The 288,358-nt window shown below is 36.2% G+C and overlaps 5 protein-coding genes and 1 long non-coding RNA gene across 13 annotated transcripts; 2 read left to right on the top strand and 4 right to left on the bottom strand.

Moving 5' to 3' along the window:
- Positions 1–74,205: 74,205 nt before the first annotated feature.
- On the bottom strand, positions 74,206–235,392 carry Dok (docking protein homolog). Of its 2 annotated transcripts, XM_073979171.1 has the most exons (3): positions 235,183–235,359; positions 112,380–112,515; positions 74,206–76,251 (listed from the first exon to the last, which is right to left on the bottom strand). In XM_073979171.1, the coding sequence occupies exons 2-3, from the start codon at positions 112,410–112,412 to the stop codon at positions 74,548–74,550; spliced, it is 1,737 nt and encodes a 578-aa protein (XP_073835272.1). In that variant the 5' UTR covers positions 112,413–112,515; positions 235,183–235,359; the 3' UTR covers positions 74,206–74,547. The 2 variants fall into 2 exon arrangements, with proteins under 2 accessions (XP_073835272.1, XP_073835271.1); XM_073979170.1 differs by lacking the exon at positions 112,380–112,515 and having other exon boundaries at positions 235,183–235,392.
- Positions 145,506–147,474, top strand: LOC141399823 (uncharacterized). The gene is made up of 2 exons (XM_073979151.1): positions 145,506–146,995; positions 147,070–147,474. Exons 1-2 carry the CDS (start codon positions 145,787–145,789, stop codon positions 147,076–147,078), a joined length of 1,218 nt encoding a protein of 405 aa, XP_073835252.1. The 5' UTR covers positions 145,506–145,786; the 3' UTR covers positions 147,079–147,474.
- On the bottom strand, positions 153,955–157,568 carry LOC141399841 (uncharacterized). The gene is made up of 2 exons (XR_012411995.1): positions 156,079–157,568; positions 153,955–155,925 (listed from the first exon to the last, which is right to left on the bottom strand). It is a non-coding gene; the product is annotated as an uncharacterized lncRNA (long non-coding RNA).
- On the top strand, positions 185,210–188,241 carry LOC141397894 (uncharacterized). Of its 2 annotated transcripts, XM_073974753.1 has the most exons (4): positions 185,210–185,303; positions 185,443–185,615; positions 185,671–185,824; positions 187,911–188,241. In XM_073974753.1, exons 2-4 carry the CDS (start codon positions 185,577–185,579, stop codon positions 188,117–188,119), a joined length of 402 nt encoding a protein of 133 aa, XP_073830854.1. In that variant the 5' UTR covers positions 185,210–185,303; positions 185,443–185,576; the 3' UTR covers positions 188,120–188,241. The 2 variants fall into 2 exon arrangements, 1 of the variants encoding a protein (XP_073830854.1); XR_012411560.1 differs by lacking the exons at positions 185,671–185,824; positions 187,911–188,241 and having other exon boundaries at positions 185,216–185,388; positions 185,443–185,547.
- Positions 235,393–248,538: 13,146 nt separating the features above from the next.
- Positions 248,539–249,126, bottom strand: LOC141398205 (uncharacterized). The gene has a single exon (XM_073975438.1). The coding sequence runs from the start codon at positions 249,124–249,126 to the stop codon at positions 248,539–248,541; it is 588 nt and encodes a 195-aa protein (XP_073831539.1).
- A 10,889-nt stretch (positions 249,127–260,015) lies between these two features.
- LOC141399837 (uncharacterized) lies at positions 260,016–266,692 on the bottom strand. 6 transcript variants are annotated; one of them, XR_012411981.1, is made up of 3 exons: positions 262,651–266,006; positions 260,233–262,573; positions 260,016–260,126 (listed from the first exon to the last, which is right to left on the bottom strand). XR_012411981.1 is itself a non-coding variant. In XM_073979166.1 (2 exons), exon 2 carries the CDS (start codon positions 264,670–264,672, stop codon positions 262,564–262,566), a length of 2,109 nt encoding a protein of 702 aa, XP_073835267.1. In that variant the 5' UTR covers positions 264,673–266,141; positions 266,677–266,692; the 3' UTR covers positions 260,016–262,563. The 6 variants fall into 6 exon arrangements, 4 of the variants coding, with proteins under 4 accessions (XP_073835267.1, XP_073835266.1, XP_073835268.1 ...); XR_012411980.1 differs by having other exon boundaries at positions 260,233–266,006; XM_073979166.1 differs by adding an exon at positions 266,677–266,692 and having other exon boundaries at positions 260,016–266,141.
- Between the last annotated feature and the right edge of the window lie 21,666 nt (positions 266,693–288,358).

Genomic DNA, 288,358 nt, shown 5'->3' with positions numbered 1-288,358 from the left:
TGATGGAGAATTTTGTACCTTTTTTTAAGCAGTCAGTGAGTGGAGCTGAAATAGTCGCGAAGTCTTTTATGAACCTGCGGTACCATCCTGCAGTACCGAGGAAACTCCTCACTTCTCGCGCGCTCTTGGGTATCTTTATCCTCTTGATTGCCTCAATCTTGTCTGGGTCTGTGCGCAAAACTCCTTCCCCTATTATGAACCCCAGATATTTTAACTGCTGAAAGCAGAACTGGGACTCGCTCAATAGACGAAGATGCTCCTCGAAATCGCCTGATATGATCAGCAAGTCGTCCAAGTACACAAAGACATTCTCCTTTAGTCTTTGGGGAATGACTTTGTCCGTCAGACGGCATAGTCTCTGTGCGGCATTGCACAATCCAAACGGCATCACGCGGAACTTGTACAATGGACGACCTGGGACCGTAAAGGCGGTATAAGCTTTGCTCTCTTCGTCCATCTCAATCTGCCAAAATGCGTATTTGAGGTCCACACTGCTGATATAGTGGGTCTCGTCAATGCGACTCAATATCCCATCTATATTCTGCAGTGGGTAGGCGTTCTTTACGATGAGTTTGTTGAGCTTGCGTGCATCTAGGCAAAAGCGGTTCTTCCCCGGCTTTCGCACAATTGTCGTGCGATTGCTCCAGGGGCTCTCGCTCTCCTCAATGACGTTGAGGGCCAACATATTATCTACCTCTTGATATGTGATTGCCTGCACTGCCGGGGACATAGGGTAATGCCTATCTTTAACTGGCTCTGCCCCCCAATCAATTTGATGGTGTGCTTCTCTATGGTTGTACACCCCAATCCATTCTTCTCAAACGTCTTAAACTTCTCTATGACATCGTTTAATCGTTTGGTCTGGTCGGGAGACAACTTGTGAGTGTAGAGCTTGTTGTTATCACTTTTTTCGGCCATATCAGTCGTTATTTTCTCTATGTCTATTTCGGCCACCCCTACAACGTCCGGGGCCAAGTGAAATACTTGCCAAAAGTCGATTCCCAGATACACATTTTGCTCCAAATACGGGCACAAGAATAGCATTAACCCTTTTTCTTCATTTTGGTACTTTACGGATACTTTAATTTTCCCCAGTACTCTGCATCGGTTCCCACTAGCGGTGGTAACCCTGCTCGTCATGGGTATAATTGGGATTTCCAATTCTTCGACCATCTCTCTTCAATTTTTGCCTAGAAGGCTAACTGACGCGCCTGTGTCTAACAGGCCTTCCATTGTTTTCCCATGAATCTCTATTTGAGCGAAAACTCTAGGATCGCTTCGGCATTTGGTCACTTTTACAATGGAATCTATCAAATGACGTTTTTGTTGACGCCATAGCTTAGCCTTCTGTCTCAATTTCATTATTTTTTTAGGTACGGCAATCACTTCTGAACTGAAAATCCTCTCTCGCACTTTCTCGTAATTGTCTTGTCTTTGTTTTAATGGGATATAATGCCTCGTCTCTGGAGTAACATTTTGAACCTTAATTTCAATCTTATCCTTTTCAAACATATTTCTATTATTACTAACTAAGACCTTAACTAACTTATTCGCTATTGGTTGTTGGGTACAGGGTTCTCGGTGGGACGCGTCTCCCCTGCCTTCTCCACGCCCCTCCTCTGGTTTCCCTGTTGACATATTGGACATTTGGGGGCTGTTGTGTCAGGTTTGCCGCACCTGTAACAAAATAGCTTCCTGAATTCCGCTGGACAGTCCATAAAAATATGTCCGGTCTCACGGCAATTCCAACATATGATAGGAGCTTTTTGTTGACGTTGTACGCGCAGTGCCGACACGTTTGCTTCTAACTCGCTACAAGGTTCCTCCTCTTGGGATTCTAATTCCTGATCGTATATTTCGTGCACTTGCCTAAGGGGTCTTTGATGGGTTGGCACATTTCTAACTTCCCGTCTGGGAAAATTACGTTCCGCTTCGATACACTCTATTCGTAATTCTTCCACGGTTAATATCGCCATTTGGTATACATGGCGTTTTATATCATCTCGGATATTTCCTTTCAAGATTTTTATAATATCAAATGCCTGAATTGGTTGCATCAATCTGGAACGTAATATTCCCATTTCGTGGAAGTAGGCATTGACAGTCTCGTTATGTCTCTGTTTTCTCTCTAGCAATTCCCTTAGTACGTCAAATTTTGACTGAGGGGTCTCGTACTGGCTGATCAGTGCATGTTTTAAAGATTCCCAATCCGCCCAGATATTATTACGGCGATATAGCCAATACCACTCTCGAGCTTGGCCAGACACAAAAAAGGAAAAGTCGCTTAGAACCTCTTCCCAGGGAATATTATACTGTTCTCTCATTAACTGCAATCGATAAATAAAATCATGGACTCTAAGGTCTTTCGGATCGCCACTAAAATTCAACCCCAATTTATCTACCCTTATTCTCAACGGTTCCACGAAGGTGTTGCCAGAATGTATCATATTCTTACTAGAAGTGGTTGGGCCTTGAATGATAGGTTGAGTGTTATCTACGGACCGATTAGGCACATCATTATTTCCAGTATCGGCAATATTTGAGTAGGACTCTAGGATGTCTGCACGCGAGTTTGACTGTGCAGCCGACTGCGGTCGCATGACCTCTGAAAGTCCTCTCATATCTTTGGCTAATCCCTCAATGAGGTTTTTGACCTCTGAAACCTCATTCTGAACTAACTTTTTGACCACTTCGGTCGTCTCCTCGGCATTCAACGTCGGATTGGAATTTGCATTCGAACTAGCTACATTTTGTTTTGAAGGACCTGTCGTTTGTTTTCGAACAACATCAGATAAATCCTTCATCCCTTTGGCTAATGTGTCTATCATGTTTTTAACCTCGGCAACTTCCTGGTGAACCATCTTCTTGACCTGCTCTGTCAATGTTCTTTGTACGGTTGCGGCCTCGTCTTGGACAAGATCTCTGACCTCAGCAGGCAACGATTCATCCTCCTCATTATTTGCGGGTGGATTGCCATTGACGGAACCGTTTCGATTATTCATGATTGTGTTCGCTAGATCAATAAACTGGGACCCGTTCATATTACGATCAGGTTCATACATTGGTTCTTCCCAACCTACTCTCCTTTGCTTGCTATGTGCAGGATAGTATAACGATCTGTTAGTGTCAAACGATTCGGGTCTACTTCTTTTATTCTTTTTCGACCTAGTATAGTGACTCATGACCTTTGAATCAACAAAAATGGTATTGTTTTGTTCATAGATGTGTTGTTGATAAAGACGGCCAATTGTTGGGAGTGTTTTAGTCGAACTTCTGAGTTCAGCTGTGCTCCGACTCACAGCTAGATATACAGTGGCTCAATCTTTAGGAATTTCAGCGATTAATGATGTAAGGTAGGGTAGTATGGTTGTGTATATGAATTGTTCAGCGTATTAGATGTTGTCTTCAAATTGTGAAATTTTCCAGTTGATATTAATTTTCAGCTATTTCAGTCTCTTTCTGGGAATCACATTCTGGAAGAAAACAAATTTTCCAGGATGGACATCGGTTATGCGACCAAGCAGCCATTGGCCAGGACCACATCGTTCATCTGCAATAAGCACCAGATCACCAATTTGAGCATTTCTTTTCTCTTGCAGCCATTTTGGACGGGACTGTAGATGATTTAGGTATTCGTTATACCAACGCTTCCAAAAATGTTGCTTCAAGCGTTCTAAGCGTTTCCATCTATCCAATCGACTTTCATTAACATCGAGTAAGGCTTCCTCTTGGATGCAATTTGTAGGTTCACCAATTAAAAAATGAGCTGGAGTGAGTGCATCATGATCCGTAGGATCGGATGACAGAGGGCATAAAGGTCGCGAGTTTAAGCAACTCTCAATTTGGCAAAGCAGTGTAGTGAGTTCTTCAAAACTGAGAAGTCTGTCACCAACAACACGTTTAAGGTGGTATTTGACCGATTTCACGCCTGCCTCCCATAAACCCCCATAGTTTAGGGGGGCGGGGGGAATAAAATGCCATGTAGTACCGTTTTTGTTCAAAGCATGATGCAGTTCTTCGGGTAAAGATTTATAGAACCGATTATGTAAAACTTGGAGCTCTTTAGAAGCACCTACAAAATTGGTTCCGCAGTCGGAATAAATATCGGTACATGCACCACGGCGGGAGACAAAACGCCTAAAAGCGGCTAGAAATGCTGTTGTTGTGAGGTCTGAAACAGCTTCCAAATGCAACGCTTTGGTTACCATGCACACGAATGGACAAATGTAACCTTTAGAGATTACGGTAGACCTAAGATTTGAATTTTTAATCATTATGGGACCAGCATAAGCAACCCCGCTATTGGAGAATGGTCGGGTAGGACGTAGACGGACTGATGGAAGATTTCCCATAATTTGCTGAGAAGTTTTAGCAGAATATCTAAAGCAAGTCAAACATTTTGCAATTATTGTTTTTGCCAATTGAGTCCCTGATAATATCCAAAAAATACGATTAACGTACGACATTGTGAGAGTAATGTAGAGTTCTTTCATGAGCATCTCTGATTATTAGTTTAGACAGAGGGTTGTTTTTTGATAAAACAATAGGATGAATTCTACTCGCCTCTAAATTAGAGCTTTGTAGACGACCGCCCACTCGAATTATACCCTCACCATCGAGAAAAGGCATAAGCTTTAATAAAGGGCTTTGCTTTAATGGACGACTTGTTGAAAGGAGTTTAATCTCATTTGAAAAATCAACGGCTTGGACATCTTTTACAAAAAAATGGAGAGTATATATTTTTTCGGAAGCATTTAAGCCTCCTCCTGTTCTCATTTTTGGATTTCGAAGGTTGTGCACATAACGAACACAGAAAGATATGACTCGTAACAATTTTTGGAGATCTGAATAGTCTGTAAGCCAGGTGTTGTATTCCTTTTTAAGAAGATTATGGATTGTCGTTTTTACTTTCCTCTCTTCTTCATTTGTGCTGAGGTTTGAAAGAGGTTTAGGCCAAGAAGAGGGGGATTGATATAAAAAATCTGGTCCAGTCCACCACATCTTATGATTTAATAAATCACGAGCTGACATACCCCTTGAGGCGCAGTCTGCAGGATTTAAGGCTGAAGGAACATAATTCCATTGAAGTGGACTACTTAGTCTTTGTATATCAGCAATTCTGTTAGCCACATACACTGTCCACTTTGAAGGAGGTTTTCTAAGCCAGCTTAAGACTGTTGAACTGTCGCTAAAATAATAAACTTTGCTGATGGAATAGCCTGTTAATGACTTCTTAACATTATCTGTTAAAAGTACTAATAATTTTGCAGCGCAAAGCTCCAATCTGGGTATTGTCACGGTTTTTATGGGGGAAACCTTCGATTTTGCCTGCAATATTGACACAAAAATACCATCAGGGGTTAGGACTTTGGAGTAAACAACGGCTTCAGTAGAAGCATCACAGAAACCGTGAAGTTCTATTTGCGACATTGGAGACCATTTTATCCATCTGGTGATTTTAACATTAACAAGCTCACATAGTGAAGACCTATGCTTAATCCAAGCTTCTTCCAACTGCGTGGGTAATTTTTCATCCCAGTCTATAACGTGTTCCCACAAGAGAGAGACTTTGATATTAATGTAGTTGGAGTCAACCAGCCCAAAGGATCATACAACCTAGCAGATTCAGGCAAAATTGATCTCTTGGAGATTGTAGAATTCTTATCCACATTAACATTAAAGGAAAAAGAATCGCAATGCATATTCCAATGGACGCCGAGCGTTTTAACAACGTTGTCTCTGTCGAATCCCATGGTCAACGAGGGATCACGGCAATCTTCGGGAATCACACTTAGAAGACCTTCAGAATTTGAGTTCCATTTTCGAAGATTGCAACCACCTAACTTTAAAAGATCACATAAATCTTTATATAACAACTTGGCTTCTTTGACAGTGTCAGCCCCAGATATTATGTCATCGACATAAGAATCTGTTTTTAAAATGTTGGATGCTTTTGAATATTCATTTTTGAAATCTTCAGCTAGCTTTTGTAGGACCCGGATGGCTAAGTACGGTTCACTTGTAGTGCCATACGTGAAAGTATTAAGCTGATAAATAGATATTGGATCTGTCGATTTGTGCCTCCATAAGATTTGCTGGAATGGTCGATGTTCAGAGTTAACGTCAATTTGTCTGAACATCTTTTCAATATCAGCACTAAATCCAATTTTGTGGGTTCGCCACTTGTTGATAATGGAAGGAAGGTCGTTTTGTAATGCAGGTCCTGGAGCTAATTCATCATTGAGAGGCTTAGATTCTGGGAGATGACTACTGCCATCAAAAACAACACGAAGTTTAGTTGTGCTACTATCCTCTTTAAAGACCCCGTGATGGGGAAGAAAGTAGCAATTTTCTTTTACCTCTTCAGGATAGTTACCAATTCCGGTCATGTGACCTAACGTTTCATATTCATTCATGAAAGCTTTATACGAATTTGAAAATACAGGCCTTTTTGAAAAGGATATTTCCAGATGCCGAAGTCTTTTGATGGCATTAAATACATTGTTGTGAAGATGAGGTGGTTCATTAGAGGACAATATGGATTTGAAAGGTAAATTTACCAAATAACGTCCATTTTCTTGGCGTTTTGTTGTGCTCTGAAAATAACTCTCACATGCAATTTCCTCTTGAGTAAAAGTTCTTTTAGAAGACACTTCTTCTTGTTCCCAGAAAGAACGTAATATGACTTCCAAATTGGTGTTATGAATATGAATTTCTTGAGATGGCAAATTTTCACGTTTGCCAGAAAAAACCCAGCCAAAGTGAGTATTTTGGAAGAAGAGTCCATTGTGGACAAACGATTCAGATGGAATTTTTATTTTTGCACAAATGTCAGATCCTAGGATCAGGTCTATCCTATCTGCATTATAAAATTGAGGATCCGCTAAATCTTCATTTTTTATATCTGGCAAAGTCACATACTTCGCAGAAATGACGACAAGTTTGAAAGCACCAGTGCTGTACATGAAAGTACGGCCTGATTTTTGCGATTATACAAATCAATATTGACAGTATGTTTAGAAATATTTTCGTGGCCATTGCCTACGCCAACTACTTTACATTGATTTCTAATTCTTTTTAGACCTAATAATTGTACTGCAGATTCTGTAATAAGTCTGCCTTGGGAACCAGGGTCTAGCAAGGCGCGTAAAGAAAATGTACCAGCATTACTGGAAACATTCAGACGAATAGTGTATAATAAAACTGATAGAAGTGTATTTGCACTATGAGATGCAACTTGGGATGTTGTTTTTAAATCAGAGGGTACCATAGTGTTTTCTTATGATTCACTAGAGTGCAAAACTGTGTGGTGCATTTGCCAGCAAATTACACAACGAAAAGGAGAGTCGCAGTTGTTGAGATTGTGTCCAGGAGCGAGGCAATTGCGACAAATATTTTTCTTTGATAAAAACTCATTTTTGGAAACCAATGTTAAAGATAGAAACTTGTAACACTTTGGTAGAGTGTGATTAGTTTTCTCACAAAACAGACAACTTTTTTGGTTAATCTTTGAGATATTTCCAGTGTGACAAGATGTTTTCTTCGAAAATTTATTATGTTTATCAAATTTTGGTTTGGAAGATGGAGTTACAGAGTCATTGTTTAATGACTCCAATGTACGGAAGGTTCTTTCAAGAAATGATAAAAGCTCAGAACGAGACGGCAAATCGGTACTAGACTTGAGAGAATTCTCCCAATCTCTTCTAGTTTGCAAGTCAAGTTTTTGAACAATTAAATGAATAATAATAGGATCCCAGCTGATTGTAATTAGTCCGAGATTACCTAGAGACGCGAGGCATTCTTGTGCAGAATCAAGAATAGTTTTAATAGACTGAAAACCTCCGTCTGACTTCGGAATGTTAAAAAGTTTGGAGATTAGAATTCCAACCAGCATACGCTTGTTATGATATCTGGTTTCCAGAATTTTCCAAGCCGAATCGTAATTCGCTTCTGTGGCTGAAAATGTTTTTATTAAATTTGCAGCTTCTCCTGAAAGAGAGCCCTTCAAGTAGTAAAACTTTTGAACTTTGTTGAGTGAATCATTATTGTGCACTAAAGACGAATATATGTCTCGGAAAGGAACCCAATCGATATAATCTAAAGAAAATTTTGGTAAATTAATTTTTGGAAGACGACTTTCTGGAATTATTGATGAATCTGAACGATTATTAGAGGCAAGAAAAGTACTAGCCAGTGGCGAATGTGCTGTGGATGTATCAGGAAGAGAATCAATTAAACGCCCTTTAAACATTAGGTACTTTTCAGAGAAGTCGAAAAATACGTCTTCCTTTAAGTAAGGGACATCTTTCGTTTCCACAGATGTCTCATGGGCTAGTCTCACAACTTGTCCATGCTGGGACTCAAACTTGGTGAGTATATCATCTATTATTTGAGCAAGGGAGTTTAAATATCCATGGGTTTTATTTTCTTTGGATTTCTTGTTGAAACCTTGTTCATGTTTAATAATTAAGTCCAACAAACCACGTTGTTCTTTAATTAAAATGTCAAGCGAAGTCATGTTTGGTAGAGCACACTTTCCAAATTCGTTGAAAAAAATGGCACAATTGATTTCACTGAAACTCGCATTAAAAGTTTATAAAATTTAAGAAAAAATGGGACTAAATTCCCGGGTTTCGGCACCAAATTTATATGTTAAGGATTTTACTCGAATTTTAGAAAAGTTAATTCGAGATTTTAAAAAGAAAAGCAGAGATTTCACTATATAAAATTCTTCACAAGATTTATTTTATTGAATGATTTAAATGCAAATGCATTTACTTATGCTCAGAAAATCACTTGCTGAAATTAGAAGAAAAGAAATGATTAGTGGAATACTTGCTGCTGCTGTGATGTCGTTCGTTCTGAAGTCAAAGTAGGAGAGAGCGAATGTAAATTTTGGCACATGCATTGAACCCAAAATTCCTCACAAAATTTTGATGAGGTAAAAGTGGTGAACTTCTTCACCAGAAAACACCTGAGCCTCAAGTCACGCCATGATAGGTTTTAATACCTTAATAGTAGTTAAACTTTAAAGCAATCATAGCGTTAAGTGAGGCCAATGTGTTTACGAGGGCTATGCATAAAGCAAAGGCAAAAAATACCTCTCTTTGTGTCGAGGGACAGAGCAGGTAAAAAATAACAAAACATCCCATATAACAACAGTGGCAAAGCAGGTTCGTCGACTGCCAAATATGATCCACATATCATTTCTCTGCTCTACCACCAGCATTTACACTGTTGGTAATTGAATTATGTACAATATGTTAATGAACAATAATAATTAATAATAATTCATGAAATAACATACCCAAGAAATATAATTAAACTAATGAATATAAATTAATTTAAAGTTGTGACGATATAAAATAAAAATATTATTAAAACTATTATACCATGAGTTATATTAAATTATACAAATATAATGTATTATAAAATATTTCCACAACAAACACAATTCTGAATCGGCGGTCTCGAAACCGCTATTTTAGACTGCCTATCAGACGCTACTTTTCCTTATTTTTAGTTTGGGCGCCATCTCTGTTATGTGTGCGGGTCAGCCGCCTGATTTAGCCTCCGACTAGCTCATGATTTCCTTCGGGCCATGGGGTCTCAACCTACTAAATCAAGCCAGCACAATAACATTGAACGAGGGGGTACTATTACCTTTTATATCTATCTATCTATTGAGAAAAAGGGAAAACGTCGACCATGGGGATTTTGCTGGGATACCCCGCACTGGCCCACCCGTCCTCGGTCCAATAGGTCCTCCTGTAAATTTTTATAGTGGGCCCCACACACCACACACCGTTCTTCACACACTTACCTCATCACTCGGCCCCCATGACTGTAAAATCTACCAACACATGATTTTTTCTTTATATCATCGAATAAACATTTAGCACAATAATGATTTTATTAAACTCTTTTTTTATATATATACGGGTCTTAATTCTAAACTATTATTACAAACAAAAAAAAAAATGAAAATTAAAGAATAATACGGAGATATGGTTAAATTTACGGCTCATTAACACAGACAGACCAATAGATAACCTCACACCTTGTTTTCTCAGCGTTCCTTATCAACGCACCCAATCTACTCTATCATCTATTGAAGGAGCTCCCTTAATTGATGACTTGTCGCCTTCCACAAACACCTCGCGACACAAAAATGACATAGAAACCAAGGCTTAATGACAAATCTATTCGATCAGCCTAACAAGAAGAATCAGTGTATTATTCCTTTTACAAACAAAATTCCTAACTCGCTTATACCTATGATTCTTATTTTATTCTATTTCTTTTTTTTTTGTTTTAGTTGTTTTTTAGCTTTATTAAGTTTCCTTGATATTCAAAAGTTTATGGTTTTTCTCTTATAACACCTCTTTTTTATTATTGCAGCGCCACTCTGGACCGCGGCTACGCCACATATGGAGTTCACAAACACAGGACAAACAAACAGAAAGGTAACATACGGTTTTACCTGAAAACACTTGTGGATTTTGCTAATTGGTTGTTTTTTTCTTTATTTCAGGTGGTGGCATACAGCACAAAACCACTCAACACTTTGGAGACGATATGACAGCCGACAATCACCCTTATTAGAGTGATCCAGTGGCCAATAGTAGCAGCTCCCAACAATATCTTCAGCCAATGTCCCTTGCAAAGCAATTTCAGGCGGCCCGGGAGCAACCACGGAATTCTCCAACACTGCCAATCAAATATCAACGGCCCCTGTGTGTAACGGCCAGTCTTCTCTAAGATTCTCTCCAAATTGTTTCAGCAATCAACCAATTAAAATTTCGCACCGGCCTCCAGATCCTCTCTAGGAAGGCCAGCGCTTTCTGTATAAACGTTTTACAAACACACCATTAGTATACTTCACATAACATCACCTTGTACAACACTTACTTTACTCAATAAAATAACACACACACACACTCAAATATGTTTAAACTTTTCCTTTGGGTTTATAGGATTTAACTTTCCGAGTCGCCTGACGTTCAAGTATTTTTTTGCTACTGTGAAATTTTCCCTCAATTTCGGCTTATATAGCCCGCTTTTCTCGCGCCAAATGCCAATTTTACATTAAAATCCATTTTCTTTCTCAATTTTACTTTGTTTATTTTCCTTTGTTTTTCCAACCATTATTGTTTTCTACATTTCCCTTATTGTGAATGAATCTCCTTCTTCGTCCCTCTAACGGCCATGCGATACATCGTACAATCGGGTTACGGTGATCACTACAAAATTCAAATATTTTCTTTTTGAATTCTGTATTTATATGAAGTAGCTCATACTACGATTAGCCCACAGGGATTGTTTCGTCTAAACATATCGATACGCTTCAATTTATAGTTTTTCCTTTAATTAATTTCTTAAATCCCAAGGTTTTATCGTACATAGTGTAAACGATTTACCACCCCTACCTATTTACGTCATCGCTCATGTTGACTTACGCTTTACGCCCTTCATTTAGGTTGACGACGTACACACACCTATTGCTGTTTTTTTATCAACTGTGGTTCTATTTTCGATCTCGTGCCCAGTGATGCCAGATTTGCCGATTTATCGGCATTTTGCCGATTTTTAGTCCAAAAAAATAGAAATGCCGATTTTTAGTTAAGGCAACTTGTTCACATAAGCTCTGTTCCTTTACGTGCCTGAGGTTACCATTTTTAACCTGCAAAGTGTTCCTTTACTTTAAAAAGCATACAATTTATATGAGACCAGTTCACCACTTTTACCATTTTTTGCCACTGTTACCATTTTTAAAAGTAAAGGAACAGATCAATAAAATTTCCATTTTGTATGAAAATTGTGGTTGCTATAACTAATTTGGTACAATAACAAAGACAACTATATCATCAAGAGTAGTTTGATTAATAATAATAACATTTTTTTAACATTTTATAAAAACAGTTTGAATTTTCTTGATTACCATAACGTGTACTTCAGTATATACGTCAAGGTACTTGTTCAAAAAACGAAATTGTCGAAAAGTGGGTTAGTGGAAATAATTAAAAACTGCACAAACTTTTACCTTGAGCTTTGTGGTCAGATTTTGAAGCGGTTTAATTTTGAAAATAAATTTAAGTTCCTAGCTTCAATAAATCAAAGTTTTATAGTAAATTGCACACAAGATTCATTTTTCGACATTATAAAGGAATACGAATGCTTTATAAACATAAACGAAAAGCAAGAATCACGAGAACTTTCACGTTTAAATTTCAAAAATTTGTTTAAAGATAAAAACGTAGAGTTGCTAGAATTTTGGAAAACAATGTGTGAATTAATATGTGCAAATTCGGAATCATTATTTCCTATTTTGTCCAAATTTATTAAACATGTTTTAGTCTTGCCACATTCTTCAGCAAATGTGGAAAGAGTTTCTAGCCAAGTAAATTTAAATAAAAACAAGTGCCGAGATCGATTATTTAGTTATCTTTACTAAAGACTACTAAAAATTAAATAAGTCTAACTGTTATAATGTTGTCATTATGCCTGTTCGATAACTTCGCAAGTAAAAAGTATTTTCAAGTTCTTGCAACTACTTGCAAGCACTTATCATTTCTCTTTAACTGAACAAGTTTGTTATCGAACAGCATTTTGTAAAAGTTTGTACAAATTTGTACAAACTTTTGAGTTATGTACAGACCTATTAAAAATGATTTGTTACAAAACTTTATTCAAATATTTATTACAGAAATTGAATTTAATTGTAAACCAACATTTCAAAATTCCAATACAACTAGTAAGAAAGTGTCAGTCGGCTTTGCTGACAGAGGTATACCCTCTTCTACGGACAGATCGAATGTTTTAAGGTCTTTTCAGAATTATGTGGCCATTTTTAGACATTTGAACTTGCCGAAAAATGTGGATTAAAATTTAAATTCAAAAGTGTTGTGGAGGTGGTACTTAAATGAATGGACCGACATAGTCCATTAGGGAAGTGGATTTTATTTTGAGAGTTATATCTTTTCGATAGATATCGTGCCCACTAGTCATTTCAGTGGGTCGTCGTATAACTTTTGGAATCGGTTGATCAGTTCGAGAATTATCGTGCTCTACAGCCACTACATTTGGTCCCATAGGGGTTTTTACAACTATCGGGCTATATTCTCAAGAAGTATGGACATGCCCCTGAAAAAGCTTTTACCGTCGTAATGGAGGCAGCGTATCCAAATTGTTTCAACCAAAATCGAAGTGATTCGAGAGCAGGGGCTGGATTCTTGTTCTATGAAAAATTGAAATGAAAAATATTTCCTTTATAATTGTTTTCATTTGACAGTTTTCTTCTTTGTAAAAGTTTTCATTTTACATTTTCATAGAAACGGAATTGGGCCTCAGGTCTTAAAGAAAACTTATACGAAATTTAGTGTGGGAGGCACCCGAAGGATTAGACAAATAGAGTCCATATTCGTACCTAATCTATATCTTGTAGACATATTAGGATGTGCAAAGTACTAAATCGACTAAATCAGTCACTCCTTTCAAGAGTTATCGCGCGTACAATTTTTCCGAACATTTTTGGACTTTTGTGTGGGTGGTTCCCGAAGGAGTGGACCGATTGAGAACGTATTGGAACCTCATCTAAGTCTGGTGGGCATTTCACGATGTGCAAAGTATGGACCAAATAGGTTACTCCCTTTAAGAGTTATGGTACGCACAAATTTTCCGAACATTTTCGAACTTTTTGAGAGAGGTACCTGAAGGAGTGGTCCGATGTTGCCCATCTTCGAACTTAAAGTTTGGACAAAATATACGAAAGCCAAACCTTGGAAAAATCGAGAGTTATCGTGCGCACCAGTCAGCCAGACAGATAGACGGGCGGACATTGCTAAATCGACTCCAAATTGTCTGAAACACATTTCGTCCAAACATATTTGGGGTCTAAAACCATTATTTCGATGAGGCACATTTTGCCCGTATGAAAGTGTATATGGTAATATTCAAAAAATTTTTCAATCGTTGAAGTTGAGGTTTACCATTTAATAAGTCGCGAACTGTTAATATATTTTATATAATATGAATATATTTATATTAATTGAAGTGTTTTAGCCACGATCTCATAATATGGACCATAACAAATAATTTTGGTGGATGCTGCGTTAGTGGTAATATAAAAAAATGGGAAAAAAGTGTTGAAGTAAACATGTTTTTTTGTGTTCTTTTTTGATTTCTGGCCAAACCACGCAAAATTCGAACATGTGCTCAAAGAAAGAACTAAACAATACCCCTTGGGCAACATGGTTCTAGTGTATGACTTTTGGATATATACACAGCATCCCCCTAAAATCGATGCTGACATTTTGAAGTTTTGATTTCAGTGTTTTTCGAATTTTTCTTATAATTATAGGGTGCAACTAGATAAAAATCCAAACTAGTTTATAGGATTGTAGAACTCGCGATTCCACGTCGTTCGATGTATATCTCATGAGTGTGCTCCGTACAGCTTCCTAGTAATAGGAGTCCAAAGGCGAAAATTTAGTGCGTAAATTTTCAGAAAAAACCTATTTTTTGACTTTAAAATTTACAACTGTCGTACAGGTACTCCTAAATCACACTATACAAATATACTTTCACGATGACTAATTACTTTTCTCGTAGAAGTTTAAGCAAAATACTTCAGGATTTGGATCGAAATTTAGCGAAATAATAGAATAACTCCCAACATTTATTTTTCAAATTTTTCGTATTTAACCAAAAATATATTTTTAAAATTTTTTCCAACAATAAGTTTCCGTTCTTTGTTGTTGCTGTAATATGCAAGTTATAAACGCGATCTTTATAATTTTGGTCTCACATTTTCCTACGTGTTGTCTAGATTCTGTACGTATTTTTAAATTACTTTTTAGAGATTTTTTGGACTCTGATTTAGAATAAATAAAATTTATTCCAAGATTTCTTCAATATTTTTTTTGATTTTCCGCGAAAATAAAAATAAATTTAGCAACTATTTTAGCATCTACGGATAGATATCAAATGCTGCTAACGATTCCTATATACATGTTCTTATTACAACACAATAGGAATTTTTAAATATTTTTTCTTTACAAGAGAGTAAAACCGCATATAACTTTTGAGTGCAGCATCCAATTTTGTGAACTCGAACAGATTTGAAACCACGATTTTTTTCGTAACCCATGTACGAAAAATGGCGGATGTGCTCGCCAAAACAGTTTTTAATTTTTTTTCTATGTAATTGTAAAGGAAATTTGAAATTTACCATATAGCATAAATGCTGAGGGTATAAAAACAATCACCTTATTAATAACCTCTTAAGACAATATTTGTATACGTTTTGTTTAGCTTGACTGAATTGAAGATATATTGATATCATATATACATACACGTACTTATAAATATATACCTCATATGCATATGGTAAAACCATTTATATTCATACATATTTTGAATTATTGCCTTGGTTTATGAATTGTTAATTGTTTTGTTGCACTTAAAATGTTATTTTTTTAACTTATGCTTATTAAATATAGCAATAATTTTGATTTTTCAAAATAGTCTGGCTTAATCCCTTTTGTTGTTTTAATATTTAAAACAACAAGTTTATTAGTGGAGAAGGTTTGGCATTGTTCGCCAAGGGGTAAGGCAAGGAAGACTAGTTTCGATCCACGCCACTGGTCGAAACTAGTCTTCCTTGCCTTACCCCTTGGCGAACAATGCCAAACCTTCTCCACTAATAAACTTGTTGTTTTAAATATTAAAACAACAAAAGGGATTAAGCCAGACTATTTTGAAAAATCAAAATTGTAACAGCTATCCCAATTAAATAAACGCCACCAATGTTCTATATAGCAATAATTTGAACTGAAATAAACGTTATTTAATTTGCCGATTTTTTGCCCCCTATTCTGTTTTCATTTTCTCATAATTTTTTTGACATCACCCAAGCAACACACCAACATTTCAATGGTGGAATTATTATAAAAAAAACGACAGAAATGAAAACGAAATATACACAACATTCCATCTCCATACTTTTCAATGTGTCATTGATATGTTGTGGCCCCTCCCAATTTGGATATTAAAAAAAAATTAAATCATCTTTCCATGCATTTGGTAGCAACCCCCCTCACCAATTTGTACCACGTGTTGGCTTGCTGGATTTAGCCTCTTGTTGAAATGGCAGCAACACTATTTCTGATTCGCCCCTTTGTTGCAAGGGAACGCAACAATATCGGTCCACTCCTTCGGGCACTTCACCTATAAGACTTCAAAATTATTCGATAAAATTATGAGCACAATAACTCTCGAAGGTCCAAATCGATTTTTTCGAGACATTAGGTTCGAATATGGATTATATCTGTGCACTCCTTCTCCGAGTTCAGAAACATTGAACATCCAATAATTACTTCCAGACATACATATATCAAGTGCCAATATTGTATATATGGGACAACATCTTCGGATACCTCCCTCACAAAAGTTCAACATAAGTGCAGTTTAAGGGCTGTTCGAGGATCCATTGGACATTTTGACCAATGGTACTCCTTGCTGTCTTGTTTACAGCGATATTCTTCTCTTCGTCGGTAAGTCCATGTTTCCTGACACAATGGCCCAAAAGCTCTAAATCTTACAGTGACCAACTAAACTGACGACTTGACACGATATTTATCAAAAGGAATGACTTCCAAAATTAAGTCCACTCCAAAATGGACTACATTGGTCAATTCTTTCAGGTATCTTCTTCACAAAAGTGCAAAACTTTTGCACTTTTATCGAAGTCAAATTTATGAGCACAAGATAAGCATTTATTCGCAACGCCCACAACTATAAAGATATATACCCAAATGTTTCGATATGTTGGTCGGAAAGTTTATACAAAATTCTGAAACCCCCTGACTATAAAATTTTTAGGAAAATTTTTTAGTTATGTAGCCCGTATTCAATCTGTCTATAGATACAAGTCTCAACCCACACAGGCTTTTTACTTGTTTTCCAGAAAACAATAGTCATAAGTTTCCCTTCGCTGCACACTGGTGGAAACCACTGATCTAGCGGCGCGAAAGTCAAAAAATCGAACTATAAAATTGCGAAATATTTTCCATTGTATCGATTACAGGCACTTTGCAGACATAATTTTTGTTGTTGTAAATATTCACTCAGTTATTCACTATCAAATACAAGACTTTTTGTTGCATCAGATTTTAAAAAATTGTTGCAAAAAAAATAACTTCATATTTGTTTAAATTAATTAATATCAGAGGGTGAGATTTATTTTAAAAAAATATTTCGGGTCTGGATGTACTTAGTTATATAGCAATAAATTTTCAAAAAAATTCAATTTTTTTGTGTTTTTATGGGTTGTACGCGCTTGTTCCATAGAGTGCATCTTGTAAACTTGGCCGAACTTAGTTTCGATTATTTTTTGGGGAATGAAATAGGACTCTCTGGATACGGAATAACCACATTAGGGCTGCAAATATTTGCAAATCTTTTGATAACTGCACTTTTAAAATAAGGGATTTTGCATGAAATTCATACAAATTTAGCTGTGCATTTATGTGAAGGCTAAATCAAAATATGGACCTATCTTGAGAAATGTTTGCAAGGAGGATTACTAACCCCGGAGACACTATAATACCATATTAAAGCTAAATGTGTTATTAAATATGGGATAACAAGTAAAAATTCAACTAATCGGGGGTACCATAAAAGGGGCTACATCGAAACATAAATCCGTGTTTGAAAATGTTTTGTAAGAAGATTTTATACGCAGTGAGAACACGGAATTCAAAATTACGGCCAAGTTGGTTTAAAAATGTGGTCATGATATTCAAAATACCTTAGATTGGGAGGTAAGGTTACATGGGGGCTATATCAAAACGTGCACTTATGTCCATAATTTTTGGTGAAAATATTTTGTGACCACTAGGAACCCCAAGTACCAAATTACAGGTAATTTGCTACGAAATTGTGGCTTAAATCCTCAAAATACCTAAAATCTTAAGGTACCGTTATATGGGGGCTATACCAAAACATCAGCCGATATTGTTCATATTTGGCCCATTATTACCCACAGGTACAAACTGAGATTGTGCCAAATTTCAGTGACGTATCGCAATTCGTTTGCAAGTTATTAATTTTGAGCACCTTGGAATGTTTTTGATGTCATCGAGTCCATAAACATCTTCTCGTGCAATTAAGATAGAAATAAGCTCGAACAACAACCATTAGAGTATCAGATGTAGTTTTTATACCCAACACCACAAAGCTGAAAACACATCCATCGTTTGGATAAAGTTTTGTGTCGCTTGGTATGATGTCGAAAAATTGAAATTCATTTGAAATATGTATATGCCGGCAAACATATCAACGCTGGACTTTGGTGTCGGCGTCGCCCTGTTGTTGTTTTTTTCTCAACGCCCAACACAAAACTTTAATCAAACGTTGGATGTGTTTTCAGCTTAAGTTAGGGTTGAAATGGAACAAAAACAAAATTTTTATCCAAAGGTCGACTGATCGGCGCGAAATTTTATGTAAGGTTTGGGGTTGGGACAGAGAAGTAGCTTGCAATTTAACGTAATGATCAGAGAATATTTAGGGGGTTAATTGGACCAAAACTTTTCAAAATTGTGAAAATTGCTTAAGCTGGAGTATTCCCCCAATGGCTTAACTTCATTTATTACCCTCTATTACAGAGAGTAATGTTTTTCAAAACGAACTGACAGTGTTTGCAAAATTTTACTGATCGCTACCAATATCATGATTTCATCCCGGCGAAAGGGAAATATCAATTGGCTTCTCAGCTTTTTGAAATGATGCCTTTTTTAGCGAAAACCCGAACTCTTTAAGTGTCTAGAATTCTCAAATAAATGAGAATCACACTCAATTTTCGGCTTTTCCAAAAAACATCAGAACATAAATATTTGCAAACAACTATCAGCACGTATCAACTAAGAACTCATCGAGTTCTGTAAGTTGAAAAACATCACCACAGTTGCCTGTGAGTGATTGTTGTTGGAATTTATTACAAACTCCCTTGCGCGTGCCATTCGCTGTTTTTTTGTTGTTTTTACCATGTTTTTGCAAAGCCCAAATATGGGTTTCGTAGTCTCAAACAGTACTGCGAGTACGATTTGGTGCGTATGGGTCGTTGTTTGTATCGTCCGATTCCTGATAAAAATGTTTTCTTTTCTTTCCCAATCTAATTTTCTGAATTTTTTAGTTGGCTTGCACGGACTCTATCACTTCTGAAGTGGAATTCAGTAACTAATTTTTTTGAGTTACCGACAAAAATCGCCGTCAACTAACAGACAATGTTGCTGACGTCTTAGCGTCACTTAAAAAATCTTTCGATATGAAAGACATACATACACATAGCCCAGAAAGTCTGCGTTCACCTTACTACTTTTCAAAAACGATGCTAAAACTTCAATAAATAGGTGAATGATATCAGTTTTTCTTTCATAAATATTTTATTGGCACTCTTTGCTACCAGAATAAAAAGAAAAATTCCTGAAAATATATTGTTATTACGAAGATAACGGCAAAAAAGTGTTACAACTGCTAAACTAGAGCCCCAAAAAGTCTGCGTTCACTTTGTATGTTGCAATAATACCGTTAGTTTTTTTGATTTTTTTTTGCAGTTTTCTCCCATTTTTAATCAATATTGTCACAACTGGTCATTCTGTGAGGTCGTTTGCACACTTAACTTAAAAAAGTAAAATATTTCAAGAATGGAAAACAAGGACAAAGAAATTGGCATCGATAAAAGGAAAATTCTAGGTAAATTATGGAAAAAGCTATCGAAATATTGGCGAAACTGTAGGTGGAACATATTAGTCCATACATAGAGTGATAATTAACTATAAACAAACCAGCATTTTTACGTCAAAACCCAGATCTGGGCATTATATAGGAGCCAAAACCTTACAATCTCAGCAGTATGCTTTAGAACTTTATGTTGTTGCAACCAAAATTTCGTAGTTCTTCTGCATTTTGGTTCAAATTGCGCATCATGATGTTTAGGTAACCATACTTGTCCATTGTCGATTCAATAAATACAAGTTCGCCCACTCCAGAAGCTGTTACACACCCCAAACCAAGACAGCAACCTCGCCATTTTTTACAGTGTAAAACAAGATTTTGTTTTTCAAGCGCCGTTCGAGTCTTTCTAAACAGTTTGAAGTCCTTTCATTGCAAACATATAGAACACGCTTTCGGCCGAAAATATGACTTGATTCCGGAATACTCGGAGGCTTGTTTATGTATTCATTAGCAAATTCAATATGCTTCTGCCTGTTCACTAGTGATATGTACGGCTTTCGCGTACGGCTATACCATGATATCCAGCTTTATGCAGTATATTTCTGGCGGTTTGTGCACAAATACTTTTTTTGGATGCCATTTTCAACGATTTTTGAAGTAATTATCGGACTGTCTGTTTTAACTATATTAGTTATGTTACGCTCCTCCAGTTCTTATAATATTTTTGACCGTCCAAAACTGAGCTTTGACCGTCCAGATCTGGGCATTGTCTTCAACATTTCGATATTTTTATAGTTAATTATCACTCTATGTATAGCCTAATATGTTCCACCTACAGTTTCGCCAATATTTCGATAGCTTTTTCCATAATTTACCTAGAATGTTCCTTTTATCGATGCCAATTTCTTTGTCCTTGTTTTCCATTCTTGAAATATTTTACTTTTTTAAGTTAAGTGTGCAAACGACCTCACAGAATGACCAGTTGTGACAATATTGATTAAAAATGGGAGAAAACTGCAAAAAAAATTCAAAAAAACTAACGGTATTATTGCAACATACAAAGTGAACGCAGACTTTTTGGGGCTCTAGTTTAGCAGTTGTAACACTTTTTTGCCGTTATCTTCGAAATAACAATATATTTTCAGGAATTTTTCTTTTTATTCTGGTAGTAAAGAGTGCCAATAAAATATTTATGAAAGAAAAACTGATCTCATTCACCTATTTATTGAAGTTTTAGCATCGTTTTTGAAAAGTAGTAAGGTGAACGCAGACTTTCTGGGCTATGTGTATATACAGTCTACGATGGAAAAAAGCCATCGACTGTAATATGAAATGCAACATTGAAAAAATTTATTTCTGGAATAGAAGGGGAACAAATGAGTCGTCTTTGGAAATAAAAAAAGCTTCAAATTGAACTTCACTAATGCAAAATTGCAATCTTGGATGTATAAATAGGAGCTCCAAATGGCGAAAATTGTCTAGCAACAACAACAACATCTAATATGCCTGATGATGTTAGCCTAACCAGCTAACGAAACGATCGTCGCATAGTGGTTGATGTGTGTGTGTAGGACTTCGCTAGATATCAATTTTTCAATGTAATCTCCTTAGGTCATAAAAAGCTCGATTAATTAAATTAAAAAAATCTGTAAAATTAAAACGTAAAATTATAAATGAAAAATTCTAAAAAAGTTGACAGCACTCTTGCTATCGGTAGAACTTTACGACTACTTTTTATTGGTCGCTAACAATACATATATCGTTAATTGCCGAAATTATAAGCATTTTAATTTTACCGATTTTTGTCGGTAACTAAAAAAATTAGTTACAGAATTCCACTACTGGTAAAATAATAGTTTTTATGACATAAAAGAATATTATGTTCTCACAATAGCTGGATATACAAACAATTTTGAAAAAAGGGGACGTAGACAATTTTTGATTGAAAATACATAATTGATACAAGTCTAACACTATGTTTACATTTACGAAATTCACTCGATTTCAACTGTCAATTCCATTGCACAAACGTCAAATGAAATCCAGTCGATTTCAGATGAGTTTTCATTTGACGTATATGCAAAGGAATTGACAGTTGAAATCGAGTGGATTTCGTAAATGTAAACATAGTCTAATCTGCACTAGCGGATTCGAGTTAGAGCTGGCAAACTATCGATATCGGCTCCATTCAATTTTTTTATATTTTCGTTTCAAAATATCGACAAAATCGATACTATTGGGGATTTACCACTCCTATTTATTTAGATTTCGAAATGGCCGACAAATATAGTTGTAAAATCAATTTCAAAACGTAGGTAGTTCAAGTTTGCGATTGCGGAGAATAGTTAACAAAAATTAAAGAAACTGTTTTAATAATTCTTAATTCTTCAGTATACTTCCAGACTCTGCCAAACCCGAACACAAGATCCAATTCCGAGAGAAAGTGCTATGGACCGTCATATCGCTCTTCATATCCTTGGTATGCTGTTATTCGGTATCGTGAGCTCCGCTCCACCAACATTTTGAAAACATTTGTGTGGAAGGCCCTCTCTCCCCCTCCCCCATCGTTACAACTGGACATGGTACTGAATTCAAAGGAAAAGGCAATTTTGCCTTCTTCCACTTGAGAAACGATAAGGTTCGTACGTGAAACCCTCTACCGTCAAAACTTGCCAAACTTTAAGAACTTGTTGGCAACCGTTCTCGTATTAGTCGTTGTAATATATTTCCAAGGTTTCCGAGTTGATTTGTCCATCAAATCGGCCCGTTATTGCGTTCAATACAACAGCTATCCCATCAAATTGTTGTACACCTCAAACATTCCCATCATCTTGCACAAAAGTTGGCCGTTAAACTTCAAGGTAACTTCTTCATAAACCTCCTCGGTGTTTGAGCTGATGTTGGTGGTGGCGGCCCAACTCGCTCCTATACTATCCGTTCCGATACCATCCACTGCATTTTCTTTAAGGTTGTACAAAACTTTATGAAATATTTTTATTCGTTTACACAAAAAGCTTGTATGTATATAGAATCAATCGAACTGTTTCTGCAATTTGTTGTTTGAAAAATTCCTGGCTTGTTTCTATGGCCGTTTTTAGTGATGTCAAAATTTTCGATAATATCGATATAAAAAACTATCCATTGATATTGGCGTAAAAAGTTAAGTAGCCAGCTCAAATTCGAGTTATTCTTTTTTGGAGGTAGTCCTCGTGGTCACAAATATATTCAATTGAAACCTTGATAAGGCAACAATAATACAAAACTTTTTAATGGAAAGTTAGTGTGTTATATCTGGATATGACTTTAAAGAAGAAGAAAAGACATTCTGTTCGGGCCAAATTGTTTATATCCTCCAACACAATAAAAAACTGTATATCTCCATTCGACACATTCGCGAATGCAATCCCTGTATTCAAACGTGGATCCATTTTTACCAATTTTCGTAGGGAGGTTCTTCAACCAAAATTATTTCCAAAATTTATATTACAGACGATATTTTTAAAAAATTAGGCTAATAGTTTCAAATACTGAAAATCTTTCGATAGCAATTCTCTGCGGGAATTACAACACAAAATGCCAAATAAGAGCAAATGTGGTTCAAATTTCTGGGATACGCCATAACTTAAACCTATATGGGTACTACTCATTTGAAAGATTTTTTAATTATTGCGTCAATTCTGTTGGAGAATTTGGTGAAAATTTCAAAATACCGGGCGGAACTTTTGTACGGGGACTATACCAAACGTGGGAGGATATGGTTCATTTTCTGTTCCAAATTTCAAACTCGTATCTAAAATATTGTGAACTCTCTCAATTGAATTTATATACTTTGTGTCAATATTGCTGTTGAAGTGTCTTCAACAACTAGTTTAAGATAGTTACCTAAGAAATACATGAATTTCTGTTACATATTTTGAATGTAAATTTTGAATTATAATTGCCACTTAAACATTCATATGGTAACCTTCGAAATACAGAGCTTTCACTCAGTATGCAAATGGCTACCATTTTGTTCATTTCAATTTAATTTGTTTCGCTATTTATGCTAAAAAAGAAAATGTCTAACGACACCAAATTACATCACTTGTATCAGAACATTTATTACGACAAGAAGTTGAAAGAATAAACTCGGCCGCATTTTTTTGTAACCACAATAAGGAAAATAACTTCTTTTTATTTATGCGCTGAACTGCTACTTACACTTGAGGGTGTTGCCACCGCTCATTCGCTTAAAGAAGCTAGAGTCCACTAAAGGCCAACACCCGCAATTGTACATGTTCGAGCCGTATATATGGATATGACAATTTGTTTGTTAGCAAAGTTCGTATTGCTAGATAAGGCGCACAATTTACCCCAAAAGTAAATGTTTGCAAACAATAATCTTGAACCTTTTCTGTAGGAGAAGTTCGAAATAAAATTCTTTGGAATTGCTGGTCGTCTTCGTGAACAAGGATCGGGCGATACATTTTCTGAATATCGCCCTTAAAAACGTATTTGAATAATCTCCAACGCAGTATAACATTCATAAGATCATTTTGCAAAGTTGGGCCAGTGTGAAGCATATCATTTAACGAAATACCACTTGTCGTTTTCTTTGATGCATTAAAAACGACCCTCACTTTTGTGGAAGTTCTCTCTGGCTTGACCACCGCATGATGAGGAAGATAAAATGAAAGAAAACGAGAATCTTCAACAATTTCTGAACTGGATGTTGGTTTCATATGGTCTAGAAGCAAATACTCGGACAATACTTTGGTATATTCCGATTCCAATTCCGGATTCTTTCCAAGGGTTTTCTCTAGATTTAGAAATTGGCCCATGGCTGCTCGTCTAGAAGCCCCAAGGTATTTGTCGGGCGTTAAATCTTGACAGAATGGTAATTTGACAATATATCTGCCGTCTGATCTTCGATTTATAGTTTCTTTGTAATATTCTTCACACCAGATGTCAGCAGTAGACATGGATTTTTCATTGGATACTTTCTCTATTTCCCAGAACTTCTTTAATTCTTCATTTATGGGATCAAATGTTGCCGTCCAAGAGGCAAAGGAAACCACAGAATTTGATGTGGGTTTTTCACTAACGATCCAACCGAATTCAGTATCCTGTGCCATAAGATTTCCCAACACCTGTTTTTATAATCCGGACTTTAGGATGATGGGTAGAATGTCACTACCGATTAACATGTCGATGGGAGCAGGTTTGTAGAAGTTGGGGTCGGCAAGTTCTAAGGTTTTCAATTGGGAGAAGTCACAAACAGTGGTAGGAGTAGAGGGCATTAAACGATTCAGATTATAGATTACTATTGCACAAGCACTAATCTTGAAGTCAGACTTTTTCGATTTTAATGTAACTTGACAAATTTTTGATGCATTTTCCAGGATTGCACCACCAAGACCAGAAATCATTGTGCACGAATTTTTTGTGGGAATTTCCAACCTTCGAATAATACGTTGTGAAATAAATGATTCTTGCAAACCTTGGTCAATAAACGCCCGGATAGTAAACAATATTCCGTAATGTTCAAGGTCCAATAATGCGGTGGGCAGAACAGTTTTTCTCACCCGATTGGGGAAAATTCTTTTGTATATTTATAGAATTACAATAAGCGGCAGCTGAGGTTGACGGCTGTTCGTCGTTAAGTATTTCCACGTGGTAAGTTGCGGAGGCGGATTTAGGCATTTTCCAATTTGTTTTGGGTCGTTGATCCGCGGGGTTTGTATTGGAGGTACTCACATCAGAGTGGAGCATTGTGTGGTGCGGTTGTGTACAATTTTGACAAAAATGCTTACTCTTGCATTTTTTTGCGATATGACCATACGATAAGCAATTTTCACAAAAATTAACTTCTTTTTCTCGGAAAGTGACCATGAACGGAATACGCAACAGGCTCTAAGTGAGTGGTCTTGGCGACTTACCTTACAGGGTTTATGTGGAGCATCACCATTTGCATTGTAGGTATTAACTTTGTTTATGTTGGAATTATTCGCAGAAGGTTTTCTCATATCGCAAATCGATTCTATAAAAACGTTTTGTTATAAAATCGTCCAATTGGTCCCATGATGGCATTTCTTTGTGGTTGGATAGAGAATTTTCCCATGCGATTAAAGTCTCTTCAGTTAGTTTGGAAGACACCCAGTAAACGAGAATCGGATCCCAGGATAGAACAGATATTTTATACGTACGAAGGACTGAGAGACAATTAAAACCGTGTATTGGAGATTCCGTTTTGCGCCAGTAGCCATTATTGTCCGAGCGTACTTATATCGACTGCCTCACAATGTAATTAGTGCTCTAATAGTTGATGGTTCTAATAATAAAGAGGATTCTATTAGAAATGAAAGGCTGGTTTCCACAATTTAATTTACAATATAATAGAGCTTTATTAATTAATTTAGCGGGAGACTTAAAAACTTGTTGAAAGGAACAACTGATCAGACAAGAAGAATAAGAGGAATGAGAAAAAGGCAATACATAAATATAATACAGTGTTGCCGTGTACAAAGGTAATTCATAGAGTTACCATACTACTAATATAACAAAGTGGGAATTCAATACATTTAGTAGGTAGTATAAAATAATTGCTAATTTGAAATTGTAAATTCATTAGGAAAATTTCCAACACTCCTCCTCAATTCCAAATTAGTAAACGTTGGACTTCAATCTGAAGATTTCTAATTTCGATGCTGGCAGGGCTTTGGTCAGCATATCAGCGATCATTTCCTCGGAGGGACAGTAGTCGCAGCTAATTATTTTCTTTTCCACATAATCTTTTACAAAATGAAATTTCGTGTCTATATGCTTGGACCGATTGCTAAGTCTTTCATCTTTTATCAAATTCAAACAGCTACGGTTGTCTTCAAACATTTTTGTTGGATACTCTTGTTGGCATCCCAAATCAGATAAAACGTTTCGGATCCAAACAGTTTCTTTTGCGGCTTCCGATAGAGCAATAAACTCCGCCTCTGTTGTTGACAACGAAACACACGATTGCTTTTTGCATGCCCAGCTAACAGCACCACCGTTAAACATAAAAATATAACCGGAGTTCGATTTTCTATCGTTTCTGCACTCCGCCCAATTGGCATCTGCATAACCGACCAGTTGATTTTGATTGACAGAACAACCATTCAAGTTTAAAAACAATTCTGATGTACCTTTAAGGTATTTTGCAACACGCTTCAGCTCGTTCCAATCCTCGCTGGTTGGATTGCTTGACTTCCTTGCCAATATCGCGACACTCGCAGATATATCGGGTCGGGTATTCACAGATATGTACAGCAGTGAGCCCAATAAACTTTGGTATTCATCATTACGATACAATGGTTCTGAATCATTCTTACCATACGAAGGGTCCATCGGGTACTTCGAACATTTCGCATCATTCAAACCAAACTTTACTAACATGTCATCAATGTACTGCTTCTGACGAATTTTGTAGTTGAAATCGTTAGTCCTCACAATCTCCATACCAAGGAATTGCGATATGGCACCAAGATTATTTACTTCAAACTTTTTACGAAGCCTCCTATAAACATTTTCAATTTGTTGTTTACTCGTAGAAGCGACCACCAAATCATCAACATAGACTAAAACATACACAGCTTCCCCATTGATGATTTTGCTGTACAAGCATGGGTCAGCTTTACTTCGGATGAAACCGCCATCAATCAATACATCGTTCAAGGCCTTATTCCAGACGTTCGCAGATTGTTTAAGGCCATAAATACTACGCTTAAGTTTACATACCAGATCACTTTCACCTTCAATGAAACCAGGCGGTTGTTTCATGTAAACAGTCTCCTTTAAACAGCCATTCAAAAATGCACACTTAATATCCATGTGCTCAACATGCATCTTTCTAGCAGCAGCAACAGACAATAAAATACGAAAAGTTGGTTGTCGCACAACGGGAGCAAACACCTCGTCATAATCGCACCCGTACTTCTGGTTAAACCCCTGTGCGACCAAACGCGCCTTAAATCTTTGAATCTGGCCATCAACACCGCGCTTTATTTTATACGTCCATTTACAGCCAACTATATTAGCACCAGGTGGAGCACGTACCAAATCCCACGTATCATTCGCCTTCAGGGAATTTATCTCCTCCTCCATCGCGGACTGCCATTTTAATTTTTGTTCTGACATTACAGCTTGTTTGTACGTTTTTGGTTCAATAATATTCTCCGACTTTATCAAATTCAAATATTTCGCAGGTGGAACACCTTTATTCTGTCTAGTCGACCGCCTTAAAATTGGTTCATCAGCGGCGGCATCAGCGTTGACTTCATTATTGTTCACACCGTCATCATCAAAATATTCGAGATCAGTACTCATACTACAAAAAGAATTTACGTCAGAGTCGTTCGGGACACTTTTCTCAGGAACATCATCAGCACGATTTGAAGGGATAGTAACTTCCAAGTAATTGTTGCCTACGGATGAATCACAAACATCCTTCAATTCTGCAACATCATCTTTAGATACGAATTTATAATCTCTACTTATATAGACTTTGTTATCGTTGGTATTGACAAAACGTAAACCATTTGACTGCTCGTCGTAGCCCATGAATGTTAATAATTCCGATTTGTTATCCAATTTTCTTCTCTTGACTTTAGGTGTTAACACAAACGCTTTGGAACCAAAAATTTTTAAATTACTGATATCGGGTTTATGACCCTCCCACCTTTCATATGGAGTACATGGTGTTGAACTGGTAACCAATCTGTTTTGCAAGTAATTTGAACACATAATGGCCTCACCCCAATAAATATTTGATAAACCAGCCTCTTCGAGTAGGCAGCGAGCCATTTCAACAAGGTATCTATTTTTCCTCTCAGCCACACCGTTTTGTTGAGGGCAGTACGGCACGGAAAACGACGACACAATACCGTAACTCTGCAACAGATCAACCATTCTTTTTGATTTATACTCGGCCCCATTGTCCGACATGATTCTTTTGGGCACTCTTCCGAATTTGTTCTTCACCATATTAATGTAAATTTTCATCTTATCGAAAACCTCAGATTTTTGGCTAAGCAAATAAACAACAGTATATCTACTGTAATCATCGATCAACGTTAGAATATATTTCTTTCCACCAGGGGTAACGGTTTGCATTGGTCCGCAAATGTCGGAATGAATTAAATCAAGAACTTCCCCACTTTTGGCGTTTGACTTCTTAGAAAATGGTTTTTGACGCATCTTGCATTTCGTACAAACTTTACAAACCTCACGAACATTACAGTCAACAATTTTAAAATCATTTTTCACCTTACCAGTCTGCATAGCTTTTACTGCGTTGATATCTCTGTGCCCAAAAATCTTGTGGTAAAAATGTTGACATCGATTCATACTGCAAACAGCAGACATTGCACCTTCACATTTGGTTTCGAGTTGATACAAATTGTCGACACATTTCACAACACCAACTTCATTATTATTAGCATCGAAAATTTTACAATTCGAATCACAGAACAGCAACTTGAAACCAGCAGCAGACATTTTCTTGACAGACAGCAAATTTCCATCAAATTGCGGAATATACAACACATCATCAAGGGTAACCACCATTTCAGCACCTTTCACGTTCACCAACTTGATTATACAGCGACCTTTACCAGCAGAATACATCACATTACCATTTGCCACCGTAACCTTTTCACGCCAATTCGAATCAAAATCAAAAAAGTCCTCTTTTGTACCGCAAATGTGACTCGTCGCACCTGAATCAATCACCCAAACACCAGATTTACCATTCAGCAAAAAACAAAAACTATTACAGTCTTTAACAGTTTCAGCAACTTTAGCATTTTGATTGTTATTATTTTTCAGCTTCCAGCAATTTTTTCTGATGTGACCAGCACTGTGACAATGATGACAAATTATTTTCTTCATATTACGATTCGTTTTAAATTTGTTGGTCGTTTTCAAAACTGTGTCTTCCCCAGCAATCCTTTTCTTGTGCTTTTCATACTCCTCTAGCAATTTGTTTTCGACCAGAGTCATTGTGAGGTCTTTTTCGTCCCTTACCTCCAGGGCAGTAATTAAAACGTCATACGTATCCGGCAGACTACTAAGCAGCATTGACACCATCCATGATTCAGTCATTTTCTCACCAAGTGACTGCAATTTAGAAAACAACAATTTCATATCATTTATGTGCTTGTCCATATCACCACCAGGACTTAATTTCAATCCACAAATTGTTCTCATCAATTTCACTTTGTTGCTCAGGGTTGATTTTTCGTGATACGCCTTTAAAATATTCCAGGCATCTTTTGCATGAACACTACCGGCAATACGGAAAACCTCAGATTCCTCAACAGCCAAACCAATTAAAATTGATGCTTCAGTATCACGTTCCTTCCATTTACTATCAGGATCTACAGGAATTTCTCCTTCAATAACGTCCCACACTTTTTCCTTTTTCAACAGCAGTTGCATTTTGTATTTCCATATTTCATAGTTGTCGCGATTCAATTTTGTCACAAAAAATTTTGCTTCAGACATCTTGAAAAAACAGCAACAGCGCGAACAAAATGGCAGCAGGCGGCAAAAAATATCCAATTTATTTCCAAACAGGCACGATATTCAACAATCCAGCTCTAACAAACAGTGAAACCACGTAGACAAAAGGCCCATAACCTATTAGAAATGAAAGGCTGGTTTCCACAATTTAATTTACAATATAATAGAGCTTTATTAATTAATTTAGCGGGAGACTTAAAAACTTGTTGAAAGGAACAACTGATCAGACAAGAAGAATAAGAGGAATGAGAAAAAGGCAATACATAAATATAATACAGTGTTGCCGTGTACAAAGGTAATTCATAGAGTTACCATACTACTAATATAACAAAGTGGGAATTCAATACATTTAGTAGGTAGTATAAAATAATTGCTAATTTGAAATTGTAAATTCATTAGGAAAATTTCCAACAGATTCCAGGGGGAATGCTTCCAATTAAAATCCTTCTTTAACTATGAAATTTGGAATGAAACAGAAGATTTGCCTCAAAGTTTTACCCCAATATTTCCCCTTTCTTATTCGTCGGGAAAAATATAGTAAAGAAAATCCTAGGGCCAGACACAATGTGAACATTTTTTAGCGTTATAAGTCCGGAGTCCAAGAACCAAATTTAACTTTCCCTTTCACGGGCTGTTTGTGTTTTTCCAAATATGTGGATTCTTGGTTCTTTTTTTAACGTTATTATTTGCAACTCCCTAAATGTGCATAAAACATTTTCAAACGAGAGTAACTGTGAACGTTGTGATCCTTATTTGACTACTTCGGTTGTATCTTTCTCACCTTCGTTGCTTTCAACCCCCTTGTGTTGTTAGGTTAATCAGTGCTTCCTTGCGTCTGAGTTTGCGTTCCATTCGAATAAAGAAATTAAAATACAAACGTCGTTTTAATTTGTAAAGGTTACTGCAACTTTTCGATTACCCCAAAGTGCACGTTCCTCTCCAACGTGGGAGACCCAGAAGAGAACGACAAAAAATGTGAACGTATTTTAGAAACGCTGTTATTGTAAATGTATTTTCTAATTGGTAGGCCAAACAAGCTGTTAAACAACAACAATTCAACCTACACTCTTTCGTCTCGTACGTGTGTAAAAAATGCCGAACGACTTCGTAAGTTCAAAAAAATTATGTTCTACACAAACTTTTTTGAAACCTTAAGGTTTCTCTCCTTATTGTTTCTCGGAAGTTTACCCCAACTTTACCTTGATTGCGTTGATTTTCCAGCAGAAGTTGTACTTTTCTATTACACAATTATCAAATGTTCTCCCACTGTCTTTAACGACCGGTATCCATTAACAAAATCAAGAAATTTTAGATAAATTACCCCTCTGTTATTTACGTTGAACTTTTCAATTTGGCCAACGTTGTAGTAAGATAATTTGAGAGGTAACGTAAGCAGACTCCCATATCAAGAAAATTCTTCAAGCGGCTAAAGTGTTCGTTTACGCTTTCTTACATTCAATTCACAATAGCCACCAGTTTGACCAAATGAGAACAAGAATCTAGATGAACTTTGACAAGTTCAATTCAAGCTCAAGTAATCCGAACAATGTTTTCCAATTTTGAGGTATCTGTGTTTTAAGTAAATATACTCATAACCGCAGCACTCAAACGCATAAGTAACATTCACAATAGGAATCATGGAGAAGTTGACATATGTATTGTATTTAATTACTGATGTTTACCTTTTTTAATCTTCCATGTATTTTATGCGTAGTTGAATTGCAAATATTCCAAATGGTTTTTTACTCCTGTTATCTAAACGTTGTTGCTCTGTTTTGCAAATTTAACGCCAACGAATATTGTGCTTATGGTGTGTGACTGAATCTTTCTTTCCACTTCGGCATACACAATAATATGTTGGACTGTAAATCAATTATTTGTTTATATTTCTACTCACGAAGATGAAAGAAAAGCAAATTCCATTAGACGTTCTATTATTCTTCTTCTTGTTTGGTTTCTAATTCCTTTTCCTTTCGTGCGTCAATTATCAAATATTTCCCTTGGTTCCACCTTTCAATATACCGTTGATCATAAAAACCCAAAGCTGTTTGAAGAAATGCAATTTTTCGGCAATAACTTTTACGAAGATCTCTATGTATGTTGAATATTTTCTCACTGTAATTAATTAGAAAAGGAACCCTCCTAATTTTGTTTGCAGGCTTGATTATTTATTGAACATTACCTTTCTTTAGTCAACACCATAAACTTTGACAAATGTGGTCTTTATGATTTATTGATAATCACCACCTTTACTTTTTTGTAGAATTTTGTTTATTAATTTTATACCTCAAGATGAAACCAATAGTAAATGATCAGAAAATAGCATTCTTGCAATGCATTCACTTAATATTTTGACTATTTGTATCAGTTTCTCGTCCATCCTATTTCGATGTTCATTAGCCAACGGACTTTTTTAACTGCACGAAGCCGACCTTCTTACAGATTGTTTGGCGCCCTTTAAGATAGGTGTCTCTTATGATAAGAGTCTTATCTGTTTATGTGATTGTTATTCCGGTTGAATGCTCTTTATTGACGAGCTCCACTCAGTTGGCGTTGGTTATTGTTTCTGTTGTTTTGTATTGGTGGGTAAGAGAGTGTAATCATTACACTGCAGCAGGGGTGAGCACGCCTGTGTGCTAGCACACAGGTAAATTGTGAAAACGTACTCTTAGTTTTTTGTGAACCATAAACAATTAAAAGTTTATGCATTTTGTTATTTATATTTTTTAAAAATTTGCATTGGGGACGATTTTAGACAACATTAATGTTTAAAAAATGTTGAAATAAGTAATGAAACATCAAGAAAAATTAAATATTAATTCTTTCTTAAATTTGCCTCTCTCTCGATTTTGCTCAGCTCTGCACTGCAGCATGCATGAGTTAAGAGAATTGTTTCCGTTTTGGCGCGTAAAGAGATTTAAATGAAGATATGTAGATAGTACGATCTCTTCGTAGAATGTGTGCGGTTTGTTTGGTGTGTGCCAACTGACTCCCTTAGAATGTCAGAATATGCGAGTAGGAATTTTGCAATTTATTTTTTTTCTAGTTCTTATTATATTTTTATGTAAGAGACATTGATTCGTACTTTCTCCGTGCTTGACAACTCTTCATTGTATTGGAGATTCCGTTTTGCGCCAGTAGCCATTATTGTCAGAGCGTACTTATATCGACTGCCTCACAATGTAATTAGTGCTCTAATAGTTGATGGTTCTAATAATAAAGAGGATTCCAGGGGGAATGCTTCCAATTAAAATCCTTCTTTAACTATGAAATTTGGAATGAAACAGAAGATTTGCCTCAAATTTTTACCCCAATATTTCCCCTTTCTTATTCGTCGGGAAAAATATAGTAAAGAAAATCCTAGGGCCAGACACAATGTGAACATTTTTTAGCGTTATAAGTCCGGAGTCCAAGAACCAAATTTAACTTTCCCTTTCACGGGCTGTTTGTGTTTTTCCAAATATGTGGATTCTTGGTCCTTTTTTTAACGTTATTATTTGCAACTCCCTAAATGTGCATAAAACATTTTCAAACGAGAGTAACTGTGAACGTTGTGATCCTTATTTGACTACTTCGGTTGTATCTTTCTCACCTTCGTTGCTTTCAACCCCCTTGTGTTGTTAGGTTAATCAGTGCTTCCTTGCGTCTGAGTTTGCGTTCCATTCGAATAAAGAAATTAAAATACAAACGTCGTTTTAATTTGTAAAGGTTACTGCAACTTTTCGATTACCCCAAAGTGCACGTTCCTCTCCAACGTGGGAGACCCAGAAGAGAACGACAAAAAATGTGAACGTATTTTAGAAACGCTGTTATTGTAAATGTATTTTCTAATTGGTAGGCCAAACAAGCTGTTAAACAACAACAATTCAACCTACACTCTTTCGTCTCGTACGTGTGTAAAAAATGCCGAACGACTTCGTAAGTTCAAAAAAATTATGTTCTACACAAACTTTTTTGAAACCTTAAGGTTTCTTTTGTGTTATTTTTAAGCTCTGTAGACCTAAGTATTTTTCAAATAAAATTGCTTTTTATTTCATTTGTCCCGACGTTTCGTCAATATTTGTTGACATCTTCAAGGGGATACGTCTGTTTTATTAAAAACATCAATTAGAATCGAATCTCCATGAAATTATAATTTACTTACAATAAATAAAGTTAATTTTACATGAAGTTTTTTGTCAAGAAGCACATTCAAAATACAACACAACTTAAAATTGGTATCACATAACGATTGTATTATATTGCAACTCGGTAACTAATGCTGATGTTATTAGTATCTTCTTTAACGTTCATTGTCTTTTCTATCTTTTGTTGAATCCTCAAGCTTTTTATTGTGTATCTTTTTCTTTCCTTGTTTTCCTTATCCAATATTTTGACGTTTTCAAAGTTCGCCTTGTGTCCAGTCTTCAATATGTGTTGGGCTAATGCAGTTTTCTGTGTTCCTTTTTCTATATCTGTTTTGTGTTCTCCCATTCTCGTTTGCAAAGTCCGTTTAGTTGTTCCTATGTATACCAAATCACAGCTTTCTTCTTTGTTCCCTTTGCATCCTATTTCATAAACGATGTTGTTTTGTTGTTGTTTTTCGATCGGTGTTTTGACGTGAGAGAAAAGTTTGCTTGTTGTCTGATTTGCTTTGTATGCAAAACATATGTTATTTGTGTTGTTTATTGTTGTTCTTATGCTTTTGTTGTCTGTTAAACCAGGTATGTATTTGAGGCTGCAATATCGTTTTTCTTCATTCATTTTAGGGTTACCATCTTTATGTTTCAATTTTCGGCTTATTTCGTGGATGAGGTTGGTAATTAATTTTGTTGGAAAACTATTGTTGTTTAATATTCGTGTTATTATTTTTATATTGTTTTGATGAAATTCTTCATCACTGATGCGAAGTACCCTTGTGACAAAACTTTTAGCAGTGTTTATTATTTGCGATTTTGGTTGGGTACTGTGGTAATTCATAATTCTGCCGGATGCCATAGTTTTTTGATACCAGTCAAATTTAATTGTGTTGTCATGTCGTCTTAGTTTGGTGTCAAGATATGCTATACTGCCATCTGCTTCCATTTCAAGTGTGAATTGAATTTTTTGGTTGTATTTGTTGAACTCGTTGAGAATGTTATCTATGTTGTCCTTTTTAATTATGGATAAAGTGTCATCTACATACTTTGTTATGTATTTGATCGTGATGTTCTTTTTCTTTAGTTCGCTAATAGCATTGTCAAGAAGATCGTCTAGAACTATATCTGCTATAGTAGGGGATAAAGGGTTGCCCATAGGCATGCCGAAGATTTGATAATAAATGTCATTGTTGTGGTTAAAATAATTGTTGTCTTTGAGACAGAAGTTGAGTATTTGTAGGAATTTTTGTTTTTGTATAGTTGTGTGTTTTTTGACCTCGTCCCATTTATTCATAATTATTTGATGGCTAGATTGACAGGTATATTTGTAAAAAGAGAGATTACATCGAAAGAAACAAGCGCCTCATCCTTTTCAATCCTGATATTTTTAAGTTTTTCTTTGAGTTCAATGGAATTTTTTATGTTATACTCTTTGGAGATGATGTTCTTAAGAATACGTCCGATATATTTGGATAAACTATAGCACGGTACATTTGTCGACGATACTATTGGTCTTAGGGGGGTGTTTGGCTTGTGTATTTTCGGTAGGCCATAAAGTCGTGGTGCTGTCGCTGCTGAGCAATGCATTTCTTTCTTTTCCCATTGATCAATAATGTTATTTTTATGTAATTCTGAGACTATAGAGTTATTTGTTTTTTGTAGTTTTGTTGTTGGATCTTCTCTTAATTTTCTGTAAGTATTTTTATCATCCAAAAGGTTATTCATTTTCTCATCATAATCTTGCTTATACATGGCAACCGTCTTATTGCCTTTGTCTGCTTGAATGATGATAATATTGTCGTGCTTTTTTAAAAATATCAATGTTTTTTTAAATATTGTCAAAATGAATTTTTCTTTAGAATTATTCTTGATATTTCTTTTGTAGTTGGTAACCCTGTTTCCTATTTTTGTCCTACATATCTCTTTGTCATTTTCATCTGAAATTTGTATGCATTCTTCGATGTCGGCTAATACATGTAGTGGTGAAAAGTTTTTGTTGTCTATTGGGATAGCAAACTTCTTCCCAAGTGATAATATCCATTTAGACTCCATTGGAAAATCAACGTCAGTTTTGTTTTCGAACCAATCGTTATTAAGTGCGATGCCATATTTATCAAATTGTCTCTTCTTTAAATTGTTTAGTTTATTTTGTTGTGTCTCACTAATCTTTCTCAATATTTCTTTAGATCTTGTTTTCTGTTTCTTTTTGAATGATTGGTAGTCATCGGTGCTCATTAATGTTTTAATCCCAGTGTCCAAATTTGATATTTTGTTTTTTGTTGATTTGATGTCTGAATTGGCTTGTGATATCTCTAGGTTTAAGATTTTTCTATGAAATTTTTCTTCTATCTTGCTAAGTTTCTCCTTGATTTTGTTACATTTGAAAAGTTGAGTTACCTTAGATGAAATATTTTTCGTATGTTGTGGAATAATACCGTAGTCTCTGCATATTAATAGAAATTTTAATCTTGAAGTCTGTTGTGTTAATCTTCTCATTTCGTTGCAAAAGTCCTTCAACGTTCCGCATGTTGTGTCACCATATTTTAAAGCTGTGTGTTGAAAATAGTTTTTCATTATGTGTGCTTGTTACTGTGTTTTGCTGCTTTATGATGTTTTTGATTAAACAAAGTTTCAGTTTCGGCTGGCTTTCCGATGATTTGTTGAGTTTTGGTTTTCTTGGTCCAATATGATCGTTTGTGTTATTTTTAAGCTCTGTAGGTTTCTCTCCTTATTGTTTCTCGGAAGTTTACCCCAACTTTACCTTGATTGCGTTGATTTTCCAGCAGAAGTTGTACTTTTCTATTACACAATTATCAAATGTTCTCCCACTGTCTTTAACGACCGGTATCCATTAACAAAATCAAGAAATTTTAGATAAATTACCCCTCTGTTATTTACGTTGAACTTTTCAATTTGGCCAACGTTGTAGTAAGATAATTTGAGAGGTAACGTAAGCAGACTCCCATATCAAGAAAATTCTTCAAGCGGCTAAAGTGTTCGTTTACGCTTTCTTACATTCAATTCACAATAGCCACCAGTTTGACCAAATGAGAACAAGAATCTAGATGAACTTTGACAAGTTCAATTCAAGCTCAAGTAATCCGAACAATGTTTTCCAATTTTGAGGTATCTGTGTTTTGAGTAAATATACTCATAACCGCAGCACTCAAACGCATAAGTAACATTCACAATAGGAATCATGGAGAAGTTGACATATGTATTGTATTTAATTACTGATGTTTACCTTTTTTAATCTTCCATGTATTTTATGCGTAGTTGAATTGCAAATATTCCAAATGGTTTTTTACTCCTGTTATCTAAACGTTGTTGCTCTGTTTTGCAAATTTAACGCCAACGAATATTGTGCTTATGGTGTGTGACTGAATCTTTCTTTCCACTTCGGCATACACAATAATATGTTGGACTGTAAATCAATTATTTGTTTATATTTCTACTCACGAAGATGAAAGAAAAGCAAATTCCATTAGACGTTCTATTATTCTTCTTCTTGTTTGGTTTCTAATTCCTTTTCCTTTCGTGCGTCAATTATCAAATATTTCCCTTGGTTCCACCTTTCAATATACCGTTGATCATAAAAACCCAAAGCTGTTTGAAGAAATGCAATTTTTCGGCAATAACTTTTACGAAGATCTCTATGTATGTTGAATATTTTCTCACTGTAATTAATTAGAAAAGGAACCCTCCTAATTTTGTTTGCAGGCTTGATTATTTATTGAACATTACCTTTCTTTAGTCAACACCATAAACTTTGACAAATGTGGTCTTTATGATTTATTGATAATCACCACCTTTACTTTTTTGTAGAATTTTGTTTATTAATTTTATACCTCAAGATGAAACCAATAGTAAATGATCAGAAAATAGCATTCTTGCAATGCATTCACTTAATATTTTGACTATTTGTATCAGTTTCTCGTCCATCCTATTTCGATGTTCATTAGCCAACGGACTTTTTTAACTGCACGAAGCCGACCTTCTTACAGATTGTTTGGCGCCCTTTAAGATAGGTGTCTCTTATGATAAGAGTCTTATCTGTTTATGTGATTGTTATTCCGGTTGAATGCTCTTTATTGACGAGCTCCACTCAGTTGGCGTTGGTTATTGTTTCTGTTGTTTTGTATTGGTGGGTAAGAGAGTGTAATCATTACACTGCAGCAGGGGTGAGCACGCCTGTGTGCTAGCACACAGGTAAATTGTGAAAACGTACTCTTAGTTTTTTGTGAACCATAAACAATTAAAAGTTTATGCATTTTGTTATTTATATTTTTTAAAAATTTGCATTGGGGACGATTTTAGACAACATTAATGTTTAAAAAATGTTGAAATAAGTAATGAAACATCAAGAAAAATTAAATATTAATTCTTTCTTAAATTTGCCTCTCTCTCGATTTTGCTCAGCTCTGCACTGCAGCATGCATGAGTTAAGAGAATTGTTTCCGTTTTGGCGCGTAAAGAGATTTAAATGAAGATATGTAGATAGTACGATCTCTTCGTAGAATGTGTGCGGTTTGTTTGGTGTGTGCCAACTGACTCCCTTAGAATGTCAGAATATGCGAGTAGGAATTTTGCAATTTATTTTATTTCTAGTTCTTATTATATTTTTATGTAAGAGACATTGATTCGTACTTTCTCCGTGCTTGACAACTCTTCATTGTCGGTGTATTACGTATCCAATATTTCATTGCAATATTACTGTTGTAATAAATGTAATGCAGCACTGGACCAATATTCTTCACACGAATCAAACTTTCCTTCTAATGTACAGTGAGTGTCAAAAATATTCGGTTTTCAATTTCATCAATAATAACACCTCAGTATTTTAGAAGCCCATGCCCAATATCCAAAAAACCAAATACTTAAAAAAAATGTTGATCCTGTGGCAATTAAAAAACGTATGTAACACGGATCCATGGCAACCCTATAAGCGAGAATAGCAAAGAAAACGTTGTTAACCCTGTTTTCTATGCGTCAAAAATATTCGGTTTTTGTAACTTTTGTTAAATATTTTGCCAAAAAACAGGTCATTATCGAAGGTTTTCTGCAATATTATTATACATTTTAATAACTGAGAACAGAATCTTCGTTCCTCTGCCCAAAAATGTTATATTTTATAGCAAATTATTAAAATTTAGCGCTAGGGATAAACGCTATCCTAGAAAAGAGAAACTAGTAATACTTCTTTACAAAAACAGCAGATTTAAAAGGAAATTTTGCTTATTTTTGAATATTTAGTCGAATATAGTTGAAATAATGTGCAACAGTCACAAAAATATAGAAATAATAGATTTCGTGAAACGCATAAGTCAGCCAAAACCAAGGGATGGGAGGGAAGGTAGAGGAATCTCCTTAAAAATTGCGGCTAAACCTCCCTTAATTTTCTTAAAATTCGTCACCAAGTCCTAAATGACTTTCAGTAGATAGAAAATATGAACTTACATTCAAAAAAATCATAAGGTTGTGGTCGAAAAGAGTACATGAACACAGCTATTGTAAATAATAACACATATCGATAACACTCTGATAACGATAAATGTACATATATTTGTAATCGATTAGTTTGTAAGCATATGAATAGAGACATGTGGTCTGTTCCAGAACTGCATGAATCTACTAATTATTACTATTTTTTCCGATAAAATAAAGGGAAAAATGCTATCGTAGTAAAAAATAATAGCTTCTTGCAGGTTCTGGAACAGAGCAATGATTGTGAAATAAATGAGACGGCACACTCAGTTCGTGTGTAGCAGCCAAAGAGATAACAACGTATACATCTTCAGGTGTGTCAAGAATCGCGCAACAACGCAAATTGTGAAATTGTGAAATTCAAGCCAACCGACGAACAGAGTGTACTACGCATTAACTGGAAAAGAAAATTATACATGGTTTTCTAACTAAAAGCATAAAATAAATTTGTGCAAATAAAAAACCGAGGAACTGATTGAACTGAGGTTAAAATCAAAAGAACAAAAAACTAAATTAAAGTGATTTTCGTTCAACAAAGGTTAACAGAAAATTAACAAAAGTTAACAGAAGCCGAAATTACAGAACATAAAATCAACTTAAAGCGAATTTGTTCAACAAAAAAGTCTACTAAAATGGATCAATTAAAAGCCCATTTGAATTGGGGTGAGTTTTCCAGAAACAGCATCTGCCCAGCAACTACGCAGATTGCTGGCAGAGTAGGTTGCGGCGAGCACACTTCAACATACATACGGCCAAGTACAGCCGTTACAACAACACAATTTGGCGTACGTGACTGGCGAGCAAGCCCAAGCAAACATGCAGCGACAAAATTTGGCGGATGTGCCAAACAGCAAGCAAGCACAAGCAGCAACAACAACAAGCCTACACAGTCTTACATAAGTATACGTACGCCCCATAAATCTCGGGTTTTAGAAAAAGTAATTATATTTATGAAATTTCAAGTACACAGGTTTATTTCGTCTCACTAATAAACAATATTTAATACAACAAAAGTATATTTCATAATATAAATAACGGTAAATTTTACAAAAACCAAAAAATGATACTTACAAAAGTATACATACGCCCCAAGGAAATATGAGTATTATCGTACAATTTATGGAATTAGCAGCAAAATTTATACATTTTATTGTTTTGGCGAATGTGTCTGGGTGTCCGAGATATATTTTAGAGAGAAAAAAATAATTTTTGGGTGTAAAATGCCGTTATTTAATGCCAAACTTCTTGTATAGCTCGTTAAAGCGGACCCTTGCTGATTTCTTTCCGTTTTAGGTATTTGAGTATACAAAAGCCAAAATATTAGTGTCAGATTATAGATTTTGAGATCATAGAAAGCTTTTTAGTTGACCTTGTGCAAAACACACCTTCCTGGGTGTCGATAAATTCACATTTTTCCTAGGTTATTTCAGGAAGTTAATAGATTCCTCGGAATTCTTGACTCAAATTACATACAGAAGACCTTGAATTGTGTTTTAATATGGCGTTATATAATCCTTGGACACCAATTGAATCAGAAATGTACAATTATCCGATACTTTCCGACCCTATATTGACGGTAATGGTCATAATACGAAAACTACCTTGTTCACAGTGTAAATTTCATGCTTTTTGGTAGTGATTTTATTTTGATGCTTTGGGAGCAGGATTTTAACAGAATATTTCACATTTCTGATTCAATTGGTGTCCAAGGATTATATAACACCATATTTAAACACAATTCAAGGTCTTCTGTATGTAATTTGAGCCAAGAATTCCGAGGAATCTATTAAATTCCTGAGATATCCTAGGAAAAATGTGAATTTATCGACACCCAGGAAGGTGTGTTATGCACAAGGTCAACTAAAAAGCTTTCTTGGATCTCAAAATCTATAATCTGACACTAATATTGTGGCTTTTGTATACTCAAATACCTAAAACGGAAAGAAATCAGCAAGGGTCCGCTTTAACGAGCTATACAAGAAGTTTGGCATTAAATAACGGCATTTAACACCCAAAAATTATTTTTTTCCTCTAAAATATATCTCGTACACCCAGACACATTCGCCAAAACAATAAAATGTATAAATTTTGCTGCTAATTCCATAAATTGTACGATAATACTCATATTTCCTTGGGGCGTATGTATACTTTTGTAAGTATCATTTTTTGGTTTTTGTAAAATTTACCGTTATTTATATTATGGAATATACTTTTGTTGTATTAAATATTGTTTATTAGTGAGACGAAATAAACCTGTGTACTTGGAATTTCAGAAATATCATTACTTTTTCTAAAACCCGAGATTTATGGGGCGTACGTATACTTATGTAAGACTGTGTACGTGGCAAACAGCGAACAAGCCCAAGCACAGCCACAACAACAACAACTTCAGTTAACGAGTACAGTGCAAGAAAGTGGTAATATGAACAAAGAATTAAGAATGAGATTAAACGCTTTGCAACTGGAAAGAGAAAATGATAAAATGGAAAATTAAGAAAAGTTTGATGGCGTTTGCGGAATTAGAGGGGGCCCTGCCCAAATTTACAGGCGATGATGACCATGATGTAGCAAAATGGGTCGACGAGTTTGAGACAATCCCACGGCAGCGGGTTCTATCGTACCGGATTGACCCGAAACCATAGTGTTTCGGCCATCGGCTGCCAACGCAGCATCAAACCTATGCTTCTACGTAGGTTCGTATGCTGCTCAAACAACAACAACGAGTTTGAGCAAGTGACGAATGTTGTGGGCTGTGCTGAAGCCGAAAAATATGTATATGCACGCCGGTTATTGGGTGGAAGTGCAAAGCTGTTCCTGCGTAGCGCGAAGGCCGAGAATTGGGCGGCTTTAAAAAGAGAATTGTGTGCGGAATTTCACAAGGAAGTTGGCGTCAAAGAAATTTTGCGTCAGCTAGGCAACCGTAAGTGGAAGAAGGGCCAAGAAAGTCTGCATAGATACACCATTGTGATGCAAGAGCTTAGTGAAGGTGCACCAATTACACAAACGGAGCTGGTGGAGTTTTTAACTGAGATCATGCAAGACAAGTCGAAGGCATCCTTGGTTTTTCTAAACGCAGCGGACTTTAAGAAGCTGATCCCTAAGTATGAAAAAAATGGTGCCTGAGAGGACCCAACGGCATGTTAAATTTACAACTGTGAAGAAAGTGGTGCCAGAGGTTCGGTGCTTTAATTGCCAAGGAATAGGCCATTATTCCAACGTATGTAAGAAGCCCCAGCGGCCGATGCGGGCGTGTTTTAAGTGTGGTCGGAGGGGCCATTTCAGACTGAATTGCCCACTCCGGGCGGTAGCAGCAGCAGAAGGTGGCGAATTAGACTGGAATGTACAGGTAAGAGTAGCTTTGGGTCCAAATCCGTTCAGGTCTAAATCTTGTTTTATTTCTTCTCTGATCGATACCGGCAGCCCATGTAGCTTCATTAAACGGTCGGTTATTAGGTCCCTGTGCCCCGAATACAGAATGAAGGAAGGAAAAGTGTCTCAACTCAGAGGGTTAAGTGGACAGAAATTGAAAGTATGTGGACTGATAGAGGCGGCTGTAGAATTTAGCGGTAGAACAAGAAATATTACTTTTAAGATATTAGAGGATAAGGCCCCTTGTGCATTAGTACTGGGGAGAGATTTTATAAGAGAATTTTCAATTGTTTTGGGAACCGGACCCCAATGAATCGTGTAAATCCGGAATGAATTTTATTAATTTGCTTTTGAATACAAACCCAAATCATGAATTGAAAAAAGGTTAATAAAACCAAACAAATCAAAACAAAAAATGTGTAGAGGTCTTATTGGAGTCGATGAGAAGGTGGGTAAGGAAAAGATTGGGAGTGAGAAGAAATTGAATCCCGAGAGGGAAGTGGTTTTACAGGAAGAACTACAAGGGAAGGGTACGGTAAGTGAAATACAAAATGAAGAAAGAAAGGTGAACAAAAACATAAATGATTTGCAAATAGTACGTATGGAAACTGGTATAGAGGAAAAAATAAATAAGAGTGTGAATGATTTAAAAGAAATATGTGTGAATATTGAGCAGAAAGGGATAAAGGAAAATTCAAATGATTTACAAATGGTATGTGCGGATGTTGAGAAAGGAGAAGAGGGGTGGGATATTAACCCACAATTGAGTAGGTATGAAAGAGAAAATATGAGGAAGATAATTAAAGAGAATTATTTTGAGAAAATGGAAAGAGAACCAAAAACCTCGGACTTTAGGGCTTCTATCTTAGTGAATTCGGGGAATACAACACAATGTTCGCCAAGACGGCTGTCCTTTGCAGAAAAGCAAGAGGTGGGGAAAATTATAGCAGACCTTTTGGGAAAAGGAATTATACGCCGAAGCAACTCCCCTTATGCGTCCCCAATAGTGTTGACAAAAAAGAAAAGTGGGGAAACTAGGATGTGCGTCAATTACAGGGCCTTAAACAAAAACATAGTGCGGGATAATTACCCCCTACCCCTAATTGAGGATTGCTTAGAATATTTAGGGGGAAAATCGTGGTTTACTATTATGGATTTAAAGTCAGGGTTCTACCATGTTAGGTTGAATGAAGATTCCATTAAATATACGTCTTTCGTAGTGCCAAATGGTCAATACGAATTTTTGAGATTGCCATTTGGGTTGAAGAATGGACCAGCTGTGTTCCATAGGTTTATTGCGGGAATTTTCCACGACTTTTTGGAAAATAATGAAATGGTCATCTACATGGATGACATTGTGATAGCTTCGCGAACTTTAAGAGAACATGTGGAACTGCTAAGAAGAGTAATGGACAGATTGGATTCTTATGGATTGAAGTTGAAAATCCAAAAGTGTAAATTTGCGTATACCGAGATTGAATATTTGGGATATAAGGTTTCTCGTAGGGGCATTGAGCCATCAGAAGGTCATGTGGAGGCAATAAAAAATTACCCAATGCCGAAAAACATCAGGGAAGTGCAGGCATTTTTAGGGTTGTGCTCTTATTTCCGAAAATTTGTAAAGGCATTTTCTTTGATAGCGAAGCCGTTGTATGAGTTGACGAAGGATGGGATAAAGTTCCAAATTTCAGACGAATGCAGGGAGGCCTTCGAAACATTGAAACAGCATTTAACATCTAGTCCAGTACTGGTAATATATAGCCCAAGTAGGGAAACAGAACTGCACTGTGACGCAAGTGCGTCGGGATTTGGGTCAGTTTTAATGCAGAAGCAGGACGATGGCGTGTTGCATCCGGTGGCCTACTTCTCTAAGAGAACCACGGATGCTGAATCGAGGTACCACAGTTTTGAGTTGGAAACATTAGCCATTATTTATTCTCTCAAAAGATTTAGGGCGTATTTGGAGGGAATAAAGTTAAGATATTAACGGATTGCAACTAACTTACTCTGACTTTAGCTAAAAGAAATATTAACAACCGAATAGCGAGGTGGGCATTGGAATTGGAAAACTATAGTTATGCTATCGGGCATAGACCAGGGACAAAGATGGACCATGTAGATTTACTGTCCAGAGTGCACCAGGATAATGATAAAGTAGTAGCGACTATAGAAATAGAGGACATCGATTTCCAACTATGTGCAGCCCAGGCGAGGGACAAAGAAATAGCAAAAGGGTACGACATGGTGAATGGTGTAGTGTACAGGAAGATAAATGGGGTTTGAGATTTTTCGTTCCAAAAGACATGGAAGTGGAGGTAATCAGAAGTATACATGAAGCGGTAGGCCATTTGGGAGTAGATAAATGTTACCTGAAAATGAGAGAATAATACTGGTTCCCGAATATGAAGAAAAAGATAGATTAATATAAAAAGATTTGTATAAAATGTGTTATGTATTCGGCACCCCATCGACCAAATGCGAGGGCACTACACAACATACCGAAAGAACCTAAGCCATTCCACACGATTCATTTGGACCATCTGGGACCCTTGCCATCGTTGCAAAATAATAGAAAGCACATTTTGGTAGTTATTGACGCATTTACGAAGTTTGTTAGGTTGTATCCTGTCTTGACAACAAGTACCAAAGAAGTTAATGCTGCTTTAATGAAATATTTCGATTATTATAGTAGGTCGGTACGATGCATTACAGATAGGGGAAGTTGTTTCACCTCAAAGGAATTCGAGGATTTTCTCAAAGAGAAAAACATTGACCACGTAAAGGTGGCTGTCCACTCGCCCCAGGATAATGGTCAGGTCGAGCGGGTGAACAGGGGTAAATAAAAAATTGATCCCGAAGTTCAAGGGGCCCTACGTGGTGCATAAGGTGTTGCCACATGATCGGTATGTGGTCAGAGATATAGAGAATTGCCAGATCACTCAAATACCTTATGACGGTATGATCGAGGCCTGTAATATGCGATTGTGGAAAACGGATGACCCCTGTAACGGGACACAGGGCTGCTCTGCCTAGTAGTGTATATAGTAGTAGTTAATTGTACATAGTAGTAGATTAAGTAACATAAGTATGTAGTCACATAGTTTAAGTATACTTTACCTTCATTGATTAAAACTTAACCCCGTGTGTTTCTTCTCGAAACTAATTTGGACAAATTCCAACAACAAAATAAGTGCAGGACTGGGGAGCAAAATTGGAGCCAACGAAGAGAGAAAAAAGGCACAACACTTGCAAAAAAGTAAAGGAAAACGAAAACACTTTTGAGTTACCGAACAATATCGGGTGTAATAATAAAACACTTTCCTTTTATTAATTATAAACTTTACAAAAGAATCCGAAAATGTTTATTTATAAAAAATTCAAAACGAGGTTTATATTGTAGAAATCTTCAAAATTAATTATTTAAGAACAATTCCGCCAAACACGAGCTGCGCGCAAACAACGAAATTCAAACTATAATTTTAATCAAAAGCGTCTGCGCGCGTTTACGAACTAAAATCAACTATAATATTTGTAACTAGATTTACAACAAAAAACTAATATTCGCTCAATATTATACAGCGAGTGACAGCTTCCAAGGGGGTTGCCATATCCAAAAATAGCCTTTTTCACAGAGTTGCCACATCAAAATGGTAATCATCTAAGGCATTGCCACTTCGTCTTAGCCGCCAGGCCAAAAACTAAGAACGGCGCTTCACGAACGTGAACATCCCGGCCTCCGTTCAGTCTTTGGGAATCACGATTTCTGAAAAGACTCGAACCAAAAAACAAACAAAAAATTAAAATAAAGAATGTGGCTCTGCCACAATTACCAATCTATACATTCAGCGACCACACAAAACAAGACACGATCCCGAACTCGAATTCAAAGCAATCTTCTAGATTTGCTCACAACCGTTTGTCCTTTGGCAAATGGTCCATCGATTGGCATCATTAAATTCGGACTGTCTCCATCGGTAAAAGTCTTCCTTCTGTAAAATGCTGCCATATTATTAGTTGCGACCTCAGAGTATCTAGGTTCCATTCCAGTTACGCCTTTTGAGGAACGAGCTTCACCTTTGGCAATATCATTGGACGAACTAGGTCCATTTTTGCTTTTCTCCTTGGACGAACTAGGTCCAATTTGAGAATCAATTTTCGAAAAACTATTCGATTTAGCTTTGGACGAACGAGGTCCACTATTTACAATGGCTTTAGACGAACGAGGTCCTTGCATAGAATATGCATAGGACGAACTAGGTCCTATTATTGATTGGGATACGGACGAACTAGGTCCCATTCCCTTTAAATGTGGCATTATATCAACTGATCGTACAACCATATCAGTTTTCTCTTCACAACGTTTAATTTGTGGACTGTATTTCAAAACATGAGGTAGCTCACTATCTACCAAAGTGCAACATGAGATCAGAGAACTTGCCTCAGAAATTGGTCCCGTTAAAACCCAACCAAAAATAGTTTCTTGGGCCACTAGAGAATTCAAAACATTTCTGCGAACCCCATCCAACAAAATCTGAGGATAAATGTCTCCTCCAATCAGAATATCTACTTCGCCACTTCTACCAAATTTGGGATCAGCTAGAGGCACAATCCCCAACGAAAGCGAATTAGGGAAATCTATGGTGCAACTTGGCAAGTTTCCTGTTAGTCTTGGCAAAACATAAGCGGAGACGTCAAAATGGAATTCTTCACTATGGGGAGATTTCAAAACAAATTTGCATTTTTTCATTGATGATCCAGCTGAAACATTATTAAGACCCGAAACCCGGGCATTAACTTTCTCCACCGGCAAATTAAGACGTCTTTGCAATTTCTCCGTTATGAATGTAGCCTGAGAGCCTAAGTCAATTAATGCTCTTGCAGTATAAATAACACCGGCAACATCTATGTTAACAAGAGCTGTACCCAATAAGACTTGGTTGCGGGCATCAGCAAAACAATTTTGTATATTCGCTTGTTGGCTGGTATTAGGCCTAACATTCACATCAGCATTATAATCCGAATTTAATTTTTGTGATTCTCTGTGCAACATTGTGTGATGTTTGCCTTTACATATGGAACAACAAGATGTACTTGAACAATTTTTCAACAAATGATTGTTGCCAAAACATCTTATGCAAAGATTGTTTCTCTTTACCGCTCTAAACTTTTCACTTTGGGTCATTTTCAAAAATGTGGGACAATATTTCAATATATGGTCTTCTGAACAAATGAAGCAAGACCATTTGTTTAACTTTGAATCATAGTTCCTTCTTTTACTCGGTGATGGTATATTTTCAGAATCAGCTTTTTCTAGGGACTCGGAATTTGTCAAATCAAAAACGGTTTCCAACGATTGAAACCTAGCAGTTAAAAATCCGTCCAAATCTGACCAATTGGAAATCTCAGTCTTATTTCTGATCGTTTGCTCCCACAACGACAAAGTATTAACAGGAAGTTTAGTGGAGCACAAAAACACAAATATTGGGTCCCAACTATCGATGTCAATTTGATGTAATTTAAGGGATGCAATACAATTATTGACATCCCTTTGAAGCCTTTTTATCTCGCCTGCAGATTCAGTCTTAACGGCAACAAGATTAAAAAGAATCTTTAGTTGGCTATTTACTAAAATTCGCTTGTTTTCATATCGATCTTTTAAATTTGACCAAGCATTTTGAAATCCATCATTTGTCAAAGGGGATTTTTTGACTATTTCCAAAGCTTCCCCTTGTGTACTCTGACGCAAATAAAACAACTTCTCCACTGGAGTAATTGACTTGCAGTCGATATACACTGCGGTAAACAAGTCCCTGAAGGACGGCCAAGACAGATAATCACCATGAAAGATTTCTGTAGTACACGGGGGTAAGCGTAAACGATGGTCACCAAATGAATTCTCTAAGCGTTCAGCTCTGTTAGGACTAACCATTGTAGAAGACAAACCAGATCGATCGACAAAGGATTGGGACAACTCACTCATATTCGCTGCGCAACTCATGTATGCATCTCTGCACTGTCTATAAAGACCAGATGCCTCTTTCTTTTCATGAGCCACACTGCATTCAACACATACGTCTTCATACACTATGTTGATTCTAGCCCAAAGCCTATCAATTTCATCTTTTCGAGGCTCAACATCAAACATAGTAACCTTTCCCTTGGCCATGGTATTAAAATCAGCCTCAAATTCTAATAACAAGGCAGCAAGTGCTCTGAATTTTAGAAAATCCTTAGATTATGCCATTTTCACGTCAAAAAATCAAAATTTCAACAAAAGGAAAAAACTATTTGAAATAGTTACAAAAGGCAACAATATCAACGAATTTTAAACCAAAATCGTGAGTGAAATGTCTTCACCAAACTCAAAAACGAATTAAAGGCAGAAAATTTCACGACTATTGTATTATTAAAAACCCAATAATTAAAAACTTATATTTGAAGGAAGAGTCAACTTGCTATAACACGCCTTCTTCACACTTATATTGCAACTGTCAGCAGTAAACACTAATGGGTAACAAAAACAATCCCAACAAATTGACTTATTCCACAATCTGCACACCAATAATGTGTTATTGCAAATTTAAGGACGACTCACCTTGTTATTACAAGTCTCCTTCTAGCTTGGACTGCACCTGTCAATAGCATTAAGCAATGGGCAACAACAAACAGCCCAGAGAAATTTGCATCAAAACACACAAACTTGCTATTTCAATATTAGCGATCACTCTCACCAAATTATTTATATTTTTATTTTGCGTTTTCCTTCAATTTTGCTTCTTCACTTTTTAAAAATATTTTAATTTAATAAAATAATAAAACTGATTTGCAAAAAAAATAATAATAAGAAGGAAAATGAAAACACACAATCAACTAACAAAAAGGAGTTCAACGAGTAATCCACTGTTAGTTGTTGGTGTTTATCTATCAAAGTAAAACCCCAATTTTCACCAAAAAGGAAAAAAACTAATGGCGACCGCTATAAATGCCAATATACGATTTAAAATTAAAATTGTGACAGGCAGATAAATAAAAAGAGCAAATTTCAATACCAAAATTCCACAATGTTACTATTTGTAGAAACAGTATGACAAACCTTCTTATTACAAGTCTCCTATTGGACTCGTCAATAGAGGAAAACAATTCTATACCAATTTATTACCAAACGTAACAACAACACGACAGCCACAAATTATTTCTAAAAAAATATATTTTTTGCAATTGCACTTTCACGAAATTCTGAATTTTGTTTATATCAAAAAATATAAAAATTGTGAGTAATGACAGTCCGTCTGTCCACCACAACAACACTATCGGAAGAAGCAATAATCGTATAAAATCTCAATTGATTTATTTCCAATTTTGGACAACAACGACGACCACAAATATATTTAAAAATTCCACAATATTTTAAATATTTTTCCAAATTGCTCGACTGCTTTTATTATTAAATAAAAATAAAATAATTATTTATTTAGCACTCGTATACCCAATGGAACAAAAAACCAAAACAAAACTAAATGAGAGAGAATAAGGAAGAAGAAGCACAGCAGTGATAGTTGTTAGTGCTTTTCTCTTAAAACGACGATCAGTTGAACCGCGTTACCAACCACGTATCAGAAGTATTAGGTGGTCGGCCAACAATGCAATTTTAATGCAAATTTAATAAATTTTAATTTTAATAAAATTTCAACAAAACAAATGAAATTTATATTAAAATCTTCTCTCCCTCCCTCCCTCTTGCTCCGTATCCGGCTCGAAGGACAATGTTTCTTCTCGAAACTAATTTGGACAAATTCCAACAACAAAATAAGTGCAGGACTGGGGAGCAAAATTGGAGCCAACGAAGAGAGAAATCCGTGCGGAGTTTTTTTTTTTCTTTTTTTCTCCCATCGGACGCCTCCCCAGGTGGTGGATAGGGGAAAGCTCATCAGATATGACGGGTACCGCAAAAATAAAATATGTGGGGCGAACCAAAAATAAAAGGAAAAGGCAGCGTCTGATCGAGATTCGGCGGCAGCAAACAGCGTCTGTACTCCATTGGAGCGGCTGAAAATTAGATGAAAAACTATAAACCCTTCAGAAGGCCACGGGAAACCACTGAAGTAACTCTCCCATGAAAATCATACAATATGAACAACCAACAAAACACACGGCTCTCAGTCTCCGGCCAATCGAGGGTGCTAAGAATCCCCGGAGGTAAAAACAAGAAAACACTGAACATTGGAACATGGAATGTCCGAAGCTTGTATGAGTCTGGAAAACTTAACAATACTATCAATGAAATGAACAGACTTAACATAGATATATTAGGCGTTAGTGAAACATGGTGGACGGAATGTCACACATTTAAATCCCAAAATGCGTCGATATACTCCTCAGGAAATATGGAAGGGACACACAGAAGAGGTGTAGGTATCATCGTTAGCAAAAATGTTGCTGGCTGTGTTGCTGGATTTGTTCCAATGTCCGATAGGTCAATGATGATAAAAATAAAAGGAAACCCGCTTAACTTAAACATTCTATGACGAAATCAATAAATTGCTAAAAATGACGAAATCACATGAAATTACAATAATTCAAGGCGACTTCAATGCCAAAGTAGGAAGTGAAGAAGTATGCGGTATTACAGGAAGTTCTGGTCTCGGCGAAAGAAATGAAAGGGGTGACAGATTAATACAATTCTGTCAAGAGCATGGAACTACAATCACTAACACACTATTTCAATTACACCCCAGAAGGCTTTATACGTGGAAATCACCACAGGATAACAGAAATAATATAGTGCGTAACCAAATTGACTACATTATGATAAATAAAAGATATAGGAGCTGCGTGACCAAATGTTCAACTTACCCAGGAGCAGACGTGCCATCGGACCATAACCTTCTGATGTTAAATATCCGAATAAAACTAGCAACAATACGAAAAAAGAAGACTAGGGTAAGAATTAACTGTGAGAAACTCAATGATCCAATGATTAAAAACGAGGTGAAGGACAGCATGAACAAGGAACTAGGAAGGATCGACATGAACGATTTGGAAAACCTCTGGTATAATGTGAAGGGCACAATATGTAAAATTACTGAAAACTCCCTTGGAAACTGCAATAGAAAAAAAATGAGGAATGGATGGCCAATGAAATTTTAGAGCTTCGAGCAGAACGCAGTAAATTTAAAAACATTGATTACGAGAAGTATTGGGAAATCAACAAAGAAATTCGAATAGCAACTCGTGCTGCCAAAAACACACTGTTAAATAGAAAGTGCCAAGAAATTGAACACCTACAGAATGTGCACGATGATTTTAATCTTCACAAAAAATTGAAAGAAGCGGCCGGAATTTATAGGAAAAATATCCCCACAACGCTTATTGATAACAACAACCAGCCAATTTTTGAAACAGTACAAATAAAGAGCCATTGGAAAAAATATATTGAAGAATTGTTTACAGATGAAAGCCGATCCAACAACGAAAATGTTAATATCAATATTGCTGGAAATCCGATAACTGAGTCTGAAGTGGAGCATGCAATTATAACGCTGAAGGACAAAAAATCAACAGGACCTGATCAAATACCTTCCGAAGTGTTGAAGCTAATAGATGGACGCAATATACAAATATTAGTAAAACTCTTTAATAATGTATATGATACAGGCCAGTACCCACATGACTGGTTATTATCGACCTTTATAGCAATACCGAAGAAGATGCATGCAAGGAATTGCAGTGAGTACAGACTGATTAGCCTCATGTGCCACATCCTAAAAATTTTTCTAAGAATAATACACAAAAGAATATACCCCATATGTGAAAAGGCTATGGGAGAACCACAATTTGGATTCAAAGAGGGCATGGGGACGAGAGAGGCTTTACTCTCCATGCAGATACTGGTGCAGAAGTGCAGAGATGTCCAGAAAGATGTTTTCCTTTGCTTCATAGATTATGAAAAGGCTTTTGACACAGTTCAACACGACAAGCTAATAGATATATTGAAAGATATTGGAGTTGGGCAGAAGGAAATAAGATGCATTAAAAACTTATACTGGAGTCAAACTGCACGGATTGAGATAAATGGCGAAACTACGGACGAAATTATTATATCAAAAGGAGTAAGACAGGGGTGCATATTGTCTCCTATGCTTTTCAACATCTATTCCCAAAAAATATTTAAGGAAGCCGTGGAAAATGAAAGAATAGGTATACAAATACATGGACGAACAAAAAATAATATACGATATGCAGATGATACCGTAATAGTAGCTAGCAGTCTACCTGGTTTACAAAGGCTCGTAGATAAACTTACAAGGGTGAGTGAAGCAAATGGCCTAAAAATAAACATTAAAAAAACAAAATACATGGTTGTGAGTAAGAAAAATGTCCATTATCACACCACACTAAAAATTAATAATAAAAATATTGAGCGAGTCACTAATTTAACATACCTTGGAGTATTGTTAAATGAAAAATGGGACTCTTCCAAGGAAATCAAACGTCGTATAGAGATGGCCAGAGATGCATTTTTCAAATACAAAACAGTCTTTACAAATCACGATATAAGCCTCTCAACAAAAGTCAGATTCGTGAAATGCTATATCTGGTCCGTACTACTTTACGCAGTTGAGACATGGACCATTAAAATTGCAGATGAGAAAAAACTTGAATCCTTCGAGATATGGGTCTACCGAAGGATTTTAAAGATACCATGGACTGATCATGTAACAAACCAGGACGTTTTACGCAGAATGGGTTTAGATAGACAATTGCTGCGACATGCCAAAGCTCGGAAAATTGCATATTTGGGACATCTGATGCGAAATGAAAAGTATAAACTCCTGCAAACCATCATAAAGGGCAATATAGAAGGAAAAAGAGGAAGAGGCAGGAGAGAATTGAACTGGCTGAAAAACATACAAGATTGGACAGGATGCCATGATGAAAGAAGCATGATTTCGGCGGCAAAAAATAGAGAGCTGTTTATGCCTGTATAATATAAAATAAAATAGCATAACACATTTATAATAATATTGTATGATCGCTTATATCCGGATAACGGATTTGCAAATAAAGAAGAAGAAGAAGAGAGAAAAAAGGCACAACACTTGCAAAAAAAGTAAAGGAAAACGAAAACACTTTTGAGTTACCGAACAATATCGGGTGTAATAATAAAACACTTTCCTTTTATTAATTATAAACTTTACAAAAGAATCCGAAAATGTTTATTTATAAAGAATTCAAAACGAGGTTTATATTGTAGAAATCTTCAAAATTAATTATTTAAGAACAATTGCGCCAAACACGAGCTGCGCGCAAACAACGAAATTCAAACTATAATTTTAATCAAAAGCGTCTGCGCGCGTTTACGAACTAAAATTAACTATAATATTTGTAACTAGATTTACAACAAAAAACTAATATTCGCTCAATATTATACAGCGAGTGACAGCTTCCAAGGGGGTTGCCATATCCAAAAATAGCCTTTTTCACAGAGTTGCCACATCAAAATGGTAATCATCTAAGGCATTGCCACTTCGTCTTAGCCGCCAGGCCAAAAACTAAGAACGGCGCTTCACGAACGTGAACATCCCGGCCTCCGTTCAGTCTTTGGGAATCACGATTTCTGAAAAGACTCGAACCAAAAAACAAACAAAAAATTAAAATAAAGAATGTGGCTCTGCCACAATTACCAATCTATACATTCAGCGACCACACAAAACAAGACACGATCCCGAACTCGAATTCAAAGCAATCTTCTAGATTTGCTCACAACCGTTTGTCCTTTGGCAAATGGTCCATCGATTGGCATCATTAAATTCGGACTGTCTCCATCGGTAAAAGTCTTCCTTCTGTAAAATGCTGCCATATTATTAGTTGCGACCTCAGAGTATCTAGGTTCCATTCCAGTTACGCCTTTTGAGGAACGAGCTTCACCTTTGGCAATATCATTGGACGAACTAGGTCCATTTTTGCTTTTCTCCTTGGACGAACTAGGTCCAATTTGAGAATCAATTTTCGAAAAACTATTCGATTTAGCTTTGGACGAACGAGGTCCACTATTTACAATGGCTTTAGACGAACGAGGTCCTTGCATAGAATATGCATAGGACGAACTAGGTCCTATTATTGATTGGGATACGGACGAACTAGGTCCCATTCCCTTTAAATGTGGCATTATATCAACTGATCGTACAACCATATCAGTTTTCTCTTCACAACGTTTAATTTGTGGACTGTATTTCAAAACATGAGGTAGCTCACTATCTACCAAAGTGCAACATGAGATCAGAGAACTTGCCTCAGAAATTGGTCCCGTTAAAACCCAACCAAAAATAGTTTCTTGGGCCTCTAGAGAATTCAAAACATTTCTGCGAACCCCATCCAACAAAATCTGAGGATAAATGTCTCCTCCAATCAGAATATCTACTTCGCCACTTCTACCAAATTTGGGATCAGCTAGAGGCACAATCCCCAACGAAAGCGAATTAGGGAAATCTATGGTGCAACTTGGCAAGTTTCCTGTTAGTCTTGGCAAAACATAAGCGGAGACGTCAAAATGGAATTCTTCACTATGGGGAGATTTCAAAACAAATTTGCATTTTTTCATTGATGATCCAGCTGAAACATTATTAAGACCCGAAACCCGGGCATTAACTTTCTCCACCGGCAAATTAAGACGTCTTTGCAATTTCTCCGTTATGAATGTAGCCTGAGAGCCTGGGTCAATTAATGCTCTTGCAGTATAAATAACACCGGCAACATCTATGTTAACAAGAGCTGTACCCAATAAGACTTGGTTGCGGGCATCAGCAAAACAATTTTGTATATTCGCTTGTTGGCTGGTATTAGGCCTAACATTCACATCAGCATTATAATCCGAATTTAATTTTTGTGATTCTCTGTGCAACATTGTGTGATGTTTGCCTTTACATATGGAACAACAAGATGTACTTGAACAATTTTTCAACAAATGATTGTTGCCAAAACATCTTATGCAAAGATTGTTTCTCTTTACCGCTCTAAACTTTTCACTTTGGGTCATTTTCAAAAATGTGGGACAATATTTCAATATATGGTCTTCTGAACAAATGAAGCAAGACCATTTGTTTAACTTTGAATCATAGTTCCTTCTTTTACTCGGTGATGGTATATTTTCAGAATCAGCTTTTTCTAGGGACTCGGAATTTGTCAAATCAAAAACGGTTTCCAACGATTGAAACCTAGCAGTTAAAAATCCGTCCAAATCTGACCAATTGGAAATCTCAGTCTTATTTCTGATCGTTTGCTCCCACAACGACAAAGTATTAACAGGAAGTTTAGTGGAGCACAAAAACACAAATATTGGGTCCCAACTATCGATGTCAATTTGATGTAATTTAAGGGATGCAATACAATTATTGACATCCCTTTGAAGCCTTTTTATCTCGCCTGCAGATTCAGTCTTAACGGCAACAAGATTAAAAAGAATCTTTAGTTGGCTATTTACTAAAATTCGCTTGTTTTCATATCGATCTTTTAAATTTGACCAAGCATTTTGAAATCCATCATTTGTCAAAGGGGATTTTTTGACTATTTCCAAAGCTTCCCCTTGTGTACTCTGACGCAAATAAAACAACTTCTCCACTGGAGTAATTGACTTGCAGTCGATATACACTGCGGTAAACAAGTCCCTGAAGGACGGCCAAGACAGATAATCACCATGAAAGATTTCTGTAGTACACGGGGGTAAGCGTAAACGATGGTCACCAAATGAATTCTCTAAGCGTTCAGCTCTGTTAGGACTAACCATTGTAGAAGACAAACCAGATCGATCGACAAAGGATTGGGACAACTCACTCATATTCGCTGCGCAACTCATGTATGCATCTCTGCACTGTCTATAAAGACCAGATGCCTCTTTCTTTTCATGAGCCACACTGCATTCAACACATACGTCTTCATACACTATGTTGATTCTAGCCCAAAGCCTATCAATTTCATCTTTTCGAGGCTCAACATCAAACATAGTAACCTTTCCCTTGGCCATGGTATTAAAATCAGCCTCAAATTCTAATAACAAGGCAGCAAGTGCTCTGAATTTTAGAAAATCCTTAGATTCTGCCATTTTCACGTCAAAAAATCAAAATTTCAAGAAAAGGAAAAAACTATTTGAAATAGTTACAAAAGGCAACAATATCAACGAATTTTAAACCAAAATCGTGAGTGAAATGTCTTCACCAAACTCAAAAACGAATTAAAGGCAGAAAATTTCACGACTATTGTATTATTAAAAACCCAATAATTAAAAACTTATATTTGAAGGAAGAGTCAACTTGCTATAACACGCCTTCTTCACACTTATATTGCAACTGTCAGCAGTAAACACTAATGGGTAACAAAAACAATCCCAACAAATTGACTTATTCCACAATCTGCACACCAATAATGTGTTATTGCAAATTTAAGGACGACTCACCTTGTTATTACAAGTCTCCTTCTAGCTTGGACTGCACCTGTCAATAGCATTAAGCAATGGGCAACAACAAACAGCCCAGAGAAATTTGCATCAAAACACACAAACTTGCTATTTCAATATTAGCGATCACTCTCACCAAATTATTTTTATTTTTATTTTGCGTTTTCCTTCAATTTTGCTTCTTCACTTTTTAAAAATATTTTAATTTAATAAAATAATAAAACTGATTTGCAAAAAAAATAATAATAAGAAGGAAAATGAAAACACAAAAACACACAATCAACTAACAAAAAGGAGTTCAACGAGTAATCCACTGTTAGTTGTTGGTGTTTATCTATCAAAGTAAAACCCTAATTTTCACCAAAAAGGAAAAAAACTAATGGCGACCGCTATAAATGCCAATATACGGTTTAAAATTAAAATTGTGACAGGCAGATAAATAAAAAGAGCAAATTTCAATACCAAAATTCCACAATGTTACTATTTGTAGAAACAGTATGACAAACCTTCTTATTACAAGTCTCCTATTGGACTCGTCAATAGAGGAAAACAATTCTATACCAATTTATTACCAAACGTAACAACAACACGACAGCCACAAATTATTTCTAAAAAAATATATTTTTTGCAATTGCACTTTCACGAAATTCTGAATTTTGTTTATATCAAAAAATATAAAAATTGTGAGTAATGACAGTCCGTCTGTCCACCACAACAACACTATCGGAAGAAGCAATAATCGTATAAAATCTCAATTGATTTATTTCCAATTTTGGACAACAGCGACGACCACAAATATATTTAAAAATTCCACAATATTTTAAATATTTTTCCAAATTGCTCGACTGCTTTTATTATTAAATAAAAATAAAATAATTATTTATTTAGCACTCGTATACCCAATGGAACAAAAAACCAAAACAAAACTAAATGAGAGAGAATAAGGAAGAAGAAGCACAGCAGTGATAGTTGTTAGTGCTTTTCTCTTAAAACGACGATCAGTTGAACCGCGTTACCAACCACGTATCAGAAGTATTAGGTGGTCGGCCAACAATGCAATTTTAATGCAAATTTAATAAATTTTAATTTTAATAAAATTTCAACAAAACAAATGAAATTTATATTAAAATCTTCTCTCCCTCCCTCCCTCTTGCTCCGTATCCGGCTCGAAGGACAATGTTTCTTCTCGAAACTAATTTGGACAAATTCCAACAACAAAATAAGTGCAGGACTGGGGAGCAAAATTGGAGCCAACGAAGAGAGAAATCCGTGCGGAGTTTTTTTTTCTTTTTTTCTCCCATCGGACGCCTCCCCAGGTGGTGGATAGGGGAAAGCTCATCAGATATGACGGGTACCGCAAAAATAAAATATGTGGGGCGAACCAAAAATAAAAGGAAAAGGCAGCGTCTGATCGAGATTCGGCGGCAGCAAACAGCGTCTGTACTCCATTGGAGCGGCTGAAAATTAGATGAAAAACTATAAACCCTTCAGAAGGCCACGGGAAACCACTGAAGTAACTCTCCCATGAAAATCATACAATATGAACAACCAACAAAACACACGGCCCTCAGTCTCCGGCCAATCGAGGGTGCTAAGAATCCCCGGAGGTAAAAACAAGAAAACACTGAACATTGGAACATGGAATGTCCGAAGCTTGTATGAGTCTGGAAAACTTAACAATACTATCAATGAAATGAACAGACTTAACATAGATATATTAGGCGTTAGTGAAACATGGTGGACGGAATGTCACACATTTAAATCCCAAAATGCGTCGATATACTCCTCAGGAAATATGGAAGGGACACACAGAAGAGGTGTAGGTATCATCGTTAGCAAAAATGTTGCTGGCTGTGTTGCTGGATTTGTTCCAATGTCCGATAGGTCAATGATGATGAAAATAAAAGGAAACCCGCTTAACTTAAACATTATTCAAGTATACGCACCCACTTGTGATGGAAACACAGACGAGGTCGAAAAATTCTATGACGAAATCAATAAATTGCTAAAAATGACGAAATCACATGAAATTACAATAATTCAAGGCGACTTCAATGCCAAAGTAGGAAGTGAAGAAGTATGCGGTATTACAGGAAGTTTTGGTCTCGGCGAAAGAAATGAAAGGGGTGACAGATTAATACAATTCTGTCAAGAGCATGGAACTACAATCACTAACACACTATTTCAATTACACCCCAGAAGGCTTTATACGTGGAAATCACCACAGGATAACAGAAATAATATAGTGCGTAACCAAATTGACTACATTATGATAAATAAAAGATATAGGAGCTGCGTGACCAAATGTTCAACTTACCCAGGAGCAGACGTGCCATCGGACCATAACCTTCTGATGTTAAATATCCGAATAAAACTAGCAACAATACGAAAAAAGAAGACTAGGGTAAGAATTAACTGTGAGAAACTCAATGATCCAATGATTAAAAGCCGATCCAACAACGAAAATGTTAATATCAATATTGCTGGAAATCCGATAACTGAGTCTGAAGTGGAGCATGCAATTATAACGCTGAAGGACAAAAAATCAACAGGACCTGATCAAATACCTTCCGAAGTGTTGAAGCTAATAGATGGACGCAATATACAAATATTAGTAAAACTCTTTAATAATGTATATGATACAGGCCAGTACCCACATGACTGGTTATTATCGACCTTTATAGCAATACCGAAGAAGATGCATGCAAGGAATTGCAGTGAGTACAGACTGATTAGCCTCATGTGCCACATCCTAAAAATTTTTCTAAGAATAATACACAAAAGAATATACCCCATATGTGAAAAGGCTATGGGAGAACCACAATTTGGATTCAAAGAGGGCATGGGGACGAGAGAGGCTTTACTCTCCATGCAGATACTGGTGCAGAAGTGCAGAGATGTCCAGAAAGATGTTTTCCTTTGCTTCATAGATTATGAAAAGGCTTTTGACACAGTTCAACACGACAAGCTAATAGATATATTGAAAGATATTGGAGTTGGGCAGAAGGAAATAAGATGCATTAAAAAACATTAAAAAACAAAATACATGGTTGTGAGTAAGAAAAATGTCCATTATCACACCACACTAAAAATTAATAATAAAAATATTGAGCGAGTCACTAATTTAACATACCTTGGAGTATTGTTAAATGAAAAATGGGACTCTTCCAAGGAAATCAAACGTCGTATAGAGATGGCCAGAGATGCATTTTTCAAATACAAAACAGTCTTTACAAATCACGATATAAGCCTCTCAACAAAAGTCAGATTCGTGAAATGCTATATCTGGTCCGTACTACTTTACGCAGTTGAGACATGGACCATTAAAATTGCAGATGAGAAAAAACTTGAATCCTTCGAGATATGGGTCTACCGAAGGATTTTAAAGATACCATGGACTGATCATGTAACAAACCAGGACGTTTTACGCAGAATGGGTTTAGATAGACAATTGCTGCGACATGCCAAAACTCGGAAAATTGCATATTTGGGACATCTGATGCGAAATGAAAAGTATAAACTCCTGCAAACCATCATAAAGGGCAATATAGAAGGAAAAAGAGGAAGAGGCAGGAGAGAATTGAACTGGCTGAAAAACATACAAGATTGGACAGGCTGCCATGATGAAAGAAGCATGATTTCGGCGGCAAAAAATAGAGAGCTGTTTATGCCTGTATAATATAAAATAAAATAGCATAACACATTTATAATAATATTGTATGATCGCTTATATCCGGATAACGGATTTGCAAATAAAGAAGAAGAAGAAGAGAGAAAAAAGGCACAACACTTGCAAAAAAAGTAAAGGAAAACGAAAACACTTTTGAGTTACCGAACAATATCGGGTGTAATAATAAAACACTTTCCTTTTATTAATTATAAACTTTACAAAAGAATCCGAAAATGTTTATTTATAAAGAATTCAAAACGAGGTTTATATTGTAGAAATCTTCAAAATTAATTATTTAAGAACAATTGCGCCAAACACGAGCTGCGCGCAAACAACGAAATTCAAACTATAATTTTAATCAAAAGCGTCTGCCCGCGTTTACGAACTAAAATTAACTATAATATTTGTAACTAGATTTACAACAAAAAACCAATATTCGCTCAATATTATACAGCGAGTGACAGCTTCCAAGGGGGTTGCCATATCCAAAAATAGCCTTTTTCACAGAGTTGCCACATCAAAATGGTAATCATCTAAGGCATTGCCACTTCGTCTTAGCCGCCAGGCCAAAAACTAAGAACGGCGCTTCACGAACGTGAACACCGTGTGACCTGGGCGGTCACAATTATCAGGTTGGCCGAGCTGTGGTCGAAAAGAGTACATGAACACAGCTATTGTAAATAATAACACATATCGATAACACTCTGAGAACGATAAATGTACATATATTTGTAATCGATTAGTTTGTAAGCATATGAATCAGAGATGAACAAGATGAGCTAGAGCTGGCAAACCATCGATATTCCCAACATTAGATATTTTCGATATAATGTTTTAAAATATCGATTGCTATCGATATTATCGTTAAGTTGTCATCGCCATTAATTTGGAGATGAAAATGGCGGAAAGGTCAATGATTTTTTTTGAAATTATGCAAAAGTTGTTCACAGAAATGTAAAGGAGAATAAACAACTGCTTTTATTTTATAAAAAATTTAAAAAAATACATTTTATTTTACCGAAAAATGTGTACGTGTGACTACGGACTTACTTTCTTACACTCACATAACCGAAAGGCAGCGAAATTTCTATTTATTTGAATGGATTTCAGGTAAGGGGTTTTTATTCCGATAATATCGATAGGCAAAACTATCTATCGATATTGAATTTTTAAATAATAATCGATATTATCGATAGTGCCATCGATTTTTTGCCAGCTCTAAGATGAGCACTCGCCTTTACGTTTTCGAACGATTCACCACACAAATGCTCTCTTCGTGTTCATCGTTGATATGAATAGAGACATGAGTGTTAAATAAATGAGACGGCACACTCAGTTCGTGTGTAGCAGTCAAAGAGATAACAACGTATACAAGGTTAAAGCATCTCATAGCCTTGTAAGACATCATAAGCCATTGATAAATACATGTCTCCTTTGTACTTTTTGTGCTGGAGTATACACGAAAGGCCGGAAACTTGGTGGTATACTGATTTTCCTGCTTAGGCATTCAAAATTAACTCCATTGCACCAAGTTTTGAAGGTACATCAAGGCGAAATTTGAACTAGATTTTTGGTTACGTAAATGAGCCGATGGTTTGTGATGTGTTACAAGGCCATGAAAGGCTTTATCCTTACGATCTTTTTGGAATGTAACTGCATTTTTTCTATCTTCTGAAAGTCATTTACTAATTTCAAGAAAATTAAGAAGGTTTAGCCGTAATTTTTCAGGAGATTATTTTACCTTCCCTCCCAGTCCTTGGTTTTGGCTGGCTTATGTGTTTCACGAAATCGATTATTTCTATATTTTCGTGACTTTTGCACATTATTTCAACTATATTCGACTAAATATTCAAAAATAAGCAAAGTTTTCTTTTATTTCTGCTGTTTTTATAATGAAATATGACCAGTTTTATCTTTTCTGGCATAGCGTTTTTCCTTAGCGCTAAATTTTAATAATTTGCTATAAAATATAATATTTTTGCACACAGGAACAAAGATTATTAAAATGTATACTAATATTGCAGAAAAGGTTCGATAATGATCTGTTTTTGCCAAAATATTTAACAAAAGTTACAAAAACCGAATATTTTTGACGCATAGAAAACTGGGTTAACAACGTTTTCTTTGTTATTCTTGCTTATAGGGTTGCCATGGATCCATGTTACATACACTTTTTAATTGCCACAGGACCAACATTTTTTTAAGTATTTGGTTTTTTGGATATTGGGCATGGGCTTCTAAAATACGGAGGTGTTATTATTGATGAAATTGAAAAACGAATATTATTGACACTCACTGTATGCTGAAGAAGCCAAAGGGAATACCAAAAATGATGAGGCAAACTGAATCTGTTTTTGGTAAATCAACGAAATAACGCAAATACACTTTGTATGCCTTTCGTTTCAACGTTGTTGTTGCGGGTAGTTTCTGCTAGCAAACTTGAATGTATGCTTGCAAAGAAAAAAGTGTGTTGCGGGTAGACTAAGCCTACATGAAATTTGTTAGGAAGCCGTGTGTTTTTTGCGGTGACTTGGACCAGCACTTTATGTTGCGGATGACAAGAAGTGTTTGAACTGATTTTTATAACATCAAACAAAAATGAAAATAACCCCTATATGCTCACACATTTCAACAACAATTTACATACCTTTTCTCCATCTTGTGTTAAAGTCAATTTGGTAGCCGTGTACGTAATCCAGTACAAATCTTCCTTCTACCACTTTAACGGCTCGAGTGGACCATGTACAATTGGGGGTGTTGGCCTTTAGTGGACTGTAGCTTCTTTAAGCGAATGAGCGGTGGCAACTCCCTCAAGTGTAAGTAGCAGTTCAGCGCAGAAATAAAAAGAAGTTATTAGGTCTGTACGATAACCTCGCAAGTGAAAAGTACTTGCAAATACTCAGCAAGTTCTCAGTAACCTCTCTCCACCATTTTTACTCTCTCGAAGCAAAAAATTTTCAGATTGTTATCGAACAGCAATTTGTAAAAACTTGCAAGAAGTCAGTTGATTTAATAAACAAGAAGAAGTTGGTGAAAAAGATTAAATTTAACAATTGAAGGTGTGTCGCATTTTTTATACCCTCAGCATTTATGCTAGCAAGAGATTGATCTGGCATCTCTGACATGGATAGCTAAAAAAAAAAAATTACTCGCGGGAATAAATTAAATTAAAAATTATTTTACCGGAGAAGTTGAAGTATTTTGACAATAATTTGATATAAAAGAAAAATATTATCTTTCTGTCTGTTGGAGTTCACTTTATATTTTTGGAGTAGTGGAGTATTATACAAATCACATTTTCGTATTATCGTCTTGCATTGTTTACATTTTACATGTGGCCCTAATTGCGTCATTGGCTAAATTGTGCAAATGTGCTGAGTACATACATACGTATCAATAAAATATAAAATTTGTAATCTGGAATTTTAAACATCGAACATCTTGAATATTACTGGTGGAATATTTGATCTAGCAGAAATATCAACAAATAACAAGAAAGTAAACAAAGCTACCATCTACTTATATATTGTGTTTAATCCAGAGTTGGATGTTCACTATTTATGCTGACCTGTAAAGCAAAAAATGCCCACAAAAAAGCAAATATACTTATGCCCCAAATGCAATGCTCCAGTTACTGCTAACCAGTGCAGCATAGGCTGCTGCCTATGTAATAAATATTTTCATATAAAATGCCTCAAAATTACAAGGGAACAACACTCATTTTTATACAAAAACAAGCAATTTAAATACACCTGTTCTGAATGTCTCAAAAACGAAGCCTCTAATGTCAACAGTTTATATGCTAATGACTCTATTTCAAACAGCACATCTTTATCTGACACTTTTAATAGCAGTTTCATTGAGTTCAAAACCTCGATTGAGATCCAATATGAAAGTTTTAAACTCGAACTTAATAAGCACTTGCAGGCTGTTATGGAGAAAATGGATGAAGTAAATAAATCTGTCAGAGTTGAGATCAATCAAAAAATGAATTTAATGGAGCAAGAAATTCGAAATTGTCGTGCTGTAACATCCCAATTTGAAAATACTTACAGCAATACTATTAGAGAAATTGAATATCATAATGATGTATTGCGGCGCAGATTAAACAGAGCTAACATCATTATTAATGGTTTGCCGGATGGAGTAAGAGACTTAAGAGAACCAGTTGTGAAAATTGCGTCAATCTGTAACATTGATTTGGGACCGTATGACATTCAGCATTGCTGCTATTTCGCTAGAGGAAAATCAGTTTTAGTGAATTTCAACTCTGTCTACACCAGAGACTGTTTTATGGCCAATTACCATAAAAGGGGACCAATATATCTGGATGAAATTATAAACGGCTCAGTGCATAGTAGAGTATATCTTAATGATCACTTGAATCAGGCCGAATCCAAACTTCTATTCGTTTGTAGAAAGCTTTTAAGTGCCAATAAAATAACAAAATTCAAGCTCATGAATGCGGATAGACCCAAGGCTTTCATTGTAGATCATGCTGGCAACTCAAGAACGCTTAACATTGATCAGTGTGCTGAACTGCTTGACAATGCGGATGGATGTTGAATATTTTAGTAGCTGAGTCTTTTATTTATTTGAAATGTATTTATCTTAGTAGTTGAAATTCACAGTATTCATTAAAATAGAAAGATTTAAAAGTAGTTACTACGCAATTTCTTTACGCTAACAGATCACATTCTACTTTTTAATTAGTATACATATATATAATTTTTTTTTTTTAATTTCTCCCGCGATTTTACTTGTCATTCATATTTATACTTTGCCATGAATATTCCAAATAATTGCCTTACATATCATGATAACTCTTATTTAAAATCCCAACTAGGTTGTTTTCAAAACAATCTTAATATTGGACATATCAACTGTCAAAGTTTTAATTTAAGCAAACCAATGAAAATGACTGAAATAAGAAATATATTAGATGGTCGGTTATTAGACGTTGTTGGTGTGAGTGAGACGTGGTTAAAACCATATGTATCCAACAAGGTGGTTAACGTTGTTGGTTATTCATGCTTAAGAAATGATCGACCAAATGGAAGGGGAGGTGGTACAGCTTTATATATTGCCAATGGAATAAAGCATAAAATAGTGCATGTTGGGGATTGTTATGGTTCGGCAGAGTGCCTATTTGTTGAACTAATGTTTAACAATACTAAAGTATTGGTTGGAGTCGCTTATCTTCCAAATGGCAACATTAACTGTTTTCAACAACATATTTCAGATCTAGTTGTGCAGTACTCAAATGTTCTAATTATGGGCGATTTCAACATGAACATGTTTGATTTGGGAAAGTCAGCTTCTATTCGTAAATTCTGTTCTAATGTAAATTTGACTGTTGTGCACAATATGTTACCCACTCACTATGATGTAGTGCACCAGTCGACGTCTTTATTAGACTACTTCTTGGTATCCAACCAAGAGTTTGTACAAGTTTCGGATCAATTTAATTGTATTGGTTTATCTCATCACGCTTTCATTTTTATTTCAATGCAGATTACCTGCCCCACCGTTCGTCCGCATTATACTTATTTCGACTATGATGCCGTTGATATTAATCAACTAATCCAAACATTTGAAAGCTGTAATCTTTCTGATATATTTGTTACTTCTGATGTTGATGAGCAATTAGTAATATTAAACAATTCAATAGACATGATCCATTCCACAGTACCTCAAAAAACGCGTATATGTCAGTTTTCTGACAGACTGGATGTTTTCAAATTTCCAGAGGTTCGTTACAGAATATCATTGAGAGATCTAGCTTATAAAACTTACCTTAATGATAAGACTTCTGAAAATTGGAGAATATACTGTAAGTGTCGCAATAAAGCAAAAAGCACTTATAGAAAAATAAAAAGCGAAATTGACCGTAAAATGTTTGATGGTAAATCCAATTCTGAAATCTGGTCTATTCTAAGCAAAAATGGAGTTACTAATTCAGAAAATATTCCCACAGAACTCAATGTTGAAAATCTTAATGAAGACTTCATATCTCATCAACTTCCCAATGTTGGGAGATTTCCATTAATACCCCAGAATGTTTACAGCGGTTTTTCTTTCAATGCAATCGATATGCAGGATCTTATCTTAGCCTTTAGAAAGGTCAAATCCAAAGCAGTTGGTAGTGATGGCTTTGAATTGCGTTTTTTACATATGCTATTTCCTTTTATAAGCAAATTTCTATTGCATATAATAAATACTTCGATTATGACAACAGTCTTTCCGGCATTATGGAAAATAGCAAAGATTATACCTATTTTAAAAAAGGACATTGGTTGCCCCAATAACTATAGGCCTATTTCCATAATGCCTATTTTATCCAAAGTTTTTGAAAATGTTATGAAGATGCAAATGCATAGATACATAGAGAGGCACTCCCTTTTGAATGACTGCCAGTCTAGTTTTAGGCCACATTGTAGTGCTACATCAGCACTTATTGTTCTTACTGATGAAATCAGGAAGTCATGTACTAATAATAAGTGTTGTGTCCTACTTTCTCTTGATCTCGAGAAGGCCTTTGAACGAATTGACCATGCGCTTCTTATTGAAAAACTGTTTTTTATGTTTGGATTTTCATCCCCAGCTTGTAAGTTAATTCGATCTTACTTGTCTGACAGAAGCCAATATGTTTCAAGTAAAGGAATTATGTCTAGCATTCTAAAAGTCCGAAGTGGCGTACCCCAAGGGTCCGTCCTTGGACCCCTTTTATTCATTATGTTCGTGAATGATCTATTTTGTGCCGTTGAGGGCGTTAATTGCATTCCAATTGCATTTGCAGACGATGTTCAAATTCTGTTCAAAGGTAAAGTGGATTCACTAGATGTTCTACAAAATGTTATAAATTATTCTTGTGGAAAAATTATGTCATGGATGTCCTGCAATAATCTTTCCATTAATTTAAGTAAAACAAAGTCAATGATGTTCGGCAATTTTGACCGAAGTAGTCTACAAATTTCGCTTTTTAATATACCCATTAATGCCGTTAGTAACATAAACTGTCTTGGTCTTACACTTGACGATAAATTGTCTTTTTTACCCCACATCAATTTGATTGCGTCTAAGGTTAATTTTTTACTACGGAAACTGTACAACTTAAATTTATCACTTCCATGGCATGTTAAAGCCAAAGTCGTACATGCTCTAATTATGCCTGTTTTTCTTTATTGCATTGAAGTGTATTCTGGAACCAAGAGAGTTATTATTAAAAAATTACATGTACTATTTAATCGAGTAGTCCGATATATATTTTCTATAAAAGGACGTCAACACATGTCCGGCTATGTTATTCGATTTTTAGGGTGTTCGTTTTCAAATTATGTCAATACACGATTATTGTTGCATTTTTACAAAGTTCATAAATTTAAGAAACCTACTTATTTAATAAAACTGTTCCACTTTGGTAGATCTACAAGAAATCCCCAACTTCGCATACCCCGTCTGAACTCGTATTTAAATCGGTCCTTCCACGTCAGAGTTGCACGACTCTATAATGTCCTACCAACCTCACTTAAGTCATTTTCGTATTCTGTTAAACGCTTCAAGGCTAAATATATGGAACTTTGTACATAAAACATTTTTTTATACATTTAAATACTTGCGATATTTGCTTCTATATTGTAAATTTTGATCAAAGTATACAATGTTGTAATTTTCCTTCCTTTCCTAAAATATTCAAGCTTTTATAAGTTTTTACTAACTTGTATTAAGATTTCTTCAGGAGAGGACGTAATTTTAGTAGTACAAATCCGTTTATTTCTGCGGTGTAGCATTCTTATTGAAGACTTCCTAATTGGGATTTTAGTTTAAGTTTTATTTTTAATTTATTAAGTTCAATTTTATATTCTTAATTCAATTTTAACATCATTTACTGTATAATTGATATATGTTTGTATTCATTTTTTGTTTATATATGTAGTTTAATATTCAATGTAGCTTGCTTGCAACCAAATAAAATGGGCATATCCGCCTGGTGGCAAGTTTTTGAAAAATAAATAAATAAATAAAAAAAAAATATACACTTTCATACGGGCAAAATGTGCCTCATCGAAATAATGGTTTTAGACCCCAAGTATGTTTGGACGAAATGTGTTTCAGACAATTTGGAGTTGATTTAGCCATGTCTGTCTGTCTGTCCGGCTGGTTGGTGCGCACGATAACTCTCGAGCGGAGCAACCGATTCGGTTCAAAATTTGGCTTTCGTAATATTTTGCCTAAACTTAGTTTAAGTTCGAAGATTGGTTATATCGGTCCACTCCTTCCGGTACGTCCCCCACAAAAGTTCGAAAATGTTCGGAAAATTTGTGCGCACGATAACTCTTGAAGGGAGTAACCGATTTGGCCCACACTTTGGAACCACTCCCCCCCCCCCCCCCCACCACACCAGAATTTGAAAATGTTCGGACAAAATATGCGCACGATAACTCTTCAAGGAGTGACTGATGTAATCCATACTCTGCACATCCTAATATAGCATTTCCAAATTAAATGAAACCTTTTCCAAATTGAATGAAACCTTTTTCAAATTGAATGAAACTTTTTCCAAATTGAATGAAACCTTTTCCAAATTAAATGAAACCTTTTCCAAATCAATTGAAACCTTTTCCAAATCAAATGAAACCTTTTCCAAATTGAATGAAACCTTTATTTTTATTAAAAGAAAAAAGCCAGAATATTTTGAAAAGAGAAAGAATTAAAAAGTTGTATGGGGTTTCAACGATTTTTTACTTACATTCTAATCTTAAGTAATGACATAAAAGTGTACCTTCCTGAATGTTTTGAATCCTTGAACTTAAACATTTCATATGTTTTGGGCATCAATTAAGGTTATAGCGAAATAATGCTAAAGAGAGAATTACCGGTTAATAAATTACTAATAATAACAGGGGCTAATTGTATTACATAATGAAGTGGTTCACGATTTGCTGCATGTGGTACTTTTATAGCGCTTCTTAAAATAAGGGACGAAAAGGACATTGAAGGAAGGGAGTTAGAAGGCCGAAAATAATCCTCATTCGATTTGAGTGAAGACAAGTCGTCTCATAAATAAGCTAATACAACAGTTAACAAAAATATAACGTTAATTTCAGAAGACCATGTACTTCAGCAGAAACTTAATCAGGCCACAACTCCGAAGTTCGACTCACGGCTAATCTGTCCCTCGGGATTCCTAATATACTCACCAAGGGCTTTCAATTCCAAAAGGAATTATCTCTGCCCCAGATTTTCACCTCCATTTTGTGTCACGAGTGTTATTAGCAATTTTGTAAGCCTCTCTCTAGGATTATTCTCTCTTTATGATTATTTCACTATAAACTTAATTGATGCCCAAAAATTATGAATTGTTCAAGTTCAAGGAAGCAAAACATGCAGGAAGGTACACTTTTATGTCATTACTTAAGATTAGAATGTAAGTAAAAAATCGTTGAAACCCCATACAACTTTTTAATTCTTTCTCCTTTCAAAATATTCTGGCTTTTTTCTTTTAATAAAAATAAAGGTTTCATTCAATTTGGAAAAGGTTTCATTTGATTTGGAAAAGGTTTCAATTGATTTGGAAAAGGTTTCATTTAATTTGGAAAAGGTTTCATTCAATTTGGAAAAAGTTTCATTCAATTTGGAAAAGGTTTCATTCAATTTGGAAAAGGTTTCATTTAATTTGGAAATGCTATATATCTACCAGATATAGATCAGGTTCGAATATGAACTATAGTTGTGCACTCCTTTGGGTACCTCCCACACAAAATTTCGGATAAGTTCACTTTAAGACCTGCTCTCGAATCACTTTGATTTTTGTTGAAGCTATTTGCATTCGCTACCTCCATTACGACGGTAAAAGTTGTTTCAGGAGCAGGTCCATATTTCTTGGGAAAACATCCCGAAAGGTGTAAAAAGCCATATGTCACCATATGTGGCTCTCGAACTGTTCTACCGATTTGGTGCAACATTTGGTGTTCGTCATATTTTATCCAAACTTAGTTTCATGTGGCAATACCGGTCCCCAAATTCCGGTACTTCTCCCCAATATTTTAAAAAAGTCACTAAAATATTAGGACGATATCACTTGAATGGTGCAACCAATTTGGTCCAAACTTTGGATCTCCTAATATATTGTCAAAATAAATACATTCTATATGTCCGTAGATGAATGTTTCAATTCACATTGGCTGAGGGTATACCTCTGTCGGCAAAGCCGACTGATACTTTTTTACTTGTTTTATTTTCCATTTAAAATTACAAAAATATGAGCAATAAGAGGAAAATAGACCTCGTGTGTTCTCCAGGAATGGACAATATTTGTCCAATCCTTCAAGTACCTCCCGCACACAATTTTGGAAAAGTTCACATTAAGACCTGCTCTCGAATCACTGATTTTTGTTGAAGCATCTTGCATTCGCTGCCTCTATTACGACAGTAAAAGTATTTTAAGGGCAAGTCTATACTTCTTGAGAAAACAGCCCGAAAGGTGTAAAAACCCCAACGGCACCATATGTAGTGGCTGCAGAGTTCGCTGTGGTCCTGTTTACAGCCATATTATGATTTCCGTGGTCAAGTCCATAACCCCGTTGACTTGCGTCAACGATCCGGAACTGAGTTCCACCCGGCTGAAATCATTTCTGCCTCTTATGTGACGAGGTCCTTAGTGTTTCTTACAACTATAATTCCCTTTCCAATGCACAAATATAAAACATACTGTAACGCATTGCGATGTTTGGCAAACATATTTATTGATATCGTTAGACGGCCAGGTAGTCTACATTGTGTTTCTCCTACTCCATGGATGCACTGCTTTTTGCTGAGATTTGATACCTTTAAAATAAAAAAAAAAATAGTCACCAGAAACTACAAAATAAGTAATTTTGCTTACATTAGCGTTTTCCATAATTTATTTAATATTTGTTTCCCTTTTTATATCTATTTATTTTAATAGCCAAACGTTTGTTTTTGTTTTTGCCAAGAAGTCCGTCACAAAACATTCGAATTTTAATCAGCTGATCAAACTTGCAAATTCTTACAAGAAAAATTTTCCTTGCAAAAACTTGTAAACAAAAGTCTCCAAGACTCTCCAATATTCTCTCATAATTGTCTCCAAATTCTCTCTCTTCTACTTTGCAAGTTTGTTATCAACAGCATTTTGTAAAAGTTTGTGCAAATTTGCACAAACTTTTGGGTTATCGTACAGACCTATTTTCTTTATTGTGCCTTTTGCATACTGAGTGAAAGCTCTGCATGTCGAAGCTCTGCATATGAATGTTTAAGTGGCAATTATAATTCAAAATTTACATTCAAAATATGTCACGGAAATTCATGTATTTCTTAGGTAACTATCTTAAACTAGTTGTTGAAGACACTTCATCAAATGCATATAAAATCAACTAAAAACCCTTTAAAATAGCTTTACGTAACGCTACACAACATTTTTAACTTTCATGATTCCACGAACGTTAAATCGGTAAATATACAGTGCTCTGCGATTACAAAAAATACTTTCACATTGTGTTTTATTACATCTTTGTGTTTATTTCAGCTTTAGTCCATATTTTGTTGTATTCAAGTATTTGAATAACAAGAAAATGTTTTACAGTGGATATGAAATTGATTAGTTGCGGGCGGAGGGTCGGGAATACTATAGTTTCAGTTGTCACCAAACAACTTCATCAGTTCCCTTTTCCGCCGACTCTGTATCGATAAACAGGTCAATAAGCCCATCCAGCAAATTAAACAAAATGAGAAATTTGCTATATGGCCCTAAAACTGATTACCCTACAATTTGAGTCGAACTAAAGAATTTTATATCCACCACTGTTTTTATGTCGTCTTTGCTTTGCAAAGAATACGAACATAGGAGTGTTGCTTCAATAAGCGGGGGTAAAACAACGAGAAAGTTGTTGTTTTTGCATTACGCATTGATCAACAAGGCCGTGCTGATGCCTATTATTGTTGTTGGCGTTTTTTATTGTTGGACTGCAGAATTTTACATCTTTGTGTTTATTTCACCTTTAGTCCATATTTTGTTGTATTCAAGTATTTGAATAACAACAAAATGTTTTACAGTGGATATGAAATTGATTAGTTGCGGGCGGAGGGTCGGGAATACTATAGTTTCAGTTGTCACCAAACAACTTCATCAGTTCCCTTTTCCGCCGACTCTGTATCGATAAACAGGTCAATAAGCCCATCCAGCAAATTAAACAAAATGAGAAATTTGCTATATGGCCCTAAAACTGATTACCCTACAATTTGAGTCGAACTAAAGAATTTTATATCCACAACTGTGTTTATGTCGTCTTTGCTTTGCAAAGAATACGAACATAGGAGTGTTGCTTCAATAAGCGGGGGTAAAACAACGAGAAAGTTGTTGTTTTTGCATTACGCATTGATCAACAAGGCCGTGCTGATGCCTATTATTGTTGTTGGCGTTTTTTATTGTTGGACTGCAGAATTTTACATCTTTGTGTTTATTTCAGCTTTTGTCCATATTTTGTTGTATTCAAGTATTTGAATAACAACAAAATGTTTTACAGTGGATATGAAATTGATTAGTTGCGGGCGGAGGGTCGGGAATACTATAGTTTCAGTTGTCACCAAACAACTTCATCAGTTCCCTTTTCCGCCGACTCTGTATCGATAAACAGGTCATTGTGTTTTATTTTTCTCTAAATTTCTTTACATACTGCTATGCAAACGGTCTCACTGCAATTTTTATTCAAACTAGACATTCGAATTCGCCTTTTATAATTAAATTTAAAAACGACAACAAATTGGTTTCCGCAGGAAATAGTGTATCGTGTAAGTTTATCTGGAACATTCAAAGGACATGTAAACAATACTTAGAAAAATTAATTCTTTATTATTTAAAAAAATATTATAAACAATTCTTAAAAATAGTTTTAAGTGAATGTTTTCTGCACTGTAATGTATGTATATACAACGTATATTTATATTGTCACAATTTTAATTTACTGAATATATTTAAACATATCTTTTAAATTGTAGAAATGAAGGACTATATAGGCAAATTGAATTATTTTAACTTATAAAATAGTATGTTGTATGTATATTGTTTTAAAAATATCTCGTATGTTGGCAATAATATAAACTTTTAATACGATGATATAAACGAATGCAAATATCATAATCACAGATTGATACTCAAATATTTTTAATAATAGTTATATCTCATTTACAACTCTTTTTGATTTACCCACTTGCACATAATTTATGCCGCTATCTTCTTTAGTTACAGATTCGCTGTTTGAAGAACGGCTACTAACACTTATAGGATGTACCGTGGTGGACAACGGTGAGTTCTTTGATTTTCGAAGTACGCCGTATCCTAAATGTGTGTCATCAGCTTTGCGACATGGATCTGTGTCGGGAACATTTATGAATTCATATTCATTTTGTAATGGCGTTGTGGACAAGCTTTGATTTGCAAACGAAGTTATAGGCACTATTGTCTTGTATCCACTGGAAGCCCTATTGTTAGCGGTTAAGAACTCGAGACGATCGTAAGTTAGATCAGTAGGTATAATATTTGAAACGCTTTTGGGGCTTTCTCCAATGTCAATATCAAACATCGCCGGTGATCCTAGTTGCAAAGTATCCCTTAACATGTCTCTTGTATTTACAATTGCATCGCGATTCCAATGATTGTCTTGAAAATCGTTATTATCTGATGTTCGTATATTTTCATTGTGCTTTACTTCATTTATTCCTAACGTTTTCCATGCTTCGGTAATATTTGCAATGCTTTCATAATCTCGTTCTGCCGGCGTTTCCCCGAATGCAACTGCTTCCCGAGTAGTGTCAGATACTATATTAAGCGCACGATGTATATTCGGGGATGGAGGGTTTAGTATAACGGTCGATCCGATTGCTTTACTTGAATTACTTGTTGTAATTGTTACAGCTTCGAATTGTTTATACTTTGTGTGATCAAGTCCAATATTGTGTTCAATATTTAAAGGTATATGCTGGGTCTCAACAACAGCAGCAGGTTTATCTGTCGTAGATACAATTCTACGAGGCGGTTTATTTGGAATATTTTTTGGTGTATGTGCCATTAAGCAGCTAGAATCTGTCGAATTAAAAACCTTGAGTATTTGATTTGAACTAGTATCTTTTTCAGAAGAATGCTGTGTCGAAAATGAAGGTGGTAATGGACTACGTGAACCGGCTTCCATTGATGCAGCCGCATTAAGTTGATTTTCGCAACTATCAATAGTAACACCGTCGCCAGATATTAATTTTTTCATACATTTCATTTTCGAAGACATACAACGGAAAACGTCCTGGGGATTCGAATGATCCAGTATAAATATACCCTCTCCAGTTGAACACTTCCTTCCAGCTTCAAACGTAAATTTTCCGTCGCGGTACCCATATTTACGAATAAAACGGTAAGGCCAATTGGATATAACAGTTTTGGAACCATTGGTTGATTTTAACTGTAGCTCAGTAGCTGTTAACTGCAGCATGTAACACTTGGGATCTATATTACAGCGTATTGACGCTTCCGTCGGAACAAGAGAAACTATGAACAAGCCATCGCCATATGAACTGCAGTACAGATCGTTATCCTCTTCAATGGCAGACATACTCTGGGTGTTCTCATTTTTATTACGAAAAGCAACATTTTGAAGGGCATTCACCCATTCTTTTAAACTCTCCTCATTAATAGCATTAAGGGTTAATGTCGCTGTTTTTTTAACTATGCATATAAGATTAGCCGGCGACGGTTCTTGAGTTATTTTAACGCAGTTTTCCAGAGTAATAATTTTTGGATTTTTGTCATCCTTTGACTCGCATATTTCCAGACGTTCAATTCCATATCGACTTGATTTAAACAGTAAACAATATTTTTGACTTGATTTCTAAAAATACAAGATAGTAAAAAAAATTTTAAGGTTTCATTTTCTTACGCAAAAAATTGTAAAGAAAGTATCGAATATTTATTTAAAGATTGAATAAGTTTTGTCAATTATTTGAAGTTTAACCTTAAGAACGAGAAAAATGATAACATATACATACATTAATTAAATTTTGTTCATCAAATTTGTTATTTCTTTCTATCAACAGTGAAGGAAGTAAATAAGGGTAGTTAATATATGTTCTGCCCAATGGTAGTTGATACATGACGAAACAGTTGTAAAATATAATTAAAGTTAAAGCGAATTGCAAAAGTGCTTATAACAAATGTATAGAATCACCGGCCGGACAACATCAATTTTTTCCACAGTAGGGACAAAAAAATATAAAATTTGCCTGAAGTCGGCATGGGGTTATAAACATTGATTTTTATCGATTACTTTTAGCTAAAAATTATGAAAAATACTAAAGAAATACTTTAAAGGCTAATTAATAAAAAAAAAATAGTTTCAATTTGAAAGGAACTTTAGCGATTTTAAGCAATATTAGCCATGATTTGAAATACGTACGTTGTGGGTGCCGACAACTGGGGAATGGTGCCGACTACTGGTGAAAAAGCAGTATTTCACTAAAATTGTAATTTTTGCATGTTGAACAGAAATAATCAAAAAAATTGTTTATATAATCTAAAACTACACAAAATAACGAATCATAACAACTTAAATTTAATTTGATTGGATATTTAGACTCGGAATGACATACGGCAGAAGATACGAGAATCCTTAAAGTGCCGACTACTGGTGCACTTACCCTATGTAATGTGACAAGATGTTCACAAATATACAGTGAACGTTAAAATAAACATTACACCACTCAACAAATTTTTTAAAATTAAATTTTAGATTTTTTTAACATGTAAATATAACTTTTTTAAGTATATTGTGGCGAGTAAAAACCCCGAAAATATTACACCCTTCCACAGTTTCCAATAGGGATTAAATTAAGTTTGCATTTTTAGCAAACGTAAGAGAATTTTTTATTTATTTAACTTCTTCATAGTAAAGGCATATTTTGGATTTGAACTTCTTTTCATCATATTGGGGCCTGCAAACGTTAAATCATCGATTGTTTTGGTGTAATCCGGAGACATTTTCCCCATTGGATCCCTGGTACCGCTTTCGTTTAATTTTGGCATAAAATAGGCTTCAATTTACCTTTCTGTCGATTTTTTTTTCTGTAAGTACACAGTGAATTTGAAGTCTAGAGACTATAAGGAATAATCGCGGACACATAGGAGTCAACTGTACAATATGTTATTCAATTATATGGACGCACGTTTCAGAACCCTGTCCCATTCCTCTACACTGGGGTCTATTATATCGTATCAGTATGAGTGGAAAGCTTTGTTTTCATATCACTGAACCATAAAAGCCATTTATCCGAAACCTGTTACAGTCATGCAGTCTCTGAACATGTAGGTGACTTCATTATTGGTCTGTTCCAGTACTGCAAGAATATACTACTTTTTACAATTTTTTTCGATAACATAAAGGAAAAAAGGTTATCGTAGTAAAAATATGTAGCTTCTTGCAGGTTCTGGAACAGGGCATTTGTTTGAGCATATTTACCATATTCCCATCATTAAAAGCTTCGTAGGTACTTCTCGAACTTTTTCATTTTAAAGGTAGAATAGAATATGTTGCAAAAAATCGAGTCGATTGGACAAATATTAGCTGTGATATGTGGGTTAGAAAGGGAAATTTCATTGTGATTTGTATGTAACATAGGAATTTTAAACGCGGTTCACTCGAAATGTAATTTTTGAATGCGGTGCCCACTATAGCTCGAAAACGGCTGATGCGATCTTCATATGTTTTTGTGTGATTATTATACATAAAAAGATTGTCCTTAAACGAGAGACATTTCTTAACAATTTTTTTGGCGGATTTATGGCGAAAAACTATGAATTTTTTAAGTAAATCGAAATTTTGATTTTGACAGTTTAAATTTTTTAAATGGATATTTTTTTTTATTTTCGCTTCGCTTGTAAATTTTAGAAAATCGAAATATTGGCCTATTTTAAAGTATAAGCAGCATAGAATATGTGCTATAACTTTTAAGTCGATCGGACCAAAATTGACTGAGGTATGAGTGTTGGAAGAGAAAAAATCATTGTGATTTGTATGTAGCAGAGAAACTTAAAACGTGTTTTTCTCAAAATGACATTTTGAAAACGGTGCCAACTCTAGCTCAAAAACCGGATTGCTTTGTTTCTCTTCTTCAACCATATGATATGGCATTCAAACGACTTTTAACAGTGGAAAGAAGAATGCGAAGAATTAGATAAAGGCTACGCCAGAATTATGTTGGAACAGGAGGCAAGAACAGTTAGACATTTCACTTGCCTCATTTCGGGGTTATAAATCCCAATAAAAATAAGTTACAATTTGTTATCGACGCTGCGCACGTTGGGGCAAGATTGAAAAAAACGGGTCTTAATTGAAAAATTGAAACACAAATTTTTGGTAATCTGTCTTGACAGGGTTAACGAGTACAAACAAAATTCAACTTGACTAGCCAAAATAGGAAAGTCGTATGTAAAATTTTTACATATTTTTTACATGTTGTTAATAGCATATTAACTTCTGTTTTCCCTGAAGTGTGGAAGACTTCTAAAATTGTGCCAGTAGAAAAGAAAAATGCGACTGATTTTCGGCCGATTTCAATGTTATCAGTTTGTTCTAAAATCGTCGAACACATACTAAACAAGTAAAAAAGTGTCAGTCGGCTTTGCCGACAGAGATATACCCTCAGCCTGTGTATATTGAAAAAAATTTTTCCCAGAAAAAACGTATGTATTTAGTGTTTTAAAATTTTTGGGAATTTGAACCGACAAAAATGTTCATTAGGATTAGAGATCAAAAGTTTTGTGGAGGAGATACTAAAAGGAATGGATCTACATTGACCATTATGGAATTGGATCTCCAGCCACTACATATGGTGTCATAGGGGGTTTTTACACCCTTCGTGATGTTTGGTCAAGAAGTATGGACTTGCCCCTGAAAAAACGTTTACCATCGTAATTGATGCAGCGAATGCAAGTTACTTCAACAAGAATCAAAGTGATTCGATAGCAGGTCTTAAAGTGAACTTATCCGAAATTTTGTGTGGGAGGTACCGGACGGAGTGGACTAATATAGTCCATATTTGAACCTGATCTATATCTAGTAGATATATTAGGATGTGTAAAGTATGGACCAATTCGGACACTCCCTTCAAGATTTACCGTATGAACAAATTTTCCGAACATTTTTGAACTTTTGTGGGGGAGGTACCTGAAGGAGTGGACCGATATGGCTTATCTTCAAACTTAAACTATGATTGGACAAAATATTAGTAAGGCCAAATTTTGGACCGAATCAGCAGATCCGTTCTAGAGTTATCTTGCGCTCCAACCACCTCACACAGTGTTATAGGGGTTTTGTGCAATATTCAGGCTATTTTCTCAGGAAGTATGGACTTGCCCCTGATGAAACTTGTTCCGTCGTATGGGGGACAGTGAAGTTGCTAAAACAAAAATCAAAGCGATTCGAGAGCAGGTCCTAAACTGAACTTATCCGAAATTTTGTGCGGGAGGTACCCGAAGGAGTGGAACGATTGAGTCCATATTGGAACCTCATCTAAGTCTTGTAGGCATTTCACGAGTTGCAAATTATGGTCCAAATCGGTTACTTTCTTCAAGAGTTATTGTACGTATAAAATATCCGAACATTTTCGAAATTTTGTGGGGGAGGTACCCGAAGGAGTGGACCGATATAACCCATCTTCGAACTTAAACTAAGTTTGGACAAAATATTACGAAGGCCAAACTTTGGACCGAATCGGTTGATCCGTTCGAGAGTTATCGTGCGCTCCAGCCAGCCAGGCAGACAGACAGACGGACGGACATTGCTCAAACGACTCCAAATTGTCTGAAACACATTTCGTCCAAACATACTTGGGGTCTAAAACCATTATTTCGATGAGGCACATTTTGCCCGTATGAAAGTGTATATACCCTCGTTAGCATAAATGCTGAGAGTATAAAAAACAAATGTTGTTTTACTTTGAAAATAATAACCTTTTCCATGATTCTCAGTGTGGGTTTATGTTGTGTATTTTGAAATGAAAATAAGCACGCGATGAATAAGTTTTAATTCAATAATTCTTTATTAAATACTTAACACAAACAAAGTTTAATATTAATCGAAGATGGAGGTTGAACGTTTTGATCTGTTTGATGGTTGAAATCGAAGTGGACAAAAAGATTATAACTAGTAAGCAAAATGGCAGTTACCAAAAATGTAGCGAATAGTTAATTAGTACAAAAGATACATTAATAGAAAGAGAATTTATAACATAGAAACAGAGTTGCCATGTGTATGAAATATAATATTGAATAAACTATGGTCTCCCAGGCTTAATAAGGACTGGTCCCACAGGAGAACATCTTTTCGGCTTGAAAATTGATAAGTACGGCATATTAATTGAGGATTTGATTTTTAAAGCAGGTTCCGTCAAAATAGTTGATGTTGAATTTTAGCTGTTTTCCTTTTTAGAAAATTTAGAAGTTGGAATTTGAACGTTGATTGATTCGAATGTGTTGAATTCATTGACGTGTTGACTAACGCAATTTTAAATTTTTTTTGTACTCTGGAACTTTTGCCATTCCTCCCAGGCTTAAACAGCGCTTGTATGCGGTCCGAAATCATGTATGTTTGATTTTTCTGTATTTCTGGTCGGTCGCATCACAGTTTGCACCATAGAATCGATTTCATTGAAATTTATGTTAAAACGGCGTATCCATCCACGCTCCAATACTGTAGAACAATTTGAATTCACTATATACATTTCTTCGTTTGATGTTTTGTTTTTGTTTATTTGAACGTCCACAACACCCACAGGCACAATAACTTCCCCCGTGTAGGATCGAAATGTAATTTTTGATTTCCTTATTGGATTATTAATATGTAATTTTTTGTATTGATTTTGCGAAATTAATGTGTGGCACGCACCAGAATCCACTTCAAACTTTTGTTTTCTTCCTTCTACTTGTAAATCCGCGTAGAACTTTTCATTATCTTTTGTTGACGTTCGCTTATTGTTTTGGTTGGAATCGATAATTTTGTTTATTCCAAAACAATCATCTGTGGGGTATGTTCCGTGAGACAAACTTGAAACACTTTGTGAACGGATCAGCTGGTTGCACTCATCGATCAGGTGTGTGTGTTTATTTACTGTTGATTTACTTTGGTTCAGTTTTGCTTTTATGCATACTTCTTCTACATGACCGATTCTCCCACATAAGCGGCACTTTAATTTATTTTTGTTAATTTTGCACTCATTTGCTATGTGATTTGATTGCCCACAGCGCACACACATACCATCTAAGCCCAATTCGCTGTAATTGATTCTTGATGTTTGGCGGGTTTGATTACGGCTTCGATTTTCTTTTTGGCGGTATTGATAAATTTGATTGATTTGTGTTGATGTGTCATTTGATATTGCCTGACTGTCAAGTTTTGCAGCTTCAAGTGTTGTTGCTTTCTCTACTATTTGCTTAAATGATGCATTGGGTGTTTGTAGTAGTTGTTCACGTATATGTGTATCTCGCAAGCCTCTTATAAACTGAGAGCGCAAACATATCTCCGCCACAGATTTTCTACATTCACACTCAAACGTTGTTGTAGAACTGCTACGAATTCAGAAATGTTTGGGTTCTCATTTTGAACTTCACAAAGGAATCGATGTTGTTCAACCAAAACATTCTTTTTAGGACAAAAATGTGTAGTTAGAAGTTGAATTATTTCATCATAACTTAAATCACTTATGTTTCTTGGGGCTGCTAATGTTGCTAGCGTTGAATATGTTGATGATCCAATGTATTGCAACAACAATTTAGCACTAGTTATTTTATCGTCGAATACACCTTTTAACTGCAGATGCAATTCTAAACGCTCTTTATACGTTTTGAAGCTTTCATTTTTAGGTTCAAATTGATCGAAGTTTGTAATAATGTTGGCACTGGTAGATGTTGTTGCAGACGATGCTTGTTGGTTCTTCATAGCTGTTGCCATTGTATTAATGGCTTCTAGAAGTTGCGCCAATTGAGCTGACTCCATTTTGCGTTGCAAAAGTTAAAGGAATTTATTTAATTTATGCACAGATTCTTATTCAAAGTTTATTGAAATTTACTTTACACTCGTCGCCAATCTTTGTTGTGTATTTTGAAATGAAAATAAGCACGCGATCAATAAGATTTAATTCAATAATTCTTTATTAAATACTTAACACAACAAAGTTTAATATTAATCGAAAATGGAGGTTGAACGTTTTGATCTGTTTGATGGTTGAAATCGAAGTGGACAAAAAGATTATAACTAGTAAGCAAAATGACAGTTACCAAAAATGTAGCGAATAGTTAATTAGTACAAAAGATACATTAATAGAAAGAGAATTTATAACATAGAAACAGAGTTGCCATGTGCATGAAATATAATATTGAATACACTACAGTTTAGAAATAATAGAAGTGCAGCAACAGTTCTTGCAGGCTTGACTGATGAAATTCGAGCCAATTATGGTGGAACCCGGTTTTGTATTCGTCGCTGGACTTAGAAAAAGCGTTTGACCGAGTTCATCACGCCACACTTTTGAGGCAGTTACAATGCATGTATAATTTTTCAGGCAGTGCCTGTTCTTTGTTGTGGTCCTATCTAAATGGTAGGAGTCAGTTGGTTAGTGTGGGTGGCAGGTGTAGTGGCCAGCTTGCGGTGAGTAGTGGAGTGCCCCAAGGGTCTGTTTTGGGACCTCTCCTATTTGTTATTTACATGAACGATCTTTTTGCCAATTTGGAGAATTGGAGTGTCCCGTTCGCTTTTGCTGATGATCTTCAGTTAGTGTTAAAGGAGATTCGAGATTTCCCTATGTGTTGCAATCTCAGGTAGATCTAGTTATGGATTTGCTGCATAAGTGGACAGATGACAGCAAGCTTAAGGTAAATCCGTTAAAAAGTAAAGCTTTTTGTTTTCTACGTGTAGTAGTAAAAATGTTCATGTAATGTATGCTGGTGGGCTTATTGAATATGTTGGGCAGCTTGAATGCCTCGGTGTTATACTTGACAATAAGCTTTCCTTTACGCAGCATATAACTCGTGTGGTGTCGAGAGTAAATTGGACCCTAAGATCTCTTTACAGCACTGATTTGTCTTTAACATTAACGCCAAAACCCTGGGTCTCAGAGGTCCTTGTTGGCTTCTAGCAACTCAGGTTTTTCCCTATTCCATTTACTCTTTTTCTTTCTCACTGCCGCTCACCTACTTATATATGTATGCGTGTCGTCTGTGCTTTCTCGGACTTTCATACTTTCCTTTTGTTCAATCATAAATTACTTGCAATTCAACCATTGTAACATTCGGTAAGCAACGATTTTCAACTAATTCTTTTCTACCTTCTTTCAATAAAAAGAACACTTTTTCTGTTCAAAATCACAAATTGATTCCGCTTGGTTTTTCTTTTCTTTTATTCTTTTCACGCAATCCAATCTGGGAGAAATATTGTGTTTCCAACAATATTTCTTTGGTTCGGGTTCTAAGGTTTTCACTTTCTACAGGAAAACATTCAACGCTTCAAAAATTGGTGTTTTCATTTGGTCCTTCGAGCCGGATATTACTGCCCTGAAAATTCTGTTCCAGTTTGGGATTCATTGCATCCAGATTAACATTTTTCATCCCTTCATCCATCATCACCTAAGGTAAGTTTGTGATTCGTTCTTTTACAAAAGTGCAAATTTTTCTATAAGCAAAAGTGCATTTGCCGTCGGCAAAACATAATTTCATTTCTTTCAATACGCGGTTTCGGTGGAAGAGTGTCGGTTTCGTTTCATCTATTTTCTAAGAGAAAAGTGCAATTGTGTTTTTTTTTCTGTTAAAATTATCCATTCGGTGGTTATTTTAATAAAAGATAAAAATGTCTCTTTAATTTGTTCAATTATCATTGCAATTGTTGTTGCATTTATAAAAAAATAATAATAAGAGAAGTTTTCTACTCTTTGTTCCTTCCTTAAAGACATAATTGCATTATTTCTCCTTCTTTTGTGCTTCATTCCCGCATAAATTCGAAGTTTCGCGCTGCATTAATTCGTGTGTGTTATTTACCAACAAGTGACAACAACAATTTTATTCTTTCATTATTCTGTCATTGCACTTGTTCCCGCTGTGTGCTGGTGATATTTCAATATTTATTGTTGTTGTTCTTGTTTTCGATTCTATTTCGCTCGATCATATGCTGATAGGGTTCTACACGTTGATTTTTGACTCTTAGAATTCCTTTTAAATGCAGAGTTCTCAAAATCGACTAAATTCGACTTTGGTAGTTTCATTTTCGACTTTTGTGCAGGGTTCTCAAATTTGATTTTTTTCTTCCATTAAACCTGCTAAAATCTTTCGAAAGATAATAATTGGTTGTTTCTTCCGATATTATAAAATATATTCCAATACAAAAAAAAAAATAAATTCATCCAACTTTATATACATTTTTGGAAATTTTTTGGTTTTTGAAAATATATTTATTTTTCTTTCAATATCATTATTTCGCATAACAACAAATACGATTTTTAGTACAAGTATATTTGTTTTGAATAAATATGTTGTATAAAACGTCGTAAAAGACTGACAAATTGTGTGATTTAAATATTTTTCTCAATTTTTCATATATTTTTGCTGACTTTTCGTCCACTTCTTTAAACAAAAAAAAAAAAAAAAAAAGAAAAAGCAAAAAACCAATCGTAATTTCGACATTTAATTGGTCTATTCACCATTTTAAGAGGTTTTTTCTCGAATTCTGTTGAAGCGAAAAGTGACCTTTTGGTATTTTTACAGGAATTTCCATTCTAACCAGAATTTTCTGCTTTTAATCTGAAATTCTAAATTTTGTCCATTCGATATATATTCCTGGGTTCTTGTTCATTCCTTTTTTCATACTCAAGGTCCTTTTGAAGATGTCACTCGATTCATTCATTCGTCTAGCCGACACCCTCGTGGGATTTGACGCTGATCTAGCTAATAATATTCTTCCAGTCAACTCTGTTCACTTAATTCGGCTTCATACAGAGGAAATAAAGTCCTTATGGACTAAAATTAAATCTGAATATGACACTTTCGTCAAAGACTATGTTTCAGAAGCCCACGAGGAAGAAGAATCAGGTGACGAAGATCAAGCTTCTGAACTGGACACAATTCGCGCTAAGTTCAAAACCATTTACCTTACTTATTGTAAGTGTATTGCCAAATTGTCCGAAATTTCAGACGAACTGCGGGCAGATGCTGCTCCTAAGCAATCTCCAGCCCAGTCTAGTCAAGTTCCTCAATCCCATTCCTCCAACATTCCTTCAGGATATTCTTTCAATTTGCCACCTTGCGATCTTGAAGTTTTTTCAGGGGATTCTATGGCATGGCCCACATTCCGGGACATGTTCACGGCTGTGTACATAGATAATTCCTGTCTCAGTTCTGTGGAAAAACTCTTCCATTTAGTTCAAAAAACCAAAGGTGAAGCAAAAGAAATTGTTCAGAAGAGCCCTCTAACTAATAGTGGATTCGCTCAAGCTTGGTCCAGTCTTTGCGATCGCTACGAAAACAAGCGAGTTCTCGTCAATGGCCAGTTAAAAGTTCTTTTCAATTTACCCGATGTTCGTTCCGAGTCCGCTCAGGGTTTGAAACGCCTCCAGCGAGACATAAATTCTTGCATTTCCGTCCTGAAGACTTATGACATTGATGTAAAGAGTTGGGATCCCATCTTTGTCTTCTTGTGCTCAAATCGGCTTCCGGACTCTACCCTCACTATCTGGGAACAGACTCTTTCTGATAAGTCCAGTATTCCACGGTGGGCGGAACTGGACACATTCCTTACCAATAGGTATCTTACGTTAGAGTCTGTTTCCGAGATGCGCAGAGGTGTTCCTGGGTCCAGTAATAAGGAAAATTCGTCCGAAGGGAAGTCGAAACCTTCAAAGAAGTTAAGTTCTTTCCAGAGTAAGGTATCCGATCCGAAGTGTCCCTTATGTCCGAATGAGGCTCACATTATTCGAAAGTGTCCAAAATTCCTAAGGATGAATCCTGATGTTCGCAGTTCAGAGATAAAGCGACAGGGGTTATGTCTCAATTGCTTCTCAAAAACACATTCGGTCAAGAATTGTCCAAGCAAGCATAACTGCTATACTTGCAATAAACGACATAACACACTTCTTCACAAGATTCCAGTCAATTCCACTTCCTCCGTACCGCCTTCTGTATCTAACACAGCTTCCAATTCAAATTTCAATCCCAACTCTGCCTCATTCTCTCGTTCAGAAATACAGTCCACTAGCAACGGGGTTGGGAATGTGCAAAATTATTTTTCGACTAGCGCTCAGGGAGTTTTGTTAGGTACAGCTATGGTACAAATTTTGCATAATGGTGTAACATATTCAGCTCGTGCTCTGTTTGATTCTGGGTCTGAAGGCACATTCATCACAGAGCGTCTGTTCAACCAAATAAAGTTACCCTTCAAGCGTACCAATGCCCAAATTTCAGGATTGAACAATTCCAATTCTGCCAGTGTACGGAAACAGTGCACTTTCGTTCTTTCGTCCAAGGTTGAGCGCAACTTCAAATTGACAGTATCTGCTTTTGTTATTCCAAAGCTTTCGGGTAATCTGCCAAGTCATTCTATCCCGGCATCATTCTTCAAAGATCTTCCAGATATTTCCTTGGCTGACCCTAACTTCTTTAAGAGTGCGCAAATCGACTTGCTTTTTGGTAGCGACGTTCTACCTTCTTTACTGCTTCCTAATTCAAAGGCAGGGATTTGTGGCTCTCTTCTGGGTCAAGAGACCATCTTCGGATGGATCTTGACAGGTCCTGTTAACAGCAATTCTTCCGGGACAGTCAAAATTATTTCAAATTTCTGTGAAATCTCTTTGCATAAAGAGATTTCACGCTTTTGGGAGGTGGAGAATCTTCCAAGGAAGAACTTCCTATCCCCTTCCGATCAATTTTGTGAAGATCTGTTCAAATCTACTACTACGAGAGCGGATGATGGTAGGTATATTGTTCGTTTGCCCTTTAAGGAGGCAAATTCTAATGGTGTAGGTTTGGGACATTCCAGGTCCAGTGCTATGGCTCAGTTCCTTAGGAACGAAGCTCGACTTATGCGAACTCCCGAGTTAAAGGGAGAGTATGATCGAGTGGTTCGGGAATACAGTGAGCTGGGTCATATGCACTTGGTATCTTCTTCTAGTTCTTCCTCCCGTCCTACTTATTATCTACCTCACCACGCGGTTGTCAAGCCTGATCGCACATCCACAAAGGTTCGAGTGGTCTTCAATGCCTCCTCTCCTTCTTCGAGTGGTTTAAGTCTGAATGATACCCTTCATACGGGTCCAATTCTGCAATCCGACTTAACTATGCTGATTTTAAGATGGAGATTCTTTCGTTACGTATTCAATGCCGACATTGAGAAAATGTATAGGCAAATTCTTGTTCATCCAGATGATGCAAAATTCCAGAGGATTTTATATCGTTCAAATCCAAATGAGGAAGTTCAAGATTTCCAGTTAGAAACGGTAACATTCGGTGTGAATTCAGCACCTTACCTTGCCATTCGTGTCTTGCATCAGTTGGCAGACGATGTTCGTTCTGAGCTTCCTAGGGCGAGCGATATTCTTCGCAACTTAATGTACGTCGATGATGTTCTAGGTGGTGCGCATTCAATTTCGTTGGCACTTAGTTCTATTCAGCAGTTACAATCTGCATTGAAATCCGCAGGCTTTTCCTTGCGAAAATGGACCGCAAATATAAAGGATGTTCTGGCTGATATTCCGTCCGAACATCTCCTTCACAAGAACTTTCTTGAGTTCGAAGAAAATAGTACTGCCAAAATGTTGGGCATACGATGGGATGCTCGTTCTGATTCGTTCTTTTTCATGGCCAAACCATTTTCAGATTCCGTCACGTACACAAAACGTTTAGTTCTTTCGCAAATAGCAAAATTGTTTGATCCAGCCGGTTGGCTATCTCCTTGTGTGGTTTTGGCAAAAATTCTGATGCAGAGGATCTGGGCGTCTGGTATCGATTGGGATGAGGCTTTATCCCACGACATAGTTTCAGAATGGCTGCGTTTCCAGGCGGATTTTCCGTCCATCGAAAAAATTAGAATTCCACGCTGGGTAAATTTCACTCCAGCCAGCACTGTTCAATTCCACGGTTTCTGTGACGCGTCAGAAAACGCTTATGCAGCGGCGTTGTACGTTCGCATTTCTTCCGGTGCTTCTGTTTCAACGCACCTAGTCTATTCGAAGACTAAAGTAGCTCCCTTGAAAACCCTGTCCATTCCGAGACTTGAGTTATGTGGAGCAGCACTTCTTTCAGAGATGATCGATAGCCTACTTCCGCTGTTGGACGTTCCGTCTTATTCCATATTCTGTTGGACGGACTCCACAATTGTTCTTTCGTGGTTAGCTAAGCCACCTTGTTTCTGGAAAACGTTCGTGGCGAATAGAGTTTCCAACATAATTCAGGTTGTTGATTCTTCCAAGTGGCGTCATGTCTCTTCCGAGACGAATCCTGCCGATCTGGCAAGCAGAGGCGTTCTTCCGTCCGACCTAGTCGGTAATGACTTATGGTGGCAGGGCCCTCATTGGTTGCGAGATTCACCGACAACGTGGTGCGCAGATAACGTTCCAGTTTCGGAAACCACTCTGGAGAGGAAATCCGTTCACGTAAATTTCGCCTACTTTTCCGAATTTGAAGATGTTCTAGAAAGGTTCTCTTGCTTTGGCAAAGCCCTTCGTTCTCTCGCTATAGTCTATCGATTCATCTCCCGTACGCATCCAAGGCATCGTTCAAATTCTGTCCCTCAATCTGGTCCCTTGACTAGTGACGAGTTAAACCTGGCACGGAATCGCTGGATTCAAGTGTGTCAGAAATCATTCTACCCGAACGAGTACAATGCATTATCCGCTAAACGTTCCATTCCTGCTTCCAGTGGTATTCGAAACCTTAATCCTTTCCTTGATTCGGAAGGAATAATTCGTTCAAGTGGTCGACTTTCTTCCTCACCTGGATTATCTTTTAATGAGAAACATCCCATAATTCTTCCTTCCAATTGTCATTATTCAAAGTTGCTTGTTTCATTCGTTCATTCGGTAACTCTTCATGGTGGAAACCAGCTAGTTCTGAGAATTATTCGATCTCAATACTGGATTCCGAAAGTCAAGAATCTCATCAAGGTTACCATAAATAAATGTAAAGCTTGCATTCTGTACAAGCATCGTTGTCAGCGACAATTAATGGCAGCACTTCCTCCAGAAAGAACTGAGTTCTCTCGTCCGTTCTCCCGAACTGGTCTTGATTTCGCAGGGCCTTTCGATATAAAAACCTATAACGGTCGTTCTTGCCGTACCACCAAGGGATACGTATGCGTTTTCGTGTGTTTCTCCACGAAGGCTATTCATCTGGAAGCCACATCTGATCTTTCGACATCCACTTTTCTTTCCGCGTTTCATCGTTTCGTTTCACGAAGAGGTTGTCCTTTGGAGTTATATTCGGATAATGGCACAACATTCGTAGGTGCTTCGAAGCTCTTAGCTCGGAACTTCCTTCAAGCCACTCGGGATAGAGTTGCTGCCTATTATTCTCTTCAGCGGCTGTCATGGCACTTTATCCCTCCAGGGGCTCCACATATGGGTGGTTTGTGGGAAGCAGGGGTTAAGAGCTTCAAAGGTCACTTCCGGAAATTCGCAGGTACGATGAAGTTGACCTTTGAAGAGTTTTCCACATTGCTTTGTCGCATAGAGGCTTGCTTAAATTCGCGCCCTCTATCCCCGATGTCTCAGGATCCTTCCGACTTGGCTGCTTTGACTCCAGGTCATTTCCTTATTGGGACTCCCATTCTGGTTCCCGTTGATCCACATGCTGATAGTTCCTCCATTTCAATTCTAAATCGCTGGGAAAAGCTTAAGGCAATTCACCAAACTTTCTGTTCTCGATGGAAGAACGAATACTTGCGTGAACTTCAGAAGCGCAATAAGTGGCAAACTTCCGAGCCCAACGTCACCGTCGATTCATTAGTAGCCGTCATCGATGACAATCTTCCACCGAACGCGTGGCGTCTCGGCCGCATTTCGAAAGTATATATGGGTTCAGACGGTCGTGTTCGAGTCGCGGATGTAGTTACCCAACGGGGAACTATAACCCGGCCCATCACGAAACTCGTCGTAATATCCGCCCAAAACTAATACTTTCTGCCGATACCATTATTCGTTCTGATGTCCAATATATAACATTCCGTTATATTCGTTCCGATGTCCAATCTATACCAATCCGGTATATTCTTTCTGATGTCCAACCTATACCAATCCGGTATATTCTTTCTGATGTCCAGTCTATAACAATCCGTTATATTCTTTCTGATGTCCAGTCTATAACAATCCGTTATATTCTTTCTGATGTCCAGTCTATAACAATCCGTTATATTCCTTCTACGTCTATTAGAACAACATGCCGAGGTCGCCTTCCCGTGCAAAATCAGTCATCCGTTCCAGTGTGGAGAGACAGCATACGTCGTATTCCTGCCGCCTATGTAAAGGCCGTCACCCATTGCGATACTGCAAAAAATTCCTGGGCTTGAGCACGGCTGGTCGTCTTGGTGCGGTTGAGAAGTACAAATATTGCAAAAACTGTTTGGCTCACGAACACTCTCATGGCGGCTGCTTTTCATCTCAGGGGTGCAGAAAGTGTAATCGAAACCATCACACCCTGCTCCACATTCAGCAAGACAAACCAAGAGACGCTCTCCCCGTTCGTCCAAGACCGGAAGGGGGTCGTGATTCGCAAGCAGAACCGTCACCATCAACTTCCAAGGTAACCTCCGTCACCACTTTATCTTCGTTATTACGGCAAAACACAATTATCCTGGTACCCACGGCGGTTGTTAAGATCACGGATGGCAACGTGAAATCATCAGCAAGGTGCTTGTTAGATTCGGGTGCGTCGGTGAGCAGGATATCCAAGAAGTTGGCAGATTCCTTAAATTTTACTTCGCTCACTATGGACGGTGAGACGCTTTGTCCGCTGACGATAAAACCTAGGTTTGATTCCGAACGTCAGGTGGATGTAATGCTCAAGGTGGATAATCGGATCAACTTGAAAACTCCGTCCAGGGCAATACCTAAGAAAGTTAAAGACCACTTCCAGAACCTGTATCTTGCCGACTCAACATTCTATGAACGTTCCGTCTACGATATTATCCTTGGCGCTGATGTATATACGAAGGTGATTTGTGACGGTACTATTTCCCGACCAGGGTTACCTACAGCGATCAATACCATCTTCGGCTGGGCTATATTCGGACCGTATTCTGTATAGTTCCTGATATCCAAAATATCACGTTTCTATTCTGAAACAGTTCTTTCCTAAAAATAAACTGAATTCCATTGAAAAATTTGCACTGATTTGTTTTAACTTTATTCTTATGAACGAAACACAAACTTTCCTTTTCAGCTACATATACATCATCCATAACATACATATTCGACTTTTTCCCTCAATAACTTTTAACTTCGATTACATTACATTGTAATCCGGAAAAGTACACACGACATGGAGTTCTATTCTTTCATTTCATTGCAGCATTACTGCAAGGTGGGCGGTAATGTTAACGCCAAAACCCTGGGTCTCAGAGGTCCTTGTTGGCTTCTAGCAACTCAGGTTTTTCCCTATTCCATTTACTCTTTTTCTTTCTCACTGCCGCTCACCTACTTATATATGTATGCGTGTCGTCTGTGCTTTCTCGGACTTTCATACTTTCCTTTTGTTCAATCATAAATTACTTGCAATTCAACCATTGTAACATTCGGTAAGCAACGATTTTCAACTAATTCTTTTCTACCTTCTTTCAATAAAAAGAACACTTTTTCTGTTCAAAATCACAAATTGATTCCGCTTGGTTTTTCTTTTCTTTTATTCTTTTCACGCAATCCAATCTGGGAGAAATATTGTGTTTCCAACAATATTTCTTTGGTTCGGGTTCTAAGGTTTTCACTTTCTACAGGAAAACATTCAACGCTTCAAAAATTGGTGTTTTCAGCCATCTTTTGTCAAAGAGCGTTTAGTTAAGGCTCTTGTTCTTCCATCTATACTGTATTGTTTTGAAATTTATTCGGGTACGGCACAATGTTGTTTGAACTTGGTACAGCTGTCTTTGAACCGAGCGGTGCGGTACATTTATGGTTTGAAAAGCCGTTCACATATATCGCAGTATGTGCACAAATTTCTGTTCTGTTCGTTTTCCTCTGTTTTGAACTGTCGGTTGTTGCTCATGTTTTTCAAGCTAATTGTTTCTCAATGTCCGAAATTTCTGGTAAGGGCCTTTATGTTTTTTCATTCGTCAAGAAGCTTTCAGTTGCAAATTCCCCTAGTTGTTCATTTAATGGATTCGTCATTCCTAGTTAGAGTGGCTCGTCTATATAATGTTTTGCCCCCTGCGTTAAAAAATTTTGGTGTTTCGTATACTACGTACTCCAACAAACTTCTTCAGCATTTCAAATAGTGTTATTGAGACGAATTTTTCTAGTACATATACAGTGAGTGTCAAAAATATTCGGTTTTCAATTTCACCAATAATAACACCTCAGTATTTTAGAAGCCCATGCCCGATATCCAAAAAACCAAATACCTGGGAGGGAAGGTAGAGGAATCTCCTGAAAAATTACGGCTAAACCGCCCTTAATTTTCTTGAAATTGGTCACTGAGTCCTAAATGGCTTTCAGAAGATAGAAAATATGCACTTACTTTCCAAAAAAGTTAAAGGAATTTATTTAATTTATGCACAGATTCTTATTCAAAGTTTATTGAAATTTACTTTACACTCGTCGCCAATCTTTGTTGTGTATTTTGAAATGAAAATAAGCACGCGATCAATAAGATTTAATTCAATAATTCTTTATTAAATACTTAACACAACAAAGTTTAATATTAATCGAAAATGGAGGTTGAACGTTTTGATCTGTTTGATGGTTGAAATCGAAGTGGACAAAAAGATTATAACTAGTAAGCAAAATGACAGTTACCAAAAATGTAGCGAATAGTTAATTAGTACAAAAGATACATTAATAGAAAGAGAATTTATAACATAGAAACAGAGTTGCCATGTGCATGAAATATAATATTGAATACACTACAGTTTAGAAATAATAGAAGTGCAGCAACAGTTCTTGCAGGCTTGACTGATGAAATTGGAGCCAATTATGGTGGAACCCGGTTTTGTATTCGTCGCTGGACTTAGAAAAAGCGTTTGACCGAGTTCATCACGCCACACTTTTGAGGCAGTTACAATGCATGTATAATTTTTCAGGCAGTGCCTGTTCTTTGTTGTGGTCCTATCTAAATGGTAGGAGTCAGTTGGTTAGTGTGGGTGGCAGGTGTAGTGGCCAGCTTGCGGTGAGTAGTGGAGTGCCCCAAGGGTCTGTTTTGGGACCTCTCCTATTTGTTATTTACATGAACGATCTTTTTGCCAATTTGGAGAATTGGAGTGTCCCGTTCGCTTTTGCTGATGATCTTCAGTTAGTGTTTAAAGGAGATTCGAGATTTCCCTCTGTGTTGCAATCTCAGGTAGATCTAGTTATGGATTTGCTGCATAAGTGGACAGATGACAGCAAGCTTAAGGTAAATCCGTTAAAAAGTAAAGCTTTTTGTTTTCTACGTGTAGTAGTATAAATGTTCATATAATGTATGCTGGTGGGCTTATTGAATATGTTGGGCAGCTTGAATGCCTCGGTGTTATACTTGACAATAAGCTTTCCTTTACGCAGCATATAACTCGTGTGGTGTCGAGAGTAAATTGGACCCTAAGATCTCTTTACAGCACTGATTTGTCTTTGCCATCTTTTGTCAAAGAGCGTTTAGTTAAGGCTCTTGTTCTTCCATCTATACTGTATTGTTTTGAAATTTATTCGGGTACGGCACAATGTTGTTTGAACTTGGTACAGCTGTCTTTGAACCGAGCGGTGCGGTACATTTATGGTTTGAAAAGCCGTTCACATATATCGCAGTATGTGCACAAATTTCTGGGCTGTTCGTTTTCCTCTGTTTTGAACTGTCGGTTGTTGCTCATGTTTTTAAGCTAATTGTTTCTCAATGTCCGAAATTTCTGGTAAGGGCCTTTATGTTTTTTCATTCGTCAAGAAGCTTTCAGTTGCAAATTCCCCTAGTTGTTCATTTAATGGATACGTCATTCCTAGTTAGAGTGGCTCGTCTATATAATGTTTTGCCCCCTGCGTTAAAAAATTTTGGTGTTTCGTATACTACGTACTCCAACAAACTTCTTCAGCATTTCAAATAGTGTTATTGAGACGAATTTTTCTAGTACATATACAGTGAGTGTCAAAAATATTCGGTTTTCAATTTCACCAACAATAACACCTCAGTATTTTAGAAGCCCATGCCCGATATCCAAAAAACCAAATACCTGGGAGGGAAGGTAGAGGAATCTCCTGAAAAATTACGGCTAAACCGCCCTTAATTTTCTTGAAATTGGTCACTGAGTCCTAAATGGCTTTCAGAAGATAGAAAATATGCACTTACTTTCCAAAAAATCGTAAGGATAAAGCCTTTCATGGCCTTGTAACACATCATAAGTCATTGATAAACACATGTCCCTAGCAGCTCCTTCGTACTTTTTGTGTGGGAGTACACAGAAAGGCCGGAAACTTGGTGGTATACTGATTTTCCTGCTTAGGCATTCGAAACTAACTCCATTTCACCAAGTTTCTGATGTGCATCAAGTATTGAAGGTACATCAAGGCGAAACTTGAACTAGATTTTTGGTTACGTAAATAACCCTATGGTTTGTGATGTGTTACAAGGCCATGAAAGGCTTTATCCTTACGATTTTTTTGTAATGTAAGTGCATATTTTCTATCTTCTGAAAGTCATTTAGGACTCAGTGACCAATTTCAAGAAAATTAAGGGCGGTTTAGCCGTAATTTTTCAGGAGATTCCTCTACCTTCCCTCCCAGCTAGCTTATGTGTTTCACGAAATCGATTATTTCTATATTTTCGAGACTTTTGCACATTATTTCAACTATATTCGACTAAATATTCAAAAATAAGGCAAAATTTCCTTTTATTTCTGCTGTTTTTATAACAAAATATGACCAGTTTTCCCTTTACTGGGATAGCGTTTTTTCTTAGCGCTAAATTTTAATAATTTGCTATAAAATGTAATATTTTTGCACTCAGGAACAAAGATTCTGTTCGCAATTATCAAAATGTATACTAATATTGCAGAAAAAGTTCGATAATGACCTGTTTTTTGGCAAAATATTTAACAAAAGTTACAAAAACCGAATATTTTTGACGCATAGAAAACAGGGTTAACAACGCTTATAGGGTTGCCATGGATCCATGTTGCATACACTTTTTAATTGCCATAGGACCAACATTTTTTTAGGTATTTGGTTTTTTGGATATCGGGCATGGGCTTCTAAAACACTGAGGTGTTATTATTGGTGAAATTGAAAACCGAATATTTTTGACACTCACTGTACATTAATTTTCGTTAATGCCTCTGAGAAGGCAGTCATAAAAGGAAAAAAAATGTTTTTTGTGGTTATGCCTAATGTGGTGTAGTATTAGCTATCTTGCTTATGCGCATTTTTCCTTGAGGGAGGATAATTACTATTTTTTATAGTTTATTTATATTTTTATTTAATACAATAATATTTTAAGAAATTATTTTAAGAATTTTTAATGTTTACTTATAAAAAATGGAGTAGTTTTTCCTGTTTAAGGTTTAGCTTAATGCGTACATACATATATTGTAATTTTTTATTTATGGGCCCCATCGCTTCAAATTACATGTGAAATAAATGAAATGAAATAAAATGAAAAAGTATCCGAGAAATTGATAAGTATTGGGACCCCAAAACTAACGATTTCATATTTATTCTAATGCGCCGTTTCCACGGTAAGTCATTCGCTCTCTATTCGTTGTTCGCGACCATACAAAATTCTGAGAGCGAACGACGATTTTTCTACGCTGTTCAAGTAGAAATACTATCTGAATGACGAATAAATTTGTCTTATCGCTAAAAAATTAGAGAACTTATCAAAAAAAAAAAAAAAAAAAAAAAAAAAAAAAATAAATTAATTTTGACAAGCCTAAATTCAAAATATAAATATTTCGTATCATTTCATTTATTTACTGAGTAATATAAACAAGCCATTATGGCCAATATCTTATATTAACAATATACAAATTCAAATAAAATTAACAAGTAAAAACGCAACTCACAAAATCATAAGGAGTTATTCCGCAAGTACTCAAAGCACCTTGCTCTATATACTTTTCAAAGGACAATCCAAGAAAATCCAGAACATACAGAGATACATGGTCCTAACGCCGCAAACCATACACATAACGAACAATAGAGTAAACAATTTTAGAAATTCGTTGGACTTGACAAGAAGGTGCACTAGATATAATTTCCAAACAACAGTTAACATGGGTCATCAAAGCCGATTGAGCCACTAAGGCAGTATAATTTCCGAAGCTGGAACCTCACACGAGCATATCCATATGCACATTGAAACCCAATCTACTGTCAATAACAACACCCAGGCATTTGAAGTGGTCAACAAACTCAATATCCAAAATTTCATCCAACTACTTTAATTCATTCGGACGCTAGAGTGATTTCCACAGACGGACAGACATGCCTAGTCGATGTAGAATTGCACGCTGATCAAGAATATTAATATCAACCAAAATAGTCTACATACACCCTATAAATCTCGAGTTTTAAGGGTAAGGAAACATTTTTATGAAAATCCAAGTACATAATTCTATTTTATATCCCTAATGAACAAAAATAAATACAACAAAAATATATTCCATAATACGAATAACGGTAAATTCTATAAAAATTAAATAAATTAATAGGGAAAACGTATACATACACTCCAATGAAATATAGAGATTACCGTAAAATTAATGGAATAAGCAATACAAATTTTACATTTTATTGCTTTATCGAATGTCTTTGGTTGTCCATGATACCTTTTAGACAAAATAGGAACATATTTGTGGATTAATTGCCGTTATTTAAGGTCAGACTTCGCGTATAACTTGTTAAAGCGGACCCTTGCAGATTTCTTTGAGTTTTTGAGTTTGTTACTTTATAAAACCCCAGAAAATGCAACGGGACTGATAATTTTGAGATCCTAGTCTGCTTTGAAGTTGTCCTTGTAAACATTAAATGCTTGTGAACTTTGCAAAATGTACGAATTCCTGACTTTTCTTATAAAGTTTATAGGTTTCACAGCAGTCCAAGGGGCAAATTACATGCAGAAGCCTTGGAATTACCTTGTAATAAGGTCTAGTACAATCTTCGAGCATCCATTGAATCGAGATTTATAGGGTGTACGTAGACTTTTTTGGTTGACTGTAATTTGTGGGATCTACCATGATTATTTCGAGTAGTTACAAACGGAATGACAAACTTCCTGACTTTTCTCATAAAGTTTATAGGTTTCACAGCAGTCCAAGGGGCAAATTACATTCAGAAGCCTTGGAATTACCTTGTAATAAGGTCTGATACAATCCTCGAGCATCCATTGAATCAGCAATGTAAAATAATGCGACTTTATAGCGCTTTAAGTGACCCTAACGATCATAATACGAGAGCATAGTAGTTAACAGTGTAAATTTCATGCATTTTTGATGGTGTTTTTATTTTGATGCTTTGGAAACTTTAGGAGCGGGTTTGTAGAATAATGTTGTACATTTTTGATTGAGTTAAGGTTCAAAAATTATATCAGACATTATTACAAGGTAATTCCAAGGCTTCTGCATGTATTTTGCCCCTTGGAATGCTGTGAAAACTATTAACTTTATGAGAAAACTAAGGAATTCGTATATTTAACGAAGCTTAGGAGCATACATTATCCACAAGAACAACTTCAAAGCACTCTATAAACTACCAGACTGAAAAGACGTAAAATGTAAAATTTGCATTGCTTATTCCATAAATTTTACGGTAATCTCAATATTTCATTGGGGTGTATGTACACTTTTCCCTATTATTTTTTTTAATTTTTATAGAATTTACCGTTATTAGTATTATGGAATATATTTTTGTTGTATTTAAATTTGTTCATTAGGCATATGAAGTAGAACTATGTACTTGGATTTTTCATAAAAATGTTTCCTTATCCTTAAAACTCGATATTTATAGGGTGTATGTAGACTTTTTTGGTTGACTGTAATTTGTGGGGTCTACCATGATTATTTCGAGTAGTTACAAATGGAATGACAAACTTAATATACCCCCCATCTTATGGTGGAGGGTATAAAAAGATGAATGAAAAGTTGTGAACTAAACATTTTATATATGTAGGTGCAGAAGAAGAAGGTAGTATTTCCATAGACTAATAAAAGTGTAGACAAAGAAATCCTCTCAATGAGTGTGAATTGAGTCCGTTAGCTATGCACTCAATTTTTAAAATGGGAATAACTATACATTTTTAAACCATTTATTCTGGTAAAAGATAATATGTGGGTAATCTTGGCCGCATCTACATCCTCATATGAAAATATTCAAAAAATATTGCGATTTACCCCAAAACATTGTGTAATTGAGTGAAAACACTGCGCAGTTTCCGTAAGGGCGACACCTACAAAAAACAAGCACATTACAATTTCTCAGTCTATACATTTATTAGTCTATGGTATTTTCTTATTAATTCCACACACATTTCATGTACATTATTTTAATATCACGCGAAAAATTAGGCACAAAAAGGAAACAAATAACTGAACACTAATTTTTGCTTTGTTTCTTTACATTTTTAAATAAAACCAAACTGTCAACATTTTCTTTACCAGAGAAATTTATTCAAACGCAAAAATGGAAAAAATTTGCAAACAATCTGGCCTAAATGTCAAGATCGATGTATCAGCCAATCAGAAGCCAGAAAACACGCTGCTACCCAGCAAAATAAATTGGAAGTAGTGCAATGTGGACTAGTTCTGTCACGGCATGTTTTGATGCAGTTCAAACGGAGTCGTGAAAAAGGCACTCCAGTCCTCACATTTTAACTGCATTTGGATGCAATCCAAAGAATCACATCCACTTGTCACATTTTAACAACATCCGGATGCAGTTCAGCGGAGTCGTGAAAAAGGCAATCCAATTCTTCACAATTTAACAGCATCCGGATGCAGTCCAAACGGAGTCGTGAAAAAGGCACTCCGTTCGCTACATATTATTAGCAGTTGTTAGAGATCCCTACATGCACATAAATCAGTTTGTACATCTCTACAGGCAGCGACATAAATTTTCCAATAAGAGATAAGCGTGTTAATATTTTCAAACATTTGTTAATACAAACTGAATAATATTTCATTTGTGAACATTTTTCCGGTAACTCAAGAGAAGAAAATTTCCGAATGGAGTGCTGTTGGAGTACATGTCGAAATCTTAACTGGTTATGGGAAGACAACCCATTTAGCAAATGAAACAAAAACTGTTCAGCTTGGAACAATGGAGAATTTTCATAATTTGTGTTAATGTAATAAAGTTCTTAATATTTTTGTTTTACACAAATAATGCATTTTATTTGTTCTGGCATATTTTGTAATGGCTTGCACAATTTCCGCAGAATTCCTGTATCAAAACACGTGCTTTGAACTGCCTCCTATTCTACCCCAAAGGGTTAGTTAAAATGCAATGCCAAAGGGTCAGTTAAAATGCAGTGCCAGAGGGTCAGTTAAAATGCAGTGCCAAAGGGTCAGTTAAAATGCAGTGCAATGGAGTGCCTCTTTCCGTAGTCACGCTCTTGTAAAAATCATGAGTGAAAATGCATAATTTGATGCACTTCCAGATCACTTGTACATATCATTTAACTGCCTCTTTGGAGGCAAACTTTTTGCTGGGTAGTTTCTACTTACCCTAAGTTATGTGATAGAAAAAAATTGGAAAAATAATACTAATTAGTACTATTTTGCAGGTTCTGGAACACAGCAAACGTATAAAAACGGTATTGAAAATACCAAAATTACATATATGTTTTATTTTTTCAAATTTTCATAAAAACGAGGAAACAAAATTTACGAAAAAGTAAATAACGTTTCTATTAATTACGAATGGTGTCGTAGAAACGGGTTAAATCGTGTACGTTATTCGGCAGGCGAACAACGTAACCCAAACGCTTGTGGGAACATGCTATAAAATTCAACATGGTTTCCTTTGATTTTGTCAAAATGAAGCGAGCTCCAACCAAAATAGAATTGTTAAACATTTCAATGTCAGTCTTTGAAACATACAATGCCGCTCATTTGAATAGAACCCCCTACCAATTTTTTCAATCTTCATTCATTTCCGTTTTATACAAGATATGTAGTGTTGAAGTTTTGTTATTTTTTGTTTCATGTGTTTTGAGTAAATATAGTCATTCATTTGTATTCATGACCGATTTATATAAGAATTATAGAACGAAAGCAAAATAAAGTCAAACATTTAAGTAAAAAATTGGGTTCATTTGAATACAACCCCCTCATTATTGGAATATCGATGCATATTCACTCTATATTGAAAATTAAGTACTTTCAGTAGCATTCATTATAACTATATCCCTCTGAATATACACCCGTATATCCTGCTTTGGAAAGGATACTATTTATAATCAAGTATAATGCCTAACTAGGCTTGCCTTCAACAAGTTAGTTTTTGGAAGCTTGCTGTCTACTAGAGTCGTAGATTTTACGCATAAGTCATTATTATACATTTCAGATTATATTTACCACTGTAAAATTTGGCGGCCCCTTAAGGACATCCGCATATCTTCTGTGTATGGAAGTTTATAAAATCGTGATGAAATTTCCACTCTTGACATCTGTAAATGCTCCTCCCTTTAGGAAATGCCGTTTTTAGAACTTCTTTGTAAATTGTCGTGCGCAGTTTGGGTGAAATAAATCAACGCCCAAGTCGCACATATTTAGTAACGCGTTCCAACACAACAAAAACGCCTTTATCGCTACAGAAACAATTTAGAAAGTGATCTTCCATTCAGTTAACGCGAAATCAATAGTTATATTGTCATGCGATTATTTGCTTGATGAGGAGAGTCCTTAATAATTATGAAGGACTTGGGCGTCAATTCCTTTCACATTGAGTGCGTACGAAAGGATACGATGTATTCGAATGAGCCAAATTTTTTACTTAAATTTTTGACTTTATTTTGCTTTCGTTGTATAATTCTTTTATAAATCGGACATGAATACAAATGAATGACTATATTTAGTCAAAACACATGAAACAAAATATAACAAAACTTCAACACTTCATATCTTGTATAAATCGGAAATGAATGAAGATTGAAAAAAAATTGGTAGGGGATTATATTCAAGTGAGCGGCAGTGTATGGTTTTATGGCAAATTTTATGATATGTTCTACATTATTAATTCAAGAAGTATGGATATGTAAGGTGCGATTAGATCAAATACTACCGAAGATATTTTTCAGAAATTTAGAAATTGGTAGCAAGAGTTACAAAGGTGGAAAATTGCTAGACGTTATTTCAGCTATGGCTCGAACGAGAAATTTCAGCTTCACATTTTCTGCAATACCAGCCAGCAGGCTCTACATAGTTGCCGTAGTATACTAGATAATTGAATCTGGACAACTCATTATTAATTCAATACACATGACAACTCTTTTTCTATGCTAAAAATTCTCTCTTTCCATCGGTCTATCTATTTTACTTACTAATTTAGCATTCGTTACATTTTTAGTAACTTCCATTTTACTTACTATTAATGTTTAATTTGTTCACTTCGATTTTAAACATCAATTAGAAAAGAGCGTTCAACTCCATTTTTAAAATCCTTTTATATCTTTGTTGTTACTATTTATTAACTAAAGTTGTATTTAATTTAAACTTATTACACGCGTGCAAATTTTCATTTCAAATACACAACAATATAACCAATTCGTTATCACTCCAGGCAGTAGTGATGGCACTTCGTTTAAATGAAACGATTGTAAAGAGTCACGAAATTTGGAACCTTAAAACGAACTTCTGGAGTGATTCACATAGTGGATAAGCCGGGCCATCAGCAATATAAAGAGCACGTGTTGCGTGATTACAAAAAAATTAAAAAAATGGGATCTATTACCGACTATTGCGATATCTTCGTTATTTGGCCAACTGCGCCAACCTGCTTTACATCATTGTAAAGATGGGTTTCTACTTTCATAGTCTGACTTTGCTTTTGGAAAGTCACCCACCAAAGCTGTGATATTCGTCATTATAACTAAAATCGCAAAAATTAAAAGTTGGGTTTAATTTGTGCTATTGCGATATCTTCGTTGTTTGACCACCTACTACGACAACCTCCATTACATCGTTAGAAAAGTGATATTTTCTACTTTCATTAACAGGTTTTGCTTTTGGAATACCCCTTATGGATGCTGAGATATTTGCTTTGGAAAAAAACGTTTAATTTATCTCCAAATAAGTTTTTTGCCCATTCCGACCCCTAAATATAATCCGACCATCAACAAAATCAATAGGCTTCTTCCCCTTCGAGACCCTCATCAACACCCAAAATTTGGTGACGATCCGATCAAAATTGCGACCTGTAGCGTGATTACAAGGTTTAGATGGACAGACGGACGGACGGATGGATACACACAGCTACACCACTATGAGGGAAGGGGAATTATATTTTGTGTCCGTCCGTCCGTCCCACCGTCCGTCTGTCCAATCACGCTACAGGTCGCAATTTTGATCGGATCGTCACCAAATTTTGGGTGTTGACGGGGGTCACGGAGGGAAAGTAGCCTAATGCCTTTTTTCCAAAACGAATATCTAAGCTTCTATAAGGTTATCGTAGGTGGTCAAACAACGAAGATATCACAATAGTCGCAAATAAAAACCAACTTTTCATTTTTTCTATTTTAATTACAATGACGAATATCACATCTTTGGTTGGGGACTTTCCAAAAGCAAAACCTGGCTATGAAAGTAGAAAATGCCATATTTACAATGATGCAAAGTAGGATGGCGTAGGTGTCCAAATAACGGAAATATCGCATTAGTCGGTAATACATCCCATTTTTCCATTTTTTTTATCAGACCTTCACGAAATTTTAGGAGTTAACGGGGGTCCCGGCGGAAAACGAGACTACTGATGTTGGCGATGGCCAGATAATATTCAGGGGTCGGAATGGTCAAAAAACTTATTTGGAGAAAAAGTCAAAGTTTTATTACAGAGGGAATATCTCAGCTTCTAAATAGGTACACCAAAAGAAAATCCTGGCAATGCAAGAAGAAATTATCACCTTTACAACGATGTAATGTAGATTTTCATAAAAGGTCAAAAACAACGGAGATATAGCAATAGTCGCTAATCCAACACAAGTTTTCATTTTATCTACTTTAATTGAAATGACTAATATCACAGCTTTGTTTGGGGACCTTCCAAATGAAAAGCCTGACTATGAAAGTAGAAAATCAGATCTAGAGGAGTCGTAATGGGCAAAAAACTTGTGTTCAGAAAATTCAACGTTTTATTCATATCCGAATATCTCCGCTTGTAGTAAGAGTAGTATTCCAACGGCAAACCCTGTTAATGGAAGAAGAAAATATCACATTTACATTAATGCAAAATAGGTAGGCGAAGGTAGTCCAAAAAGGGAGATATCACAATACTCGGTAATGCATCCAATTTTTTAATTTTTGTAATCACGCTGCAGGTCGCAATTTTGATCGGATCGTCAGGAAATTTTGTTGCCTAATGGGTCCCAGAGAGGAATGAGTTCGACGGTAGTCAGATAATATTCCCTAAAAGAAATGTTTACCCGTGAAAATCGTATGCACAGGGGTCCGAATTCTGACCGAAAGTCATATGGCGTGGCTGACGTGTTCTCTGACCGAAATTCGGATGAAAGTCGGAAGTTTTTGCAGACTTTCGGACCGAATTCGGTTCGTATGAATTTCTGATTTATTAACCGACGTTCGGACAGATATCGGTCCGAATTCGGAAGTAAAGTCTTCTGAAATTCGGAAGTTTTGGTCTGATAAACTATCGTATGAATTTCTGATTTATTTACCAGCATTCGAACAGAATTTTTATTTTTTTATTTAAAAATGTTAATGCATGAAAAGATAAAATCCCTGCATCTAAATGTTTGTTCATCTACATTTTAAAGGTTTTAATATCATCTTAGGCTGTAAATGTTCGTGCCCCACTTGGTAGGAAAAACTAACAGTGGAGAACAACAAATTTATCAACAGGATCTGTGAAATATGTAACACAATTGTTATTAATATATAAAATACATGTATTCACATGTAAAAGTTAATATAAATACTTAACTTTGGCAATATATATGTATAAAACATATGACTTTCCACGGAATAGTGTTGAAGTTTGACGAAGAAAATCTTTACTTTCATTAACTTCATAAAAATAAACAAATACAGTGACTGTCACTGAAAATGATGCAACCTGAAATAAAATATGTATACGTCGATAACTTGGAAACGAGTTGAGATTTTTTAACAATTCAAAAAACAATTTTGTAGGCTAAAAAGTTGTCTTTAAGATGGCGTACAAAAATATTCCATTTGCAGTACCGTTATACTAAAATTTTACCGGAAAACATAAATTGGCATTTTTGAAGTGAGCATTAAAAATGATGCACCACAATAATCGATCAATAATTTCCAAATGTTTCGCTTTTTCTGTCATTTTAGTACTCAGAATGGTTAAATAATTTGTTCCCTACCGTTTTCAGTAGTTTTGTCATTGTTAACGTCAAAGTTAACTGCTCTGGTCACCCTATTTCCAATTTCTAATTTTTAGCTTTTTCCTAAAATTGTATCTCTCTCTTTGTACTAAAATGCATTATTCTCTTTTCTTTTGGTCTTTCCTTGTTCCTTGATTGTAAATAAAATCACGTCTTGTCTAACCAACAAACGCATTGTTCGTGGTAAGAATTGTTCCAAAATCCTTAAAATTTCTACAAAATAAAATCCAAATTGTTCACTTCCTTCGCTGAAAAAATCTTGTGTTTTTCTTTTTCTCTTCTTTTTCATGCGAGTTCAAGTGGAAATCCTTTCGAATCCAAAGAAAGTTCTCCCACATTTTGCACCAACTAACCATCCCATCTATTCTAGGAAAATCCCGAGTTTGGCATTTTCATTTTGGTCCATTCGTACCGGATATTTGGATAGGTGTTGCTAAAAATTCACAAACTTCATCTGTTTATTCCATAAATCAAACAAGGTATGTTTGTGCTTTATTTCCAAAGTGAACAATAGTGCATTAATTCAGTGTTCAAGTGCGTTTTGCCGACGGCAATTGGTTTTTTCATTTTTTTTTTCAACGCACAGTGTTCTATATTCAAAGTGTAGATTTCTGCAATTTATTTTTTCAAAGAACACTTCACTTTTCAATTCAAATTCAACAATAAATTTTGGTGGAATATTCTTTTCTTTCCTCTTTTTTGCCGAGAATATTAGTACTAACTCCCTTGGTACTAGTTGTTTGTGTGTTATTTTCTTATTTTTCGACCTTCGATCATAATTCCATTAGTGTTGTTGCTGTTAGAGTTCTAATTTCAATAGCCTCCTAACAGCAGAACCATTCGTTCTCACATAACACACATTCGTACATACATACATTCCTTCCACTGTTTGCTTGTTGGTCTCTGTTCGTTCGTTCGGCCAACCAACCAACCAGTGTCTCTTGGTGTTCTCTTTACTTGTGCGTACACCCTACAGCAAGCCCGTTTGTATGGTCGGACTACAATTTGTGTGTAACATCTATATATATATTATTACGTATTAACGTGTATATATACGAGGTGTCGAGACACTTATTTCTTTCCGATTTGTGGTTCACCATATTTCCGCTAGGGGGCGCTGTATACATACAAGAATATACAGGAAAACTTAATTTCTTCATTACTTTTTCAAATATTGCGGAGTTTTCATGGTTCTTTTTGGACATTCATATACAGTGTATTATTTTTTCTGTGTGCTTATCACTAGTTCGCCTTACAACCAGTAGAGGGCGCTCTTCAAATACGAAAATCCATAAAAACCTTGATTTTTTCGATAATTTTTCAAATATTTCTAATTTTTCTTGGCACGTTTGGGATATTCCTATACTATATATTGTTTCTTCGTTGGTGCTGACTCATAGTCAGCGTTGCCGACAGTTTTTGATCGGAAATCGTCAAAAAAATCGTCAAATCGTCAACAAAAATTGGAAAATCGTCAAAAAATCGTCAACATGGTCTGAAACTAGGTTTGTTTACCGTTTTATGCAATTTTTTCGCTGATAGTTTGTCAATGAGACTGACAACATAGAATATACAATCCACAGCAATAAATCCAACCCAATCTCTCTTAAATATAGCTCTATAACCGCTCTCAGAAGATGATAGTTTTCTCTATGGTTTGGAGGCAAAACTTTTAATAATAATAATTTTTTAGTTGGCATTGAAAAAAGAACATGTCAAAATTTATTAATATGAATGATATTTTTTAAAATAGAGCCATTATCGCGGTTTAAAATGCCGTCAAAGTGAGAATTTCGAAGAAAAACTAAAAAAATATATTATAAGGCATATTTCAATGCATTTAATATCGCGGAAAAATAAACCAAATATAAATATATGTAAAATGGAATAGATTGGCAATTGCGAGAGGAATTTATTTAATATATAATATAGATTAAATATTTTATTTTTCTTAAACTCACTTCTATAGACTTATACTAAATTGGCCGTGATTTTGTCACCAAGAACACATTGCTGAAAGTCATCTGCATTGGTAATACCAGGTTTCAAAACCCGATTTTGCCTGTTTTTTTGATATTTATCAGATTTTATAAGGTTACTTCTCAATAAAAAGTTTTAAAATTGTGTCAGTTTGGTTTGAGAAAATAAATAATGAATATAAAAATATTGTTGTTTACAATTTCATTGCAAGTAAAATAAGACAAATTCTTCGTTATATCCGTGGTTATTTATAAACGGTGCGACAGTAGTAAGCTTTATTTTATCTCTCTTTTGCATATTAATCATTGACACGGTTCAAAGGAGTACTAAACTCGTCTTTATTAACTTATGTTCAAAAAATATACACAATTGTAATAACAATTCGTATGAAAATCTACTAGCGGGGACAAAATTGTTGTTACTTACTACCGTGATAGTTTTCAACAGTTTATTGTGTATAAGAAAACTAATAAAAATGGCATTGGAAGAAATAGCTTTGTTCGTTATATACGTATGTTTGTTTTATCTCACTTTTACACATAAATAATTTAAAAAGTTAAAAAATCCTTTAAATCTGCTGTTATTAATTTTTGTCTCAAAAAGAGGGCAAATTACTTATAGTGCAATGCAGCAAGGTATAGCTGGGTACTCGTTGCCAGTTTTGAATGCCAGCTTATAGTTAAAATTTCGCTTCCTTGACAGAGTGACCGTTTATGTTTGTCGATGTAAATCGAAGATGAGGCAAAAACTATAAAAATACCTGTATTCCAGATATGTGCCTAAATATAGCCAATCCGTCTGGAAATTGCTATAATACATTAAAAAAGCTCATAAAATCGAGTTTGGAACATTTTTTTCCTTAAAGTCTATCGTGAAATTTTGGCCAAAATATAGATGTCGCCTTTAATTGCATGCAATTCTGGTTTACGTGAAAAATCGTCATTTTGGACCATAAAATCGTCAAATTGTCATTTTTTAATTTCGGGCCAAAAAATCGTCAAAATGACGATAAATCGTCAAATTCGGCAACATTGCTCATAGTTCCTTCGACCGTAGCTAAGGGCGCGCTGCAAATAATAAAATACATAGAAAAACTTAAGTTTTTCATCCTTTTAGCCAAATATTTCAGGTTCCTTGTTGTCCTTTGGGACAGTCACCCTCTGTCTTTATTTTCTACGCGTGAACTCATCAGTAGTTCAAACTATTACCGCTAGGTGGCGCTCCGAAACTACGAAAATACAAAGAAACCCTTAGTTTTTCAATATTTTTTTTTGGAGATTTTCAGAGGTTTTGCTGTTTTTTGGTTATTTGTCAACTGTCTTTGCTGACTTTAGTGGTTCTCATCCGTAGTTCAGCTTTCCGCCACTAGGTGTCGCACCAGCAAAAACTACGCTCAAATCTTAATTATTTCTGAATTTTTCCAAACTTCTTCCAGATTTTTTGTTACATATTCAGAAATTTCATTTGAATTCTGTGACTCCAGCTGTTTTTATAGTAGAAAAGCGGGAAAATCTGTTTATTTCTTTGGAAAGAATATCCTTTTTTCTACCGTTTTCCCTAAAATCTACATAAATGTGTTATTTCTTCGTTCTATTCCTTCCTAGTTTCACTATTCTTCATTTTCCCGGATAAAACTTCTAGAGATCTTATTTGTTGGGATCCTCTCCGAGAGTTTCTACTGTCGCCAAAATGATACTAGCAACGTTCCTATAGGACACCTTTAGGGGTCCAGCAGCAATGACAATTTCATGGTTAGGATTTTCTTGATTCTTTTCGGGGCAGATGGTTCTTCAGATTCTACGATGGTTTAGCATCAAAACACGACCTAGACCTCATTGAAAATATATTGAAATGCAAAAACATTGACAAACAAATATCAGAAAAAGGAGAAAAAGGAGAACTGATGAATCCAAGTGGCGTTGGACGAAACTAGTCTTCTCTGCCATCCCCTAAAGTAATCCACTTTAACTACATCCCACTTTAAACTGGTTGTTTTTAAATTTGAAAACAACAAATATGAGATTAAGCTTGACTTACCTACAAATAGTAAGTAGAAAAAGGAAATAACAAAATGGCAAATAATCTGTGGTATCTTAGTCCTGAATTAGTTGGACCAGCATTGTTTGATCCGACAGTGCAAAACGCCGTAAAGAGCCAAAAGGCGACAAAAACCTTAACAAAGTAAAGATAGAAATTTCTCCAGAAATATTCGATCCAAACTTACGAGAAAGCAACTGCCGAAATTCCTAGAAAAAGGTATACTTGGCATAATTAAAAAGACTTCTTGTTGTTCAAGAGATTAAACATTAACTCCGCATTTCCAGGAAGCGAGGTGTTGAGCTCATCACAGATTACAACCAATTAGTTACAAAGGACGAACAACTAAAACAATGCGTTCCCCAAAAAGTCAGCTGTAACAGGTAGCTATAAAAGCTCTAAAATGTAAAAGACATTTGTTTTCATTCCAAAAATTGATAAAAAAGGAAGAAATGTTATATAGACTGCATTTTCGCCATAACGTGTACCTAGTCACGTTTTTCGGGACATTGACTTTATTATTATTTGTTTTTGAACAGAATGGTCTTAAGTTAAATGCATAATACAGGCAAATAGCTTTAAATGTTCCACAGATATGGGTCGCCGAAGTCGCCAAATAGCAACAAAAAAATGTTTCTTGTTGAAAAACAAGAAACAAGGGAACTGATGAAGATCTGTGGCGAGATCTGAAACTATAGTATTCCCTGCCTTACCCCTTGGTAAACATCGCCATTTTTTCCCACTAATAAATTAAAGTTGTTTTAATAAAATATTAAAACAACGACTATGGGATTAAGCCTGACTATTTGGAAAAGCAAAATCGAAATTTTAATAACTTCGAGGCCCCAGTAGCAGGTGTTAACATATTCCAATTGTGGTCAAAGTTTGGCAATCTAAAATCTAACAAAACTAAAAGGCTAAATAAATCCGACATCGAATTGTTCCCTTTGAGTTAAAACCAGCCTAAGCTAAAAATTAAGACAACGAAAATATTGAATTTTACATGAAACCTTTAATATTTTATCAAATTTTATATTTTTGCATACATAGTTTAATAATAAAAAAATGGTATTACATTTGTTTATACCCTACATGTCTATATCTTACACCCACACTGTCGTAAGAGGTATCAATAACATAATAATCTGCTAAAAAATCGACGTTAAATGGCCAACAATCTTAATTTAGAACACTTTGAAGATTTTGGATGATTTTTCCAACTTTAATTGACAATTTTACGACTTTTATGATGAATTACGGCCAAACATTGTTTGCATATTTTTTGCATATTCTGTATATTTTTGCATATTTTGCACATTTTTGTATATATATATTTATATATTTTTTATTTTTGCATATTTTTTGAATGTTTTTGATATGACCCCAAATATCGAAAAATTGACCCAAAATCTAAGTCCAATCGGATAAGAAATAAAAAAACATGCAAAAATCCGATGTCTATTTATTAATAACATTTTATATTTTTCAACTTAACATAATCATATTTAAGCCGATAGCCTTTGATGCTAGTGCTTTGTAATTATAATTTTATTATAATTTGTTACTATAATAAACATTTTAAATAAATAAAGAATGACAGTCAGGCGGGGCCGACTTTATTATACACTACACCATTGTGAATAATATACAGTAAGCGTCAAGATAAAGTTTACACCTCTCGAAGTCTTTTTGATTGCATTATTATACCGACATAGAGATATTATACGTATAAGATATAAATGTAGCTTTTTTAAGTATTTACTGGTGAATTTAAATCCCGAAAATATTAAGCCCTTCCCAGGTTTCATTGGTGAATAAATGAAGATTACCAAAGTAACCCAAAATTTGACGCGTCAAAATAAAGTGTACACTTTTGCCAATCGTAAGGATTTTTTTAACAAAATGAAGGCATATTTTGGCTTTTGAATTTATTTTTATCACATACGATCCTACAAACAATAAAGCAACGCGCGTTTTGCTGTAATCCGGTGATATTTCCCCCCCATTGGACCCGTGGCACCGCTTTCGTGTAATTTTGGCATAAAATAGGCCTCTATTTAACATTCTGTCAATTTTCTTCGGTAAGTACTCAATGGATTTGGAGTCTAAAGACTTCAATGAATGATCCGATATTCATAGGAGTCAAATATAGCAACAAGTTATTCACAAATATGGGCGAACGCTGCAGATCACTGCCCATATGTTAGGTAAACCTTTGGTATTAGCCCCACTACTCTAGACTAGGGTCTTTAATATCGTGTCAATATGAGTGGAAGATATTGATCTCATATCCCTGAATCCATAAAAGTCATTTAGCCGGACCCCGTTACTGCCATACACCCCCTGTACATATAGGAGACTTTATATTTTTTTAGTATATTTACCACATTCCCATCATTGAAAGCTTCGTACACATTACTCGAAATTTTTTGTAGTTTTTTGGCGAATATTCCGTGGGAAAATATATTTTTTAATAGTCCCGACAATTTTCACACATTGTGTCGCAAAAAAATGGCAAAACTGTAAAAAAATATGAACGAAGATTTTAACGTTAACGCAATCAAATATTATGAAGTCTCATGTATGTTCGGGTGGTACATGACAGTAGCGGTGTGGGGTTCAGTTATATAAAAACAATATCTTCCACACATATTGACACGATATTAAAGACCCTAGTATAGAGGAATGGGGCTAATACCAATGGTTTACGTAACATATGGGTAGGGATCTGAGGCGTTCGACTATATTTATGAATAAGATGTTGCTATATTTGACTCCTATGTATGTCGGATTACTCATTGAAGTCTTTAGACTTCAAATCCATAGAGTACTTACTTTTAATTTTTAATTTATTTCAAATTTGGTAACCAAGCCTAGACTACTCAAGTTAGACTATATCATTAAAAAATAAAATTTGAACAAAAGAAAAAACCACAAGGTTCTATTGACACGATATTAAAGACCCTACTATAGAGGAATGGGGCTAATACCAATGGTTTACGTAACATATGGGTAGGGATCTGAGGCGTTCGACTATATTTATGAATAAGATCATGACAGAACTACCAGGTAGTGGTATCACACCAGCTGATAGAATATGAAAAGTCAAATCCCTTTATAAAAAAACTAGCAAAGTGCCCGCTACTTCGTATGCGTTAAATATACAAAACAAATAAACAATATATAATATAGAATGATGGAAACATTTTGTGTACTAATACGTACCACTTTAGTTCGATTTTCGTCACTCCTACACATCAAGAGCAATCCACATTTTTTGAGATATTTTAATTGAGGTTCTCAGCGCAAATACGGCCTAACCCAACAACCGCCATCCTCATTTCCAGCTCTATCTGTTCCCCTAAAACCAATTATAGAACTATTAAGTACTTTACATGTAAATACATAAATACGAACCTCCTCCTATTATTTCAAAATTCCCTTTACATAATAACAAATTGTACCAAATCCTGTGTCATTGACAACTTTTCGTATATTTATGGCACATATTTCTTAAATCGAACGTTATAAGCAAATGATAACAGTAATCTTAATTCCAAATCTCACGAATCCAGATCTATCCGTTCATCCAATACAAAACCATTTCGTACCCCTAAGTGTACCTAATTCCACATTTTAGGATTCGAGCGCTATAATTTCACCCAAATCCTAATTGTACAAAATGTAGTACTTTTTGTAAGCATAAGTACGCAATTCCAAAACTAAGTACGCATTTCCAAAACTAACCCCAACCGTAATATTAACTCCAAAATTCCAGATTCCAGCTCGAACCGTTCGCTCAAATCCAAGTTGTGCCAAATATACTACCGTTTAGTACTTTTCGTACATATAAGTACGAATTTCAAAAACTTCCTCAATCCTACATCCCAACAGTAATCTTAATTCCAAACTTCAAGATTCCAGCTCTAGCCGTTCGCTCAAATCAAAATTGAACCAAATTTAGTACTTCTCGTACTCATAAGTACGAATTTCCAAAACTTCTTTCATATCTCAATCCTACACTCCAACAGTAATATTAATTCCAAATTTCTTGATTCCAGCTCTACCCGTTCGCTCAAATCCAAGTTGTACCAAATTAAGTACCGTTTAGTAGTTTTCGTACATATAAGTACGAATTTCCAAAACTTCTTCAATCCTACACCCCAACAGTAATCTTATTTCCAAACTTCAAGATTCCAGCTCTAGCCGTTCGCTTAAATCCAAATTGTACCAAATTTAGTACTTTTCGTACTCATAAGTACGAATTTCAAAAACTACTTCCATATCTCAATCCTACACTCCTACAGTAATCTTAATTCCAAATTTCTTGATTCCAACTCTATCCATTCGCTCAAATCCAAATTTAGTACAATTTAGTAATTTTCCTACCCATAACTAAAAATTTCCAAAATTTTATCAATCCTACAATTCAACAGGTATTTTAATTCCAAACTTGAGGATGGCAGGCTACATCAGATCCCCGAAATCCAAATTGTACCAAATTTAGTACCATTAAGCACTTTTCGCACCCATAAGTACAAATTTTCAAAACTACCACAGTGCTATGTTCATACAATAAGCATAATTCCGAATTTCAGGATTCCAGATATATCCGATAACTCAAATCCAAATTTGGTACCATTTAGTACTATTCGTATCCATAGTACGAATTTCTAAACCTACCTCTGTCAACACTCCAACATCAATTTTAATTCCGAATTTCACGATTCCAAATGTATCCTATCACTGAAATCCAAATTGTACCAAATTTAGTACTATTTACTACTTTTCCTACCCATAACTACAAATTTCCAAAACTTTATCAATCCTACACTCTAACAGTACTCCTTATTCCAAATCTCGGGTTTCCAGCTATATCCGTTCACCAAAATGCAAACTGTACCAAATTTGGTACCATTTAGTACTTTCGTACCCATGAGTACGAATTTCTACAACTACCTCAATCCTACACGCCAACAGTAATCTTAATTCCAAATTTCGGGATTACAGCTGCATCCGATCACAGTAGTCCAAATTGTACCAAATTTGATACCATTTAGTACTTTTCGTATCCAAAGTACGAATTTGCAAACCTCCCTCTTTGAACACTCCAACAGCAATTTTAATTCCGAATTTCACGATTCCAAATGTATCCCATCATTGAAATCTAAATGGTACCAAATTTAGTACTTTTCCTACCCATAACTAAAAATTTCCAAAACTTTATCAATCCTACACTCCAATAGTACTCCTTATTCCAAATCTCGGAATTTCAGCTATATCCGTTCATCCAAATCCAAATTGTACCAAATTTGGTACTATTTAGTACTATTCGTACCCAAGAGTAGGAATAACCACAACTACCTCAATCCTACACGCCAACAGTAATCTTAATTCCAAATTTCAGAATTACAGCTGCATCAGATTACCGTAATCAAAATTGTACAAAATTTAGTACTTTTTTCCCAAAGGTCCGAATTTCCAAACCTACCTCTATCCAGCACTCCAAAAGTAATCTTAATTTCGAATTTGAGGATTCCAAATGTATCTGATCACCCAAATCCAAATTGTACCAAATTTGGTACCATTTAGTACCTTTCGTTGCCATAAGTACGAATTTCCAAAAGTATCCCAATCCCACACTCCAATAGTAATCTTAATTCCAAATTTCACTATTCCAGCTCTATCCGATCACTTAAATTCATATTGTACCAAATTTGGTACCATTTAGTACTTTTCGTACCCAAAAGTACGAATTTCCAAAATACCTCTATCCTACACCCCGACTGTTATCCTAATTCTAAATTTCAGGATTCCAGCTGCATCCGTTCCCCCAAATCCAAATTGTACCTTATTTGGTACTATTTAGTACCTTTCGTACCCATATGTACGAATTTCGAAAACTACCTCCATATCTCAAACCTATGCTCCAACAGTAATAGTAATTCCAAATTTCAGAATTCCAACTTTATAGGTTCGCCCAAATTCAAATTGTACCAAATTTAGTACCATTTAGTACTATTCGTACACATGAGTACACGTTTTCAAAACCACCTCCTTTATCAACTCATCTTCTAAACCTTGATTTTCATTCCAAATTTCAAGATTTTAGATCTATCCGTTCACGTAATACCAAATAGTACTAAATTTAGTAACTTTTAGTACTTTTCGTACACTTATAGTTCGAATTTCCAAAAACCATTTGGTACACCTTTCTAACTCTCCATCAGTGAACCTCATTCCAAATTTCAGAATTCTAGCTCTTCGCGTTTGCCTAATACAAAGGGTACCATATTTAGTACCTTTTAGTACTTTTAGTACAGTTCTAGTTCGAATTTCCAAAAATCCAGCCTTATCTGACACCTTCGGACCAAGAGTGACCCTCACCCAAAATTTCAAGATTCTAGCTTTAGCCGTTTAGTCTGGGCGTTGATTATCAGTCAGTCAGTGAGTCATCATTACTGAACCCTTTTATAAGTATAGATTATTTTTGTTGTAATTTCCCCAACAACATAAAGAAAGTTTTGACATAACATATTCAACATTTTACGATGCCACTACCTGGGTAATTGTGCCATGAATAAGATGTTGCTATATTTGACTCCTATGTATGTCGGATTACTCATTGAAGTCTTTAGACTTCAAATCCATAGAGTACTTACATTTAATTTTTAATTTATTTCAAATTTGGTAACCAAGCCTAGACTACTCAAGTTAGACTATATCATTAAAAAATAAAATTTGAACAAAAGAAAAAAACCACAAGTTTTCAAAAAAAAAATGTAGCATTAAACTACTCCGTACAATACAAATAAAATAACACAAGGGAAATTTTTAGTGATCACAAGTAAGCAAAGGCTATAATCGGGACGGAGCCGACTATGTGATACCCTACACCACTACCCCTGTGCATAAGATTTTCACTGGTATACATTTCTTTTACGGAATATTATCTGACTACCAACAAACTCAATATGCACATTCCTCTCGGGGACCTCCATTAACCACCAAAATTCCCTGACGATCCGATCAAAATTGCCACCTGTATTGTGATTACAAAAAATGGAAAAATTGGATGCATTACCGACTATTGTGATAGCTCCCTTGTTTGACCACCTTCGCCTTCCTATTTTACATTAATGTAAAGGTGATATTTTCTTTATCCATTGACAGGTTTTGCCGTTGAAATACTCCTACCATAGACAAATTATCGTATAGACAAAGAAATACTCATGTTATGTGCTGTCAACCGACTCAAACAGAAAAACTCAAAATTGTTCGACGGCGATTTTTGGGGAAAAAGGAAAGATTTTCTTCTATATTTGCAGATTTGTAGATGTAGATTTCGTCAAAAACTAACCCCATACAGTTTTTGTTAGAACAAAATGTGTATAAAATCGTGTTTATTGGCATTTTTAATTGAGTGGTTCTGTGAACAAACTCAATGTTAACAACATTGGTGAGAGGATTTCTTTACCTATTCAATTAATTTGTCTATACCCCTACTAGGAGCTGATATATTCGCATAAGAATAAGACAACATAAGTTTTCTGCCCATTCCGATCCCTCCCAAACCATCACCAAACTTAGGGTTTCTTCCTCCGTGGGACCCACATCAACTCTCAAAATTTCGTGACGATCCGATCAAAATTGCGACCTGTAGTGTGATTAAAAAAAATGGAAAAATGGGATGCATAACCGACTATTGCGATATCTCCGTTGCTTGGTCTTCTACAAAAAACCTACTTTACATCGATGTAAAGGTGATATTTTCTTATTTCATTGCCAGGCTTTTCTTTTGGTATACCCCTTAGCTGAGATATTCGCTTTGTAACAAAAAGTTGACTTTTTCTCCAAATAAGTTTTTTGGCCATTCCGACACCTGAATATTATCTGGATATAACCAAAATCCAAACCAAATATCAACAAAATTTCATGACGATCCTAACAAAATTGTGACCGGCAGCGTGATTTCTAAAAAAAAATGAAAAATGGGATGCATTACCGATTATTGATATATCTCCGTTATTTAGCCACCTACGCCAACCTACTTTGCATCATTGTAAAGATAGGATTTCCTTCTTTCATAGCCAGGCTTTGCTTTTGGAAAGTCCCCAAACAAGGCTGTGATATTCGCCATTATAATTAAAATTGAAAAAATGAAAACATTTGTTGGATTTGCAACTATTGCGATATCTTCTTTGTTTGACCACCTATGACAACCTACTTTACATCGTTAGAAAGGTGATATTTTCTACTTTCATATATTTTGCTTTTGGTATACCCCTTATAGAGGTTGTGATATTTGCTTTGGAATACAACGTTGACTTTTTCTCCAAATAAGTTTGTGGCCCATTCCGACCCCTGAATATTATCCGACCATCACCAAAATCAATAGGCTTCTTCCCCTCTTGGACCTTTATCAACACCCAAAATTTGGTGACGATAGGATTAATAATTCAAATATCATGAGATAAAGCATGCATATAAATGTTGGTCTTAAAAATTACCTTTCCAACACCGACGTCATCCTGGGCAAAACTATTTGTACATTCCTCGTTGATCTCCCAAATGAAAACAATTCGACGACACTCAATGGAACTTACTACTTATATATCTTGTAGACTCTTAATATTAACAAATGTACGGAAACTACAACCAAAAAAATTCTCACGTGGGAGAACGATGTCCAATGTATATAATTTTCTAATGCAAAAATTAACCTTAGACACAACAGATTCAAAAGAAAATTTTTTTATCAATAACTATACCCAGACAATTCATTTTACTTACAACATCTATAAGATTATTATGGACGGAAATAGAAATAGAATAGAAAGAACATAGCCTTCGTTTTGATCGTATTCACACTCAAGCCATGAACGGACATCCAATCTACCAACATAATAACATTGAAATTTATGGAAGTCTGCAGAACATCTAAAAACACAAAATCACCCGTAAACAAAAGTTGAACATCATCAGCAAACGCAAAGGACAATTTCTACTGGCAATACAACTAAACATTAGTGGGATTTAATTTTACCGATTTTTGTCGGTAACAGCAAAAATGAGTTACAGAATCCCACTACAGGTCACTAATATACATAATGAATAACGAGGGACCCATGACGAAACCTTGAGGCACACCACTACTCACAGGCAAAACACTGGACCTACAATTAGCACTACTAACATATTGTTTCCTATAACACAAATATGAACTCAAAAGTCTACAGGCCGAAGAGCAAAACTTGAAATACAGCTTCTCAATTAAGATAGCCTGATTGATCCTCTCGAAGACTTTTTCGAGATCAAGCGACAGGACAACACAACAGCCACCATTACTGACATTTTTTCTTATATTGTCTGTCAGCCCAATAGGCAAAGACGTTGTACTCCGATTACAACAAAAGCCATATTGACAATCGTGTAAAAGAGATGCTTCATCAAAGTATGAAATCATTTGATACTTCATTCAACCATCTTGGACAATATTGGCATAATTGATATCGGCCTTAAGTCACCAGAATCATAATTATTTGGGATAGTTACGATCTTCTCTACTTTCCAATCCGCAGGAAAAACAGTCGTTGTAACAATAGTGTTGACAATATGAACTACAAAAACACAAATATGGGGAAAGGGAAGTTTTTAAATTGAAGTCATCATATCCAATCGCTTTTGACTTAATCATCGCAAAAGCATCATTAATTTCACCGCAGGTGACAGCTCGAAAGCTAAATCCTTCAGAAATACCTTCAGGAACACAAAACACCACCGACGTAGCCAGGGGGGGGGGCCCCATAGGATATTAGCTTTTGTTACACATTTTTTAATTTTTGAGTAAAATTTTAAAATGTTTTAAATTGTTAAAGAAATATGTAAAGTAATTGGAAGCATTACAGAGAATTATTTAACAACATTGGTATACTTATTGTCCAACATATTTGAAAATATAAAAATAATGAACAAGTTAGGCTTTATGAGCAATTTTATGCATAGATCTTGTTAAGTTTTAAGGTGTTGTTTAAGCGTTTAATCGGAATTATAGGCAGACTGTAACCCCCAGTTTTTGTAACTATTTTTTGTTCGTTCGTCTATATTCGTAATAATTTAGGCATCCATATCTCTGCCCCCAGATGACATACGGAACTATTTTTTCGTAGACGCGTTCCATATTTAGTAAAGAATTCCCCATTTAAAAATCAGCGCTCGACGTTGGATTTGCAACTATTGCGATATCTTCTTTGTTTGACCACCTATGACAACCTACTTTACATCGTTAGAAAGGTGATATTTTCTACTTTCATATATTTTGCTTTTGGTATACCCCTTATAGAGGTTGTGATATTTGCTTTGGAATACAACGTTGACTTTTTCTCCAAATAAGTTTGTGGCCCATTCCGACCCCTGAATATTATCCGACCATCACCAAAATCAATAGGCTTCTTCCCCTCTTGGACCTTTATCAACACCCAAAATTTGGTGACGATAGGATTAATAATTCAAATATCATGAGATAAAGCATGCATATAAATGTTGGTCTTAAAAATTACCTTTCCAACACCGACGTCATCCTGGGCAAAACTATTTGTACATTCCTCGTTGATCTCCCAAATGAAAACAATTCGACGACACTCAATGGAACTTACTACTTATATATCTTGTAGACTCTTAATATTAACAAATGTACGGAAACTACAACCAAAAAAATTCTCACGTGGGAGAACGATGTCCAATGTATATAATTTTCTAATGCAAAAATTAACCTTAGACACAACAGATTCAAAAGAAAATTTTTTTATCAATAACTATACCCAGACAATTCATTTTACTTACAACATCTATAAGATTATTATGGACGGAAATAGAAATAGAATAGAAAGAACATAGCCTTCGTTTTGATCGTATTCACACTCAAGCCATGAACGGACATCCAATCTACCAACATAATAACATTGAAATTTATGGAAGTCTGCAGAACATCTAAAAACACAAAATCACCCGTAAACAAAAGTTGAACATCATCAGCAAACGCAAAGGACAATTTCTACTGGCAATACAACTAAACATTAGTGGGATTTAATTTTACCGATTTTTGTCGGTAACAGCAAAAATGAGTTACAGAATCCCACTACAGGTCACTAATATACATAATGAATAACGAGGGACCCATGACGAAACCTTGAGGCACACCACTACTCACAGGCAAAACACTGGACCTACAATTAGCACTACTAACATATTGTTTCCTATAACACAAATATGAACTCAAAAGTCTACAGGCCGAAGAGCAAAACTTGAAATACAGCTTCTCAATTAAGATAGCCTGATTGATCCTCTCGAAGACTTTTTCGAGATCAAGCGACAGGACAACACAACAGCCACCATTACTGACATTTTTTCTTATATTGTCTGTCAGCCCAATAGGCAAAGACGTTGTACTCCGATTACAACAAAAGCCATATTGACAATCGTGTAAAAGAGATGCTTCATCAAAGTATGAAATCATTTGATACTTCATTCAACCATCTTGGACAATATTGGCATAATTGATATCGGCCTTAAGTCACCAGAATCATAATTATTTGGGATAGTTACGATCTTCTCTACTTTCCAATCCGCAGGAAAAACAGTCGTTGTAACAATAGTGTTGACAATATGAACTACAAAAACACAAATATGGGGAAAGGGAAGTTTTTAAATTGAAGTCATCATATCCAATCGCTTTTGACTTAATCATCGCAAAAGCATCATTAATTTCACCGCAGGTGACAGCTCGAAAGCTAAATCCTTCAGAAATACCTTCAGGAACACAAAACACCACCGACGTAGCCAGGGGGGGGGGGCCCCATAGGATATTAGCTTTTGTTACACATTTTTTAATTTTTGAGTAAAATTTTAAAATGTTTTAAATTGTTAAAGAAATATGTAAAGTAATTGGAAGCATTACAGAGAATTATTTAACAACATTGGTATACTTATTGTCCAACATATTTGAAAATATAAAAATAATGAACAAGTTAGGCTTTATGAGCAATTTTATGCATAGATCTTGTTAAGTTTTAAGGTGTTGTTTAAGCGTTTAATCGGAATTATAGGCAGACTGTAACCCCCAGTTTTTGTAACTATTTTTTGTTCGTTCGTCTATATTCGTAATAATTTAGGCATCCATATCTCTGCCCCCAGATGACATACGGAACTATTTTTTCGTAGACGCGTTCCATATTTAGTAAAGAATTCCCCATTTAAAAATCAGCGCTCGACGTTTGCGCTAAGGCGAGTAAATCCATCTACAAAATTTGACAATTCGTGTGAGAAGAATAATTTTTTTACATCTACAAAATTTGACAATTCGTGTGAGAAGAATAATTTTTTTACAAAAACAGGGGGTAAGTGTTACTTAGGTCAGAACAATAATTTTATTTGTATCTATTGAACGTTTGTAACATATCGACACCTCCAAATAATAGTATGCTAAATCTAAAAAGTGAGTTTTGCAGGAGAAGCTCTCAAAGTGTGGAAATTTTTTTGACCTTCAGTACTATGCTAAGTAAATATTTGCTAAGTAAATATTTCTGTTCGGATTGTCCGATTATTACCAAAATTTGACAGAATTTAAGTTAAAGGACGTTAAATATAAAAATGTAAAGAACTTGAAAACATGCTAAGTCGACTTAGCATACTATTGTTTGGAGGCGTCGATACTATGTCCAATACTTTGGCTTATAAACAACATCCAGAAAAAACATTTTTGCGATATTTTGTTTTTGAAATTTTCTATAAGAGCAATTCAACAATAAAATGTAAAACCGTTGCTTAATCTTTGTGGTTTTAAGTGTTTGTATATTTTCTCTAACAGGTTTTTATAATATATAGCCTAGGTTACCTTCAGGCCATGTAGTGATATACTCTGAAAATTTCAGGAAGATCAGTTCAGCGGTTTTTGATTCCATAAACTTCAAACAAACAAACGTACAAACATTTTTCTACTTCATATATATTGATGATTTACAGTGGTGGCCATTACATTTGCAACAAAATTGCACCTTTTAAGAAATTTAATTTTAAATATTTTTTTGAAAGTAAATTTTTTTGCAATTATTTATATTTCATTGTCTCAAATATAAGAATATAAAAAGTTTTGACACGTTATACAACAAAAAATTTGAAAAATATGGAAATACATAACATGCCTAAAAATTTAATGGTCAAAACATATGCAACTGAACCAAATCCGATGCAAAAATCTTCAATATTTTGTAAAATATATTTTTTTGTTTGATTCAAGTAATTTGTATTTGTTTTGGGAAGATTAAAAGTGAATAAAATTTTGAAACTGATATCATTCATACGTACTTCTTCGAGGGAGTGGCGGGTCGTACGGGAGAAGCATGGATATGGATGGGTCCAAGGGCAACATTTTCAAAACTAATGGAAATGTCTTCACATTTCAGTTGTCAATTTAATCAAATTCAAAGTTTAGAGTCCAGTTGCATCATTTATTTGCAAAAGCCAGAAGTCTGGGCCTTGAAAAACATATGATCGTAGGGATTTGGTCCATATCAGAATGATGGATACTGATGTATTGAACTTACAACGGGCGGTATCATTGGAAATTTTGGATTCTATAAACTTAAAATGTTTTAGAAAGCTCATCAAATGATAACTAAACACCAAAATTGAGTATATAGACACTTCCAGAAAAACGTAATGGATGAACTATAAATAATTGCAAATAAATACTTAATTTTAATTTCAAAAAAAATATTTTAAATAAAATTTCCTAAAACGTGCAATTTTGTTGCAAATGTATTGGCCACCACAGTATTACATATTATTTCCAATCGGAAACAGTTTCTTCTTCGTAGAAATCTCAACAAGTACCACATGACTTTGCGGACAGGAATATACCCTAGCCTGTGCGAACTGAAACTTTCATCTATAGACAGATCGAATAGCTGCTACACAGCCAAAATCCTTAAACCCAAAAACTATGCATTAGGAGATTTTCAGAAATGTTTAGCCATTTTCGGACGTATGAACTTGCAAACAAAATATGGATTTGTATCATTGTGTTGCGGAGGAGGTATAGAGAAATGGACCGGACCCACATAGTTAATTTTGGGAGTAGATCTTATTTTGGGAGTCATTCCTTTTAAAATATATAGCGCTCACCAGTCATTTCAGTTCGCCACAGTATAATTTTCACCTTTTGACTCTAATGTCAGGAAATATGTACTTGCCCACGAAACACAAGGAATACCTTCAGTAAAAATTTCTAAAGATCCTCAAATATACATCAAACTACACTTAAACAACTATTTTAAAGGTTTGTGAGGGAGGTACCCCAGTATGGCCCATTTTCGAGAAAAACTAAGTTTGGAAAAAAATATTACTAAATCCAAAGTTTGGACCAAATCTGTTGCTCCGTTCAAGAAAACTCGCGCATACCACTTTAGCTAAATTTCTTGAAATTTGGGGGGAAAATACCAGAAGAAGAAGACAGAAGAAGAAAAGCACCATCTTCGAATTTTGTATGTATAAGGCTCTCTGAAATATTGCGATAAACAAGGTTTGGACCAACGCAGTATCCGGTTCGAAAGTTGTCGTGCGCAACTACACACGATTGTCTTAGGTGTTCTTTACAGCTTTCGGGCCATTTTCTCTGGAAGTATAGACTTGCCTCTGAAAAACTTGTACGGTAGTAATAGGAGCCCCGGGAACACTTGTTGCAAAAAAGCAAAGCGTTTCCAGAGAGTTTTTTTATTTATTTCATATTTTTTTACTTATAACTAAATTATTAGCAAAAAGGAAGTGAAGCCATGACCATTGAGGTCTTAAGCTTACACAGCTTATCCAGAGAGGTCTTAAACTGCACTTCGCTTAAAATTTTTGAAATACTCTGCGGAAGTTTGTCGAATGAGTAGATCGATATGGCCCATCTTCGAAGTTAATCAAAATATCGCGAAGGCTAAATTTTGGACCGAATCGGTTGATCTGTTTGAGAATTATCGTGCTCTACAGGCATCTACACGGACAAACGGACATAGATAGGTCGATTCCAAGTTTTCTGAAACAGATTTCTTCCAAACATGCTTTCGCCCTAAAGTCATTATTTCGATGAGGCACATTCTGGCTAAAGGCTGAGAGTATAAAAAAATTTAGATTGGCAAAAATTGTGTTTATGGATTTTTGCTAAAAGAATGTATACATGTATAGACCTTGGATTGGGCGACATAATTTCATTTTAAAAGAAGTTAAGACTGGATTCCAGAGTTTCCTTTGTTCCTGATAAATTTATGAGAAGATCCAGAATTCCTATAAGTGAAGTCCGACGATTGTACGCCAAAATTAGTCTATTAACCCAGATATGCCCATTGCTTGATCGTGATCATTTTAAAAGTATTTTTATATTATTTTAGAAGCAAATGTGAAATAATAACAGTATGTTTATATGTTTTTTAAAAAAATTTTGAAAAAAGTGGTTTTTGAGGCCACTTTTGGACACAGGGTTTTATCATATAACTGGGAGTTATGGGACACAAAACATTTGACATATAGTCCAAAGACACCTTTTCGGCATCTAGATAACGTTTTTTCGTAGTAGGCTCCACATCGTGTATGTTTTCGTTATAAAACTACCCAATAATTAATCGGTCATAACGCAAATCATTGTAAAAACTAAGCGATAGGTGGCAACATCGATGAACTAGACCTCAAAACTCAAAAATAGTAGCTCAAAATAATGGAATCACATAATATCCCAAGAGCTACAGATGTGTACTGAGTATATCACCAAAATAAACGGTACTTTGATAAACATAACATATCAAATTAGCAAGAATTTTGTGTGTCCTATATATAGGACGTTGGGCATATCTGGGTTAACAGATGCACGATTTGGCGACAGAATTTGTCATTTACATAACCGCGATTAGGTGCTAGAATTTCTTGATGGATAGACTAACTACTGCTCAGCATTAGTTCTCGGCCTTCAGAAATTCTTTGTGATAAGAAGGCATCGGATTTTTGCATATTTTTGAAAATTACAATGTTAAGATATTTGAAAATTAAATGTTATGATATTTCTAAGGTTTTCCGTTGTATTCGCTTTCTTTGGTCTTACCGAAGTGATATCACTGAATTTCATAACATTCACTGTAGTTGTGAATTATTTGATAAATGATACGCCCAAAAATATATGGGATTATTAATATATTCATTGTTTTGACAATGTATTAACTGTGACATATTGTCAAAAAAGTTATAAAAACAAGATAAAATTGGCTAAGAAGTCTTACGCCATTTGAATTACAAAATAGTAATGAAAATTATTTCATCAGTATAATAGGTCTAAAATAAGGTTTACATCTTTGCTAAATAACACATTTTCGCTAACATGAATTTTCAAAAGTTTGGTCTGGTGATGTTTGCAAAACATCCTCCAATTAGCGTCACTTCTGTCACTTAAAAAGGTTTTTTATCCCAGATCTCTTAGGGACAAACTATAGCATATTTCCCGTGACTTATACCAATCGTTATTTATTCTAACTGCTTTCTTCTTAACAGGAAATGCCGACTGTATGAATCGACGATTGCTATTCAGAATGTTAATTTGATCGTCAACGTCAGGGGTATAAAATATATCATTAAAATAGCGAACACTAATTGTTTCAAGTAAAGTACCAGAATCCAAGCCATAATAATCCACATACTCATAAAAAACTTTTTCAGTACAACTGCGTATCGCGAGAGACATGAAAATAAACGCGTGATCAGAAACTCCTGGACAAGCAAATTGGCTACTGTGTTTCAAAAAATTCGGAGACGGCAACAAGAAATAATCCAACAACGAAGTTGAAGTATGAGCTACATCATAGTGTGGACAATAATCAAATTCAATCTACTACAAACATTCCTAACCATCAAACTTTTGGACATATCAAACATGTTATTATTGTAATATCCCATAATAACCAGCGTACGTAAAAATACTTTAAATAACATTTCCAATCGTTTCGTTTCGTATTTTCCATAGGAACAAAACAAAACGAAACATACCCCACGTTGGCCGAGCTCGCTGTTTAGTTTGGTTTTGTTTACATTCGTGAGTGCGAACAAAACGAAAAGTACTCAACTCCACAAGAGCAGATGGAAAACGGAATAGTACTAAACACATGTGAATAAATAAAAAACGTTTGGTGGTTGATAAAATTCACTGTGGTATGCTGGTGCTAACTTATAGGGTTGTTAAGCAATCACATGTGTATGCCTGAGTGTGTAATTGACCATAACACACAGCAAACGTTTGCCAAACATTCTTTTTGTTTGGGTGGTGAATGAAAAAACTCAGCAAAGCATAGCCGAAGTACATTTCAGCAATCGTACAGTTTTCAACTTTTTACATTGAAAAGTTTGTGGTTTTGTTTTGGTTGTGAGAATGAAACGATTCAGAGAAGCTGAAAAGTTTGTGGCTTTGTGTGATTGGTACGGGAATCGTTTTGTTTGTTTCCGTTCATTGATAATAACAATATTAACATATCGCACAACAACGTCACCAATTTCTTCCTCCAAAACACATATATCACCATGAGGAAGATATACAACACCTACAAAAAAAAAAAAAAAACAAGTTTCATTAACATACAACTCACAAAAAAGATATTCTGCAACTCCAAACGAACTACCCTAATCGAAACTTTATGCTTGATAGATTGTGAAACATATAGCGCAACACCACCAGCTCTTACAGTTGGCCGGCCACACATAACCAGTCATTTGAACTGCATTCGTGTTCACAGAAGGTTTCAACCAGGTTTCAGTGACACCAAAAACATCCAAATAATTCCCTTCAATAATGCTTGTAATTTCATGTATTTTGAATGTGTTGCTATGCAACTTAAAACTTGTGGCATTAATATGGCCAATATTAAAATTATTTCTTAAACAAGATAACTGGGATCACAGAAAAGAATTATCACTAAATATTTCCCCTAATGGAGTGGAAGAAGACATAAAAAAATAAAATGGAAATAAATACCAGGAAATTTAAAATAAAATAAATAACATACTACTACCATAAAACTCAGCTTACGGTTGACCACCCTCAACGACTCGGTTCTGTTGTGAAGTCGGCACTGGATTCACATCATCACGCAACATACTCATACACCGATTGATATCACATTCATCCTCTGTTCCGTCTGGGAGCACTACTAGCACCTAAGGATTATCCTCGCTTCTCAATTTAAAGTTTTGTATTTTTTGGGATCTCCATAGCCTGCGAGAAATATACATCAACTTTGAAGCCGCACGGTTGTGATGGTCATTTAAATAGATTCTACTCCAAACGTAACATCCGTAACATCACCAAGATGCAAAGGTTTACGACGTCTCTGATATCCGGCCATAATGCAATCTCTTATATGCACCGAATTAGATTTCACAAGGACAGAATTGCCCTTAGAAACATAACAGCAGTGATTAATGTCCAAAGGATGCAGCTAAATGCCACACAATGATGTTATTGACTAAAATGGGCCCCTCAAGTCCTTTATACCATCAGACAACCCGCTGATTATTATGTTTGTCCTATTTAGGCGACTTCTTAGGATGTCATTTTCATCAGCTTCTTGCATCTCTACCTTCTTTACAGTAGCATGACAATCGCGAACAAAAGTCTCCATCATTTGAATGCTACTCCTTTATCTTGATCATGTAATTCTCCAACTGCTTCTGCAGGTACCGCTTATAAGTCTCAAACTCCTTCTGGATCCACTCAAGCATCTGATCGCCAACCAATTCACTATTTGTATCAGCAGTATCCCCCTGACTCGCCACAGAGGCCGCATAATCAGTAGTTACGGTATCCGAACGCCTGTTGTTCAAAGAGAACATATTTATACACACATACATATCTACTTTTATTTAAGCTTAATTAGTTTACTTTACTGTTCTTTCATAATTTAATGTAGTCTCGTTAGTGTCAGCAAAAAACTGACCTATCATTACTAAACATTTTGGTGACCCCGACGTGATCTCACTTATAAATTTCTTACTTCCCCCACCAGTGGTAAGGAGGTTGAAACACTTATTTGTGAGAATAAGGAACATAGTCCTTACAGCAACCAGAAGCATTATACCAACCTTATATCAGAAGGTCGCATCCATCCAAAATAAGCCCTCCAACAAATACTCTTTTTCCAAGAAATTGCGTTCCTTACTCAAGAAGGACGTGATTTGAAAGTTGGACAGACAGAAACATCTGGAAATCTAACAACCGGAATTCAAGTAACCAGAGTCGTCTGGAATTCGAACAAACGGGATAATTTAACCAAAGGTAGCCGATTAATCGGAAACACAAAGTACCCATCAGTTAACCATTCCAAGAAGACGTAATACAACACACATTCGTCGTGCTACAGTACACATCCTAGCATCATTCCTGATCCAATACACAACCTCCGTGCTACAACACGCATCATTGCATTAAAAAAGGCAGTTTTTCACCTGGCAAGTGGTTTCAGCAAGTTTTAAAAGCATAAATCCAGCAAGCAACCCCGCTAGTGGTTTTGGAAAATATATCAATGGCGACTGGTGTGAATGAATGTACCGCCGTTACTAAGCGGAAAGTCACATCCAATTTTGCAAGATTGTTCGACCCATTAGGAATTGCAAGTCCTATTGTGTCAGCGGCAAAGATATTTATTCAGCAGCTATTTAAGAATAATATTGGCTGGGATGAGGAACTGCTAGCGGAAATGGCAGCATATTGGTTGTCGTTCCGAGAGAGTCTGAAGATGTTAAATGATTTCAAGTTACCCAGACACATGTTTGATGGAGAGCAACCAACGAAGGTTGAGATCCATACGTTTGTGGATGCTTCAGAAAAGGCATATGGAGCAGTGATGTATCTGCGGACTAAGCTGGCAGACGGGAGGCATATAGTTAGGCTTCTTTGTTCAAAATCAAAAATAGCACCGATAAACGAGATGACTTTGCCGCGGTTGGAGCTTTGTGAAGCTGAGTTGGGAGCAAAACTTACCTCAAAGGTCAAGTCTGAATTGGGGTACGAAGATCTAAAGAAAATTTTTTGGTCAGATTCAGAGATCAAATTGTACTGGATCAAATCGGAGCCATCAACGCTGAAGACGTTCGTTGCCAACAAGGTGAAGCTAATCCAAGATAGGTCGCTTAGCACTCAATGGCGACATGTGAGTACAAAAGATAATCCTGCGGATTTTATATCCAGAGGGATGAAACCAGATCGTATGTCGGGATGTATGATGTGGTTTTATGGACCCACATTTCTTCACGGAAACGAATCTCTCTGGCCGGAACCCTTTTCGAAGAATGGACAAAATCAGACCGATTTTGAGTTCAAGGTAAAGTCTACAGTGTCAGTAGTAGCCTCACAGAGCGGGTTGCAGGATATCTTTTATGGAATAAATCACAGGAATTCATTTAGCCGATTACAGCGAATTGTCGGTTATGTCTTGCGGTTTCGTGAAAGGGTGAAAGGACACAAGCGTGGAGACTCGACTAAAGTGTTGACCCCCAGGGAATTGAATCAATCCACGCATCTAATAGTCAAGACGATCCAAGTGCCAGATTTCGCGAAAGAAATCCAGCAGTTGAGGAAACATGGAGCAAGTTCAATAAGCAGTTTAACTCCGTTTCTAGATGACAGAGGAATACTAAGAGTCGGTGGCAGGTTGGAAGAGGCAACCATAGCATACGACACAAAACACCCAATGTTGTTACCATACAACGATCCGATTGTAAAGCTCATCCTTGACATGATTCATAAGGAGAATGACCACTGTGGCTCCCAATTATTACTTGCCACATCAAGGCAGAAATTTTGGATTATCAAAGGAAAGGCTATGTCACGCAACATTGTACAAAATTGTGTGAGGTGCACCCGAGCGAAACCGAAGATATACAGTCAAATCATGGGGAATCTCCCAACTAACAGAGTCAGGCCTGCAAGTCAGCAAAGCAACTCTTACTACGTACCAGAAATAGCGCATCATTAACTCACGAAGAGTTGGAGACCGTCGTGATCAAAAAGAGGCAATACTGAATTCCAGACCATTGACTCCTATCTCTAACGACCCGAATGATCTAACAGAATTAACACCCGGTCATTTTCTTGTTGAAGGAACTTTAACGGCACAGGTCGATCCATCAGCCAACCAGTTGTCAACATCATTGTCTACAAGATGGAAAATAGTCTCCCAGATTAAGCATGAGTTCTGGAGACGCTGGTCTACAGAATATCTTAGTACTCTGCAAGAAAGAAAAAAAGGAGCCCTGTCAATTGGTTATCATGAAGGAAGATAACATGCCGGTAATGCAGTGGTCACTAGGTAGAATAACCCGAGCATACAAAGGCAACGATGGAGCCGTCCGTGATGTAAAAACACAGAACAGCGAAATCAATCATGCTATAAACAGGTCAGCTCCTTAAATGGAAGCTGAAAAAAATATCTATCACCGACAGAGAACGAGAGTGATGAAGAACCAAAGTCAAAACGATTACGAAAATAAGACAATCAAAACACTGACCACAATAATCTCGACCAGTAGGATTTTTATCTTGTGATCTTGTTAAGAGAACGTTGAATGACACCTATGAAACGCATACTGCTGAACTCATCACATTACACCAACAGCTGAAGCTATTGATGTCCAATTAATGAAATCGACTTCCATTCACCATCCCACTATCAGCTACTGGCGCTTTGCATTGGAATTGGAGTAATCATATACGTCACGTTTCTTGAACGTTCCCGTTCAACAGGGGGGAGAATGTTCAAAGAGAACATATTTATACACACATACATACTTATCTACTTTTATTTAAGCTTAATTAGTTTACTTTTCTTTCATAATTTAATGTAGTCTCGTTAGTGTCTGCGAAAAACCGACCTAGTACATTTTCAAAAGTTTATGTTATGCAGGCCAATAACCTAAATAAAGAAGCAACTCGATAGTTTCACATTGAATGGGTTATTGGCTGAAGTAAGTTTATTTGTTACTAATTATTGCTCAGTTAACATTTTTACCTTAGCAATTAAGTTCATCAAAATTGTATAAATAGCAAGCAAAAGTAAAGATTCTAGGTAGTTTACAAGAAATTGTAAAGCTATCTAGGTTTACACAATTCAAGTGTTGTGTACATCCGCCTTTTTATATCATTACTAAACACCTGTCGATACATGATGGGCATTTAAACAAAAACATCTTATTTTTCCTGTTTTTGTACAAACATTTGTGTTGTTCCTTTTCACCTTAACACAATTTATATGCGAATATAGACCACAAATACAATAACCCACACTATTCTGATTGTTCTTAACAGGACAGTTACATATAGGGCAGTTATATGCTTTTGTTTGAGATATACTGTGCTCCAGATACAGATACTTTTGAGATGAAAACCTCAGATATTGTGATGATAATAGGTCTGTACGATAACCCAAAAGTTTGTACAAATTTGCACAAACTTTTACAAAATGATGTTCGATAACAAACTTGTAAAGTAAAAGAGAGCGAATTTGGAGACAATAGTGAGAGAATTTTGGAGAGCTTTGGAGAGTTTTGTTTACAAGTTTTTGCAAGGAAAATTTTTCTTATAAGAACTTGCAAGTTTGATCATCTGATTTAAATTCGAATGTTTTGTGGCGGACTTCTTGGCAAAAACAAAAACAAACGTTTGGTTATTAAAATAAATAGAAATAAAAAATGGAAAAATTATTAAATAAATTATGGAAAACGATAATGTAAATAAAATAACTTATTTTGTAGTTTGTGGTGACTACTTTTTTATTTTATTATTTATTTATTTATTTAATCTTTTCCGCCAAGATCTTCTTCTTCAATTCACCTGACTTCTTGCAAGTTTTTGCAAATTGCTGTTCGATAACAATCTGCAAATTTTTAGCTTCGAGAGAGTAAAATTGGTGGAGAGACGTTACTGAGAACTTGCTGAGTACTTGCAAGTACTTTTCACTTGCGAAGTTATCGTACAGACCTAATAACAGATGATCAGTTACTGCAAAGCATCAACAACTAATGTAATGTGCTTTTTACATTAGCACGAAAAACAGGTTTTAGGGCTGTTTCGTCATTTACATATTTGCTAAAACAGGCAACATTTTGCGTTATTTATCATACAAATATAAATGACGATAGCTGCGTCATTTAATCTAAACAACGCATGAAAACACAATACTATTATAAGCTGCCGTGTTTAATGTCATAAACTGCCAAAAACTGCAACAGTCTTATGATGTTTTTGTTTGTTTGTGTGTCTTGTAGAAAAACAAAAATACTCAAACGATGACAAAAGTGAAAATAAATGGTTAAAAACTTGCAAAAAATATGTTTTTTTTTTGTGTGCGCAAGCAAATGATGCAAAAAAACAGATGTAAATACACTTCATTTGTTTCTAGGATTTCGTAAAACGAAATCATTTAATGTGCATATGTAAAATTGACTTAATACGAGCAGGCAGCGCAAAGTAGATGAAAAGTTTCTCGCAATCAACTCCAGATGATTTGTAACCAAATCTCACCAACACCACCAGTTGGTATTCTCAGTCAGCAAACATAAATCAGTATAGAAACAGGTTCTACATAAACAGCACAAGGCGCGGCAATTCAATTGAGAATTCTTCTTCCTACTTCACAAACAGCAACATTAAATGCAAAATCAACAACAAAAGACAACAAAATAATACTCCTCCAACAATATTTGCTCAGAGCAAAGAAAATAATAAATAATACAAAATATGGCTGTTTAGACTGCTTTTTATAAATTTTCCTCCAGGGAAATGTATAAATTTAATAATAAATTTTCCTGGAGCAAAACTAATTTTTGACACATCGAAGTAGTGCTCTATAGTTCGAACCTCTATACCGAAAAAATTCTACAGAAAGTTAAATAAAGCGTTATTTTACGCCACATTTATACGAAAGCGGTACCACGGGTCCAATGGGGGAAATATCACCGGATTACACCAAAACACTAGTTGATTTTTTGTTTGGAGGCTCGTATTAAAAAAAGGAAGTTCAAAAGCCTAAATATCCGTTCATTTTGTGAAAGAAGAAGAAATAAAAAAATTTACGTTTGGCAAAAGTGTAAACTTTATTTTGACGCTTAAAATTGTGGGTTATTTTGGTAATCTTCAAGGGCCTAATACTTCTGGATTTTAATTCACCACTAAATACTTAAAAAAAGTTACATTTATACATATAATATCTCTATGTACGCGTAATAATGCAACCAACAAAATATTGAGAGGTGTAAACTTTGTTTTGACGCTCACTGTATATGGGAGCTATATCTAAATCCGAACAGATTTCGATATAATATGGTAAACTTATTACTAGACTAAATTCAGTCACACACTCCAAATTCATCGAAATCAGATATATATAGCGTGTTTGGTGCAGCAAATACGTGAAATCGGCCGAAAACATATATGGGAGCTATATCCAAATCTGAACTGATTTCAATATAATTTGGCACAAATTTCATTGAACTCGGGAATATATAGTGTGTTTGGTGCAGCAAATACGTGAAATCGGCCGAAAATATATATGGGAGCTATTTCCAAATCTGAACCGATTTCGATAAATTTTGACACATTTATTTCTAGACCCAATTCAGTCACACACTCCAAATTCATCGAAATCAGATATATATATAGCGTGTTTGGTGAAGCAAATATGTGAAATCGGCCGAAATAAATTTACCGAATTTTATTGAAATCAGTTCAGACTTGTCAATAAAACGACATGCTGCATTTATGAAGTCGCTAGATGTCATATGACGCATCACACTGCATTTATGAAGTCAGCAAAAAGCTATGGCGGTTTCAATTCTGATTATAAGAAAAAATTTTATAAAAACCCTATTCATTATATTGAGAAACAGTTGGTCTGTTCCAGTACTGCAAGAATCTACTATTTTTTATTATTTTTTCCGATAACATAAAGGAAAAAATGTTATCGTAGTAAAAAATAGTAGCTTCTTGCTGGTTCTGGAACAGAGCAAGTGTTAATTTATGGCTTCCTACATATCATACAGTCAACCAAAAAAGTCTACATACACCCTATAAATAAAGGGTATAAAGGGTAAGGAAGCATTTTTATGAAAATCCAAGTACACAGTTCTATTTCATATCCCTAATAAACAATATTACATACAATGTTCTTGGCTGTATTAAACTGCCTGGTAACAACAACAATAATATTGACCGGTGGAACAAAATCTGGCACCAACCAAAGTAAAGGCAGTCAAAGAGACGTAAAAAGGGAGAACAACAACTTTTGTTTTTATATAAAACAATTCGAGCAATGAACAAAAAACTCAGTTCTTTTGACTGTATATTGGATAAATTGAAACAATTTATAAAATTTCAACTCGAAACAATTACAATTCAATTTATTGCTTCTAGAAAAATGACTTGCTTATTATACAACGATTTTACAACTTGATCAACTAGATTTCAACGAACTAACTAAAAACTTAACTTTTATTCTAGCGAGTGTTTGTTTACATAGGCGGCAAATCAAAAATATCCCTCATTTGGAATGGTGTAGCCATATATTCTGATCCCCAAACAGGGGTTGCCATTCAAGTCGTCGCCTCCAGGATATTCCAACCTAGGGCCCCTTCCGAACGTGATCATACAACAAAAATATATTCCATAATACGAATAACGGTAAATTCTATAAAAATTAAAAAGTTAATATGGAAAAAGTGTACATATGTACACCCAATGGAATTATAAGAATACCGTAAAATTTATGGAAAAAGCAATACAAATTTTATCGAATGTCTCTGGTTGTCTACGACATATTTTAGACAAAATATGAAAATATTTGTGCTTTAATTGACGTTATTTAAGGTCAGACTTCGCGTATAGCTCGTTAAGGCGGACCCTTGTAGATTTCTTTGAGTTTTTCTGTCGGGTAGTTTATGAAACCCCAGGAAATACAGTGCGGCTAATTATTTTGAGATCCTAGAGCGCTTTGAAATTGTTCTTATGGATAATATATGCCCCTCAGCTTCGCTAAATATGCGAATTCCTGAGTTTTTCATAAATTTTATAGTTTTCACAGCATTCCAAGGGTCAAATTACAAACAAGAACCTTGGAATTACCTTGTAATAAATTTTTGGACCTTAACTCAATCAGAAATGTACAACATTATTATACAAACCCGCTCCTAAGGTTTCCAAAGCATCAAAATAAAAGCACCACCAAGGAATGCATGAAATTTGTATGAAATTTACACTGTTAACTAGTATGCTCTCATATTATGATCGTTAGGGTCACTTGAAGCGCTATAAATGTCGGATACTTTTTCATTGCTGATTCAATGGATGCTCGAGGATTGTACCAGACCTTATTACAAGGTAATTCGAAGGTTTCTGCATGTAATTTGCCCCTTGGAATGTTGTGAAAACTATAACATTTATGAGAAAACTCAAGAATTCGTATATTTAGCGAAGCTCAGGAGCATATATTATCCACAAGAAAAACTTAATAGCGCTCTTGGATCCCAAAATTATTAGTCCCATTGTATTTTCTGGGGTTTCATAAACTACAAGACTGAAAAACTCAAAGAAATCTGCACGGGTCCGCCTTAACGAGCTATACGCGAAGTCTGACATTAAATAACGGCAATTAATCCATTTTGTCTAAAATATATCATAGACAATCAGAGACATTCGATAAAGCAATAAAATGTAAAATTTGTATTGCTTATTCCACAAATTTTACGGTAATCTTAACATTTCATTGGATGTATGTACACTTTTACCTATTATTATTTTTTTAATTTTTATAGAATTTATCGTTATTCGCATTATCGAATATATTTTTGTTGTATGTAATATTGTTTATTAGGGATATGAGATAGAACTATGTACTTGGATTTTCATAACTTTAGTGAAAAAGTTGTACATTTTCGCGGAAATTAAGAAAGAATTAAACAAGTAAGAAAAGTCTATAGTCGGACAGAGCCGACCATGGGATATCCTATACCACTATCCCTGGACAATCGCTCTCCACGGAACTTCTTTTCAATGATTGTGAAAATTTAATTATCAAATATCAGAGATGTAATGTATAATACTTATGACCAAAACCAAAAAGTTATCTAGCATGACAAAGACATTTTTGTAGCAGGAAAGGAAAATTTAGTTCACACAAACTAAAATGTAATGAAACCCACTTATGTAGTACTACTACTTTCGTTGTTTAACCGCTACGTTATTGAAATTTTTACCAATTTCACACAAAAGTTTCAGTCCATTTAACCCGAAGTATTATCTGATCTTCACGATGGTTTGTACGCTTCTTCTTCATCATAAACTCAAACTTTGTTTAAAATGTTGCGGGTTATTATTTTGACCTACAGAGCCGCTACAAAATTGGTTAAAACTTTGTTTTTGGTCCATTTCATTCCCTTAACATTTCACGATTATCAGCAAAAACTAATCATTTCTATTCTGGCCCGAACCCAACCTACTTAAAAAATTCGTTACAATCGGTCCATAATTGCGGCCTTAAGCCTGTTTGCAATTATTAATGGACGCTAAATCGCTTTATCTCGTCGAGATATGAATTTTGGCATGCCAAATAAGGGGTCAAGGGCGAGTATTTCGTGGTGTTACATAAACTTTTGGAGAGACAATATGTAGCATGGGATAAAAATGTGGTTCTCTACACAGAACCCATTATATATTAGGCAGTAGGCCCGTTATCTAGCAAACACTTTATTGCAATTTACATCAGAGGAAAGGTCAGTAGTTTTTTCCCATATGTAGGCTACTTTGCGAAATATATATGTCCGCAAGGAATTAAAATATCGACCAAAAATAAAATTTTTATATTTTTCATACAAAAGTAATTGTCCATTTCACCCGCTAAAGAATATCAGATCATCATTCAAAATTGTAGGTATCTTTTTCGACCTATACTCTTACCCGGTGCAAAATTTCGTGACCATTGATGTATAATTGCGACTTCTAGCGAGTTTGTTATTACACTACAAACAAATAACGGAATATATTAGGCTGTAACTCAGTTATCTGATCATGCACACCAACATAATTGGCATCAATTGAAAGGTCAAGCGTTCCACTTTCAAGTATATCTCACTTGTCCGGAATGTCACTTCCAGACATTAAGATATAAGCTGTATATTAAAAATTTTCACAATTTTCACACAAAAGTTTTGGTCCATTTAACCCTCTAAATATTATCCGATCGCCATCTCAAATTGCAAGCTTCTACTTTGTGATATACTCTTACCTTATTTAAAATTACGCGTTGATCGGACTATTATTGAGACCTACAGAGCCGCTAGAAAATTGGATAAATATTATGTTTTTGGTCCATTTCACCCGCTAAATATTTCACGATCATCACCAATAAGAATAGGGATCTATTCTGATCTGAACCCGACCTCCATACAAAATTTCGTGACGATCGGTCCACAATTGCGGCCTGGAGCGTGTTTACAATTTATAATGGACAGACGGACGGACGGACGGACTGACGGACGGACACACATCTCAAAATCGCTTTATCTCGTCGAGATATGAAGAATGGTATACCACATTGGGGGTCTGCGACGAATATTTCGCGGTGTTACATGAATTTTTACCAAAACAAACTTATAATACCCTTTTCCACATTGTGGTATAGGGTATAAAAAATTTGCTGGCTTGCAATTTGTTTTAATAAACTTTATGCAGTTTATGCATCGGCAAAATACTTTAAAAATATGTATCTAAACTCGTCGTCGCGAAGATTCAAATGAAACCAAAAATATACAAATCTGTATGGCGGTTTGCGTATTATAGCAAAAACAAAAAATATATTGAGGGAATTTATAAAATGTTTGTAAGAGAAAATATTTTTTCAAATTTATTTTGTGAGTTATTTGAAGAAAATGTAGTAAAATTAGGTCGGAGTTATTCTCCTATTTCAGTTAAATTTCACGCAAAAAAATCACCTTTTTTATTCGAATCACTTCTCGAGTATACGCTAACGTCTAGCGGAAGATATGGGCAACGTTCAAATAAATTTTGGGTTACTTCAAATAAAACTGTATCGGGTAATGTTCATTTTGAAATGCGTGTAAATCGCGAAATCCTCAAAATCACTTGATGCGCATGCGGTTTATCAATACTGCGAATTCTTCTTTTTAATTTGTACACATTTGCCAGGATTTATTTTGGCGGTTAAGATGTAGCATCGCCTGCAGCGTAGTGTGCAAAAAACGGTATAATTTGCACAAAGTGCGTACAATTTTTATGCGCATCCGATTTCACTATCATCCATTAAAAAATACATCGATCTCAACCTATTTCGATAAAATCCATCAAGAACCGTGGATGTAGCATCACACACTATTTTTGGGATAAATCGGATACTGCTCCCATGCCACTAAATTGCTAGTGGATGAATTTTCACGATCTATTATTTATATGATCTGGACCGTCAGAAAACTAAAATGTCTTGGGACCACAATCAAAAGGATATTGAAAATACTGTACCCAAAAAATAGGGTTTTTCGAAAAAATATCGCACTAAATTTTGGCCTTTGGCGGTGGATTACTGTGATGCTGTGTGGGCTACATAGTCAATATACATATCAAATTATGCGTAATCGCGAGTACTTTAATCCTATTAATGGTTCTTAGAAAAAGCCGCATGCGCGTCTTTGTTAAATAAAAAATACAAAAACACCTAAAATCTGGCTTCAAAATGTCAGCATCCATAAATGGTGGATGTAGTGGAAATTTTGGAAAGTGATACATAAGAAATGTAATCTTCATTTTGTATTCTTCTACATTTACTTTGGGCAGATATCCGTACTTTAAACGGTTTGACAAGCAATCGAACAACAACGTAAAAAAACTCTTTTGCTTCAACGCGTTTTTACCTATTTTTATTCATTTACGCGGTCATAGGTTCCGCACAAATTAACTTTTTTAGATAAATTTTTGAGCTTCGGTCAAAAACACTTAATTTGGTCCAACTATGGTCATATTTCGTGATACGCTTGAATATTGCGCGTATTATAATAGTGCAAACTTTCAGCAATGTTAAATTATTTTGACTTTCCCTCATATCTATTTCGGCTTATGCTACAATACGTTCTGTTTAAAATCCAAATAGATTATTACATTAAAAATTACGTAAAAATAAAAACTACAAATTTTATTTCAGATTGGTGAAAATCCGGACCCAAAGCATTGGGGCAAAATGTCATGACAAAGAACTGGTGCAAGATGCCATAACAATGGACTGGTACTAAATACTATCACAATGAACTGGTGCGAGATGCCATGACGATGAACTGGTACAAAATGCCATGGCAATGAACTGGTGCAAAATGCCATTACAATGAACTGGTGCAAGATGCCATGACAATGAATTGGGGAAAGCGTGTGTCACTGGCTTGTAAAAGTCATCGGTGATTCTACTAAATTTTTACCTATGATAAGTCACTTGCAGCCATGATTCAACTCATGCTTTGTCATCGAACATTTTGCTGGAAGTTTATAACAATTACATTGCGGAAAATCGGCCTAATTTATTTGAAACAGTACGTCATTTAAAATATGCAAATTTTCGAAAGCTAAGCTCTCTTATTTCTTCAGTAAATTGAACTTCAGTATGCCTATTATGACTCTTACATAGGCATACTGAAGTTCAATTTACTGAAGAAATAAGAGAGCTTAGCTTTCGAAAACGATCTCGAATTTGCAATAGATACATTTTATAATATCCTAAATAAATTTGTGTCACAATGTGTTTCTACCAGGGTTTAACTGCCAGTTTATGTATGTCTTGCGCTTCCGAAGTGGAAAAAAAATATTTTCTGTTCATGTAAACATCCTCAAAACGAAAATCTGTGCGACCGTACACTTTTCCATGAAAATTTGGTTTATGTATTTCGAAAAGAGAATGTCAGAATCATTCACTTCCTTTGTAGCTGTCGAGTAGAACGTAAACTCGCGCTAACTTAAATCAAATTTATGCAACACATTCTTGAAACAGAATAAAAATTTTATAGACACGTTTTAATGGCAGTTTCATTCATTATTTTGAAGAAATCAATTAAATAAAATAATTCAAAATATGTATAATATGGATTTTGTTTTTATTTCTCATTTGGCTCTCATTTATGGAACATAGTTGTACAAATGAACATTCAAATAAGGAGTATTTCGCATAGGATACGTAACGGCAGTCGCACGATAGTTCTCGAAATACATGAACGTTTTTTTTAGACGGAAGTGTTTTCCTTTCGTACGGGTTTTCGTGCGACATACATGAACAGGCTGTAAAAGCCAGCATTCAACTGCTGCACAACATTGACACACACGGCTAAATAAGCAAACGAACGCATATTTATTTTTATGCATCTTTGAATACTTCGTATGCATAAGCTTCTTTTCGTTGGCCATAATCAATCGACAACCCCGCTACATATTTAGCACTCACTGCCAATTCGTCCCAGCAAAAAGATAACCGCGGGATGTTTTTGTGATTAGTGTTGCCAACGCGTAAATAAGACAAGTGGCGTTTTATTGTCAAATAAAGGGATTTATTTATGTATAGCACATTTTTCCATTTTTTAATTGATAAAATGCTTGTAAGCAAACAAGATTTTTAATAAAAACTAGTAATAAAAAAATCTAAAACAATTCATTCCATTGTTTAACCCACTTAAAGCCACTGGTCGTTTAAACGCCACCAAAATTGACGTAAAACTTGGATATTTTCGCACAATTTTGTGTTTTTTTTTTTTTGCATTTTCTTATAATATTGTCTGTTATCTGTCATGCCATGCTCATAAAGTTTTATTTGGCCTATGCATCTCCACGCAATTGGCCTAAAACCCAAGAAATTCACAAAAAATGTTTTTTTTTTTGTAATTTTCGACTTTTGATGAAAATTTAAATATGCGATAAAAATTTAATCATAAATATTACATTCATATAATGTCAGGAATTTGTTAGCAGTATTGTAACAGTATTTTCTCAATTAAAAACCAAGGGATTGACATGAAAGAATACAATTATATTACCCTTCAAAGTTTTCGGGACTTTAAAAAGAAGACCCGATTGCAGGAAAACTATACGTTTTAGAGAAAAAAGTTATTATTAAAATATGCTTAAATAGTCTCAATAATATAATTTTCATACAAAATTTTAAGTTTTCTCGCAAAAAAATCTCGGCGCTAAGTGGGTTAAAGTAGATATAGTGATATACAAAATAAGTGCTTAAAAAGTCTCAATAATATAATTTTCATACAAAATTTTAAGTTTTCTCGCAAAAAAAAATCTCGGCGCTAAGTGGGTTAAAGTAGATATAGTGATATACAAAATAAGTGCTATACAAAATAAGAGAGGTAAAACGTAAAGCAAAATAAAAATAATATTTCACTCTAAGAAAATAATAATTATTAATTTCCACTATATAAATGGGATTTTTACTGTGTAAATTAGGCTTCATGCAGAAACCCTGGATTCAGCTTTACTAATAAAACATTTTTAATTTCGTTCGTTAATGCGATGTTTATTTTAATTTAATTTATTTTATCAAAAAAAACAATACCAAGTCCACAGAGCGAAAAAGGTACCAAATACAACAATAAAGTTAGTACTTCGAAAACTTAATACTAATAAAATAAACTATGTAAATGTAAGAAAGTCAATATTTTATTTTAATTAACAATTTGTTTGAACCAGCTATGCAACAATATTCTCAACGCTTTAACAAGCAACCAAACAATAAAAACTAAACTTTAAAATCCACGAGGTATTAAATAATTTGTAACAATTTGTGAGTACTTCCGATTCTTTAAATACATTTTGTACAGTTCTCAAGAAAGACTTTTTTACAATAATATTATTATATTAATATTATTGTAATTTTTTTACAATAATATTATTATATTAATGGGTGCCACCGTGGTGCAATGGTATGCACACCCGCCTTGCACACATAAGGTCGTGGGTTCGATTCCCCGGCCAAAATACTTTTCAACGGTGGCAAAATACCCCTCAGTAATGTTGGCGACATTTCCTGAGTATTTCAGCCATGTAAAACTTCTCTACAAAAGTGGTGTCTTAGACACGCCGTTCGGACTCGGCGATAAACTGTAGGTCCCATATCATTGAGCTAATATGGATCGGGGTGCACTCATTGATATGAGAGAAGTCTCCCTTGTCCCTTATGGGATGTTTGTGTAACGATTATATTATATATATATTATATTAATGTATTTTTAAGTAGTAAGCGATCCCTTTTATTTATGCTTATGTTTATGTAAAAATTAATGTTCAATTTAAATTTGCATTGTTGGGAAATGCTCGCTTTTCGTCTTATCGTCAACAAAAAAAACACCATCATCAACATCATAATCATCCACACATCTTTATTAACATCATTACAACTTATCAAAATATAAACAAACAACAGGTGAGTGCAGTGTTTTATTATTGTGAGCTCGCGTTGTGGAAAAAATAGAAAAATATAAACAAAAAATATCAAAAGTCCAAAAATTTCATCTTTTATTTTACAACAACAACAGTACATACGGCCGCATTACAACTTGTCGCGTATTTAGTTTTGTCGTTCTGATTTTTTCGGTGTTATGATTGAACAATGAAAACAAATAAAAAATAATTGTTAATTAATTTCTCGTTGGAATCGAGCTTAATGATCAATAATGCAAGTGAAAAAGGAAAGCCGACGATTCGTACCCACACACCCACCACTATGTGACATGCATGTTTTGCCTTAGGTAAAGGCTCTTCAGAGACATATCGGATGTGGAGCGGCTTCGCTGTCCTCGAAGTTTTCTTCTTTCAAATGCATTTTGTTTTGTTTTTTTTACCAACAATGGGGATTTTCCCATTTAGTTGTGCTTTCATGACAAACGCTTAGCGCTGCCTTTGAAAGTAAAGAGTTTGGCTCTGAACGCTAGCACGCCGTGACAACACGTTTGTCTTTTAATGAAAGTTGAAATGTGTGAATAAAATTGGTCTACAAATAAATGTATCAAAATATATTTTACCTTATTCGGGGTAGCGAAGTACACCGGGTTCAGCTAGTTTAACATAAAAATAGTAATTTTGTACCGTTTTTATTAATTTTTGGTGTCGTAAAACATATTTCAAGCTTGTTTTTACAGAATATTTTAACATAAATATTATATACTAGGGGGCCCGGCGAACTTCGTCTCGCAGTTTGTTAGATACTGAAGTCGATGGTTTTGGTTCAAATCATACTATTATTGCTATCTCGTTGTCGAGTTCAATTGCAAATGTTTCTTTGTTTTGAACTATTTAGAACATTGATGTCCAAAATAAATGAGAGAGAATTGATGGGAGAGTAATGTCCCTTTGTTAAACAACGGCTGACACGCTCTCATTTGAATTCGTTATTCTCTGTTGTTACGACAACGTGCAGGCGTTGACATCAAAGATTTAGGACGACCTTTAACGCAGTTGCACATTAGACAATTGTACTTTCGATGTCAGTTTGTCGAAGAAAGATGCAAAGTGTTTCTATTTTCCTCGAATATCTCTCCCTAAACTGACAATTGTTTTTGGTTTATTAGAGCTCATTTAAATTTGTGTTTTAATCAATTAACCTATTTCGAACAGAGGGATCCGATTACTCCGATACTTGATAAAAGTAGCCATCTTCGTCTGCTTTTCTTTCTGACTTCTCTGTTTAAGGTAATCTCCCGAATTCGAAAGTTCGGAATAAAATCATAGGTGCACACGGAGAGTGCATTTGTATGCAGAATCCTAATTTAAATAAGAGGGGCGTACTCTTCTTGTTCATCTCTGGATTCGATGCAATAGCTCTGGTAACACGTTCTTGCAGACAATTTGGAGTCGAATTAGCCCTGTCCGATCGTCTGGCTGGTGTGCACGATAACTCTCGAACGGATCAACCGAACCAAATTTTGAACTTCGTAATACCTTGCCCAAACTTAGTTTAAGTTCGAAGTTGACCCAAATTGGTCCACTACTTCGGGTACCTCCCCCACAAAAGTTCGAAATTTTTCTGTAAATTGGTGTGAACGATAACTACCGAAGGGCGCAATCGATTTGGTGCAAACTTTCCAAATCGTATTACTCCTTCCGGATATAGATCGGGTTTGAATATGGACCATATCAATCTACTCCTTCGTGTACCTACCACACAAAATTCTAAATAAATGAAGTTTAGGAGATTCTCTCGGATGGTTTTGAAATTTTTTCAGCAGATTGTCCTTGCGGCCCCTTTACCAAGATACAATTTTTTCGGGGTCAAGTCCATACTTCCTGATATACTGGCCTAAAAACTAGAGTTGCGTCGTTCATGAACGAATCGGCTCAAAGGAACGATTCCGTGAAAAGAACGAACGGATCCGTATCCAGCTCATTCTTTTATATCGTTCATTTAGATGCCCGATGGACGAGTCATTGCTGCTTACAAAATTAGCAGCATTGGTTTTGCAGTCAAACTCTAAACAAACGCTGCGCTAGCGCAAGCAGCACAAATTTCCACACAAAACAAACAATGATTCAGAGAGCTACTCTCGCTCAGTAACTCATCTCATTCAGTAGCACATCTCGGTCATATCATTCTTTTGCATCATTCGTTCATCTGGTTCTTTCATATCAAAACCACCACCACTACGTTCAGAAACAAAACCACCCCCATTAGCACACAAACAAGCAAGTAACACAACTGTTGTGTCATTCGTGACCGAACATTATCAAAAGAACGATTCGGTGAAAAGAACGACGGAGTCATATGCAGCAGAGAACGAACGACTTCAAAAGAAAAAAATACATTCAAATGTATTGTTGAACGAAAAAGAGCCAACGAACGAAGTAAACGACCCGGATCTTTTTGGTGAACGGAATGAAAAAGATCGATCCGCTCAATGAACGAGATTGCCCAACACTACTAAAAACTCCAAGAAACCCTGACGGCACCATCTACAATGCCAAATCCTGAAGATAACTCTCAAAGGGAGTTTCTGATTGGTCCAAACTTTGCACATCGTATTATTTCATCCAGTCCAGTCGGTCCAGTCCTTCGGGTACCTCCCACACAAAATTTGGGAGAAGTGGACTTTGAGGACTCGTCTCGGATCTATTTGATTTTTTTTTTTTTTGCAGAAGGTTGTTTTCACGATTCCTATTTCAACTTGTAGTAGAATTGTGTTGATTGGCATCACTGTTTAAATAACCATTTCAATGATTATTAACTACCGAGTAGTTCTTAAGATGAATTTGTAATTAGAGTAGAGAAAAGATGAAAAGAGAAAATAAAAAGTCATTCTGTTGAGTGACATCGAAAAGCGTACATCGTCAGGTGTGGACGAAAGCAAAAAAAAAAGCCAACCGGAAAAAAACTTAAGAAATAAAAAGAAAATTGTCTTGCATTATAACCAAATAAAAACCTTAAGAACATTGAATGTGAAAAACTTAAGAACTTAAGATAAATAAACTTAAGAAAACTAAAGAACTAAGTGGAAAATAACAACTGAAAAGAAAGAGTTGAGACGACAATAAAATGGAAAGGGAGCAATTAGCTGCCAATCTCAAGGAGTTGGAAATTGATTTTCCAGATACCGCAACAATTTCGCAACTGAGAGGATTATTAATGAGTGTGGTCGGAGCAAGTAACATGACGCAGCAAGCTTCTGGAAGCGAAAAATCTTCTGCAAACTCTGCTAACAAACCAAGTGACGCTACAAATCAAGCTAGCAACATGGCGGAGTCTACCTCAAACTGCACTGAAAAATCAAGTGACGCTACAAATCAAGCCGGCAACATGGCGGAGTCTAACGAAAAATCAACTGACGCTACACATCAAGCCGACAAGATGGCGGATCTTACCCAAACTTCTACAGCTAAATCAAGTGAGGTTATAAAGCATTATGGAAAAGTGATTATGGAGAAAGAAGTTGATGAAATAGAGCAATTACAAGCAAGAAAGCGCATTCTACAACTGAAGAAGGAAATAGCCGATTTGGAAAGGCAAACGGAGACGAAATATAAATCCCCAGCTAGCTTTGCTGATATTGAGAATTCATTATCCAAGTTTACGGGTGATGACAATTATAGTATCATGAAATGGACAAAGGAATTTGAAAGAATAACGAATGCCGTTGCTTGTAGTGATGCAGAAAAATTTTTATTTGCTCGTCGCATGATGGCGGGCAGTGCAAATTTATTTATGCGAACATCAGAAGCCCAAAGTTGGGAGGCTTTCAAACACGACCTTTGTGAAGAATTTAAAAGAACAGTGGGTGCAAAGGAAATTTTGAAAAGATTGGAGAGCCGACTTTGGAAGAAAGGAGAAGAAAGCCTCCATAGATATGTTTTAATAATGCAGCAGATTGGTGAAGACGCGCCAATAGAAGAACATGAGCTGGTTGAATATATTGTTGAAGGGTTACGTGACAAGAGTCCAGCCGTGTCAATCTTCTATAACATATCTACGGTGGCTGAATTTAAGCATCGAATTCCAAAATACGAGAAGATAATTGAAGAAGCCAAGAGTGTTCAGATGGCCAAAGGAGATAGAATTGGACCAGCACGTCAAGCCGTCCGTTGCTACAACTGTTCCGATTTCGGACATTACGCAACAAGTTGCACAAAGGAAAAGAGACAACATGGTACATGCTTCAAGTGTGGAAAAGCGGATCATCTTAGAGCGCAGTGCCCCCTCAAAGCTGTTGGAGCCGTCCCTAATCAATCATTGAATTGGAATGTTAAGGTAAGAGTAGTTTTAGGTAGCCCTTATACAGAGTCTAATTTTCGGTTTACCTCTTGTATTTTTGACACCGGTAGCCCTTGTAGCTTTATAGGAAAGAATGTGATACAATCGTTGAGCCCGAGTGTGCAGTTCGCAGAAAAGCATAAGTCAGAATATAAGGGATTGGACGGAAATAGCTTGTTGATATGTGGTAGAATACCAATTTTTATTGATCTTTTTGGAAAATTAAAACAAATGAATATAAATATTTTAGTTGATGGTGCCCCCTGTGACCTTGTGTTAGGGAGGGACTTTTTGAGTTTATTTAAAGTTTCTTTATGTGTCAGAGATGGGAATCCGGATCCCAATGAATTTTTTAATAAATCCGGTGATACTTTTTGTAACCTATTTCTTTGTGCCGAATCTGAAAATGAAATAAATACAAGGCAGAAACAAATAAATACTAAAAATGAATTGGTTTGTGATTCTTATTTGGAGGGTAATAAGGAAATAAAGGAGAATAAGTGTGAGGCATTTCAGGCAGTTTGCAATACTGTTATGGATAACGATGATGATAAAATAGATATTAACCCTACATTGGGGTTACAGAATAGAGATCAAATACGTAGTATAATTAATGAAAACTATTTTAAAGAAATGTGTACAGATCCAGAGCCATCAGAGTTTAGGGCCTCGATATTAATAAACTCTGGGAATACGTCATACTGTTCACCACGCAGACTATCATTTGCAGAAAAGGAGGAAGTGAATAAGATAATTGCAGATCTATTAGATAAAGGAATTATACGGCATAGCAACTCCCCTTACGCTTCTCCAATAGTATTGACAAAGAAGAAAAGTGGTGAGATGAGAATGTGCATTGATTACAGGTCATTAAATAAGATGATAGTTAGAGACAATTATCCAATTCCATTAATTGAAGACTGTCTGGAACATTTGGAAGGAAAGTCATGGTTTACGATCATGGATCTAAAATCCGGATTTTACCAAGTTAGGTTAGAGGAAGATTCGATAAAATACACATCGTTTGTGGTTCCGAATGGGCAATATGAGTTCACAAGGCTACCTTTTGGACTGAAAAATGGACCTGCTATATTTCAGCGTTTCATAGCAGGAATTTTTAGAGATTTTTTGGAACGAAATGAAATAGTTATTTATATGGATGATATAGTGGTAGCCTCGAAAACGTTAGATGAGCATATGGTTATTTTAGGGAAAATTCTGGAGCGTTTAGCCAGGCACGGTTTAAAACTTAAATTGCAAAAATGCAAATTTGCATATGCGGAAATAGAATACTTAGGTTACAAAGTATCTAAGCATGGAATTGAGCCTTCCGAAAGTCATGTAGAGGCCATTAAAACATACCCTGAACCGAAGAATGTGAGAGAGATGCAAGCATTTGTGGGACTTTGTTCGTATTTTAGGAAGTTTGTTCCGGGATTTTCATTAATAGCTAAACCATTATACGAGCTTACGAAGGATGGTGTGAAATACATTTTTTCAGAGGAATGTCGTAAAGCTTTTATAAAACTTAAGCGGTATTTGACATCTAGTCCTGTGTTGGCAATCTATAATCCTCAAAAAGAGACAGAGTTGCACTGTGATGCTAGTGCAGTAGCATTCGGTTCTGTTCTAATGCAGAAACAGAATGATGGTTCGTTTCACCCTATTGCTTATTTTTCAAAGAAGACGACAGACGCTGAGACGCGATACCATAGCTTTGAACTTGAGACCTTAGCTATCATATACTCCTTAAGAAGATTTAGAGTTTATCTAGAAGGAATCAGATTTAAGATTGTCACAGACTGTAATTCTCTTACATTGACATTAGCTAAAAGGAATGTTAACAGCCGCATAGCAAGATGGGCACTGGAACTTGAGAATTACAATTATACCATTGTTCATCGATCTGGAACAAAAATGAGACATGTTGATGCCCTATCGCGAGTCGAATATGGAAATGTTGTTGCAACAATCGAATCGGAAGACATTGATTTTCAGTTGTCCGCCACGCAATGTAGAGATAAGGAGATAAGTGAATTGAAGTTAAGCCTGGAGAATGGAACCGTTGAGGGTTATGACATGGTGAATGGGGTAGTATATAAGAAAGGTAAAGATGGCTTAAGGTTTTATGTTCCAAAGGAAATGGAAACGGAAGTGATAAGAAACGTTCATGAGAAGATAGGTCATCTGGGTGTTGATAAATGTTACTTGAAAATGAAGGATAATTATTGGTTCCCAGATATGAAACAAAAAATAGACAAGTTCCGAAAAAATTGTTTGAAATGTATAATGTACTCTGCTCCTCACAGACCTAATGCAAGAGCCTTGCATAGCATTCCAAAGGAACCCAAACCTTTTCATACAATTCATTTGGATCACTTAGGCCCTTTGCCTTCATTGCAATCGAAAAGAAAACATATTTTAGTGATTATTGACGCATTTACAAAATTTGTTAGATTGTACCCAGTCCTTACGACCAGCACAAAAGAGGTCAAGGCGGCACTATTAAAATATTTTGATTATTACAGCAGACCAGTGAGGTGTATAACTGATAGGGGCAGTTGTTTTACATCAAGAGAGTTTTCTGAGTTTTTAGCAGAGAAAAATATAGACCATGTAAAAGTAGCGGTACATTCACCTCAAGCCAATGGTCAAGTTGAAAGAGTAAATAGAACATTGGTTGGAATGCTAGCTAAATATAGCGAACCTTTAGCACATGCGGATTGGGTTAAGCATTTAAGTAAAATAGAATTCGCATTCAATAATACTGTAAATCGGTCAATAGGGGACACACCTAGTAAAGTTTTGTTCGGGGTTAACCAGAGAGGGGAAGTAATAGATAAGTTATCAGAATACCTAGATGAGAAATTTTTGGACCCCGGGGAGGGTGTCAAGCAAATAAGAGATAGAGCTGAAGCTAATATTGCGAGGTCGCAAGATTATAACGAACAACGGGCTAAAGCTAAAGGTGTATTGGTAAATTCTTTTAAGATTGGGGATTTTGTTGTGATCAGAAACGTAGACACTACAGTAGGTGTCAATAAAAAATTAATACCGAAGTTTAAGGGACCCTATGTTGTACACAAGGTGCTGCCGAACGATCGATATGTCATAAAAGATATTGAAAATTGTCAGATTACGCAAATCCCATACGACGGTGTGATAGAAGCCTGTAACATTAGGCATTGGAAAACCGAGGACTCTGGTGAGGGCACCTAAAGCTGCTCTTACCTGTATTTATTTGTATTATATTGTACATAGTAGAATGTAATTAGTTTAACTATCTGGTGACCGGGTCGGTCAGTACCGTCAGGTTAGCCGAGCTGTAGTAGAATTGTGTTGATTGGCATCACTGTTTAAATAACCATTTCAATGATTATTAACTACCGAGTAGTTCTTAAGATGAATTTGTAATTAGAGTAGAGAAAAGATGAAAAGAGAAAATAAAAAGTCATTCTGTTGAGTGACATCGAAAAGCGTACAAACTGTACAATTTTTTTCCGGAGTAAGTCCATGACACCCCTCCGGCACATACTTAAACTGCTAGTATAAAGGATAACTCTCAAATTTTTCAACAATTATTTCCAAACTTGGTTTAAACTTGTGTTTGCTTCTTTTTTATTTTTGGTCAAAGGCTGAGGGTACAGCTGACTTATACTTTCTTACTTGTTTCTTTCCAATTTTGAATATTATACTTTTTCGATATACATACATATGTTGGTATTTGACCATTTGTAATTGCGTTCCAGCTCTGCGGGAACTAAACTGATTGAATTCATACTCCTTTTTAGTGGGGATATTATTTTTATTAATATGACAGGACCTAGACAGTATCAATGTATATCTGGTACTGCTCAAATTATATACGACATAAATCGGAAGTTTATCTTTCGAAGAAATTACCTCCGAGCTCTAGATTTTTCAAATACTCTTTTGTACTTTTTTCCTCAAAACTGTGGAAACCATTTCCTGGGTTATCATCTTCATCTTTTTAATCGGAATCTGACTGAAACCAACTGCTTATCTTTACAAACTCTTAACTAAACTCTCTTTTTTAACAAAGTTTTCGCTGTAATTTTTCTAAAAAGACGCTTAAAAATAAATGAAAATCGATTTGATTCTTAATAAAAAAATGTCTATACAACTTTCAAAAATTGACAAAGCAGAGTAGTACAATGGACCCTGACAGTTGGTGCATATACAATTTTTGCCAAAAACTGTCAAAAAAGTGTCACGGTATACTCCTAACACGAAGCTACATAGAAATGCGTCAAAAAAATTTCAAAAATATTTTTGCAAATATTTCGCAGACTTTCGCGATTTTTTTAGGTTTTATCCTTTTATGCCATGAGACAATTCCGAATTGGTGCGAATTGTCAAAATCAGTTCAGCGGTACTTGAGTTATAAGCGTAGTAACTAACATCATTTCCTTTTATATATATAGATTTATGTATTACTTTTTAATTTTTCTAAATATTTTTGCTTTTTTTTATACACTTTTTTGAACATTTTTCGAAATTATTAAAGGGATAATGTTGTTTTATACCCTCCACCATATGGAGGGTATAATTAAATTTGTCATTCCGTTTGTAACACATCGAAATATTCGTCGGAGACCTATAAAGTACATATATTATTGATCAGCATAAAATTTTATGTCGATTTAACTATGTTCGTCTGTCTGTTGAAATCAAGATACAGCTCGCAATTTTAAAGATAGAGAGTCAATATTTGGTACAGAAGTTTTTATTACTTGCAGGATGGTTGGTATAGAAAATGGGATATATCGGTCCACGTTTTGACATTTAGGTTTTAGCTTCATTATCCTACCAATATGGCTGAAATTTGGCGTTTAGTTATCGTTGGGTGTAAAAACCTTTCCACCTGAAATTTGTTGGTATAAGTCCACGCATTCATATAGCCCCCATAGAACTGTACCTCCCGATATTCGGTATTTTGGAGGTTTTAGCTTCATTATCCCACCAAAGTGGCTTAAATTTTGGTATTTAGTTATCGTTGGGTGTATAGAACTTTCCACCTGAAATTTGTTGGTATATGTTTACGCCTTCATATAGCCCCCATAGAACGGTACCTCCCGATATTCGGTATTTTGAAGGTTTAAGCTTCATTATCACACCGAAATGGCTGAATTTTGGTGCATAGTCTTCGTTTGGGGTTTAAAACTTTGCCCCAGAATTTTGTCGGTATCTGTTCACGCCTTCATATAGCCCCCATAGAACGGTACCTCCCGATTTCTGGTATTTTTATGGTTTTAGCTTCATTATCACACCGAAATAGCTGAAATTTGGTGCTTAGTCTTCGTGGGGGGTATACAATTTTCTCCCAGAATTTTGTCGGTTCGGTCCACGCCTACATACAGCCCTCATAGAACGGTACCTCCCGATTTTCGGTATTTTGAAGGTTGTGGCCTCAATATTCCACCGAAATGGCTGAAATTTGGTATATAACCTTTTTTGGGAGTATAAAACTTCCCCCTCTAAATTTGTCGGTATAGGTCCACGCCTTCATGTAACCCCTCTAGAATTGTACCTCCCGATGTTCGCTATTTTGAAGGTTGTGGCATAAATATTACCCCAAAATAGCTGAAATTTGGTATTGAAACTTCGTTGGGGGTACTCAATCTTCCCCTTTACATTTGTCGGTATAGGTCCACGCCTTCATATAGCCCCATAGAACGGTACCTCCCGATTTTCGGTATTTTGAACGTTGTGACCTCAATATTCCACCGAAATGGTGATATAAAACTGTTCCCCAGGTATATGTCTGTACAGGTCCACGCCATCATACTGCCCCCAATCCCGTCTAAAATCCGTCGAAATGACTGAAATTCGTTATTTAGTCTTCCAAGAGGTTATAAAATATTCCAGAACAGTATTATCAGTATAGGTCCGGCCGAACTTAACACCGCTCTTACTTGTTTCGTTTATAATTGCATATTTTCGGCGACTTTTGTTGATTTTTTCTTAATTTGTTGTGAATTTTGCTATTTTTGGTCGATTTTTTTTTGTGAAAAATCTTGGAAATTCTTGTTGGATTTGGAAAAAAATGATTTTTCGCAAGAATTTAAACTTGTTTTCGATTATTTGAGTTGGAATTCTTCGCTTTTATCGTTTTTTGTCGTATTTTCTGCTTGAAAAGGCATGCAGGCTGAGGAGAGCTGAGCCTGAGCATCTGAGGCTGAGGAGACGACTGCAGAAGACATTGGTGTTGTCGATGGTAAATACTCCGCAGTTAATGAACTTTAAATAAATTTTTGATTTGTTGGTTATTTAGTTCGACCTTTATTTTGATTATTTTAAATGGATTAAATAAAATAGAGCTCGAGGTCTTGGATGTTTGTTGTTTTTATTTATTAATTACTTTATTCGATATTTCGTCTTTCTTTGAAAGACATCATCAGGATCTATAGAAAAACATTTACATATATTATTGTTGGCATATATGATCATGTTGTTGTTGTTTCACTTACAAATTATGCTTAAAGCTACTACAACAATAACAGTAATTTCGCCAAGCACAAACGTCGACCTGTTGCTGCTGCCATCTGTTTCGTCACTGCATTATTTTCTTCTTATTGTATTCTATTTATTTGTCTAACCAGATGTATATAGCTGTGCGCCAAATTCTCTGTATCTGTTTTGTAGTTCATTCGTTGTGATGTTGGAATATTCATAATGTGTAGAGTTTCCATCATAAGTCTCTTTTGGTAGTTGTTTTCGCACTGCAGCACTCTCACTCTCTCCAGTTCTGGATGGTGTTGTTCCTGGCACAATGGGTAGAAAGTGCGGTTTTTGTTGTTGTTGTAGATGATCGATATTTGTGGTCCCGATATAATATTTTTGCAGTTTTATTTTTCATTGTCATTGCATTTAATTTTGTATATTAAATTCGATTTATCCATAATATCTATTTTTGATTTTAAATGTGTGAATAATTTTTGTAAAGTGTTAGAAGTTTTTGGAGCTATTGCATAGTTCATGTCTTCATAACATTTAGAGTTAGTAAAACATTCGGAAATGTCGGGAATTTATGATATGTATTTGAAGGGAAGCTTCCTTGTTTCAATATTAATTTTATTTTCTTTATGTTTTCTCTGTGGAACCCCTTCTCGCTAATATTTGGAACGCGACTAATGAAGTTTGTTCATTATAAATGTTTTTGTTTTGAGTGGAAATTAACTAGTCTCCCAGAAGCCGTGCGTTTCTGGTACCAGTTCGTCAGTATGTTGTTGTTTTTTCTAGTAATTAATACATCCAAGTATGGAAGTCGGCCGTTGTTTTCGTGTTCTATTGTAAATTGTATGCGGTGATCGTAGGTATTGAATGTCGTCAATAGAATGTTTATTGCACTTGATTTTATTATCCCAAAAAGGGGTCAACCTATTTTGTCAGAAATTTAGGTCTAATATCACAGCTGTGAATACATCGATCCAATAGATCTCCCATCACAATATCGGCTACTATCGGAGATGCTGAGGATGCCATGGGTTGACCTTTCTTTTGTTGGTAAAAGTTATTCTTATATCTGAAATAACGATTATCACAGATGCAAAATTTTATTATTTTTATAAATAAACTCTTTGAGATTTTTGTGACTGGTTCTAGGTACTTCCATTTTTGTCTATTATTTTCAAGGCTACGTCTACAGGAACACTTGGGAAAAGGGACACCGCAGCGAGTGAAAAGAAACTCTCGTCTTCCTGTATTTCTCTTTTGACGGCTCTTTGAATTCTGTGGAATTTTTGACATAATTCTCTTTCATCTCATAAACTAATGCCTAGCCGTCTACATGGTGTTCCGCTTACTCCATGGATGCACCGCTTTTTGAAACAATAAACAATTCATAAAAAACACAAGGATAAAATAGTAATAACAAAAGCAAATAAAGCAACAAAACTGTAGTAATATACAGTGAAACATATAACAATGGAATGAACAATCTCCTCGAAGACAAGACTACTTACAAAAGAATAAGAACCGGTCCAACACAAAAACTGCAACGAACTAACAATAAGATTATCACAGATCTCTTTAAACAAAATTACATTAGACTACAAGAAAAACTCAAACTAACAACGCCCCAAGTGCATAAACCGAACATGTCACTTAGACCGATATCATCTTCCGTTGAAGTTCCATGCTACAAACTGTCGAAATATGTTGGACATATATTAAAAATATAATAGTGGACAATTATAACTAGACAGCGGAATCCTATGCAAATGCATATATGGTTAGGATGGTCGTAAAGAAAATCTGATTAGACAGAAACTCGTTTTATAACAAAATAAAATGCATAAAATGAGCATATGCAAACCCATATGCATAAATATATCCCACCGAAATGGCTGAAATGTGGTATTAAGTCTTCGTTAGCGGTATGAAACTTTATTCCTGAAATTGGTCCGCATGTGTCCACGTCTTCATATAGCCCCCATAGAAAGGTACCTCCCGATTTCCGACATTTTGAAGCTTGTGGCCTCAACATCACACTTAAATGGCTGACATTTTGTATAAAGTCTTCGTTGGGAGTATACAACTCTCCAACTGAAATTTGTCAGTACAGATCCACGTCTTCCTATAGCCCCCTTAGAACGGTACTTCCCGATTCTCGGAATTTTGAAAGTTGTAGCCTCAATATCCCACCGAAATGACTAAATTTTGGTATTTAGTCTTCGTTGGGGGTATAAAACTTTCCACCTGAAATTTCTCGATATGGGTCCAAATCTTCATATAGCCCCCATAGAACGGTACCTCCGGATTTCTGGTATTTTGCAGGTTGTGGCCTCAATATCCCTCCGAAATAGCTGACATTTGGCATTATGTCTTCTTGGGGGTATAAAACTTTACACCTGAAATTTGTCGGTATAGGTCCACGTCTTCATATAGCCCCCATAGAACGGTACCTTCGGATTTCCAGTATATAGAAGGCTGTGGCGTCAATATCCCTCCGAAATTGGTGAAATTTTGTATTAAGTCTTCCTTGGGGGTATATAACTTTCCACCTGAAATTTGTCGGTATATGTCCACGTCTTCATATAGCCCCCATAGTACGGTACCTTCCGATTTCCGGTATTTTGAAGGTTGTGGCTCAATATCCCGCCTTGGGGTGATAAATTTGTCCGTTTAGGTTCAGGCCTTCATATAGTTCCCATAGAACGATACCTCCCGATTTTCGGTATTTTGAAGGTTGAGGCTGTAGTTATACATTTCTCTATTTTATTGACTTCTGTGAAAAGAATTTTAAACAGAAAAATTGTACAAACATTTTTGTACCTATTATTGAAATATTTTTTGCATAAGAAAATGTGTAAAATGCATAAATTTTGCATATGCAGTCGTACCAAAAATATGGGTGGCATAAAATTCCGCTATACATATATATAACGGAATACATATAATAATATTAACTTTAAATGCTACCATTTTTAATACCTTAATGAACAGACAAAGGAGATAAGAAAGCGTACTCTACCCGTTCAGTGCTGGGTATAGTGCATGAAATCGGCCGCAAATATATATGGGAACTATATTCAATTCTGAACCGATTTCAATATATTTTGGCATACTTATTTCTAGACCAAGCAAGTTGGACATTCATATTGTGTTTGGTGCATAAAATACACGAAATAAGCGGAAAAATATATGGACACTATATCCAAATCTGAACTGATTTCAATATAGTTTGGTAAATTTATTTCTAGAAATAATTCCGTTACTTATTCCTAATTTGGAGACTGTATCTGCAACCGTTCGTTAGATATCAGCATACAAAATCTACATTTTAGGAGTTACCTCCGATACTGATACCTAAAAATCGACACGGAATTTCAAAAATTCATATAGCCTATTTTACTTTCAGACGATATTGCAATATACCCTCAAATTTTGAGGAAGATCGTCTCAGCGGTTTTCGAGTCCATAAATTACAAACAAACAAACGTAAAAACATTTTTCTATTTTATATACACGCCTGCTCAAAATAATAGATACACCTAGTACATTTGTCCTAAGTGTTCAATAGAACGGTTATATTTATTAAAATAAATTGAGAATATGCTTTTGCTTATACCCCAATGTCATACAAATATAGCAATCAACGATCAATGTAATTTTCATTTAAAATGAATTATGTTTAGGTAATGTTTTAACTAAGGGCAGTCGATTTGCTGCTCATAATAATAGATACACTTCAGTTATAATCGGGAATAATAATCTTTTATTAATTTTGCATGTAAAATATTGTTGAAAATAATACAAGGGACTATTAGCTGGAATCTTACCCCTACCACTTTTCTAACAAATTTTGTAATACAGGACATTGTTTCTTGACTTATCCCAGGGGGGTTACTCTGTATTGCGATGCGCTTGCGTTTGGTATTTTGTTAGCGCAAGATATTTGCTTTAACACACGATTTTGACATAAGCTTTTGTATTACAGATTGCGGCGGTGCCAGAAAGGAAAAAGGAACAAAAATAATGGCGAAAGGAGATACTAAAACGTATTAGAGACGCATTTATTTTCCTTACTGGGGTTGATGCAAGGACTGCTGATGCACTTAACCACGAATTTATTGGTCTTAGATGGTGTTGTGTTAAGTATCTTAGACTTAGAGACTTATCTGATGAAATAACAGATATAAATAGGGAAGTCTGGAATGCTTACCCCAATATTGATGAATTTGTCTCGTCCCCAGCTGCGTCTGAACCGAAACGTAAAAGGTCCAATAACAAGAAGACTAAGCCTAAGTCTTCTAATTAACCTGGCGTTTCAGGTAACGGAGTTTTCAATCCACCTGCCGCTATCCCAGTGATGGAGATAGTTGGAGAGAAAACTTTAGTTACCACAGTATCTGGTTCATTACAGCCAACACAGGCTGCTACTGGAGAGGTTGCCTTGGGCTCAGCTACACCTCTGAGTTCTGTGAATACTTGTATTCCAAACTTGAGGAGTAAACGAGTCCTAAAAGATTCTTCACGCTCTATGAGCGCTCCGAGTAGTTCTGCTCCCGCTCGTAGGGAAAAAGAATCGAAACAAATTTCTTCAGTGGTACCTAATCGGCATCTGAACTGGTACAAATACCGCAGACAAAACTTAGGCCGTTATCTGTGGTTCCGGCCATGAGAACGGTTTTTGTCCAAGGTTTTCACCAAACACGGCTGCTGATTATGTAAATTTTTATGTAAAATCAAGAATTAATGGCGATTATTTCCTGAAGACTTTAAAACTACGTTCATCCTTTTCGGATCGTAAATCTTCATTTAAAATTGTTGTGCCTCAAGATATTTATGATCAGAGAATTTTGGCCTGCTGGAGTTTTTGTCAAAGAATTTGTTGAAAAAACAGTTAATTTAGTCTGTCTACCTCAAAGGTTAGAAATGGACCCAAAAAACTAATTGATACATTTCTAGTCTGTTACCAGAATGTTAGAGGGTAAAACTCAAAGTTGAACCGCTTATTTACTGATAGTTTTGACTTTGAATATAAAATATTAGCATTTTCTGAGACTTGGTTGAAGTCTTCTATCTTAAATACTGAAATTCTTTGCTCACGTTATCAAACTTTTAGAAAAGGCCGTTTAAATAAAAAAGGCGGTGGTGTACTTATTGCCGTGGATTCCTTTTATCCCTCTAATTTAATTTTATTAGAAAATGTTGATATTAAATTTATAGGCATTTGCGTAGAATTATCCAAATCCCAGCAAAATTTTCTGGAAGTGGTTCCATGAGATGCCATGATTTCACTGGATCTTTTGCATTGGTTCAAATGAAGTCGTGAAAGATCCGATCTTTTCATTAGCATTTAAACCCATGCAAAGGAAGTCGTGAAAGATCCGATCTTTTCATCAGCATTTGAATCATTAGTACAGATCACTACAAAAAAACAAGTCGATTTGTACATCCCTACATGTAGCGACATCAAAACAAAAGAGTATATGGCGAAAAACAAAAATTTTTTACAATCGATGAATCCGAGTTTCACCCTTTCAGAATTCGCGAACTGTTAACATATTCTATATAGTATGATATACATTCTTTAAACTGAAGTGTTTTAGGAGGAATCCCATAAGTTCGACCATTAAAATTAATTTACGTGGAAGCTGTGTTGGCATCAATGTAGAAAAATAGGTAAAAATGGGTTGAAGCCAACAAGTTTTTTTATGCTCCCTTCCGATTTTAGGCTTAACCTTACATTTTATAGACATATGCCCAAAGAAAGACTCAAAGAATACTTCATGGGCAATATGATACTAGTGTATCATTTTTCGATATATCCACTGCATCCACCTAAAATTGATGCTGACATTTTGAAGCCGGAATTTCGGGGTTTTTTGAATTGTTTTAATAATTCGGACGCGCAACAAGATAATATTCAAAACTCACATTAGGATTATAAAACTCGTGATTCTACGTCGTTTAATGCATATCTCATGAGTGTGCTCCTTACAGCATCCTAGTAATTGGAGTCTAAAGGCCAATATTTGATGCGTGATTTTTTTTTTTTAAAAACCTATTTTTTGCGTTTAAAATTTACAAGTGCCATTCAATTTCCTTTGTACCCCGCGTGAATTTAGTTTTTTTACGCGTCGGATCTAATGAGACCTTCCGCGATCGAATCCATCCACTAAAACCGCGGATATAGATACCCTGAAAATAGGAAAAGCAGCAAAAAATTATTTCGACAAATCCGCGTACTAAACCGCGATTTTCTTGAAATTTTTTTACTTAAATGGAATCCTTTATACGCGATTATAATATTTGCGAAAACGCGTTTCATAAATTACAGAGATTCGCGTGTAATATGGGTTTTTCACCAAAAATAGAATGTGGAGGCACATCCGCGGTTCTTGATGAATCTAATTAAAATTGGTATATTTGGACGTATTTTTGATAGGCGCTGACGAAACCGGATGCGCATCAAAATCGTATGCACATTGCGCGACTTTTACCAACTTTAAGGTTTTTTGCAGTGTATGATGCAACTGGTGGCACACAATGGCCCCTGAGTGAAACATCGAAATATGCATAAATTTTGACAGAGATTGATTCCCTGTATCCAAAAACGGATGCGCATCAACCTACTTTAACTAATTCGCGCATAACAGGCTTTTTAATTATATTATTAATTGAATGATTGTAATTTCAATATTACTCTTAATTTCCTACCCTTATAAGTTTTCACAGTAATCAGTTAAACTCTCGCGATGGTAAACCATATGTTTTGATGAAGTTTTAACTGTATACATTCATTATTCTATGGGATTTTAGCAAAATAGTTGGAGAACTCCCAAATATTTTTTTCTAATTTTTAGAATCAAACCAAAAAAATATTTGCAACAATATTTTCCAACAATAAGTTTTTCTCTTTTGTTGTTTGCTATAATATGCAATTTATGTACCCAATCTCTATAAATTTGGTATCATATTTTTCTACGCATTGTCTAGATTCCGCATATATTCTTTAATTTATTTTTTGAGGGTTTGTACGGATTCTGGGACAGGATCATTTGGATTTACTTCAAAATTTTTTTATTATTTGTTGACTTTCCGCGAAAATAACAATAAATTAATAACTATTTAAACATCTACGAATAGATATGGAATGCTGTTAACGATTTATGCATACATTTTCTCATAACAACAAAAAAGATATTTTTAAATATTTTTTCTTTATATGAGAATAAAAACCGCTATAACTTTTGCGCGCATTGGCCATTTTCGTGAACGCGAGCAGATTTGAAACCGGATTTTTTTCCTTTACCTCTGTACAAAAAATCGTAGATGTGCTCGTAAAAAAAATTTTTAATTTTTTTCAAATGGAATTGTAAAGGAATTTTGTTATTCGCCATATGTACATTTCCAAAAATTTTGTTATAAAATTACAAATTAAATTTAGACTGCCACAGCTGGGACAGCCTGAAGTCTAGTTTCTCCCTTAAATTTACAACCTGTCGCTTGCCAAACACATCGTTCCCGAAGTCTGGAAAATAGGCCAGCTACTGAAGCCCGAAAAGGATGCCAGCAAAGGTGAATCTTACAGACCGATTTTGTCGCCCGTAGCAAGGACCCTTATGGGTTTAGTTCTTCCACCATCAGAAAAAACTTTCCAGTTGCCGATCAATAGCATAGAATCCATAAGCAGCACAACAACTGCGCTGAAGGCCATCTCCATATTAGCCGAAGACTCACTCAGAGCAAGCTGTGCGATAGAACAGTGATAGTGACACTTAATTTAGCAAAGCCCTTTGATATTGTCAACCACCCTCGTTGTTTGATGTCATCGAGCAGACTACGCACCGTCCAAGTTTGAAACGTTGGATAATAAATTTTATGTGTGGATGACAGTAGTACGTAAAAATTAGGATCAAGAAGTCCAAGACCCGTAGAGCGAAGAAAACCTCTTCTGAATTCCAAACGCTGCAGACGGCATTGAGATCGTAACGTATGCGAATGATTGTACTATCTTGGCGGCAGGTGCCTTCCCTGACGACATTTGTGAAAGACTGAGCTCCTTTTTGTCTGATCTTACCATTTTTTCCACGCGAGGAATATGCAAATACCAGCCAATAAATCTACGGCCTCTCTGTTCACTACCTGGGCGGCCGAGTTGGGAACAATAGAGTTGAATGTCATGGTCGATGATAGCAGAGTTCAGACCACAGGCCCAGGCAGCCAGGGTGTCTTCATAATCTAGAAAGAGAAGTCTAACGTTACAAGAGAGAACCTCTAGATCAACAAGCCTTTCAACCAGGTTTAAGTAGCATTCACACGAATGCAGTCGCAGATGCAGTAAACAGTTATCGTGTGAATGCGGTCCTTGGAGAACATCCACCATCTATCGCAGCTGAGAAGCGCCAGGACAAACCAGAGTAGTTTTGGGTCAATACGCTCGGGATGGTGCAGCCGTCAAAATTCCTATAGGGCAAGTACTGATGACACCGTGGAAAACATCTGCCTAGCATACAGCACAGGCCCCCACGACACACTGCTCCTTTTCAATTGCCCTACCAAACCATATAAATAGCGAAATAGCCACATTCTTACGACTGATAGACCAAGAGTCAGATTAAGCAGAAAAATGAGAATACAAATATATTAACTACTGTTACAACAACGAGAACAAACTGCAAATATAGATGTAAACTTTATGATGATAAATAAATTATAGTTATTTCATTAATTCCTTTGAATTAATAAAATAAAAAAATTAAAATCATTTTTCAATACAGCATTTTCCATTTTCCGAACAAGACGTGAAAATTACATGCCAAAGGGTTGGTGAAAATGACATGCCAAAGATTAGTGAAAATGCTATTCTTGGGAATTGGTTAAGATGGCATGCCAAAGGATTGGTATAGATGCCATTCCAAAGAATTGTTGAAGATGCTATTCCATCGAGTTAGTAAAGATGACATGCTTAGGATCTGAAAATGAATTGCATCTTTTGGGGGTCACGCTCTTGTAAAAAGAATGAGTGAAGATGCTGAAAAAATTACATTCCATTTCACTTGCACCCATTCTTGAATAGCATATTTGGCATCAAACATTTTGCTGGGATATAAACTATTCGTTACCTGCTCATATATTCCACCATCATCTGATCCAACTTTATATTTTCGTCATTTGTCTGCAATAAATTCAGTTACTTCGCAGATGAGAGATATCGATCACATTCTGATATTAGGTGAATTTAACTTACCTTCTGTTGAATGGCTATCGCTGCCAGAACCTATCCCAAATAAATTATATTACTAATTCGAATTAAAGGAAAACTTGATTTATAATTGTGGAAATAAGTTACCCTGGATCACATCGGATTTAACAGCTCTTAAAAATTCAAAAAATAAACTTTTTAAGAAATTTAAAAAATCTGGCTCTATAATAGATTATTCTAATTACTCCATTTCTAGATCCAAATTTACAATTGAGTCTCGTAGATGTTATCAAATGTATCTAGATAAAATTAAAAATAATTTTAAAACGGATCCAAAATGCTTTTATGATTTTGTTAATATGAAAAGGAAGTCATCAACTAAACTACGATTATTAAAATTTAACAATTCTGTTTTTGTCGGCGCAAATGAAATAGCTGAATGCTTTGCTGATTTTTTTCCATCAACTTATTCCCAAAAAGAATGCCAGTTAAATACTCCATACCCTTATCAATTATCGCGATTAGATCATATTTCTTTGCCATATCTTCAAACCGATGATATCTCTAAAAACTTACGGAAACTTAAAGCAATTAAAACTTCTGGTCCTGATGGTGTGCCTAGCATAGTACTCAAACATTGTCATACTACCCTGGCCACGCCTTTGTCTTTGCTATTTAACTATTCTTTAAAATTAGGTCTTTTTCCATCATGTTGGACAAAATCTTATTTAGATCCCCTCCATAAGTCTGGCAGTATAAGCGATGTCTCAAATTACAGAGGTATAGCAAAATTAAGTGCTATACCGAAGTTATTTAAAAAACTAATCACTGATGTTATTTCTCATAAAATTCAATCTATTCTGAGTCCATGTCAGCATGGATTTCGCAATGGACTATCAACTATTACAAATCTTATACAATTTTCATCTGATATTATTAAAGGGTTTAAATAACGTAAACATACTGATACAATTTATACGGATTTTAGTAAAGCATTTGATAGAGTGAATCATAAACTTCTTTTATATAAGCTAGATCGCATTGGCTTTAGTAAGAGTTTATTGTCTTGGATCTCTTCCTACTTACAAGACAGATCCCAGTTTGTTCTGTTTGAAGATTACAAATCAAAGTTGATTAGTGTTCCATCTGGTGTTCCTCAAGGGAGTCATCTAGGTCCAGTTTTATTCTTACTATTTGTTAATGATTTACCTTCATCGGTACACAATTCAAAATTACGTATGTATGCAGATGATGTTAAAATTTACTATACTCATAAGTCTCAAGAAAGTATTGATCTACTTCAAAACGATCTAAATAGCTTCGCTCTGTGGTGTGATTTTAACAACATGGATTTAAACCTAAACCAGTAAGGAAAGGATCAAAGTCGGGCGGGGCCAACTATATGATACCCTACACCACTGTGAATATGTAAAATATAAATCGGAGCTATATCCAGATCTAAACCGATTTTGATATAATTTGGCACATTTATTTCCAGACCGAATTCAGTCACACATTCCAAATATCATCGAAATCGGACATATATAGCGTGTTTGGAGCAGCAAATACCCGAAATCGGCCGAAAATATATATGGGTGCTACATCCAAATCTGAACCGATTTCGATATAATTTGGCACATTTATTTCTAGACTGAATTCAGTCACACATTCCAAATTTCATCGAAATCGGAAATATATAGCGTGTTTGGTACAGAAAATACGTGAAATCGGCCGAAAATATATATGGGAGCTATGTCCAAATCTGAACCGATTTCTATATAATTTGGCACACTTATTTCTATACCAAAATCAGTCAAACATTCCAAATTTCATTAAAATCGGACGTATATAGCGTGATTGGTACATCGCATACGTGAAATCGGGCGAACATATATATGGGAGCTATATCCAAATCTGAACCGATTTCGATATAATTTGGCACATTTATTTTTAGACCAAATTCAGTCACACGTTCCAAATTTCATCGAAATCGGACATATATAGCGTGTGTGTTACAGAAAATACCTGAAATCGGCCGAAAATATATATGGGGGCTATACCAAAACTTGGACCGATATAGCCCATCTTCGAACTTGATCTTCCGACGGCTAAAAAAATGGTATTCCCCAATTTTCAGCGAAATCGGTCAACAAATGCGACCTGTATGTTGCGAACGGACGGACGGACGGACATGCATAAATCGACTCAGAAAGTGATTCTATGTATATCCCTAGAATAGGGATACGTAAAATCGATTTCGGTTAATCGATTAATCGATTATTAGCCGCAAAATGTCTAAAAGTCGTAGTCGACTATTGACTGTGCGAAAACCGGATAATCGATTTTTCTTAATCGACTTTCGAAAGACGGAGTCAACTATTATTCGTAGTCGACCATTAGTCGTAGTCTATTATTATTCGTAGTCGACTATTAATCGTGGACAACTATTAGTCGTAGTTGACTATTGGTTGTGCTAAAACCCCGTAATGGACGGTACTTTTGTACACATATATACATGATGGATCGCTTCAACGAAAATGGTCGATTATATTCGATTATAATCGATTTTCGGCGGTTAACGAATAATCGAAAGTCGACTTTTAGTACACTCTCAAATAATCGACTAACCGAAAATCGAGTTTTAATTTTTTCACGAAAACCGTATAATCGAAAAACCGATTATTGCATTCCACTGCGTATCCCTACCCTAGAAGTAACTATGGGTCTATCTCGCTTCCTTTTGTATGTTACATACAAATGCACTAACACATAATACCCCTTACCACATAGTGGTGTAGGGTATAAAAATGTAAACATATGTGCTTTACCAGGAATTATCCAATTTCAGGTTATTATAACACTAATGCGAAAGATTTGATGTCCGTAGTATCGTTTATTGATCTCGGCATTTTAATGGATCCAAAATTAGATTTTAATAATCCCATTATACCAATGGTGAATAAAGCAAATGATGTATTAGGTTTTATAAAGCGATGGGCTAAGGAATTTTCAGACCCATATGTTACTTAGCAATTATTTGTTTTCCTTTGTTAGGCCCATATTAAAATATGGGTCAGTAATATGGGATCCTTACTATGGAATTTATGCCGATAAAATAGAATCTGATCAAAAACAGTTCTTACTCTTTGCCTTGAGAGGTTTTCATTGGAATTGTGACTTTGCCCTTCCTCCATACACTAGCAGGCTAAAATTATTACGACCCAGCAAAATTTGACGGAAGGGGTTCTTTGCGATAACGTGATTTCATGTCATCTTTTGCATTGGTTCAAAGGAAGTCGTGGAAGATCCGATCTTTTCATTAGGATTTGAACCAATGCAAAGGAAGTCGTGAAAGATCCGATCTTTTCATCAGCATTTGTACCCATTCCATCGATCCAATAGAGATGATGTTTGTGTTTTTATTTACACACCTGTTTATTTTCATTTTGGTATGTTCCAGTACTGCAAAAATCTACTAATTTTTACTATTTTTTCCGATAACATAAAGGAAAAATTGTTATCGTAGTAAAAATAAGTAGATTCTTGCAGTTTCTGGAACGACCAAAGTTGTTAGAACTATCGTCGTGATGTTGTCTTACATTTCCTGCATATCAAACAACTAAAACTTCTAAACAATTGGTATTATATGAAGTCCCAACCATCGAGCTAAAAATAGAATCGGACTGCACACATTGCTATTTTAAAAGTTCCCTTGTCTGTTCTAAATCTGACATAGAATGAAATCAATCAAATTTCGCTTCTTGGAATTTGAAAAAAAAAGTCCGAAACGAAAATGAACAATAATCTGAAAATAAAGAAGAAACTACTTTTGGAAAGAAACAATTAAAAATAAATTAATTAAGCATAAATGGTATTTTCCACAGTTTATACAGTTGGCCATTCAGCCCAAACTAGTTAGCCCTGACTATTTAGTTTGCTGTCAAATACATAAAATACAAAGGAAATCAGATCACAATAATGAACAATCTATTATGTTTGTTGTCAAATGTTGTTAACAGAACTCTGAATGGCCAACTGTATAAACTGTGGTATTTTCCATAAAAAGTCTCTCCTCCCCGTTCGTTACATTTTGTTCTTAGAGATCCCTAAAGCAAGCCGGGTTGTAGATCCCTACATATTTCCGTCACTAAACAAAAGAGTATAAATTACCAAAATGTTGTTATAAAATAACAAAATTATAAAACAAGTGAGCAAAGGCTATAGTCGGGACGGGGCCGACCATGTGATACCCTACACCACTACCCCTGTGCATAAATTTTCACTGGTAAACATTTCTTTTAGGGAATATAATCCGACTACCACCAAAAATAATATGCCTCTTTCTCTCTGGGACCCCCATAAGCAACCAAAATTTCGTGACCATCCGATCAAAATTACGACCTGTAGCTTGATTGCAAAAAATGGAAGAATTGGATGCATTACCGACTATTGTGGTATCTCCCTTGTTTGACCACCTTCGCCAACCTGCTTTACACCAAGCCGATATATTCACAAAGAATAAAACTTTGAATTTGTCTCCAAATGAGTTTTTCCCCATTTCGACCCCTGAATATTATCCGACCATCATCAAAATCAATAGGCTTCTTTCTCTTTGGGACCCCCATTAAACCCCAAAATTTCGTGACGATCCGATCAAAATTGCGACCTGTAGCGTGATTACAAAAAAATCGGAAAATGGGATGCATTATCGACTATTGCCATATCTCTGCTATTTGACCACCTACGACAACCTACTTTAGATCGTTGTAAAGGCGATATTTTCTACTTTCCTTGCCATGTTTTGCTTTTGATATACCTCTTAAAGAAACAGAGATATTGGCTTTAAAATAAAATGTTGGCTTTTCTCCAAATAAGTGTTTGCCCAGTCCGACCCCTAATTATTATCCGACCATCACCAAAATCAATAGCCTTCTTCATCTATGAGACCCCCATTAACCCTCAAATCTTCGTGACGATCCGATCAAAATTGCGTCCTGTAGCGTGATTTCCAAAAAAATAGAAAAATGGGATGTATTACCGACTATTGCGATATCTCCGTTATTTGGCTACCAACGCCGACCTAGTTTGCATCATTGTAAAGAGGGGATCTTCTACTTTCAGAGTCAGACTTTGCTTTTGGAAAGTTTTCAACCACAGCTGTGATATTCGTCAATATAATTAAAATCGCAAAAATGAAAATTGGGGTTTTATTTGCTTCTATTGTGATATCTTCGTTGTTTGATCACCTACGAGCACCTGCTTTACATCATTAGAAAGGTTATATTTTCTACTTTCATTGTCATTTTGCTTTTGGTATACCCCATATAGAAGCTGAGATATTCACTTTGGAAAAAGACGTTGTCATTTTATCCACCTAAGTTTTTTGCCCTTTCCGACCCCTAAATATTATCCGACCATCACCAAAATCAATAGGCTTCTTCCCCTCCGGGATCCTTATCAACATGAAAAATTTCGTGACGATCCGATCAAAATTGCGACCTGTAGCGTGATTACAAGGTTTAGATGGACAGACGGACAGACGGACGGACACACATAGCCAGATCGACTCAGCTCGTCGAGACATTCATTTTGGTATATATAAGTATGGGTCTGCGACCATTATTTCGATGCGTTACAAACTTTTTGGCCAAAACCAACTTATAATACCCTCCCCACATAGTGGTGTAGGGTATAATAAAAGTAATTTACGAAATAAAAATACTTAAAGGAGTGCATTTGGATTCCATGTCGAAATCTGAACTGGTGATGGGAAGATAATTGAAAAAACCTTTTGTAAGATGAAAGAATATCAGTTGCGGAGAACGGAGGAAGTAATCTTTTGCGTTGCAGCGGTGGTGATTACATTGCAATTTTGGATGTAAACTTTTGAAAAACTAAACTGATAAATTAATTGTAGTTATTTCATGAATTCGTTTGAATTAATAAAGAGTTTTGTTTTTCATGAAACCCATATTTCAATACAGCATTTCCATTTTCCAAACAATATGAAAATTTCATGCCAAGGGGTTGGTGAAAATGACATGCCAAAGCATTGGTTAAAATGACATGTCAAAGCATGGGTGAAAATGACGTGTCAAAGCATTGGTGAAAATGACATGTCAAATCATTGGTGGAAATGACATGCCAAAGCATTGGTGGAAATGACATGTCAACGCATTGGTTAAAATGAAAGCATAATGTAAACAAATAGTAGTATGAAACATAAGGCTTGCCCCAGGCCTCGACTATGACGATCAGAGCATTTTTTGTCTGTATAAATAAATAACAACAAATTAAAACTAAATAACAATAATATAGGCTGTTAAACTGCATAACAAACAGCAATATTGTATATATAATACAAATTGATAGATAAACATACATGCATACGGATGTACATAATTATCGTAAGTGTGAAATTAAAAACGAAAGCTCCGCAAAGAGCAGTGAAATACTAATGTTTATAAGAAAGTGTATAATTGGTATATTATCACAGATAAAAGGTGGTTATGTTATCCTCTGTGGGATCCAGGTACTGATTTTGTAAAAAAGTGTGGTAAAGTATAATCATCTATATCTTCCTCCAGAGCCTCATTTAAGATGCCCACTAACGATAGATAAGATGATTCGGTCCAGGATGTGTGCTTTTCCAATTCGTGAATTATGCGTATTAGGGAGTTTTCATGGGTTGCCAGCTTCTCTACAAACTTTTTTTGATGGCACAGAGCATACTTACAAAATGGAACAACGCCTGCCACGTTGTATATGTAAGTATTGGAAAATCTTTTTTGTTGGGTTTCAAAATTTTTGTTGACACATTTCCGCAAAATTTTTCTTTCCAGGATTTCCAACGCCTTGGCAACTACTGGCGAAATAGAAAACCAGATTGGAAAACCGTAAGTTAGTATGGCTCTTATGGCCACCTTGTAAAGTAGCAGCTTGGTTTTCTGCGGTAAATATTTGTTATTAAGAATGTATGAAAACTTCCCTATAACTCCTTTTGTCTTTTTCATGATGTTGCGGGCATGAGCGTTGAATTTCATTAGATTATTGAAGTTTATGCCGAGGTATTTAATGGATGTTTCAAAGGGGATTTCTTCGCCATCTAAAGATAACTTAAGTAGCTTGCTTTCTGGTACTACATAACGAGGACATTTCCCCGAGGCATTACGTCTACAGATCGCAACAGACTTAGCAGCATTGATTTTGATGCCCCACCGTTTGTAGTAGTCGTTAATAGTGTGCATCTGCACACACTAGTAGCAGAAGCCAGTGCTTGGGATGGTGAGAGACTATGCGTGTATATTAAACAGTCGTCTGCATTAGGTCTCCGCCAATGATAAAACCATCAAATCTACTTGCCAATTGCATTATTTTGTTCAAATCTGATTCCAGCCTTTGAACAGGGTAGCTACATGGGATGTAAGCTGAGCCAACTAAATACTTCTTAATGGTATTACTGGGTGGCATTTCTACCTTGATAAATGCTGTGTTTATGCCAATGTCATTTACAGTTATTTTTTCAAAGTGAATAGATTTCCTTAGCACTACTGCAACACCAACAGGAGAGTAATCATAGATGAAATTATATCCATCGATATGGATATGTCTGCCTTTCTTTATGTGGCATTCTTGTATAAATGAAATATCAATGTTGTTGTTATACAGCATGTTTCTTAACTCCAATTGTCGACTCGCATCCACAAGGGATCGTATATTAAATGTTAGAAAATTTATTGATCTATGGTCCATAGTTAGATTTCACCTTTGATAGAAGCCTTAAGAATTGTTTTTTTGGCTTCAGGCTTTGGCAGGTTTTTATATTCCGTCAAAAAAAGTTGAATTTCCTGTTCTAGGGTGAGTTCTTCCGGTTCAAGGAAGAAGTTGGCAAGTTTTAGAAAGTCGTCAATGATTTGAGGTTTCTTGTTTTTACTTCCATCATTCTTGGAAGGAGTATCAGTATTGAAAAGACTAGAAAAGGATTTCCCACTTGTTACCTTAGACATGTTGAATAATTTAGCTACATTATTTTGTGCTGTGGCTTTGTCTTCCATGGCCTTGGCTACTTTATTTTTCCTGGCAAGTGCGTACTTTTTGTAAGAAGGACAACCTTTCCAATTTGCTGGATGTCCGTTCATAGCGCAGTTAGTGCAGTAAGGGTCAGAGTTGTCTGACCTGATCCTTTGACATTCACCTGGAAGATGTGATTGATTGCATTTGACGCAATTGTGCGACGAATTGCAATTCTTGGATACATGCCCCCATCGTTGACATCTGTAACATTGAACGTCTCCACCTTTCTTTTTTGGTTTTTCCCAAAACATTGTTTGGCCTAATAGCTCTCGAATATGGGTTACTTCGCCTGTTTTCTTCCCGGGGTGAAGGGAAACCAGGAAAAGACCAGTGTCAGCATTCCTCTTTATGGAGGAGGGTGTTTTAAATTTAGTGACATTGTGTACAATTTCCGGAACCAGTTCATCAAGTTCCTGTTTTATGCCATCGGGGTTTGAGCAGAAATATAGCCCCCGAATTATTAGAGATTCTTGTTTTTGATCCTTATGGGTGAATGAATAAGATTGAATATTTTTGGATTTTAATATTTCTATCATGGAGGCATGTACCTTTGGGTCGGTAAAGTATAATTTGCTTTTACTTTTGTTTACGTTCTTGTTTCTGAACACACAGTCTGGCATTGACGACTTTAGCTTTTGCGCTAAGGCCTTGGTGTTTAAATTAAAAACAAAGATGGGTGGGCACCAAGAAACCTTGTTAACCGGCTTCTTATCATTGGCTTCCTTTGTATTGGGTTTGTTGGCTGGCATAGTAGCCTCGATGTCCAAATCTGCTAATGCACCTAAAATTCCAAATTTGTTCTGGTCTTGCGGGTTAAAGTTCAATAACCTCCTAGCAAGATCAGAAACGTCAACGTTTATTGGCGAAAGTGCGCTCTCAATGCGCTGTCTTTTACGGTCATTTTGGTTAGTAGTTTTCTGTATGTTTATTTGTGTACTTGCTTTGTTTGCTAATGGCGGTAGAATATTTGTGGAAGTTGAGGCAATAACTTCCGTCACATCATGTTCCATATCGTACATAAGATCATCAGGCTCCTCAATTGCTTTAGCTTTTGCGCTAAGGCCTTGGTGTTTAAATTAAAAACAAAGATGGGTGGGCACCAAGAAACCTTGTTAACCGGCTTCTTATCATTGGCTTCCTTTGTATTGGGTTTGTTGGCTGGCATAGTAGCCTCGATGTCCAAATCTGCTAATGCACCTAAAATTCCAAATTTGTTCTGGTCTTGCGGGTTAAAGTTCAATAACCTCCTAGCAAGATCAGAAACGTCAACGTTTATTGGCGAAAGTGCGCTCTCAATGCGCTGTCTTTTACGGTCATTTTGGTTAGTAGTTTTCTGTATGTTTATTTGTGTACTTGCTTTGTTTGCTAATGGCGGTAGAATATTTGTGGAAGTTGAGGCAATAACTTCCGTCACATCATGTTCCATATCGTACATAAGATCATCAGGCTCCTCCATTGCAATTAAATGCAAGCAGGAAACCTGCCGGAGTTGTTATTAATAATAATTTCAACGAATTGGGAAATTATTTTTTATTTTATGAAAATCAGCACGTCCCACAGAGGGGAAATTGGTATTAAAAGTTGATCAAAAGCCCTAGAAAGCTCATTTATTGTCGGATTGATATAAAATTTTGCACAAAGCATATCTTCTGTACAAGGATTAATCCTATAGAAAATAATGAAAATCGGTCCAGATTTAGATGCAGCTTCCATATATATTCGCATCTGATATGAGATAAAAATGCACCAAAATCACTGAAATTTGACACATGCAACCTGAACTAGCCTAAAAAAATATTGAACCAATTTTCAAACAAATCGGTACAGATGTATATATAGTCCCATATACATATATTTCATTCTAAATTTTATTTTTTGAAACTTACTTAAATTATTTTTTTCTCAATTCACATGAGAAAAGCCGTGAATGTTTCTGAATAATGCAAACATATTTGATAGGTGTTGGTTTAGTCTGATAAATAAGAGTCCCGGTTATAAGGCGGAACAAAATTTAGTGTGGGTAAACCTTGCAATTCCATATAAAAATATTTCATATTTTAGTTGAGAAAAATTAGATTTTTTCGGAATGGCGCAAATATGCGCAATTTTTTATGACTGAATCTGATATTTGAGACTCAAGCGCATAAAACATTAGAAGAAACTATGGTCGGGAAACGACGGGGAAATAGACTTTTTCTCTATTGAAATTGTAGTAATCTTAAAAATTATCATAAAAAATTTTCATAAAGAGGATATGTATCACCATTATTAAAGAGAAAAGATGTAAAATCAATATGAAAATTTTAAATGCTAATCTTGTTCGGAGACTGTACAAAAACAATAAATCTTGAAAAATATAATTTTTCGCGAAAATAATGTCATTTTAATGTTCACCTAATTTCTTAGTTTTCGAAAATTTACTTTTTGCCATACTGAAAGGCTGAGTTTAATCGACTGCTGCATTGGATTGGTTAATCTTACAAAGTCGAGGACTGTTATAGCAAATGTAGAAAAGAGTCTAGTTGCCGTTTATCAACATTTTTTCATACAAAAACGATTTTCATATTTTGAGTTTTGAGCAACTTTAGGCCTATGTTTCCCCTCTGTGCGTCCGCCGTATAGGGCTTTATAGATCGTTTTCCTCAGCATCCAATATATCCCACGACTAACAAAAATAAAACAAATCATAAATAAAGAAGGTGTCTCTCTAGCACACAAACCATACAGAACTTTATCTTCACTATACCACACAAACAAAAACTAAAATAGAAAACAGCAGACCAAAATAAGACCACATTATACACGAAATAAAATGCAAAGGGAATGCAGAAAAACTATGCGGCAAAACTTACATTGGCACCAAACTGAAGAAGAAGCAAACAACAGCATTAGCGCAACATTGTCTGGACAGCAACCATACAGCTGATCTTGACAATGTTAACATATTAGATAAAGAAAGAATCGAGAATAAGAGATTCACGTTAGAGAACTTAAGGATACAGCAAAAGTGGAACACGCAATAAATAGAAAAGAATATAAGGACAACACGAATTCATTTTATACCTTATCGATTTCTTAGTTACTGTGATATTTACATTTAATCTTAATTATTTTTGCATTTATTTTAGTATAATTGTTGTGTCGTAAATTTTAACTAACAACTTGATAAATTTAGATGTAAAAAAATTAGGAAAGATTATATGTAAGTAAAACTGTTTTTACTACTAAGGTGAAAATTGTAATCCTCATTCTGTATCTATTGTTGCCAGATTTAATAAATTATATCTGCAGATGTTGGGAAACACCAACGATATTTCGGATAGAAATTGAAGTAAAATAATCTTTATTTTTCATTAATACAAAACGGACCTTAAAGCCCGATAAGACAAAGTCTTAAACATTTATATAAAAAATAAAAATTTCGAAAGAAACTAATTTCAATACAAAAAAAATATTTTACAAAATAAGCCGTTTTCCATCATTTATTTAGTAATTTCCTCTCTTTTTAATTTGTATTTTGTTAAATAACCGAATGGTTGTTTATGTTTTTGCCAAGAAGCACAAAGTCAACCACAAAAATCAGCTGATCCGACTTGCAAATTCTTACAAGAAAAATTTTTCTTGCAAAAACTCGGTCTTTCATTTTAAAAGTTTGTTATCGAACGAGATCTATTTTCATTTATTTTTAAACTTTAAAAATTACAAATTTGATGTTTTAAAAATTCAAAATTCGCGTTTAAATCGCTTCTTACCTATTTTCGTTGCGGAGTTCTTTAAAATATTCATCGGTTGTTTGTTCCATTGCGTTAATGGGCCTTCAAACGGTACGTTATATACACTTATGAATAGCAACTGTCACTTTTTTTCGCTCATATGTAATTCCTTCAGCACATTTTCTGTTGTTTTGGTTTTTTATATTGCGAACAAACGAAACAGCTGTTTTCCTTTTGTTGTACAGACGAGAATATGTATACCCATATCACTTTAACCCACCCAGCAAAAAATTTTGGAAGTTGTGCAATTGGAGTTATGATTTCACAACATCTTTCGATGTTCTCCAACAGAGTTATGAAAAATGCACTCCGTTCGATACTTTTTACAATCAGTTGCTGTAGAGATCCCTACAGAAAAAAACAGTTGGTTGATCCCTAAACATTTCTTCAAAAGATAAACGAGAGTGTATACATTTCGAAGAATTTGTTATAAAATAAAGAAATTACAATTTAAGTTGCGAACATTCCTGCGGTAATTCACGAGACTGAAATTTTTAGTGGAGTGGAGTTGGAGTCCATGTCGAAAGCTGAACTAGTGATGGGAAGGCAACATTAAAAAGCTTTAGGATGATGAAAGAGAATCAGATGCGCTTGGTTTAAATCGAGAACGAAGGAAGTAAGCTCATATGTGATTGAATTTAATGGAACCTTTTTTTAATTTGTGTTTATATAATAAAGTTCTTTGTGTTCTTGTTTTACACAAATAATAAATGCATTTTATTTACACAAATAATAAATGTCTTTTTTCGCAATGGCTTGCATTTTAATTGCATCTTTAGACTGATTAAAAATGCAATCCGAAGAACGCATATAAATTCAATCCAAAGCACTGCATCTTAAGCCGTTATTTGGATCGAAAATGGAGTGCACCCTAGCTGTGTGCTGTGGAAGCAAAATGGAGTGCATCCTAGCTGCGCGCTCTCTTGTAAAATTCATATATGAATTCATAGGAAAATATGTACTCCAACGGCAAATGTACCGTACACTTGTAGTGATTCAACTGCATCCGCGGATGCAAACTTTTTACTGGGCACTTAGCGCCAAATAAAGTTACGGTACAGTACCGACGGCAAGCGTTGGTTAGACCACAAGTCATGTGTCGTCGAAATCAATCGGTTGTGATCCGGCTGTTTTAAGTGTGTATGCCTTGGCAGCTACAGCTGCACCCGTTACAAGTGCATCAATTGTAACCCCAAAAATAGATGACGACCCGGCAATTCAAATGGAACACGATTTAGCCAGGATTGGTGAAAACCTGTCTACGGCAGACAGGACCGAAGTTGTGGGAGGGGACGACCTGCATGAGACCCTCAAAACTATTCACGACAGTCTAGATAGGCATAGTAGGGAACTCCTCGACCAGCTGGACAGGCTTGTCCCGGATGAAGGCAAGTCTGATTCCGACTGGTACTGTGAAACGATGTCCGACGACGGGGAATCTAACCAGACCCCGACAACGGGCAGCGTCTCCAAGGTTGCACCTGCCCGAGAAGCATCTGATACGAGGCACTATAAACGTGCCGTATCTTATCTTCGCAAGTTCGTAGGGCGAGATGCGAACCTGCATTCGGATAGGTCCACCTCATCAGGGGTAAGCTGAAACTCATAAGGAAGTCCGAAAGAACTTACCCACGTGAGTTTCATGTTGTTGTTGTTGTTGTAGCAGCATATAATGCTGGGTTGGCAGCCGCTGGCCGAAACACTTTTGGTTTCGGGTCAATCCGGTACGTAAGAACCCGCTGCCGTGGGATTGCCGTGAGTTTCATCGCCAGCTCCAGGTGGAAAGGATCTTGCTCCCGGATAATGTAGTAGAGCCGGCGAAGCCCACTGCCTCTGACAAACGTGTTGAGCTGAAGCCTAACCCGAGCCAAAAGGTACTGGAAAAGGCTATTGAGTGCACCGCCCAAACCAACGGACACCCAGCAGGGTGATCGACCGGCGAAGGACTCTGCCTCAAAGCCCGATTCTGCGTCAAAAAGCAAGGGGTGAAGCGAATGGGAATGTCGGTCTGAACAGGAAGATGTTAAAGTCAGTCAAGGAAACATCGTCTTCTGGAGGAACGAATAATGCTCCACAGCATAAATCTGTGAAGCGCATTCGCTCCTCCGAAGGTCCACAACCAAGGAAAAGCAACCGAGTACAGAGAAGGCATCCTCCTCTGGAAAAGTTAATTCCAAGGCGCACGGTCAAGGACGCAAAAAGCCATACGACAGATCGGCCACAGTGGCTATGGATAAAGACCTTCAAGTGGCAATCATCGACATAGCTGACCCTAATGGGAGAAACAGCGTCAGTCACTGGTTGCTTTTTAAAAGAAGATCAGGAGGATCGTCAGCTAGGCAGCGCCATCCTGCGAAAGGGTGTCAAGGTGATTAACTGACTGAACAGGAAATCGCGAGATTTCCTCGTGCGGACGGTGGATGGCTTTGGCGCGCTGTGGGAAAGAGCTGATCTTGCTGCGGTCTCTTTATCCTAGATTCCGTCCAGGAAAATTCTTTCAGCCTGGGTTCCCCCACCTACTGTGCACAAAGAACTCTTGTTGAAGATGTTAACTTTGCAGAATCCCAACCTTACTACATAGGGTTGGACTGTTATCAGTCTAGCACCTTGTAACGAGGACGGTGGGATGGTTGCAATAGTGGCGGTAGACCCCCCTGGGGAGGTGTATCTTAGAGAACGTGAGGGAAAACTGAACTTTGGTTCAGGATGGGTTCGGTTTCCCATGAGTCCACCCCATGAAACTCAGTAAGAGTAGGGAAGCGGCAAAGGCTGCGCATCTTGCAGATTAATCTGCATCACTGCAAGGCCGCCACCGCTGAACTACTCTTGTCCCTCACGACCACTGAAGTTGTCATTGGCTTGATCCAGGAGTCTTATATCTATAAGAATATGGTTTCTGGACTAAGCAATGCCAATTTTGACATCTTCGCCGCCTCCGAGGACAAGGTGAGGACTTGTATGGTAGGTAAAAAGAGCTTAAATATAATCTTTATATCGAACATTGGTGGCGTCGTTTTTTATTGGGATATCTAATACATTTTTGTTTTTTCAAAATAGTCTGGCTTAATCCCATTGTTGTTGTTTTATTATTTTAAAACATCTAATTTATTAATGGAAAAAGGTTGGCATTGTTAGCCAAGGGGTAAGGTTTTTGTTTTTTCAAAATAGTCTGGCTTAATCCCATTGTTGTTGTTTTATTAGTTTAAAACAACTAATTTATTAATGGAAAAAGGTAGGCATTAACACAAATTATAAAAAGCTCTCCATTAAATTTGATCGTAAGTTAGTTTACTTCCTCTGCTCTGCCTTTTATGACACCGCAATTGATATTGCTTCATCATCCAAATGGCTTTTTATTTTTCCTCCTACTCCAGTTCAGATTTCCTAAAAGCTCCAACCCCCCCTTCAAACATAATTTGCATCTCGTGAATTACAGCAATGTTCGTAACTTTAGTTTGCATTTATTTATTTCTTTAAACAAATTCTTATAAAATTCTTATAAAAGAGTGTCTTTCTTGTGTTCAGAAAAAAAGACTAGGGATCAAAAAATTGGCTTGCTTGGCTAGGGATCTTTAAGCGAGTGTTTCTAAAATGTATCGAGCGGAGTGCATTTTTCATAACTACGTGTGGACTACATCGAAAGATGTATTGAAATCATAACTCTGTATTGCACTACTTCCAAATTTTTTTGCTGGGAAAAATATAATCTTTATATCTAATGCCAACTTTATACTTGCTCTCTAAAATCCACTGGATTTCAAGAAATCCTGAAATACACCCCGGTATTTAAACTTATTTTATTGTCGATTTCAAACATATTACAATAATCAAGGTAGGTGATTATACGCAGCTGATCGAACATGAATTTTCAAAACAAGTTATTGTAAATTGAATTAGTCGTTAAAAATATACAATATAGAACTTTACAACTTTATTTCAAAAATTATCGTAAAATTATCTATATATCATATTAATTGTGTATAGTACTAACAAATGAAAAAATAAAAATGATTTTATCGTTGAGACATCATAATAATAAATTTTGATAGATAAAAGTTGTGTTCAGAACTTGCAAAATATTACTACTTGCAGCAGTTTTCCCGTTTAGTGCAAAAAATGCGTTCCCGTACTCCGATATCTAGCAAATAAATTAAAATTAAACAAAAATAGCGCCTGTTTTCTGCCATACAATTTTGGCATAGTAGAAACTAGCAGCATGTTCATTGGCATTTGTTTTTGCAATTTCCGTCATTCTTCCGTTGCTATAATAGAGACGTTCCTTACCGTGTAGACGTGTTTTCGTGGAGCTCTATAAATTCCATAAAAAACTGGTTAAATACGGTCCGAATCCAAATTTGGAAGCCTTCATTATAAACTGAAATGTGTACGGGTCGTTTGTTCTTATTATTTCAACGATTCGCGTGTGCTTTCAGTCACTATTTTGATTTTAAAATTTAAAAAGAAAATCACAAATATTAAAATATAGAACTTCACTCAATTGTGAGAATAAGACAATTGACAACATAAACAAAAATATCATCAGCTGTGTTGCTTCAACAAAGAGTGGGAGCTATCACTTCGTGGTGAATGCCAACCCATAAACAGGTCGTTCAAGTGGGTGGTGGTTGTATTAGCTAAAGCTAATGCACCATATCGTAAACAACCCAGCAGGAAATGGATGAAATTGAGATAAATGGAAACCAAACTCCTCGCAAAAGTCTAACTACTTTAAGAATATCTAAAGTTAAAGAGTTAGAAAAATGCAATAATGAACTTAACAAACGCGTGCAATATTTAGAAAGTGTTTGCGTAAATCTACAAAAAGAAAATGAAAAGCTACAACAAATTATAGCAGAAAAACTTAGAAATCAAAACGTAGATGCAATTAATGCAACATCGCAACAAAATGAACAACAGTTTGCAACTGATGAAGAGGAATTGAGTAGGGAAACCGATTGGATCCTGAAGAAAAATAGAAAAAAGAATAAAAATGGAAAGAGAAAGGCCGAATCTTCGCCAGAATGCTCGAGTACTAATGCCGTACGAAATGAAGGAAAAAGAAAGGCTAATAACCAAGAAAAGCCACAAAGTAACACTCCTCCAATTGTGCACAACAACGATAATATTCATAAGATGGATACAGCCAAAAAACAAAATAAGGAAATGAGACCACCTCCAATAGTGGTTTCAAACGTCACAGACTTTCCGGAGCTCCATGGCTTCATAAAAAGTGCAACTACAAATAAAGTTGAAATAACATTATTGGGCAATGGGTCATGTAGGATAAGTACGTTCGCTGCTGATGACTACAGAAACATAACGAAGTCCTTAAATTCAAATAAAATTGATTGGTATAGTTTCGAAAACAAACAGACCAGGCCTATAAAAGTTATGATTAAAAAATTACATCATTCGACGATACCTGAATCGATTGTCTCCGACTTGAAAGCCCAAGGGTTTAAAGCTATTACGGCTGTAAATAAACTTCAATGGAAAACGAGAAAACCACAAAATATGTTTAGAGTGGAATTCGAACCTACTGAAGATGTTAAACGAATATATGAAATCGATAATTTTCTGGATATGAAGGTCAAAGTTGAACCAGTGAAGCAGGAGAAATTACTACCCCAATGCAGGAAATGTTTGTCTTTTGGACACACAAAAAATTACTGCAATAAACAACCCCGTTGTGTAAAATGTGCGGGAAAATATAGTGCTTTAGAATGCAAACAGGAAATAAGCCAACCGAAATGCTCCAATTGTGATGGACCTCATCCAGCAACTTATCGAGGTTGTATTGTAGCAAAAGAGTTACAAAAATTGCGAAATACTTCTCTTAAGTCTCGTAACATTATTAGAAAACAAACTGGTACACCACGACCAGAAACTAATGTAACTAAAGGACCTCAACATAGGAGGACAATCTACGAGCCAATTAATCAAAACGGAAATAGAATCCAAGTAAATGAGTCTGGGTCAAATACTTAAGCAAACGTTTTAAAACCACAAAAAAATGAAAATCCAAACAATGATGTTTTGTCGCAAATTCTAATAAGACTAAACAAACAAGAAGATTTTTTCAAATCGATAGATTATCGATTAACCCAACTAGAACAGATAACACAACAATATTAGAACAACATGGCTCTAAAAATAATGTTATGGAACGCCAATGGCTTGAAAAAGAGTCAGAGAGAATTAGAAGCTGTTCTAAACAGTGAAAAAATAGATGTGTGCCTCATATCGGAAACCCATTTTACGAGGGAATCCTTTATAAGATTCAAAAACTATGAAATGTATCATACTATCCATCCACAAAACACAGCCAGAGGAGGAAGTGCTGTGATAATAAAAAAGAAAATTAAACACTATGAAGAAGATAAGTTGAGTACTGAAGAATTTCAGGCTACTACCGTTAAACTGATATCAGGCTCACAGAACCTTTTATTGACTTCCGTCTACAGCCCGCCGAGGCATACAATCAAATCCAGTGAGTATAAGAAACTTATAAACAGACATACATCAAGATTTATTATGGGTGGGGACTTCAACGCCAAAAATACATTCTGGGGATCGAGATTAAACAACTCAAAAGGAAATGAGCTCTATAAGGCAATTATAGAAACCGGATGCGATGTTGCGTCCACAGGGCATCCAACATACTGGCCCACAGATACAAGTAAAATACCTGATCTTATTGATTTTTTTATAATTAATAAAATACAGAAGTCTAATATAATGGTAACAAATGGATTTGATCTAAACTCCGATCATTCGCCAGTATTTATGACTATTTTTGAGAAGACTACCGATACAGCAGAATCACCATTTCTAACAAATAAATATACTGATTGGCAATATTTTAAGTATGTGCTTCAAACTTCTACCATACCCAATCACGAGCCGAATACACCTGATGAAATCGATGAAGATGTTGAATTGGTCACCAACTTAATACAAAAAGCTGCTTGGCAGAGTACTCCAAATATTCACAAGAAAGAATCTTTCATTTCATACCCGGCACATATCAAAGAAATGATAACCAAGAAAAGAAAACTGAGAAAGATATGGCAACAATCAAGATTTCCAGCAGACAAAACGAGGCTTAATAGAATATCGTATGAGTTAAGCTTAGAAATTAAAAAATATAAAAATCAGAGCTTTAGCAAATATTTACAGGGTTTGGATAGTGGCAAAACTTCCGATTACTCTCTGTGGAAGGCAACAAAGAAACTAAAAAGACCTGTGAATCAAATATCTCCGATATATATGGCAGACGGTAACTGGGCTAAAACTAATGCACAAAAAGCTGAATTGTTCTCTACCCATCTTGCAAATGTCTTCTCTCACGATTCAAGTGATCACAATGTTAGAACCCAAATCGATACAATTATTGATGATGATGACGATGACATAGTTATTCCAGAGGTGACGCCAACTGAAGTTCTAGAACAAATTCATAAGGAACTGAAATTGAAAAAATGTCCCGGTTTTGACCTAATAACGACCGAAGTCCTTAGACATTTGCCAAATAGAATAATAATAAAGCTAACGCAAATTTTTAATGCCACGTTTAAAAGCATGTATGTACCGTCATTCTGGAAAGTTGCTGAAGTTATAATGATTCCAAAACCTGGAAAACCACCTACTGAAGTTAAATCATATAGACCCATTTCACTTCTGCCCATTTTATCAAAGTTATTTGAAAAGCTTTTACAGGCTCGGATAAAACCCATAATAGAACAAAAAAACATTATTCCAAAGCATCAATTTGGTTTTAGAAATGCGCATTCGACAATCGATCAGGTTCACCGTATTACTGATGTTATTGAAAGGTCTCTAGAAGAAAAAAACGTATGTTCTGCAGTATTCTTGGATGTATCGCAAGCGTTCGATAAAGTCTGTCATACTGGTCTTCTTGGAAAAATTCGAAAACAATTACCAACGAAGTATTGCACCTTGCTAAAATCATATATTCAAAACCGACAATTTCGCGTTAAGTACGAAGACGAATATTCTCAACTGAAACTGATACAAACAGGAGTCCCTCAAGGAAGCATTTTGGGTCCACTTCTGTATTTATTATACACAAGCGACGTACCAGAACTTGATGGTACAACAATGGCGACATTTGCAGATGATACAGCCATCTTAGCAGTAGCCAGAACGGAACGTGAAGCAAAACAAAAACTCCAAGTATCCCTTAACTCAGTAGTAGAATGGACCAAAAAATGGAGCATCAAGCTAAATAGTTCTAAATCTACACATATTGATTTTACAAACAAGGCAGTGGCGTGTAGCCCAATATTTATAGATGGTACACAAGTCCCCTATGCAAATACAGCTAAGTATCTTGGTATGACATTGGATGCAAAATTACGCTGGAGCGAGCACGTAAAAATTAAGGTTATTGAATTACAACTTAAGTGGAAGAAATTGAACTGGTTGATTGGAAGAAAATCCAAGCTCTCAATAGAAAATAAGCTCATGATATATAATCAAACTCTAAAACCCGTATGGACTTATGGTGCGCAACTGTGGGGGTGCACAAGCAAGAATAATATTAATATAATACAACGATTTCAAAACAAGGTTCTTAGGTGCATAGTAAATGCACCGTGGTATATCCGTATGGAGGACTTACATCGAGATCTTGGAATAAAGACTGTTATACAAGAGATCGAAAATATTGCCATAAAGCACAACAGCCGATTGAGAAGTCATGTCAACAGTGAAGCATCGAACCTTGCTAATCCTGTTGGTGTAGAACGCAGACTGAAAAGAAGAAAGCCTTGCGACCTAGTTGCAGCTTAAATTCATCCAGAAAATTGATGATAATAAATTAATGAAAATCATTTGTATATATTAATATAAGTTTTGTTGTAAATTGCTTGTTAGTTGATTATAACTAGTTGCAGTATTTATAAATAAATAAATAAAAAAAAAAAAAATTCTTCCGTTCCTGTATTTTTTAAGAAAGTTGTATGGGGAAGCAATTTTTGACAATTCCCTCTTTTTTCTATCATTACCATTAAAAAAGTACGAGAACACAATAAAAAATAACGTTGTAACAATGCAATTAAATGTTTGTTTCACATTGTTTACAAATTTGGATACTAAAGGGCTGTTTACACCATCTATCAATGTCGTATGAGCCCAGCAAAAAAAAAAATGGAAGTGGTGCAAGTTGGAGTGAGGATTTCATTACATGCATGGATGCGCTTCCAGTGGACTAATGAAAAAGGCAATCCTTTTCCTCACATTTGGATTACATCCAACAAGCACTTTTATGTATAAACGATAAAAAATTCAATTTTCATTCAACAAATGAAATTAAAGTAAGAATAAAGTATTTCATACAAAATTTGTGTACGGGAACGCAAAACTCGTAAAAGTGGTAAAAATTGTAAAAACTTTTTAGTTCTGGAACAATTCTTTTTATATTTTCGGTATTTGACATTATTTTCTTTGTTTTGAAAAAAAAATTTCGGAACAGAATTGCCTGTATAAACGCAAGAGGCAAGTTTAAAAGAGAACGAGAAAAATTGCCGCAAGGGAAATCGCCTAATCTAAATTGGGACTAAACATTATGTAGTTGAACTTTAGAGTTGTTAAATCTACTGAACTAGGGAGCAGGATGAATGTTTGGACTAGTTTCGGATCGACCTGAAATGTTTACCACAGATAGGGCATGCACTGCTGATCACGCCAATATATATATATCATGGGCAGGAAGTTCATACTTCCCGAGATATAGGCTCCGAAAGTTCAAAAAAAATCCCTTTGTTTTGACGATATGTTTATTTTAAATCGAAATTTTTTCATATATAGCCGGCCTTCGGCCGGGGATTTAAGACTTTCTCCTATGGACAGGAACAAATCTCGGCTAACGCGAACAAAATTTTCCTTCAAACCGATTTTTTTATCATTGATCCGAATCCAGTCCGTATATTCAACTTATGCCTAACAACTCTATTGAACTTGCCAAATCCATCTCTGCATTAATAAATAAAGAACAATTTGTCAAATCCATCCCTGCATAATTATTTAGAAAGTAAATCCTTATCGTTTGAGAAAATCTAAGTTTATTAATTACGTGAAATACTACAGCCTCAAACAACGAAAACCAGTGACAAAACAATATAAATTCGGATGGAAGATGGTATATTGTGAAAGATTGGAAACTACAAACCTATCTCTGTGCTATAGTTGAATTATGGAAGAAGATAGTCTAATTGACACAATGCTGTGGACTCCACGTATTGGGAACAAATTGATTCTACGAACACCTGGCAGAAAAATCTGAAATTTTTCTCGTCCTTATTACAAATATTTTATTTTCTTCGGGGGAAAGTCCAAATTTCCCGAGATATGGAAAATATGGGAACAATTGTAAAACTTGCAGAATACGGTATCATATGCAGTACAATGTATCTCTAAATAGGCTGGCTCTTGGAACTTGAATTTATGACTTTCTCCTATGGGCAGTGCAAATCTCGAGCACGGGAACACAAATTTCTTTTAAATTGTATTTTTTTCAAGTAAACAAGGGCATTTTCTCGATTTCAGAGCCCCATATCTCGGGAAGTAAGGACTTGCCCTTTTTTTTATTTTGTAATCAGAACGAGATCTACTCGTGTTAAAAAATTAGATTTTTCTGTCAGTGTTTAAAATTAATTTATGCATTCTAGATGTTGCTGTAATGAAGGTTCCCAAAACCAATATATGATCCTAATGGCCCTCGATTAAAATCAGGACAGAGCTCGCAAAGCTTTAAAACTTGGTACACATCTTTATATTTCTCCTGAATCTTATATAACTCCTGAATCCATGCTTTGAAAAAGCTCCAATAAAACAATAATAATTACGTCAGTATACATATCTAATCATTTGGAACAATATTATTAATTTTTATTTTTCAGATGTGAAGGATCAAACATCTGTTGTCCTGGACGTCCTAGCGGAAAACACCACCCCAATAAAACATAATTTGAAAAACAGTTGTCCAACATTTTCGAAAAAATTTCTGATAAAAAATGTCAACCAATTTAATTCAATGGAGAAGTCCATCGATGAATCAAATGAAAAAGAATATGTGAGTTTATATTGAATTCAGTGAACTATATCCAATAATTTAAAACGTTTTTCAGATCGCTTCAGTACGGTCGATTTGTGGCAATAAGGGCATAAGAAAGACCATTTCAGAATTTATAGAGCCCGAACTACTGTGTCAATTTAATTTGGGCGGTTCGCACAATAAGTTGCGCTTGTTGAATTTCCCGAAGATAATGGGTATTCCATTTGGTAAAGAAAACAAACAAAAGATCTGTTACAGAACTGCAAGAATCAACCAATTTTTACTATTTTTTCCGAAACGTAAAGGAACAAATGATATCGTAGTAAAAATTGGTAGATTCTTGCAGGTTCTGGAACAGAGCAAAATATTTTATTCATATGTCCATTAGATCCATTTTATTTATTTTATTTAATTATACCCTCCACCATAGTATGGAGGGTATATTAAGTTAGTTTTTCCGTTTGTAACGCATTGAAATACTCATTTGCGACCCTATAAAGTATATATATTCTTGATCAGGGTAAAATTCTAAGTCGATCTGAGCATGTCCGTCCGTCCGTCTGTGGTAATCACTCTAGCATCCACAAAAATAGAGATAGGACGCTGAAATTTTGGAAAAATTCGTCTTTTGTTTGCAGGCAGGTCAAGTTCCATGATGGGCTATATCGGTCCACGTTTTGGTATAGCCCCCATATAACGGTACCCCCCGATTTACGGTATTTTGACGTTTTTAGCTACATTATCAGACCGATGTAGCTATAATTTGACATTTAGGGTTCTTAAGTGTTAATAAACTTATAAATTGGAAGTTGTGGACATAGGTCCACGTTTTGGTATAGCCCCCATATAACGGTACCCCCCGATTTACGGTATTTTGACGGGTTTAGCTACATTTTCAGACCGATTTAGCTATAATTTGACATTTAGGGTTCTTAAGTGTTAATAAACTTATAAATTGGAAGTTGTGGACATAGGTCCACGTTTTGGTATAGCCCCCATATAACGGTACTCCCCGATTTACGGTATTTTGACGGGTTTAGCTACATTTTCAGACCGATTTAGCTATAATTTGACATTAAGGGTTCTTAAGTGTAACTAAACTTATATAACACAAGTTGTGGACCTAGGTCCAAGTTTTGGTATAGCCCCCATATAACGGTACCCCCGATTTACGGCATTTTGACGTTTTTATCTACATTTTCAGACCGATTTGGCTATAATTTGACATTTAGGGTTCTTAAATGTCAATAAACTTATATAACTAGTGGACATAGGTCCATGTTTTGGAATAGCCCCAATATAACGTTACCGCTCGATTTCAGGTATTTTGAGAATTTTACCAACAAGTTTTAACCGAATTATCTGTAATTTGAACATTTGGCATTTGAAATTCTTAGTGGTCACCACACCTCTCCACCAAAAATTGTCAAGAAAGCCCCCATATAACGGTACCTCCCGATTTTCAGTAATTTGATGATTTTAGCTACAATATTAAACCGAACAAGCATTAATTTGACATTTGAAGTTCTTAGTGGTCACAACACCTCTCCATCAAAAATTGTCAACATAGGTCCATGTTCGGATATAGCTCCCATGTAACGGTACCTCCCAATTTTCAGTAATTTGGCAATTTTAGCTACAATTTTTAACAGAACTAACTGTAATTTGACATTTGAAGGTTGTAGTGGTCACCACACATCTGCATCAACAATTTTCAACATAGCCCCAATATAACGATACTTCCCTATTTTCGGTACTTTGAGGATTTTACTTAAAATGTTTAACCGAACGTATTTCCATGTTTTTGTATAGCCCCAAAACAAACCTCCCGATTTTCCGTACCTAAGCTTTATTTTTTTGACGAAATTTCTGTAATTTTAAATTTAAAAGTCAACAAAAATTGTTCATTTAAGTTCGTATAGCCCAGATACCTCCGAACTAGCTGTTAATGACATTTGAAGTTCCCACGTTATGTACCGATTTTCGATATTTTGAGGATTCTAGCTAAATTTTTTAACCGAATTAGGAGTTATTTGACATTAAAGGCTCCCATCAAAAACTGTCAACATAGGCCCATGTTTTATTATAACCCCTATATAACAGTACCTCCCAATTTCTAGCCCACCAAAAATTGTCAACAGTTAGATATAGGCACCATAAAAAAGGGCCTCCCGAATGAAGCATTTTATGTACATTATCTGATATTTTAACGTACTCACTTAAAGTTGGGGACAGGAATGAATATTTTATGGTGGAGGGTATGAAAAGTTCGGCCCGGCCGAACTTAATGCTTTTTTACTTGTTTTATTTCAGCTGGTACATATGTGGAGGGATGTGCAGATAAGACCTTTAAAGAGGAAATAAGAGTGGGTAGGAGATTGGCAAAAAACAGATATTGCAAGGAGAAGATGAAATCGAAGAAATTATCATGCGATAAGAAAAGCACAGATGAATCAACTACTGTATTGGATGTTGCTGACGACGTTTTCCAAAGCCAATGTCGTATTTTTATTAACTCGTGATATTTTTATAAAATGTGTTCAATATAATGTCATTATCGTACAATTTTTATAGACTGGTCTCATGTTATGATAAATTTCCTATGTATATAATTTCATGAATGCGCAAAGTACAAATTCTAATATTATTCACAACGTTTAATGTATACCAAGTTTCATGCAATGATGATCTCGGTTCTTTTTTTATTGTTTTCGCGATTTCTAATTAATTAGAAATAAGGTATTCTTATACATATATTCTTTAAATCATAAATGCTTAGAGCCATTTCAATCATTTTCATTACTTGATTTTTTCTTTTTTAAATAATAAACTTTGCATTTTGTCAGTATTTAAAAACATCTAAAAACAAAAAAATCATTTAAAAATGAATTCGTTTTACAGTGTTTTTTAGAGTATTACATACACATTATTATTTTATATTTTTACCATTAAATATATTGCACACGACTGAATTAAATTAAAATTCTGAACTGATTTTATTAAATGGCAATAAATTGTGAGTATGTCACTCCGTCGAATTCAGAATGGAGTGCTTCCTATCTGTGTGCTCTGGAAGCGAAATGGAGTGCTTCCTAGCTGTATGCTAGGAAGCAAAATGGAGTGCTTCATAGCTGTATGCTGTGGAAGTAAAATGGAGTGCTTCCTAGCTGCGTGCTGCGGAAGCAAAATGGAGTGCTTCCTAGCTGCGTGTTGAGGAAGCAAAATGGAGTGCTTCCTAGCTGCGTGCTGCGGAAGCAAAATGGAGTGCTTCCTTTCTGCGCGCTCCCTTGTAAAATTCACTGAGGAATTCATAGAAAAAGAAGCACTTCCGTGACACTTGCACCAGTGATTTAACTGCTTCCGTGGATGCAAACTTTTTGCTGGGAGATGTCAAATTTTCTACCTGCGAATGTTGTACACATAGTGTGACCACTATGAAAATTTTCATCTATCAAAATGATTTGGCAACTCATATGTACATTTTTCATTTAATGGGCGCTCTATTTGATACGGCATTCTCGTATGTAAACATAAATTAATCAGCTGTTTTCTGGCATTCTCAAAAAAATTGAAAAACAAAATCTTTTAAAAAAGAAAATGGAGAGTTATGTATATACATATAAATATTCAGAAAAGTAAATAAATAGTGTTTATAATGTTATTTTCAGATCGATTGGTCGAAAGAAGCAGTCTTGGAAATGATTGCTTTGTGCCAAAAACATGAATGCCTCTATAACCCCAAAAGCCTATTATACCACAACAAACATGCTAGATATTTATTTTCCTTCAACCAAAATTAAAATTTGCGCAAATTTGCAACTCAACAATAAATGTAAACAATGAAAAAAACAGCTGTTTTTATATTTATAGGTTATGTCATACGAAAATAACACTTGTAGGTATGAACGCACAAATTGAATGTTGTATGTATGACGTCAATTTTGACAAACATAGAGAATGTCGAATGGGTGAAAGAAACGACAGCTCATATGACATTGATAGATGGTGTAAACAGCCCTTAAAATTGTTTTTTGCAGCAATTGACCATCTACCTTGCTTATTCTGATACGTGAAAAGTGTTGCAACTTTTGGTACTTTTTTAGGCATAAAACAGGGTTGTATATCATGTGTACTGTGATTTCGATGTTGATTACGCAGAAATCGCGAAATGATGCCAAGTTTACACTTGCGCTCTAAAATCCACAGGATTTCACGAAATCCTGAAATACACCCCGGTGTTTACACTTATTTTTTTTGTTGATTTCAAGCATATCACAATAATCAAGGTAGATGCAAATGCGCAGCTGATCAAACATGAGTTTTCGAAAAAAGTTGTTGTAAATTGAATTAATCATCAAAAATTTACGACAATATAGAACTTTACTGCTTTATTTCGAAAATTATCGTAAAATTATCTATATATCGTATTAATTGTTTATAATACTAAGAAATTTAAAACTAAAAAATGATTTTATCGTTGAGACATTATAATAATAAATTTTGATACATAAAAGTTGTGTTCAGAAACTGCAAAATATTACTACTTGCAGTATTTTCCCCGGTTAGTGCTAAAAATGCGTTCCAGTTCTCCGAAACCTAGCAAGACTTGCACTTGATTTTGTATAAAAGCCTCTTCTTCTGTTCTCTGCTATAAAAATTTGGCCAAGTAAAAACTAGCAGCATGTTTTTTTGGCATCTGAACACGATGGCTGATACGCTGATTTTGGCATTTTTGCTGGAGTTTTTGCAACTTCCGTCATTTTTTCGTTCCCGTATTTTTTAAGAAATTTGTATGGGGAAGCAATTTTTGACAATTCGGTCTATTTTCTAACATTACGATTAAAAAAAGTACGGGAACACAATGAAAAATAGCATTGTAACAATGTAATTTAATATTTTTTCACGTTGTTTACAAATTTTGATATTAACATATTTTGTTTCAGCAATTCGCACATCTACCTTGTTTATTGTGATACGTGAAAAGTGTTGCAACTTTTGGTACTTTTTTAGGCAAAAGCAAGGTTGTATATCATGTGTACTGTGATTTCGATGTTGATTTCGCTGAAATCACGAAATAAGATGATTTCATTTTTGTATGCGAAATCATGATAAATTTTGCATGATTCCGCGCGAAATCACGAAACGCCTTCGAAATCACGAAAAGACGCCGAATGTAAACCAAACAGAATTACAGCAACGGTGACATGTGCACGGTCAGGCTGGAACATTTTAGTCTATATTCGATTTTATTTTATCATATAATATATGAATATGTAATAGGGGTAACGATCCAACCTTTAAAATTGGGGATAGAGAGTGGGTCATCGACCTAACCCTCTTGAATCTAGAAGAATCCGTCATCAGGAACTGGAGGGTATCTAAAGAATGTTCCTTCTCGGATCATATGAAGATATTCTTCGAGGTCTGTTTTGACGGAGATCGCCAAACTCCTTATAGAAACCCGAGAAGAACAAGCTGGGATAAATACACGGAACTAACGAGTTCTCAACTGACTCTTACATCCTGTTTTTATAAAAATACTTGACTGTCACACGAACCGTTCGTACTAAAACGTATACGTTCAAAATTTGGTTTTTGTAAAATTTGACGAACCATTCATGTTTAGCTTACGTCTATTTCGGAAAAGCTTTTATATTTCAGGGTTTCCATAATGCTTATTTTGCATTTGCATCGGTACGTAATATGTGTTTCTTGATGGCAACCCCAATAAACAGATGACATACAAAAAAGAAGACAAAAATGTCAAAAAAAATTCACACAATATGAAGAATTGGCGGTACTTTTTCTTCTGTGCTTCTGTGAAAATCAATAAAGCGACACTCCCCGCCTGTTTTCATGCGTTTTGTGCAATTTATTACTAAAATAATTCATTTTTCATTCAAAACGATGGGTCTTTTCCATTCTTTTATTCCTGACGTATTCGTTCGTCTTATTTCGTTACGAAAACCAAAAAATTACGAAAACGAAAAGCTTTCATTTATTTGTAACACGAATACAAACGTCAAGGGCTATGAAAACCAAATTACGTCTTCGTTCATGAAATCGAAAACAGGCTGTTAATACTAACATAGAAACAGCTGAAGAGCTTAATGGGGCCGTAAATAATCTTACAGACGTTCTTCTCCACTGCCATAAGGAATCCTGTCCTCTAACCTTCCCTGGGAAGAAATCTCACCCGGTGTGGTGGAACAAGGAACTTGGCGAACTTAGAAAAAACCACTAGGCGACTGTATAACAGGTCGCATAAGACTAAACACGACATTGATTGGGACTCCTATAAAATGAGTTCCAATAAATACAAGAGTGAAATCAAGCGAGCAAAGAAAAAGTCTTGGGTAAATTTCTATGAGTCAATAGAAGGAGTCAACGACGCAGCTAGGTTTCAAAAATTACTCTCCAAGGACCCTAAATCCATCAGGAGCATCAAGAAATAAGATGGTGCGTGGACGGACTCTGGTACAGAGACCTTTAACCTCCCACTTCCCAGGCTGTAAGGATGGGGATACCGTCAACAGTGAGTGTGACGACTACCAAATCCAAGCGGCTGTGAATTCGGATCTCATTGGCAGGGTGATTAGCAGAATAAGATTAAGTGGGCTGTCAACACCTTTAAGCAATATAAATCACCTGGACCAGACGGTATAACACCGGCGATGCTTCAATTCGCATCGCCACGTTTATATCAGATCCTGGAGATCTATAGGGCGTGCTTAACTCTCTCGTGTGTTCCGGGTCTGTGGAAAAAGTTAAAACTTACTTACATTCCCAAAGCGGGAAAACCTAGTCACTATACACCAAAGGACTACAGAACCATTAGCCTATCATCCTTTCTCCTTAAGACTCTCGAAAGCCTCTCCTCCTCTCTAAGCAACTCGCAGCATGCCTATATCAAAGGCAAATCTGTGGAATCTGCTTTGCATGAGGTGGTAGGTTATATTGAGAGGATCATGGAAAACTCAAACTTTACGTTGGCTGCCTTTCTAGCCATAGAAGGAGATTTCAACAATGTAGAACTTGAATCCATTGACCTCTCACTTAAAAAAGTTAACACACCTGAAAACCTACCCTGTTGGATAAAAAATATGCTAAAAATCAGAACTATAAATTCCAATAACGGGGAGACAAAAATTAGGAAAACAGTAACTAGAGACGCCCCCCAGAGTGGAGTGCTCTTACCTTTGCTGTGGCTACTCCTTATAAATAATATTTTGACGGAGCTGGATAATCAAGGAATCAAAGTTGTTGTCTATGCGGACGACGTGATACTATTAAGTTCCCGTCCACCATTCCGGAGCTTATGCAAGGAGCCTTATCGACGCTGTCGCGTTGGGCCAAGGGAAACGGCTTTGGAGTAAATCCAACTAAGACAGAACTGGTAATGTTCAGGGGTGACTATCTTTGTGGATAGTCAAGCGGCTCTTAAAATCATCTAATCCTGTAGCATCAAGTCTGAGGTCGTCCTCAAGTGTAGAACAGCCTTGGAAACTCTAACTAACAGCTATCGACTATGCTGGGTACCACGACACTGCGATTTTATGGGTATGGGAAAGGAAGAATTGGCTAGACGAGGATCGCAGTCTACAGATCTAGCAATCACTGACTGCATCAAACCACCCATTTGTCACTTTTTCCAAAATATTGAGAGGTTCTCTGAAGAAAGAGCCAGTGAATTATGGCATAATGTACCTAGGTGCGTTGTGTCAAGAGCCATCTGGCCATTATCCATCCTGCTGACATGACCAAGCCAACGCAATCGTTGTAGTTCGATACGTTTTACTATATCGATGTCGGTAGTCTGGTATAGCTCGTGGTTCACACGACGTCGGTATTCACCGTCAACGCATATTGGTCCATAAATCTTTCGAAGAATTTTTCTCTCAAACAAACCAAGTTCTGTCTCATCTGCTTTCGCAAGTACACATGCTTCAGATTCATACATAAGTACGGGTAGTATCGGTGTCTTTTTTTTTGCATGTTGATAACATAAACTTCGTCTTGTCGCCGTTGACTGCCAGACCCACTTTGTCAGACTCTTTTTCAATTCCTGCAAAGGTGGCTGTTACGGCTCGCGTTGATCTACCTTTTATTTATTTTATTTATTTAGCAAGCAACATTATATCTTTATTGTATATCGTGCTGTTTTTGTCTCTGAACGTATATAGATTCGCATCTCATATGACCTTTTCCAGTAAAATGTTAAATAGGTCACACGGTAGACTGTCACCTTGTCTGAAACCTCGTTTTGTGTTGAAATGCTCAGAGAGGTTCTTTCCTATTTTAACTGCTGATCTTATGTCAGCCAATTTCATCCTGCATAGTCGAATAAGTTTTGCGGAGATGCCGAAATCAGACATGGCTTGAAACACCTTTGCTCTAATTGGGCTGTCGAAAGCGGCCTTATAGTCGACGAATTGGTATGTGTCGATCTGTCTTTCGTGGGTATTTTCCTATATTTGGCGCAGTGTGAAATTTGGTCAATTGTCGACTTACCAGGTCTAAAATCGCATTGGTATTACCCGATTATTTCATTGACCATGTGTTTTAGACGTTCACACAGTATGCTCGACATTACTTTGTATGCGATGTGTAGGAGACTTATGCCTCTGCAATTTACACAAACCGTCTTTTCTCCTTTCTTGTGTACGTGACATAGTAGGCTGTGGTTCCAATCGTTGGGTATGTTTTTTTTTTTTTTGCTGCCAAATTTCGGAATTTAGCTGATGCATATTCCTAATCAGCATTTCGCCACCGGTCTTGAACAGTTCGGCGGGAAGTCCATCAGCTCCTGCTGCCTTATTGCTTCTCAGCCGATTAATAGCTGTCATAGCCTCGCTTTGGCAAGGTGGTAGACATTCAACGTTGTCATTTACGATTGGTACTGGGGTATCTTCATCGCCATCCATATTCGATACCAAAAGCTTCATAAAATGCTCCTTCCAAGTTCTCAGTACGCTATCTGTATCAGTTACCAGATTCCCTTCGTCATCTTTGGTGTTTTACACTCTGGTAAAAATTTCGGACTTCATTCTGACTCCTGAACATCTCGAGTTTCTCACGCTTACGTTTTTCATGGTCCTTATTTTTTTCCTGAAAATACGCTTCTCTTCTCTCCTATTTTCCCGATAAGTTTCTTTCGCTCTTCGTGTTGCTACTGAATGCAGTGTTGCTCTGTATGCCGCGTTCTTCTCTTCTGTAGCTTTACGACACTCCTGATCGTACCATAAATTTTTAGGAGGGTGGAGGTTTTTGGTACCCAAGTATCGATTTTGCGACAGTCTGAAGGGAGTGGGCAATTCTTTGACACTGCGCTTCTACATTATCGGGACAAGGAGTGCTGTCTTCCAGCATGCGGGTCAGTTGAGCGGAGTAGGCTTGTGCTGTCTGTTGTGTTTGCAGCTTCTCGATATGCAGTTTCCGCCCTGTGTTAGATCGCACTTTTGCCGCAACATTAAGACGAGTGCGTACCTTGTTGGAACCTGGTGCTGCTCACTACCATATTCTTTGCCGCTGCAAAATAAATCAGCCTCATTCCGTTGTCGGATGTTACCTCATGAAGGCTGAACTTGCCGACCGTGGGACAGCATTGTACTTATCAAGTACATCCGCCAGTGCGCAAACTGCACCTACTCTGTAGAGAGTCCTGACATTCCAGGTGCAGATTCGCAGATAATGGTCCTTAATACTTTTGCGGGTGTCGTCAAAATTAGAGGGGTTTGGTTTTCTTCTTTTTCTTCGTTTTTTCATAGCAAAGTCCGAAGTTGACATCGCGTTAGTCCAGGAACCCTACTTATATAAAAATAGGGTTGCTGGGCTAAGCGATGGCAACTATGCCATCTTCGCCACATCCAGCGGAGACAAGGTAAGAACCTGCATAGTTGCCAGAAAGAATTTGAATCTAATGTATCTCTCTAACTCCAGCTTAGGAGATATGACGGCTGTAAAAATGCAAGATCGGTCACAAAAATCTACCATCTTTGCGTCAATTTACATGCCTTTTGAGAGCCCTGACTCACCTGGCCAACACGTGGAGAGACTCGTTGAAGAGATGGGAAGTACCTGCCTCATCATTCTGGGGTGCGATGCCAACGCCCATCACTTCCACTGGGGAAGTAGCGACACGAATGCTCGAGGTGAGTCCGTATTTGAATTTATATTAAAATATAATATGAGAATATGTAACAGGGGGAGAGAAAGCACTTTTTAAAATAATATCAGGGAGGAAGTTATCGACATAACCCTCATTAATAAAGACGAATCCCACATCATTGACTGGAAAGTATCCGAAGAGTGCTCCTTTTCCGATCATCGGAAGATACTTTTCAAAGTCTCTGTTGATGGAATTCGGCAACCACCACATAGGAATCCACGGAAGGCCAATTGGGACAAGTTTACGGAATTAGCAACTTCAATGCTGGGGGTACCTTGTCATCCTACAACAGCCACAGAAGTTGATAACGCTGTGAAACATGTAACAAAGGTCCAGGTGGACAGCTATGAGGCCTCCTGCCCACTAACCCACCCTGGTAGGAGAAACCAACCGGCCTGGTGGTCAAAAGATCTTGCCAATATAAGGAAGATTAGTAGAAGGCTCTACAATAAAGCAAACAAGTCAAAGTTGTCAACTGATTGGGAGAACTACAGAGTATCTTTCAATAAATACAGTGAAATTAAGAACGCTAAACGCAAATCCTGGATTTGCTTTAGTGAGACGATAGAAGGAGTAAAGGACGTGGCTAGATTCCGTAAAGTACTATCAAAGGCACATGGACTAACTCCGGCCCAGAGACTCTAGATCTCCTTGCTACCACTCACTTCCCTAACTGCACGGATGTATCGGAACTAACTGGCGTTCCAACGATACATAACCATGCCACCGTAGATGCAGATGTGAGTGCTATGGATGAAATCATCAGTCAGCCAAAAATAAGATGGGCCATAAACACATTCAAGCCCTTAAAATCACCCGGACCAGATAGAATCATACTCGCAATGCTACACAATGTCTTGGAGTCACTAATTCCACATCTGGAACTTATCTTCAGGGCTTGTCTGTGTTTATCGCACATACCTATGGAGGGAAGTGACTGTGGTATACATCCCTAAAGCGGGGAAGTCAAGCCATACACTTCCAAAAGCCTATATACCAATTAGTCTTTCCTTCTTTTTACTGAAAGCTCTAGAAAGGCTGCTGGACCTTGGCATTAGAGCCAAGTTTTCAGCCACGGACCTATGTTCCACCCAACATGCCTACCTAAATGGCATGTGTACTGTGATTTCGATGTTGATTACGCAGAAATCACGAAATGAGATGATTTCATTTTTGTATGCAAAATCATGATACATTTTGCTTGATTCCGCGTGAAATCACGAAACGCCTTCGAAATCTCGAAACGACGCCGAATGTAAACCAAACATAATTACAGCAACGGTGACATGTGCACGGTCAGGCTGGAACATTTTAGTCTATATTCGATTTTATTTTATCATATCGCTCATTTACTCAAAGAGTGACACATTTCAAAAAACCTAGTTTCGAGAAAAATGCATTTTAAGTTGGCGGTTGAAATTTGAACTTCCAACTTAAAAAGACCATTACACAAAAAATAAAATAATTACTTGGACCATATTTTGCAAACAGCTAGCCAGATATCAGTGCTAAATTTCTGTGCAAGATCAAGCATGATTTGAAGTGATTTAGTGCTTCATAAATGTAATAAACCTTTTTGTTGAATTATGCCAAACCTGTAGTAAATAACCTGTAACTCGATGAGTTTTAGAGATATCAGCATGAAAATTTGACACAAGATAAAGTAGAAGTCATAGAAAAAATAGAAATTGCTAACTCGGAAACGCATTTTTTGAGTTATGCCACTCTTTGAGTAAATGAGCGATATATTTGGTTTGTTCCAGTACTGCAAGAATCTACTAATTTTTACAATTTTTTCCGATAACATAAAGGAAAAAATGTTATCGTAGTAAAAAATAGTAGCTTCTCGCAGGTTCTGGAACAGACCAAAGTTGTTAGAACTGTCGTCGTAATGTTGTCTCACATTTCCTGCATATCAAACAACTAAAACTTCTAAACAATTGGTATTATATGAAGTCCCAACCATCGAGCTAAAAATAGAATCGGACTGCACACATTGCTATTTTAAAAGTTCCCTTGTCTGTTCTAAATCTGACATAGAATGAAATCAATCAAATCTCGCTTCTTGAAATTTGAAAAAAAGTCCGAAACGAAAAGGAACAAGAATCTGAAAATAATGCCATGTTCATACCAGCATTTGAATAACGTCGTTCGTTCTCATAATTACGTACACGAATTAACCCGTTCATACGACATGGTACATCATTCATAGCAACATGATTCATATTTTCATAGTTTTTGTTTACTGATTTTAAAGAAAGTTTCAGCCAAAAGACGAGTAAAGTTAATAGATATGAACTGAAAAAATATTTGTCCTTCTTTCAGATATCTATTTAATATTAAATTATATTAGTTTCATTCATGTTTTCTATTTTTCTCACAATTTAGGTGTTTTCAGTATATTTTAAAATTTTTCTATTTCTAAAAATCTTTGGGTTTTTAATAAATTTTTAAATTTTGTATTTTTCCTGTCATAATTAATTTATTTCGATAAATTCTCTCATTTGTTAGAGCCCATATGTCCCATATTTTAACGTCGTTCTGAGGGTAATTTAAATTGAACAATGTACACAAATCGTTGTTCGTTCTCAATGTTTTATATGGGAAATGAAGTCATTTAATCGTAATTTGGGGTGGAACAACGAATAGAGAGCGAAACACCGTCAGTCTGAACAAAGCATAAAGAAGAAACTACTTTTGGAAAGAAACAATTAAAAATAAATTAATTAAGCATAAATGGTATTTTCCATATAAAGTCTCTCCTCCCCGTTCGTTACATTTTGTTCTTAGAGAACCCTAAACAAGCCGGCTTGTAGATCCCTACATATTTCCGTCACTAAACAAGAGAGTATAAATTACCAAAATGTTGTTATAAAATAACAAAATTATAAAATAAAAGTAATTTACGAAATAAAAATATGTAAAGGAGTGCATTTGGAGTCCATGTTGAAATCTGAACTGGTGATGGGAAGATAATTGAAAAAACCTTTTGTAAGATGAAAGAATATCAGTTGCGGAGAACGGAGAAAGTAATCTTTTGCGTTGCAGCGGTGGTGATTACATTGCAATTTTGGATGTAAACTTTTGAAAAACTAAACTGATAAATTAATTGTAGCTATTTCACGAATTCGTTTGAATTAATAAAGAGTTTTGTTTTTCATGAAAACCATATTTCAATACAGCATTTCCATTTTCCAAACAAGACATGAAAACTTCATGGTAAGGGGTTGGTGAAAATGACATGCCAAAGCAATGGTTAAAATGACATGCCAAAGCATTGGTTAAAATGACATGTCAAAGCATGGGTGAAAATGACGTGTCAAAGCATTGGTCAAAATGACATGTCAAATCATTGGTGGAAATGACATGCCAAAGCATTGGTGGAAATGACATGTCAACGCATTGGTTAAAATGACATGCTTAGGATCCAGAAAAGAACGTCATCTTTTGGGGTCCACGCTCATATAAAATTCATCGATGAAGATGCTAAAAAGATGACATGCTAGATCACTTGCACCCATGATTGAATGTCATCTTTGGCATCGAACATTTTGCTGGGAACGTATACGTTCAAAATTTGGTTCTTGTAAAATTTGACGAACCATTCATGTTTATCTAAAAGCTTTCGTCCATTTCGGAAAAGCTTTTATATTTCAGGGTTTCCATAATGCTAATTTTGCATTTGCATCGGTACGTAATATGTGTTTCTTGATGGCAACCCCAATAAACAGATGACATACAAAAAAGAAGACAAAAATGTCAAAAAAAAAATTCACAGAATATGAAGAATTGGCGGTACTTTTTCTTCTGTGCTTCTGTGAAAATAAATAAAGCCAGTGCGCAAACTGCACCTACTCTGTAGAGAGTCCTGACATTCCAGGTGCAGATTCGCAGATAATGGTCCTTAATACTTTTGCGGGTGTCGTCAAAATTAGAGGGGTTTGGTTTTCTTCTTTTTCTTCGTTTTTTCATAGCAAAGTCCGAAGTTGACATCGCGTTAGTCCAGGAACCCTACTTATATAAAAATAGGGTTGCTGGGCTAAGCGATGGCAACTATGCCATCTTCGCCACATCCAGCGGAGACAAGGTAAGAACCTGCATAGTTGCCAGAAAGAATTTGAATCTAATGTATCTCTCTAACTCCAGCTTAGGAGATATGACGGCTGTAAAAATGCAAGATCGGTCACAAAAATCTACCATCTTTGCGTCAATTTACATGCTTTTTGAGAGCCCTGACTCACCTGGCCAACACGTGGAGAGACTCGTTGAAGAGATGGGAAGTACCTGCCTCATCATTCTGGGGTGCGATGCCAACGCCCATCACTTCCACTGGGGAAGTAGCGACACGAATGCTCGAGGTGAGTCCGTATTTGAATTTATATTAAAATATAATATGAGAATATGTAACAGGGGGAGAGAAAGCACTTTTTAAAATAATATCAGGGAGGAAGTTATCGACATAACCCTCATTAATAAAGACGAATCCCACATCATTGACTGGAAAGTATCCGAAGAGTGCTCCTTTTCCGATCATCGGAAGATACTTTTCAAAGTCTCTGTTGATGGAATTCGGCAACCACCACATAGGAATCCACGGAAGGCCAATTGGGACAAGTTTACGGAATTAGCAACTTCAATGCTGGGGGTACCTTGTCATCCTACAACAGCCACAGAAGTTGATAACGCTGTGAAACATGTAACAAAGGTCCAGGTGGACAGCTATGAGGCCTCCTGCCCACTAACCCACCCTGGTAGGAGAAACCAACCGGCCTGGTGGTCAAAAGATCTTGCCAATATAAGGAAGATTAGTAGAAGGCTCTACAATAAAGCAAACAAGTCAAAGTTGTCAACTGATTGGGAGAACTACAGAGTATCTTTCAATAAATACAGTGAAATTAAGAACGCTAAACGCAAATCCTGGATTTGCTTTAGTGAGACGATAGAAGGAGTAAAGGACGTGGCTAGATTCCGTAAAGTACTATCAAAGGCACATGGACTAACTCAGGCCCAGAGACTCTAGATCTCCTTGCTACCACTCACTTCCCTAACTGCACGGATGTATCGGAACTAACTGGCGTTCCAACGATACATAACCATGCCACCGTAGATGCAGATGTGAGTGCTATGGATGAAATCATCAGTCAGCCAAAAATAAGATGGGCCATAAACACATTCAAGCCCTTAAAATCACCCGGACCAGATAGAATCATACTCGCAATGCTACACAATGTCTTGGAGTCACTAATTCCACATCTGGAACTTATCTTCAGGGCTTGTCTGTGTTTATCGCACATACCTATGGAGGGAAGTGACTGTGGTATACATCCCTAAAGCGGGGAAGTCAAGCCATACACTTCCAAAAGCCTATATACCAATTAGTCTTTCCTTCTTTTTACTGAAAGCTCTAGAAAGGCTGCTGGACCTTGGCATTAGAGCCAAGTTTTCAGCCACGGACCTATGTTCCACCCAACATGCCTACCTAAATGGCATGTGTACTGTGATTTCGATGTTGATTACGCAGAAATCACGAAATGAGATGATTTCATTTTTGTATGCAAAATCATGATACATTTTGCTTGATTCCGCGTGAAATCACGAAACGCCTTCGAAATCTCGAAACGACGCCGAATGTAAACCAAACATAATTACAGCAACGGTGACATGTGCACGGTCAGGCTGGAACATTTTAGTCTATATTCGATTTTATTTTATCATATCGCTCATTTACTCAAAGAGTGACACATTTCAAAAAACCTAGTTTCGAGAAAAATGCATTTTAAGTTGGCGGTTGAAATTTGAACTTCCAACTTAAAAAGACCATTACACAAAAAATAAAATAATTACTTGGACCATATTTTGCAAACAGCTAGCCAGATATCAGTGCTAAATTTCTGTGCAAGATCAAGCATGATTTGAAGTGATTTAGTGCTTCATAAATGTAATAAACCTTTTTGTTGAATTATGCCAAACCTGTAGTAAATAACCTGTAACTCGATGAGTTTTAGAGATATCAGCATGAAAATTTGACACAAGATAAAGTAGAAGTCATAGAAAAAATAGAAATTGCTAACTCGGAAACGCATTTTTTGAGTTATGCCACTCTTTGAGTAAATGAGCGATATATTTGGTTTGTTCCAGTACTGCAAGAATCTACTAATTTTTACAATTTTTTCCGATAACATAAAGGAAAAAATGTTATCGTAGTAAAAAATAGTAGCTTCTCGCAGGTTCTGGAACAGACCAAAGTTGTTAGAACTGTCGTCGTAATGTTGTCTCACATTTCCTGCATATCAAACAACTAAAACTTCTAAACAATTGGTATTATATGAAGTCCCAACCATCGAGCTAAAAATAGAATCGGACTGCACACATTGCTATTTTAAAAGTTCCCTTGTCTGTTCTAAATCTGACATAGAATGAAATCAATCAAATCTCGCTTCTTGAAATTTGAAAAAAAGTCCGAAACGAAAAGGAACAAGAATCTGAAAATAATGCCATGTTCATACCAGCATTTGAATAACGTCGTTCGTTCTCATAATTACGTACACGAATTAACCCGTTCATACGACATGGTACATCATTCATAGCAACATGATTCATATTTTCATAGTTTTTGTTTACTGATTTTAAAGAAAGTTTCAGCCAAAAGACGAGTAAAGTTAATAGATATGAACTGAAAAAATATTTGTCCTTCTTTCAGATATCTATTTAATATTAAATTATATTAGTTTCATTCATGTTTTCTATTTTTCTCACAATTTAGGTGTTTTCAGTATATTTTAAAATTTTTCTATTTTAAAAATTAACGAGAGAGAGAGACCTGCCAAACCAACTTTTTGGTATACAGACTTTCCGGCAGGCATTTGATTTTTGTTTCTAAATTTGTACGCGAATTTGAAACAATGGACAAGAAATGTAAATGCAATGAAGGAGAAGACAAAATTTGCTATGATTAGAATGTATACTAGTCGTTAAACCGTTTACTTTTCATTCATATTATGCAGTTTTTCTAAAAATCTTTGGGTTTTTAATAAATTTTTAAATTTTGTATTTTTCCTGTCATAATTAATTTATTTCGATAAATTCTCTCATTTGTTAGAGCCCATATGTCCCATATTTTAACGTCGTTCTGAGGGTAATTTAAATTGAACAATGTACACAAATCGTTGTTCGTTCTCAATGTTTTATATGGGAAATGAAGTCATTTAATCGTAATTTGGGGTGGAACAACGAATAGAGAGCGAAACACCGTCAGTCTGAACAAAGCATAAAGAAGAAACTACTTTTGGAAAGAAACAATTAAAAATAAATTAATTAAGCATAAATGGTATTTTCCATAAAAAGTCTCTCCTCCCCGTTCGTTACATTTTGTTCTTAGAGAACCCTAAACAAGCCGGCTTGTAGATCCCTACATATTTCCGTCACTAAACAAGAGAGTATAAATTACCAAAATGTTGTTATAAAATAACAAAATTATAAAATAAAAGTAATTTACGAAATAAAAATATGTAAAGGAGTGCATTTGGAGTCCATGTTGAAATCTGAACTGGTGATGGGAAGATAATTGAAAAAACCTTTTGTAAGATGAAAGAATATCAGTTGCGGAGAACGGAGAAAGTAATCTTTTGCGTTGCAGCGGTGGTGATTACATTGCAATTTTGGATGTAAACTTTTGAAAAACTAAACTGATAAATTAATTGTAGCTATTTCACGAATTCGTTTGAATTAATAAAGAGTTTTGTTTTTCATGAAAACCATATTTCAATACAGCATTTCCATTTTCCAAACAAGACATGAAAACTTCATGGTAAGGGGTTGGTGAAAATGACATGCCAAAGCAATGGTTAAAATGACATGCCAAAGCATTGGTTAAAATGACATGTCAAAGCATGGGTGAAAATGACGTGTCAAAGCATTGGTCAAAATGACATGTCAAATCATTGGTGGAAATGACATGCCAAAGCATTGGTGGAAATGACATGTCAACGCATTGGTTAAAATGACATGCTTAGGATCCAGAAAAGAACGTTATCTTTTGGGGTCCACGCTCATATAAAATTCATCGATGAAGATGCTAAAAAGATGACATGCTAGATCACTTGCACCCATGATTGAATGTCATCTTTGGCATCGAACATTTTGCTGGGAACGTATACGTTCAAAATTTGGTTCTTGTAAAATTTGACGAACCATTCATGTTTATCTAAAAGCTTTCGTCCATTTCGGAAAAGCTTTTATATTTCAGGGTTTCCATAATGCTAATTTTGCATTTGCATCGGTACGTAATATGTGTTTCTTGATGGCAACCCCAATAAACAGATGACATACAAAAAAGAAGACAAAAATGTCAAAAAAAAATTCACACAATATGAAGAATTGGCGGTACTTTTTCTTCTGTGCTTCTGTGAAAATAAATAAAGCGACACTCCCCACCTGTTTTCATGCGTTTTGTGCAATTTATTACTAAAATAATTCAGTTTTCATTCAAAACGATGGATCTTTTCCATTCGTTTATTTCTGACGTATTCGTATGTCTTATTTCATTACGAAAACAAAAAAAAAAAAATACGAAAATGAAAAGCTTTCATTTATTTGTGACACGAATACAAACGTCAAGGGCTATGAAAACCAAATTACGTCTTCGTTCATGAAATCGAACGAATGGGCAAAAACTTTTTTCGAAAACAGGCTGTTAATACTAACATAGAAACAGCTGAAGAGCTTAATGGGGTCGTAAATAATCTTACAGACGTTCTTCTCCACTGCCATAAGGAATCCTGTCCTCTAACCTTCCCTGGGAAGAAATCTCACCCGGTGTGGTGGAACAAGGAACTTGGCGAACTTAGAAAAAAACACTAGGCGACTGTATAACAGGGCGCATAAGACTAAACTCGACATTGATTGGGACTCCTATAAAATGAGTTTCAATAAATACAAGAGTGAAATCAAGCGAGCAAAGAAAAAGTCTTGGGGAAAATTCTATGAGTCAATAGAAGGAGTCAACGACGCAGCTAGGTTTCAAAAATTACTCTCCAAGGACCCTAAATCCATCAGGAGCATCAAGAAATAAGATGGTGCGTGGACGAACTCTGGTACAGAGACCCTTAACCTCCCACTTCCCAGGCTGTAAGGATGGGGATACCGTCAACAGTGAGTGTGACGACTACCAAATCCAAGCGGCTGTGAATTCGGATCTCATTGGCAGGGTGATTAGCAGAATAAGATTAAGTGGGCTGTCAACACCTTTAAGCCATATAAATCACCTGGACCAGACGGTATAACACCGGCGATGCTTCAATTCGCATCGCCACGTTTATATCAGATCCTGGAGATCTATAGGGCGTGCTTAACTCTCTCGTGTGTTCCGGGTCTGTGGAAAAAGTTAAAACTTACTTACATTCCCAAAGCGAGAAAACCTAGTCACTCTACACCGAAGGACTACAGAGCCATTAGCCTATCATCCTTTCTCCTTAAGACTCTCGAAAGCCTCTCCGCCTCTCTAAGCAACTCGCAGCATGCCTATATCAAAGGCAAATCTGTGGAATCTGCTTTGCATGAGGTGGTAGGTTATATTGAGAGGATCATGGAAAACTCAAACTTTACGTTGGCTGCCTTTCTAGCCATAGAAGGAGCTTTCAACAATGTAGAACTTGAATCCATTGACCTCTCACTTAAAAAAGTTAACACACCTGAAACCCTACCCTGTCGGATAAATAATATGCTAAAAATCAGAGCTATAAATTCCAATAACGGGGAGACAAAAATTAGGAAAACAGTAACTAGAGACGCCACCCAGAGTGGAGTGATCTTACCTTTGCTGTGGCTACTCCTTATAAATAATATTTGGACGGAGCTGGATAATCAAGGAATCAAAGTTGTTGTCTATGCGGACGACGTGATACTATTAAGTTCCCGTCCACCATTCCGGAGCTTATGCAAGGAGCCTTATCGACGCTGTCGCGTTGGGCCAAGGGAAACGGCTTTGGAGTAAATCCAACTAAGACAGAACTGGTAATGTTCAGGGGTGACTATCTTTGTGGATAGTCAAGCGGCTCTTAAAACCATCTAATCCTGTAGCATCAAGTCTGAGGTCGTCCTCAAGTGTAGAACAGCCTTGGAAACTCTAACTAACAGCTATCGACTATGCTGGGTACCACGACACTGCGATTTTATGGGTATGGAAAAGGAAGAATTGGCTAGACGAGGATCGCAGTCTACAGATCTAGCAATCACTGACTGCATCAAACCACCCATTTGTCACCCATTTATCCATCCTGCTGACATGGCCAAGCCAACGCAATCGTTGTAGTTCGATACGTTTTACTATATCGATGTCGGTAGTCTGGTATAGCTCGTTGTTTATACGACGTCGGTATTCACCGTCAACGCATATTGGTCCATAAATCTTTCGAAAACTTTTTCTCTCAAACAAACCAAGTTCTGTCTCATCTGCTTTCGCAAGTACACATGCTTCAGATTCATACATAAGTACGGGTAGTATCGGTGTCTTTTTTTGCATGTTGATAGCATAAACTTCGTCTTATCGCCGTTGACTGCCAGGCCCACTTTGTCAGACTCTTTTTCAATTCTTGCAAAAGTGGCAGTTACGGCTCGCGTTGATCTACCTATTATTTATTTTATTTATTTAGCAAGCAACATTACATCTTTATTGTATATCGTGCTGTTTTTGTCTCTGACCGTATATAGATTCGCATCTCATATGACCTTTTCCAGTAAAATGTTAAATAGGTCACACGGTAGACTGTCACCTTGTCTGAAACCTCGTTTTGTGTTGAAATGCTCAGAGAGGTTCTTTCCTATTTTAACTGCTGATCTTGTGTCAGCCAATTTCATCCTGCATAGTCGAATAAGTTTTGCGGAGATGCCGAAATCAGACATGGCTTGAAACACCTTGCTCTAATTGGGCTGTCGAAAGCGGCCTTATAGTCGACGAATTGGTATGTGTCGATCTGTCTTTCGTGGGTATTTTCCAATGTTTGGCGCAGTGTGAAGATTTGGTCAATTGTCGACTTACCAGGTCTAAAATCGCATTGGTATTACCCGATTATTTCATTGACCATGTGTTTTAAACGTTCACACAGTATGCTCGTCATTACTTTGTATGCGATGTGTAGGAGACTTATGCCTCTGCAATTTACACAAACCGTCTTTTTTCCTTTCTTGTGTACGTGACATAGTAGGCTGTGGTTCCAATCGTTGGGTATGTTTTTTTTTTTTTTTTTTTTTTGCTGCCAAATTTCGGATGATGCATATTCCTAATCAGCATTTCGCAGTTCGGCGGGAAGTCCATCAGTTCCTGCTGCCTTATTGCTTCTCAGCCGATTAATAGCTGTCATAGCCTCGCTTTGTGCTCCTTCCAAATCCTCAGTACGCTATCTGTATCAGTTACCAGATTCCCTTCGTCATCTTTGGTGTTTTACACTCTGGTAAAAATTTCGGACTTAATTCTGACTCCTGAACATCTCGAGTTTCTCACGCTTACGTTTTTCATGTTCCTTATTTTTTTCCTGAAAATACGCTTCTCTTCTCTCCTATTTTCCCGATAAGTTTCTTTCGCTCTTCGTGTTGCTACTGAATGCAGTGTTGCTCTGTATGCCGCGTTCTTCTCTTCTGTAGCTTTACGACACTCCTGATCGTACCATAAATTTTTAGGAGGGTGGAGGTTTTTGGTACCCAAGTATCGATTTTGCGACAGTCTGAAGGGAGTGGGCAATTCTTTGACACTGCGCTTCTACATTATCGGGACAAGGAGTGCTTTCTGCCAGCATGCGGGTCAGTGGAGCGGAGTAGGCTTGTGCTGTCTGTTGTGTTTGCAGCTTCTCGATATGCAGTTTCCGCCCTGTGTTAGATCGCACTTTTGCCGCAACATTAAGACGAGTGCGTACCTTGTTGGAACCTGGTGCTGCTCACTACCATATTCTTTGCCGCTGCAAAATAAATCATCCCCTTTCCGTTGTCGGATGTTACCTCATGAAGGCTGAACTTGCCGACCGTGGGACCAAATATAGTTTCCCTTCCAATTTTAGCATTAAAATCTCTTCGGTCGGTGCATGGGCGCAGATGAGACTGATGTTAAAAACTTTGCTTTTATACGGATTGTGGCAATTCTCTCATCAACCGGAGTGAAACTGGATACCAGATTTTTAAGCCTCCGGTTTACCATAAAACCAACACCTAGCTCATGCTTCGTTTCATGGCAGCTATAATACATTGCGTAATCGTTTGTGATCTTTACGTCTGCCCGATTCCATCGCACTTCCTGTAAGGCGATAATATCAGCATTGTACTTATCAAGTACATCCGCCAGTGACATTCCAGGTGCAGAATCGCAGATAATGGTCCTTAATACGTTTGCGGGTGTCGTCAAAATTAGAGGTGTTTGGTTTTCTTCTTTTTCTTCGTTTTTTCATAGCAAAGTCCGAAGTTGACATCGCGTTAGTCCAGGAACCCTACTTATATAAAAATAGGGTTGCTGGGCTAAGCAATGGCAACAATGCCATCTTCGCCACATCCAGCAGAGACAAGGTAAGAACCTGCATAGTTGCCAGAAAGAATTTGAATCTAATGTATCTCTCTAACTTCAGCTTAGGAGATATGACGGCTGTAAAAATGCAAGATCGGTCACAAAAATCTACCATCTTTGCGTCAATTTACATGCCTTTTGAGAGCCCTGACTCACCTGGCCAACACGTGGAGAGACTCGTTGAAGAGATGGGAAGTACCTGCCTCATCATTCTGGGGTGCGCTGCCAACGCCCATCACTTCCACTGGGGAAGTAGCGACACGAATGCTCGAGGTGAGTCCGTATTTGAATTTATATTAAAATATAATATGAGAATATTTAACAGGGGGAGTGAAAGCACTTTTCAAAATAGTATCAGGGAGGCAGTTATCGACATAACCCTCATTAATAAAGACGAATCCCACATCATTGACTGGAAAGTATCCGAAGAGTGTCCCTTTTCCGATCATCGGAAGATACTTTTCAAAGTCTCTGTTGATGGAATTCGGCAACCACCACATGGGAATCCACGGAAGGCCAATTGGGACAAGTTTACGGAATTAGCAACTTCAATGCTGGGGGTACCTTGTCATCCTAAAACAGCCACAGAAGTTGATAACGCTGTGAAACATGTAACAAAGGTCCTGGTGGACAGCTATGAGGCCTCCTGCCCACTAACCCACCCTGGTAGGAGAAACCAACCGGCCTGGTGGTCAAAAGATCTTGCCAATCTAAGGAAGATTAGTAGAAGGCTCTACAATAAAGGAAACAAGTCAAAGTTGTCAACTGATTGGGAGAACTACAGAGTATCTTTCAATAAATACAACAGTGAAATTATGAACGCTAAACGCAAATCCTGGATTTGCTTTAGTGAGACGATAGAAGGAGTAAAGGACGGACCATTGGTAGTATTAAACGGGCTGACGGCACATGGACTAACTCAGGCCCAGAGACTCTAGATCTCCTTGATACCACTCACTTCCCTAACTGCACGGATGTATCAGAACTAACTGACGTTCCAACGATACATAACCATGCCACCGTAGATGCAGATGTGAGTGCTATGGATGAAATCATCAGTCAGCCAAAAATAAGATGGGCCATAAACACATTCAAGCCCTTAAAATCACCCGGACCAGATAGAATCGTACCCGCAATGCTACACAATGCCTTGGAGTCACTAATTCCACATCTGGTGTCTCGACTACACTGGTCAATTGGATTGACGGCATGCTCAGTAGCCGAATAATCAATTCAAGCATCGGTGGAAGCTCCATTCGGAAGCAGGTCACTAGAGGTACACCTCAAGGTGGTGTCATATCACCACTACTGTGGCTTCTAGTGATAAATGAAATACGCTAGGATTTTGATAGGCAGTGCATAAAGACGATCGCGTATGCAGATGACGTCGTCATCATGTTCAGTGGAAAGTTCCCACAGACACTATCAGAACTCTTGCGAGGAGCTCTAGTCAAATTATCTAGATGGGCACTTAACAACGGACTCGGATTGAACCCATCGAAGACAGAGCTAGTTTTGTTCACAAATAAAAGGAAGGTCAGACCATTCACCCTACCAGTGCTGGATGGAGTTAGTCTTGAACTCTCTTCGGAGGCCAAATACCTCGGCATTATCCTTGACCATCAACTCACGTGGAAAAGAAATATCGAGGAGCGCACCAAGAGAGGTCTAATAGCTCTATATTCCTGCAAGAACTCTATTGGTAAGAGTTGGGGTCTGAGACCAACGGTCGTCCATTGGATCTATACGACCATTGTCCGCCCAATTCTTACATATGGCTCTCTGGTATGGTGGAATGCCCTGAACAAAACGACATATCTAAACAAACTGAATAGCGTCCAAAGAGCGACATCACTTCTAATAACTGGTGCCATGAGGAGCCTCTCTAAGCAACTCGCAGCATGCCTATATCAAAGGCAAATCTGTGGAATCTGCTTTGCATGAGGTGGTAGGTTATATTGAGAGGATCATGGAAAACTCAAACTTTACGTTGGCTGCCTTTCTAGCCATAGAAGGAGCTTTCAACAATGTAGAACTTGAATCCATTGACCTCTCACTTAAAAAAGTTAACACACCTGAAACCCTACCCTGTCGGATAAATAATATGCTAAAAATCAGAGCTATAAATTCCAATAACGGGGAGACAAAAATTAGGAAAACAGTAACTAGAGACGCCCCCCAGAGTGGAGTGATCTTACCTTTGCTGTGGCTACTCCTTATAAATAATATTTGGACGGAGCTGGATAATCAAGGAATCAAAGTTGTTGTCTATGCGGACGACGTGATACTATTAAATTCCCGTCCACCATTCCGGAGCTTATGCAAGGAGCCTTATCGACGCTGTCGCGTTGGGCCAAGGGAAACGGCTTTGGAGTAAATCCAACTAAGACAGAACTGGTAATGTTCAGGGGTGACTATCTTTGTGGATAGTCAAGCGGCTCTTAAAACATCTAATCCTGTAGCATCAAGTCTGAGGTCGTCCTCAAGTGTAGAACAGCCTTGGAAACTCTAACTAACAGCTATCGACTATGCTGGGTACCACGACACTGCGATTTTATGGGTATGGAAAAGGAAGAATTGGCTAGACGAGGATCGCAGTCTACAGATCTAGCAATCACTGACTGCATCAAACCACCCATTTGTCACCCATTTATCCATCCTGCTGACATGGCCAAGCCAACGCAATCGTTGTAGTTCGATACGTTTTACTATATCGATGTCGGTAGTCTGGTATAGCTCGTTGTTCATACGACGTCGGTATTCACCGTCAACGCATATTGGTCCATAAATCTTTCGAAAACTTTTTCTCTCAAACAAACCAAGTTCTGTCTCATCTGCTTTCGCAAGTACACATGCTTCAGATTCATACATAAGTACGGGTAGTATCGGTGTCTTTTTTTTGCATGTTGATAGCATAAACTTCGTCTTATCGCCGTTGACTGCCAGGCCCACTTTGTCAGACTCTTTTTCAATTCTTGCAAAGGTGGCAGTTACGGCTCGCGTTGATCTATCTATTATTTATTTTATTTATTTAGCAAGCAACATTACATCTTTATTGTATATCGTGCTGTTTTTGTCTCTGACCGTATATAGATTCGCATCTCATATGACCTTTTCCAGTAAAATGTTAAATAGGTCACACGGTAGACTGTCACCTTGTCTGAAACCTCGTTTTGTGTTGAAATGCTCAGAGAGGTTCTTTCCTATTTTAACTGCTGATCTTGTGTCAGCCAATTTCATCCTGCATAGTCGAATAAGTTTTGCGGAGATGCCGAAATCAGACATGGCTTGAAACACCTTGCTCTAATTGGGCTGTCGAAAGCGGCCTTATAGTCGACGAATTGGTATGTGTCGATCTGTCTTTCGTGGGTATTTTCCAATGTTTGGCGCAGTGTGAAGATTTGGTCAATTGTCGACTTACCAGGTCTAAAATCGCATTGGTATTACCCGATTATTTCATTGACCATGTGTTTTAAACGTTCACACAGTATGCTCGTCATTACTTTGTATGCGATGTGTAGGAGACTTATGCCTCTGCAATTTACACAAACCGTCTTTTTTCCTTTCTTGTGTACGTGACATAGTAGGCTGTGGTTCCAATCGTTGGGTATGTTTTTTTTTTTTTTTTTTTTTTTTTTTTGCTGCCAAATTTCGGATGATGCATATTCCTAATCAGCATTTCGCAGTTCGGCGGGAAGTCCATCAGTTCCTGCTGCCTTATTGCTTCTCAGCCGATTAATAGCTGTCATAGCCTCGCTTTATGCTCCTTCCAAATCCTCAGTACGCTATCTGTATCAGTTACCAGATTCCCTTCGTCATCTTTGGTGTTTTACACTCTGGTAAAAATTTCGGACTTCATTCTGACTCCTGAACATCTCGAGTTTCTCACGCTTACGTTTTTCATGTTCCTTATTTTTTTCCTGAAAATACGCTTCTCTTCTCTCCTCTTTTCCCGATAAGTTTCTTTCGCTCTTCGTGTTGCTACTGAATGCAGTGTTGCTCTGTATGCCGCGTTCTTCTCTTCTGTAGCTTTACGACACTCCTGATCGTACCATAAATTTTTAGGAGGGTGGAGGTTTTTGGTACCCAAGTATCGATTTTGCGACAGTCTGAAGGGAGTGGGCAATTCTTTGACACTGCGCTTCTACATTATCGGGACAAGGAGTGCTTTCTTCCAGCATGCGGGTCAGTGGAGCGGAGTAGGCTTGTGCTGTCTGTTGTGTTTGCAGCTTCTCGATATGCAGTTTCCGCCCTGTGTTAGATCGCACTTTTGCCGCAACATTAAGACGAGTGCGTACCTTGTTGGAACCTGGTGCTGCTCACTACCATATTCTTTGCCGCTGCAAAATAAATCATCCCCTTTCCGTTGTCGGATGTTACCTCATGAAGGCTGAACTTGCCGACCGTGGGACCAAATATAGTTTCCCTTCCAATTTTAGCATTAAAATCTCTTCGGTCGGTGCATGGGCGCAGATGAGACTGATGTTAAAAACTTTGCTTTTATACGGATTGTGGCAATTCTCTCATCAAACGGAGTGAAACTGGATATCAGATTTTTAAGCCTCCGGTTTACCATAAAACCAACACCTAGCTCATGCTTCGTTTCATGGCAGCTATAATACATTGCGTAATCGTTTGTGATCTTTACGTCTGCCCGATTCCATCGCACTTCCTGTAAGGCGATAATATCAGCATTGTACTTATCAAGTACATCCGCCAGTGACATTCCAGGTGCAGAATCGCAGATAATGGTCCTTAATACGTTTGCGGGTGTCGTCAAAATTAGAGGTGTTTGGTTTTCTTCTTTTTCTTCGTTTTTTCATAGCAAAGTCCGAAGTTGACATCGCGTTAGTCCAGGAACCCTACTTATATAAAAATAGGGTTGCTGGGCTAAGCAATGGCAACAATGCCATCTTCGCCACATCCAGCGGAGACAAGGTAAGAACCTGCATAGTTGCCAGAAAGAATTTGAATCTAATGTATCTCTCTAACTTCAGCTTAGGAGATATGACGGCTGTAAAAATGCAAGATCGGTCACAAAAATCTACCATCTTTGCGTCAATTTACATGCCTTTTGAGAGCCCTGACTCACCTGGCCAACACGTGGAGAGACTCGTTGAAGAGATGGGAAGTACCTGCCTCATCATTCTGGGGTGCGCTGCCAACGCCCATCACTTCCACTGGGGAAGTAGCGACACGAATGCTCGAGGTGAGTCCGTATTTGAATTTATATTAAAATATAATATGAGAATATTTAACAGGGGGAGTGAAAGCACTTTTCAAAATAGTATCAGGGAGGCAGTTATCGACATAACCCTCATTAATAAAGACGAATCCCACATCATTGACTGGAAAGTATCCGAAGAGTGCTCCTTTTCCGATCATCGGAAGATACTTTTCAAAGTCTCTGTTGATGGAATTCGGCAACCACCACATGGGAATCCACGGAAGGCCAATTGGGACAAGTTTACGGAATTAGCAACTTCAATGCTGGGGGTACCTTGTCATCCTAAAACAGCCACAGAAGTTGATAACGCTGTGAAACATGTAACAAAGGTCCTGGTGGACAGCTATGAGGCCTCCTGCCCACTAACCCACCCTGGTAGGAGAAACCAACCGGCCTGGTGGTCAAAAGATCTTGCCAATCTAAGGAAGATTAGTAGAAGGCTCTACAATAAAGGAAACAAGTCAAAGTTGTCAACTGATTGGGAGAACTACAGAGTATCTTTCAATAAATACAACAGTGAAATTATGAACGCTAAACGCAAATCCTGGATTTGCTTTAGTGAGACGATAGAAGGAGTAAAGGACGTGGCTAGATTCCGTAAAGTACTATCAAAGGACCCGAAAACCATTGGTAGTATTAAACGGGCTGACGGCACATGGACTAACTCAGGCCCAGAGACTCTAGATCTCCTTGATACCACTCACTTCCCTAACTGCACGGATGTATCAGAACTAACTGACGTTCCAACGATACATAACCATGCCACCGTAGATGCAGATGTGAGTGCTATGGATGAAATCATCAGTCAGCCAAAAATAAGATGGGCCATAAACACATTCAAGCCCTTAAAATCACCCGGACCAGATAGAATCGTACCCGCAATGCTACACAATGCCTTGGAGTCACTAATTCCACATCTGGTGTCTCGACTACACTGGTCAATTGGATTGACGGCATGCTCAGTAGCCGAATAATCAATTCAAGCATCGGTGGAAGCTCCATTCGGAAGCAGGTCACTAGAGGTACACCTCAAGGTGGTGTCATATCACCACTACTGTGGCTTCTAGTGATAAATGAAATACGCTAGGATTTTGATAGGCAGTGCATAAAGACGATCGCGTATGCAGATGACGTCGTCATCATGTTCAGTGGAAAGTTCCCACAGACACTATCAGAACTCTTGCGAGGAGCTCTAGTCAAATTATCTAGATGGGCACTTAACAACGGACTCAGAGTGAACCCATCGAAGACAGAGCTAGTTTTGTTCACAAATAAAAGGAAGGTCAGACCATTCACCCTACCAGTGCTGGATGGAGTTAGTCTTGAACTCTCTTCGGAGGCCAAATACCTCGGCATTATCCTTGACCATCAACTCACGTGGAAAAGAAATATCGAGGAGCGCACCAAGAGAGGTCTAATAGCTCTATATTCCTGCAAGAACTCTATTGGTAAGAGTTGGGGTCTAAGACCAACGGTCGTCCATTGGATCTATACGACCATTGTCCGCCCAATTCTTACATATGGCTCTCTGGTATGGTGGAATGCCCTGAACAAAACGACATATCTAAACAAACTGAATAGCGTCCAAAGAGCGGCATCACTTCTAATAACTGGTGCCATGAGGAGCACTCCACAAGCTGCCTTAAATGTGCTACTAGATCTACACCCACTGGACCTAGTAGTGCAGGAACTGGCAGCAATGGGTGCCCTTAGGCTGAAGGAGCTAGGTTCATGGCGCAGTTCCGAACACGGACGAACTGCAATCTTACGTCGATTCGGACTACCAACGGCCTCGGGGAACATTAGTGACTATATGTCACCACAAATGGGATGATTGGACACTTAGCAGCCCACCTCTAGACGGTATAGAGATTTATACCGACGCCTCTAAGATGGAAACAGGCACAGGAGCAGGTGGCTATAGCAATTCCCTGGATCTACGTATTTCATACAAGCTGAACGAATATTGTAGTGTCTTTCAAGCTGAAATTTTTGCGATCAGGAAGGCCGCAGAACTGTTTAACAACATGAGAGGGGATATATCTGTACCGGTGACTATTTATGTTCATACAAGTCATCAAGTACATCAAGTCCGCGACAGTTCTGGATTGCAAACACGCTTTGGAGCCACTAAAATCAATCGTCACCTTGTCTTGGGTCCCAGGGCATTGCAACAGCCGACGAACTGGCACGCTGCCAGTTCACCACCTCAATATTAACAATATTCACTACATATATCCGTATCTAATCAACAACATCACTACAACTATAGCCTCACCAACCTCTTCTTACCTTTACAGACGTACCGCTATTTGCTTCTCATCCACAGGCATCACCTTCACACAAATCACTACACCTATGGTCTCATCTACACACACCCATAGTCTACATCTGCAACATCTCTCTAACATATGCACGTCTATATGCACATCTAAATCGCATCCATCCCTGCAAACATTTCTCAAAATTGTGGAAGATTGTTCGCTCAGATTAATCTTCTGTGATTCCCAACGGCGATCATTGGACGATTGTTTACATTTTTTTCTTAGATTTTTCAAATGATCGCCCTAGAGAATCACAGAATACTCTTCTGGTAGAGCAAAAGATGATTGTTACTAACATTTTTGATTTTGTTGCATATAATTCTCATATACACTTTCTACAGAACTTTGATATAAATGGCACGTATAATATTATGAGTATTGACAAAGTACACATGTCCAGGTTTTGCCAAGTTTAACTAAAAGACAACATAGTGACTAAGGAAACAGTACTGAGTACAGTACCTATAACAAATAACAACAACATAAAGGAATAATTAAAAACAGTAACAAAGTAGTAAAGAAAATAAAAGGAGAAAACTTAACAACAAATGAAAGAAACAAAAAGCAAAAACCAAAGAAGAGTGAAAAAGAAATTTCATTTGTTCTATTCTTTTTTTAATTTTTCTTTAAATTTTGATCTTCTGAAGATCTTCCATATGATTAATCTGCGATTCGTCCTGGGGATTCGCTTCCCAGACACAGTTACTTTATGCTGGGGATTCGCAGAAGATTGTTAGGTGCGCTCTTCCGCGATTGAATTGATCATCCCCGCGAATCTCAGATTATCGTTAAGCGATCGAAAATTTTGAAAAATGTTTGCAGGGATAACCTTCAACAATCACCTCCACTAACTAAGATGCCGAACAGTCGCACACACACCAGCCCAGAACTTCCAGAATCTACATCCACAACAACATCACCTACAATCTTCATCCCAATTCCCACGTTCCCACGACAATTGGATCTTCGTTCCGGAACGACCCGGGAACGTCCCGGCCAGAGATTGTCAACCCAGCGACAGCTGTATCAACCGGAAGTTTTTTCCACAGGTGAGCAAAATATGCCGGCAACTTTGCTCGCCATCCTTCTAATTCGAGCCGGCATTGAGCAAAACCCCGGTCCATCGATCTGGATTTGTTCAGTGTGCAATAGGCGTATTGCGGCAAACTCCCCGTCAAGATGTAACGTCTGCAGAAACTGGTGCCACCTGAGGAGGTGCTCAGGTCTCACCACACACCGCCACTGGTCACAACGATACATTGCCAGCTGCTGTCAGCAGCCAACAACATCGAGCACGCCGTCCCCTGCACCTCAGAGCAATTCCAACCGCTCGCAGCAAACTGTTCAGCCTGTTCAATGGTTCTGTTCAGTATGCAGAGGTGTAATCCGGGATAATATAACATCCGTTAAGTGCAATGGCTGCAAAAACTGGTGCCATATGAGGAGATGTACCACCTTGCGTACTCACAGGGACTGGAGTCCCAGGTTCATAGCCGCATGCTGCTCCAACATCCGTGCAGCAAGGACTAGCACTTCCGCTAGGTATTCATCCAGTACTGCGACTAGCACTCCGTCTAGTATTCCATCCAGCAGTGCCAGCTCTAGTGTCCAAACTAGTAGCGCATCTAGCTATTCAACTAGCTATTCTTCCAGTGCCACACTTCCATCCAGTGGCGCATCTACTAGTTATTCTACTAGTATTCGTTCCGGCTCCAATATTCCATCTAATGGTAGCCATATTCCAGCTAGTTATTCTACTAGCAGTTCGTCCAGTACCACTATTCCATCTGTTGGTACATATACTAGTTTCCAATCTAGTATTTCTGCTAGTTCTCCTGCTATTCCTTCCCGTGGTACTACAGCTAGCATTCCGACTAGTTTGTCATTCAGTAGTACCCCTACTAGTATCCTCGCTAGTAGTGCGACTAGCATTCCGCCTAGTCATCCGGATCCAGTGAACCGCGCCAATCTCCATTCCAGACAACAGCAAAGCAGTGATCCTTCCATCCAACAGTCTCAGCAAAGGCACCCACAGCAGCAATTAGTGCAGGGTGGTGACTCGATGGCCTCATTCCAAATCATGCAGTTCAACTGCAATGGTTTAAGGAATAAGGTTATTGACATCACTAATTTCATGCACGACAATAACATCTTAATTGCTGCTCTCCAGGAGACGAAGTTGACCAGTAATTGTTCCCTCTCGTCCTCAGGGAATTATAACATCATCAGACGAGATAGGGAGAGGGATCATGGAGGTGGCCTCGCATTTATCATCCAGCGAGACGTCAGATACACTCTGACGCCGCCTCCTGTTCCCCCCCGTTTCGATCCTTTCCTTGAGGTCATGAGCATCTCAGTTCATTCCGATGATTCTGATATCGAGATCATCAATGTATACATTCCGCCCGTCAACAGCATTGGGGCAAGTTACCACCCTAGCATAATTCATCTGCTTCAAGGGGATAACCGAATTGTTCTTGGCGATTTCAATGCTCATCACGAGATATGGCACTCCCAGTTGCCGAACGATCCACGCGGTATTCGTATTGCGGACCAGATAGACGAATCCGACTTCGCATCCATCAATGAGGAATCCTCCACTAGAATTACAGCCAGATGCTCGAGCTCTCCGGACATTTCCATCGTTAGTCCCTCGCTCCTTCCTTTCGCATCTTGGCAAACAAAAGTCGCGCTAAATTCCGACCACATTCCAATCTTGGTCACAGTGGAGAAACCTAGCGATTTCGTTGAGCCCGACAAGCGCACATTCGTGAACTACAACAAAGCCAACTGGCATGGCTTCACGAATTTCATTGACGACTCCTTACGTCACTTGCCGCCGCCCTCATGTGCCAGAAAGGGTGAGAGAACACTAAGGGAAGTAATCCTCAAGGCGGCAAAGCGCTTTATTCCAGCGGGCAGAATTCCTCTCATGAGACCAAATTATCCATCCAGGGCATCCCGTTTGGCACAACAGCGCGATCAAATACGTGTCGATGACCCAGCTGACGAACGAATTGGGCAATTGAACGCGGAAATTGAGAACCTGGTTCTCGAACACAGGCGTTCCAAGTGGATTCAACATCTCGGCCACTGCACAATTAATTCCAAGCAACTTTGGTCCACAATTAAAAATCTATCTGGTTCCAGCAAGAATAGAAATCTCCCTGCTATAGCCTTCAATAACATTACATATTCCGATGCCAAAAAGTGTGCAACACAGTTCTGCCGCCAATTCATTGAGCATCCATCTTCGCAGAGCAGGTCCAGGCGAGCCGTTTTCCGGAGATGCAAGTCACTAAAGCGTGATTTGCAGCCCATCTCCTTCACATCCAGTGAAGTCGAGAGAATTATCTCCAAATCCAAACCATCCAAAGCCCTTGGGCCAGACGGCATATCCATGGTAATGTTAAAGAAGTTGGGAGCAGTAGGTTTGAGCTACTTGACAAAGGTCCTGGAACTATCAATTTCCCAATTGGTAATTCCTGACGTTTGGAAAGTGGCTCGTATAATTCCTATTCTAAAGCCAGACAAATCCGCTACAAATGGGGAATCCTACCGCCCGATCTCCATGCTTTCACCAGTAGCAAAGGTTTTAGAGTCCCTATTGCTCCCATCCCTGAAACAGCATTTCCACCTTGCCTCCCACCAACATGGTTTCAGGGAAGCTCATAGCACAACCACGGCTTTGCAAGAGATAACCACAAAGATTGCGAACGGCCTAAATCAGCTACGACCACCCAAACGGACCATTGTGGCAGCGCTTGACCTGTCCAAGGCGTTTGACACGGTCGACCATTCCAGGCTGATTTCTGACGTCATGAATTCCACCCTTCCCAATGACGCCAAGCGTTGGATTGCCAATTACCTTAATGGTAGGCAAGCCTTCGTTGAATTCCGAGGCCAAAAATCCAAATTCCGCAAGATTAAAATGGGAGTACCCCAAGGTGGAGTGCTATCCCCCATTTTATTCAACATCTATCTTGCTAATCTCCCTCCTCCGCCAGCAGATATTTCGGTGGTGTCGTATGCTGATGACTGCACCATAATTTCATCTGGTGTTGACATCGACGACGTAAGCGCTAGAATTTCCAACTACCTAGCCACCATCACAAATTTCTTCCGGGAGCGCAATCTTCAGCTATCCCCTACAAAGTCCTCAGTGTCCTTATTCACTTCCTGGACGAAGGAAGTTAACAACCAGCTTGATGTATTTGTCGAAGGCAGGCGTATCCCCACTGTTCATAGTCCAAAGATCCTTGGGGTAGTTTTCGACAATCTTCTCCACTTCTCTTCGCACGCCACCTACATCAACCAGAAAGTGAAATCCAGGAACAAAGTCCTTAAAGCTTTAGCAGGCACCTCCTGGGGCAGAGATAAGGAGACATTGATAACGACCTATAAGGCCATCGGTCGGTCTGTCTTCAATTATGCTGCCCCGGTTTGGACTTCCTTCCTGAGTGACACCCAATGGAGAATCCTGCAGACGACGCAAAATAATGCTCTCCGAATTGCTACGGGTTGCGTCCAGATGTCACAGGTGGATCATCTTCATGAGGAGACCAGGATGCTGTCAGTCAGGCAACATAATGTGTTGCTGACTAGACAGTTCCTGCTGGCTAGCCATCAGCCGAGTCACCCCAACCATCACGTAGTGATGGAAGATCCACCACCTAGACGCATCCGTAAGGACTTCAGGTGTTACCGTGATGACATCCAAGACGTCATTCCATCGGACGTCAACCGATTGTCTTACACGGACTCCCTGAGCATTGTGCACCAACGGGCGGTCTCCGAAGCCATAAGTGTGTACAAAAACAATAAAGTCCTAAATCAACATCCTCCAGCAATTTCGGATAGTGAGAGGCTTCTTCCAAGGCAAACTCGTTCCATACTGGCACAACTTAGGTCTGGTTACAGTAGCATTCTCAATTCCTACAGAGAACGCATTGTTCCCGGTACCATAAACAGGTGCCCCTCCTGCCATCAGAGCCCTCACGATACTTTACATCTATTCAACTGTCCGTCCGCCCCCACAGATCTAACACCTGTTGATTTGTGGTCACATCCAATTGAAGTAGCACAATTCCTTCAATTGCCAACATCAAATCCTATTCACACAACTGATTAATAATATATTCCATTTCCTTTTCTCGTTCCATTCTTCCTTTATAATTTTCAGGAAAGAGCTTCCGAATACAACCGAACTGTTACAACAACAACAATCTTCATCTATACATAACTATAGTCACACATATGTATCTACATCAAACCATAACATCTTCAACCAGTTTTTTTCAATATCCAGGATGAACACAATGGACCTCAAGGTCTCCGAGTGGAGTGGCTGCCCATACAGCAGCTGCGCATCCTATAACCTAACCTAACCTGACGGGGTGAGTTACTAGCCCCACGCCCCACCCAAGTTTTTATCGTTCTTATGGGTGAACGCGCGGCACATGTTCTCTCACTACATTTAACGGGCGTTAAAGGTAGCTCCCCAGGTGACACCACGGGGAGGTCAGTGTCCACTTGAGATGAAAGAGGGACCAAGATAAGTCCTGGGCGTTGCCATGTTAAATCCGGTCAGGATATTGCAGTCGCTTAAATTCCTATTGAGCGACATTCTTAATTCCACTTTGCCTCACACGATCAAGCGTTGGTTATGCAACTACACAAAAGGCAGGCATGCTCACGTGGAATGCAGAGGCAAAAATCAAAGAGCCGTAAGATTAAGATGGGTGTAACGCAGGGAGTGGTCATCTCTTCACTGCTTCTCAATCATTACGTTGCTAATTTTCCTGCACCTCCAGAAGGAGTCAAACTTGTAACATATGCAGACGACTGCACATTATGGCGAAAGGTGTCAACATCCGCTCGCTGGAGGACAAATTAAATTGCTATCTTAACACCATTTCGCAGTTTTTGCAGGAAAGAAATTTACAGATTTCGCTGCCAAAATCAACTGCAATTCTCTTTACACCGAGAACCAAGGAGGTGAGGAGGACGCTGAACATCAAAGTCGGAGATACCAACTGTCCGGAATCCAAGAAATCTTGGTGTCATCTTCGACAACCTCCTCACTTTCTCCAAACATGCAGCCGTCATAAAACGAATACTCAAAAGAGAAATAAGGTGCTAAAAGCCAAGGATGTCCTGTTGACTACTTATGAAGCAGTCAGTCGCTCAGTTCTAAATTGTTTTTGTTTCTTTTCTTTAATTAATAAATTGAAGTTCATTGCAGCTTGCCCTCCCTTCATGAGAGGGAGGGGGACGCTCAGAATAAAATGAGATTGTGAACAAACAAAACAGAAAATATATGCCGGTTTTAAATGACAATAGGTAAATAGAGATTTAATTTGTGTGTTCCATCAATAACATCTTTTTTGCATTTTCCTATTCTGCGACAATTTACAGTACCGCAGTCATAACAACATCCAAACGATGACGACACAACGACTTCTTCGTCGTTCTCGACGTTGCATACACTATTCCATCCCTTCATTGCAGAATGCGGAATACCTGTTGGAGGTAAGTCTTTGAGCTGCTCTGTAAGGCACAATAACAACGCCCATCAGCATCCCATCATCCTCTAGGCCTTCAGAAAAGATATATAAACGCAATATAACACTTCTTTCTTGAACAGCATGCTTTGCTTAGTAGTGGCTGGTCTACCATCCTCAACACCTATCAAGCCAGAATTATCTAAGGTGTTGAGGACATTTGCCACAGTGCAGACAGGGACCTCACGATATTACGATTTGTTATCTTGTTCAGCGTGGCCCACAGACCTGCGCCATAGTTACCTGTGGTGCCGAACAGAACAAGTTGCGGCATTCCTCCAACTTCCAACCCCAAATTAAAAATAGTTCCACTACACCCCACTCACAGCAAAATGTTCGATACCAAAGATGCTATTCAATCATGGGTGCAAGTGATCTGGCATGTCATCTTTTTAGCATCTTCATCGATGAATTTATATGAGCGTGGACCCCAAAAGATGCTATTAATTTTTGGGTCGAAACCATGTCATTTTGACCAACGCTGTGACATGTCATTTTCATCAAGGCTTTGACATGTCATTTTCAACAATGGCTGGTCTTTGGCCGGGGCTTAAGATTTCTCATCTGGGGTACGTCCAAAAACCGGCTATGCTATCCAAAGTTTTACCGAATTCATTTTTTTAATTGCATTAATATGCATTATATTGTAAATTTTTTATAGAAAGAATAATGCAAATGGTTGAAGACTAATATCTCCGGCTCCATATAAGGTACCGCTACGACTAGGATCGCATTATAAAAGTTACTATGTAGTCTACAAACTACGTGGTGTTTGGATGTACTTCATAATCGGTTATTTTTAATGTTTTATAACTTTTTATAAAACAACCGGTTAAAAAACGTTTTTTTTTTTTGGATATATCAGTCGATCCGGTTATATGACGAGTAGATCTGTTCATAATAACCGGTTCATGGTGGGTTTTTTTATTAAAACTTACGGATCAAATAACTGGATAACCGGGTACGTTCCAGCCAAAAAATATATATTGCCGTAGTCAGGGAGACAAGATCTATCCATGACAAAAATTTCAGCGTGATCCGAGCCTTAAGCGTAAAGTAAAGTTAAGCCATTAATCTCTATTGGATCGATGGAAGGGCTTCAAATTCTGATGAAAAGATCGGATCTTTCACGACTTCCTTTGAATGGGTTCAAATGCTGATGAAAAGATCTGATCTTTCACGACTTCATTTGAACCAATGCAAAAAGTCCAGTGAAATCATAGCATCTCTTAGAACCACTTCCATAAAATTTTGCTGAGTATATAATCAATCTACATACAAAATTCATCAATAACCTCCCAGCAAAATGAATTGGAAGTAGTGCAATGTGGACTAGTTCTTTCACGGCATGTTTTGATGCAGTTCAAACGAAGTCGTGAGAAATTCACTCCATTCCTCACATTTTAACAGCATTTGGATGCAATCCAAAAAATCACATCCATTTGTCACATTTTAACAAGCAGTTTAACGGAGTCGTGAAAAAGGCACTCCAATTCCTCACAATTTAACAGCATCCGAATGCAGCCCAAAAGGAGTCGTGAAAAAGGCACTCCGTTCGCTACATTTTATTAGCAGTTGTTAGAGATCCCTTCAAGTACATAAATCAGTTTGTGCATCTCTACAGGCAGCGGCATAAAATTTCCAAAAAATTTAACATTTCCAAAATTTTGTTATAAAATAAAATTATTGCGAAAAATTTTGCGGGAACTAACCCACTATAGGTAATTTGCCCTGTTTTTGAGACAAAAAATAATAGGTGTGTCTATTTACGTAATAATTTGTAATAATTATTACGAAATGTTACTAAATGCTGTCTTTTTACACAAAAGTTCAGTAAAAGAGATCGAAGTGAGAGAACAATTTTGACAGTTGTTTGCTGAGAAATTGCTAAAAGTTGCTGAAAGAATTTTTCCCAGCAACATTTAGCAAGTTCGATCAGCTGTTTTTTAATCATCTGCTAATGGTCAGCTGCTCAATGTTTACCTTATTTTTGTGGAAAAATACTATAAATATTACGATTCAGCTATATTTATTGATTATTTTATTAATATATAAATGTTTTTTATTTATTTTGATTAAAATTGAAGAACTTTTTCATTGCCTTGGAGTTAGTTTTTGTTTTATGCATTGGCGCCAATGTTTTTGTTTTGGTTATCAACTGTTATCTTGCTAAAGTTTACTAAATGCTGTATTTTTACTTTTTTCTCTATTTTCGTATCAAAGAGTATAATCTCTCTTGCTCTTTGAAAAGAAGTTACTGAATAATTATTACTGAAAAAGTAAAAAGACACAACTAATAACGACGGAATTAAAGGATTTTTTAAATTTTTTAATTATTTATGTGTTGTAACAGTAAAAAAAACAAAGATTTTTACAGATAAATTCGGATATAACGAACAACGGTTATAAGCAACTACGTATATAACGAACAAAGCTATTTTTTCCAATGTCATTTTCATTAGTTTTCTTATACACAACAAACTGTTGAAAACGATCACGGTAGTAAGCAACAAAAATGTTGTCCCCGCGAGTAGATTTTCCAACGAATTGTAACTACAGTTTTGTATATTTTTTGAATATATGTTAATAAATACGAGTTTAGTTCTCCTTTAGACCGTTTCAATGATTAATATGTAAAAGAGAGATAAAATAAAGCTTACTACTGCCGCACCGTTTATAGAAAACCACGGATATACCGAACAATTTGTCGCCATTACTTAATTTACTTGCAATGAAATTGTAAACAACAATATTTTTTATATTTTTATTTATTTCCTCAAACCAAACTTCCACAATTTTAAGAATTTTTATTGAGAAGTAACCTAAATCTTATATATATCAAAAAACGGGTAAAATCGGGTTTTGAAACCTAGTAATACGAATGCAGAAGACTTTCAGTAATATGTTCTAGGTGGAAAAATCACGGCCAAACTCGGCCAATTTATTATAAGACTATATGAAGTTAGTTTAACAAAAATAAATTATTTATTTCTGACTTTTCGAGTTTTCTGGTCGTTACCCAAAATTTTTAAACTATATTTACATATATTAAATAAATTCCTCTCGCAATTGTCAATCTATTCCATTTTACATATATTTATATTTGGTTTATTTTTCCGCGGTTTTAAATACATTGAAATATGCCTCACAATATATATTTTTTTTTAGTTTTTCTTCGAAATTCTCACTTTGAATGCAATTTAAACCGCGATAATGACGCTATTTTGAAAAATGGTTAATAGAACCCTACAATGGTTAGCGCGTAAATTTTTTATTGCTTGCGGAAAAATTGTTAAAATTATTATAAATAAGTAGTTTGTATGCGTTTATTTAATTCGGTAACTAAATTACGTTCACTTGTAACCGTATTGTTGGAGTTTGCTGTTTGTTCTTCTTTTGGAGCACCTTTTGGAAATTGTCAACTTGTTGCCACTTGCTGCTGTTTTGTTCGCGGTTTGTTATTAATCTGGAATATTTTTAACCAGCTTCAAGGCAAACATTTCATCCACTGATTGCAGCTGTGCTATTGTGTTATCAAGCGGCTGCTTATAAGCGACTAAACTGCTGTTTATGTTCCAGTGCCTTTTTGTTTACATTTGGCAGATTGGTGTCTCATTTGTTATTGCAGAGCTGTATATTTGTAATTTATAAATAATGGCACCGAAGAAGAAGATTTACAAATGTCCGAAATGCGGTGCTACGGTGACTGGTTATAGTGTTGGATGCACTTGCTGTGATGATTTTTATCACATATCGTGCCTGAAAATATCCAAGGAGCAGCATGCGTTTCTTTATAAGAACAAAAACTTTTCTTATAAATGTACTAAGTGTCTTAAAGCTAAAAAAGACTCGACTGTGGCGTTTAATGAATCTGTTGTTGATGTTGATGCAGCTAATAGTTCGATTGAAGCTGGTGGTGTTAATTCTGCAGTTTTACCTGATTTGCAAAGTGAGCTGAGATCATACTGTTCAGAGTTCAACTCTTCGCTTGAAAAGCAACAGCAGATCTTTACATCGCAAATTCAAGATCAAATTAAAGCTTTTGAAGCTAAGGTATGGAGCGTAATTGAAGCTTTTAAGGCAGAATACATTGCGAAAATTCAGAAAATGGAAGAGGAACTTAAAAATAGTTATGAAATCGTAAAGCATATTGATAATAATCAAACCGAGGAGTTTCGTGAGCTCCAGAAAAAATTTGATGTCATGCAGAGAAGGCTTAACCGTGCTGATATAGTAATAAACGGCTTGCCTAATGGTATTAAAGATCTTAGGCAGCCTGTGGTTAACATTGCAGCTAAATTGGGAGTTGAACTAAGCCCTGTTGATATCCAGCACTGCTGCTATTTTCTTAAAGGAAAGTCTGTCTTAATTAAATTTAATTCTATTTATATACGAGATTTGATTATGGCCAAATATTATAAAGCATCTCCTCTACGACTGGCTGATGTGACATGTGGTGATATTAATAGTCGCATTTACCTTAATGACCATCTTAATGCGGCGTCATCCAAGCTTGTGTTCATCTGTCGGAAGCTGCGAAAGTTGAATAAAATTAAGAGCTTTAAATTAATTAGTTCGGATCAACCTAACGTCGAAGTTGAATTTTTGGGAGGTACATCCGGTTTTCTTGATATTAACCAATGTGTTCAGCTCCTTGATGAGTCTAATGCTGCGTCGTTTATGCCTAATGTGGATAGTAGTTAGCTGTATTTACTTATATGTATGACTGCAATTTTTCAGTTTTTCTGCTAGTTTTGTTTTTGATCGAATTTAATAATGAGCAATATTCCAACCATTGTTAATGACAACAGTTTCTTAGCATCGCAATTATGTAATTATAGGGAAAATTTTAATATTGGGCATTTTAATTGCCAAAGTTTTTGTGTGAATCGGTTATCAGCCAAAATGAATGAAATTAGAGACATTTTAGAGGGGGGGTTGTTAGACGTCGTTGGTGTTAGTGAAACGTGGCTCAAACCTTATATGGCATTGAATGTAGTGGATATTCCAGGATATGTTTGTCTGAGGAATGATCGGCCTGATGGGAGAGGTGGAGGTGTGGCGTTTTATTTGAAGATGGGTCTCAAACATAAGTTAATTCATGTGAATTCTCTTTATGGGGAAGTAGAAGTTATTTTTGTTGAAATTACTATAGGAGTATCCAAAATCTTAATTGGCACTGTGTATTTGCCACATGGTGATTTTTCTAAGCTTGAGGAAACCATTTCTGATTTAGTTGTTAGGTACCCTACGGTGATTCTAATGGGTGATTATAATAACAATTTATTTGATATTAGAAAGTCTGTTGCGGTTAGAAACAGTTGCTATAATATGAATCTTTCAATAAACCATAATTCTTTACCGACCCATTATGACATTAGTCACGGATCTACCTCGCTTATAGATTATTTTTTGCTGTCATGCCCTGAACTAGTTCAATTCTCCAGCCAGTTTCAGTGCCCGGGTGTTTCGCACCATTCTTTTATCTTTATTTCATTAAACGTTGAAAAGGTATTAGCTCCACAATATTATGAGTTTGTTGACTATAGCGTCTTGGATCACGAAACACTGGAATATGCGTTCGCATTGTGTGATTTTTCTAATATGTACAGTACAAATAATGTGGATGTCCAATTGTCAGTCATATACAGCAATTTGGCTGACATACAGGGAATATGTCCTATACGTAGGCGTAAGGTTTTGACAAATCGTAAAGATAATTGGTTTAGTTCGCCAGAGATTAAATACGCTTTATCTCTGCGTGATTTGGCTTGGCGAGCTTACTTAGAAGTGCCATCCCCTGAAAACTGGAAGACTTTTTGTAGGCATAGAAACAAAGCCAAGCGCCTTATAAGGAAAATCAAAGCTAAGACTCATGCTACCTTGTTTAAAGATAAAACTGGCAAAGAATTATGGACGGTGTTAAATGAATATGGCTTAGGCAAGAGTAAGACCGTGGTTGATGCGGATGTTAATGAGTTAAATAATATGTTTTCGTCGTTTCAAGCCCCAGCTTCTGATACTTCATCTAGGATGGATTATGGCAGTTTCAGTTTTCGATCCGTCACGCTGAGTGAAATGTTTGATGCATTTTCTGCAATAAAATCTAAGGCTGTGGGATCTGATGGTTTATCTTTGCGATTTCTTCGTCTTGTCTTTCCCTTTGTTGGCGTGCATATTTTGCGTCTTGTTAATACAATAATTATGACCTCAGCCTTCCCGGCCCTGTGGAAAATTGGGAAAATTATACCCATACAAAAAAATGACGCTACAGGTAGTTATAGGCCAATTTCCATAATGCCTATTTTGTCAAAAATGGTGGAACGACTCCTAAAGGTTCAGATGATGGAACACATTACTGCTTCTAATTTACTTCATGACTGCCAAACAGGATTTCGACGAAATCGCAGTGCTACATCTTTGTTGACAGGACTAACAGACTCTATAAGAACTGCAGTTAGTAATGGTGATTTATGTGTGCTTCTATCCCTAGATGTTGAGAAAGCTTTTGACCGGCTAAATCACTCGCTGCTGGTAAGAAAGCTCAATTCCTTCTATGGTTTCTCCAGTTCTGCCTGTGGTCTTGTCGCATCCTATTTGCATTCTAGGTTTCAATATGTGTCTTCAAATGGCGTTACTTCTAGTATGTTGTCTGTCACAAGTGGTGTTCCTCAAGGTTCCGTCTTGGGTCCGTTATTGTTTATACTTTTTACAAATGACCTTTTTGAAGACATTTCCTCGTCTAATTGTAAACCATATGCGTTTGCAGACGATATACAACTACTGTTCAAATGTAGTTCGATTTTTCCTGATGTTCTCCAATCGGTTATTACTCATTCAACTTCAGTTTTACATGACTGGATGGTATTGAATAATCTGACCCTTAACACAGCTAAGACCAAAGCGATTAAATTTAGCCCTGATATGCCTGTTTCTATTCGGATAAGCAATATAGACATTGAGTTTGTTGATCATGTTAAGTGTTTGGGGGTTATAGTTGATAGAAGTTTAAAATGTTCTCAGCATATTAATTCAATTGTGTCTAAAGTAAATTTTCTCTTAAGAAAACTTTATAATGTAGAGCTTTCCCTGTCTTTAGAGGTTAAGAAGAAGTTGGCACATGCTTTGGTCATGCCTGTCATTTTGTATTGTGTTGAGGTCTATTCAGGAACATTAGCATGTGTATTCAGGAAAATTCAGTTGGTGTTTAATCGTGTGATTCGTTTCGTTTATGCTTTGAATGTTCGTCAGCATGTAACGCCCTATATTTGTGATTTTATTGGTTGCAAGTTTTTAGATTTCGTATCTTTGCGTTGTATGCTTCACTTTTATAAAGTAATGAAATGTCAAACTCCACTGTTTTTGGTAGATCAATTCACATTTTCGAGATCAGTAAGGAATCCACAAATAAGAATACCAAAATTAAACTCGTTGCTTGAGAGGTCTTTTCTAGTAAGAGTTGCAAGAACGTTCAATTCATTGCCTATCGGGTTGAGATACTTTCATTTATTGCCAAGTACATACAAAAGTAAGCTCTGTGTGTATTTTGAAACAGCCCCACCTATAATGTAATTACTTATTCATCTCCCTATTTACATGATTGTGATTCTGCCTGTTGCAGTTTCCTTAGTAGTCTTCCATTCTGTCAGTGTATTTTTATACTATGTTTTATTTATTTTATTTTTTTTCTATTTTTTACATTAATAACTTTTTAATTAATATTTCTATTTTATGAATTTAATTGAGTAGTCCTTTTAATTCTTTTCCCTGTTCAAAATTGTATTTATACATAATTTTAATTGTTAGGATTTATGCTCAAATTCCGTAATTTTATTGTAATTTATATGTAATGATGTGAGCTATTGCTGCTCGGAAACCGAGTAGTTTTTTAGCCGGATTGTGTTTTATTAATTATATACCGATACTTTCACTAGTGGAAAGTAGTTGTGTATTGAAGTTTCTATATGTTTTTTTTATTGTGCCTATGTTGAGCATCTCTCTGATTAGTTTTTTTTTTTCTGTTAAGTTAAATATCCTGTTGTTTTGTCAATTTCTTAAATGAGGTCTTCGGACTTGGAATTGGAAAGAATAAATAAATATTATTAAAATATTATTAAAATATCATTCAACATGATACAATAAGAAGGTAGCATTATCAGCCCAGCTGATGGTAACATAATGTGTCAATTGCATTGAATTTATGTTAAATTTTGACATCTTATGTTACCAAAAACGGCAGTTGCTGCTACCTTCCTTTTGTATCATGATTCATATTAAAGGCCCCCACTCATTAGTCAGTCTGACTGCCAGCATTTATGGTAGTATGTGTACATTTTTGAAATTTTGAGAATGTATGTGTGACTTTTTCAAGACTGATGAAAATCAAAATAGTTTTGATTTCAAAATGAACCCCATCAGTCTGGGTGAATTGTGTTTATTTTCAAATTGTCAATAAATAATTTTGAAAAACAGAAAATATTGTTGGTGTTGGAACACAAAAAACGTAGAATTCATTCATTTTTAGAGGAGAAATTCAAGATTTTTAGACTTGACTGATGGTTCGTGCTATACACTTGTCAGTCAAATATACAGAAAGGGTTCATCTGACTGACAGCACAGACTGATAAATGAGTGGGGGCCTTAATAAATTTTGACATGTTATTTTTTCAATGCCAACTAAAAAAAAATATTATTATTAAAAGTTGCAAAATCGACTTTTTGCCTCAAAAAGTGGGCAAATTGCCTATAGTGTAACGATAAGAAAATTTCCCCATTGGAGTGCTCTTGGAGTACATGTCGAAATCTTAGCCGGTGATAGGAAGACAATGGATGACTTCATAAATGCATTATGATGCGTCAAATGACATCGTCGCGACTTCATAAATGCAGCATGTCTTTTTATTGACATCGTCCCGACTTCATAAATGTCACCCGACACATCACACTGCGCAGCAATTGCCGAATTGGTGCACTTGGACTGCACAATAATTGACATTTCTTTAGTGCTGTTATGCGAACTGATATTTGCGAAGAAAACAAGAAAAACACATAAGAAACCATTAGAAATGGTGGATTTGTGGTAATTATTTAATATAATAAACTTATTTTCAAAAAACCGAATTTTACAAAAAGTAAAGCAATGGGTGCGTTCATAAATGCAGCAAAATTACACGTATCTTTTTTGACAATGTCAGTGTTGCCACGCATATTTACTTCGTTTTTTATGATATTGTAATTTTTAGCAATGTAAATACTGCATTTATGAAGTCAGCCAATATCAAACCCTCTGCCAAATGGCAGCAAGTTCAGCTTGGATTAAATGGAGAGCGGAGGAAATTTGTGTTAATGTAATAAAGTTCTTAATATTTTTGTTTTACACTAATAATAAATGCATTTTATTTGTTCTAAGATATTTTGCAATGGCTTGCACACATTCCGCAGAATGCTTGTATCAAAACACGTGCTTTGGACTGCATCCTATTTTACCCCAAAGGGTTAGTTAAAATGTAGTGCAATGGAGTGCCTCTTTCCGTGGTCACGCTCTTGTAAAAAGAATGAGTGAAAATGCATAATTTAATGTACTTCCAAATCACTTGTACATATGATTTAACTGCCTCTTTGGATGCAAATTTTTTGCTGGGATATATGTATTTAGAAAAATGTGTATAAATAAATAAAAAAAATGAAAAGATCTGATCTTTCACGACTTCCTTTGCATTGGTTATCAGCAAAATAAATTGGAGGTAGTGCAATGTAGACTAGTTATTTCAAGGCATGTTGTGATGCAGTTCTAACGGAGTCGTGAAAGAGGCACTCCATTCCTTACATTTTAACCGCATTCGGATGCGATCCAATGAATGACATCCATTTCTCACATTAAAATTGCATCCGGATGCAGTTCAAGCGAGTCGTGAAAAAGGCACTCCGTTCGATACATTTTACAAGCAGTTGCTTAGTGATCCCTAGCAAACAAGCCAATTTGTAGGTACCTAAAACTACAGCATTTTTTCAAAGATAGAAAAAGTGTGCATAACAGTCATCACCAATCCAAAATTAGCATATAATTTTTCAGGGGAAACAAGACGGAAGATACAGGCAACAAGTTACTACAACAACTCTATTTAAAAAAAAAATCGGGTCTGCGCGTGTCTTGTCCCGTCTTGTTCCTGGAGCTGTTCCAAATGTGTTTTCATGTACACCAAAATTAGCAAAACTGCATATTTATAAAAGTTATACGGGCATGTTCTGGAATTCACCGTGTATCCATTTCACATCACACATGCACTTCACCTGTGAAAGCTATTGATGTTCTGTATTTCACGTGAAAAGAGCTTTTATATTTCACGAAAGAACTTTGGAAAGCTTTATTAGACCTTTAAACTTTATCAATAACAATGAGAAAAATATCAGTCTGTGTTGGCGCATCAACGAATACACATGCGTGTGTGGGTATGTACGCTTTGTTCTTTTGATTGTTTACGAAGCAGACGAAAACAAAGAAACGAACTTCTACAAGAGCGCGTACATGTTGAATTTGGTACTTTAAAATGCTAATAGAAAACACATTAAATTTTAGTCCTATGCAGTTTTTTGTAGAAAATTTCAATTAGTTTCTTTAAAAAATAAGGATTCACTCAGCTCTCGCCATCAAAATTACAGTGTGAGGAATACACAGAACAGCTTTAGGTGTGTTCGATACACGTGAGGTGCAGAGGTGAATGCCAGAACATGCCTGATAGAACAGAGTAACTCTTTTCCTTTAGCTGCACCTAACAGAAAAATTCGGCATTTTCACCACAGGTAGTCCTTTCAGTCCTGATTCCAACGGTGTATAAAAAACCCCAACTTTGACTTAAGTTAAACGCATTTACTAAACCCGATTCGTAAGAAATTTTATTACAGGTACAGTTAGGCAAGAAATGTATTGCGAAAACCAAAAAAGAAAATTTCATATTCATTGTTCGTTAATGGCAACAAATTATCTAAAAACTATACAGGTTTTTGTGCAAATCTCTTGCTGTAGGTCCTTACAACAATATTCCGTCAAAATATGCTAAGTTTATTTGCAATTTATAAAAATACGGTGAAAAATAAGAATTAACTACTATTTGGGGGTGACAATAAAAGTATTGCAAAAATTACGAAATCGATGGTTAGTTAAACCAAAAAATAAGGCTCGGTATGTTCCACTCTAAGGATACTGGTTCCCCAATTTTTATTAAATCTTGATCCTTCGTTGGAGGATGTTTATGGAGTTTTTTGTTAAATTGGACCCAAACATTTTATGAGGGTTGATATCAGGATGTTGGCCCGATGTATTTAAGAGTTTTGTGTTGTTATATCACATCGGCAATTTACACAAATAAAATTAACATGTCATTATCTGGTCTTTGGAATGATGGTAGTTGACTTTGTTTGAGCTTTCGGGATCGAGTTTTCTGACTTTCAGACTAATGACTATTAAATATTTCTTAATGATGTCAGTGGGGATGTCTTCCCAATCATTATTATATCCGTGAAACCAATTTCGCATACTATTTTCCATGGTAAAGAATATAGTACCCAAATATTCGGTATTCCACTTTACCCAGTAGCGGTTTAATTTCTATATTTGATGGGTTTTATTGGATTTGGCGCAATTTTTTGGATTTATTATGAAAGCAGAGGATAATATCTATCCAATTAGTAAAAATTATATCATATCAATACCATTGAGAGACGAAATAGTGCTCTGTCGTGGGTCGTTTCAAAATACTACACTGGTCTAAATTTTTTCCATATACTTTCCAGAGGTATTTCGATGTTCTCAAAGCCAAAATCGGACTGTTTTGCATTGTTCCATTATCCTACAATACATATTGAGTCAAATATTCATTCTTGGCATACTTGCCTGTGGCCGATTAGTCATTGTTTATTGTTAATATGGTCCCATGCGTTTTTTACCTGTCTGAAGACCCTCCATGACCGCATTTTTTATCACTGAACTTTATTACATTCAATACTGTTTGTCTATTATTAGCCGCGAGAGTCATAAACATTTATAATGAGCGCAAAAATTTCAAAAAATTTTATAGTTTTATAGTACTGATTTTCCCGTTGCAATACTTTTATTGTCACCCCCAAGTAGTAGTTAATTCTTATTTTTGACCGTATTTGTTATAAATCGCCAATAACCTTTGCATATTTTGACGGAATATTATTGTAAGGACCTATAGCAAGAGATTTGCACATAAAACCGTATAGTTTTTACATAATTTGTTGCCATAAACGAACAATTAATATGAAATTTTCTACAATTTTGGTTATTGCAATACATTTCTTGCCTAACTGTAAGTCTTGTCCTCCCGAACTCACCAGCACATATACAATATAAATAACTATTTAAATGTTTCTCTAATTAGCGGGCCATTGAGTTGAGACTTTCAGGATTGGGAACAACATTTATTTTAAATTGTAAATGTGTATCTACATATGCAGCTAGCCTTCGATTTAGTATTTATGGGGGAAGTATGGACATCCCATATATATATATATTGTATACTGGTGTTCTCGGCGGTTTTGCGGAAATTTCGGGGTCAAAAGTAATATACCGTTGGAAGTTAGGACCGAAGTGATAATGCAAATTTTTTTGCCAGGTGCACCTAAAGGAAAGATAGCGCAACGGATTTAAAGGATTTATTACATTGATACTCTAAAAATGTGATTGTGTACCACTGTCAACAAGTACATGATAATATAATTCTATAAGGTTTGGCTTACTTTTTTAGAAATTCGGTGCAGGGGGAATCCTGACTGCGTTGGTACATTCAAATAACCGGATAAAATCGGCACTTCAACGTCCATTATTAAATATAAAACAAAATAAATAATAATACGGCAAACGGATTCAATTATCACTTTGCACTACCATAACCAGAAAATTCTACATATTCAAAACAAACAAAACTCCATGACAAGATGGACGTTGCCACCCTGATGAGCTGATTAATGAACAAGTAATCGACTTCCAAATTAATCGATTTCTTGAACTGTGTTTACACAGGAAAACATATAAGAATTAAAACCTAATGAAAGGAATATTTATAGTCTGTTTATATTATAGTTGGTGCCACCGTGGTGCAATGGTATGCACACCCGCCTTGCACATATAAGGTCGTGGGTTCGATTCCCCGGCCAGGCAACAACAAAACACTTTTCAACGGTGGCAAAATACCCCTCAGTAATGCTTGATTTACATTTACGAAATCCACTTGATTTCAACTGTCAAATCCATAGGTTAAACGTCAAATGAAATCCAGATGAGATTTCATTTGACGTTTGAGCTATGGAATTGACAGTTGGAATCGAGTGGATTTCGTAAATGTAAACTTAGCATAATGTTGGCGACATTTCCTGAGTATTTCAGCAATGTAAAACTTCTCTACAACGTGGTATCTTAAGACACGTCGTTCGGACTCGGCGATAAACTGTAGGACCCATATCATTGAGCTAATATGAATCGGGGGTGCACTCATTGATATGAGAGAAGTCTCCATTGTCCCTAATGGGATGTTTGTGCAACAATTAAATTATATTGTTTTCTTTGTCGATGGTCAGACTAGCAAGGTTTCTTGAAACCAATTTCGTTAAAGTTTCTTTTCAAGTTTCGTTAGTGTCCACACACGTTAGCGTGAAATTTAAGATTTTTGCGTGTCCTCTTTAATTTACCATTCGCGTTTGTTGTGTTTCTCAGACCATAAAAAACAAAAATAAATAAACTAAAAAACGACACAAAATAATTAACATTAATAATTAAATTAATATTAATAGTTAAATTTTCACTATTTCATTAATTAAATGTTTTTATTAAATATTTTTATGCTTGTTTTGTAGTTAACGTTTGCTTGAGAAAATAAAAATGAAAGAAAATGGAAGAAAAAATCTTGCAACGAATAACAAGAAGAGGCAACACAACAAACACAGAAAACCATGTATATGGGTTTCACTAAGTGCTGTTTTACATTTAAGCGATTTGTCTTACGATTTTTTGTCTGCTCTTTGTGGTGGTTATTCTTGTTAGGCACAGTTGCAAAACATAGTAAGAGAAATTGAAACCAAATTTAGTTTTGCAATGAATTTTGTGCATAAAAAATCATTTAAAGCATAAAATGATTATTTGTTATAAGCATTTTAAAATTTGTATAACATATTTTTATAAAATACCTTCTTTTTACATTAAGTATTTTTAACAAAATGTACACTTGGTACCATGTTACAAAAAAAATGCAACCCTGTGTGTGAAATTTACGAAGATGAGCAAAGAGGAGACAAAAAATCGTAAGACAAATCGCTTAAATGTAAAACAGCACTAATTCATACCCCTCGCCTATAAACTTGACGTCGCCATGTTGAAATCGTGCTAGTCTGACCATCGACTTTGTATTTTTACAGATAACCGCATTGATACATTCAAGCTGTGTTCCAGAACTAAAAAGTTTTTACAATTTTTACGACTTTTACACATTTTACTCGAAAAAGCGTTCCCGTACACAAAAAAGTTGTAAAATGTTCACTTCTCTTTAAACAAAAATGGCGCTGAATGACGCTCTCTTTAAAAACTTTTTACACGACAAATTTGGGCGATTAAAAAAATAGTAACATGGTTGCCGGCGTCTGATTGGCTGATACGCCGACTTTGACATTTGTTCCAGTTTTTTAACGTATTTTCCATTTTTCCGTTCCCGAACTATTTCAAAAAACTTGTGTGTGAAAACAAATTTTTTGCAGTTTTCTCTTTTACGAGTTTTACTATTAAAAAGTACGGGAACGAAGCTTCAGTTGTCGGAAAACACGAGTTACCTTTATTTTTTTGTGTCTTTCAATGACCAAATTAATGGAAACCTTCAACTCGCCAATAGCAAATTTGTAGCTGTTTGGAAACCATCGCAAAGATGTTTGGCTTCACCCACAAAGCACAAAAAGGATGAGAATCACCGTTGGTTTTTATGGGGTAAACGACAACGCATCCCCAGTCACACGAATTGCTCGTTTTTCAAATTGCCTTGGCACAACCCTCTTCGTCTTTCTAATGTAGACGCTTTGTGGTAGAATACAAGGATCACTGGCCCCTACTTCGGACTACCGGAGGCCAGTAACATGGACAATTTCCTGGGGAAGCTACCACCAAAAAAATAATGACACTTTTAACCACTTCTAATATAATTCTTCATCTATTATTAACTAACTTTAGTTTTAATTCCTCCCGCTGTTATATGCTGTTTATATTAGAACTTTTTGCAGGGTTAACCTTCTTTGAGAGGATTTGTTTGAAATATAAGCAATGGAATTGACATTTAAAACCCAGTCGGTTTGTTAAATCCGGTTATATATAAACGGGGTATTAATGAAATAAACACTCCACAATAAAAATCGTTAGACAGATCTTTGATTTTCTCTGTTGTTAATTATTTTTGAAACTGCTGAGAAGGTAACCTATACTGTGACGGTTATCAGTAGACTAAGAACATAATTGTTCCGCTTTCCCTATTTATAACTTCGAAATTTTCCACCATTTTCATAAAAGCTGTGTTCCAGAACTAAAAAGTTTTTACAATTTTTACGACTTTTACACATTTTACTCGAAAAAGCGTTCCTGTACACAAAAAAGTTGTAAAATGTTCACTTCTCTTTAAACAAAAATGGCGCTGAATGACGCTCTCTTTAAAAACTTTTTACTCGACAAATTTGAGCGTGTAAAAAATAGTAACATGGATGCCGGCGTCTGATTGGCTGGTACGCCGACTTTGACATTTGTTCCAGCTTTTTTTGACGTTTTTTTCCATTTTTGCGTTCCCGAACTTTTTGAAAAATATTTTGTTTGACAACAAATTTTCTCTATTTTTCTCTTTTACGAGTTTTACTATTAAAAAGTACGGGAACGAAGCTAAAATTTCCAATATTAAATATGAAAATCTGTTTCATGGCGTACGGCACACTAAATAGGTCTGTTCGTTTACACAATAATTTTTACAAATTTGTAAAAGTCCAGTAACTTCATGTAAACTACAAAGGTCTTTTGCATTGTACTATAGAGTAAACGAACAACATCCAGTAACAATTCGTACAAATGTTGAGTAATCGAACACACATAAGCTCTGTTCCTTTACGTGCCTGAGGTTACCATTTCTTACCTGCAAAGCGTTCCTTTACTTCAACAAGCATACAATTTATATGAGACCAGTTCACCACTTTTACCATTTTTTGCCACTGTTACCATTTTTTAAAGTAAAGGAACAGACCAATAATAGGTGTGTTCGTTTACTTTTCCCGTAACATTTACTCAGCAAGAAGTGACTGAGAAAAAAAGAGCAATTTGACTCTCACAAGAGAAAAAAATACAAAAAGTAAACGAACAGCACATTACAAAACATTTGTAAGATAACAGCTGATCAATAAAAACAAAGAGATTGGCGCAAATAAATAAAATCGTAATTTCGAGCGCTGAAAAATAATAAAAAGAATTGAACAATAAAAAAAATGAATAATAAAAGGAAAGTGCTATATCCAAATTTTAACCGATTTCTATATAATTCGGCACACTTATTTCTGGAGTAAATACAGTCGCACATTCCAAATTTAATTGAAATAGGACATATATAGCGTGTTTCTTGCGCCATATGCCTTAAATCGGTCTAAAATATATATGGGGGCTACATCCAAATCTGAACCGATTTCTACCAAAATAAATAGCGTTCGTCCTTTGGCCAAAAAAACTATCTTCCCCAATTTTCATGCGAATCGGACAATAAATGCGACTGTATTTTGTTTAGAAAAATACATGGACAGACGGACATGCGTAAATCGACTCAGAAAGTGATTCTATGTATATCCCTAAAAGGAACTATGGGTCTATCTCGTTTCCTTTTGCATGTTACAAACTAATGCACAAAGACATAATACTCCTTACCACAAGGTGGTGTAGGGTATAAAAATTTCAAGCTGATTTAAGTGTGAAACAAATATTACGGTGCGCAAAAGTTTGGATTAAGAAAGCATGGACTTGTCCACGAAACACATTACATCACTGTAAACTGGACAGATGTTTCCAATGAAAACACTCTTGGAAGTCGATGTACGTTTGGAAGAAATTTTTTTATTCCAAAGTGCCGGACTTGATTCAACTTGGTCTAAGTTTGGACAAAATATTACATCAAATCAAATTTGGAACAAATCAAGAGTTATCCTGCGCTCCAGCAAGTCGGACAGACAGATTGGCGGGTATTGTTTAATCGGCTCCAAAAAGTCCGAAAGGGATTTTATTCAAACATACTTGAGGTCAAACTATTATTTCAATGGGGTACATTTCCATAGTATCAAAGCTCCAAGAATCGTACCAGGACATTCAGTGTGCAAGACGGATGTGCTACCTTCTATTCTAAACAAAGCCAAAAATGTTTGAAGACTCTTGGGTGCCTCGATTAAATCCAATCCCTCTTGCACCTTTCAATTTTTGTGTGGGAGATGCTCCAAGAGCTGTTCTTTCAAAAATACTTGGGGTCCAAAGCCGTTATTTCGATGTAGCCTCAGGGGGCTGAGGGTAAATAAATACATACATTAAGCACGACCACAGCCTGTCCTAAAATGTAAACATTACAAATCAATTACCATTAATTTGCAACAAATACCTGTTCCTTCAAAATCTTCAAATGACAACGGGTTGGACATATTCAAAGATGTTCAAGTCACTCCACTTGTTTTGCCACCTAAAATAAAAGTTCAGCAAGAGTCTTAAGTTGTTTATTTTTACTTACTTTTTTCCGTCCATAAATTTTCCAATTGGCAAAAAATCAAATGTAAATTTGTATTTTAACAAGTCTTGTTTCTTTTTGTTTACAACAAAACAACTCAAATCAACTGATTATTCAACAGCTGATTGAACTTACGAATTCTTACTGGACAAATTTTCCCAGCAAGAATTTGTAAGTTCTCAGTCACACAACTGTCAAAAGTGCTCTCTCAATTCGCTCTCTTTTGCTGGATAATTGTGTAAACGAACAACATCTCGTAACAATTTGTACAAATTATCACGTAAACGAACACACCTAATGGCTGACCATTTTCAGTGTTGATTAAAATGTATGCCAAGTTTACACTTGCGCTTCAAAAACCACTGGATTTCACGAAATCCTGAAATACACGCCGGTGTTTACACTTATAGCCTGTTTAGACTAGTCATTTTAAATCGACTCGATTTCTAAATCTAACTTTCAAATCCTAGTTGTTTAGACTAGTCAAAAATGATATAAGTCAGCTGATCTTTGTTTACGTATACATACGCGAATTTGCAAAAAGAATTGCTTGAAAATTAAAAATGGAATGGAATACTGCAAAAATAATCTAACAAATTGCTATTAAATATGTTTACAATTTATATTAAATTAAAGCTGCATCCATTTTATTTGTATTTAATATTTTTTCTATTTTTCCGCCTCTATTTGTTTTTGTGTGTTTGTGTATACAGTTATTTGAAAAATGTAAACAATAGGGTTATGACTTTTTTACAACCTCATATCCCTGTGTCATATTTGGATGAGCTTTTGCATAAGATTAGATAAAATCTTAATTACAATGTGGTTTGATAGAAAAAAGCTTACTCACAAAAAGCTTTTAAAGTTTTTATAGATGAGCTTTTTAGAAAAAATTTTGGAGTTACTTTAAGCACATAAATAACTCAAAACAATCGTTAAAGCCACACGACATATCCAGAATGACATAAGCTTTTGTTTCTCACCAATTTTATCGTCATATTATTACATATGTATATATCATTTTATATCATATATAGCTTTAGTCCATGTATCACATAAATTGAAAGTGGTTTGTGCGGGACCTTTTTCAATATTTAAATGGAATAAAATCAAGTAAGGACGTATCAGTCAGCTGTGCTGACGGAGAAATACCCTCAGCCACTGACCAAGAAAAAAACAACAAAACCAAACACAATAATTATGCCGTATATAAAATATATTGATTTTATATCACGAGTTTGCTTTAAAATCTGTAGGTACCATAACGTGGGCTTATACCAAATCATTGACATATACAGAAAAAATGTTGAACTTTTGTGGGGGAGGTACCAGAAGTAGTGAACCGATATGGCACATCATCGAATTTAAACTAAGTTTGCACAAAATATTACGGTACCCAAAATTTGGTTCGAATCGGTTGAACTGTTCGAGAGTTATCGTGCGCACAAGCCAGACAGACATTTTTCGTATCAAAGTGTATATACCCTTCTAGCCTAAAGGCTGAGGGTATAATTATTTTAGTCATTAATAGGCAAAATGTCATTTATTCGTGCAACAGAAAAAAATTTTGGAGCAAATTTTTTTTCATTTCATAGGATTTTCCAAAAAAAATTGTCAAAGTGGTTTGTACGTGACCTTTTTTAATAATTAAATGGAATCAACGTTGTTATGTTTGGCATTAATAGGCAAAAGTTCATTCACTCTCGCTACAGGAAATCATTTTTGAGAAAAAGGTCATAAAGTCATAACCCTAGTAAATAAACGACACATGAACATAGTTGCCAATATTGGTACAGACTGCAATAGTTGCATTTTTAGGAGCAAAAAGCAGTGTTGTATATTAAAACGTTTCGATTTAACATTTGATTTAATGCTTGGTTTACATTCGGCGTCGTTTCGTGATTTCGAAGGCGTTTCGTGATTTCGCGCGGAATCAAGCAAAATTTATCATGATTTCGTATACAAAAATGAAATCATCTCATTTCGTGATTTCAGCGAAATCAACATCGAAATCACAGTACACATGATGTACAACCTTGCTTTTGCCTAAAAAAGTACCAAAAGTTGCAACACTTTTCACGTATCACAATAAACAAGGTAGATGTGCGAATTGCTGGAACAAAAAATGTTAATATCAAAATTTGTAAACAATGTGAAAAAATATTAAATTACATTGTTACAATGTTATTTTTCATTATGTTCCCGTACGTGTTTAATGGTAATGTTAGAAAATAGACCGAATTGTCAAAAATTGCTTCCCCATACAAATTTCGTAAAAAATACGGGAACGGAAAAATGACGGAAATTGCAAAAACTCTAGCAGAAATGTCAAAATCAACGTATCAGCTATAATATTAGATACCAATGAACATATGAACATGCTTGCTGCTAGTGTCTACTAGGACAAAATTTTATGGCAGAAAACAGGAAAAACTACTGCAAGTACTAATATTTTGCAGGTTCTGAGCAAAACTTTTATCTATCAAAATTTTTTTACTATGATGTCTCAACGATAAAATAATTTTTTATTTTTTCATTTGTTAGTACTATACACACTTAATACGATGTATAGATAATTTGATCAATTTACAATAAATTGTTTTGAAAATTCATGTTCGATCAGCTGCGCATATGCATCTACCTTTATCATTGTGATATGTTTGAAATCAAAAAAAAAAATAAATGTAAACACCGGGGTGTATTTCAGGATTTCGTGAAATCCAGTGGATTTTGGAGCGCAAGTGTAAACTTGGCATAAAACAAATCCAAGTTTTGAGTTGATTTAATTTTGTATGGTAAATCAGGGTGGATTAATGCCATGTTTATATTATAGCCTTTTGCGGGGTTAACCTTCTTAATTAGGATTTACTTGACGTATACGTAAAGGAATTGACATTTGAAACCCAGTGGGTTTGTTAAATCCGCATATATATAAACGTACTATAAGCACTTAAATCGATATAATGCCCTTAATCATCGTATAAGGGTATAGTCTAAACGGGCTATTATTTGTTGTTGATTTCAAACATATCACAATGATCAAGGTAGATGCATATGCGCAGCTTATCGATCATTGATTTTCAATACAAGTTGTTCTAAATTGAATTAATCGTCAAAAATATACGACAATATTGAAATTTACAACTTTATTTAGAAAATTATTGTAAAATTATCTATATATATCTTATTGTGTGTAGTACTAACAAATAAAAAAATAACAAATGATTTTATCGTTGAGACATCATAATAATAAATTTTGATAGATTAAATTTGTGATCAGAACCTGCAAAATATTATGTGTGTTCGTTTACTTACAATTTGTACAAATTGTTACTGGATGTTGTTCGTTTACTCTACAGCACCATGCAAAAGACATTAGTCGATTACAAGAAGTTACTGGACTTGTACAAATTTGTACAAATTATTGAGTAAACGAACAGACCTATTACCACTTGCAGTAGTTTTCCCGTTTAGTGCTAAAAATGCGTTCCCGTACTCTGAAATCTAGCAAGACTTGCACTTCTCTTAAAACAAAAATGGTGCCGAATAACACCCTCTTCTCCTGTTTTCTGCCATACAATTTTGCCCTAGTAGAAACTAGCAGCAAGCATGTTTATTGACATCTAATATGATAGCTAATACGTTTAATTTGAAATTTTTGCTGGAGTTTTAGCAATTTCCGTCATTTTCCGTTCCCGCATTTTTTAAGAAATTTGTATGGAAAAGCAATTTTTGACAATTCGGTCTTTTTTCTATCGTTACCATTAGAAAAGTACGGGAACACAATGAAAAATAGCATTGTATCAAAGTAATTTAATATTTTTTCACATTTTTTGTAAATTTTGATACTACAATTTTTTGTTGCAGCAATTGACCATCTACCTTGTTTATTGTGATACGTGAAAAGTGTTGAAACTTTTGGTACTTTTTTAGGCAAAAACAGGTTTGTATATCATGTGTACTGTGATTTCGATGTTGATTTCGCTGAAATCACGAAATGAGATGATTTCATTTTTGTATGCGAAATCATAATAAATTTTGCTTGATTCCGCGCGAAATCACGAAACGACGCCGAATGTAAACCAAGCATTATCCATTCGACATTATCTATTGGTCTGTTCCAGTACTGCAAGAGTCTACTGATTTTTAATATTTTTTCGATAACATAAAGGAAAAAATTTTATCGTAGTAAAAAGTAGTAGCTTCTTGCAGGTTCTGGAACAGAGCATATGTTTGTCAAAGTCCATACCACTTTTAGTTTTTGCGTTCACACTAGCATACAATTTCGTATGGCCACATAATAGCTGTGTTCCTTTACTTACCTGAGGTTACCATTTGTTACCATTTTAACCTGCAAAGCGTTCCTTAACCCCGAAAAGTGGCAAAACTGGAAGCAATTTTTAAGAGAGTGAGAGTGGAGAGAGATCGAAAATGGCTTTCTCTTCTACCACAGGCTACCAGCAAAATTTCTGCAGGTAAAAAATGGCAGAACTGATTTTTCGACTTTTGTTTTACGATTATTTCACAATAAAAAAGATAATGGAAAAACAGAAGAAAAAGTAGAACGCTGACAAAACTAAATTGAAAACTGTGAAATAAAAGACGAACATTGATGTTTGTATGTTTCTTTTTGACATTGCTGCCAGATCTACCATTTTTCCGTTCCTTTACTTTTCTGGTAAAAATGTTCATGAGAGAGCAATTTTGACACTTTTCTCTTTTACCATTAAAAAAGTAAAGGAACAAAGCCAATATAAATCACGCGACAAACACAATTTATTTTGTTAAAAACTATAATCGCACTCACATTTTCGTTCCCTTTACCTACTTTCTTCATTTTTTGGTAAAGTTGATTTCTTCCAACAATTTATTTATCAACTACATACGAAAATACATAGCTGAATAGAGCGCTCCCTAAATGAAAAATTTACATATGAGTTGTCACATTATTTTGATAGATGCAAATTTCCATTGTGGTCACACTATAGCTCTGTTCCAGAACTAAAAAGTTTTTAAATTTTTACCACGTTTACACATTTTGCGTTCCCGCACACAAAATTTATATGAAAATCGTTTACGACTTTTACAACTTTTACCACTTTATAAAGTACGGGAACAGACCATATGTGTACAACATTCACAGGTAGCAAATTTGACATCTCATATGATACTGATAGATAGTTGGTCTGTTCCTTTACTTTTAAAAATGGTAGCAGTGGAAAAAAATGGTAAAAGTGGTAAACTGCTATCATATAAATTGTATGCTATTAAAAGTAAGGGAACACTTTACAGGTTAAAAATGGTAAGAAATGGTAACCACAGGCACGTAAAGGAACAGAGCAAGTGTAAGCACCCCTTAACATACCACCGAACACAGCTCTAAATTTTTCTGCCGATGGCAATGCCATTGCTTCTTCTACTCATTCAGTTTCGGGTTTCACATGTAGCGCGAGCGCATCCAATTATTTTAATTGTACTAATAAATTAAAATTCATTCTGGTGGCCCCCATTTTCTTGTAAAAATGGTTGTACTGTCGTTGAGTATATATTAATTTTCCATTTGCAATGGTTAATGATGAAATAAAAAAGCGCCGCCTACACGGTCTATAATAGCCCGTTTCCACGGTACGTAGTTCGTTCTTTATTCGTTGTTCGACGCATAACTAAGAATAAATTACTTATTTCCCCACACAAAATTCTATGAACGAACGACGATTTTTCTACGTTGTTCGATTAGAAATACTCTCTGAACGACGAATAAGTTTGTCCCATCCCTAGGTCCCGGTCCACACTAGCATAAATTTCATTAAAAATTTCATGAAATTAGGTGTTCTTAGGCCGATTTCCCCATTACAGCAATTTCATGATTTTACTCTACTATGGAACTCAATCTAGAGTCTCATAATTTCATGTTAAAATTTCAGTGAAATTATTTTAGTGTATCGAAAAAATTAATTATGACATGCCTATATTCAAAATTGAAAAATTTTTTTAAAACACAAAAATTTTTGGGAAAAAGGAAAAAGATGAATGAAAACTAATGAACTAAACATTTTATATAGATGCAGAAGGAAGATGGTTGTGTTTCCTTCTTAATTCCACACACATTTCTTGTCCATTAGTTCAAAATCGCATGAAAAATCAGAAACAAAAAGGAAACAAATAACTGAAAGTCTGTATACACAAACATTGTTTTGACATGTCTCTCTCTCTTTAATTTTGAAAATAAAAATATATTGAAAATACAAAATTATTCAGAATTTATGGAAAAAATTAAAGAAATGTGTTTAGTTAAATATAGAAGATATATTTGAAGGAACACAATGAAAAATAGCATTGTATCAAAGTAATTTAATATTTTTTCACATTGTTTGTAAATTTTGATACTACAATTTTTTGTTGCAGCAATTGACCATCTACCTTGTTTATTGTGATACGTGAAAAGTGTTGCAACTTTTGGTACTTTTTTAGGCAAAAACAGGTTTATATAACATGTGTACTGTGATTTCGATGTTGATTTCGCTGAAATCACGAAATGAGATGATTTCATTTTTGTATGCGAAATCATAATAAATTTTGCTTGATTCCGCGCGAAATCACGAAACGACGCCGAATGTAAACCAAGCATTATCCACAAGCACCAAGCATATTCCACACACATTTCTTGTCCATTAGTTCAAAATCGCATGAAAAATCAGAAACAAAAAGGAAACAAATAACTGAAAGTCTGTATACACAAACATTGTTTTGACATGTCTCTCTCTCTTTAATTTTGAAAATAAAAATATATTGAAAATACAAAATTATTCAGAATTTATGGAAAAAAATGAAGAAATGTGTTTAGTTAAATATAGAAGATATATTTGAAGGAAAGTCTATTGCTTCTCCTATTTATTTAATGTATATTTTATGTGTTTTCGGTTCAAATTTTCGTAAACACAAGGAAACAAAAATGAATTAAATTTTGTTTATGTTTCTGTTAATTAGGAATGGTGTTGTGGAAACGGGTTAATTCTTGTACGTTGTTCGACAAGCGAACAACGTAATTGAAACGCTCGTGTGAACATGACATAAAAAACCCACCCACGCAATAAGTACTTTACAGAAATATAATCCCATGATTACACATGCAAGTAACTTTCAGACAGTTGTGTATACATATTAGCTCTGTTCCAGAACTAAAAAGTTTTTAAAATTTTTACCACTTTTACACATTTTGCGTTCCCGTACACAAAATTTATATGAAAATCGTTTACGACTTTTACAACTTTTACGACTTTTACCACTTTATAAAGTACGGGAACAGGCCAATTATTTATCGAAACTTATTTTTTTCGAACTGACACTTGCATGTGTAAACGTTCCGATTTTTATTTTATTTCATATTCTTTATTTGCAATCTATTAAAAATATTAAGCAAATTACATCAAATTATAATGACTTAACAGATGCCCCCATACTTTCTTTAGAATAAGAGCTTTATACTTATATTGTGATGAATATATAGGTAACAAATGGTATATGTAACAGGTTACAAATGGTGTTATTTCATGTGTAACGCAGTAAGCAACTAAGATTCAGGATCGAAAGGGCAAGTCCAAGGTATGGCATCTTTTGAGACGTCTTACGTCATTGCTATTGTCTAGTAACATAATTGCTAAAGCGTTAGGATGATTACTCAATCTTTGTAAATAATTTGTTTTGAATTTCTTGATTTCCATGTCTACAAAAGGTATACTGTGTTGTTTGAATAATTTTTATATTTGATTTACTGCAAGTTCCCTAAAGATGTATACCATAACACCAAATAGGTTTAAGAATTGCTTTATATAAAAGAACTTTATTTTCCAAACATAATTCCGATTTTGGGCCGAGCAACCAGTACATCTTCTTAGCATAGCAGTTTTCGATCCAAATGTATTCTCAAATATTTTACTGTAGAACAAAGTGGTATAATTGAGCCATTTGTGTGTGTTGCTGACTGCGGCAGAAGGGCAGGAGGCTTGCGTTAAACAATGTACAAAATGCCAGTTTTGATGTCTTGTACAAATCGTTTATTTCTATACAAAAGGAATAACAGTTAATACACAACAGCAATAATAACAACCAAAAATACTTACCGCAGTTTTGCACCTCCTTCTTCAACAAAATCAAAATTAAAATGAGAAAAGTGAGCGCCGCTGATTGACAAATAAGAATGCAAGAAGAAAGAGGAACATGCAAAACAGCGGTTTACATGTAAACGTCAACTAACGATAATTCACTAATAATTGATGACACAAAATAAATTGATAACAAAAAAACGATAACACTAATTGAACGCACGCATTCACTGGTTGTTCTGGAACACCCCCGCCCCCGTGGAGCGACCAGCTTCACCAACATCTACGTCCAGAACAGCCAACTTGGACATCGGACACTGCAATTCTCCGGACGATGTCTTCACATCAGCTCTTCTCGGCACACCATCCACTCCAGCATAAACACAAGTGACCAAACCTGTCCGCCATTGACTTCTTGGAACATTTGGGTCGCAGATGAACACCACATCACCAACTCTGATGGGATCAACTCGTTCACACCACTTGACTCTCCTCGTGAGAGTGGGCAAATACTCTGCAATCCACCTCTTCCAAAATCTATCTCGAAGGCTTCTTAAAATTCGCCATTGTTTCTTCAGGGAGAAGAGCTTGCCGTCTGGTTCATCAACGGACGGAGTTGAGGCAACATTTCCTCTGCCAATTAAAAAATGGTTAGGAGTAAGCGGCTCCTCTTCATCAGGGCTTATTGGTAAATGAGTTAGGGGACGGGAATTTACTATGTTCTCTGCTTCAATCAACAGAGACTGCAACACATGTTCTCTGGGGGAAACCTCTTTCACCGTGTGCCGCAAAACCTTTTTCACACATTGTACCATTCTTTCCCATATACCACCTTCCGAAGGATTCGCAGGACAATTAAATATCTACTCTATTCCTCTCATGGATAACTCACTTTGCATCCTATGAGCACCCTATTTGCATCCATGAGCACCAATAAAATTTTTACCAATATCGGAACGAATCCTGGCAGGAACACCTCTACGACCAATAAAATTCCTTATGGCAATAATACACGAATCTGTTGACAGGTCATGAGCTAACTCCAGGTGTACGGCACGTATGGTTAGACAGGTGAATAGTGCCACCCACCTCTTCTCAGTCCTTCTTCCAATTGTAACCGTAAGTGGACCAAAATAATCGAGTCTAGTGTACTTGAACGGCACAATATTAGGCTCAAGTCGGTCGAATGGAAGTTGTCCCATGATGGGTACATTTGGTACACATTTGCGCGATCGGCATAAGAGGCACTCAGCCACAACTTTCTTCAATAAAATTCGAACTTGTGGTATCCAGTACTTTTTCCTAATTTCGCATACGGTAGCTTCATGATTCTGATGCATCATCTGGCGATGGTGGTACATGACTAAAAGTTTTGTAAAATGATGATCTTTCGGCAATATTATTATTCGTCCATATACTCTTAAAAGGCCATCATCGTCAATATAGGTCGACAAACTAATCAGATTACTGCTTTTTGGGATTGGCTGTCCCTTTTCTATGCAACTTATATCTGCTGAAAATCGTTCTCTTTGTACTTGGCGGCATAATACTTTTTCTGCATAATTAAGCTCGCAGGAGGTGAGGCCATACTCCTCCAATTCATTAAAAATCTTTCGACATCTCTTTCCAAAACGAATGACCCAACAAAAACATCTTATCATCCGAGTAAAAGACGAAAATCTTTTAAAGTCAATAAAATTACCTTCGGCAATTAATAAGGAAATTTTTGGGCAGATTTCCTCAACATCATTGGCACAGGTTGTGTCTATTGCACCTGTGGGCCAGCCATCCTCATTCATCCTCAAAAATACATGACCTCTTAACCATCGAGACGACGACGAAAAATCAATATTGTTGAAGGCCCTAGTCCCTTCATCGGCTACATTTTCACTAGTCGAAATCCATTTCCAATTCTCAATTTTTGTTGATGATAAAATTTCTGAAATTCGATGAGCAACGTATTGTTTATATTGCCTGTGAATGCTTGCTATCCATCTGAGCACTGTTGTAGAATCACTCCACAGGACAATCTTTTTTGGAGTCAAATTGTGAGATGCCAAATAGTCTGCATCAATCTCGTTCCCAAAACTGCAGCTTGTAACTCCAGGCGCGGGATTGTAACTCTCTTCAACCCTATTCCAAAATAATGTCGAGGTACACGAAAATCGGCAATATTTTTCATTTGACTTCTCCAACTTTTCCAACTGGCATTTACTTCAGCTGGAATAGTATCATCCCATCGGCAATCGTGTTTCCAAATCTGGCGCAATAATAATTTTCCACCCACTGTAAAGTGACCCAAGAATCCAAGGGGATCGAAAGTAGACATTATTATGCTTAAAACTTCCCTTTTTGTTGGTTTCTTTTCTCCAGAAATTGTGGATGAATCGACGCGATTAAATTTCAAATTAAACATAAAGTTATCACTTGAAGGCTCGCAGTACAATCCTAAAACTTTCTCTGTTCCGCTATCAATTGACATTGCCTTTGTACTGCCATCTAGCGCCAGGGTGACGTCATTTGAATTTGATATGAAATTTCTTAATTCAAACCCACCTTTGCTATGTATTTCTTTCACTTGGTTTGAAATATTAATAACTTCTTCTACGCTGTCAAAACTATCTACAAAATCGTCAACATAATACCTTTGTTCCTTTACCTGCCTGAGGTTACCATTTCTTACCATTTTTAACCTGCAAAGCGTTCCTTTACTTTAACAAGCATACGATTTATATGAGACCAGTTCACCACTTTTACCATTTTTTGCCACTGTTACCATTTTTTAAAGTAAAGGAACAGACCAAATGATGCTCACAAATGGTCTCAATCCGTTAAGTGGTTTCATGTAGAATCCGCTTGTCTCTAACGTCATCATCGCTTTCAACTAGAGGAACTGCTCTAACGCCCATACTTTCCACATTCAAATAGTCAGCTACCATTTGATGCAACTCGTCCTTGGCTTCCATTGATATAAACAAACATGATTTCTGAATTGGGATTAAAGTATGGCATGGTCCAAACACGACCCATCCCAATTCCGTATTGCAAGCAAATGGTCCCGATTCTTTATTGAATTTACAGCTTGATGGCAACCCTAAAGGCGTGTGGTCTAATCCAATTAACAATTTCGGCACTATATTGCTATAAGACTTCACGGGCGGATGTTTCCAATTCTTAAAAAACTGATAAAATTTCATCCTGGCCAAGCTTTGCATCGGAAGGTTAAGGTTTGATACGGCATACACATTTTTTAAAAGGTGGCCACTCTTTTTTCCAGCTCCACTCACCTTAATGTTGAAGGACGGAACAGGTTCTCTGGCAGATCGACCTCCAAACCACTGGATATTAAGCGATGTATTCTTTCCACGATCTCCTATTTTCTCAGCTATATCTCTGTCCATCATAGTGATGGATGATCCATCATCGAAGAGGGCATAGACTTCCAATGAACAATTATCACCATACAGAGTAACAGGCAAAACACATCAGGATTCGGTAAAATAGGTTGTTACACACAGGGGGTGGAATCATGAAGCAATTTGTTATGCTTACGCTGGCATCCATCTACAGGCAGGTTCGTTTACGACGACAGTCTCGAGTTGTATGGCCCACATTCAAACAGGAAAAACAAGCACGAATCTTCTTAACTTCTTTCCATTTATCTGGTACACTCATGTTTAAAAAACGGCGACAGTCATATACAGTTTGTCAAGTAATTGTTTTCGAACCAAGAAAACTAACATTTTTCTGTATTAAATAATGAAAAAATTACTGATAATTGTGATAAAAATGTCGGGTTTTTTGCAAAAATTAGTTGGACGACTTATTTAAGACAAGATTGGATGTATAAATAAAAAATTAACCCACGTAGTCCAACAAAAAAAAAAAAAAAAAAAAAAACGGAAAGCAATAACTACATGTAATGCAAGTTGTCAAATAAATGTTTTCGAAATGTAATGGAGGTTCCAATATACCCCATATTTTCGGTAAATACTTGAAAATCAGGACAATTTATGAATTTTATTTTTAACAGGGAGTAACTACTAACATGTATCAACAATATTAGTCATCGAATATCCGTACTAGGAGGGTTACCATATGGACCAAGGGAGTACCAGGTCATATTACATGTAAATTGGGTCCTATAGGTTTTAAACCGGGAATATTTGAAAACTAAGACGTTTTATGAGTTATTTTAGTTCACTAGGATGGATTGTCATCAACTAAAATAAATATTACCTTCAGAATAATTACATCAGGAGGGTTGCCAGATGTACGAAAAAGGTACCAGGTTATATAAACAGTAAACGAGACCACCTGTGTCTCAAAACAGGGCACCGAAGTTTGTTGTTTCACTTAATATTAATTAAGAGGTAATAACATTTCACGAAACTATCGGAAATATCGCAGTAAGAGACTAATATTGCTTAGAAATGTATGGGGTACAGATTTCGACAATTTTCAGAAATGCCTACTACGACCTATAGGAATCATTTCGTGTACTCTGCAATACTAAGCATATTTTTTAAGGGAAAAATAATGCTGGCGGTAAAATAATGCTTCAATTTTACCATGGAAGCCAAAAAACTTAGAGAATTCCTCTGAACTGGCTCTAAACAGTTGACATCGGATTTCCATTATAAAATCAGTATAGACTGACAATATCTTGCATATGTATTTCTAAGCGATATTTGTACTTTTATGTCATATTTTGATTTGTTTTAGTGAATTGTTTCATCCATTAATTCAATTTGAGTTAAATAAACTAAGATTTGTTCTGCCCTGGTTATGGATTCAGGTGGTCTCATTTACTGTTTATATAACCTGGTACCTTTTTCGTACATCTGGCAACCCTCCTGATTTATTTAAGTGATATTGGGTTAGATTTATTGCTGTGGATTGTATATCTTATGTTGTCAGTCTCATTCACAAATGGTCTGTTCCTTTACTTTAAAAAATGGTAACAGTGGCAAAAAATGGTAAAAGTGGTGAACTGGTCTCATATAAATTGTATGCTTGTTGAAGTAAAGGAACGCTTTGCAGGTTAAAAATGGTAAGAAATGGTAACCTCAGGGAGGTAAAGGAACAGAGCTAAAAATAGCAGCGAAAAATCGCATTAAACGGTAACCAAACCTAATTTTGGACCATGTTGACGATTTTTCAAATATTGTTGACGATTTCTGATCAAAAACTGTCGGCAACGCTGGTCGAAACGCTAAGGTAATATACTACATATGAGTTTATTATGACTTGTGAGGAAAATAAAATAAATTTATTTTAATAAATACAAATTAAGAAATAAATATTAATAGAAAATGTGAAAAACACTTGATATGGTTTTTGGACAATGGATTAATAAAAATCGTAGTGTTCGACTGCCGGATCACTAAAAATCGTTGGGTACTATGAGTCGAAACGCTAAAAATAATGTTAAGGTATTCGTCTGTAAATTACGGTGTGTGAGGAAATTAAATATTTTATGTTTATGGGATAAATAAATAACTATTAATAAATAAAAATTAAAGAAAATGTGAAAAACATCAGATTTGATTTTTGGACAATGGAGCACTAAAAATCGTAGTGTTCCGACTGCGTAGCACTAAAAATTGTAGTGTTCTGATTGCCGGATCAATAAATAAAATCGTAGTGTACCACGAGTCGGAACTCTATAAATATAATATTTGGTTAAATTTGATCGAATAAAATTAAGATAAACAGTTAAATCCATGTCTGTTAAAATTAGTTACAAACGTTGGGAACTTTGGTCGAAAATATGAAAAAAATTATTTAGTTGTTGTGGAATGAAGCACAAAAATCGTAGTGTTCCGGATGCCGGAGCACTAAAAATCGACAAGGTGATGTACCACACATAAGTTTAATATGATTTGTAAGGAAAATTAAATATTTTATGTTTTTTTAATTGGACAATGGAGCAGTAAAAATCGTAGTGTTCGACTGCGGAGCACTAAAAATCTTAGTGAGACTGCCGGAGCACTAAAAATTCTAGCATACCACGAGCCGAAACGCTACTTGCGGAAAATCCGCGTAGTTCATTGATGAATATTGTCTGTTGTACAAATAATACGTTGCGTGGTTATATTTATCCCGAAATCATAAAGCTGATTTTCTGCTTGCGGAAAATCCACACATTTTCTAACTGTATTCATTGAGGGATATTGTTTGTTGTGCAAATATCAGCAGGCACAATTTTCCCAAAATAATAAGTGTCACCTATACCTTGTTTGGTTATACATATTTATACCGAAATCATAAAAATAATTTTAAACGTACAATCCTACTTGCGGAAAATCCACATACTTTCTTCAACTGCATTCATCGAGGAATATTCTTTTTGACACAAAAAGTTATAGGTACAATTTCCGCAAACATTGTATTGTTATCAATATTTTCCATTCATTATTTCTTTTGTTCACAATAAAAATTTAAGTAATTCATGAAGATCCAGAAGACAAACTTTCTACGAAAATGTACTTCTTTATAGCACTAAGTATTGTAATTCTTATACATATACACTGATGGCCAAAACTAAAGCAACTGAAGTTGCAAAGGGAATAAATGCTCTGTAACTTTTATAAAAATAGACATACATATCCTAAATGTTTTTTCTGTTTTAAATTCGGTATTTTATTCACATTTAAAAAAAAAAACATAAATGCAAAATTCATTTTAAAGGAAAAATAATATATGGAAAACTAAATTGACCCTATTTTTGCTTGGTCAAAACTAAAGCAACTTTTTAACTTTTTATTTTAAAATAAGTAAATTTGGCTAGTAATCGATAACATAACCATTATTTTTGATAACGGCTGCACACCTACGGGGCATTGAATCAATAAGACGCTCAATTTGATCTTTGGGTATACTATTCCAGGCATCCTGAATCCTTTGGAAAATGTTGTGTTTGTTTCCCAATCTCTCTTGATTTTCCTGTCTACGATACTCCAAAGGTTTTCTATGGGGTTAAGATGCTTGTGCTTGCCATGACAAAACCCTGATTTTCGACTTCCACAATCAATCTTTGATGCATGTTTGGGGTCATTGTCATGCTGAAACACCCAAACAATCGGCATATTTTCATCAGCGAATGGAAGCATCACGTTTTCCAACACATCTTTGTAAACAAACCGATCCATAACTTCCTTTATTTCATGGATAGGCCCAAGTCCAAAAAACGAAAAACAACCCCACATCATTACCGATCCTCCTCCATGCTTGACAGTACCCTTGCAATACTGCGGATTGAGTCTTTAATTTTTTGGCCTTCTGACCGTAAAATTTTTTGTGTCTGAGCCTTTAATCCCAGCAAAACATGTTGGAAGTTGTGCAATTGGAGTTATGATTTCACAACATCTTTCGATGTAGTCTAAAAGAGTTATGAAAAATGCACTCCGTTCGATACATTTTATAAGCAGTTGCTGTAGAGATCCCTAAAGAACAAAACAGTTGGTTGATCCCTACACATTTCTTTAAAAGATAAACAAGAGTGTATACATTTCGAAGAATTTTGTTCAAAATAAGTCCGTGTTTAGACACACACATTTCTCGGGAAAGTAAATTCAGTTTTTAGGCAATAGGGGGTAGGAAAGAGTATTGAGGAGCTCTTTCCTCTCCGCTCTCTCCCAAAAAACTCGACTTACTTTCCCGAGAAATTTGTGTGTCTAAACACAGACTAATGAAATAACAACTTAAGTTGCGAATTTTTTTGCGGTAATTTACCAGACGGAAATTTTTAATGGAGCGGAGTTGGAGTCCATGTCGAAAGCTGAACTAGTGATGGGAAGGCAACATAAAAAAACTTTAGGATGATGAAAGAAAATCAGATGCATTTAGATTAAAACGAGAACGGAGGAATTAAGCTCAAATGTGATTGAATTTAATGGAAACTTTTTTTAATTTGTGTTTATATGTATAATAAAGTTCTTTGTGTTCTTGTTTTACACAAATAATAAATGCATATTATTTATTTTGGGATATTTCGCAATGGCTTGCATTTTAATTGCATCTTTAGACTGATTAAATATGCAATCCGAAGGATGCATATAAATTCAATCCAAAGCACTGCATCTTAAGTTGTGATTTGGATCGAAAATGGAGTGCATCCTAGCTGTGTGCTGTGGAAGCGAAATGGAGTGAATCCTAGCTGCGCTCTCTCTTCTAAAATTCATAAGTGAATTCATAGGAAAAGATTCAACTGCATCCGCGGATGCAAACTTTTTGCTGGGATATTAAACTTAGACTCATCCAAGAACAAAATATTTCTCCACTGAGCCGGGTTCCAATTGATATGTTCGTTTGCGAAAGCCAACCTGGCTTTCCGATTCTTTTCAGATATAAACGTTTTTTTTTGTGGCCTCCGAACATGCAGGCCAGCTGCCACAGCTCGTCTACGCACTGACCTTGAGCTTATGATAGCTTGAGCAATGATAGCTCTCTCACCAACTCAGTTGAACTCTTAAATGGGTGTTTTTTTTTATTTTTCTCACAATTTGTTGATCAGTTCTGGCCTTCCACCGTGGTGTCACTACTGATCCAGTTGCATAGAAACGACTTATAATACGAGAAATCACCGATTTATTTATGGAATATTTCTCCGAAATAATTTTCTGTGATAAATTATTTTCATAGTCACTGATAATTTGCTGTTTTATCCATGTACTGTATTTGTTTGTAGCCATTTTTATAATTTTTTCTGACGATACTTAATAATCGAATACAGACACTTGCTGTTGTGATAAAAACTTCTTAAAAATGATTTATGACAAGCGAAATGGGTGTAGAAAACAAAACGCGATAATTATAACGGTAAAAACAACTAAAATTGCAGTGATCATTAGGGTTATAACTTTTTGCACTTTTTTGCAAATATTAAAAATACCACAACATAGCCGTGTAGAGCATGGAAAACTATTATGAAATACGGTGTCAATTTTTCTCTATTGCGAAAAAAGTTTCCGCACCAAACGCATTGAAGTTCAGTAATGCATTTTTTTTTAATTTTAGCTGTTATGACAACATACATATTTGCTTTAAATTAAATTTTTTATTTTTTTGTAATCTAATTTAAAATCATTACCAAAGCGTTCTGGACCAATTTGTTTTCAAATCGCGCCATTTCGGAGCATTTTAGGAATTTTTGACACTATTGCAATTTTTGTTTTTTCTTTATAAACTCGTGAATTTTATGTTTATATTTATTGTACCTATTGGACAAGAGAATATGGTGTCATTTGCAACAAATTCGCGAAAGTTACAGACAGTTTTTAATGAATTTGCCTGTGAGAGTTGTATTTTTTTCTATGAATATTTATTCAAACAAATCAAATTTAAAATTATAAGTAGAAAAATATCAAAAGGGTTTTAGTAATTACAGTCGGCGCGGAAACTTTTTTCACCGAATCGAGCTTAGAAACGCCTTTTCATTATTAGGACAAAATTCCCCACGTGTTACTGGTGTTGTATTTTTGTAAAAAACATATACGATTCTCACAGGCAAAGTCAACAAAAACAGCCTGTAACTTTCGCGACTTCGCACAGTGCGAAATTTGGGAAGTTTAGTGGAACTTTAAGGGATTTTCAAAGTACATGAAATTAATTAAACTTTTATTGAAATCGTTAGCTAAGTACTCCACTGCAAATGGTCCATACTCAGTTTACCGATTTATTCCACGAAACGACTTAAAAATGCACTTAAAGTTGCACTTTTGTTTAATATTTTTTTTTTTGTAAGAAATGTTTTTTTGTTTCATTAAATACATGGAGTGGCGCGGACAAATGGTAAGTCAGTATGTCATGATTTATTTTTCTTAATATTTTACAAAACTATTATGATATTTTACACTTTTAAAAAATGCAAAAAAACTCGTACTGTTTTCGTGCAATTTTAGTCGGAAAGAAGTGCTTTTTTGAAGTTTTCAAAATTATAATCTTTTATTTTCCGTGGACATTTCAAAGGTGAATTACGTACATTCACGTGTTAAGATATATATAATCTGAAAGATTATAAAACTGCTGCGGTATCGCGCGGTCTTTGGAGATATTCAAGATTTTCTAAAAAGACTTCGGAAATTTCATTCAGTTGCATTTTCCAAAAGTGGAAGGTAAATGCGAAAATGAACGCCATTGTTGACTGTGTTTTGAAGAAATGGACTCACTAATTCTAACAATGATAAATTCTGTAAAATTAAGAAACCACTCGCAATTTTTCATAGTTTTGACCTCTAAATGTTGGTGATTTACATATAGTGCAACATTTTTAGATGCTGCGGTGCAAATACCAAAATACGTTAAAAATTTTAATGCAGTGCAGACTTGAACTTGATCTGAAAGGCATTATTAACAAAATTAATGGTTCAGACCTGCTGAATGGACCAATAAACATTATAGATACAAATGAAAACAAAAAATATTGACATTTTACTCCTTAATAGATGTGTAGGGTTTTGGGGCTTCACCCAGAAGAGGACCTATGTTGACAGCTTTTGTGTGACGAGGATTTTTTATTCGCTAACATCTTAAAATTTACATTTGCATCAAAATTGGCTGCAATTTTTGTCTTTAACCTTTAAAATACCCAATATGAGGGAACCCGGCATGTGGGGGCTACTCCAAAACGCGAACCTATATTGAAAATATTTTGTACATAAGTTTTCTATCCGCTGAAAACTCAATATACCTATTTGCATCAAAATCGATTGAAAAATAAATGTAAAACTTAAAAACGGCAGCCACCGTTACATGAGCGCTACAGGAAATTGGCTAAAATTTGGCTATCGGTATTCCCTAGTGTTAAGAAACCTTCTAGCAATTTTTTTTTTGAACTGGGTCCACGTTTTGATAGGGTCCCCATGTAATTGTACCGCCAGATTTTCGGAATTTTTAGGGTTTCATATAAGTTAATAAATCGAAATGGCCGAAATGCCACTTAATCTTTCGTGGATGTAGGCTACCCCCAGAAAATTGTCGATTACTGTAGGTCCACCCTTTGATTTTGTCCCCATAAGTACGTACCGCCCAATATTCGGTATTTTTAAGGTTCTTGCCGTAATAGTCAATCAAAATGGCTAAATTTTTCAAATTTTACATTGAGGACCACATTTTAACGTATCCTTCATATAACTGAACCTCACAATGCCTCTTCTATATATTTAAAAAGCTGAAATGTATCACCTGCACATTTGAAAAAATGACAAAAACACCCTGAAATGTACCCTTAGTATTTTGGGGACCAGTTCCAAAGATGCGGAAAGATGCAGCTGAAAGTTTGCAAAATATAATCGTTAGACTACTACTGATCTTTTAAAAAAAAGTTCGTTAGGGGGAAAGAGGGGGAACATAATTAAAACTTTACATGAAATTGAATTATATTGAAGAAATTACATTACAAAAGTCCTTTAGTCAATATACGTATTCAATAATGAATCTCAAAAATTAACAAACACAAAACTGCATAAAAATTAAGTTAATACATTGTTTTTCAATATTCGATTTAAGTTTGGTCAATATAGAGTTCATTTAGTTTGATATTGATATTTTACTTTCACCTAACTTTTGCACTGAATTCACCTAGAAATCCAACCTGTTACATTTTCTCTTTTTTGGTGCCATTTGTTGCTTTCCAAATCTGCTACCAAAATGAATAAACGTCGACTTCCTTCTTATATCCTTTAGAGTAATAACACTTGGATTTTTGTTTAATAAAATAAAATATCGGCTGGCTTTATTAATATTGGCTTTTAATGGCGGTAAGTTTTTAACGGCACCAAGGATACAATCGTTGCTCTTTGTTGTTTATTCACTAGTACAAATAAAGTTACAATAAATAAAATTAATAACACTTTAAATTTTGACCATAAATTTTTAACTTCAAATAAATAATTTAACAACAATTGACTTTGACTTACATGTTTTTTACTTGGTATTGCAAATTCGAAAGAAAGTAAGTATGTGCCTGATGGGCCTTTTATACCAAGTTTGTTAACAAATACATACAAGAAAATATAAAACATAATAAATAACGGCTTGGGAAATTTTGAGCCATTGCTTTACTCAACATGACATTCGTCCTTCATTTTACGATATTGGCAGTAGCCGGGTTGCCATCATCAGCAGGGTTGCCATCATCAGCAGGGTTGCCATCATAGATAGGGTTGCTTTCAACAACATCCCCACCCCCGTGAACTGACCCAGTGGGGGAGGATTCACCACTTCTGTCATCAACATCTAGAACAGCCAGTTTGGATATTGGTCGTCTATATGTGCCTGTGCTCGTTCGTACTTCTGCAGATCGGGCCACTCCATCTTTCCCTGTATACAGCTGAATTATCCTGCCTCTTTTCCACTGACTTCTTGGCAGATCCGGATCACAAACAAAAACCAGGCAGCCGACTGTAATTGGCTGTGCAGGCAGGCACCACTTCGTGCGACGAGTCAGCTCTGGTAAGTATTCACGCAGCCATTGACTCCAAAAACCATTCTTCATATTCTGTAAAACACGCCACTGCTTCCTCAAACACATTAACCTCGGCTCAAAGGGTGCTGGCGTATGAATCGAATTAGGACATCCCAGGATAAAATGGTTTGGAGTTAACGGTTCTGAGTCTTCTGGAGAAACGGGAAGATGGGTTAACGGCCTAGAGTTAACCATGTTTTCAGCTTCAATTAAAAAGGAACGGAAAGTCTCCAATTTAGGCGCCTGTTCCTTCATCATGGCATACAAGGCTTTCTTCACAGACTGGACTAGGCGCTCCCAGACACCACCTTCACTTGGGTTGCTTGGTGTGTTGAATATCCACTTTATTCCAAGAGCCGTCACCTTTGAATTAAAAGATTCATTATTTGGAATAAAATTTTCAGTACCTTGGAGTTCTATGGCGATGCCGACAAAATTTGTCCCATTGTCGCTTCTTATAGTCGTTGGGACACCTCTTCTATTAATAAAGTTACGTAGGCACAGCAGGCAGGAATCGCTTGAGAGGTCGGTAGCAATTTCCAAGTGAACGGCTCTTACAGTCGGGCAAGTAAAAAGTGCTACCCACCGTTTTTCCCTTTGACGCCGAATGGTTACACTAACAGGGCCAAAATAGTCCAATCCGGTATATGTAAACGCCCTGACATAAGGCGTAACACGCTCCATAGGTAGTGGTGCCGTCTGTGGCTGGCGGGGCTTGGCATAAATCATTTTGCAATATACACAACTCGCTTGGATGCTTTTAAGCAATTGGCGAAGTGCTGGAACCCAGAATTTATATCTCACTTCGCACATGACCGTGTTGAAGTTGATGTGACGGAGACGTTCGTGGTACCATTTGACCATAAGACTTGTGAACGGATGATTCTTTGGCAAAATTATTGGACGTCTAGCCTCCATGGAAAGGAAAGAGGCATTTTCAAACCTACCAGACACTCTCAGTAGTCCATCGCCATCAACAAAGGGATTGAGCATCTTAATTCCGCTGTCTTCTGACAATCTGCCATTTATGGTAAGCGCCGACAAATCATCCCCAAAGGTTTCTTGTTGAACCTTCCGGCAGAGATACTTCTCACCTTCTGCTTCTTCCTCGACGGTCAGATCACCAGTCATCATATTTTGCCCTTTAACTTTGCGCTGCAAATTTTTTACATACCGAAGCACCCACGACATAGTCCTCTTGAATCTATTATACTTGGAGAAACGTTCAATATTAGGTATAATAGAAATTACTTGCCTTGCCAACATCACTTTATATCGGGAACGCAGCTCAGATTCACCTCGGCCAGCTATATTACCTCTTAATGTCTCCAAAGGCCAATGCTCCTCACCTTTCTTCAAAAAATCTGGTCCATTTTTCCACCTCCCCTCAGGATTATACGGCTTAGATAATTTCATTTGGGTCCCTTCATCAGCTGGATTGTCTGCACCGGGACACCATCTCCACTGCTTAATCTCACTGCCATCTAAAATTTCTGCAACTCTGTTTGCCACAAACTGCTTGTACATTCTATGGTCAGACCTAATCCACTGCACTACTGTTGAGGAATCTGTCCAAAAATAGATGGCATTAATATGTTTTAAATGATTTTTCACAATAGATTCCTTTAATCGTATTCCCATCACAGCAGCATGCAATTCCAACTTCGGTATTGTGTGATAACGCGTTGGGGCACAACTCGTCTTACCCATGACAAACACCACGTTAATATCTTTCCTTATATTATCAATTACACGCCAATATCCGACTGCAGCCATTGCATCTTCACTTGCATCTGTAAATACATATGTGCAATTCTACAACATTAGTACTAAAATCACAAGAATAATATCGTGGCACTTTAAAATTCACAATATTCTGCAACTGTTCTAGCCACACTCTCCATTGGCAATATATTTCTGGCGGTAAGTCGTCATCCCATTTGATGCCACACTTCCACACCCTTTGCATAATAATCTTCGTCGTCACCATAAAATCACAAATAAAACCAAACGGGTCATAAATAGACATATTCAATGACATCTCTCGTTTGGTTGGCACTTTTTCACATTTTAGTATTTGTCCGTCCACTTTGTTTACTTTTAAATCAAAACAAAAAACATCTGTTTTTGGCACCCATCGAATACCGAGTACCCGTTCCACTCCGTCATTAATAAATGTATTGCCACTTATTTCTCCCTCATCAGTGGGATTGCCATACTGCTTGGTAATATATTGGGAATTTGATTTTACCCCATGTAAATTGAAACCGGCGAATTTATGAATTTTGATGACATCGGTTAAAGTCCTGATGGCCTCTTCCTCTGTGCTGAAACAATCGACATAATCATCAACGTAGTGTCGATCTATGATTCCATGCACTGCTCTCGGACAGTCATCAAGAAAATTTTTTGCATTTAAATTTTTAACAAACTGGGCTATGGTGGGGGAACAGGTGGCTCCAAATATCAATCGCTCCATCACATAAGTTTCAACCGGCTTATTGACATCACCATCTCTCCATAAAAATCTTTGGCAATTTTGGTCGGCTTTCTTGACAGCAATTTGATGGAACATTTCCTGTATATCGGCACAAACTGCAATTGGACCTTCTCTAAACTTGAAAAGAATAGTGATTAGTGGATTATTAATATCTGGGCCTGACAACAGGCATTTATTTAAGGCAACTCCCTCGACTTCAGCAGCGGCATCAAAGACTAACCGTATTCCTTTCTTGTTAGGATTTTTTACTCCAAAATGTGGAATGTAAAATGTACGATCATTTAAATCATCTTCATCCGTAGTGAGTTTTCGGCAATAACCTTCCTTTACATAATGTTCAATTTTACATTTATATTTACTTGCATAGTCTTCATCTTTTTGCATCTTTCGCTCAACGCTGTATAATCGATTTAGCGCCATATTATATGAGCTTGGTAGTGGCGGAACGTCTTTTTTCCACAACAGAGGACATTCATAACGACCGTCAACTCGCTTCGTTTCACTTTCCAAAATGTCCAACGCTCTTTTATCTTCATCTGACATCAACGGCTTTGTATTGATTTTGACTCCTAATGTTTCGGTATCAAAATAGTTGCGCATCATACTGGTCATTTCTTCCAGAATAGCATCTTCGGATCTGGAACATCTGTGGAAATGTAATGCACGTTTAGGATAATTATTTACATCACCTGGAATCGGTCCATAAATTATTGCTCCCAATCTTGTTAATGTCACAATTGGGCCAAATTCACTTAAAAGGCGAGGAGTTTCTAATGGCACTGTCAAAAAGGCATGTTGAAGACTCAAAATCATCATTGGGCGAACGTTGGAATAATCCCCAATTGGGATTTGTTCGATTTCCTGGTATTTCTGGGATTTTAAAATGTGAGCCATGTGGCAACTCTGCACCGGCAATGACAAATCAGCTGATAAATAAATATTGGAAATTGTAAATTTTTTGTTTTGACGGCCGGTACCACTAAGTGTGACGCGAATTTTTTTCGTTTTTTGTGAAGTGCGGTGATTATTTAGCCACTGGAGCTCCAAATATTCGTCTTCTCCATGCAAATCCAATTCGTGCGCGACGTCGGTGTGCAGCATGGATACATTTGCTCCATCGTCAAAAAAGGCATATACGGTGATGTTTTTGTGTTTTCCATACAACGTGACGGGCAATATTTGGAACAAAACGTTTTCGGTATCGCATGTTGCATGGCAATTTCTCCTTTCGGGTAGTGTTTGTTGTGTTCCAATTGCATTTTGATCATTTTGTGGCAAATTATTTATTGTTGTGGTGTGACCTGTTGGCATCGCGGCTGACGTCGGGTTATGTTTGTGTAATAATGTGTGATGTGGTTTTGGACAATCGTTTATGCCACAACGGCGTTTCATGTTTTTGCTTGGTGGCCTCTTCTCAAGCAACAGAAACAAGTTTTAAGTTGCTTTATTTTGTTCCATCTGTCTTCAACGGACATCTGCAAGAAAGATGGACAATTTTTAATATTATAACAGTCACCCAAACAAATGGAACACTGGTGATTTGAAGCGACTCCTACACATGCATACTTGCGACCTGATGGTGGTGCTGTAGTTGGAAGATGGCGACGATTGGATGATATTGGCTGAGTGTCATGAACCATATTGGCCAAACGACGAAGTGTCGACAACCATTTGGAAAAATCGACTATTGTGGCTGGTTGTTCGAGAGTTATGCACTTTTCAGCCCACTGCATCTGTCTGTTGGTGGACAACTTCGACACCAATTCGCTAAGGAGTGACGGATTGGATAGATGATGCTCTCCTTTGGCATTTTGCAAAAATGTAGCCATATTTGAAATTTTATTTGCATAATTGACGAGTGCATCCAAATTATCATTATGAACAGGAGGGATGGCTCTAACTTTCTCTATCTGACTTCGAATTAATTGTTCTGGTCGCCCAAATGTCTCCTGCAGCAATTCCAAAATGGCGTCAACGTTGGCAGAATTTCCTAGCAGCGACTCTACGGCTTCTCTGGCACGACCTTTCAAGGCATCTCTCAATCTCATTATGTTGTGGAGGTTAGAATATCCAAATTCGGCGGTGGTTGTTTCAAAAGATTCAAAAAAAAGTGAACCATTCCTCTGGTAAACCCGTAAAAATTGGCAGTGGGTATATCTTTTTGTGTGGAATTGATGTTGAGCTGTGAGAAGTGGAACTTTGGACGGACATTTCTGAGGTTATGGACAATGGCGGTAATGGATGGTGACTTTGTGTTTGTGATGGTTGATTCACAGGTTGTGACAATGGCTGTTGTTGACATACTTGTTGTGATGGTATAGTTTGTGGCATATTAAATTGTGGCTGTATAGTTTGTGGCATATTAACTTGTGACTGTGATGCTTGATTGTGCAATATTTGTGATTGTTGTTGTAACAAAGGCAATGCAGGATGTGACTGTAAAGTGGATATTTGTGTGGCTAATTGTGACTGCATTTGCGTGGCTGTTTCCAAGAATTGTGCTTGCATCTGAGAATTATTAAAAAATTGTGTCTGCATTTGTTGCATTTGTTTTTGTATCGCATCCATCTGCATTTTAATTTGTTTTTTAAAATCGGCAAGTTCATTTGAGGATTTTGAGGTTGCGGCTGGTGAATTAGTAACATTTTGTGGCGTCGTTCCCTGAAGAGGAGGCTGATTGGCTTTATTAGCAGAAGACATACTGACCGAAAGTGTTTTTTCAGGTTCGTTTTGTTGGCTGCGAGACGGCGTATTTGATTTTGGCGAATGAGCGACGGACATGTCGTAAGTCTCTGGATCAAAACGGGCTGGTGGAATTCCTTGGGTGCTTCGGCTGCTTGTTCTTCTTGACTCCTGGTGATCTGACATGAAAGAAAAATAATGGCAATATCTCAAGGTAAGGCAAATTATATCAATATGACGATATTTTACTGCAAAATATTGGCTTGACTCAATTGTTTGCAATAAAATGGCACAAATGTCTGTCCGTCCGGCTACTGTTGTTCAACATAAAAAACACACACACATACAAAAATTCACATAAACTTTCAACAAATTTGGCTTTGACGTTTAATAAACTTGTAGAACATTGAATAAAATGATGTTGCTTTCCAAATCTGCTACCAAAATGAATAAACGTCGACTTCCTTCTTATATCCTTTAGAGTAATAACACTTGGATTTTTGTTTAATAAAATAAAATATCGGCTGGCCTTATTAATATTGGCTTTTAATGGCGGTAAGTTTTTAACGGCACCAAGGATACAATCGTTGCTCTTTGTTGTTTATTCACTAGTACAAATAAAGTTACAATAAATAAAATTAATAACACTTCAAATTTTGACCATAAATTTTTAACTTCAAATAAATAATTTAACAACAATTGACTTTGACTTACATGTTTTTTACTTGGTATTGCAAATTCGAAAGAAAGTAAGTATGTGCCTGATGGGCCTTTTATACCAAGTTTGTAAACAAATACATACAAGAAAATATAAAACATAATAAATAACGGCTTGGGAAATTTTGAGCCATTGCTTTACTCAACATGACATTCGTCCTTCATTTTACGATATTGGCAGTAGCCGGGTTGCCATCATCAGCAGGGTTGCCAGCATAGATAGGGTTGCTTTCAACAACACCATTCTCAAAGAGTACAGTAAGAAGTAATCCATAACAAATTTATTTTAGAGAAATTTAACATGTTAGTAGTAGATATGAACACATTTGGTACCAAAAATTAGACTTTCATTTTTTAATTTTGGCCAATGGCAGCGACCACTGTGGTATGTGAGGGATTTTCACGAGGAATATTAACAGGAAGTTTTCTGTGTAAAAGGGTTTGATAGACCTGACATCCTTTATAGTTGGCAGTATGTGTCTCCGAACAAAGAGCACATTTTGGTGGGTCCTCCTTACTTTTTGGGCAGTCAGCAGTTGGATGGTTAAGTCCACATTTGACACAAGCAAATGGCCTTTTGCAATAGAACTTAAGTATAGTACACATTGACAAGCAAAACTGACAGTCATCGAGGTCTATTTCGTGAATGTCAAAGCCTAATTGAAAAATTTCTTTTATAATCTCTAAATAATATCGTAAATATTGTATTTCAAACGTTTTTAACTAAATAAAAGTTGTTATTTGCCGGAAAATTTTCCTTAAAGTACGTTGACTGTCAGTTTTGACTGTTAGTGTGTACTCCCCTTTAGTATGACCATATTCTTGACAGCGATAACATTGAACAATATCGCTTGATTTAATTGGTGATTCGATTTGAACAATAGCTTTACCAATGTCTTTTATCTCAAAAACATCTTTATTGTTAGGATTAGGATCCAAATCTACAAAAAACATCGGTAGGGGTTCCTTTGTTCTCTTATGCTTAATATTAGCAACGTTTCTGACTTGATGTCCTTTCAAAACAATGAGGCTTTGATGTTTTCCACAGGGGTCGAATGGTGAAGATTTCTTATAACAAACCTAATTTGGTACGTGTGGAAACAAATTTCATTACTTTCAAAATATTTGACAAGTTTTCTGTAAGAATCAATAGTCTTGATGCTCAGTTTGATTTGATTATTTCTTAAAACCTTGTAATTAAACTCACTGTCAGTTATGACTTTTTCAATACTTATAATCATCGAGCAAATATTATCAACTCCAGGAACAAAAATTGGTGGAGGTTTTGGTGTGTGTATGACATTGTTTTCGGTAACGTCGTCATCTTCACTTAATTCAGCGTATTTGTTGTTGTTAGCTGCACTTGAGGTACTGCGACCTTCATCATTTCGTTTACACTTTTTGTTGATTGTAGAATTTGTTGTTTTCTTTTTTCGCTTTGGGTGAATTGTTTGCCAATTCGATGTATCATCACTGCCATCGTCGGACGAAGCACTTGCTTCGTCCATTATGTTGTTTTTGTAAGTAAGTATGCACTTTACTTTTGAAAACACTTGTTACTGAATATTAACAATAACAATTATGTTATTGTAAATCAGTTTGAATGCAACGTTATTTAGTCGAGAAAGAAATAGTTGAGGTGTTTTTGTAATAGTTTTTCAAAATTTTTGAATACGTCTGTACACTACCGCTGTTTCAACAAGAAAAAATTTGAAGTTACTTTTAAAGCAAATGCATTGATTACAGACAAGTAAATTTTCTCGGCAGTGGAGTTGAAAGTTGGTGGGGCAGTGAATATGTGTGATTGTATTGGTATTTTTTGAACTGTGACTTGCATATGTAATTGTGAAAAAAGTGTTCCATTTAAAATTGTTCCAGTCAACAGTCAACACTCGTTGTGAACAGTTCACTCTCTCTCAGTTTGATTTTTTAAACCCATTTCGGATCGTTTAAGTTATTATACGCAAATACCGTAAATCTTATTTTCGTACATATTTTTCTCACTATGCGGCAAACAAAAAAAAAATAAAGAACTCTAAGTGAATTTACGTTCTCTCACTTTGGCTTCCTCCTCCGGTTATTACGATATACTCAGCCAAGCTGAGATTGTCCTCAACTATTTCAAGCAAAAAAAAAAAAAAAAAAAAAATAAACAATGCCCGAATTATGTTGTGATGAAAAGTAAAATACCAGAAACACCTTTAAAAAGTTACAACATCTTATTAACAAAAGCAATTCAAGGAATTTCAAGTGAAAAGCCGTTAAAAACCATCTTCACTAGAGACGGTAATCTTCTCTTCTTAACAAAAAACGAAATCTAAGCAAACCGTTTTTGAAGGCCACGAATGCTTCCTTCACCCATCACAAAACACTGTCAAGGGTTTCATTTTTTCTGACTTGCTCATCGATCTCACCGAAAAAGAAATTACGAAAGGGCTGCAAAACCAAGGTGTTGTTGCCTGCCACAAAATTACATCATACAAGAATGGTATAGTTTCAAATACACCGATGCATGTATTAAGCTTTAATTCCTATGATTTACCAAAAACCATTGATATTGGTATAATGAGTTGTATCGTTAGGCCCGGCCCACACTAGCGTGAATTTCTTTTTTTTTTTTTGTTTTATATATTTATTTCAGTCTTTACAATATACATTCCTTACAGACTATGATATTAAATAATATACAAAGTAATATTTAAAATAAACATTTCAATTAAAAACAACAGAAAAATACAGTTTGAAAATATCTTTTGAAATGCAGAACTCTATATGTTGTTGAAATTTCTTTTGATAACTCAGGTTAACATCATTTATATAATAGTAAGCGCGGGTTAACGGACTGTGACAAGCATAATTTACTCGATGTACAGGGACATTAAAAACATCAGTAAATCTCATCTGTCTAGGCGGGACATACAGCGGTATCAATGACAATAATTCCGATGAATCAATTCTATTATTAAGCAAATCATAAATGAAAAGAGCCGATTGAATTTTTCGTTGGTGCTTAAGGGATTGCAATCCCAACAAAAGACATTTTGATGTATAGGTGGTAGGACCCACAAACGGAAAAGATCTTAAAGCATATTTAAGAAACACCCGTTGGACTCTCTCAATGCGAAAAATGTTATTTTTACCTTGAGGATCCCAAATAATTGAAGCATATTCAATCTTTGATCTCACATACGCTGTAAAAATGATTTTCAGAGTATGAGGATCCGAAAAATCATTACAATTTCTTTTTATAAAAGCAAGAACTTTATAAGTTTTGGGAAGAATGTAGTCAATGTGAGCCATGACATGCTGAATCAAAGACAACGCCAAGATCTCGAATTGAAGTGACTGTTTCGAGCCTACTCTCACCTAATTTAAAGCAGCAATATCCTATTCATGTAGTTTATTATAAGACATATGACAACATTTTGAAATATTTAATGGTAATTTATTTTGAAGGCACCATCTATAGAAATTATCTAAATCTGATTGAAAGTGTACAGCATCTAGCAATGAATCTACTCTAAAGAAAATCTTTAGATTATCAGCATAAAGCAGATATTTAGAAGTAGAAAAACATGAAGAAACGTCATTAATGAATATGTTAAAAAATAAAGGGCCCAGCACACTCCCTTGAGGAACTCCTGAAGTATGTAAGTATGGGTACGAAAAATAGTCTCCTACATTAACACGACAAATTCTGTTAGACAAGTAGGATTCAATCCATTTTAAAAAAGTTGAATGAAAACCAATCCTTTTTAATTTATGTAATAATAGAGTATGCGAAACTTTGTCAAACCCTTTCGAAAAATCCGTATGGACAGTTTCTAACTGACTTCCTTGCTCCAACGTTGATATACAGCATTCATTAAACGTTACTAGATTGGAAATTGTAGATCTACCTTTAAAAAACCCATGTTGATGTGGGATAATTATTGACTTGGTAAAGAAAATTAATTTATTAAAAATGATATGCTCAAATGTTTTTGAAACAAACGATAATTTTGAAATAGGTCTATACGACGTAACCTCATGTTTATTGCCATTTTTGAAGATAGGCGTAATTGATGCCAATTTCCAATGATCAATAAATATACCTTCTTTGAGGGATACATTAAAAATAAGAGAAAGTGCATAGCTAATTCCTTCATTACACATTTTAAGAAAATGAGCACAGATACCATCAAGATAATTTTTGTACCACTTTTCAATTCACATAAAGCATCGAAAACATCTTCCTTTGAAATGAGCATGGAACCTATATTTAAATTAGACTCCATAGCATTGATCTTTTCATTGGAGGTAGAAGAAGGTTCAAAATTTGACTTAAAATAATCAGCAAAAAAATTAACTATGTAATTTCCTGTTTGTGCCGTTGATCTATTATAGCGTATTGTAGAAGGAATATCCAATTGTTGCTTTTTTGATTTGATAAATGACCAAAATGCTTTTGGATTTGATTTTATTTCACATTCTTTTGTGTATAAATACTGTTTATATAAATACTTATTCAAATAATTGAATTCACGCTGATAGTGAGCAAACATTTCCTATCATGAAGGGAATTTGACTTGACAAATCTCTTTTGAAATTTATTCCGAAGTTTTTTAATTTTTTTCAGATTTTTATTATACCGCGGCTGTTTGTGGGTCTTATTTTCCTTAAGGGGCACATGCTCATTAAGCATGGTTACGACTTTATTCAAAAAAAAAAAAAAAAATAGAATAACATTGTTCTGTATTAGATTCCGCAAACAAGGCAACCCAATTAAACGAAAGCAATATAGAGTTAAGGATTTCAAAATTGCAATTATTGAAATTATAGTTTGATGGACATTATTAGCAGAATATTTGAGGTATTCAAGAGCATTAATTTCCAAAACTAATGGGTTATGATGTACACTAGATGGGGATAACGATGTTAATGGCTCATGCAAATTGTATATACTATTATCAGAAACGAATATAAGGTCAAGAAAACGGTTCAATTTATTGCAGACATGATTAATTTGGATTAAACTCATAGCCAAAATTGAATCAACAAGATTTATTTCGTTATCTTTAGTGACATTAGTAGGAGACAAAAAATCACAACGATCAATTTTTATCCATGAAATATTGAATAGGTTAAAATCGCCCAAAATACAGATTAATGCATTATTTATATCATTCCCATCTAAGGCACATATATTAGAAATATGTTTATCATATAAACTATTTAAACTACCAGGTGGTATATAAGAAACGCATAAATAAAGCTTAGTTTTTAAACCAAAAATACATACAACAATTTGATCAATCATTATCATCATTGATACAAATTGATGATGATTTATACTGGTTCTTGACAGCAACAAGGACACCACCACCTCTTGAATAGCCAGTGACGTCAGCATGCCGGTCTTTTCGGTACAAAGTGAATAAGTTCGGATTAAAAAATTCAGCATCAAAAAATCTGCATTAAATCACATTCAGAAGAAAATTGATAAACATCTTGAGATTTGGTTCGTAAACCCGATACATTCTGGTAATATATTCGCAAACCATTAATGTTTTCAACTATTTTTGATGACCCATTACTGGGTTCTTGCGAAAATTTATGAACGGCCGCACCTTAATATCCATCGGCCATAAATTTGGATCCAAAACTTTATCGTAGAAGCACGCTGAGATACCAAATTTGAAACTAACTTTTTTTAAATTAGCAGTTTCGGCATCTTTTTTTACTAATTTATAGCACTGCATATGTTCTATGTCTATATTAGACTTCTTATTGACATAATTTATAATTTGATCCGCTGATACACTTGGTTTAAAGGAAGACAAATGTATCCATTTCTTTGATTTTATTATTTCTAAATCATTAGGTTCGGGGTTAGAACCGAAAACCACATTACGCCTTTTCCGCCTACGCCTTTGAACAGCAACCCAATCAGACGTGTTAGCTCTTGGCTGTAAATCACCATCAATATCAACATGGTTATTTCATTTGCTGCAGTTTGTGTTGATGACAAAGAAGAACACGACAAAGCGGGTAATATTACTTTTTTGTTTTGATCAGCCTTTTTCTTTAGAATTGTTGATGAAGTACTAGGTACAACAACACCGCTTCGATGAGTATCAACATGTTTTTGTTTTTTTTTTTTGCTCCCTTGTTTGTTGCATTCCGTCATACTCTGTTTTATTGGAAGTAACTGAGCGGACACCGACGTTTCAATAATCTCTCGCAATTCTCTCACTTCTCTTGACAATGAGGAAACATGAGAAATTAGACTTGATGTAACTTTAAGACAGTCGTTGCAATTATAAACAATATTGGGATTATTAATAAAAGCTTCGCCGAATTTGTCTTCAATTTTGGCACAGATTAAATAAAACTTTGCTCTGCATAAATGACAGCCAATGAATTTACGGTTCGAAAGAAACTCAACTTTATTCACAAAATATTTACAGATCTTAAAACTAACACACACACATACAATGCATTTAGTAATGCATGCTGTGTACATAAATGCAACGCACACAATGCGTAGCGGTGATAAGATTACACATTTTACGACCGTCCCTTTTTATCTTAACTCAAGTGTTTTGGCATGCATTCCAATAAATCTACCTGACTGTATTCACACAGAAAAATAGTTTTCTACAAAACTTAACAGAAACACTTTGCACAGAGATTGTTTGTAGGAGGATCCATCACGCACAACCGTACAAACAACAGTCAGACGGAGACTGACTTCATTAAAAATTTCATGAAATTAGGTGTTCTTAAATCGAATTCCCCACTACAGCAATTTTATGATTTTACTCTACCATGGAGGTCGATCTAGAGACGCATAATTTCATGCAATTTTTTCAATGAGATCACTCTAGTGTGGACCGGGACTTAAAGAATACATTCCGAATCCAATTCAAGCTTGGTCATACAAAAAACACTGTATGTGAGGTTTGTGCATCAACCATACATGACCCTTCTCCTTGTGTTAAACTTCATTGTGTTAATTGCAACCACGAACATCGTTCCAACAACAAAAATTGTTCCGCCATCAAGCAAAGAAAAGAAGTTCTAAAAACCAAAATAACGAACATATGCTCTTTCAAAGAGGCAATGCAAAGTGCACCAACAACTGACACATTTGAATTACCAAAAGAAACACTACAAGAAGCAATTGAGATCAGAAGAAAAAGGCTAAACTTACCTTCCAACAACAATTTACCCGAAAAGTCCAATAACCCTAACGAAAACGGCATCAACGAAGAAAATAAAACAACAACAAATTCGAGCAGAACCAATTTAATTGAGAACAATCAAACTAACGAAATCTCTCAAACTCAAATAGCAACATGTACAACAGCAAATAAAAAACACAAATGCATTTTCTAAAACTCAAAGCACACATGTAAGAGAAAATCAGCAAATAAAACAAAAAATCAATAAAACAGCAAATCAAACAATAGACAAAAAACAGCTGATAAATAAATTTCACACAAAAATATCTAGTTTGAAAGCAGCAACAACAACCACAAAAGAGAACAACAATAAACAAAGCAACTCCAGAGACTCCTCTGTTGAGAGGAATAAAAACAACAAAAACCCAAAACATATCCCAGCGACAATTTCGAAGAGAAGACCTGAATTAGATGAAGATGTTAACATCAGTATTCGGAAATAAACACTATGGTATCGTACCGTACCGTTCTGTACCGTACTAAGGTGGATAGGTACACTACGATAGTGTACCGCTCCGGAACACAAACACTAAAAAATATTTTAGTGATACTGTACCGGAACACAACGATAATCGTAGTGTACCGCATGCCGGAGCACTAAAAATGGTAGCTCTGTTCCAGAACTAAAAAGTTTTACCACTTTTACACATTTTGCGTTCCCGTACACAAAATTTATATGAAAATCGTTTACGACTTTTACCAGTTTATAAAGTACGGCAAAAGGCCACGTAGTTCTCCGACTGCGGAGCACTAAAAATCGTAGTGTTCCGACTTCGGAGCATTGAAGATCGTAGTGTTCCGACTGCGGGGCACTAATAATTTTAGTGTTCCGACTGCCGGATCACTAAAAATTGTAGTGCAACACGTGTTGGAACACTAAAAAAAACAAAGGAATCATGTTTTCTTAGGAAAATGAAGTATTTGGTTAAATTTGATTAATAATAATTAAGATAAACTGTTACATCCATGCATGTTTAAATTAATTAAACAAGTAACGAAATTTGATCAAAAATATGAAAATAAAACAATATGTAGTTCTTGTGAAATGAAGCACAAAAATCGTCGTGTTCCGACTGCCGGACCACTCAAAATCGTTTTGTACCACGTTTTGAAACTATAAGGTAATGCACCATACATGAATTTATTATGATTTCTGAGGAAATTAAATATTTTATATATACATATTTTCAATAAATAAAAATTAAAAGAAAATGTGAAAACATCTGATTTGGTTTTTGAACAATGTAGCACTAAAAATCGTAGTGTTCAACTGCGGAACACAAACATCTTAGTGTTCCGACTGTCGGAACACTAAAAATCGTTGCGTACCACGAGCCGAAACGCTAAAAATAACGTTAAGGTAATCGTCTGTTTATTATGATTTGTGACGGAAATTAAATATTCTATGTTTTTAGGATTAGTAAATACATATTAATAAATACAAATTATTAATAGAATGTTATAGAATATTGGGATTCTCAGAAAAACAATATTACTGGTATTGCTAAAATTGTACTGACAATATCATCAACCCAAGTAAGTATGGAACGGTTGTTTTCAGTTATGAAATACATTCTGTCCGATCAGCGTAATCGATTATCAGCGTTATACCTTGAGCATATACTAAATTTGTACAAATTGTTTTCTGGATGTTGTTCGTGTACTCTACAATACAATGCAAAATACCTTAGCCGATTACAAGAAGCTGCTGAACTTGTACAAATTTGTACGAATTGTTGAGTAAACCAACACACCCACTAATGGTAAAAGTTAACGGTATTTTTGTTACCAGTTCAGTAACGACTTAGTTATCTGTTGAGGTAGTATTATGTTTATTTATAATATAATTTTTATGTTAAACTTTTAATGTTTATATGTATTTATTAATTTGAATTAAATATAAATAAATAAAATTTATTAAAATCTGTTATACATTTGGGACACAATTATAGGAACATGAGTATAATTGTTATGTACAAACTGGTTAAGCGTATGATTCAGCTTACCAGCTGTATGAGTGGTAGGTGAATTTGAAATAAAGGAAAAAAACACAACACGATCTCTGGACTTCATGGGGACTGGGAGCCGTATATCACTAGCTTCAGTCAGTTGGGGGGTTCGGTTCCCCATAATGCCTCAGCACCTACCCTCGACATATACAACAATAATTTGTATAGACTCCCAAAAATAATACTAAACAGAAACTACATAAGAGAATATGGAAAGGGATCAGTCAAATTAGATTACCCCAACTAAATAAGACAATTAAACAATCTATCGTAATTTCATGGAAGCAAGATACGATATCTTTTTGAAATCGAGAGCCTCATGACCCATCCCAACCTTGGTCTTAAGGGCTGTAGTTTTATTAAGACCCCAAACATTCTCTGTTCACCTTACCCCTACATCGTAGCCATACAAAAATACTGTTTACAGATTCATGATTAATCTAGATAACATTTCAGTTCATTTATTCATTCTAATGTTTACTGTTGTACAATTTATTTGGGTATGTGCTATAAGGGTTTAACCCTTCTAAACATAAATAATCTTTTGAAAATAATATTCTATTTCAATTTATCGCTAATATCCGGGGGAATTCCTCAGGAAAAAAACTAAATAACCCGTCAATTAAGGGGAATATAGGCAAATTTTCTTTTGGTTGATTGGATAAATAAGTAAGTACTTGATAAAAATATCTCTCGATGAGGGTAGCTTGTTTAAGCATGTGTCTACTATTATGGAATCTCGCTTCTTTATCAGGAAACTATAAAACTGTAATATTTAGAATTGGTGCTTATCAATCATAAGGATTTATGCATGGTGTTTAATTTAGTTCCTGAAGGAAAAATCCATAATAGTAGATTCACACTGCAAATGTAAATATTAGTATGACAGAACGTGGGTTTAAATTAATCTATTATTCTTTTCCAAATATGAGATCAAGCTAATTAGTTTTCCACCAATACCAATAAATATAAACTTTAACTTCTGTGTTGTTTTCTTAATGGAAATGGGGAAAATAATAGGAATTTAGAAATGATAATCTTTCACATGTATTTTATTTATAAAGGTGGGGACAAGGACAATTGTAGTATTCAAATAAAGCGGGTTTTCAGATATTTTTCTACATAGCTAACTGTATCCTTTTTTAAGGATATTATTTCGCTTATATCCTTACATATGCAAATATTTTATAGCATTCATTTGTAACTTACTCTGTTGGTTTTTGTAGCAGTGTTATATTTAGTAAAGGATACACGAATTCAGTTATCCTTTTGGTTTTGATGAACCCACCTTTAACATTAACAATGAACGTCGAGGCCTCGAAGAACGTATGTGTGCATGTGTACGATGTTATTCATGTAGAGGTTTGCTTGCTGTAAGGATAGGGTAAATACAGGATTCTTTAAATTAATATCAAATACTTGCGAATTGTCAAGGTGTTTAAATAAGTCTTAAATATTAAATATGATCTTTGCTGGTTGCGGGATTTGAACCCACGATGTTATGTTGAATGAACGGCTGAAGCGGCCTACGCCCTAGCCCATTGACGTGTTGATAAGGTGATGGCTTAACTTTTAATTTTGTGCACGTTCGCTTTGTTAAACGTTATGTTGGTATTTTATGTTAAGTTTTTTTCTTCGCTGTTTGGGTCACCAACAGATGTTATGTTGGAGTTCTATTTTTTAAAACACAGAATACAATTCCCAATACAAGAGGGGCTGCTCTTTGGGGTTGTCAAAAGGTAGTCTCCCACAAGGTATGTGATATGTGTTGACACTACGAATGGCTGGCTTTAGTTTGGCAGCGAGATAGTTAACGATGGAAGTGGGGGGTATTATAACCAATCGGATGATGGTAATACTTTTATTACTGAACCTTTAATTAGTATTCGCGAACACTTGAGGATTTTTGTAGGCAAGATCCTTGTTTCAATTCCTTTATTTTCTTTAGACCAGGAGAAAATAGTTTTCTTTTTTACGGTCAACAATGGGGATATGGCCGCAAATGGTGGACAGATGGTGATCTGACGGACAAGAAGAGAAAAGGAACGATTCTAACGATTCACTTCAGGAGTATTGCATCCGGCACTTCTTACCTTTGTCTCAAGCTTATTAATTTCGTTTGTATTTTCTTATTGAGGGTGTACGTAAGAGAGGTCGTTGCAGAAATTATGGTTTAAATGCCTCTTTCAGCGAGATTCTGCACAACATATATTATTAATATAGTCAATAGAGGTTTAAGCAATTATTTTATTTTATAATTATTTCTTCCGCATTTAAGATTTTTAAGATTATAGCCGATTAAAGAAGACGGTTTTAAGTATTGACACTTCAATCAATTACTTTCTTATTAAATTTGCACAGGAAGAGACTTTTCTTATTGCAATGCGTGTTTTGTCTTTCAATTCAACCACCGAAAAGAACATAGAGAATTTGTGCTAGACTTGTGGAAGCATATATTCCTCAAAGTTAATCATTTTCGCCCCAAAAATAGTGGTCCATGAGTAACTTAACGAAACAAAATAATTGTTCTCATATTAATTGAGTCAATTATTTAAACAATTCTCACTACCACATAGGAATTATTCCCATGTTCTTAGCCTCCAAATAACAGTTAAGAAGGGAAAAAATAATTAAAAAAAAGTTATATATCTGCCTGTCTTGTGGCTCGAACCTGGGCCTCTAGTATGTTGCGCCAGCTCTCAACCCCCTAAGCTATTCTAAGCTTGGTCAATCTTGTGTCCAATGATTAAGTAATATGCATTGGCTGATCTAGCCACCCACACGAATGCAAAAACTGCGATCAACAGTTAATACGTTACAAGATCAGGAAGAATTTTTAAAAGATAATTGCAGAAAGAGGGTAGAGAAAAGCATAAACTGAAAAAGGGAGGCAGTTGGGAGTAATAATATCCCCAGTTATAGTTAAATTTACCCAGCATACCATTTGACACCGAAAGAATAAAATATATAATTTTGCGGTTCTATGCATACAGACACTCATTACAAACCGGGTAATATTGATCCGGTGGATAACAATATTAACCGGCGCATTCTGGAACTATAAGCGGATGTCTTTGGCATGATAGGTGCCGGTTGAATTGCTTTCAACATCTTTCAGTATATAATAATTATTTCCAACTTTAGATTGAACTATGGCTTTTATAAAAAGGGGTGACAATTTTGCGTTAAAATCTTGAGAGGCATCACTTTGGGCGAAATTGCGTCTAAATACCGTTTGTCCTACTGCGAACGAGATAGGTCGGCTACGCAGGTTATAATGTTGTCTATTAGTGTTATACGCTTGTGATATATATTTTTGCAACTCCTTTCGAATTAGTGTTAGCTGATCTTCTCGTTGGAACTGACCTGTGGGTTCCTCAAGCAGGTTTATATTTCTGAGTATCTGGTAACCATCTCCGTGGGTCATCATGTTAAACCCAAAAGTGGCAAAGTACGGAGTTTGTTTTATGGCCTGGTGCATAGAGTTTCTCAGAGCGCAACTTATGGCCGAAATATGCTCATCCCACTTTTTGTGGTCCTGTTTAAGATAGGAGCGAATTCCGCAAATTATTGACCTGTTGACCCTCTCGGATGCGTTACACACCGAGTTTAGTCAGATCTTCTCGTTGGAACTGACCTGTGGGTTCCTCAAGCAGGTTTATATTTCTGAGTATCTGGTAACCATCTCCGTGGGTCATCATGTTAAACCCAAAAGTGGCAAAGTACGGAGTTTGTTTTATGGCCTGGTGCATAGAGTTTCTCAGAGCGCAACTTATGGCCGAAATATGCTCATCCCACTTTTTGTGGTCCTGTTTAAGATAGGAGCGAATTCCGCAAATTATTGACCTGTTGACCCTCTCGGATGCGTTACACACCGAGTTTAGTCAGAAAAGCATTAAAGTCATTGGCTTTAAATTGTGAGCCATTGTCACTGACTAAGTACTCGGGAACCCCGTAGATATGAAAAATATTCTCTAAGAGGAACTTTTGAATGCTCGAGGAGTTAAACTTCCGAAGAGGGCACAGCCAGTGAAACTTGGTCAGATGGTCTAAAACAATAAAAAGGCCTATGTGTCCGTTTTTGGACCTAGGATAGGGGCCAAGGAAGTCGACGTAGAGTCGTTGAAAAGGTCTAGCCGTAACAACCTGACTACCCATTTGTGGTCTAAGTACAGTGTTAGGGGGTTTCGTAGTTTTGCAAACCCCACATTCCCTCACAAAATTTCTAACATCAGTCAGAAGGCCTGGCCAATAAAAATTTCGGCGGATTAGTTCCACAGTTTTGTGCATCCCGCCATGCGCAGCTACAGGTGGAGAATGAAAACGAGATATTAAGTTCTGCCGCAGATTTTTGGGAACCCAGAGCTTCCACGCACTTTCTTCTTGCTGGGCGTCACCGGAATAGTGCTCCGTACGAATGTAGACGAACTTATCCACAATTTTCAAGTCAGGATATTGGGTACTGTTTTCGCCGATTCTAGCTTTTAACCGCAAATAATCGTTGTCTTCAAAACTGGGTGACTGCAGGTCAATTTCCGGTTCAGGAAGGTCCAAAACTGATATTTCCTCACAAGGAATCCGCGATAAGGCATCGGGTACCACGTGATCCTTCCCTTTGCGATGGCTTATGGTGAACTGATAGGGCTGCAGTTTAAAAACCCATCTGGCCAGCCTACCAGTAAGGTCCGGCTGACTCATAAGCCACTTCAAAGAGGAATGATCCGTGATAACCTCGAACTCTTGCAACTCCAGGTAACATCGGAAGCGTTTAATTGCTTCAACGGCAGCTAAACACTCTCTTTCTGTTAGTTGCGTTGTGAGGTATTCAGTTTTTTGGACATAAAGGCTATTGGCCTTTCTTCCCCTTCGTCATCCAGTTGCACCAGGACTGCACCAATACCGTAGTCGGACGCATCACAATGCAAATAGAACTTTTTCTTAAAGTCGGGATTGGCAAGTACGTGAGCTGTGGTTAGATGCTTCTTCACTTCTTCGTAAGCAGCATTAGCTTCTGGAGTCCATTTAAATCGCTTCTTGGTGGACAAAGTTTCCGTAATCGGAAAGGTAATGGAAGAGAAGTTGTTGATGAAGCGTCTGTACCAGCCAGCTAACCCTAAGAATCCGCGAACTTGCTTTACGGTTTTTGGTACAGGCCATTGTGCAACTGATTCCACCTTGTCTGGGTCTGTCATTATGCGCCCATGTCCTATGACATAGCCCAAGTATTTAACTTGAGTCACGCAAAATTGGCATTTCTCAATGTTTAAAGTTAGGTTTGCTTTTCTAAAATCTTGAGCAATCCTGACAAGAATGGATATGTGACTGGGAAAGTCTTCGGATACGATAACCAGGTCGTCGAGGTACCCGAACACGTAATGTCTTAGGTCCGCCGGGATTAACTGATCCATAAGACGGCACATGGTCTGTGGTGCTGTGCACAGACCAAAAGGCATTACTGTGAACTGGTACAACGGACGACCCGGTACCGTGAATGCCGTTAAAGGTTTCGATCTTTCACTCAAACCAACCTGCCAGTATGCATCCTTAAGGTCAAGTTTTGTAATTACGTTAGCTCTCGGTAACCTAGCGAATATGCCATCGATGCTGGGTAGCGGATATGCATCTTTGGCCGTGACTAGGTTGAGTCTCCGTGCATCCAGACAAAGTCGGACTTTGTTTGTTCGGAGAACTCCACGGAGACGAAGACGGCTCTATTACCCCTAAAGCGAGCATCCTATCAATTTCTTTAAACATCAGGTTCTCCACAGCTGGCGAGACCGGGTAGAACCGCTGCTTAATAGGTTTTGCTCCGCCAACGTCTATATCATGCTCGATTAATTTTGTCCGGCCTAACCCTTGCCTTGAGAAATTTGGAAATAACTCCACGATACAGTCGAGTTGACTTTGCTGGCTGTCTGTCAAGGGAAATTTTTGAGTTTCGTTTGAAAGCTTTGAGGGGGCGATGCAACTGACTTCAGGTTTGACGTCTACATAAGATTCATTTGACGTACGATCATCCAAAGTTGGTTTGGTAAGAATTGCAGGTTCAAAATGTTCTGGCACGAGGTTAAAAGCTCGCCAAAAATCTAAACCTAAAATGACTCTGTGAGTTATTGAGGGCACAATGAGAAATTCAAGAAGTTTAGTTTCATGTCGAAATGTGACGTTAGCATGCAAGAAACCAATCGTTTTTTGTATCGTGCCATCAGCAGTTCTAACTCCTGATTTGGCTGGCTTAAACTGGGTAAAACCCGAAAAATCTTCCAATGCTAGACTAGAACCAATGCAGGATACATTGGCTCCTGTATCTAAAAGACCACATTCACTGAAAGTCAGAAATTTTATTTTGGCGTAATACCTTTTATCATTTTCATTCGTGATAATTGATGAAATTATATAATTGCTAGTAAGCTTTCATCTTTTAAAATATGTTCTTAATCGAACAGTTGATCGTTTTGAACGTTTCTTTTGGGTACTGCTGACAGATTCTACGTGAAAGATTTGTTGACGTCTAAGTAAGTAATCCCTATAGCGTTCGTGATACGGTCGGATTGGCCTTAACAATGTTGAAGATGGATAGTCATTGTTAGTTTCCCGCTTTAAGATGGTGATTGGCAAAGTCATGTCAGAGTTTAGGGGTATTTCTGGTGAGATACCATTATCTATGGATGTTTCTGGCTGGTGGTTGGCGTGACAAGTTTTTTGACACTCCTAATTTTTTTTCAGCGCATCGGCTGCATTGCGGTTTATATACGTTCTTTGCGCCGCAACCATAGCAGAACACGGAACGTTGTTGTAGACAATCATCCCAGAAGTGACCGGGTTGATCGCAGTTCCAGCACTTTAGGGGAATTGCATTATAGTTAATGGCATCAATATGCTCTTCGGTATTTAGATCAGTAAGATATTCCTCCTTATGATCCAACTCCGCTACATTTCTCCTAGAGGCAGCGTTTGGGGCAAATTGGGATTTTAATGGAATATTTTTCCGATAAGAATCATCGGAAAATAATTTCTCTCGCTTTTGGACCAGGTTCCGCAGATGAGCGATTGTGAATACTGGTACATACAAAAGCTCGTGACGAATCTCTGGCCTTAAATTCCTCACTAAGATTTCGACCAGCTCTTCCTCTGGCAAAGGCGGGTCTAATCTATCGAGAATCAAACAAACCGAATCATAAAAAGCTTCAAAGCTTTCACCTACCTTCATCCTACGATTTCTTACTTCTTCTTTTATCTCAAATTTGGAGCGCATGCCCTTGAACTGACATTTTAACGCAGCACAGAATGGGGTCCACTCTATGGAGTCCACCTGTTTGTGGTACCTCCAGTACCACTCCCTGGCTTTCCCTGTCAGAAGAACAGGCAGATTTTTACATATTATTGTAAAATTATTTCCAAAATGTTCCTGAGTAAGAGATTTTACACGATATAAAAACTCTTCAACGGTTAGCCCTGTACTGGAACCGTCAAATTTCCAATTCTGAATTATGGCTGTCAACTTTTCGGGCCTTGAGGAAATTATTAGATCTAACGGATTGCTACTCTGTCTCTCAGTATGATTATTAAACTGAGGTAAGCTATCATTTTGATTTTGTCGAAAATCTGAAGATTCGTGAATTGTTGCAGGTAGTGGGTTTCCCGAAGAATTTACTTGCAGATTCAAATTTCCAAAATATTTAGCAATACTGGTTTCAATCATTGCATTTATTTTTGCGTAATCAATCGTTACCTGGGTTTGGGGTCTGACGAACAGATTATCAGGTTTTGGTTGAGGAAGACGTTGATACCGATTAGACTTGCCTATCGGCGAATATGGTTCATTGACCTCGATTAAATTCTCGTCGTTTGATCTAGGGGTACCATCCAGGTCAGAAATATCCGGAAACAAAGTCTTACTAAAATTCCTGGTAATTGGTCGGTTAGCCATGGCCCCTCTACCTTTACCTCGAAGTATTTGTTTCGGATTTTTGGGGTTGCCGGTTTGAGTGGACATCTCCACTGACTTATTGTCAATCGCGTTGGCGTTACTACTAAATTTCCGCAAATCTGATGGACCACATGTAAGTTTACAGTGGGGGCAGTCTGCAGAAGAGGACAAAGCTTGTTCAATGCAGCTGCGATGAAATACATGATTACAAACCGTTATCGTGTAGCATTCTTGTAAATCAACGAGCATAGCTTCCTCACAGATACTACATTTATCTTCATTAAGACCTGAGGCAAGTGAACATGCTCCTAAAGTGGAGCCTAATGGTGGAGGTGGACTGCGTTGAGTCATTGTAATTCAATTAATTGGAAATAATAAGTTTTCTTTTAGTGTACTACCTTTCGGGGTATAATTGTAAAATTTTTATATGGGAGAAATTCAATAATTACATTTATGGCTACTTCCTGATGCATAACAGAGTAAGGCGAACGTAGAATTAAATTACGATAAATTACAAAAAAATAAATTGGGCTATGGAGTAAATATTTCCTGCATACCTCTGTAAGATTTAAACAAACTAGCCTTCTAACATCTCTTACCAATTACTATTTCCTATGGACTTCATAATGCACTTGGCTAAAATGAAGTAATTCCAATAGCAAACAGGAGGCTTATACCTCAGTTCAAAACCCTATAGCAGCACGGAGGTGTATTCACTAACGGAATATAGAAAATTATCTGGTCGAATATAACTCGTATCGAAAATAATACTGGAGTGGTTCCCGGTCTACATACCGAAACCATCAGATACTAGAAGGTCCAGGGAATTCCAATATTTATTCTAACACGCAGTGTTATCCAACCAAGCCATAGTCTACATCCGATTACGATATGGAAATTTATATTTCTACTACTACTGGTCTATGGAAAAAGGGCTCCTCACAACCTTAAGATAAGGTGGCATTAACCTCTAAATTTGGGTTATTTTATTAAGGACAAATTCTTATGACAGAAACATAAATTTGCCTCGAGTTTTAAAATCAACTAGCATAGTCTTTATTCTAGTTTATCTCCCAAATCTTAAGTTCAATTTGCCCCACGTTGGGCGCCATTTATATATGTTATGTACAAACTGGTTAAGCGTATGATTCCGCTTACCAGCTGTATGAGTGGTAGGTGAATTTGAATTAAAGGAAAAAATACACAACACGATCTCTGGACTTCATGGGGACTGGGAGCCGTATATCACTAGCTTCAGTCAGTTGGGGGGTTCGGTTCCCCATAATGCCTCAGCACCTACCCTCGACATATACAACAATAATTTGTATAGACTCCCAAAAATAATACTAAACAGAAACTACATAAGAGAATATGGAAAGGGATCAGTCAAATTAGATTACCCCAACTAAATAAGACAATTAAACAATCTATCGTAATTTCATGGAAGCAAGATACGATATCTTTTTGAAATCGAGAGCCTCATGACCCATCCCAACCTTGGTCTTAAGGGCTGTAGTTTTATTAAGACCCCAAACATTCTCTGTTCACCTTACCCCTACATCGTAGCCATACAAAAATACTGTTTACAGATTCATGATTAATCTAGATAACATTTCAGTTCATTTATTCATTCTAATGTTTACTGTTGTACAATTTATTTGGGTATGTGCTTATACTATAAGGGTTTAACCCTTCTAAACATAAATAATCTTTTGAAAATAATATTCTATTTCAATTTATCGCTAATATCCGGGGGAATTCCTCAGGAAAAAAACTAAATAACCCGTCAATTAAGGGGAATATAGGCAAATTTTCTTTTGGTTGATTGGATAAATAAGTAAGTACTTGATAAAAATATCTCTCGATGAGGGTAGCTTGTTTAAGCATGTGTCTACTATTATGGAATCTCGCTTCTTTATCAGGAAACTATAAAACTGTAATATTTAGAATTGGTGCTTATCAATCATAAGGATTTATGCATGGTGTTTAATTTAGTTCCTGAAGGAAAAATCCATAATAGTAGATTCACACTGCAAATGTAAATATTAGTATGACAGAACGTGGGTTTAAATTAATCTATTATTCTTTTCCAAATATGAGATCAAGCTAATTAGTTTTCCACCAATACCAATAAATATAAACTTTAACTTCTGTGTTGTTTTCTTAATGGAAATGGGGAAAATAATAGGAATTTAGAAATGATAATCTTTCACATGTATTTTATTTATAAAGGTGGGGACAAGGACAATTGTAGTATTCAAATAAAGCGGGTTTTCAGATATTTTTCTACATAGCTAACTGTATCCTTTTTTAAGGATATTATTTCGCTTATATCCTTACATATGCAAATATTTTATAGCATTCATTTGTAACTTACTCTGTTGGTTTTTGTAGCAGTGTTATATTTAGCAAAGGATACACGAATTCAGTTATCCTTTTGGTTTTGATGAATCCACCTTTAACATTAACAATGAACGTCGAGGCCTCGAAGAACGTATGTGTGCATGTGTACGATGTTATTCATGTAGAGGTTTGCTTGCTGTAAGGATAGGGTAAATACAGGATTCTTTAAATTAATATCAAATACTTGCGAATTGTCAAGGTGTTTAAATAAGTCTTAAATATTAAATATGATCTTTGCTGGTTGCGGGATTTGAACCCACGATGTTATGTTGAATGAACGGCTGAAGCGGCCTACGCCCTAGCCCATTGACGTGTTGATAAGGTGATGGCTTAACTTTTAATTTTGTGCACGTTCGCTTTGTTAAACGTTATGTTGGTATTTTATGTTAAGTTTTTTTCTTCGCTGTTTGGGTCACCAACAGATGTTATGTTGGAGTTCTATTTTTTAAAACACAGAATACAATTCCCAATACAAGAGGGGCTGCTCTTTGGGGTTGTCAAAAGGTAGTCTCCCACAAGGTATGTGATATGTGTTGACACTACGAATGGCTGGCTTTAGTTTGGCAGCGAGATAGTTAACGATGGAAGTGGGGGGTATTATAACCAATCGGATGATGGTAATACTTTTATTACTGAACCTTTAATTAGTATTCGCGAACACTTGAGGATTTTTGTAGGCAAGATCCTTGTTTCAATTCCTTTATTTTCTTTAGACCAGGAGAAAATAGTTTTCTTTTTTACGGTCAACAATGGGGATATGGCCGCAAATGGTGGACAGATGGTGATCTGACGGACAAGAAGAGAAAAGGAACGATTCTAACGATTCACTTCAGGAGTATTGCATCCGGCACTTCTTACCTTTGTCTCAAGCTTATTAATTTCGTTTGTATTTTCTTATTGAGGGTGTACGTAAGAGAGGTCGTTGCAGAAATTATGGTTTAAATGCCTCTTTCAGCGAGATTCTGCACAACATATATTATTAATATAGTCAATAGAGGTTTAAGCAATTATTTTATTTTATAATTATTTCTTCCGCATTTAAGATTTTTAAGATTATAGCCGATTAAAGAAGACGGTTTTAAGTATTGACACTTCAATCAATTACTTTCTTATTAAATTTGCACAGGAAGAGACTTTTCTTATTGCAATGCGTGTTTTGTCTTTCAATTCAACCACCGAAAAGAACATAGAGAATTTGTGCTAGACTTGTGGAAGCATATATTCCTCAAAGTTAATCATTTTCGCCCCAAAAATAGTGGTCCATGAGTAACTTAACGAAACAAAATAATTGTTCTCATATTAATTGAGTCAATTATTTAAACAATTCTCACTACCACATAGGAATTATTCCCATGTTCTTAGCCTCCAAATAACAGTTAAGAAGGGAAAAAATAATTAAAAAAAAGTTATATATCTGCCTGTCTTGTGGCTCGAACCTGGGCCTCTAGTATGTTGCGCCAGCTCTCAACCCCCTAAGCTATTCTAAGCTTGGTCAATCTTGTGTCCAATGATTAAGTAATATGCATTGGCTGATCTAGCCACCCACACGAATGCAAAAACTGCGATCAACAGTTAATACGTTACAAGATCAGGAAGAATTTTTAAAAGATAATTGCAGAAAGAGGGTAGAGAAAAGCATAAACTGAAAAAGGGAGGCAGTTGGGAGTAATAATATCCCCAGTTATAGTTAAATTTACCCAGCATACCATTTGACACCGAAAGAATAAAATATATAATTTTGCGGTTCTATGCATACAGACACTCATTACAAACCGGGTAATATTGATCCGGTGGATAACAATATTAACCGGCGCATTCTGGAACTATAAGCGGATGTCTTTGGCATGATAGGTGCCGGTTGAATTGCTTTCAACATCTTTCAGTATATAATAATTATTTCCAACTTTAGATTGAACTATGGCTTTTATAAAAAGGGGTGACAATTTTGCGTTAAAATCTTGAGAGGCATCACTTTGGGCGAAATTGCGTCTAAATACCGTTTGTCCTACTGCGAACGAGATAGGTCGGCTACGCAGGTTATAATGTTGTCTATTAGTGTTATACGCTTGTGATATATATTTTTGCAACTCCTTTCGAATTAGTGTTAGCTG

This window comes from Musca autumnalis, unplaced genomic scaffold (assembly GCF_047663935.1).
Source record: "Musca autumnalis isolate F117 unplaced genomic scaffold, ASM4766393v1 scaffold_3, whole genome shotgun sequence".
NCBI lineage: Eukaryota > Metazoa > Arthropoda > Insecta > Diptera > Muscidae > Musca > Musca autumnalis.
This window is presented reverse-complemented; position numbering and strand designations above follow the sequence as displayed.

Excerpts from the sequence above, each read along its gene's own strand:
- LOC141399837 (XM_073979166.1), bottom strand. The coding sequence starts at position 264,672 with ATGAAACGCCGTTGTGGCATAAACGATTGTCCAAAACCACATCACACA.
- Dok (XM_073979170.1), bottom strand. The coding sequence starts at position 235,266 with ATGGACGTTGAAGTGCCGATTTTATCCGGTTATTTGAATGTACCAACG. Across the intron at positions 76,252-235,182 it reads TGCACCGAATTTCTAAAAAA|AAATCAAGTCAAAAATATTG; the intron begins GTAAGCCAAACC and ends TTGTATTTTTAG.
- LOC141397894 (XM_073974753.1), top strand. The coding sequence starts at position 185,577 with ATGGAGAAGTCCATCGATGAATCAAATGAAAAAGAATAT. Across the intron at positions 185,616-185,670 it reads AATCAAATGAAAAAGAATAT|ATCGCTTCAGTACGGTCGAT; the intron begins GTGAGTTTATAT and ends AACGTTTTTCAG. Across the intron at positions 185,825-187,910 it reads GATAATGGGTATTCCATTTG|CTGGTACATATGTGGAGGGA; the intron begins GTAAAGAAAACA and ends GTTTTATTTCAG.
- LOC141398205 (XM_073975438.1), bottom strand. The coding sequence starts at position 249,126 with ATGGTACAATGTGTGAAAAAGGTTTTGCGGCACACGGTGAAAGAGGTT.
- LOC141399823 (XM_073979151.1), top strand. The coding sequence starts at position 145,787 with ATGGAAAGGGAGCAATTAGCTGCCAATCTCAAGGAGTTGGAAATTGAT.